Raw genomic sequence first — 244,005 nt, 5'->3', positions numbered from 1 at the left:
GGCCCGCGGATTACTGGCGGCCTCTGACAATGCACACCACGTGAAAACACCCCAAAATCATGCTGTCAAAGCCCCCAATGGTTTCCAAATGTGTGGCGGACCTCACACTGATGATGTTTTACAGAGGAAATTGCCCCCCCCCCCCCCCTTTTTTAATGAGTGAAGAACACGTGGCTCGAGAAGCAGACTTTTGTTTTGCTCATTTACAATGAGTTTCTGCCCCCCCCCCCCACATTGTAGCATTATCTCATGGACTGCTTTATAATTTCCTGTCGTTAATTCTAATTGGTCCTCATAATCATTTTTTTAAGATCAAAAGTCTACGATGATTAATGTTGTTTCCCCTCCACCTCTTATCTCTTTAAGCCTTGATTTCCCCGATCGACGTCATTCTCGGAAATCGTGGCATTGCACGACCGCGAGAGATGGCGATCGCTTGGAGAGGGCCCCCTCCCTTCGTTTAATCAGTCGAGATGTTAGACGGCTGACGACGCTGATGTTCAAAGTCTCTGGAACTCCCTTCGCTTCTCCTCCCCAGCCTCACGTGCTGTCAACTCCCTGCCGCTGTTCCAAGTCCGTGCCCCGAGACGTTTCTTCGCCCGATGACTGACTGCCTCTCTCTCTCTCTCTCGACAATGCACACGTGGATTGCCCACTGTTCTTACAGTTTTGTTTTGAGATGCGGTCACGTTGGGTTAAATTGTAAATCGTACCGAGTGCTGTCCGGGTTAGCCCCTCGGTTGGGTGGTCTTCTCCACCCCTTAAAATGTCGCTCCTCCCTGCAAATCACCAAATGTGACCACTTCACTTTTATTCACATTTCACCGCCCTTCCCGTGACTACCGCCCTGCACGTGGTCACCGCCCTGCACGTGTTCACCGCCCTGCACGTGACCACCGCCATGCACGTGGTCACCGCCCTGCACGTGACCACCGCCCTGCCCGCACGCCCAGACGGAGACTTCATGGTACCTGGGAAGGACCCCGGCACGCCCAGCGCGACAGCTCCGTGCCCCGTGACGTGGCGCGGGGAGATGGAAGGGAGGGGTAGGGTTGGGGGTGCAGTGAGAGGGAGACAGAGACGGTGGCGAGTTGCAGATCAACGGGACAAAACATTGGGAGAGACGGAGGGGGGCATGGAGGTGCGAGGGGGGATGAAGGATAGAATCAGACTATTCATTTAGACTGCAGGAGGAATCCGATGAGTAATGAAGCTATTTTTCACGGATGTCCAATATGGGCGGGTCAGCAAGTTACAACACACGAAGGGGGAGATGGTAGGAGAGAAAGGGAGGGGGAAAGGAGTGATAATAATGAGATGGGAGATGGAGGGTGTAATCATGGGGGGGGGGGGTGTTATCGATACGCAGAGGGTGAGACAGAGGGATGTTAGCGCGCCGCACTGCGAACCTGCCGACCCGAGTTCGATTCCCGCTCACGAGCAACACACCAGTGACGATTATTTGAATCGGGCCTGGGCCTCTCCTAGGTCGACTGAGCCTCAAACGAGTACCTGGTGCGGTGTGTAAACACCGTCACTGGGGGAGCCAAAGGTGGCCGGACGTGTTGTTGGCCACCCACCCCCTCGTGTGCCGTGCAGACCTTAATAGGTGCTACTCGTTAACAGCACTTGCCCTAACAATCTGTGAAGGCTCTACGGGGGATCTTTGTCTAGAGACGGAGGGGATGGGGGGGTGGAGACTGAATGGAGAGACAGACGGAGGGGGGAGCTGTGGAGGGAACCCGAGGACTCGGGGACGCGCGGGGGGTCTGTCCCGGTGGGGATTTGGCCCTGCGCGTACCGCGCCTCTGCATGAGATCGCATTTCTATCGCTACGCGCTGTTCCGGAGAGCGCGCGGGCCGAGGGCGACTCGCGCAGCCGCCCTAAGCAGCAGTAGCAGCGCGGGGAGAGAGAGAGTCGGGCAGAGATCGCTGGGTAGAGAGAATGAGTGGGGGGGGGGGTAGGAGAGAGAGGTGGCTGGAGTTCCGCCATGCGCGGCTGACCCACGCCATGCCGGCCTTCAAGGAGCAGTGGGCGATGGAGGAGGCCGTGTGCTCGGTGGCAGCTGACGGAGAGCTCTGCATGCTGATATGAGCTACCCGTCGGAGGCCGTCGGACTGCGAGAAGGGCTGCGTGCAGAACGAGAGAGAGAGTGAGCGAGAGGGGGGGGTTACATAAAGCACTGATCGTAAAAAAAAGAGAGTCAGGGAAGGGTGTGAGGGAGATACGGAGCAGGGAAGGAGAGAGGAGAGAAAGCAGGGAGAGGGAGAGAGGGGTGGAGAGGAGAGAATAAGAACAGAGAAGAAGGGAGAAAGAGAGGGAGCAGAAAGAAAACGAGAGGGAGGAGATGGAGTCGAGGGAGGGAACCGGGGTGCCATGGGGTAAATTTTCCCAAACCGCTCATTGTGGCCCGTTCCATCCAATCTCCACTGACCGCCACGGGACCCGGATAGAGTCACCGCATTCGTCTTCCATTGAGGCTTGTTTAGGGCATCTAAAGGTGCAGGGGGAGACCTTCATCCAGCAGTGGATTGTCAACGGAATGTACAGCGTGGTGGTCTAGATGTCTTGTGACCCCAAATGCTCCCCCAACATTTCCTTCCCATCATGCATTTCTGTTTGAAATAAACCTTTCTTTAAAAAAAACAAATATTAAGTTTAAGAGAATCAAATGGGGGAGGGGGGGGTCACAATACATCTGGACCAGCCTGTGCATCTAAATTGAGCCGACACCACCGCTCAACACGATTCGGAGGCAATGGAAAGGCGGGGGGGGGGGGGGTGCAGCAGGATTTGTCTGAATGTCATTACATTATTGGATTATTTGGCAAGAGAGAGTACAGTAGAACGGCTGTCGCGACACACGAGCGCGTGGTATAGCCCATGGGGACCACGCGCCTCTGTCTCGCTCGTGTTGGCGTTCACCACGCGCCACTTGGGCACTCGTTTCAGGTGTAGGGGTTGTTACGGGGAGAAAGGCGGACAGGAACACAAGGGTGTCTGCACCCACACACGGGTGTCTACATCCACGTCCGCATCGGTTAACCCTGGGGGGCCATGGGGGCGCTGTGATCCCCCATAACCCCCCACCCCTCGGAGAGGATTCCTATAAAAGGCGGGGAGCCAGAGGGCTCGGGGCCAGTGTGTTAGAAGCTTACCAGTGAAAACTGAAGACCGGCAGAATAGGCCCTGGGATTCCCCTGGCTCGCTGTCCTTGTCAGGGCCGAGCAGGGCAAACCAGTGGCGCGGCCCCAAGAGCTCCAGGACCGCTGCTCTTGTAAGAGCACGGCCCGGTTAGCTGGGTGCCGGGATCCGTGCTTGACCAGGGTCGGATCAGATAGCCTCCCCTAGCACTCGTAGCGGAGGACTGGGAATAGGACAGTCAGGGGATAGTGCTAGAGGTGTTTCCCATTGAGTACGGGTGAAGGGGCTGTTACCCCTTCAAGTGTTGTTACCGCCTTTTGGTTGAATAAAAGAGTGTGCCTCAACTACGTCGTCTGTCTCCCTGGGAACTCACTACACAGGTGGAGGCGGCCTCGCGCGTGGTGGATGTGCAGGGGGGGAAGTTTCTGAGGACCACGTGGCCGCCGATGTCGGCCGTGGCCGGGACTCGAGCTCGGGTGGACCGGCGTCGTGTCGCTGTGCGCACAAAACACGAGGCGCCTCGAAGTGTGAAAGGTCAACTTTATCAATGCGCAATTATATTAAAACATCGGTCTATTGTAAAAGGTTTGCAATCGAATTGCGCGTTAAGTAAATCTAAACTAAAACTAAACTATTTTTTATTTTACCGAGTGAGGCCCACTGAGCGAAAGCTCTTTTTGAGAGGCGACCTGGCCACAAATGATAGCTCAACCAAGTGGCTTAGGGGCCGTCCATAAATGACGTCACGCACCTGGGTGGGGGGGGGGGGTCAGATATTTGTGACGATGTGTGACGAGGGGGGGGGGGGGTTGAGAAATTTGACGTCACATCAAAATGCGCAACTTTAAATACATATAGAATTGTTATAACAACACTAATTGTTATAACAACACTCCTACAACATCAGAGTGCAGCGCCACATTAAATACGCACTACAATGACAATAGTTTCAAGCGATTTGAAGCATGTTTTATTTTCAAAATGGAAATATGGTTTTGGGGGGGGGGCAGAGCTTCGTGACGTCATATTTGATGGGGGGTCTGTGACGAGGGGGGGGGTCAAAATCGTCCAAAATCGTGTGACGTCATTTATGGACGGCCCCTTATCACGTGCAAATGTATAGCTGCCAAATATTCTCAAACGCACGTTTAGACATGTGGAGGGAAAAGCCGGAGGACTCGGAGAATAATCCACGCGACCACGGGTAGAGAGAGACACCGCAAACTCCAAATATACAGCAGCAGCAGCAGGCGTCAGGGTCCGGATTTGATTCACGACCTCCTGCACACCAGGCGAAGGAGTTAACATCTCCTAGCCACCGTGATGATGATGAGAGAGAGACGCAAACTCCAAATATACAGCAGCAGCAGCTGGCGTCAGGGTCCGGATTTGATTCACGACCTCCTGCACACCAGGCGAAGGAGTTAACATCTCCTAGCCACCGTGATGATGATGAGAGAGAGACGCAAACTCCAAATATACAGCAGCAGCAGCAGCAGGCGTCAGGGTCCGGCTTGGACTCACGACCTCCTGCACACCAAGCGAGGGAGTTAACATCTCGCCACCGTGATGATGATGAGAGAGAGACGCAAACTCCAAATATACAGCAGCAGCAGCAGCAGGCGTCAGGGTCCGGCTTGGACTCACGACCTCCTGCACACCAAGCGAGGGAGTTAACATCTCCTAGCCACCGTGGCGCTCCCGATAATAATGCAAACTCGTTCGTCAACATACACGAGGTGAGCACAAACACGCCCCAGAGAAGCCACATCGCCCTCGGTAATTGTACAGCGCGTTGTTAGTTTCCATTGCTGGATGAGAGCCTCCCCTCGTCTGTCGTGGGGATTATTATTTGACAATATTGGGTTCAAGGGGGTGTCTAATTAACTGCATTGCATGGCGCTACTGCGGTATATAACACAGACATTACTACAACACACACGGAGTCTGATTCGCACCCGCACACAGATATATTATAACACGCACATAAAACATACACGTGTAGTTTCAAATACCAATAACACGCCATTCGCCACGGTAACTTCACCACGACTCCTGTGCCAGGCCAGGTGCACTGTGAGGCCACGTGAAGTGTCGCAGGCTCGCTGCTGACAGGAGGAGGTCTCGGGATAGACCCAGGTGCCATGGGTTGGCTGAATGAGATGACTGGTAGATGCACACCAGCTGTACCACCCCCCCCTACTGTGCCACGTAGCTTCACACAGACTAAGACACGCACACAGAAATACATACGTAGCTACACATGCGCATATAAGCTAACACGTGGACACGCAATACTGTGTAGACGAACACGTGTAACTATGTTTAATGGTGCACTGATATATAGCAACGTAAACACACATTGTGTACACACTCTAAATACAAACCCCAAGCGAGTGCTGTTAGCGAGCATCTATAATGTATATATGGATTTATCAGCACCATTGTCACCGCATATCTGAATTGGCATTGATGTATTCTTAATTTTAAAAAAGTCAATTGGCTAGATTGGCTTATCTGGCGACACCCTGCTGATGATAATCAGTAAAGTGGCAACCGGTGCAATGTTTGCTTTGGTTAAACAAACCCCTCCTTGTAGACACCGATGATACAAACGTCTCGTCAGTGGCACCTGGGTGTTAATCGCTGTAATCCCGGTACCCCCACCCCACCTCTTGACGGAGTGGCAGCCGAGGAATGGAACGTACGGGAGAAAAACGTCCATTCAAGTTCAAGTTCATTTATTAGGTGTAGCCCTGTGAGCCATTCGGCGTGCAACCGCAACAAACAAAAAACAAAAACATGAACAAGAAAACATCTTAAAGTGAATATGTGACTAAGTGCAAACAGAAAATCCAAATATTGCAGAAAAAACACCGTACACCAACGCTGTGTGCAATAATCCCAGTGGGATGCAAGTCAAGAAGAGATGGAGCGACTACACAGCAAGGGGCTGGGTGGATCATTATTATATCGCAAGATCGCGAGAGATGGTGACGTCTTGGGGAGGCCTTCAACCAGAAGTAGATCGACAAAGTGATGTCATTTATCATCGTATCGATGTATGTTAAGATTGTTGTCCTTCCCCTGCACGCACCTCCGATTAGCGCGGTTAGCCACGTACGCTGCCAAAGAAGTTCAACATACTTTGGTAGCTGTATACTGTATCTCAATCAGCTCAAACCTCCCGTAAACCACTTTACTTGTGTACGCACCTCCGATTAGCGCGGTTAGCCACGTACGCTGCCAAAGAAGTTCAACATACTTTGGTAGCTGTATACTGTATGTCAATCAGCTCAAACCTCCCGTAAACCACTTTACTTGTGTACGCACCTCCGATTAGCGCGGTTAGCCACGTACGCTGCCAAAGAAGTTCAACATACTTTGGTAGCTGTATACTGTATCTCAATCAGCTCAAACCTCCCGTAAACCACTTGACTTGTGTGACCACGCCCACTCGGTAAACAGGACCCTGCGGGGTGGGCTGGTAGGAACGAATAACCAAATAATATAAACACAATGTATTATGACACTTGTTAAGCCAGGAAAGCCCCACTGAGTCAAAAGGTTTTTGTAGGGTCCTGCCAAGTGTTTGCAGTAGGGGTCGATGTTGATACACGGACGGACGGACGGACGGACGGAAGGACGGACGGACGGACGGAAGGACGGACGGACGGACGGACGGAAGGACGGACGGACGGACGGACGGACGGAAGGACGGACGGACGGACGGACGGACGGACGGAAGGACGGACGGACGGACGGACGGAAGGACGGACGGACGGACGGACGGAAGGACGGACGGACGGACGGACGGAAGGACGGACGGACGGACGGACGGACGGAAGGACGGACGGAAGGACGGACGGACGGACGGACGGACGGACGGACGGAAGGACGGACGGACGGAAGGACGGACGGACGGACGGACGGACGATATAATCTATTGGTGGTCTGGTCCACTTCGTTCCTACCAGTATAACCCCGCCCCTCTCTCCACTGCCGCCTGCTGTGAAAACAGACGCCGCTTCGTGCAGCAGCAGCAGCGTCCAGACCCTGATGCAGCCTCTTCTTTCTCTTCCTCCCCATCCTCATCTCTCCTGACCCTTCCCTCCCATTTCTCCGTTCCTTTCCCATTATTTTCCTCCTATTTCTCATTCTTTCTGTTCTGCTTTGTCGTTCATATTTATTTTTATATGATACAATGTATTAAATATTTATTTTTCTTCCATACATTATATCCGTGACTCTACTCCCCTTCCCGTTGCGAGTTATCATCGCTATTACTGAGAGAATGGTTATGTGAAACAACGGGACCGGTGGCAGAGAGGGCGACGTGAATTCAGGCCTTGGAGCACTTCTAGACAGCGTGTCCTTCCTCTGCATCTCTCCCTCTCTCTTTACTTTCCATTCTTTGCAATCCCCCACCTCCCCCCCCCCCCCATCAAATCCTTTCAATCCCCTTTCATCGCTGGGATAAATTATTAAGCGCCGCGGAATATTGTGTAGCCGAGCGTGGGAGCGTGAACGCACGCGAGGGTAAATATTGTTATTCATGAGTCGAGCTGCGCGTCTCCACCCCGACGGAAAGAGCGCCTCCGTCTTTTGCCTCTGAGAACGCGGCGTGTGAATTGTGTGTGTTGTCTGCGGGCGTCTGTGTGTGTGTGAGCTAATGCGTGCGTGAGTGTGGTGTGTATGTCTCTGTGTGTGTGGATGTGTGAGTGTGGTGTGTATGTCTCTGTGTGTGTGGATGTGTGAGTGTGGTGTGTATGTCTCTGTGTGTGGATGTGTGAGTGTGGTGTGTATGTCTCTGTGTGTGGATGTGTGAGTGTGGTGGGTATGTCCCTGTGTGGATGTTTGAGTGTGGTGGGTATGTCCCTGTGTGGATGTGTGAGTGTGGTGTGCATGTCTCTGTGTGTGTGGATGTGTGAGTGTGGTGTTTATGTCTCTGTGTGTGTGGATGTGCGAGTGTGGGGTGTATGTCTCTGTGTGTGTGGATGTGTGAGTGTGGGGTGTATGTCTCTGTGTGTGTGTATGCGTTCGTGTGGTGTGTATGTCTCTGTGTTTGTGGATGCGTGCGTGTGGTGTGTATGTCTCTGTGTTTGTGGATGCGTGAGTGTGGTGTGTATGTCTCTGTGTGTGTGGATGTGTGAGTGTTGTGTGCATGTCTCTGTGTGTGGATGTGTGAGTGCGGTGTGTCTGTCTCTGTGTGTGTGTGTGCGTGCGTCACCTGTTACGGCATACATTGCATACAAGCTGTTGGTTAGGCCAGAATCAACTCCCGGCCGCCTTTGTCTCCCCAATACTGCGAGTCGGCTCCATAACCACGTACATAGACTATAAAGTGCACGCACCCAGCCAGTGTCCATGGGAGCGCCACAGCCAGTGTCGTTCGGCAGGTCCCGTGTGTGTGACGGGGTAGAGTCTGGGTCCGGACATATTTCCCGACACGGTCCCTCCACGTTTAGAAACTTGCCTTTCGGTTCGGTGATTTCGCTGCTCTCAATCTACACACGATAAGCCAGTTCGTCGAGCTAGCTAGCGTTCGTGGCCAGGTGGCTTCTGAAAAAAAAGAAGCCAATAGCTCAGCGGGCATTACCTGGTAAGATAAAAAAAAAAATAGTTCAGTTTTCTTTGCTTTCTTATGATGTTGTTGTTGTAACGTTCTGACCTGCCCTCACTGGACATCTGTGAAAAATAAATTTTATAGCTTATCGGATTCCTCGAGTATGAATACATTTTCGGATTCTGGCCAAAGTGTCAGAGGAGACCAAACGACCCTGCTCACGGCGATCTCTACAAGCGGAGGCCCTTCCGTCAGCAGTTGCGCGTGCATGCGATGTCAGGGCCGCACCTTTACTTTAAATTCGCACACACGTGACACAGACAAAGATCCCCGTATACACTTTCACAGACTGTTGGGGCAAGTGCTGTTAGCGAGCACACGCCGGAGGCCGGAACCGCACACGAGGGGGAGGGTGGCCAGCACCACGCCCGGGCCGCCTTTGTCTCCCCAGTGCTGATGTTTATACACCTCTAGGTGAGGACCAGGAGGGAGCGGTTCTGATCATCGTCACCGTCGTTGGTCGTGAGCGGGAATCGAACTCGGTAGCCGGATTTGCAGCGTGGTGCGCTAACCATTGTGCCACCGCTCCCCACACTATACAAACAAACAAACAAAGCACACACACGCGTACAATTGCGGAAAATTAAGTTCTGTTCACCGTCTGGATACTGGAATTAACACGAGTTCAACTCTCGGCTCAGTCGCACTGAATTGTAACATTGTCCATATTTCGATTTATAGCTTTCGTGACTGCAGGGATTCATCTTCTTGGTTCCTTTGGTAAAGTCACGTAGAAGGGAAATAATAAAATAAAATAAAAATAAAACATAATAAAATAATTATCACGACGTTTCGGCCCCAACGCAAGCAGCCGTCCTCAGGTGAAGAACACGTCTGTCAGACTCTGTGGCCGAAACGTCGTGAGAATATTTTATTATGTTTTATTTTTATTTTATTTTATTATTTCCCTTCTACGTGACTTTACCGAAAGAACCAAGAAGATGAACATTGTCCATGTAAACATAACGAACAAGGCGCGATTACATTTAACACATGTCCGCTTTCGCGACCAATATTACGTACGATTCATAATAGATCTTTTTCTTACGTGTCGTAAACACCTCCACCACCCGCCACAGCGAATTAATAAACTGGTCACGTGAAGCAAGCGGCATGAAGAAAGCGAGGGCTTTATTTTCCCTTCCCGGCAATAACACACGAGGTGGTAGGATGTTCAAACACCGAATCGGCAACTATCGCAAGGCGTCAAGACTGCAATAACCACACGTGCTTGTGTTAAAGCGGGCAAAACAACCACCGTGCTTTGACAATACAGCGTACGCATTGTCTTTGAAACTGATTGACCTGGTCTCACCAGTGTTAGACCACAGAATGCCAAACGGCGAACAGCACAAAGGCGTTGCAAATATAAAAGCACCAATAATAGCCTCGTGACGGGTGCCGATGGAGCGTGTGAACATCTCAACACGTGCAGTCTTGCCTATTATTTTTTCATCATCTTGACACTTGCAAAAACGGGTTCCATATATACAATTGATTGTCGTTAAACCCTCCTCCACCAAACAAGCCAATTGCTAAATCTGTCACGGTGAACAAACGTGCCATGTCATTACTGCTTCAGCAGCAGCATCTCCGATTAGCAATGGTTGGCTACGCACGGTGCGAAAGAAGTTCTTCAACATACATACAGCAGCACCGGTGCATTGGAAATCAATCTCACAACATGAAAACAAATTATACAGAGTATAGCACGAAGCCTCGCCGATAGTTACAGCCAGCATCACCATGAGGCTGGCACATCTGTGAACCGACTCGACATCTGCGAGAAAAAAAAATAGCGTCATAGGATAAATACAGATCGGCGATTCTGCTCGCCGCATACAGCAGCCCTGGCTAACAGCAAAAGACACGGCGAGCAAAGCGCTGCAATCGCTTTTCTCTCTCCTCCTCGCATCGCCACCGCGATGCCGACGCGGCCATGCGAGTCCGTGTTCGCGTGCGAGCCTCTCCTCCTCCTCCTCCGTCTCCTCCTCCTCCTCCCCACCGCTCCACGCTCTCCCCGCGTCCCGCCGCCAAGTGGGAAAGTCTTCATGCCGCCCGTGGGTTCTGGCGCAAGTGATGGCGCGGGAGATGATAAGTGTGACCACATGTTGTGACACGCGTATTAGGCGGCCCTCGCCTTAAGCTCTCTCTCTCACTCTCCTCTTCTTCTCCGCGCTGCTCCTATGGTGTTATCTATTCTACGGTTGGGCGGGCGAGCGGTAGTGTAGCAGGTAGCGCTCGCTGCGATAACGAACCCGGCGACCCGAGTTCGATTCAGGCTCACGGAAACTCAACACCAGTGACGATTATCTGAACAGGTCCTGGGCCTCCCCTAGGTCGACTTAGCCTCAAATGAGTACCTGGTGCGATGTGTGAACATCGCCACTAGGGAGACAAAGGCGGCCGGGCGTGGTGTTGGCCACCCACCCCCTCGTGTGCCGAGCCAGCCTTCATAGGTGCTCGCTAACAGCACTTGCTCCTAGAGTCTGTTAAGGCTATACGGGGGATCTTTGTCTTTGTAGAGTTTAGGAGGTAGAGCAGCGAATTAAACTATAATAAAAAAAAAACTATTAAACTATTTATTTAGTTTACCAGGTAAGGCTCACTGAGCTACGGAGCTCTTGTTCAGAAGCGACCTGGCCACACACGATGGCTCAACAATGTGGCTTTTACTGCGGAAATGCATCGCAGCCAAATACTCTAAACGCGCGATGTTGATTCTAAATGTGGATGGAAAACCGGAGGACCCGGAGAAAAATCCACTCGACCACGGAGACAACACGCACACTCCACATATACAGCAGGCGTCAGGGTCGGGATCGAACCGACGACTTCATGTATAGCAGGCCAGGTAGTTAACATCTCGCCTCCGGGCAGGCGAAGGGATTGGGATGATGAGATGTTATTGATGAGGTGTTGTTGATGAGATGTTGATGAGGTGTTGCTGATGAGGTGTTGCTGATGAGGTGTTGATGATGATGTGTTGTTGATTATGTGGATGATGTTTGGGTGGGAGAGGGGTGCTGTTGTCCGACATTCACGATCTCGTCGCGAATTTCGCAAAATCAACAGTTGAGGGATATGGGCAGGAGAGGCAGTCAGGGAAATTTGGAGTTGGAGGGCAAAGACCCATGGTATCCTTACCCGCATCTCGGGATGAGCACGGTTGGGCTACGTGCGGTACGAAAGAAGTTCAACATACATACATATACACGTAAATAAATCGGAACCACTAAAGTTATGCCACTTCAGCTGGTACCGATCAGTGACATATCTGGTTTGGGCTCACGGACTTTTGTGTTGGCCCGAGACCCCCGAAGATAAACCCCAACAGGCGTGTTGGTCTTGCTGGGGGAGTGAATGCATGTTACCGTGCGTTGAACCTCTTTCGCACCGCACGTAGCCCAACCGTGCAAAACCGCGAGGTGGGAAACGAAGAGTGGGCACGTGGAGGGAAGCGTTGTGTGGTAGAATGGGTGCGGAGAAGGGTTCTCCAAGGAGGAGACGGAGCCGAACGGGTGGCGGGGGGAGGTGTTGGTGGGTGGTGGGTGGGAAGATGAAGGTGGTGTTTTAGTGGGGGGTGGTGGAAGGTGGACATTGGCGGCAGGAGGCGTGCCCGGGGGCTTTCGTCCCCGCCGAGAGCGCCGAGAGAAAGGGGCGGAAGAGAATTATGTCTTGTGAAAAGGGCGGCCTTTTCACCTACCCAGCGAGGAGCGGGGACTCACACTGGCGCGTCCGGAGAGAGCGAGAGACCCGCGGAGAGAAGACGCGGCCCGCGGAACGGCCGAGCAGGGGGTGGCGGCGGTGGAGGGTTAGAGGGGCAGGAGAGAGAGGGGGGGGTCAGGAGGATGTGGAGTTGGATGGGCAGGGAGGGAGGGGGAATGGCGGATATTTGTGCGGAGGACCCAGGGTGCAGGCGCGACACTGTCACCCGAAGAGGTGAGAGGCACCGGCATTAACCACCACGACCTTTAACCACGGCACTGCCACACAACCACCACCACCACCACGGCACTGCTACACAACCACCACCGCCACCACGGCACTGCCACACAACCACCACCATCACCACCACCACGGCACTGCCACACAACCACCACCACCACGGCCACCACCACCACCACGGCACTCACACAACCACCACCATCACCACCACCACGCACTGCCACACAACCACCACCACTGCAGCACGCTCACCCCACGGTCATCACCGCAATGTCATCATCTTCACCGCAGCCACGAGCACCACCACAGACACGGCATGGGCCACCAACTATAGGCATAGTCACCATCACCGCAAACACAGCACACCACAACCACCACCACCATTACCGCGGTAAGACCATCGCTCCCACAATCACTACATCACCACCACATTATCACCACGGCAGAGACATCAGTGCCATCACCGCACGTCCACTTTATCGCCATCACTGCAAAACTGTCAAATCCCATCACCACCCTCATCACCACCACCACCACTACATTGGCTCACTATCACGGCACTCACGAACGAAGTCGGGGTGTAATGGGCCGCCTCTCTCGTGATTCCCGTGTCGAAATTCCATTCAAGAATGGATTTTTTTTTATTGAACACGATGGTGAATGTAGCGGCCTCTAGTGGCAGGAGGGGATCACGCGAGCCTCATTACGCACGGCGTCTGTCGGATAACAGCCACGCGATTCGTGCACGCGTGGCTCCACGCGCGTGCGTATTGTGACCTTAATTAATCGACGTCGCCTACATTTCAGATATCCACCAGTCTCTTCACCTCCCAACAAATGCATTTGGACATCGCCGAACAATCGGTGTGCTAGTAACCCGGCGACATAAGTTCAATTCCCGGGCGCGGCTAATATAAGTACCGGGTGAAGTTGTCCGCTCGCTGTACCGGTGGTGGCGTTGTTAGACCCCACCTCGCCACGGTGCTTAGTGCGAGTCGTGAATTGTGAAGGGAGCGTCAGCACCACACCCGGCCGCCTTTGTCTCCCAGGTGCTGATTTTTTTACACTCCGCAACAGGTATTCATTTGCGCCTAAGTCGACCTAAGTGAGGGCCGCAAGACCGGTTAAGAATTAACGTGAATCGTATTACTATTAACAAATTCTACCACTCTGTTAGTTTCCTGGCTAGCTGCTGGCTGGGCTCCTCTCTACCCCAACGATAACGACTGCTGCGGGCCGTTGCCACACAACAAAAAAACTAGCTGGGTAACTGGCTCCACTGGATTTGTAATCCGTGTAACTAATAAACATTGCATTGAGTTGAAACGGCGGGGAAATAAAATAATCGGAAGACATAAAAGACAACAACACCGAAGAGGTGAAATAACGAAAATGGAAGACTGACACGGTTAATTTAAAATCTAAATTTAACATTTGTGCCCGCTATTAATGTCACCGCTTCGCCAGAATATTCTTTACATCCTCGAGAGTATGATTAAAAAAACCTCACATTACACATTATATTGGCATGCCATTAGATAAACACAGATTACTTTTAATCCTCCGAGTACAGGATTGTGAGAAGAGTTTATGAGATTACAGCTCTATCTTATATTCCGTAGCAGTACAACGCGTTCTATGCTTGTTCACGTTGACCGTGGCCAGGAATCGAACTTGGGTGGCGGGGTCACATAGCGCAGTGTGCTAACGACCGAGCCACCGCTCCCCCACGCTTCTTTAATCCTCGGTGTAAAAAACATTGATTTTAAGCTTTCGTGACTGCAGGAATCCAAAATCTTTGGTTCTTTCGGTAAAGTCACGTAGGTATAAAATAAAATAAATCACGACGTTTCGGGCGCAGCACAAGCGTCCGTCATCAGCGTTGCGCCCGAAACGTCGTGATTTATTTTATTTTATACCTACGTGACTTTACCGAAAGAACCAAAGGGTTTGTAAAAAAAAATGCTGCTTCTGTAAAGCATAGAAATGTAATCAACATTAATCACGTATACTCTCTGGTTCTATCGGTAATGTCACGGAGGTAGTAGTTGTACCTACGTGACTTTATGGATTCCTGCAGTTACGAAAGCTTCAAATCAAGATTAAGAACTTGTGTTTGTTTTACTGTCTCGGAGGAAATAAAAGTATCGATGTTTCTGTCGATTGGCCCTCTACAGAAATTACTGGAGTGTGTAACCCCCACTCCAACCTTTTCCCGTAGAAAGGATTCTATTTCTGCACGCCTCTACTTCCCGAAGAAGGCTGGTCAGCCGAAACGTCTACATCTTTCGACATTCTAACTGACCGCAAATATATTGCCATTAATGATTTATATTCACATTCGTTTAAACATTGCGATATGCTTAACGGACCGATTGCGCAGCACACGAGGTGGCAAGCAGATTTCAGATCACCGTTGACACGGAGACGTCTGGCCCCAACGGGGCAATCACCTGGTCGGGATGCACGTCTACATACTGAACTATATTTATTTCATGTATTACTATTCTACTTATTCTATTTTTTATTATTCATAAAGCGCCATTCGACCACGGTACACATGGGAAGGATGGGCGGGGTCGTACGGCGGTTCGTAAACCGGTTTGGAAAACGAATTGGAAATGGCAGCAGGGGGAGGGAGGCGATGGTGCAGGGGGTTGAAGGAGGAATGGGTGAAGAAGAGCGAAGGAGAAGGTGGGTAAGGTGCAGGGTTGGGTACAGGGGGTAGCAGCGGTAACGGGGAAGGCGCAAGAGCGAGATGGAGCAGCAGACAGCTGGCGCGGCGCTGCCCTCCATCTTGCCGTAGTGGTAATTCTAAGGATCAATGAATAACCAGGTAATGATCACCTGGCGGAGCGGTGGCGCATTGGTTAGCGCATTGCGCTGTTTGACCCGGAGAGCTGAGGGTTCGATTCGCGGCCACGGCAAACGTCAGTCGCGAGTGATAATTATTGAACGTGTCGTGGATTCTCCTCTTTCGCCAGCCTGCAAATCTGCTGGACATCTGTGTAAGTGAGCTTCATAGCTCATCGTATTTCTCCAGGGATAAAAAAAAAGAAATTCTGAAATGCGGTCAAAACACGCATGCGCAACCGACACGGATTGGGGTGGCAGACATTCATCCAGCGGTGGATTTACAAAGTGCTGTGAATAATGTTTCACATTGCGTTTCTATATAAATCATCTGAATATGCAGGGGTGCGAATCAACGTCTAAAGTATCTTACAGTTGCACCGCTTCACGTCGATTCCCGTGTTGACGCTATTCCTTGAACCGCTTACCACTGCATCAGGGTACTTTTGGTTGGCCGTTGAAGTCCCGCATACCCGCTGAGTCTTGAATGTCCTCTTTACCTGCTTCCGTTTGACAGAGCACGAATGAATGAACAGTGACGCAGACCACGTGCTAATTGCTGCGTTCGTGTTGAACTTCTTTCGCACCGTACGCAGACAACCGTGCTAACCGGAGGTGCGATTAGCACGGCTGGGGTTGTGTCGGTACACAACAATAATCCATGCATACACACTCTTAGGTTTTGTCGGTAAAGTCACGTAGGTAAAAATAAATAATAAAAATAAATAATAAAAATAATAGAAATTATAAAAGAAATAAAATAATAAATCACGACGTTTCGGAGGCAACACAAGTCTCCATCATCAGGTGGGACCGTCACAGCTGAATTTACTGTATTAAGATGCATACACAGTCCACGAGAAGTGCTATGAAGAAGGAGGGTCATTGCCTGAAACGTCGCCTACGCATATAATTTTCCTCCTAAGGCCACAGTGTTATCGACGAATGTGTTGCGTCTTTTTGTTGCTTTTGCTGCTGTCGCTGTTGTTAATCCACGCGTACTGCTTAATCGGAGTTTGTTTGACCTTTGATCAGGTTCAAGGGATTCCCGCAGATAAGTTCACCCCCCTCCGTGCGCACCCCTCCCCCACTCCCCCCCCCCCCCCACTGCCCCCCCCAGCCCAAGACCTCCACAATCGCGGCGGTCAAGCCGAACGGGAGGAGGAAGAAGAGGATGGAGCGAACGAGCAGTCACCGGGCTGCGAAGAAGGGTCGCTGTGGACTGAGGATCCCACCCACCCCACAAATAAATGCTTCACACAGAATGAGACTCGTTATTTAGACTGGAGGAACGCGATGATTTGTCTGCTTCTGATAAATTAGCCAAATGCTCAGTGGGCTTTACCTGGTAAAATAAAATAGTTTCGTTTTATGTGTATATATTTTTAGTGATTTGCTTACATTTCCTATACTTTGCACTCCTATCGTGTTTTATTAATTGGTTGTGGTAACGTTTTGACCCGACCCTACTGAACAGAGCTTCATAGACACATCGTATTAATCGAGTATGATTACTTTTTCTGACTATGATTCATGTTCTGTACCGTGTGTACTGTGCATTTCGTTTGTTCTGTATCGTATGCACTTTGTTTACGCGTTCACAGAAGTAACTTAACCTACACAGCAGATTGTATTAAAACGAGGCGAGCCAAAATTCACGTCTAAAATTCCACATTCGCATGGCAGGGGACAAGTTTATCCATAAGGACTCACTCCACTGTTGACTCCCCCACGTGGCGGCTGTGTCTTCTGACGACTCGTGGTGATCGCGATGATGATGATGATCGATCGAGATGGAAACAAGGGTAGGCCGAGACAATTATGATGACGGTAATTATGATGATGATGGTGAAAATGATGACACTCGTGATGGTTATGAAGACGTGAGCGGTGTTTCCTGTCGCCGCACAATGAATTCCACGGTATTTTTACCGCAAGTCGTGCCCTTAATCGCGATTGGTGTGTTTCTCCGCGGTATATCTCGTCCCCTTTTCGATGTTAATAGCATTTGAAACTCGTACAGATTGAACTTAAAATGACAATTAGTGGCGCGGGGGAGGAGAGTAAAGATGAAAGAGATGGAAAAAAGATGTTGACATAAAGTAGGACGCCGAGATGTGTGCGGCGCAGTGAGTGAGGGAGGGGAGGGAGGGAGGAGAGAGACATTCCAAACGCCTGGAGGCACGGCAGAGAGGCGACCTTCGTCTCGCCTGGCGCGAGACACGCTTGTGAAGAAGAGATTTGTATAACCCGCAGGCTTTCGCGACCAATAGCATCCATATATAGAGGAACGAAACAGGCGGACTTCTCCACAAATCTGGTTGTCGCCTGATGAAGCTAGTTGTAATTACTGGCGAAACGTCGTTACTCAGATTGTAAATGTTGTGGCTTGGCTCTCCAACACACCGGTGTGCTGTACTAGTGACGAATTGGCCACGTTCTGTTTACGTGACAACCCTTACTAGTTGGCTGTGTCGGGTGGTGGCGAGTTTAACGACACATTTATGTATTTACGCGATCTAACCCAAAAAACCTAATATGGAAAAGCTTTGTATCTCATCGGATTCATCCAGTATACATATTTTGATTGATTCTGAGATCGGGCGGTTGCGAGATTGAACAACGCACGATGAGACGACCACAGGCTGAACATGCCGGTCGACCCCGCGTGTGCGCTGGACACTTTGTCCGTGATGCCTTGTGGAACTTCAAGCCGATGACGTTGATTTAAAAGCTCCGAGGGATCGCTTAGGGTTCACGATTGTTTAACCTTTGAGATGCAATTTACATAACGGTATATTTCATTATTATTACGTTTGTAACAAAGTTACGATGCAGATGGTGATATTGAAACGGTGATTAACAATTACAACGGGGATGATATTGGAGACAACAACAGAGCATGGACGCAACTAACGATATGTTAAGAAGAAGACAAGCAGAATGATGATGGCGATGATATTATTGAAAACAATGTTGATCAAGGTGATGGTGGTGATGACGGGAACATTCGCGACAATGGAGGCATGAGTTGACCTCCAAGCTGGGATTTAACCCCGCGACCTTCAGATTATGAGCAGGGGTGCACGAAGCACAACGCCTCTTAGAAGGGCCATAGAAGCCAATACAAATACAATGCACGTGAATTAGGGTCGGGGTTAGGGTCAGGGTTAGTCATGGGTAAAGTAGCCAGTAATTGGATGGCGGGGTTACGCCCAGGTTTAAAGGTCAATTATCGAAATGTGTCTTCAAACATTAACGTTCCATTAGTCTGTGTGTGTCTTGGAGGAAAGTTGCATTTACAACAAGCCCACCACATGCCAGTCCGTTAACTGAGCCTCTGTTAACAAAATAAATACGCAGTGCGAAAACCACTTCACTACCGCACACGTGAACAAAAAAAAACAGACAAAGCTCCCCCGTATAACCCTAATAGACATATGGGGGCGGGAACAAGTGCTGTTAGCGAGCAGCAGCAGCAGCACCAATGAAGGCCGGGACGTCACACGAGGTGGTGGGTGGCCGGCACCACGTGAACGGGCGCTCTAACACGCACGCGCTTGTGTTCTAAACAACTTCTTAAAATCTTCTTGGTTCTTTCGGTAAAGTCACCAAGCTTGGTGGTGTTTCATTCTTCACCTGATGACGGCTGCTTGCGTTGTGGCCGAAACGTCGTGAGAATTATTTTATTATGTTATATTTTTATTATTTTATTACTTCCCTTCTACGTAACTTTACCGAAAGAACCAATCCCTGCAGCCACGAAAGCTTTAAATCGGAACTTCTTAAAACCAGTTACTTTCATTGGCAATTTTGTTTTCAAATTACCCACGGCTCTAAATTGGTGTTGGTGAGCTGTGCGGTGAGATTCGGAGCGACTCGTTGCAGACGGTTGTGGAGCTTTGCGTTGAATAACTCGAGAGGTGCGTTAAAAAGACGGACGTAGCGATTATTGGGCAACATACGCACCTCCGTTACAATCTATGGAACTACAGTGGCTGTCTGTTCAAAAACAAAACGGATACATCTTCTAGGAATAAAATAAAAAAACGGACATTTTTAGAGCGCTATGAAGTTTACTCTTACGCGACAGGCTACCACTTCCACACAAACACAGCAGACTTGTTCAAAAGTCCACTGAAGTTAAAAAAACACGAGGTGCAATCAAGTTTACGAGTCCTCCAGGATCGCCTTGATTGTGTATATATGTCTGACTTCTTTCACACCGTACGTAGCCAAATCGTGCTTGTGAACACATACAAATTTGCGGCCCAAAAACTATCAGATCACGCGGTGTTTCTGCTTGACTTGGGGACGTGGAATGCAACGTGGCTCATGGAAGACACGGATACATTTTACGCACGTGCGTATCTCGCTACTCGCTAAAAACAATAAAATTATGCATTTACTGGTCGTAGTAATAATAATGATGATGCCGTTATTTAACAATGGAAGCTTCCCCCGAGCCTCGAGGTTGTGTTTCAGGAGTGTGCTACTCTGGGATGTGTGGCCAGTTCTGTGAATGTGAGTTGGACTTCGTGTGGTAAGGAACACAGCACGAGAGGAGGTTCGGGGGGGGGGGGGGAGATAATTTAAAGCTTCGCACAAACGGGTTCACGAACCCACTTGCTGTACTGCCATCCTCTGACCACCTCGCAGCCCGCTGCTCGACAGTTTTCAGGATAAACATGAACACTCTATCGTTGCCATCAAGCACGCGATGTTGCTATCTCGTTACCTTCACGTTGTAAAGGTTCAAGGTGCCCGATAGATGGAGCTCCAGCTAGCCCCACTAACGAGGGTACCTTTGCCTACTCTTCCCTTCCATGCTGGCCGGATGACTTGGAAGGAGATTGAAGTGCTCACCGGTCACCCCCCCCCCCCCCCCAAATGCGACCTGCGGACCAAGTAACGTCGCTTCCTCCCCATTGTATAACTGCTGAGTGGACAGAGGCAGGATCATTTAATAAACTTACATTCATTGTTTCCACTGGCGCGCTGGGAAATCGAACTGGCGGCATCTGGATTACAAGTTCAGCATACACTACTTGTGTAATGGCTCTCTCTCTCTCTCTCTACATATATGAATATATATACGGCGACTCTGGTGAGATTTTAATCAGGTCAAAACTCAACCTTCTCATCAGTACAAAGCGCATCGCAAACGCGGCGTGTCCTTAAATGCGTTTTGCGTAACACCGATTGTTTAAGCGACCGTAAAATGACCCCCTCCCCCCCCCCCCGCCTTAAAAAAAAGAGAAAAGTTCCTCCAGGCTTAAACTTTCCAGAAACAACCTCTCCGCAAATCCTCTGCCAATTTAGCCGGCTGCCCAGAACAAATAAACAGCAGTAGCAGCACAACCACGAGTCCCTCGCGCGCGCTCCCAGCATCCCAGCATTCTCCTCCACTGCAATACACATCGGAGCGCTCTCTGCAGCAGCTTTTACGCATAACCCGCGTCACTTGGACGCATCTGGACCCCCCCCCCCCCCCTGTCACCGTCCCCCCCACCCCCCCCCCCACTTGGGCAGCAACAACAAGAGACTCAAGTCTCTGTGATCGACCACCGCCTCCTCCTGCTCGTGTCGTAAGCCGTGCACTCCAGAACGCTATTGAACGTTGCAAGCAGAGCCTCGAGTTCTTTAAAAGGGCACCGTATCTTCGAGACCAAAGGTTATTTGTTCACGAGAGGTGTTTTTTTTACGTTTTGGTTAGATCGCGTAAATATGAAGTGTTGTTAACCCACCCGACGCAGCCACTTGGTAAGGTTTTTTTTCGATTTAAAGCTTTCGTAACTGCAGGGATTCATCTTTTTGGTTCTTTCGGTAAAGTCACGTAGAATGGAAATAATAAAATAATAAAAATAAAACATTATATTATGTTTTTTTTTTATTTCCATAAAAATAAAACGTAATATTATGTTTTATTTTTATTATTTTATTATTTCCATTCTACGTGACTTTACCGAAAGAACCAAGAAGTTGGTAAGGTTTGTCACGTCAACAAAACGTGACAATTAGTTACTACTTCAGCACACCGTTGCGTTGGAAAGTAAACCCACAACATTTACAATTCGAGTCCGACGACGATTCGCTCGTGATTACAGCAACCAGCTTCATCGGATTGTGAAGAAGTCTTCCTGTTTCGGTTGTAAATATTTCTTCAGTTTGCCCGTGGATTAAACCCAGGGCATTTCAAGTTTACACGAACCTCAGTCGTGTGTCGTGATCGAGCAGTGGTTAGCGCGAACTGCGCTACTAACCCGGTTCGATTTCCGGCCGTGGTTATCATCAGTGGCTTCGTGGCTGATCTCTGAACCCGGCTACCTGGGTTAACATTGGCGAATTATATCGGGACCGGTCCCGGGCCGTCCTTCATCAACCCGCACGAACCGGCGTGGTCAAGTATGGTCATATAACCTCCATGGCAGAAGCAACGGGGGGAGGGGGTGGGGGCTTCATCCAGCAGCAGATTGAGAAAAGACTTTGAATGCAGTCGTTACTATTTGTTTAAAACATGTCCGTATTGTAGGTTGCCTTGAGATGCCGTGGTTTACAAGCGCGTGAGTGTATTTTCCATTCACACGAAGACGCCTGTGTGACGATCGATTCATTAATATCTACATTCTCTTTAGTTTTTTTCGGTGAAGTCACGTAAAGGAAAACCAATCAATTAAATCACGACGTTTCGGAAGCAACACAAGCAACCGTCATCAGGAGTTGACTGAAGCGTCTCAGTAATTTTGCTGGAGCAGTCAACACCTGATGACGGTTGCTTGTGTTGCTTCCGAAACGTCGTGATTTAATTTATTTGTTTTCTTTTTTAACCTACGTGACTTTACCGAAACAACTAAAGAGTATGCACCCTTGCAGTCACGAAAGCTTCAAATCTAGAATAGCTACATTCTCAGGCACACCAAGCATCGATCTATATTCGGGGTTGTAACAATGTGTGCTCTTCAAATTGATGCTATCTATATATGTATCACACCGTATGCCGATGTTATGCATTCAGTCCGACGGAACGAAACAACGTGCTCAACAGAGAGATAGAGAGAGACGGAATGTAAACGATACGAGCGAAACGGTTTTAAACGACACGAGGCATGACCCTTGAGCAGAATTGCGGCCCTGAAATAGAATCGCCACCAACGCGAATTGTCGCTATCTCCACAAAAAAAGTGCTTAAATTCAGATTTAAAGCTTTCGTGACTGCAGGGATTCATCTTCTTGGTTCTTTCGGTAAAGTCACGTAGAATGGAAATAATAAAATAATAAAAATAAAACATAATAAAATAATTATCACGACGTTTCGGCCACAACGCAAGCAGCCGTCCTCAGGTGGAGAACAGGTCTGTCGAGAAGACAGTCTGACTCTTATGTTATTTTTATTATTTTATTATTTCCATTCTACGTGATTTTACCGAAAGAACCAAGAAGGTGCTTAAGTTCGTTTTAACGCATTTATTTTGTCGTTCGTTTACCGAGCTCCCAATTGCCTGCTCCGTATTTATTCCATCGCGTTTTTAATATGTTACAGTTATAGCTGTATATACTCTTAGGTTTTCTCGGCAAAGTCACGGAGGTAAAAATAAATAATAAAAATAATAGAAATAAAATAATAAATCACGACGTTTCGGAGGTAACACGTGCTTTTTATTTCTATTATTATTTCTATTATTTTTATTATTTATTTTTACCTCCGTGACTTTACCGAAAAAACCTAAGAGTATGAATCCTTGCAGTCACGAAAGCTTCAAATCTAGAATTATAGCTGTATATATTCGCGTAAGTAATCAGTACCGGGATGAAACATCGGTCCCAGTGGTTAGCGCATGACGCCACACAGCCGAGTTCGATTCCCTGAAACGACGGCCATTATCGGCGGCGAGTGGTGGTTGAACCCCTCCTGTCCCCCCTGTTCACCACCACGGACTGCCCAGTGCGGTGAGGTGGGGGTGGGGGAGGGGGCTTGATCCGTCAGTGGATTGACGAAGCGATATGAATTCTAATTAGCGACCGCTGTTTGTCTTTATGTTGTGTTCAGATATTCGAGCCAGTTTTAAAAGCGTGGCTCTTCAAGCTCCGTGGATGCGTCTTCATAACAGCGTGTGCAAGTACTTTGGAAATTATGGTGACATTATTTACAAGACTCGCACCGTGTGAGTTACATAGTATACAATTTGGAAGGGAAATAGATGATTCGATGAAGAGTTATCGTACAGTTTCAGGTTGCCGAGACTAAGCCATCACTCAAATTAGAATATGTATTTATACTGGAGGAGGAATCCGATAAGCTATAAAGCTCTTTTTCACAGATGTCCAGTCGGGGCTGTCATAACGTTCCAACAGAAAACAATACAAACACACGATCGGAGTGCAAAGTATAAGAAAAGTAAACAGATCACTTAAACATATATCGTACTTTTTATCTTACAAGGTAAAGCCTACGATGCTATTCTATTTTCACAGATGTCCAGCAGATTGCCACACGTGTCCAGTAGACTGCCATTCAGACTGCCACAGTGAGGTGAGTTTGTGGGCCAGAATTTTGATTACTCGTCAATGACGTTTACGACTTGGGCCAAGTCTTCAATGGCATTTAACTTCTCTCGTGGGCGGGTATTTAATGAGAAGTCGTCACAATGCGGCCAATGCGATTGGCCACCGTGTGAACACGTGTTGCTCTCCACTCCGCACGACGCTCCACTCCGCAAGGTCCACGTGGTACAACCTAACACGGTAATTAACCTTTACAAAATGCACCACTCAAACAAATATACCAAGAAGACTTCTCATTAAACATAACCGTATAATTTAAAGGGGGGGGGAATCAATTTATAGTAGTAGTTTGAAGTTTCGGGCAATGACCTTTATTCAAATATCACTGCCAGTAATGTAAGCGTATTATATATTATTCGTTAGAAGGGAGTGTTTAAATGTTGCCTTCTGTGCGATATACTCATAGCTGGTGTGTTGGGGGTGTTGAATGCAAATGAGCCAACAGATAAATAACTAAACACAGGAAAATGCCGACGTTAGCACGGCACATCAGCAGTCAGCGCTTGCATGCACGCGTGTAGACACACAACACGTACCCGCTCGGCATGGCATTCTGGCAAGATCATCCCCTGGAGGATGAGGTCAGTGTTTGCAAAATACTTGTCCATAGCTCGCAGCCATGCTCATCTACGGATGAGTCTGCGATCCGTGCAGGCGCCATGAAATCAACATTGACAAATGGACATCACAGCAAAGTTCAGTGGACTCTCTTGCAAAAGTAACAAAGACACGGACCCCCCTTTCCCCCCCCCCCCCCAGCATAGCCTCTAACAGACTGTTGGAGCAAGTGTTGTTAGCGAGCACCGCTTAAGGCTGGTATGCCAAACGAGAGGGTTGGGTGGCCAGCACCATGCCCAATCGTCTGTCTCAACAAGTGCTGATGTTTACTCACCGCACGAGGTAGTTATTTAAGAAGTAGTTCTGCGATATCTCCTTCTGTATGTCGCATTCTATACACAATGTGTGTATATATATATATAACACGGTGTGTGATGCACGTGCTTCATATACGAGAGTTCCGAATCCATTCGGCGTGCCACGATATGTGCCAGGCGCGACACCATACTTGGAATAAAGTTAGAATCAACTTTGCTCCGCTCATTTCACTCCACGCCGCGGCTGGAACGAGCGAAAATAGAACAGCAACGCAGACAACATCGCTCGGCAAGCGATCGTATCTGATGGAGTGGAAACCCCTTTCTAATGGAACACGATTTAATTGTAGCCAAAACAGCGGACACTTTGTCGAGACGCGGGCTGGGCTGCATCTAGACCTGCCCACCTCCCTGTCTTCCCCGCGGCTCCAAAGACGAAGATCCCCGTGTAGCCTTTCCAGAGGCTGTTGGGGAAAGTTGTGTTAGCGAGCAGCTATGAAGGCCGACACGGTTACACGGGGGCGGTGGGTGACCAGCACCACGCCCGACCGCCATTGTCTCGGCAGTGGCGAAGTTTACACATCGCACCGGGTACTCAGTTGAGGCTGAGTCGACCTACTGGAGGCCCAGGACCCATTCTGATAATCGTTACTGGTGTTGGCCGTGAGTGGGAATCGAACTCGGGTGGCTGGGCTCGTAGCGAGGCGCGCTAAGCACTGCACCAACGCTTCCCGTGGCTGCACGCACACACACACATATCTAATATTCATCATGGCTAAACCATGGAACCCCCTCAACTCTCCCGCCACCTCCGCGTCTGTCAAAGGGACTGTCAACAACTGGAGGCTGTTTGTCTTAAGCAGTGCTTTGCAGATCGCCTTCCCTTGAACGCTGACATCCCACCCCCCACCCACCGAATCCCAATAACGAAGCTCAACTCCTCACCCAACTCAATGCCCCTGGACACCTCCCCCACTCCCCGACCCGAGCCGCACCCCGCTGCCTTGCCCCGCATTCCAGCTGGCACTTTTCACCTTCTGTTTTGGGTATTTAAAAAGAAAACCATATTGGCGTCTTGAGAGGAAAGGTGGCCCTTGTTGTTTTAACCTCATTTTGTTAAGACCCTATCGCGTTACGGCTCCGGCCACTTCGCTACAAAGCGTTCTCAAGTGCGCACGGTGTTGTTTTCGTGCAGGGTCAGCCCGCTCGCACTCACTCACTCACCCGCTCATTCACTCACGCGGTGGACGCGCTCCCTTTAAACTCGTTAGCTTAATCATTTGTTTAACCTGGGAAAGCTTCAGCGAGTCTCAAGACTCTTTTCAAGAGGGCCTTGCCTGCTATGTTTGGCCAACCCCCCCCCCCTTCCCCCCTTCCGCCCCCCAGCTTGTATGAGTGTTTTTATTGGCAAGTCGTTGTCTCCCTCGCCTGGCATACAGCAGCAGGTCGTGGTTTCCATCCCGACCCTGACAACTGTATATTTGAAGTTTGCGTGTTCTTCCCGTGATCGCGTGAATTTTTTTTCCGGGTTCTCCAGTTATTCCCGATACATTCAGAATCCCCATCACGCGTTTAGAGTATTTGTTGCTGCTGTAAGTTTCTAAGTGATGACGATAAGCTCCTTCGTCGAGGTATCATTTGTGATGGGCAGGTCATTTCTGAAAAAGTTCTCTCTGGCTCAGTGGTGAAATCATCCTGGCAATCAGGAGAAAACGCACAAACTAGAGTATTCACACGTGCGCGTGCATCACACCCCTGCCACTTCTCGCTCGACTGGAAGTTATCAGCGCCTTCTGGAAGCTGTGAAAGACCCAACGCAGAATATCTCTGAGTTAGATCTTCCACGAAGCCGATGATCCACCCGAAATATCGCATATCGCACACACCATGGCAGATGCGGATACCTGATGCACAAATGGAACTCTCCAGTGTGAGACTGCGGTCATCCAAAACACACCATGCCACGTGGAACGACGCAATGCCCGATCCGCGAACACGAATCAGGAGACATCACCGCAGCGATGCACTCCGCTGCTCCTGACGCAGTTGCCTGCCTTGACCCCCTGAATGTGACATTGTAGTTGATGCTCCGCATTAATACTGGTAGGAACGAAGTGGACCAGACCACCAATAGATTAATGTGTCCGTCCGTCTGTCCGACAAGATGGCTGCCCGCTCCCCTTGCGATATGTGAACTAAACAAGATGGCCGTCGCTTCCGGCGCCTCACGGTGAAACTTTAAACTTCGCTTCAAATTTAATTTACTGAAACGCAGCACGTTTTTTCAACACAGAGACAAGATACATTTATTAACACAGAGACGAGATACATTTAATCGCCTTATTTGTGCACGAAAAGCACGGCGCGAGGCCTAGTGCGGCAGGCTTCGCGAGGCCTAGTGCGGCAGGCTTTGCGAGGCCTACTGCAGAACAGGCATCGCGAGGCCTACTGCAGAGAATGCTTCGCGAGGCCTACTGCAGGGAAGGCTTCGCGAGGCCTACTGCAGAGAAGGCTTCGTGAGGCCTAGTGCAGAAGGCTTCGCTAGGTCTACTGCAGAGAAGGCTTCACGAGGCCTAGTGCGGCAGGCTTCGCGAGGCCTACTGCAGAGAAGGCATCGCGAGGCCTACTGCAGAGAAGGCTTCGCGAGGCCTACTGCAGAGAAGGCTTCGCGAGGCCTAGTGCAGAAGGCTTCGCGAGGCCTACTGCAGGAGGCTTCGCGAGGCCTAGTGCAGGAGGCTTCGCGAGGCCTACTGCGACAGGCTTCGCGAGGCCGTCCGTCTGTCCGATAAGATGGCCGCCCGCTCCCCCTGCGATCCGTGAACTAAATGAACTAAACAAGATGGCCGTCGCATCCGGCGCAGCCAATTACATCGCCTGTTGCAATCCTTGCTCTGTGGGCGTGCGAGTCAGTGGGGAAGGGGGTGTGGACGTCATCGCTCACCCTCCATGCACAAATCATTTTCTTTTTAACTCCTCTATACCCGGTCGATATCCCTGTACCGGTATTAGTATTATTCCTACCAGCCCACCCCGCAGGGTCCTGTTATCAGCCGTACAAAGAAGGAAGGAAAAGAAGGAAGGAAGGAAGGAAGGAGAAGAAGAAGAAGGATGCAATCCTAGTCACGTGCCGGTCTCAGCGTGACCCACCAAACGCACCGAGGAAGAAGAAAAATGGGTTTCACCCTTTCTGGCAACACGACAGCTGTGTTAATATGTTCAAACACCAAACTGAAACCTTTTGCAAGGAATCATGTCTGCGATGAGACGGCGGTGGCTCGGGTAAGGGGCTCTCCCGGGAAGACCGCGGGCAACTCTTCGGATCAACGTGGCTGGGTTGCTCCTCGTTGCGAGTCCATAACTGCAAACGTGTGTATGTATGTATGTATGCTGAACTTCTTTCGCACATTTACAACGATATTTTATTCAAATTGGACGATCGTTACGAGGGATATCGTGGCCTCCCTCTGTGCCCCACACACCGCTCTCGAGACAAAAGACGTACGGACAGAGCTAATGCAGAAATAGTCAAACCTTCATTCGTTCAAGGGCCCAATTGTAAGAGAGGGACAGAGGTCCGGTTTGCTGGCTGGCTCATGGGACAGAGCGCTGACCAGGCACCACTTAGAACCCGGGTTCGAATCCGGGTTTCAGCCTCCCGGCATTTAAACCGGGCTCCAAAGTTCGAGTGAGCTGATGATGCTAATCGATAACATTGGCTAAAAACCCCGAATTTTATATATATGTGTGTGCATATCTATATATAAAAGATGGGTTTGAGCCAATTTGGCCAATTTCCAGTTATGAGAATTAGAAACATTAGCTTTGATTGACGTGCGGCGCACAAATCAATGATCTTGACGTGGCATTTTAAAACGAGCCGTGGACAAAAGTGGCGCGTTGGAACGATTTGACGAGCAGCTTTGTAGAAACTGCTGCAGTCTTCCATGTCAACCCACTGCTGGAAATCTCCTCCCCAACCACCCCCCTGACCCCCACACCCCCACCATCCCCCCACCCACTCCCCCAACTCCCCACCCGCCGGGTTCGTATAGGACAGTGCGCTAACCACTGGGCCACCACTCCCCTCACCCCCAAATACAACGATGCCCCGTATAGCCTTTAACAGACTGTTGGGGCAAGTGTGGTTTGGGAGTAGCACCAATGAAGGCCGGGGCGGTATAGCCTCACTCGCACCCTCACCACCGACCCTCACCACATTCCCTCCCACAATTTCTACCAGCATCACCGATCACAATATTTCGCAACCACAGGAAGAATTACCGGCGTAAGGCACTTTCACTAGAGTACAAGCCTCGCCTATCCATGCTGCAGTACATCGTATGAATTGGTTCATTGGACTGATGTGGCAATTTTATTCCCTTCTAGATTTGAAGCTTTCGTGACTGCAAGGATTCATACTCTTGGGTTTTTTCGGTAAAGCCACGTAGGTAAAAAATAATAAAATAAAATAATAATAGAAATATTATTCTTTTTATTATTATCTTATTTTATTTTTATTAATACTTTTAGTAAATTTTTTTATTTAATTTTTTTACCTACGTGACTTTACCAAAAAAACCTAAAAGTATAATTTTATTTCCCCCCACACCTCCTATTAGCACGGTTGGCTGCACACGGCGCGAATGAAGTTTAACATCCACACATCTCGGAGTGTTGCGGCTGAGCGCTTGCAAGTGAGCACTCTGTAGCTGAGGGTTGGTGGATCACACAATGATGCGGAACTCCCTTCCCGTCGAGGCGCCCATACCCTGGCATGCCAGGCATGGACTAATATCGTCTGTCCCATCGGAATGGAATACAATGTTGCTCCCTCGCTCCGGTTTCCTCTGACGTTCACAGACCCTAATAAATTCCTTCAAACATCTTCATATACATAAAAAAACACACATATAATGCAGGACCCTCCTGAAAAAAAGTATTTCAATTCGGAGTAGCTTCCTGAGTGTATAAAAAGTAATAATAACAGTTATTATATCATTGTATGACATAATAATGAGCCCGTTCTGGGATCCTGATGAGCGCTCAAGATTGTGCGGGGAGTGAGCAGGAGGGAGCAGGAGGTGGGGGTGCGCGTGTTGGAAGCGAGACCCCTCTCTCGGACAATCGCAACTCTTGACCCCTCTGTGTTGAACCCCATTTCCCGACGCGGTGACCCCAGGACGCTTTAGACAAAGTGGCCGCAGCGTTGCACTCAAGACGGGGGGGGGAGGCGGCTCGATGAGTCGCGCCACCCCGCCCCCCACCCTCCCAACAATTGAATTACCGGCGCAGTACCACCTTGAGTGCTCGCGATAATTAAATTGTAATGACTTGAGCGAGAGAGTGAAGAGAGAGAGAGAGAGCGAGCGAGCGAGGTCTGTCGCTAATTGGCACGCATTGTCGAAGCGCGTGTGTTCGTCCTCTCGCTCAAACTCCCTCCATCCTGTCCGAGTTGTGCGTGCTTCTTGCTTTCACTTGGCGGCTTCTACCCTCCAACCCCCGCCCCCGTCCTTCATCCCTGCAAGTCGCCAAGCAGCATGTTCCCTTTGCTGCAGCATGTCGTCTTTTCCAGAGTCTTACTTTCAGGACTTCCTACATTCAGATGCCGCCTCTAAAATGTACCCATGCCGCATCTTCAGCCGTTCCTAGATTGTAAGAATCGAGACTTGTCTCCTCCTAAACCTGTTCTTAGGTTTTTTTCAGTAAAGTCACGTAACCTACGTGACCTATGTGACTTTATCGAAAAAACCTAAGAATAGGTTTAGGAGGAGACAAGTCTCGATTCTTACAATCTAGGAACGACTGAAGATGCGGCATGGGTACATTTTAGAGGCGGCATCTGAATGTAGGAAGTTCTGAAAGTTTTAGGAGGAGATTTGAAGCTTTCGTGACTGCAAGGATTCATATTCTTAGGTTTTTTCGGTAAAGTCACGTAAGGGACACGAGGACGTGATTTTTTATTACGCGACTTTACCGAAAAAACCTAAGAATATGAATCCTTGCAGTCACGAAAGCTTCAAATCTCCTCCTAAACCTGTTCTAGAATACTCTTTGGGTCTTTCGGTAAATTCACGTAGATAGAAAGAGAATAAAAAAATAAAAAAATAAAAAAATCACGTTCTCGTGTGCCTGCCTCCGCATACTTTTGTCGGACCACGACTGCGACTTACGGGTGGGGAACCTTCCCCTTAGGCCACACCACGTGAGTTGACACTCAACGATGATCACGACGCTGGACTATGCGCATCGGACGTGTGCTCGGGACTGCTTGAAAGACGACGCGGGCGACTGAGCGCGATTGATTTCGAAACGAAAGAGTTGTCAGGTTGAAGATGTGACCCTCGGGTACGCGATTAGTGCGGCTAAGATGCTTGCAGTGACGACGGACACGCGTCGCTTTCGAAGGTTTTTAGGCGTCCTGTAAAATCAGATTCAGAATTTATACTGGAGGAATCCGATACGCTATTATGCTATTTTATGTTTACAGATGTCCAGTAGGGGCAGGTCATAACGTTCATACAACAATAGAAAAATACGACGGGAGTGCAAAGGATAGGAAAAGTAAACAAATAACTTCAAGCTATACAAATACATCTTCTTGGTTCTTTCGGTAAAGTCACGTAGAAGGGAAATAATAAAAATAAAACATAATAAAATAATTCTCACGACGTTTCGGCCACAACGCAAGCAGCCGTCCTCAGGTGAAGAACAGGTCTGTCGGAAAGACAGTGTCTGAATAGCAGACTTTACCGAAAGAACCAAGAAGATGAATCCCTGCAATCACGAAAGCTTTAAATCGAAATATACAAATACAACTAAACTTTTTTTCGGTTAACATTACCAGGTAAGACCCCACTGAGCTATGCAGCTTTTTTTTTTATCAAGAGCGACCTGGCCACAAGTGAAAGCTCAACAAATTTCTTCTTGGTTCTTTTGGTAAAGTCACGTAGAATGGAAATAATAAAATAATAAAATAAACATAATAAAATAAAATAAATTTTTTATGTTTTATTAAAAAATATATATTTTATAATGTTTTATTTTATTATTTTATTATTTCCATTCTACGTGACTTTACCGAAAGAACCAACAAGATGAATCCCTGCAGTCACGAAAGCTTTAAATCGAAACTCAACAAAGTGGCTTCTCACGGGACGCGCGGTGGGCTGGCGTGGTTCATCCTCCAGCCACCCACTGCTCTGTTACTCACGGATTCATCCATCGTGGACGCGAAGTTTGTTTGCGCGCAACGGCTTCTTATCATTCCGCAGTCCCGTGTCGGTTTAGACGCGACTCGTTACTGCTATTCGCCATTCTGGCCAGGAATCGAACTCGGCCACAGGGGCCGTAGCGCAGTGCGCGAATCACTCCGCCACCGCTCCTTACCCCCAATCCCACCACCGCCCCCCCGCTAAAGTTTAACATACAACTCCGATTAGCACGGTGTGCTACGTACGGTGCGAACGAAGTTCAACAGACATTCAATCAAGCAGCATACTGCTACAACTTCTACAGGTAGTGGAAGTAGTGGTAGAACACTTGTCTGTTCAACAACATACAACAACATAAATGGATAACGATACACGTGTTTCTAGAGGGTACGCACTGTGAATGTACTTACCTGTGTTGCGAATTGCGCATTGCATTTAAACAAAAACTGTGGCTCTTATTGCTGTGGTTAATCGATTATCCATATGTATTAACACACAATTCCCCATCGCAGCGCCACATATCGTTTTAATTGTACTCGTCGTCTGATTGGTCATGGAATGCGATTCACTTTGAGAATGTACGACCTCATAGATGTGCGGAAAAAATACAAACTCACGTTCGTCAAGAACACCGTGGCCTTTAAAGGAAAACACAATAGGCGACGTTTCAGGCAATGGGCCTCTTGAATGTCACATGCGCTATGAAGAAGGACCTTTGCTGCAGGCGACGTTTCGGGCAATGACCCGGTATTTTGAAGACCCAAAATACCGCCTATAATTAGTTTTTTATCACATTGTTACTGCAATGTTATTGAAGGTGTTGTAAATTGTGTTAATGTATCACTGGGAATGATGCAGTAGCATCACAAAATTATTCGTGTAACAAACATGTAGCGTACACATCAGTATATTGTATGACATTACAGTCATCGGATTCTATCCGCAAATGTAAAAACAATATCTCGTGCTCTAAGTGAAATAAATAAGAACTTAACAAACATTATTTGAGAACATTGTCCGAAATAATCGCGTTGTTGTTGTGTTATCAGAATTATAATATCGTCTCAGGCGCTTACGCAACGCGTATGTTTGCCACAAGCAAAGCATGCGGCTTTGTGTGCATGCGTTAGGCAATGCAGCGCTGGACAATGACAGGGCCTTGCACGATTACTCTACACAAACACGCTGCGATCACGGCAAGGTTTGCAATGGTCAGCCGTGCTCGTTCCACTGCTGGATGCAAGTTTCCCGTTGAAGCCGCCGCCACTGCATTCGATATAATCATTCATTGCGCTGGCTAGGGACGGCGCGATAGAAGTTCAACAGGCATAACATGCGTATGGCGCAGACACACATACACATTTTGAGACCTATATACAGTGCTGGAGTATAATAAAAAAAAAATCAAGTTTTTTTGTCACATTGTACTGTAAAATTAGCATGTACTTTTGACACTTCACATTATATAGCGCAAAAAAACAGGCCTAAGTAAACAAGACATCTAAATCATACGTTTGGATTTATATATATACACAGGTTTCTACTGTATATTGTGAACCCATGTAATCACAGTTGTCATTAAGTTTAGCTTTAATTTTGTAGGGCGGGGCAAGTAGGATGAATTCATTGACCGATTAATGTAGTTAGTGTATAGTGGATATGTAATTGTTTCCCCCAATTAACTCACCCTGTGTGTTAACTCATCGAGCACTGATCGTCAATGTAGTCTTGCTCTGCAAGGACTAACAAATGACCGAGTGATCCGTTTATAGACACCCCACTGGTTTCTCATGACCCTCTTCGTGGACTTTGTGTAAATATCTTGATTTGAGTAAATATGTTGAACTTATTTCGCACGACTAATTGGCGCGTTTTGTTTATGTGACAAACCTTACTAATTGGCTGTGTCGGGTGGCGATGGGTTTAACGACACAGTTATATTTACGCGATCTAAACAAAAAAAAATGTTCCTGGGTACTAAGTGTTATTTTTTAATTGCTTATGCCTAAAAAGTATAGAAAATGGCTATTATTCCCCACAAACTTTGCTTTTGCGACCAGGACTTTATGTGAACGAAAGACACAAATGCACGTTTTCTAATTGAAAATAGGTAAATTTAAAAATATCACTGTCCTGGTCACAAAAGCAAAGTTTGCGGGGAATAATAGCCATTTTCTGTACTTTTGAGGCATAAGCAATTAGAAAATAACACTTACTACCCAGGAACATTTTTTTTTGTTACACAGTGTTATCAACACTTCTAATAAACCGTAACGACTAAAAAGAGTACGAGGTATAATATCCAAACGAATGACTTTTAAAATATCAAGCATCAACAATCCACAACTTAACAAAATAAAACCAACACACGTGTCTCCGTATACATTCAAATGTGGAAAGCGGTGGCGCGCACTGGTTTTGCCGCATCACTGCGAATTCCTACGAGGCCGAGATCAATTCCGGGCCACGGTTAACATCAGTCGCGAGCGGTTATCAGAAGGGGTCCTGGACCCCACCATTCACCAACCCCGTGACCGAACAGCGTGGTGAAATAGCCTCCAAGGAAACCCCCGTGGCGGACACGGCGTGGAAAAGAGGCGCCCTAAATCCAGCAGTGGAAACACAACGGAGGCTGAAACTTTAACTAACTTAATGTTTTGGTAAACAGCAGGGCGCGTAAACAGATGGTGTGCATTGGAAATCAATCGTCCACGCTTTTGTCAACAGCTGCTTTGGAAGCTGCCTGTTTGGAAAGTGGATCTGTAGTAACGATATTCTCCGGAACGGTGTTTATGAGAGGCCAGATCCGCCTGTTTGTGCACGTGTATGTGTGAACGTGCAGCGGGGAGCGGTGGTGCAGTGGTTAGCGCGCTGCACAAAGATCCTTGCACGAGACGGCTGCCTGCCGAGTTGCGCACACGGTGCACCCAAATGTCGTCGTCCCACGTGCAACCGCTTGTGAGTGAATTCAAACCGCAAATAGCGAATATAGGTGAGAAATAGATTCGCCGCATCTTTGCCAAATCGCACAAACCGAAACCGCATAAAGCGAGGGAAACCTGTACTGCTTAAATTAAAAACTCATATTCTGACTTTAAACGCATTGACTACTGTAATTAAATAAGTCGATTTTGGGAAAGCGTTCATTGTTTGCTCACAGTCCGAAGTGAGTGGTGGACATTTCATATGACTATCGCAGGGAAACGGCACTCTATAAAACAACCACAAAGTGGAAATACATTTTTGTTAATTAACTTTGTGAGGATGAAGAGAAGGGCACAGTCGCCGTGAAGATGTAGCCATGGATTCATCTAGCGCGCAGGTGTCAAGCAGATTGTTACATTGCAGGACCATCGGTGATGGTTTGGGGAGGCATCCGTGCAGCGCAGTGTTCTTCACAAAATTTCAGAGGGGGCCACTTTCGCCGATAAGCCATCAGTGTGTGAGGGCCGCCACACATTTGAAACCATTGGGATTTGACAGCACAATGATGGGGGGGGGGGGGTGTGTTTCGTATGTATTGTCAGGGGGCGCACTAAAGGTCACCAGGGGCCGCCAGTGACCCTCGGGCCTTGCAGCGAAGAACGCCGACTCCAAACAAGTGGATTGACCGAGGGTGTCATCATTATATGACGACGATGATTCTTCAACAGAGACGTCTCTCACTCCGGGCGGACTCAACGTCCCACTTATAAGACGGCAAGGACCCCGTGAACGCGTTGTGCGTGGGATTTAGCTTTTGCAGGGAGATGTTTACGATAGTTGTTTTTGTTTTGCGTCCAACCCCATGGGTCTGTCTAAGGATGCAAGGTCCCACTAGCTCCCTCAGCAAGAGCCCTCCCGTCTCCCCCGCCCTGTGCTTTGAACGCAACTAATCCACAGGCGCTCACAACGGGCCTCGACCACAGGCAGAATTCCAAAGTCTGTGATTACCAACCCTGGGATGCACCGGCGAAGAGTCTCTGCCCTGGGACTCGTTGGTGCAGCCCTCGCTGCCCCCGGCTGCCCCTAGGGCTCGTTGTTGTTGTTATCGTTGGTGCTGGGCCATGGTTGGGTCATCATTGTTGTTGGGCCATGAGGGCAATCATGGCCCATCGTTGGGCCATCATGGCCCATCGTTGGGCCATCATACTGGGCCATCATTGTTGTTGGGCCATGAGAGCCATAATGGCCCATCGTTGGGCCATCATGGCCCATGGTTGGGCCATCATACTGGGCCATCATTGTTGTTGGGCCATGAGAGCCATAATGGCCTATCGTTGGGCCATCATGGCCCATGGTTGGGCCATCATACTGGGCCATCATTGTTGTTGGGCCATGAGAGCCATAATGGCCCATCGTTGGGCCATCATGGCCCATCGTTGGGCCATCATTCTGGGCCATCATTGTTCTTGCTATCGTTGGTGCTGGGCCATCATTGTTGTTGTTATCGTTGGTGCTGGGCCATCATTGTTGTTGCTATCGTTGGTGCTGGGCCATCATTGTTGTTGCTATCGTTGGTGCTGGGCCATCATTGTTGTTGCTATCGTTGGTGCTGGGCCATCATTGTTGTTGCTATCGTTGGTGCTGGGCCATCGTGGCTTCGTCCAAGGCTGTGCTGCTCTCTCCCTTCTCTCACCAACTCCCTCACCGCACCATCTTCTCTAAACCCGTTCAAGGGAAAGATTAGACGTCGCCAGCCCTTGTTGCACCAGCTCCCAATTTCCTTGTTCAATTAATCGACAAACCACCGATGATAAAATAGCTTATACATGGCTCGGGGAGGTCTTCATCCAGCAGCGGATTAACAATGACTGTAAAGTAAATAAATAATTTGTGTAATGTTCCCAAATTCTGGTTTCCATGACCCACCACGGTCCACTTTACCACACTTACCACGCTCAAATACAAATTAAGTCGTTACGTGCTGCACACGCCATTCACATGTTCAGTGGCAGCGGCACAGCGTTGGTTAACATGGGCCCTGGTGCAAGGGATGAAACGGGTCCCGCCTCCCTCCCCTGTCCCAATTCACCCCAACACGTCTCGCTGTACGAGGCTCTTGCGCTCTGGTGCAGTCGCACCGCCTGCGCACTCGAGAGCGACGCCCCTGCCCAGGTGGTGTCGTGACGCGCCCGTGTAAGTAGAGCGCACGGCTGATAACTGTAGCAGACACAAGACAAAATACAAAGATGCCCCGTGTAGCCTTCAACAGACTGTTGGGGCAAGTGTTGTTTGCGAGTCGTACCTATAAAGGCCGGAACGGTACACGAGGGTGTGGGTGGCCAGTCACCACGCCCGACTGCCCTCGTCTCCCTAGTGGTGATGTCTACACACCACACCAGGTACTCATTTTGAGGCTGAGTCGACCTACTGAAGGCCCAGGACTGGTTCAAATAATCGTCACTGGTGTTGGCCGTGAGCGGTAATAATGGAATTCGGATCGCTGGGTTCCTAGCGCAGGGCGCTCACTGCTACACTACCGCTTCCCACTATAGACACGAGGCAGGCTCCCACATTACACACAGGGCAGTGTTTAGGTTATAACCAACCCTAAACGCTACAAAGCTCACCGCAGAAGGATCACCACCACCGCCGCTGCTTTCCGGTACGATGTTCCAGCAAGCTCTTACGCGCGCCGCGGTCAACCTCCCCTTAAACCTGCAAGTGCGGGACTGGCTGCGAGCGAGGCACGGAGCCGGTCGGATTAAAAGCAATTATTGTGAGCGTGCGTGACAGTTGACGGTGATGGGGGAAGTTGAACTCGCGACCTGTTGTAAGCCCAGCGGTTGAGGGGGGGACAGTAGAGAAGAAAAAAACACGGCGAGACAAATTGGTCGGCCAAGCAGACCCCGCGGCCTCGAGCTATCGTTCGGAGTGTGCGCAAGGTGCGCGCGAGCGATGCGTGACAACACAAGCTGCTGGAGCCGCGGTGGCGAGATGTTAACTACCTCGCTTGGCATGCAGGAGGTTGTGGATTCCATCCCGACCCTGACGCCTGCTGTGTATTTGGAGTTTGCACGTTCTCTCCCGTGGTCGCGTGGATTTTTCTCCGGGTCCTCCCGTTTTTAAACCTCCACATTAAGAATCAACGTGCGTTTAGAGTATTCGGCCGCTATACATTTCCACGTGATAAACCACTTTCTCTGAGCCATCATTTCGTGGCCAGGTCGTTTCTATATCTCCATGGACCTTGCCTGATAAAAAAAAATGTAGTTTAAAAGTGAATCGTGGCTTCGAAAGCTGAAACCGTCATCATTTTTGCGACACAGATCGAGTGCCGATTGTGCAAGGTGCGTCATCGCAAAAATGTGCTCATTGCAGATTGATCCATTCCTGGAATTTTGGGGCGATTCGATGAATTGTTAGGCTCCATCGCAGTGACCAGGTTGAAGGAAGACTTTTGTTGTTGTCATATTGCGGTGAATTGCAGCACCTCTCGTTGCTCCAGGAGGTTCGGAGGAGTAATGACTTACAAACGCATTTTATTCTCCCTTTCATGTTCATCGTCATATGATAGCTGACGGTGACATTGGACAATCTTAATCCGCCCTTCCTCTGGATCATGACAACCGCGATTATCTTTGACATCCTCCCGTATTTTTCGATTTAAAGCTTTCGTGACTGCAGGGATTCGTCTTCTTGGTTCTTGCGGTAAAGTCACGTAGAAGGGAAATAATAAAAAAATAAAAATAAAACATAACAAAATAAAATGCTCACGACGTTTCGGCCGCAACGCAAGCCATCCGTCCTCAGGTGAAGAACAGGGCTATCGGAAAGACAGCTTTCGGAGAATTGCATTTAATTATGTTTTATTTTTATTATTTTTTTTATTTCCCTTCTACGTGACTTTACCGAAAGAACCAAGAAGATCCTCTCGTATATCCCACACGCACGGGCAACTTCTTCAGAAACATATCCATTCGTTGTTCTTAGATTCGATGCATCGTGGTGAGCACCAGTAGCAATATTTGCTTAATGCCTCGATGTTCACTGCGATCTCAAGCTACGGGAGGAATTTAATGTATCTTAACCTTCTTTTGCACCGTACGTAGCCAACCCTGCTAATCGGAGGTGTAATCTGTGGCTTCACGAAAGGGGCACACAGATGACCCTCTTGAAAGAAAAAAAAGTCTTGAAACTCAGTGAGGCTGTCCTGGGTGGACCAGCGACTCAACGTCGATCTTGGGCTGGGGATGAAATATTATGAGATGGAACGTTTAACCGGTAAACGTTTTTTTTTAGCCGTAATGCTTCTAAAGAAACGCCCCCCACTTAGGTAATTATGCGTTCCTCGATTTTGTTTTATCTTTCTATACACACACACATGCACCACACCACTGGCTTGTCTTTTGAAAGGGGAGTAAAAAATAAAATCTTGTTTGAGCTTCATCTTTGCACATTAAAACGCATTAAAATTCCACAGCGTTTGAGTGGGCGGTGTGAATGCGTTTCATACGCGGCGTGCCCGCAGCGGTGAAACCATCGCACATTAATGTACATCAGTGCGTCAAAATAGGCCTCCAGTGGATACACAGGTGGAGCAAAGATTACAAAGCAGAGGCTTCCTCAGAAGCTCACGAGAATCTGCTGGGTTTACCTGCCCTTGTACAGTACTATAATCTTGTTCATGTTGCGTTCCTTTATTCAATCCGCTGTTGGAAGTAGGTCCCCCAATGCCGTGTCAGTGACGGGTGTTGCTTGATCATACTTCACCGTGCGGGTCAGTGGTGATTGACGCAGCCTGGGCCAGAAACCATTTGGAATATCGTTGGACACGCTGATGTTAACTGACCCCCGGGAATTGAACTTAGGTCAGTGGAAACAAACGTCGCGTGAAACCCACTGCTCCACCACTTCCCCCTCCAAACCCCAATTCTAAAAGTAGGCGTATTCATATTTAATCTTAGCTTCACCATTCTTTACACAAATGCATTACTAAGCTCCACCATTCCAGAACCTTACCAGACGATTGCAGCCCAAGGACAGTGGCACTCCTCTGCAGGGTTAACTCAACAATTCGGCAAACTTGATGTTTATTGTAATTAACTGTGAACTGAAATCCCGCGTGCAGTTTGTTCTCCTTCTTAATCACATCACCATATTGGGAAACACTTAGCAAATATTTAATATTATGTATAAACAATGCTTCGCCACACTACGATTGCTGCTTGTGAATACATAATGACTGTTGATTTACCTGTTACCATCATCAGCAGCAGCAGCGATTCGTCGATCTGTGACTGGGATGTAAATAGGAGGCAGGGCCAAGCCTTCAACGCCTAAACGAAACTTTATTTTACCAGGTAAAGCCACTGAGCTATGAAGCGCTTTTTCAGACGCAACCTGGCCACACATGATAGCTCAACGAAGTGACTTATCACGTGGAAATGTTTGCAGCTAAATACACTAAACGCACGTTGATTCTAAATGTAGAGTGGAAAACCCCGAGGACCCGGATACAAATCCACGCGACCACGGGGAGAACGTGTAAACTCAAAATATACAGTCGGCGTCAGGGTCTGGATCGAACCCACGACCTCCTGCATATCAGGCGAGGTAGTTAACATCTCGGCACCGCGGGGCTTGATTGAACATGGGCAATCCATCATGCAGCCACTGATACGATGACTTCACTCGCTTGGCAAAACTCCAAAATCGGCGTACTGCCCTCATCATATCCCATTCGTATCATTACCATTCATCCTCCACATAATGCGTAACGGGTTCCAGTTTCACCTCCTGCTGCCTCACTCTGAACACAATGTCACCTGGGTGGCGATCGCGTGACACGTGCGCTCTGCACAATTACACGATGGGGCCGCATCTTGGCACTGACGGATGATGCGCATTGGTTGGAATTATTGTCCCGGCGGTAACCGCTGGGGCATTGGTGCATGCGGGCGTGGGTTCAAGAAACACACAATGCCATCCCTTTGTCCTGCTGGATCGGAGGCCTCCTAGACACAGGGCTGGTCATGGGAATCGTTCATCCGTACGTCGCCACGAAGAGTCGCCACCTTTTTTTCCGCTGTAGACCGAACCCGAATGGATTTCTCAGTAAGCCTGGGTTAATCGTCAAAATTGTGCAGCGTGCTTGAATTTAGCGTTCAACAACAACAATACACACCGGTACCAGAAATCGGTGCAAATCAATTCCTGCCACCCAAACACAGATGCCAATTCCCGGCTTGTGCGAGTAAAACGCGGACCCTGTTGCTCACGCCTGCCGGTGCCGGCGAGTGAAGGCGGAGGGGGTGCCCAGTACTGGTTCATTTCAAGTTGATTTCGTTTAACTAGGGGAGATATCACGACTAACCACCGATGTTAAGCCATGGCTGGAAATCAAACTCGGGTCGTCGCTGGGGTCCGCAGCTCTGTGCGCAACTCCCTCCACTCTGTAACGAAGTAAACGGAGGGGAGGAGGCCCCGGACCGGTTAAGATAATGATGCTCACAGCGGGAGATGTTTGTCGATGTTTGTGTACACCAAGTCCGCTTTGCGTTCACCGCGAGAGCGCGTGCGGGACACGGAGCAGCCCCGCGGTAAATATTTATTGGCGACAGAAAAACACGAAGTGACATTAACCGGGGGACAGTGCAGTTTTCACTGCTGATCTCAAGACTTCTTAACGATTTTGGAGATCGCCACAACAAAAATAAACTCTGCCCTCCTGGGTATGCGCCGCCCGGCTTAACGAGCAGCATATTGTGGTGACCTGTGTCGCTTTCGTGGTCTTCTAACACATTCCTGTCAATTTCAATGTTTGTTTGTGATGTTCAACTTGAGAATGACTGAACTTCATGTTGTGACAGCCTGTTACACAATGGCATACTCAGAGTAACACACTTCTGCATGCATGCTTCTGTCGTTGGCTGGCAGCATCTTAAATGTTTAGCGAGAAATGTCTGCAAGCGTCCACCCCGCCGGCTTCATCCACCGACCAATCTCGACTTGAACGCGATGACAAAAACCGTGGCCGATAGACCGCCCTCCGCACGAGAGGAAACGATCGTGGAATGGAATTGGCCAAACATCCAAAACACAGGACCCTCCCGACAAACAGACTTCAGATTCACCGAGGCATTGTTACACGATTTGAACGTATTGGCGGTACACCGTAAACAAAATCAATAAATGTTCGCAATAATTAAACATTTTCCAGTGATTCGTAATTCTGGTCAGAAAATCTTGCGGGGGGAGGGGAGGGGGGTGCGTCAAAATCAGTTATCGTGATGTCGAAGCAGTCGCAAAACGAATGATATGATCAACTGAACACGAAGCTTCGCTGTCTGTTGCCGTATCGCAACCCAGCCTGATGACGATTTGCTGTCTCCGTGTTCCCAAGACAGAATTTGACTCCTCGAGCCCGAGACTTGGTTGCACGGTTCCTCGATTAATTTCCGGCATTCATTTCTTGGAGGACGGCGGCATCAAAAGACGATGACTCGTGGTGTCATCACCACCACACGTTCGGGTGGGAGAGCATCTGCTGAATCGCAGGCAACTTCTGGTGGAGAGTCTGCAGCTCTGGCAAGACGAACAGCGACATCGCCAGACAGTTGTATGAGGGCCGCTGTGTTATGCTGCCATTTGCATTTTGTTTTTATTTTGCGTTGTCGGCGGATCCACACAGGGCTAATCGTCATTACAAATAAATAAAAATTGTGGAGGTTAAGAACATATTTTAGTAAAATAAAGAACAACCCACGCAAGGTGAACAGTGGCTAGCTAACAAGTGGTAGTCTCTCGCTGGCCTGGCACGGGGACTATGCAAATGTGACAGCGATTACCTCGTGCCGGGGTCGGCAAGCAAAACTAACAAGAGGAGACATTGTTTCGATCGCGACACAAGCGGTCGTCCTCAGGCGGAAAAATAATCCAGCAGTGGAACTACTGAATCACATCGTGATCTATTATTCTTTTTTCTACCTACGTGACTTTACAGAAAGAACCAAAGAGTATGGATTCCTGCATTCACGAAAGCTTCAAATCAAGATTGAGATTTTTTTTGTCGAATTCGGTACAAAAAAAACCCCTCAAGCTTTCAAGAGGCGCAATGCGCCGTGGTGACTACGAGACGGTGGGGTCCTCAATAAAGAACTGTCACGGAGCGGTCCTTGAAGAGCCTCGTGGAAAACATTGACAAGACGACGGTGCAGCTTTTTATTGCGTCCTCACACGAGGGCGGCACTCCGTGGATCGCGACGGCGGGAGGGTGGTAGGGCGGGTGGGAGACGAGAGGGAAGGAGAGGGGGGGACGAGAGGGGATGGGAGGGGGAGACGTGGGGGGATGAGAGGGGGAGACGAGAGGGGATGAGAGGAGTGCGGTTTCAGCGTTGGCGGCAGCCAGGCCGGGGAGGGGGAGAAGAGGGGGGAAGGGGGGGGAGAAGGGGGAGGGGAGAAGGGGGGGGGGGAGAAGGGGGGAGGGGAGAGGGGGGGGGAGAAGGGGGGGGGGGAAGGGGGGGGGGAGAGAAGGGGGGAGGAGCTCGGCACTTTCGAACGCCTGACGAGGCAGAGTCCAGCCGTCGGGGGGGGGGGGGGTGGGCGGGCGCGGGTCACTGGGCGCCCCCTGTCTCCCCCCCCCCTCATCGCCCCCATCCCTCCTAGCCCCTCCTCGCCCCCCCCCTCCTCATCGCCCCCCCCCCCCCCTATTCATCGCCCCCCCCTTCTCCTCGCCCCCCCTCTTCCTATCCCCCCCCTCCTCATCGCCCCCCCCCTCCCTCATCATCGCCTTCTTGCAGCTGCGTCTCGCTAACTGGCCTCACACTCTCACTGGTGGCGCATGCAACCTGTGCCGAGTTCCTTCTCCTTCCCCTCCACGGTTGGGCGACGTACGATGCGAAAGAAGTTCAAGATACATCCGCACAGCTACATACGTGCGGCACATTTATATATTTACGCGAACTAACCCAAAAACAACCTCTATTATGGATACATGCGCACGTGGCGCGTATCACTCATCTGAGAGCGGGATCTGTAAAGTTGCAGCCGGGGAAGTTGCGGACACCGCTGAGTTGGATCGTTCGCGGTCGATGGAGAGTGGCACCGGCTACCGACGGGGAGGGCGACGAGAAGGCTGAAACCATTACCCACCCCGCCACCCCCTCGTTATTACCGATTGTCTAAATTCGACATTACATCAACGTGCAAGATGCAGAACACGCAGAATGAGAATATGTAATTGTTTATCACTGGAGGAATCCAATGAGCTCTAAAGTTCACAGATGTCCAGTTGGAGCAGGGGAGAACGTAAACACATTACAAAAAACAAACGCGATTGGAGTGCAAAGTCTAGGAATGGTAGGCAAGCCACTCATGAAACGATATAAACACAAATAAAACGAAAGCTCTCCGCTACTTTTTCAGAAACGACTTGGCCACAAACGATAGCTCGACGAAGTGCCTTGATCGTGTGGAAATGTATAGCGGCAGAAACAAGTGGGAGTTGTGGATACGAAGCTCAAGGAGGGGCAGGCGTACAACGAGACGAGCAAAGGGCTGTGTCCTCCTGGGTTTAGAGTGTTGTTATTTCACACATCTACTGATTGGTTCCCTTTGATATAGCACAGTGGACATCCATTTCAGGCCTGGGAGGTGTCAATACCAAACTCCCGGCTGCCTTCATAATCACTCGGGCATTCTTGTTTTATATATATATATATATATATTTTTGTTACTTCATATAATTACACTATTTGGATTCTGAAACATTTAAAATGCAACGATTTATCAAATCGCTGTCTTCGTGTAATTACTCTACGTTACAGTGCCTCTGCATTCGCCCCCCAATTTGGGATTTTATGGCAACGCGCCACGCGCCCTCCGCTAAATGAACACTGACAGAGCAGCGGTGGCATTTGCTGGCAGTAAAAGGAGAGGGGGGTGGGTAGAGGGGGGGGGGGGCGGTGGTGAGAAAATAAAATAACAAAATAAAAACCACGGCCAACAAACTTTCTTCTTCTTGGTTCTTTCGGTAAAGTCACGTAGAATGGAAATAATAAAATAATAAAAATAATACAAATAAAACATTATAAAATTATTCTCACGACGTTTCGGCCACAACGCAAGCAGCCGTCCTCAGGTGGAGAGCAGGTCTGTCGAGTAGTCATTCAGACTCTGAGAGAATTATTTTATTATGTTTTTTTTATTATTTCCATTCTACGTGACTTCACCGAAAGAACCAAGAAGATTAATCCCTGCAGTCACGAAAGCTTTAAATCGAAACAAACTTTCTCTTGGAGCCGTCGCTCGCGACACCACGGAGCGAGCTGCCTTTGTAAATTGCTCCTCTCCTCCGTTCCCAGCGGCCCGTTTGTCCGGCGGACAGCGGCTGTCACTCAGACGCTGGCGACTCGCAACCGGATTTAAACAAATGGGAGAGCCGACGGGTCGTTGTACGGCCCTTGAAAAGCGCCGAGCAATCCCCTTGTCTGGCCCTGCAAGTTCAAAAAAAGCCATCGCTGTAATTGTAGACTCCGGGGACGTAGAAAGCTGATGCTCGAGAACCCCCCCCCCGCCGCCCCCCCTCCTCCCCCCTGAAACAACTACAAAGGAGAAACTATTTTACGGACTCATCAGGACTTGACTGCCAGCGCACGTAATCCCCCTGCTTTCATTCTTTTCATTTAATTGGGGAGGCGTCTGCGCGTGATGTAATTGGCAGCTGTTTGGTCGCCTTCTTTGGGAAGAAGCATCATCGCTTGAGCCTGGAGAGTAAGCGGTGCGTGAGCTGCGCACACTTGACGCAAGCTTGACATTTCACGGAGACACAAAAGAAAAGATGTGTCATGCAACCTTCGGCGACGTCCCATGATATGGGCGATGTTGTGACTTGTCAAAATTTTAAAGACAACGCAAATAAATTACAAATCATTGCAAAACGTGGCTTTGCAATGTCTCCATCAATATCAACGAAAATTGACGACGCATATAATGTATTAATACTCGGACGGCAAAAAAACACATGTATAAAATCCCAGCGCATTAGCGCAAGAGGTCCCTTAAGTAAAACAAAACCAAAAACTTTAATTGATGTCAAGATTTCAGTTTCGGATTAAATACGCTCCAAAATATGCAGCACTAATCCCCTCGTAAGAAATTTAAGAGCTAAGGATGGATGAGAAGAGAGAGAGAGAGAGAAAGCGAGCGAGCGAGCGAGGGGAGAGTGCGCGCGAGAGAGAGAGAGGGAGGGAGAATGAGCGAGAGAGGGGAGACGAAAAAAAATGGAGAGGAGTGGAAGGAAGAAAAAAAGACGTAAAAAAAAACCCACCACACCCAGGGAAGTCGACTCAATCTCAACAGCTGCCACCGCGAGCCGGGCGCGAGAAACCGGATCGGGAGGGGCCCCCGCCGTGAAAGCGCTCCAAGTGAAGACGTCAACATTCCCATGGCGGTCACAGAGACGATGGTCAAACGTGACCATCAACACGGGGCTGCCGGGCTGCCTGGGAAGTGTGAAACGGCGCATCGGGAGACTGCTGCAGCGCAAGCAGCAGCAGCAGCAACAGCAGCAGCAGCAGAACAAGCAGCAGCTGTAGCAGTAGTGGTCGGAAGAGGAGTAAACATCACCTGGATGAGTAGTTGTCAATTTCAGCAGCAGCAGCAGCAGCGGCGTTATCAGTAGCTGCGTTATCAGTAGCTGCGACAGCCGGAGTAGATGTCTCCATTGTAACAGCAGCCGCAGTCGCAGTTAGCACAAGTTGATAACAGACGCAGTCGTGGTAGTAACATATGCATTGTTAGTCGCAGCAAAAGCAGCAAAAGCTGTGGTCGCTGCAGCAGCAGCAGCAGCAGCAGCAAGAGTAGCTGTCGAAGTTGTAACAGCAGCTGCAGCAGCAGCAACACAAGGAGCAGCAGTCGTAACAGCAGCGAGCTGCAGGAATAGCAAATGCATTTTAACTAGCACCAATATCAACTCTCTGGTTAGGAGCAGCAGTGGCAGTATAAGCTGTAACAGCATCTGCAGCAATATAGCTTGTCCCAGGAAACCCATATAAATGTTGGCCGATCAAGGCACTTGTAATAATCACCAGAAATGTGGTCAATTGAGCAGATGTCACGCGTTCTTTGGCTTGCCTCTGCTGTCGTTTACCGGGGTGTTAATATCCCGCACGTCTTGACATGGTATTCCTGGGAACAGTCGCATGCTGACACTCTCCGACTGGCTTTGGCGGCCATTATCAAGATCCCCACCATCAGAACCCATACACACCTACACCCCCCCCCCCTTCATCTCACTCAAACTCCCCTCCACGCACTCTCTGCTCCAGCAACCAAGGCCTGGTGTAAACTGTACCAGTTGAAAGGGTAAAAAGCTATTACTATATTTTGCCACTGGTAAAGGAGGTATCAGTGTAAATGCTTACCCCGAGCTCTCAATACTCTGATAGTGCGCTGTCTTTGAGTTGTGCGCCTTTTGGCGTCATCTGGTCCCACACCAATGGAGACTAGGCTCTAAGAAAAGCTGTCTCGGGTGTGGACCAATTAACTTCAAGGACAGTGCATATCATTATCATCACCAGAGTTGTTTCTTTTTGTTTGCATTTTGACTGCTTGTGTTGTGGTTATTGCAAACATGATGCCTTGTATAAATGTGTCAGTTTCTGTACCAGTTGAAAGGGTAAAAACCTATTATTATAACAACTCATGAGTTCAACCTTCACTCAGTGGGGAGGTTGCTCCTTTCCTGCTGCCGCCCTCAGTCTGGAATTCCCCTTCCTCCCCCTTTGTCAAGTCCCGACTCCATACTTTCATTCTCCATCTCTAGATATGTATTCATGACATTCTCACCTCCGATGAGCACGGTCGGTTACGTTCCGGTGCGAAAAAAGTTCAACATACAAACATTGTTCTCTTCTCACCTACATTAATTATCTGCCTTGGTTAGCCTTCGATTCTGTAGTCCCCCCCCCCCTCCCCAAAATAAACAACTACATAATACATAAACAATGAAACAAAACATGCACGGTCACGAACACAAACATCGTGGCATATCGCCCTCCCCAGCCTCCTACTCGCTGTGAACGGCGTTAGGAGACGTGGTCGCATTTAATCGTCCAACTAACCAGTTTCAGTTTCATTTGTTAGGATTTACCCTGTGAGCCATTCGGCTCTTGATTTGGGTTCAACCGCAGCAAACAATAACATTACAAGATACACCTACAATTCATTGCACACAAATCTAGACATCACATACGTAAACAATAAAATCCTACAGAAAAAGCACAACCCGTCCATTCTGCGTACAAAAAGTGCAAAGAATTCCATTTCGATGTTTGATCCCAATAACAATCATAATACAATACAGATCAAATTTTTAAGTATAAATCTATAAATAAAAAATTGGGCCAAACCAAGCCCCTCTAAAACTTACTAAAACAATGCTATATAAACAACATAACAGTTTTCCCAACAAATGTGATTAAAAGTTTACAATAGCGACACACACAACACACATCACTAAACTTTAGCATCCTTCGCTAGCTGCCTAAGTCAATCCATAACAGCCGGATTAGCAATAGCAGTAGCAGCGCACTATAATCACAATACATAATTATTTCATACATCGGTCATCTATAACTCCCCCCCTGTGGTGTTGTATCAGCCTCGCGGACCCGTGGAGCAAGCGTGTGGGGGTCACGCGCTCGGCACCGCGGTCTGCGAGAGATGATGGGAGCTGCGGTGTGTGGGGTTGGGGGGGGATGTCACGGAAGTGGAACTGGTGGTGGACGTTGTAAAGCCAGATCTGCGATGACTGACACCATGGGCAGCTGCTATTGTAGAAAAGAAAAAGAAATCCGTAAAGTATCTGAAAGAAAAATTATTCTGGTCAGCTAACCCTGCACCCGATATTGGGCTTCGAGTGAAGAGCAAAAACCCAGTTGGGGTGTACGGTTATCGCGAGCTTGCATCGGTCCCCTGCTGTCAAGTCCAGTATAGCTTTTGCCCCCCGGTCTCTGGTGAGTTTTTTGATAATCCATCGATCCACCGGCTCAGTGTGACTTACATCATTGACTCCATCAGGGTCCCAGAGCGTTGACTCCTGACCTCCTGTCCTTAAAAAGTAAAACTCGCGCAAAGCCAGCTCCTCATTATCGGTCGCGAAGAAGCCATCCGTTATGTGGCTGGTGCCAATTACAGTCGCGCGAGGAATTTCTGGGGGTGCATTGTCTGGCGCGGGGCGGAGGAGAGCACGGAGCGGTGGTGCAGCGGTTAGCGCAACGTGGCACAAACCCCGCGACCCGAGTTCAATTCTTGGCCACGCATAACATCAGTGGCGAGTAGTATCTAAATTGGTACTCACCACCCACCCAGACCCAACACCTCCTTTATCAGCCCCCATTGACCTGAGTGGTGAAGTATGGTTCAAGCAAGCCTGACCCAAAGGTCTTCATCTAGCAGTCGATGATACCACCTTGTTGCGAATGATGGCTCAGATGCATGGACATTACTCTTGGAAGTATAATTATTCACATGCTTCTCCATTAAAAATGTAATAAATTGTCACAATTCAGTCACAATTCAAACCAGGAATCAATTATTTTTTTACATGTCGCTGCTACTAATGGCTGAACGAGTCAGACGAACCTATAACGTATAACACATCCGAACAAAAATCGACTATTTATTTATGAAATACGTCGATTCTCTGCATGTGTTATAAGTTAACACAAATTTAATAACAATTGTTGGACTCGATGCAAGCTAAGGCCTCGAATTACTATTGTTTGGTGGGGGAGTTTTGCAGAGGAGGACTTTACGAAGTTAAAAAAATAACAGCAATCCTCCTGCAAAGTGCTGCTAACTGGAGGAAGCAGGCGGGGCATGGAGTGGTATTCACAGCAGCAGGAGACACCTGGTCATCTGTGTAGTGAGGCCGTGTAAATGCCAACACCTTTTTCGTAAAAGCAGAACATTGGAGATACTCCGCATCAAGCGGGTGAAACCGATGTCTTCACTGGCGTTCCTCAAAAGGTGCAGACATTCAAAGGTACATAAAATACCAAAACTAGATTTTAATCACCCCCCCCCCCTGATCTTCACACCTGATAGGCCCACAGTGACGACGTCACCTTTACTCTATTGAAGACCGAAACAGGAAGACTTCTCAACAATTCTGGCAAATCGCCTGATCAAGCTGGTTGCAATGACCAGCGAAACGTCAAACTGAAATTGTAAATGTTGTGGCTTTGCTCTCCAACACACCGGTGTGCTGAAGTAGTCACTAATTGGCACGTTTTGTTTACGTGACAACCCTCGCTAATTGGCTGTGTCGGGTGGTGGCGGGTTTACCGACACATTTATACTTGCGCGTTTGAACCCATAACATCTTTATTGTGAATAATATTGGTCGCGAAAAACGACTACGTGTTGCACTCCCAACACCTGTTAAGTGCCAGGAGCCTGCCAGCGTTTGGTAGAGGTGGCAGGGCGGCTGGTGCCATCTCCTCCTCCGCTGAGATCCTGCATTAGAACTTCAAGATTGAAACCCAACACTTTCAATTTGTTACCATTTCGTTGATGGTCTGTGGAAATATCATAATTAATCATTCACACGCTGGCTTCGTCATTTGTTTGGTACAGGACAGCTCAAATCACTTACTCGTAAAATGTGTTAAGTTTGATGACATCCGAAGGTTATCCAAGTTTGTTTGGTTCGCTTTTGTTTGACCCAAAGCGATATTTTGGCAGATAAAAGTAAACATTTGGTTGAGTGATCGCGCAAAGGTTACTGCACTGCGCTATGAAGCACGTGGCTTAAAGTAAAATTGCTGGCCAAGATTACAGCATTGGTGAGTGATATCCAAACCGGTACTTGGGTTCTAAACCCTCCCCCAATTTTAACTCAAATTTTCGATCGATTAGCTTCATTCGCTATAACTGTTGGTGAGAAAAAAAATCCTCCGCAAAAACCATCGCACGGTGTAGCGAGCGGCCGGTGGGCGATTCGAGTCGTGATGGCGCGAGCCGGCGTGTACACAGCGACTCCCTCGACCCGCAGCTGCACGCAAAGTCTGCGTCGGCAAAAGTCAAAAGGGACCCCGAAATCCACCGCGGCGGCTGCTGCCCCTTTGCGCGCGCATTTCTGCACGGAGGCGTAATGTTACAGGGTGAGCGGCCGCGTCCTCCCCCCTACCCCCACCCCCCAAACGATCCCGAGGCCAAGAACTTGGGATGCGGGGGACAGAGCCGATGGGGAGGAGGAAGGGGGGAGGGGTTAAAGGTCGGAGCAACAAGTCGAGATGCCTCGAGTGAAATATGTGGTTATTTTTGTAACCTGTGATCCCGCGCTGTCAATGCCTCCCTGGCTGCGGGGATCAAGCCGAAGCCTCGGGGACACCGCTCGGCGCTCCCCGCGCGTTTCTCAACTTCGCGCCGTCCCTCGCTCGCCTTCGTCAGCGGTGGCTCGCTCGACGGAAAGCAGCTGTTCCCGGCGAAAACGGAATTGCAATGAAACAAAAGAGTTAAAAGTTCGTCGCCGGGGTTCGCGCCGATTTGCGCGCGACTGCCGCCACGCCGCGCGGGAGACACGCGTCGGAGTGGGTTTCAGTTCGCCGGGCGGACGCGTCCCCGAACGAGCGCGTGCTGGGACGTCAATGGAAGTGAAGCGCGCATTGCATTTCGCTTTTGTGGAGTCATTTACGGCACGGTACAATAGCGCATCGTACAATTATAAATCAAAGGCGCGTGCGCGTGTTCTTTTTTTTTTAGCAGGATTAAATTTAGCGGGGTCGGTTTGGTCCGATTGTCCAATTGAGCAGGCGCCTGGATGTCCACACAGGCCGAGGATTAGGGGCGGCAGTAAGCGGCAAGCAACAGGTGGCATCCACGCCGAACACAAACCGAGGGCGGGGTAAAATTAGAACGTCAGACACAAAACGCAAAGGGCACCGCGCAGCGCGGACGTGATGATGAACGGCGAATTTAAAGATGACACCAAAAAAAGGCCAATGCTGCCACACAAACAGCGCATGAAAATAAGCAATAACAGAGTGCGGTGTTTGACAGCGTCGTGCAACTGCGAGGGGAATCTGTGTGGCTAACGTGGCTGTGCCTTGACCGCATATTTACACACTTGTAGTATGAAGCCACGCAGAGTACACACGAAGTCCTCTGCGGTGGAGGATACGAAACGCAAATGTAAATACTGGGTACAATTTAGCAATCCCCAGCTAAGCCTGTGCACATATAACATTTCAAGCCCCATCGCCCGCCGATGTCTTTTTGTTCGTGATTGAATTACTTGCACATATGCATGTTGTCTTTATTTATAACTAGGTGAGAACACGCTCGGAGGAGCGGTGGCACAGCGGTTGACGCACTGCGCTATAAACCCGAGCTAGCTTAAGTCTTATTTCCTGCCACTGTTATCATCAGTGGCTATATGGCCCTTCCCTCCATTCATCGATCAGCAGTAAACATCACGGTGAAGCACGGTGGTTGTAGTAAAAACAAAAACCTCACGACCAACGTGGTATCGGGAGGTCTTCATCCATCGATGAATTGAGAAATTGCTGAGAAAAGGAGGGCACGCTAAAAGTTTTTGTAATCGCAAGCGAGACATCAATCACAACCACACATACAGCCAGGAGCAGGTACAACCAAAGGAAATCCAGTTAGCAACTCAACTGTAAACAATTGCAAAAAGCAATGCAAAGAAAACCATAATTTTAAGTAATAATTTACATCCCATCGTGAACTGACCGTCTGATGAAGGCCTCCGCAAGCCCTACTGATGAAAGATGTTTAACGATACTTCACCACTCTGGTCAGTGCGAGTGGTGCAGGGGGCGTCCAGGATCGGTTCAGAAAGCACTCGCTGTTGACGTTCGCCATGGCCGGGTATCGAACTCCGGTTGCCGCGTGCATAGCGCAGTCCGCTAACAACTGCGTCACCCCTCTGCATATATACATCTTGATGCTGCGCCAAGTGAAATGTGATTCCACACAAACAACATCGAATGCATCTTCCCTATGACATCTCGTGCAGTTCTTATGTATTCACGGCAGCATTTTGTTCCCCTCCATGGAAGAGCCTCTGGAAGTGTCCTTAACACTTGTGAAAAGGAAAAATTAAAAAAATGCTGTCTACGTGGTCTCTTTCTTTTTTATCCTCGCAAGGGTCAGAGCTGCAAATTGCGGGCTGGTCAGCACTTTTGACGGAACTGCACACAATACAGGGGGGGTAGGGTGAAGATGAGCCAAATGGGCAGTCAAAAGAAATCCGCCCGCAATAACCAGCTCGAAAGCTCGCAGTTCGGCGACGGCTTAACAGTTTGTGACAGGGATCAAATGCCAGGGCAAAGCCCCTCTTTGCGAGCAGCGTGACGTGTTGTGAAGTGCGCGTCTCTTCCTAAATACCCTCGCAACGAAATGGAAAGAATGAACAGAAGCGTCTCTGCGTTGTTGCTGCTGCTGCTGCGATTGATAACACCTCGCGCGTACACCTCTTTTGGCTGGCCATCGAACGAAGGCGGTCACCGGCACCGCGTGCTCTCAGATGCGCCTCTGTGGCCGTCTGGAACGCTCTTCCTTCCGATGTTAGGAAGCCACTGGAACAATGCACTTTTACATCTAGATTGAAAACTCATTTCTTGAGAACTGCGTTTTGGGGCGAGTTTGTTGTCCCCCCCCCCCGCCGCACCTCCGATTAGAACGGTTGGCTACGTACGGTGCTAAAGAAGTTCAACGTACATACATACAAGAGCAAGAACAATTAGGAACGGCGATGGAGTGGTGCCGGAGCCGAAGGGTGGGAGGTGGGGGGGAACGTACCCGCGACAAACGTCCACCACGGAGACGGAACGATAACATCAGCTCGCTTGCAGGGGCTGGCTGGATGCTTCCATCGCGGGATCGTGAGAGATGGCGTGACGGCTTTGTTCGGCCTTCATGCAGCGGTGGATTGCTTCTGGCTGATGATGATTAATGATTAGCAAGAGGTGCCTGAGGTTGCTAGTGGTGGTGGCGAGCGATATTGGTTATTTCGCTTCTGCCTTCGAGCTGCAGAGAGGAATTAACGCGTGGCGATGAATGCCTTCGCGTTCAGCGTTCACACCCGCATGCTGCCCTGCTTGTGGAACTAGAGAATGCATTTCGGAGTTCAAGTCTCAATCGTTGCAGAACGGCGGTCACGTATTGACTGCAACATAAATTAAACTGTGTTGAAATACATAAAATGTTAAAGATATCGCTTTAGATTTAACACCTATCAATTATTGAACTTTGTGTCTACTGCATGAATAAATCAAGGTATTAATATGAATGCATCTAAACTAATTTTGCCATAGTTGTGGTGCATTATGGTAATGATAGAATATTTTTGATAGAGAATATTAAGCATAGCATAGACCATGTACACCACATTGACACGCACGCGCGTCAATGTGTGTGCATGTGTCCTTGTGGATGGCAAAGTCTACCACGCACACCCAAAGCCACGTACAATTTCACACAGAGGCCCACACGTACACACATACACACGTACACACGTACACACATTGACAGAGAGGCACACAAACACACATGTACATACCCGTGCACCGGGAGACAAACATACAAAGCCGTGCACAAATTCACACAGAGGAAGACATACAAAGGCAAATATTCTCTGTCTAGCCTCTAAGAGACTGTTGGGGCAAGTGCTGTTAGCGAGCACCTATGAAGGCCGGAACGGCTCACGAAGGGGTGGGTGGCGAGCACCACGCCCGACCGCCTTTGTCTCGCCAGTGGCGATGTTTATACATCGCACGAGGTACGTATTTGAGGCTCAGTCGACCTAGGGATCGCCCAGGTCCGGTTCAGATAATTGTCACTGGTTTTGGCCGTGAGCGGGAATCGAACTCGGCAAGCCAGGTTCATAGCGCAGCGCGCTAACCGCTGCACCACCGCTCCCCACAGGCTTTACACGTACGAACCCGCACACCGGTACACAAACACACGCAGCCACACACAGGCGCGCACGCACATACACGTGTTAAAACACAAAACGTTTCCAACACATCATGATTCATTTGCCTAAACACAGCCCTCCCCTCGTCCCATGATGCCTGGCTAAATGTCTGTAAAACATCGGCAAATTGCTGAAGAGGCGATGACACGTAAGATAGCACGCGCCCGGGTTTATGGAACCCAATCCGGCCAATTACGGCGGCGCGGCCCTCCTCACTGGCCGATGGATCTCATCGCTGGAGAGCTTCCGAGAAATTACTTCTCGGCCCACTCGGCGAGGGTTGATCAAAGGTAATGCAATCCGGGACCCGCTCATTCTTTCCACGGAGAGCGGCTGTCCAGCGGCAGTGATAACTCTGCGGCTCTGTGTCGGGTTTCAGACAACGGTTGCGGGGTGGGGGGGGGAGAAGAGTGAGAGAGGAGAGTGAGCGAGAGAGTGAGCGAGAGAGTGAGCGAGAGAGTGAGCGAGAGAGTGAGCGAGAGAGTGAGCGAGAGGGTAAGCGAGAGAGTGAGCGAGACAGTGAGCGAGTGAGTGACCGAGATAGTGAGCGAGACAGTGAGCGAGTGAGTGACCGAGAGGGTGACCGAGAGGGTGAGCGAGAGGGTGAGCGAGAGAGTGAGCGAGAGAGTGAGCGAAAGAGTGAGCGAGAGAGTGAGCGAGAGGTGGGGGTTTTACATAAAGCTAAGTTAAAAAAAAAATTACGAAATGATGAACGAAGCAAAGTGCCCGAATACACCGAGCATCTTCTTGTTTCCACTGATCGTAAAAAAAAGAGAGAGGTGGGGGGAAAGGGGGAGAGAAATTGGCTGTCGCGGCTGACCCGTGACCTCTAGAGGGCCTTCAAGGACCATTAAGCCTCATTGCCACTCTTAAGGGTTTGGGCTTTTTTCATTTTCACCGAGTAGGCGCGCGAGGGTCTGAAACCGCAACTTGATCGACTGCGTTAATCGGTTTATCGGGAATAAGAGGTGGTCTCTGGTGACCTGGTAATGTGTTGAGAGAGGCAGAGAGAGTGAGAGATTGAGTGAGCGAGCGAGCAAGTGAGTGAGATCCACTCGCTACACCAAGACACAATGAGCCCACGTTCAGCGTGATCTTTGCACATAAAGTGCTTGCCACAAATGAACCACAATACCTTGCCAAGGAGCATAAAGCACCACGTGAACTCCGGTCATTCTTGCAGCAGCTTTTGGCTTTTCATCGAACAAAGACGGTAACTGCGTTGCGTGTTTTCAGATGCACTTCCGCGACTGTCTGAAACGCTCTTCCTTCGATATTAGGAAGCCACGGGAGCTATGTACCTTTATATCTAAATTGAAAACTATTTTCATAAAAAATTAACCCGTAAAAACAAAGTTTTTCACTATAAATCCTATGCGTGGCATCGGTTTTATTTTATTATTCATTTCTGTTTTTTTTTAGTAAGAGTTTCATTTTTTATCACATTGGTATTTTAAATGAAATATGAAATTTTTTTTCTTCCTAAAAAGTGGAAAATTTAGGATTTTTTTTTCACGAAAATAAATTGTCACGCACAACGAGTCTGTGTGCAAAATGTCAGCTCGATTGGATCACGGGAAGTGGGTTAAAAACGACCGAAAGATTTGCACGGTCGTAAGCGCGCAAGCAAGCAAGCAAGTGAACTTAATATCAAGGATTTAAAAATAGCTTTTTGTGTTTAGTTTTCTGTCCTTCCCCAGCATCTCTGATTACCACGGTTGACTACGTATGGTGCGAAAGAAGTTCAAGCATATGTAATAATATTAGAAATATCTTGATTTGAAGCTTTCGTGACTGCAGGAATCCATACTCTTTGGTTCTTTCGGTAAAGTCACGTCGTGATTTATTTTATTTTATACCTACGTGACTTTACCGAAAGAACCAAAGAGTAATATTAAGAATACCTATTTTTAACTCATAAAAGACTAAACTTACATGTGTGGATGCGATATGAGATGGTACAGTGGTGATGCGGTGGTTAGCACACACTGCGCTATTAACACCAGCAACCTTTAGTTTGATTCCTAGCCATGGATAAAACCTGCATTGACCAAAGTGGTACAGAATGGGCCAACACCCCCCCTTCCCCCGCCCCCCCCCACCCCCATGACCAAAAGTCACAGCGATGCCTTCATCATACAATGGATTGACAAAGAGTTTGGAGATGTCTTTATACATTAGGGTATGTTCGTGTGAAACCGGTATGCCCGGCAAAAAAAACAAAATTCACACGAGCAAATCCATACTGCTCAAATATCAAGATCACCATCAATCATCATGGTGCCTATCGTGTGCTTAGCAGAGTTTAAAACTCCAACAAAGACACATCGTCAGCAGCCATCATCAATCTACTGCGGGATGAAGGCCTCCTCATCTCTCTCTGCCCTGCGATTGGAGTGAGCGAAGTAGTGATCATAGAACTACGCTCAACGATACCATTCACACGCGCGTTCAGAAACAGATTCGGAATGATAACAAAACTATCCGCTAATTGTTTTTCTCTCAAATCTACTTGACGTACTGTATTGGCCATAAATCAACTATTTGTCATGCAAATTGCCATGTTGTGGTCACATCTTCATCTTGAATATAGCGTACAGTCCTTGATCAATCCGCTGCTGGATGAAGGGTTCCCCATACCTAAGGGTCATGCGGGTTATTTTGGCCATACTTCACCACCCTGGTCTGTGCCAGTTGATGAAGGAGAGTGCCTAGTATCAGTCAACACATCACTCGCTGGTTTTAGCCATGGCTGGGAAGTACACTGGGGTCACCAAATCCAGCATTGTACAAAAACAAAGATCCCTGTATTGCCTTTAACAGGCTGTTGGGGCAAGTGATATTGACGAGTTTCTATTAAGACCTCCACGACACACGAGGCGGTGTGAGTGGCCAGCACCACACCCGGCTGCCTTTGTCTGCCCAATACTGATGTTTTGGGCAGACCTCGGGGGGGACCCAGGACCGGTTCACAGGGTTCAGATATTACTCACTGATGTTGGCGTTGAGAAAAAATCGAACTCGGGTCCCCGGTGTCGTGGCACAGCGAGTCAAACACTGCACATTCACAAAAATCGTAGGACAAAAGTGGAATGATGTTGAAGGGCGAATGCACCCAGCGCTGCGCCACCACTCCGCTGATCTAACAATGATCCTCAAACCCCCACACCCAAGGCGGTGGATTGCGCAGACGGACACCACGGACACCACGGACACCACGGACACCACGCCAACCTGCCAGCCTTTGCTTGGGACGGCGCGCCCGGCCAGCAGACAGACAACAGGCCAAAAACCAACTCCGACACGCTCCCTGCGAATGATGAGGAGCAGAATCAGACAGAGCTCGAGACATCCGAGAGGGCAGCCCGTGGCGTGGGGCTCAATGCGGTTTTGAGGCCATTAGCCCGGTCGCTGTTTGGCCACAGTGCAGGAGGCCGGAGCTGCAAACAGATCCGCAAATGCAGCTAACGCGATCACACTCCCACGCCGTCGGCCGTAACGCAATAAGGTGTTGCCCCCCACTCGCCCCCCCCCCCGAAAAAGACTCCTGGAAATCATAACTAACAGACTCCCGTGCAATAAAAGCTCCGTTCGGTTATAGATTTTTGAAATGTATATATTTTTCAAAGCGTCGCTGCTCACGTTCCTTAAACAGTGAGTGCAGGTCGGTTTGAGAGATGGGGATTGATTTGTTCCATCTCGTCCAAGCGATTTCTCTCCGGACTCGCTGCAAGTGATGCACAGCTTCCTGTGAGCAAATACGGCCGCTAGGTCCCATTACGAGACCTTAATGGCTCGAACTGGCGGGAGCATGCGATACTTAAATCATATTACGGGAGAACATCGAAGTACGTCAACACACTCGTCTCCGGTCTTTCTTGCTTTACTCTTAGAATGAGATTAATACCAATTACCAAGCGGGCGAAGTGGATTTCCATTGAATATTTTTTTAATGCTTACAAACAACAAGTCTACTGCCACGAAGTGTTTTATAATAACACTAATAATAACAATGCCCTTTATCATTTGAAAAGGAGAGCAGTGGCCTGTACCTTGGAAACCTGAGTTCGATTTACGACCATGGCTAACATCAGTTAGCAAACATCAGTTAGCCGTGATACGTGACGTCTGTGAAAAATAACTATATAACTCATCAGATTCCTCCAGTATTAATAAAGTTTGTGATTCGGATTCAGTAACAATCCTAAACTGAACCGGTCCTGATCCCCATCCCTCTCGAAGCGGCACTGACTGGTACGGTGAGGTATGGTCAAAGAAGCCCCATGGCCGACAAGGCTTGAGGAGGCCTTCTCGGAGTGGATTGTACAAAGGCCTGAAGGTCCCAATTCTAATGGTCCATAGTAGTGCCCCGCGTGGCTGCTCGGTTCACGTGAATCAATTAATAAAACATCTATTCCTGAACATTAAACAATGATTCTTTGCACCTTTCGAATCCTTATCAAGTGATGAATCGATACGTCGTTCCACCAACACGAATGCTCACCAGCAAATAAAACGAGAAAAATCCCTTGCATCGTTGGAACTGCCACCGACTTTAACCAGACAATTCGACGGGTCGCGTCGCGAGCGCGGGTGATCGGCATTGACCGACAAACACCGCTGACAGCACCCGATGGCCCCAAAAGGGAACCGTGAATTTACAACCGTCGGCTTCTGCGTCTGCATTGCACGTTTTTGCTCCTCGGGGTGGGAGTGCCTTTAAATATTATTACCGGATGCCCGATTGAATCCTTCCCAGCGGGAATCCATCCCAGCCAAAGCAAATTTAAAGAGAAGGATTTCGCGCAAGCGGGTGGCACACTCTCCACTTGTCACAGGATACAGCCGTATCGATGGCACTCCCAAGAAAACCCACAAAAATAATTACTTTTCACAGCAAAGTTTTTTTTCACGCTCCGCTCCGCTAATGCGGTTGCAGGGCACTCCGAATGCCCAGCAGCGTTTACGTGCTGGGCACCCCCCCCACCACCACCACCACCGACTGGACTGGATTTCTGAAGAGCAGTTTCTGGCTAATGCCGTCATCGACACTACAGCCCCCCTGCGTTTGATATTGGCCGAGGGCAAAATCTGGAGTTGGGGAAAAGAGTGGCACAGGGTGGCAAAAACGCCGAGAAGGAGGTCGGGGAAACCTCGCGGGCAAACGCCCGCCGCGGCTGCTGTAGTTACACGGCAGGCACGCCGTCCCACCCCTCGCTCCTTGTTCAACAACGGCCCCTTGGAGATATGCAGCGGGTGGTTTAAAATTATACGTTCCTCCCAGTGGAACCAATATCTGTTCCCGCCTAAGTGGGAATTGTTTCCCCCCCCCTCCTCCTGCCACCGCTGCCGCCGCCGCCTCCACCCCTGCTAATTTACAACCCCTTGGTCATGGTTCGGGTTGTATGTATTTTTATATGTTGCACTTCTTTCGCACCGTACGTGGCCGAACATAATAATCGGAGGTGCGGGTGAAGGACCGCAAACTAAACGCAAAAAGCAGTTCTAAAGGAATGAGTTTTTAATATAGATGATTTAAAAGATAATATCGCCAGTGGCTTACTAATATCGGAAGAAGCGCATCTGAAAGCGCCCAATGCAGTGACCGTCTTTGTTAGACGATTAGCCAAAACCCGCTGCTTCGAGGGTAACCAGAGGTACACATGCATGAGACAAGACGCTCACAACAACGAGCGGAGCGCCGGTCGGCTAAAACACAGCAAGTTGGCACAGTATGGGGACGTGGGGCAGTGACCATCTTTTTTCAATTGCCAGTCAAAAACCGCTGCTGCAAGGATGACCGGAGTTTGCGTGATGGTTTATGATACCTTGGTAGGGTTAGGTGCTGCACATCGGTTAAAACAAACTAAGGATCAAAATTTATGTTTGAAATATAAAGTGAAAACTAGAGCAGCTGCCGTTTCAGCGTGAAGTTGACCCAGTGTGTTGAAGTATGGTCATGGTCATGCAACCTATACGGTCCACATGCAATTTGAGAGGACTCTCATACAGCAGGGGATTGACAAAAAGGGACTGCGTACATGTACACATACTGAAAGAAACCTGAGCAACCATTTCACAAATAGGCTAAGAAGCTGGCTTTTAAAAATGTAAGCTTTCGTTGAAAATGCATGGATACAAACGCATCCCACACAAAGCAATTGGACGTTCAGCTCAACAGAGCACTCGCAACAATCAAGGGCCAACTGAAACGCACTCGCAACGGAATGGCAGCAAACCTCCTGCTGGGAACGACGCACTCGACGCCAACCCACGTGGGAAAAATCTGAGGAAGCAAAGGCCCCCCCCCCCCGCCTTGTTCCGCCAAGGGCAGCTTGCTCGACCCTCCACGAACTCATCCAAGATCGCGGAAACCGGTCTGGGATCGCCGCGCCGAGACGACTGCAGGAAGCCGTCGGCTGCAGAGCGCTGGGGGGGGGGGGGGGAACGCCGCGCGGTTCTGCGGAGGTTCTCAACCACGGCCGCATCGAGGGCCCCCACCGGCCACTGCTCCGCGCGGCTTTCTTCTGCCACGACAACTGCAGCGGCTCCTCCATCACTCCCGCTTCAAAATAACACTTCGATTGAGATCTCGTTTTTTTTTTTAGAACTCCTCTTTTTTATATGCTATAGTTCTTTCGGTAAAGTCACGTAGATAGAAATAATAATAATAACAAAATAATAGAATAAAGTGTGTTTTATATTCTTGGTTCTTTCGGTAAAAGTCTTATATTTTTATTATTTTATTATTCCCTTCTACGTGGCTTTACCGAAATAACGAATAATATGAATCCCTGCAGTCACGAAAGCTTTAAATCAAAAGTGTTTTTTGTTTAGTTTGTCTTCTCACCCCCGCCCGCACATACGATTAGCACGGGTGGCTACGTACGGTGCAAAAGAAGTTCAACATACATCGACATGCATCAACATACATCGACATACATCAACATACATCGACATACATCAACATACATCAACATACATCGACATACAGAACAGCAACCGGTTGCTGCTGCGCCGTCATTGGGGGCACTTTTTTTCTCGCTCTCTTTGCGTTGAAAGGCATTTTGATTTTGTGATCGACAACAGCGATATAAAATTACCAGGCTGATCGTTGTTCAACATATTCCTCTATATATCATGGTGAAATAATCATCATTTAAAACAGTACATTTTAAATCTCAAATATATGACAAAAAACTGATAGCGTTTAGTAGCAGAACATAATGTCAGTTGATTGTTATATTTATGCAGACGAAGTTGCTTACTTTTCCATAAGAGGTTTTTTTTTTGGGTTAAATCGCGTAAATATCTAAATGTGTCGTTAAAACCCGCCACCACCCGACACAGCCAACTAGTAAGGGTTGTCACGTAAACAGAGCGTGGCCAATTCGTCACTCGTACAGCACACCGGTGTGTTGGAGAGCCAAGACACAACGTTTACAATCTGAGCGCGACGTTTCGCCAGTACTTACAACCAGCTTTTAACGACACGTATATTTACGCGATCTAACAAAAAAAAAACTCTATTATGAATGATATTGGTCGCGAAAGCCTACGTGTTAAACTTGCTTAAGTTTCTTCTTCTTGGTTCTTTCGGTAAAGTCACGTAGAAGGGAAATAATAAAATAATATGCAAATTCCTTTGTCAAGGCGCCCTTCCCCCTCCAACGCAGCTTAAATATACGCTGCCAAGCCTGGTGGTGCTCATTCAGACGCTGTCTTTCCGACAGACCTGTTCTTCACCTGAGGACGGCTGCTTGCGTTGTGGCCGAAACGTCGTGAGAATTGTATTTTATTGTTAATTTTTTATTATTTTATTATTTCCCTTCTACGTGACTTTGCCGAAAGAACCAAGAAGATGAATCCCTGCAGTCACGAAAGCTTTACATTGCTTAAGTTTGCTCGCTAAAAGCAACTCCCCCGTTGCATGACGCTGGGTAGTTTGAGTGGCCGATGCTAATGAAGCTTAGGCTAAGAGGGAAAACCTCCCATTACACGAGAAGCTTAGCTGCCAATCACGAGCACAGGCCGCTATTATCCTGTCAGGAAAGATTGCAGGCTGCATTGTCACAAAATATTGGTTTTGAGCAGTTTACGGATATTTACATTCTCACACACGCACGCTCACCAGCAACAGGGTGCAGATAGAATCATGAATTAATAAAAATAATTGTGAATAAAGCGTAAATACATTCTATTTTTTACAAAACATAAACAACACAATCGCGTTACATCTGTACGAGCCCTCGTATCAATCCCTTGCCAGATCAGGGCATTCCTATGCCATTGGGGTCATCGGGGTTATTTGACCAAACTTCGCCATACTTGTCAGTGCAGGTAGGTGATTGTGGAGAGCATGGATGTGTTTCTGTACTGTGACCTGCTGCCCGCATTGCAGCCCTGCAGTCGTCTACGGCAAGTCTGGTGTCCGTGGTGGTCGCCCATCCAAGAACGATCCAGGTTCAAACCTGCTGGGCTTCTGAGATCTGACAAGTATCAGCCACATTAACGGTTGACTCGGTCATAAGTATATCGTTATTATAGGTTGCCTTAACCTTCATGACGTTCGTTTGAAGAGTTGGAAAAAATCTAGCTGCATTGAGATTGCAGTGAAGGAATAAAAGTATAACTTACATTTGCAATACCGGACACAGATAATCCTTGCCACAAGGTCACCGAATTAGTGAACGTCAGGGCCCCTACAGAATTCACGTGGCGCTCACAAAGTAAACACGTGGTGTACTAAGAATATGATTAAAATATAAGGAGATAGTTCCGCGGGCCACAAATCTGATGAGCTTTGTCCTTTGAGAGGATGAGAAGGATGAGGGTACGGGGCTTTGTGCGATAACTTTACTCATCAGATGTCCCAGCACAACAACCACGAGTAACCTTAGTGGTTTCACTTTGCGATTGAGGGTAATCAACGCTCTGACTGGAGGCAAACACAGTTTCGTTTGTCGATAATATATATGTGTTTTTTTTATCACGGTTGATGAGCACAGGCCCAAAGGCCGAAAATGCGAAGTGCCCAGCAACAAAAAGCACTATTCATTCTAACGTGGATGACAACCACAATATAATGACAATTATTATTGCATAATGATACGAATACAAAAATCAATATCAACAGCGATGTTCAATCCATTTCTGGACGAAAGCCTCTCCACATCATAACCATACCTCCACATTTAAAAAAATGCAGTGAGATTATTTAGATTATTTAGCCGCTATAAATGCCCAAATGACGGGCCAATTTGTTGAGCTATCATTTGTGGCCAGGTCGCTTCTTAAAAATAAGTTAACACCTCAGTGAACTTTGCCTGGTAGGATGGGGATGTTTTAGTTTTATTTGCGTTTTGGTGATTTGTTTAACTTTCTTGCACTTTGCACTCCTATAATGTTGCTGTACTGTTTGTTGTTGTAACATTTTTACCCGCCCCTTACTGGACATCTGTGAAAAAGAGATTTTAAAGCTAATCGGATTCCTTTAATATAAATATATATTCTGATTTCCGATGCCTCACTGTGTACACTCGTCTGTAATCCATCTCCCACTTCTGGATGTGAGCCGATCTCATCACTCCACGGTCATGCAATTTTTGCTACACCCCCCCCCCCCTTCAATAGTATCGGATCAGTCAATCGGTGGACCCTAATTTCTGTTGTTGTTTTTGTTGTTGTTTTGTTGTTGTTGTTGTCACCATCTCCTCCCGTGGTTGTCTTCTCAGGCGCGTTCCCTTCTCTGGGTGCTATTCCCATTACAAGTCTCGCTCGCTGACCATCATTCACTTCCCATAGTGTTGTGTCCTGCACAAATCTCGCAGCAGCTTCTCATCCTAGCAGCGAGTTTTGGCTCAGCCATCGAACAAAGACGGTCACTGCATCACGCGCTTTCAGATGCGCTTCTGCGCCCATCTGGAACGCTCTTCCTTCCGATACTAGGAAGCCACTGAAGCTATGCACTTTTAAATTTAGATTGAAAACTAATTTCTTGAGAATGGCTTTTTGTGTTTAGTTTGTCCTTTCCCCGTACCTCCGACGAGCATGGTTGGCTACGTACGGTGCGAAATAAGTTCAACATACATGTTCACTTACTTTCCTTCAATCAATAGACGAAAATGGAAGCGATGTATCATTATTATTATTAACGAGAATGTAATTGTCATGGAAGTGGTGGCCCGGTGGTTAGCGCACTGCCCCATGAATGCAGTGACCAGTTTGACTCCTGACCATAGAAAACATCAGTGGCAAATTATATCTGAAACGGTCCTGATCTGCCCCTTTTGTCATCCCCGCACTGTCCAGCATGGTGAAGTATCATGGTGACGTATCATGGTGAAGTATCATGGTGACGTATCATGGTGACGTATCATGGTGAAGTATCATGGTGACGTATCATGGTGAAGTATCATGGTGACGTATCATGGTGACGTATCATGGTGACGTATCATGGTGACGTATCATGGTGAAGTATCATGGTGAAGTATCATGGTGAAGTATCATGGTGACGTATCATGGTGAAGTATCATGGTGACGTATCATGGTGACGTATCATGGTGACGTATCATGGTGAAGTATCATGGTGACGTATCATGGTGAAGTATCATGGTGACGTATCATGGTGAAGTATCATGGTGAAGTATCATGGTGACGTATCATGGTGAAGTATCATGGTGAAGTATCATGGTGACGTATCATGGTGAAGTATCATGGTGACGTATCATGGTGAAGTATCATGGTGAAGTATCATGGTGAAGTATCATGGTGAAGTATCATGGTGACGTATCATGGTGAAGTATCATGGTGACGTATCATGGTGAAGTATCATGGTGACGTATCATGGTGAAGTATCATGGTGAAGTATCATGGTGACGTATCATGGTGAAGTATCATGGTGACGTATCATGGTGAAGTATCATGGTGAAGTATCATGGTGACGTATCATGGTGAAGTATCATGGTGAAGTATCATGGTGACGTATCATGGTGAAGTATCATGGTGAAGTATGGCCACATAATTTGCATGACTGATTAGGCGTGGGGAGGCCATCATCCAGCATCGGATAGACAATTATATGAAGATTACTATAGTTTTACTATATTACAATTGTCATAACAGGCAACGTCTCATGTTTGCTGAGCACGGCTGCATTTAATAAAGGCCCTAGGGCAAAATCCCCCATCTCAGACTCAAGTCTGGCAGTGCGTTAAGAGAGTCCACACATTTGTAGCGTTCTTTAATCCTCGCAGACTTAGTTCTTAATTGGGGGGGGGGGGGGGGTGTAGAGGGGAGCGTTGACAACCAGCAAGTGGAGCGTCCCAACAAGCCAATTAAGATATGCCCGCGTTCAAAGTAAGAGGCCACACGTTTCAAGGACAATCAAATAACATCACCGCATCTTGCTGACCATTGCCAGTTCTGTCCGAGCCACGCGTCTGCGCGCCGCGCGTGTCACACAAGCGCCGTGGCAATGTGACAGCCAAGTTGGTGGCGGACGGCGGCTGTTGTTGCTGTTGTTGCTGTTGTTGCTGTTGATGCTGCTGTTGTTGTTACGCGTGGCAAGGGACGGTCGCCCCGTGTTTATTTCGGCATCGTCTCTGTTCAGACGATGACGGACAACACGGCGCATTGTCGTCAAGTCTGAGTCTGTAGATGTATTTGAAAGCGTCGCTTTTCGGGGCCAACACATTTGATATATATTTGCTCGGTTGTTTTGTGTTAGGCCACGTGGATCTCTGCCGATGTTGTTTAGGTATTACCTTGGTCTCGTCGACTAAAGCAGTCAAACGTTAAGTCGATCCTCAGTTATTAAATGTTGGTGTGATTGCACATGCGAGATTTTGTCCCCCTCAATAATATCATGGTTAACCAATTTGAACTCACCAATTTTTTTTTTTTACAAACATAAAACACCGCCCAGTAGCCGGGGCCTGGTGGTCACCGCTCTGTAGCCGGAGCCTTGTGGTGAGCGTGTACATTCACCTGACAGGAGGGGAGCCCCCACCGTGACCTCCCCCTCCGACCCCGAGGGATCCCCAGAGGGGATAAGGGCTGACCCCCCTGCTCACGCCACCGGGACGGAAATAAACAAACGACCCCAAATGGATAGTCCCTGGCCTGCTCGGATTCCATCTGCTGCCAGTCTGCAACCAATTTAAAGCCCCACCCCAAAAAGAGGCTTGTACGTTGTTTTTTCTTGTTTCTATGATGTGTGGACAACGATATTGCCCTGACGTTACTTCTTGCTCAGCCACCCTCCCCCCTGCCCATCATCACTCGTTGTCACGCTCTCCCCTGTGGTGCTCCCCAACTGAGAAGGGCTATGGCATCCCTCGCTTGACTCGCCGATATCACAGTGGGGGGGGGGAGGGAAATGTCACAGAGCCCCCTCCCGTGACCACAAACAAAGTGCACCTTCCGCGTGTTTTTAGCCGCTCGAGTTACTTCATGCCCAGAATCTCGCTCCCTCCGATTGTTTACACCTTCGTTGATTTTTCCTATTTACCGTGTTCGGTACTTTCATGCTGCTGTAAAAAAAACAAATCAACGTAATTTCACTCCAAGGTGGGTGATATATAAATGGCTTGAATGCCATAACCACGACCAGACACACACACACACACGAAGTACACAAATAAATTGATTGCCCTGTGAAGCCTCGATAGATTGATGGGGCCAGGAAGCAACTGTTGAAGTGTGAATGGTGTACGAGGGAGGAATCGAACCCAAGTTACCAGGTTACACATATACAGGCAGTCCCCGACTAACGATGGAGATGCGTTCCGACGACCCCATCATCGTAAGTCGAAAATATCGTAAGTCGGGCCATCGTAAGTCGGGGACTACCTGTACACACAAAGACAAGAATCAACCACGTAGCCTTTAACAGACTGTTGGGCCAAACGTTGCGAGCAATCACCTGTGAAGGCTGGCAAGGCACATGAAGAGGGTGGCTGGCCAACACCACGCCCGGCAACCTTTGTCTCCCCAGCACTGATATTATTTTATTAATTTATGGCCGAGTCAACCTAGTGGAGGCCTAGGACCGGTTCAATTATTGACCAGCGATGTGGGCCATGATCGCGAATTTATCTCTGATCGCTGGGTTCATATCGTGCAGTGCGCTAATACACTACATACAAAGACAAAGACCCCCCTGTACAGCATTAATACAACAAATTGGGGCAAGTTCTGTTAGCGAGCACCGGCACAGCAGACGAGGGGGTGGGTGGCCAGCACCACGCCCGACCGCCTTTGTATTATGTTCACACATCACACCAGGTACTCATTTGAGGCCGAGTCGACTTAGGGGAGGCCAGGGTCTGGTTCAAATAATCGTCACTGGTGTTGGCCGTGAGTGGGAATCGAACTGGAGTCGCCGGGTTCGTAGCGCAGCGTAGCGCTAACCACCGCGCCACCGCTCCCCACTACGTACAACAAAGATCCCCGTATAGCCTTAACAGACTGTTGGGGCAAGTGCCGTGGCAAACGCACACCAACACAAAATAAAAGAGAGTGTCACGAATGAGAAGGGCTGGGTTAGAGTGGTGATGGAGCCTGGGAACGGTTCGCACGGAAGAACAGAAGTGGATATTTCCACGAGTTTCCGATCCACGTCAACGTTACAATTCAGGCGCTGCGTGCCCCCCTCCCGCCCACCAAATCCATCAACGGCCACGAGAGAATTGCCAGCGTCAACTCCGCTTCATCAAAGGTCGGTTACGCAGCGGCCCCTGCTGCGATTTTCCACCACTGCAGCTGCCAGGCAGCTCGCACCGAGACGGGAGATCGCCCGCACACCAAGAATGTATTTGAGGCTGAGTCGACCTAGAGGAGATCCGAGACGGGTTAGAGATACCACTGTAGCTGCCGCTGCTGCTGCTGTTATACAGTCAGCAAATCGAACGCAGGCTTGCTGGTTATACCAAAGCAGTGCGCAAACCTATCTGATAATATTCCACACGTGAGGGCAAATAACCCCTAACAATTGCAGTATTAAATACAGGAGGTGTTTTTATTTTTATTTTAAAGCGCATCTATTAAGGGAGACACAGCACACAAGGGGGGTGGATATAGCCAACAACATGCCCATTTAAGGTTGAGTCGCTCTAGTGGAGGACCAGCGCACACATTTTCAGGCAACGCTGGTCGCCGATTGCCCATTGAAGCGCAGGGATTTTGGCGCAGCTCGTGAATCACTGCACCACACACAGACAAAGATCCCCCGTATAGCCTCGGCAGACTTTGGGGGCAAGTGCTGTTAGCGAGCACACGCACTCACACACACACACACGCGGGCGCATTGGGATACACAAGTTCGCGAATACGCACGGACACATGGATAATAATAACAACAGTGAAATATAATAATAGTATTAACGCCTTCCCCGTTTACCCAACAGCGCCTCGCTGCATCTCGGGACTTGTCCGTGGGATGTTTGGCCAATTCCAGTAACGAGTGTTTAGTTTACGGGAAGAAAGCGGCGTGCCAGGAAAAACCCCACCACGCGTAAACATGCGGTGGTGGTGGTATTTCTGCACAGATTGAATCATGGCACCCCTTTCCATGGGGTCACTTGAAATTATCTCAGACGTGCCTCCGTCACATTCACTTCCGCGGGCCGTTGCAATGCAGTCCCGCCGTCCCATGTCCACCGTGCGGCCTAAGCCTACAACACCTGGCGTCCCCAAGCAGCCGCCCGTCCAAGTGCAATGAACCAGGCTCGACACGCTGCCGAGCTTTGCGAACGCCGAGGAAGCGGCGAGACGCGCGCGCGTTCGGGTCGACGCGGCCGTCAGGATGCGGGGAGACGACGGAGCGCATGCGCACCGCGACGCCGCCCGCCCGCCCAACCTCCCTCCCACCCTCGTGTTGGGATTGCGTGCGAAGCAGCAATCTGGGCCACTGGCAGACATCGATTTTTTTCTCATCCCATCTCCTTTTTTTCCTCTCTCTCTATTTCTCTCCCCATCATCCCGCACCCACCCACCCCCCATCATTGCCAGCACCCCCCTCCCGTTCCTCGCGGCTCCGCAACTCTCACAAGAGCGAGCGTGAGCTGCCATCCTCCTCGTGCCCGAGCGTGAACCTTGTGCCCTCTCACATCGCTGCACGACGCGAGGACTTTAATTCGCGTGATTTTGTTGTTTTTTGACCGGTGGCACTGACCATGCCACCAATGGCCACGGTGTTTGGGCACTGGGTCCCGACACAGCCAGCTTGCTGAATTCGGCAGCGAGCGGCTGGGATGGGCGGCTTGCTTTCTACTTTTAAGGAGCAAGAATAAAACCGTAATTGAAATCACTGCGAGAAACGGCGTCTGTCTTCTTCGCAGGACAGCGGTGCCCTCTTCGTCCCTTCGCAGCCCGACGAAACCTCCACAACCGCCTCGGCTCGTATCGTTGTGACCCAATTCGGGTCTTTTGGGATTCATAATGCCAGAAACCTCGACCAGTGTGTTTCTTACGAGCACCAAATAGCCGTTGTGGACAGTCGGTGCAGCACGCAAGCTTGGAGAAAAACAACGCAATGGACAACATCCCACCAGTTTGTTACTCAGCCATTACTGCCATCGGCACCCTGCCCTGGCTTCAGTGGTGCAAATGCACTCGAGTCCCGTGAACCAGAGGGGTCCAAGTGCCAGGCTATGACAAGGAAGGTGGAATTACACAGTCCCCGGTTTAACCCCCCCCCCCCCCATTTAATTCATTGCACCATGGCCGAAGCCAGCTACGCTACGCCGCTGCTTTGACTCTTAAAAAAATCCATCTCTGTTGTGCATTCCAATGGGTGAACTTTCCAAAGCTGAAGTCGCTCGGTCTTCATGATCGGGCTGCCTGCGATTGCTCCTGACAATTGAGGCCACCACGGCCTCTGCTCGGTTTGCTCAATCCGCGCTGCCCTCTGTGACCGCTCAGATTGCACTGCCGCGGAGCTGGGGCCAGGAGAAGCGAGTTAATGTCAAAGAGTAAAACAAAATAACACGGGCCCTCGGCCTGGTACACTTTGCACTCGTGGGTTTATTCACAACAGCGCGTTGTTGGCATCCCTCGTTCGGTGCCGATGAAGGACGAAGTGATGCCGTGAGCAAGAAACGTCAGGCGGCGCTTGGACATTTCCGTTGTGTGTGTTTGTCCATCCGCACATCCAGCCACACTGCAGTGCGCCTGCATCTGCTGCGACGGGCCCACACTATACAAAGACAAAGACCTCCCGTAAAGACTTAACATGCTGTAGGGGCACGTGCTGCTTGCGAGCACCTATGAAGGCCGCAACGGTACACGAGGGAGTGGGTGGCCAGCACCACGCCCGATCGTCTTTGTCTCCCCAGTGGCGATGTTTACACACCGCACCAGGTACTCATTTGAAGCGGAGTTGACCTAGGAGAGGCCCAAGACCAGTTCAGATAATCGTCACTGGTGTTGGCCGTGTGCGGAAATCGAACCCGGGTCGCTGGGTTCATAGCGCAGGGCACTAACCGCTACACTACCGCACACACACACACACAGTAACATCCCAATTTACGTCTCCTCCTTTAACGTCGATTCGTAAATACGTCGTCACTTTATTAACACCGCGACCTGTTTTGCGTCGCCTCAACCGCACGTCGCTGACGGCATCATCCGTCCTGTCTCGTTATCCGTCGCCTCTCAGTCTTAGCCTCCCCACCTGCCCAGGACATCGCTTTGATTTACGTCGTTTCAACATTCGTCGTCGCAACATTCACAAACGCATCCCCGACGCACATCGGGGTATTGCCGTACAGAAAACGCTTGCTCGGGTCTCTTGAGGTATTTAATTCAATTCAACGCTTGAGGCCTAATTTACACCGTCGTCTTTAGGAGCAAGCTCGATGTTTAAATACCGCCGTGAATGACAGATATCTTTGGTGAAATATTGATGACTTTGATGCAACAACAAAAAATGTCAAACACGCTGCCTGATCTTCACCATCATCCTCCCCACCGGCAATCATCTATCAGCAGTCGTTGCCTACCCACTAGAGCAGTGATTCTTAACCTTTACTGCAGCCTTGCACCCCCTTTGGTTCTCAATCGTAAAACAAATCCATAATGTTAATAAACACATAGGTTTGATGAAATAAAGTCGTTGTTCTTACGCGCCCGTGCCTCCTTTGTCTTTCGATTATTTACCTTCTCAACAAATCTGGCCACGTCTCGCACCCCCCCCCCCCCCCCAGAATGGGCATTTCGGAGGTGCGTGCACCCCAGGCTAAGAACCGCTGCACTAAAGTAATGTCCACTGACCGTCATTGCCTTCTAGCAAAGTACATCCTGCCCAAGACTAGACTCACCGTCCTAGCCAGTCACCGCTGTGGGGGTGTCGTCTCTGGTTTGCCGCATCCGTTCCCTCACCCACGTGCTTCATCTTCCCGCCTCTCTCTCTCTGAAGATTCCGAGCGTGCACCTCTCTCGGTGTGCTTCTGTCGCACACAGTTCGGCTGCTGTTCCCGGTGCGTTGCCAGGGGACTACGATTCAGATCCGACCGTCGCAGGAGGTGACGCACACCGCCTTGAAACTTTCTTCCGTGGACAACTCTCCGTTTGCTTTCATGTCGTCCGCTTTATTTTACAAAAGCGCTCCATATTATGCTCTTACTTTGGCCTATTATTTAATTATTGTTGTTATCCTGACCACCTTCAACATTTGCTCGTGGTCTAAAATATTCTGCAGTTTTTTTCTTCTTATTTTGGTGTCCCTCCAACTCTGCATTTTAATATTGCATACATCACTCATTAACGTTGGCCTTTAAAATAATAATGAAGCAGTGACAAACCCATAGGAGAGCTTGCATCACGTTGAGCACGTGCGCGTGTACACTGCATTTTGCAGGGCGACATTGTCAGCAAGAGAGCAGTGCCGCAACATCCATTGTTGTACTGTACTATGCTCCAACGTCTATGCGCTCGCCACCTTCTCCGACCCACGTGGACCAACGTGGTGAAGTATGCCCTCGTCCGGCAGTGGACTGACACGAGGCTGTACGCACACACGCGCAGCGCGGGCACCAAAATGAGATAATTCGTTCTGAAAAAATATCCGAAGGTTTTTGCATTAACCTCCGGAGCCTCCAAGCAAACGCAGGAGTACAAAAGATGGCTTAGATAAAAACAATAAAAAGCAGTCGGTACTGCGTTGACGATGCGATGCGATGCGATTTTGGGTCGTCCGGCGAATCCTGAAGAAGCTCGCAGCCACGCGGAGCGAAACGTCGGACATTGTGCCATACGACCCCGAAAACTCAAACTCAAACGAGGTAGATAGATCGACAGCAAAAGGCGCGAAAAACATTCGGGAGTAAAAATAAATGAATTGGCGACTAAATAAATAAATAACAGTGATAAGGCTACGGCCAACACCACCCCCCCCACGCCAGCCACAACCACATTCGCCGACTCCCCCCACCGCCCGCACTCCCCACTTGCACTCTCTCCCTGCTCTTGCCCCTCAGCTTGTGGCCAGGTCACGCCGCACCCCTCGACCCCCTCCTTCTCCCCCCCCCCCCCCCATCTGCTCCCACCTCCTGACCCGGGCAGGCCTCTAATTAACGGCCCCATTGGCTCTGACAGCCGCTGAGCTGCCGATGCTAAAAGGGCCATTATTGTTGAGCCAAGCGAACAAGGCGGCCTCCTGGACAAATTAGTAAAAGGGGGCGGCCTTGCTTGGCGTTGGCTTGGGAAGTTGGGATTGAGGAGGAGGAGGAGAGGGTGGGCGGAGGGAGATGACAGAGGGAGGGGAAAGGGGATGGATGGTGGGACTGGCTGGGGGATCTGGGCGAAAAGGTGGTGGTGGGGGAAAATCAGCAGGGAGCCATAAGGAGGGGGGGAAGGTTACACAAACATTTTTCTAAGGAGTTGTATTTGGGCAGTGGGGGGGGAGTTACTTGCTGTGAGTGGGGGGGGGCTGCGCTGGTGGTGGTGGTGACAGGAATCTATACAGCTCTCCAATCCACTGCGTTTTCGGGTTGTACCTCGTGACGTTTCGGCGTGATGGTCGACGTTTCGCACCAAGTGCTGGGAGCATCTTTCGATTTCGGGTCCTGACGAAGCTTGCGGCCACGCGCAGCGAAACGTCGGACGTGGTGCCGGACCTCACGCGGCGCAACCCACAACACAGACACACATCGGAGAGCTTAAAACGGCACATCCCGCGAAGCCCACAGAGCAGCAATGAGTAGCTGTGGCCCTGGGCCACCCGTGGTACGTTGCCTCTCCCACGGCACACGGCACACATTCCACAGCACGCTCCGCGGCCCAGATTCCATCAGATCCCAACGAGTGAAAATTATCACTTCTAGATTTGAAGCTTTCGTGACTGCAAGGATTCATACTCTTAGTTTTTTCGGTAAAGTCACGTAGGTAAAAAAATGAAATAAAAATTAATAAAGTTAATAAAAAATAATTTATTTTATTTTTATTAATTTTTATTTCATTTGTTTACCTACGTGAAAATTATCACACCACAAACACACTGTTTATCACCATCAATAGTCACCATGAACTTAATTTGCGCGCACGTCCAGCCCACGTGTCAATCCACTACTGGATGAGGATTTCCCCACGCCGCGTGGGTTTCATACGGGGTGTAATATTTGACCATACTTCGCAATACCGCCCAGTGCGGGCCTTGTGAAGTTGGGGAGCATAGAGGCGGGAGTGTACTAGTACAGTACAACAGTGGCTCCTACTGCTGCACTGCCCTCGGCTGCTCTCTGTCTGTTCCCGCAGCAGCCTATCACACCCTGCTGTGCATGGAAGTCGCCCATCCAAACATTATCTGCGGTGTCGAGATGTTAACTACCTCGCCTGGTATACATGAGGTCGTGGCTTCGATCCTGACCCTGACGCCTGCTGTGTATTTGGAGTTTGCACGTCTCTCTCCCCGTGGTCGCGTCGATTTTTCTCCGGGTCCTCCCGTTTTTTCCCTTCCACATTTAGAACCAACTTGCGTTTAGAGCATTTGGCCGCTATCAATTTCCACGCGATAAGCCGCTTCGTTGAGCTATCAATTGTGGCCAGATCGCTTCTGAAAATAAAGAGATATATAGCTCAGTGGGCCTTACCTGGTAATATAAAAATTAAAGTTGCGTTTAAGTTCAACCGCCGCTTAGCTCCCTAGATTTGTGTGGGTCGGGGTCATTATGTTTCTATATTTTACAGCTCTTTGACCAATCCACTCCCGAATGAAGGCCTCTCCCCAGGCTGTGTGGATAGTGGGGGCTGTCTGGCCATACAAACTGTTTGGTGAGGGTTGGTGAAGCGATTTTAATTCGTGTAGCTTCTAGAAAATAAATTGGTGGGGAATCTTTTTTCTGGCAAGGGCCATTTGGATGTTAATAACATCACTCGCGGGCCATACAAAATGTATCAACTTAAAAAAATTAGCCTGTTATATTTGTTCAAACATTTATTGAACTCGCCCCTAATGTGAACAGAATAATTAATTTGCGGGCCTTATACGGCCCGCGGGCCGGACGTTCCACCATTTTATTCTAGATACTAATAATGCTAACGATTATATGTCTATTTTGAAATAGTCCCCTACACGCCCCTCTAAGCTGTTAAAGCCGTCTGTATCACGTGGACACATAAATACGGAACGCGCGTACACCAACGTAGAACACGCGTACACACACACACCGAGATCTAAATCGAAATCCGAATCGGCTCCATTAATGGGACGGGGTTAATTGCCGAGCGCGTTGCGCGACACGCGTTTAATAATCATCAGGCGCGTGTAGCGTGGAACGCGTTCATTTGTTTTTGAATGGGAATGAGTAAGTTGGTAAACGTGGAAAGACCTCGTGGTGTAAGTAGCGTGGTTGGTGGTGGTGGGTCGCGAGGAGTTTAGGAAACCCAGAATTCCCGACTCGAGTGCACTCATCATTACAAGACTGCCACCTGCTGGCCAACGTCGGCACTGCGTTACTAAAACTTTCAGTGGTCACAACGAGGCAAACGATAAAAATCCCAAGGTATGCGTGCACCGAATCAGAAACATTTATATATGCACTGGAGGAATCCGATGAGCTATGAAGCTCTTTTTCACAGATGTCTAGTCGGGGCGATTCAGTAAGTCAGAACAACAAACACTATAAAAACACGATCAGAGTGCAAAATTGAGAAAAAGGGTAAGGGGCCGTCCATAAATGACGTCACGCACCTAGGGAGGGGGGGGGGGTCAGACATTTGTGACGAGGGGGGGGGGGTTGAGAAATGTGACGTCACATACAAATGTGCAACATTAAATAAATATAGACACACGTTCTACTTAATTAAATATACTTTTTAGTAAATGTCTTTTCCTACAACATCAGAGTGCAGCGCCACATTAAATACGCACTACAATGACAATAGTTTAAAGTGATTTGAAGCATGTTTTATTTGGGGGGGGGCAGAGCTTTGTGCGTCATATTTGAGGGGGGGTCTGACTTTTTGTGACGCCGTGTGACGATTGGGAGGGGGGTCAAAAATCGTCCAAAATCGCGTGACGCCATTTATGGAAGGCCCCTAAGCTAGTCGCGAGATATGAATACAGACAAAACATGAGTCCGATTTTTCAGCACTAAATGCAAGCTTGGGGCAAGGTAACGAAACAACTATTTACTTTCCGTTAGAATGAAGTAACGAGCGAGACAGACGATTCAAAACGAGACAAATATACATCATTACTTCGGCTAGACTCGTATGCCAAAGACCAATGCAGCGTTTTACATTTCTGCGGTATATTCGAATTCATTTTATTTTTTGCACGTGTTAAGTGTGATTTTTAAATCAAATCGTCCTTAAAAAAAGAAAAATGTCAGTGTCACCGAGCTCTCAATTCGTTTCCAATGACAGGGCAGTTAACAATCTTAAGTTTCAGTTTCATATCTTCATATTGTAATTTGCATGACATGCAATATGCAACCATTGTCGCCTGGACTGCTCGTACACTTGGAACGGTCTCACTGTCGTTAGAAGGCAGAACTCTACGCATTTCACCATCAAATATCGACCTGATACAATGTTCACAAGTGCATAGACTTCGTCTATAGATGCACGTGCAGGCTTTTGCAATGCAGACTGCAGTATAACAAACGACGCAACGGCATTCATTACATTTTTTGTCTTGCCTCACGGCAGATGTGGAGCGTACGTTCACAGGAAGTTCCTGTTTTTTATGCTAATTTTGGTCACGTGACCAGGAAGTGACGATGTTAGATTTTCAGATAACCACGTGGGCATGGGCCATCTTACTCATAATTCAAGATGGCGGCACGCATCGCATCTCAGTGAGACCACAGCCGCACTTGTCCATTGTGGGAGCTTAAGAAGCATTGTCTGTAAGTTTGTTTATATTCCTATAATATTGGCAATGCTGTTGTAATGTTGGAATGACCGTTATAGTGATGTAAATGCCTTTATGGTGCCGTTAAGCAGAGGTGGGACAAAGTCATTGTTATGCAAGTCCAAGTCGAGTCGCAAGTCATCAAATTCATGACTCGAGTCTGACTCGAGTCCAAGTCACATGACTCGAGTCCACATCTCATAGGTGGGACAAAGTCATTGTTATGCAAGTCCAAGTCGAGTCGCAAGTCATCAAATTCATGACTCGAGTCTGACTCGAGTCCAAGTCACATGACTCGAGTCCACACCTCTGCTGTTAAGTTGTTGTAGTAAATACGAGGCCTAGTTAGTAACGAAGCCTGCGACTTTTCTTATTATGGATGTTACTTGTGATTTAGTAGGTCGAGTCAGACTTGTGCCTATGTTGCGATCCTGAGAGTAAAGATGACGAAGTATCTCATCCACAGTTTAGTGTTATGTGTAATGCTGTACATTTGGGGTGCAGTGGGATGAATACACGATGTGCCTGTATGCGACGCACCGGCTTGTGCTTTTGTCTAGTTCAGTGGTAATGTGGGGGCCTGGTCCGTCCAGGATCTATTGTTATCTAAGACAATGTTCTGATGCTGTGGTGTTCATTGTGTTGGTGTTTCCGGATTATAACAGATGCTGTATCTGTGTTTTCTCACCAGTTTTACCGTGTTACAATCAATAAATGACGATTGGAGTTGGACGTTCATCCTGGCTCCGAGGGTTTATTGAACGCAAGGTTATCTACTCGACTAGTGGTGCAACGCAGCGCACAGCGAGGCCGAGATATTTTTAAATATTTTCTTCCCGTTTTATTCATTCGGCTTGACGCAAATCGCACCGTCTTACCCCGCCATCTCACGCAGTCGAATTTAGAGGCTTTATAAAATAAAATGACATGATAATATTCGATTCATATATATATATAAAAAAGGAAAATGTTTTTCTTTGGACGAAAATAGTTTTTATTTAGACGCTTGTCACCCAATTAATGTATTAAGCCTTACCCCCATACTGTGTGGGTCGTTGGGGCTGTATGACCATACTTCACCATACTGGTTGGTGAAAGGGATGGGTGGGGGGCATATACATATATAATTTAAACCCCGTTCAAACATTTACCATAGACAAGAACAATTTCAAAAAATATATAAATCGATTGAGTTCATGGAGCAACTTCCACGGCTTATAGTAGAAAACCTAAGCAACGGGTTTCCAAGTTGCGTGGTTGTGTTTTTCCAGCACAAGTGTACATTGATTCTCGATTTTTTTTCTCCAGTAAAACAAACTCTTTTTGACGAATTATAAAACAATATTTAATTTTAAAACACCTCTCAAGGACGACGATGATACGGTTACATCCGATTATCATCATCATCATCATCAGTGCGTTTGGATATGCATGACATGGGAAAGTAAGACTATTTGCAATAGCTTACGTGGAATTGTATCGTCTCCTTGCCATTGAACACCTTGAGAACACCTTGAGAACACCGTGACAACGAGGCCGGGGGGGGGGGGGGGCTCTGGGAACCCGTGGCTCTGGATCCGCACGCGGTCGCTCTTCAAGGACTGCTGCTACGTGACGTCATGTATTAAGGCACACACGCCACCGTCACGTGTTCACGCCATCGCATTTGCGGCTCTTGAAATATTCGAAGAAAAAATGCCTCTCATTATGTCGATTTGCCGACCCCAGCACTGGGACATGCCCTGACATTACAGCATGCACGGTGTTGTTCATGCTGCTTGTACGAATATGGCAATGCAGTACGAATATTACTTCGTCATTTTGCGGTCGGCTTATGCCCGCTTTTATCTATCGGCTTCTGCCCAATCTTTTTTTTTCTGTCAGCTTCACACCTGATGAAGGTGACTGTTTATATAAAGCGTTTATGCACGATACTTTAAGTAATTAGAATGTTAGCCTGGCCCTGCCCCTATGAGTGAAACCAGTCAGCCTGCGGTGTATTTTTTTTTAAGTTTACAATTTTAACGTAAAAAAAGTTCCGTTAACACGCAGTGACCCGACTACGGCTGTGGCAAATTTCATCTGCCGTGCCTTTCCATCACGTCAAAAGAATCGACATTAGTCACTCTGCGACACACTCACGGCCGACGAAATGTAATGATTAATTATGTGGAAATGCTGCAAATGCACAAGGCACAAAAAGGAATTACCATGGACAAAGACAAGAGGCTAATGGGCATACTTAGTGAACCCACACAGAGTACAAGGCCATTATGGGATTCACACACTCGTCACATTTCCATTAAAAGGGAGAAGAAATTACTCGGCCTATTTAAATCAACATTGCTCTGATTTTCCTTTCTTTCCCCTTCAACAATGCGAGCAACCCACAGATTTTAAAAACCGAATTGTTACTCTGAAGAAACCACGAACCGAGCTTATACCACACGGTATCTGCTCGATGGTATGATGTAATTTGCAGACAATTTTAGATAATCATTTTATTTTAATGTATAGTTACGTTTACACGTAACACTCACTCGCTGTGTCATGCGCACATTTATGTGGCAGTTTTTAACGAATTTCTAAGCCAGGCCCAGATATTTCACTTGTCTGTACCACCTAAAAGGTGGCTTAACAATTGCGGTTCCCATTTTTCTATGTGGCCAACAACAGTGAGATATGCAATAACTATTGCAATTGAGTGGAGTTATCAAATAATTAACTTTCGTTAGCCATCTATATTTATAAATTGGCACCACTTCTATCTCTGGCCATGGACTACAATGGTGAGCTTTAAATTAAGATTTATATTACAGATAGTCCCCGAGTTACGATGGTCCGACTTACGATATTTTGATCTTACGATGGCGATACAACAAAATTGTTAAATATTTTAAATTTCGCGCGGCAGGCAAACGTAGCAGCGAACGATACGTTCAATGCATGTATGATACGTAGCTTTAGTGATTTAATTTTAGGGTTACCACGATACGATACGTTCAATGCATGTTAAAAGTTTTTATAGCAGATAGGATTGTTTCCTGAAAAAACTTTATTTTAAATTGCAGTTCATATAGGTAGGCAAATAATTTATCTTGTTTTTTTTACTTTACATTTTACTGTGCAATACAGTATTGTAATTAATAAAGACATACAGTATATAGTTAATACAGTACGGTGCTGTAAATTGCTCTATTTTGCTAAATTATCACCATTCTTTAAGACTCCTGGGTAGGCTAGGCCATCTTCGACTTACGATATTTTTGACTTACGATGGGGTCGTCGTAACGCATCTCCATCGTAAGTAGAGGACTCCCTGTATTTTATACTTGTCACATGTATAACTATTTTGGGGGGGGGCGGGTGTTGGGGAGGGAAGAGCATATACATTTTTTAAATAAGTTTTCTCTTCATTACCCACAATATTTGGTCGGGATAAAAACCTCACCTAAATCGGCTGGAAAAAGTGAATTGTAAAAACTCAACAAAGAAGCAACTGGAATTCTCACGACCAGAATAGAAAAAAAACAACAACAAACAACCAGAGGAAAAAAAACCGACAAAAAAACAAAGAGAATCATCTTCTCTCGCTCTCTCTCGCTCTCTCCGAGGCTTATTCCCCTTAATTGTCCAGGTGTTTTGTAAACCTCGCTGCCGGGGAAAGGGATCGCTTACACACACACAGAGGCCCTCTTGAGTGAACGGCCTTCCCCGGCTCCTTGTGCCCTGGACATGGGACACGCATGGCTGCCCGGCCCAGATTAACTGTTGGCGCAGCTGTCGGAACCCACCGGGTGAAAATGGTGGTGGGCACACAGAGGTCACGAGTGGGGGGCAGTTTATAAACGGGACTCCAGAGACGGGACCCCCCCACCCCCACTCGCTCCATTCCCCGCTGATCGACTCCTGTTGTGCGATCTGGTACAGGGGAAGGAAGCGATGGCGAGGTGTGGATGGCATCAATAGCATTGGTTGAGGTGACATCAAATTTGGACCTAAGTGCCCCCCTCAAACACCCTGAGCTCATGAAAGGGGGGCACACCCCCTCCCCTCCCCCCCCCATAGAAAAATCGCCACTGCCATCAGCCTCGTCCTCGACACAATCCTAGCACAAGTGTTTACACCTCCAGGATACCCTAGATTTGAAGCTTTCGTGACTGCAAGGAATCATACTGTTTGGTTTTTTCGGTAAAGTCACGTAGGTAAAAAAATAAAAATACAATTAAAATAAATAAAAGTAATAATATGAATAAAATACAATAATATTTCTATTATTACTTTTAATTTTAATTGTATTTTTTACCTACGTGACTTTACCGAAAAAACCTAAGAGTATGATTCCAGAATACCCTCCGAAAGATCCACTTCCAGTTTGAAAAGGCGTCTCATCAACACCAGCAGCAGCAATAATCGAGCCACCGATGCCTCCCAAACCAAAGCCTCCCAAACCAAAGCCGTCGCAATCTCGCACGGATACCGTGAGCATCTCACCCGCGGTTATCACAAAAGCGACGTCGTTTTCTCTCGTTGCTACCGTAACCACGAGGCCACTTAATACCTTAATCAGCCACCTGTGCCGCTCACAGATCTCAGGCGACAGCAGTCCTTGTTTTCACAGGTGCTCGCCACCTTGGGAGAGAGGCATTAAGGGGCGGGGGGTGGGAAGACACAGACCGGGGGTGGCCGTATTCTTAGTTGTATTTACAAAGCAGCAACAAAAAAAAGAAAGGTGTTGGGCTGCAGCTCCCCAACAATGTGTTGCTACTCCACCGGTTCGTGGCCTCCGGCAAGAGAAACGGGAGCCGAGGCGGTGCAACAGGCACACGCCTTGAATAGGTGACGACGACGACGACGATGATGATGGTGGGGACGACGAGACCAAGAAGATTGAATTTTGCCCAGCGTTTTCTCGCTTAAAAGAAATGCTGTTTGATAGTTCAACTTAGGGACTTGGCATGCGGGAATTTATATCGGCCAAATATTATACACGGATGTTGCTAAATGGAGGGAAAAACCGGAGGACCCGGGGAGAGACACACGCAAACTCCAAACTAATACTGGCGTCAGGGTTGGGATCGAACCGAACGAGCTCCTCATGCATACCGATGCAAGACACTTTGATCACACGCATAGTATACCTGCCAACTCTACTGCCGATGTTCTGACGCTCGTGCCGATGTTTCAAAAGCAAACCGTAGCCATTTCTTAAAGTGAGAAAAAATAGATACAGACGCAAATCGGCAGCCTGCCACTTAAATTGGCCAGAATGTCAAATATGGAAGAATGTAAATAAATATCCAGGGAGGTCCGGATGTCTTGCAACCCTTCAAATAATTGACCACCAACATTTATATTCCTTTGTATTAATTTCAGTTTTAAATAAAACTTACTTGAAACGTAATACGTTTTAGAGAATTAAATGGGGATCAAAAGGCATCTAGACCACCCTGTATATTGCGAGTGCCATGTTAAATAATAACAGTACAGTAATGGAATTACCAACCTTTTGGGGGGTTGTTTGACCATACTTCGCCATGCTGGTCGGTGCGGGTTGGTGAAAGGGGGCGAACCGGTTTGAGAGAGAGCTCGGCAGCCACTTAAGTTCGCCATAGTTGGGAATCGAACTCAGGTCACCGGGTTTGTGGCGCGGTCCTCCCCATGCAACCATGGCATGGTTTAGGGGCTACTCTCGGCGGTTATTCTATGTATGGGATTTTTGTTTTACCAACATCTAAATGATGACGAATTAAGAATCGGCTTTTCCCCATCTGGCAATAACAAAATAGATACTTATTGCAAGGCATCATGCCTGCACGAACCACACGTACTCGTGGCAAAACATGCAAACAAACATGCTCTGATAATACATGCATTGTCCCTGAAACTAATTATAATTATTGTACGAATTCGTGCTCAGAGGGCATGGGCACCTCGCCCCGGGGCACGCGATGTTACTGCCTCGAGTGGATGCAGCGAATGGAGCGACCAGGAGTAGAGAGATGAGGAGACGATAAACAGAACTCGGGCTGATTGCAGTCGGGTTAATGGGTGGCGCTCAGATACAATAAGGCTGCGCGGTTCTGCGATCGTGTTTTACGATGGCTTCCGCTTTATTCGTGATGCACTCGCTCGCGATTACTTAATTTAGCTCAGCCGCGCTGCAAGTGTAATTTGACGATTGTTAGATGAATGGCTGGCTATCATGATGATGGGTTCATCTTAATCAATCCGCACGCGTAAGTTAATTACTACGATAATTTCAGCTCGATGATTAACGTAGATGTGCTTTTTAACTCCGTGATGGTGCTGCACGTGGAACTGATAATTTCAAACTCGCTGATGAATGCGCTCATTTGTGTTGCACATGTAATTTGATGACGCTGATGGTTCGTGTTTATAGATGGTCGATAATTATTGATGATCATGTAGCATAATGATAATGATGATGATGTCAGCTCATTGGTGCTGCACGTGGAGATGATGATTGATAATGATCAACGTTGCCGATGAAGATGACCGGAGCTCACCCGTGTTGGACATGCAAATTATTACGGTAAAAGTTAAAAGCACAGCCCTGCAATTGAGAGCCCCCCAAAATACGTTTTGGCCGACTGTCCCACGCTGACCAGACATCCTGAAAGAGGGGGGGGGGGGTACCCACACTTTACTCCACCATCCGCGACCAGCCGATCCACAAAACGTGGTGGTGGACCCATGCTTTCATACTGCTGAGTGGGCACAAGTGGTGGGCGGAGTGGTTCTTTAAGAAACGTGCCCATTGTTTTCAACTGCCGCGCCTCGAGATCGAACACGCGACCTCTCGTATCGCATGTCCAGTGTGCTAACGATTACGCCGCACCTCCGAGTAGCAGTTTTCAACTAGACTGAAAACTAATTTCTTTAGAACCGACTTTTGTGTTTAGCTTGTTGTCCTTCGCCCGCATCTCCGATTTGCACGGTTGGCTACGTACGGTGCGAAAGAATTTCAACATACACACACCAAGGCAAGTATTCGCTGACGATGATGATTTTGATGGTGGTGGTAAGGAGCACACATTCGAATCAATGACGCTGCATGTGTTACAATTGTTGATAATCGATAGTTTTATTCCCTTGTGTTTAACACAGGCTCTCTCGCGGGCGGGTTCAGCGAATGCGACCTTCGATGCAACGCGTTGCTACGATGCCCGGACCAATTGTTTCATGAGCTCGACCAAAGCGAGAGCTGCCTGCAACCAGCTGAGTCAGTTCGGGTCGCGCGTGGCGTTGTGTGTGCGGCCGGACAGCGACGGCGCGATTATTTCACGAGATATTTCAGAAATTAGAAACAACAAAAAAACGTGCACCTCCTATCGATATAGAAATTAGAAATGTAACAGAGAGACACGAAACGATAACAAAACGAGTTCGATATATATCACGACTCTTCCATCATTAACCAATGTAACGTTAGAAATCACACACATACGTACTATACATGCATCCGACACACTTAGGAGGAGCGAATCCTATGAACACCACAATCGACACGTGACAAACGCAAGCGACCATTATCCAGAGCCAGTGGTTATACATTTTACAAGTGGAGTATATGACGTCTATCCATACGGACTTTTCTAACACGATCGTTTGTCTTCAGTTTGGAGAAAAAAAACACACACACGCTAAAACAATCTCCACGGGAGCGCTAAATACACTCTCAACTGATATCCCGTCGACATTTCGTTTTGATTTACATTACCCTCCCCACCTCACTCATACCATTATACGAAGACAAATTGGCTGGGAATTAAACGCATGAGATTTGACCGCTATCGAAGCAAGAGAGCTGCTGCCATCTTAACTCGACCAGAATATATTAAAAAAAAACACCCTCTGGGGGCCACGTGGCACCCCAACGTGGCAAATCGTTTCGTGACATCGCACGTCAGGCGAAAGTCACGGCGACTTGGCGGCTTACAACAATAATAGCAACTCCTGTTGAGGGAGAGATGAGAATCGGCAGTCGAGTGGCGCAGGCGGTGCAATTGCACCGGGCCCCTGAGTGGAAGTCCCCCCCCCCCCAAGCTATGAACAGAAGAGAGCGGTGGATGGAGGGGGAGGGTGCAGGGATCGGTCAGGACCCACGTTAACCACGCTAAGCCACTGCTGATCAGTTGCATAAAACACCTCGCGGAAAATACATCGTCCCCCGTCCCCCCCGAGCTGATATTTAAATCGGTTCCAATTAAGGGAGAGTTTTTCACTTTAAGTGTTGTACGCAACTGGCCACAGATTCCCCGTGATCTCTGCATTCCCAGTGAACGTGTGGAATGTTTTGGGCCCTTGCCAACGTCGTTGGCCAAACGGGAGGAACGTTTACCGGGAACCAACACAGACACCATCCCCCCCCCCACCACACCTTTAAAGAAGACGACTGATAGTGGGGAGACCAACAGCATATGCGTCGAGCCGACGTCTCGTGTCGCACGACCCCCCCCCAACCCACGTGCGTGGCGCGTGACACCGGCTCGATCCATCGTGGCACACAGAGCGAGCGACTGCGACGTGGGACGTGACTTCCATAAATATTACGGACGACTAATCGCGACGCGCAAGCTTTGCCATGCGAAGGTGTTCCCCGTGCCTTGCTCGGTTTTTTTCCCTTCCCCGTAGAGGACTCGGGGCCTACCAGGCCATGTCCGTTTATCAGATCGGGCCCTCTCATCGAGTGTTCAATCATTACTCAAATGAACCACAATACCTTGCTGATCTCGTCAAGGAGCATACATCACCACGCGAATTCAGGTCTTTCTCGCAGCGGCCGTGGCTTTTGGCTCGCCATCGAACAAGGACGGGCACTGCTTTCAAACGCTCTTCCTTCCGACATGAGGAAGCCACTGGAGATATGCACTTTTAAATCTAGATGGAGAACTCATTCCTTCAGAACTGCTTTTTGTGCTTGGATTGTTGTCCCCCACCCACCTCCGATTAGCACGGTTGGCTACGTACGGTACAAAATAAGTTCAGACATTCAAGCAACCACCATACTGCTACAACTTCTACAGGCAGTCGAGGTGGTGGTAGAACACTTGTGCGTACGCTTCTCTCCTCGCGTTGCTCAACGTTCAAATTCGCTCCATTCGCGTCTCTCCTCTCGAGTTCCCGTCATCCGATTCGCGAGAAGTTACACCGACAAGCATGGATCAATCGCCTCCCATGTACAGGGCAATGTGTGATGTTCCAATTTGAACGAAGTAGCAGCAGCAGCGGCAGCCAGGTTTGCGACGAGGCCGCGGGCATCTCAAATCTCCAGCCCTCGTGGCGATACAACGGTCTGGTCTTTTCTCGTTTTGACAATGTTTTGCTAACACAGGTTTCAGTTCAATTGCAAGTCAAGCGACCATTACCACTCTGGGCAGGGATGTTTGTCGTGGGTTTTTGAGCGGTTCACACACCGGGGCGTGCGATGCAGAGGTCGCCGGTTCAATCTCCTGGAGCGGCATTTGAAGCAATGTGCACGTTTCTTAAATCCCCACCACCCCCCTCTGTCATACCCAGCAGTAATACCGAATGGGTACACCGCGTGGATTACGCGCTGCACGTGCCTGATGATTGGCACACACGTTCCAACGTGGCGCTGAGCAAGACGATCAGAGGAGCGACACTTTAACTCGGCAACTCCCTGCGTCACGTGGGACACACACACGCACGTCCACACCGACACAAGAGCCTCATGTCCCGTCAATCGCATTGCCTTGAAAGGAAAATCTATGAATAGGCGACGTCTTGGACAATGACCCTTCTCCCATAGCACATGGTTTATCTTCATTTGGACTGGTTCTTTCTACGCCACGTGGTTACCAATAATCAGGCGTGCGCAGTGCTTAACAACTTTATTTCAACATCAAGAGGAGGGCATTTGGTTGACGACATTAGTTAGCCATGGCACCAAACAAAATTAGTTCTTAAAAACCGCTGCTTCTGAAAGTCGCTTGGACAACGCCAGCCACTTTGAATAAACATTTCATTTGCGACCATGAACATTGAAAAGGGAACGACTCGGCGCAGTGTCGACTTAGACGCGTCGACTTTCCGCCCGCGGACGGGGCCAACACGTCGACACGAGAATCCGGCAAGAACACAACAAGTCGATGTATTGCCGTGTCGCATGGGCGGCGAGTTAAGCCCGACACAACTCGTGCTGCTACGCTTAAGTTGACAACATCAAGTTGCTTTGTGAACTATGTGCGTGCATTTTAGGCCTTGTCAGCAGTCGGTACAAACACCACAAGGTGGTCAGTCGGCATGGTTGGATGTGTGCATGTTGAACTTCTTTCGCACCGTACGCAGTCAACCGTGCTATATCGGAGGTGCCGGGGGAATAAGAACGCAAAGCCACACAGCGCGTGCGGTGGGGTAAAGTGTGGGGACCGCCAAACGCTTCCAATACGTCTGGCCGGGGTAGAAGAGACGGTTTAAAATACCGCCACACAACCCTCACTCCAGGAGGGACGTCTCGAGTCTCCCCCCCCCCCACCTCTCTCGTGGAGGCTCTTGCGCCAGCAGTGTCCACCTGTGAACGAGCAATTGCAGGGCTGCGCCTTCAAACGGGTCACTTTGTTCTGCGCGGCTGACGCCGACGTAAGGAAATGAAACGCACAAAGGCGCGACCGATCACAACGCGTATATAGGTCGCCAACACAAATACTCACAGGAGGCCCTATAGGTCAGTGATAAATGCGTAGAAAGCGCAAGCCATTGCACAGTTTTGGCGATTCAGTTTAAAAAAATAAATAATCCTAACACTGGTACGTGCGTGTGCGCCGAATGTGTTGCAGGTTATTCAGGATCGGAATAAATACGTCGTCGTCATCATCGTAGTCATGGCTTCTGCAGAAAGAACGCTAAATTACGATGCAACACTGCTTAAAGAATACCAAGGGTTGCTGAACACTCAATATAAATCCTGCAATGCTGCCAAAACGTGGCCTTCAAGAACTCCAGTAGCTAGAACCTCGCACCCCCCCCCCCATCTCCCCAACGGTGGCACTTTCCCACGTTTACAAATGTCTCTGTTCAATTGCAAATGACGCCATTACGCGCACCGCACGCGCCTGATGATTGCTAAACATCGACTGCGCGACGTCGACAGCGCCGATTCATATTGAAGTATCGATCGCGTGTGCGCGCACGCGTGGCTTCCACTGTCAGACACGGCGATTCACAATTAAATAAATAACCTCCAGTTCTATAGGTCTCCATAAAAATCAAGTACAATTGAGTCTCCATGAGAGTTTTTTTTGGGTTAGATCGCATGAATGTGTCGTTAAACCCGCCACCACTCGACACAGCGAATTAGTAAGGTTTGTCACGTAAACAAAACGTGGCAATTCGTTACTAAAACAGCACACGGGTGTGTTGGAGAGTAAAGGCACAACGTTTACAATTTAGTCTCTCGGTCCTGTTGACTTTTCAGACGGATTTTCACTCGCAGCATTTGTTCATGAAGATGCAAACAACTCTGCACGGGTATCGTCCTGAAGCTCATCGTCAGAGTCAGACTTGAACAAAATTACTGGTTTACCAAATGATATTGGCTAGTTACCCTCCTTCTCTACAGCCTGGAAAGTCACCGGCACCAGAAACACCACGATGGGGAAATAAGCCACGCTCTGCCACGTGGGACAACACATGTACACACCAAATGCAAGATGTTCACTCTCAATTCCAATCGGCGCTCTCCACCAACACGCGCGACGTGTTTACCAAACATCGGGCCCGTGTAGTGTGACTTCATGTCTTTCTTCTCAATTGCAACAGGGCAAGATTGGGAAGCGTGGGAACACAAGCCTGGCATGTGCAAATGTTAACATGGCACGCGATTAACTTGACCTCGAATCCACTTCATAAATAAGTTAGATCACATTCCATTTCATATACAAAGTACAAAACGAAGACGGACACCACCAATCACTGACCGCACGAGACCACGCAGGCTGGCGTTTGTGGAAACATATTAAGCCCTCGCGAAATAATCCAACCGAACAAAAGATTAGCAAAATACTCGAGCATAAAAGACGTGGGATTGTGTACGGGTGGAGCGTCAATGCCACGTTGCTTTTAAAATCCGCGGTGGTCATATCACCCAAAATAATACAAAGCATGCTCTGACACAACACTGTTAATAAACGCGTTAGAACTGGGTTTAAAAATAACAATACACTGAATAATTGGATCAATCACTTAACCTAGTTATACATCAGAGTAGTTTTTGACTGGACTTGCTTAATATTTATTTATGCGACGAAGCAAACATTAGGATCACCTAGGATGGTGGGTGATGAAGGACTGCAGTGACACAGATTTTAGTTTAGACGACCCGAAAAAATGGAAACATATGACAACCCTGCTCCTTTGCAAATGTGATCACATGAAACTGTTAATAAATTACAGCCCTTTGTCAATCCACTCCTGGATGATGGCCTGCACGTGGCTTTTTGTTTTGGCCAGGCAAGTTGTTTGACCATACTTCACCACGGTGATGAGTTTGAGTTGGATGCATGAATACCGCAAGCCACTGATGGTGTTCGGTGTACTGCTCGGCAATCGAACTCAGGTCCGCCGGGTTCATAGTGCAGTGCGGTTTACCAAGTACTGCGCTCTTGTTGGCGATATAAATAAACTGATAACCATTAACGTTGCCTTCTTGGTTCTTTCGGTAAAGTCACGTAGAATGGAAATAATAAAATTATAAAAATAAAACATAATAAAAAAATAAGAAAATTCTATTATATTATTTTATGTTTTCTTTTTATAATTTTATTATTTCCATTCTACGTGACTTTACCGAAATAACCAAGAAGATGAATCCCTGCAGTCACGAAAGCTTTAAATCGAAACATTAACGTTGTGTTTGACACTTTGTGGCCCATCAACCACAGTGGTACACCAAGTTTTAAGATCTGGTCTTGGCCAATAGATTATTTAAAATTACTTGGGGAGGCTATCGCCAGACCGCCGTTACATTGTGTATATAAGCCAATGATGGAGGCGATCGTGGCCTCATCGATCAACGCGGGCAGCCCCGACAGCACAATGCACTCCTTAACAGAAACAGATCTCACTGTTAGAATGATTGTGTAGTTAAATGATACACCACTGTTGGGAACGTTGCTGGTCTGCTATGGCAGTGCTCACGAATGTAACTGAAAATTTGTATATATTTTTTCTCACCAACAAAGCTTTAATCCGCATGTGGATTGACTTTTTTTTACATGTTTGATGACGCTTTAAAACGTTTGTGCAGGGACAGCCCCAGGGACACATCGCTTGGGCACCCCCATCTACAAGATAAGAGCTTGCTGGCTCTCTTGCAGAAGATTGGTAGACATGCAAATTCAAACTGTGATTCGATTTGCCGATGGTCAACATCCCCGGGTTCTGTACGAAGCGACAAATAACAACACGCAAGTCTTTATTGTCCAGCACGTGCATTCGAAAACGCTAAAATCATGAAGTTCAGCTTCGTTAAATAAACACGACGATCGATCGTATGTACATCGCCACGTCACACCGTAATGCTAAGAATAGTTTTGCTTGAAGCGAGCACTTCATAGAGACGCCACATACGCACGTATTTACACTCCCCTGCATGTGTGTGTTGTGTGTGCATCACAATTGGACAAACTGTTGAAATCATCCCCCCCCCCCCCAACATTTGTAGAGTCTACACGTCACTATATATACGGATAAGAGACCAGTTTGTGTGAAGAACTCTTTACGAATGAATAAAAGTACAATAAATCTTATGGTTTCCGCTGCTTCGAGTGGTGGGGTGACACAATGATGGGAAGGAGTTTGTAACTTACCAAAAGCATTCGACAGAAGATGAACGCAGGATGGCAGCGATTCGCAGGTTCACGACGGGTAAACTATTTCTACAACGGTCGCGTAAATTCCCGTATTGTTGTGATTATTCACCCGAAATGTTTACGTTTCTGCAAATAAATTATCGGCCATTATGCTCATTGTTTTTCCCCAACAAGGAAAACAAACGTCGCGCGGTTAGAATCATAACCGCAAAGCCTCGGCGAGAGTCTCAACATTCGCTTTGTGGACGATCCTGCGCGCTGGGATTATTTGGACAGCTCCATCAACGAGCGCTCGCTCTCTGCTGCACGCGGGAAACGAATAGGGGGAGAAAACACAACGCGTACGATGGCGGTGGGACACTCGGCGCAGCCATCTCTTCTTGGCCATAACCTCCCAGCCCCCATGCCTACAACACCTGGCAAGCCCCAGTGATCACCCATCATCCATGTGCTAATCAGGCTCAGACCTGTTCATCTTCCGAGACCCCAATGAGATCGGGCACACTCCTCAGGGTAACTTGGTTGCAGCAAATACATTTAAGCCGCTGGAACTATGCACTTTGAAATCGAATTTGAATTTCTTCAGAACTGCTTTTTGTGTTCAGTTTGTTGCCCCTTCCCTCCACCCCCCCCCCCCACACCTTCGAATTATCACGATTGGCTACGTACGGTGCGAAAGAAGTCAAATGCACACACACGCGCACACGCGCGCGCGCGTGCACTACGAGGCGCGATGGGACGTCTAAGCGTGGCTCTGCGATCGTGCGTTCGTGAAGGGACGTCCCCTCAAGAGGGGCACCACCCCACCTCTCGTCCAGCCGACGGGACATTAAGCCTCTCACCGCCGGGGTCTTCACACCCCCTTGCAAAATTTTCACGAGCAAAACCGCCCCCCCCCTTCCCCCCCCCAACGAGTCAGTTTCTAGCTACTGCTGGATGGCCCCCGCATCCCCGCACTGCGGATCGCCTTGCGCGCGTGCGGTTTCTGCCTCGCAGCGAATAAAAAATTCAACAGGCCCAACCTACTCTAATTCTCTCTCTCAGGGATATTTGTTTCTAATTTCGTTCGACTTCACAACCCCCGCCCCTTGACCTGCCACCAAGAATAAAAACCCTCGATAAATTCCTTTTAAAGTTTTTCGGCTCGGCGGGGGGGGGGGGCACGGTTAAATGCAAGGTCTGTCTGCATGAGGCTGGAGCTTCTGCCCCCGAGGCTAAACTTATCCTGGCGAAGACCCAACTTAACAGAGTGTGCGCTTAAACAAAAAATTACGTGCACCATTAGCCGCTGCATGTAAGCGGCCGTGGCAGCACACGTGCGCCTGCGTTTGGCAGCCAACTAAACGGAATTGGTAATAACTATAATAACACAACGCTCAATTCACTATCCTGAAGTTGAATCGTTGCCGCCTTCATTCGATAAGTGAAACTGTGCATTAAGCGGCCAAATCATGAGCAAATGGGGCGAGTGCTGCTGCATTGGCGATAGTTACGTCATTGGCACGTATACGTGGACAAAGAAATCCCGGCATGCAGAGCAGCACCCACGTTACATACATCCACAAAATCATTTACGTTAATACTGAAAAACGTTGACACACGCCAGCTTAAAATATCGTTCGCATTATTCCACCTAGTTTATGCTCTCGATAAACAAGTACAGGTACAAAAACGAGGAAAGTTATTCTCTAAAAGGTAAAAATCGACCTCGAGACCAAAGAAGTCTGCCGAGGTTCATGTTTCTCGTCATCAGCTGAGCGAACACAGCTCACACGGAGCAGTTTCATGCCCTTGGAAATCATCGGCAGGCCAAAGTCGGGTTCCTAACTGCCAGAAAACGCGTCTGTTTGTGAAAAGACAAAGCCCCTTAATATTGTTATTCCCTTTGAGTAAAAACGATTCCACAATAGTGGTAACGTTGCAACAATTTTCTTTGGTCCCCATGCTCAAGTCAGCAACCGCTTAAAAGGATCACGCAAATGCGCAACTCTCGCTGAGTGGGCGTCTAACAATCCCACCCCCCCCCCACCCAGATATTCTGATGTTCGCAATTCAGGATTGCGATTCCAGAATCAAATCTATCTTCTTGCTGCCCCTAGCGTTTTAATGCAACTGCCTTTGACTGGCGTCTTCTGCGTACACTCTCAATTTTAGCAACCAAAAGCCCCAAATCAACATTTGCTCCGGGAGCGGTCGCTCATTCCCCTCTGCTGCTCCCATATGCACACACTCCCTCCCCCCCCCCCCCCCCCCCCGGTTATTGTGCTGTTGACTACCAGCGGCATATTCAAGTCTAGGCCTCAAGACTTTAATTTTAAAAATCTCTGCTCATCACTGATTGCCTCAATCATAATGATACAAAGATACCCACCGTTTCTGTGAAGCGTGCTGAAATGTTATCGAATTTGGAATAATTTCAAATTGTATTGCGTTAAATCTCGGTAGAATAAGCGCCCTAACAACTCGGTGGAAGTTGACTGGGGTCTTCGAGAAGAAGCCTTGGTTGTTGAAGTGGAGAGCGCTTGGTCGAGAGTAGAGTGAGATGACAGAGGTAGGAGGTCGGGTGTCTGGAGGAAGGGATCAGTGAGATTGGAGAGGAGAGCCCAGGCAGGGAGTGAGTCCACGGAGAAACTAGAAGGGGGGGGTGACAGTGTGATCTTGAAACCGACTCAGGATTGTATTGAGATCCAGCGGAGGGACCCGGATCATTGGGGGCGACACGGCCACGATTATAAATATATATAAAAAATCCAATTGACAAATCGACGGATCGTCGCACGCCAACTAGCGCCACGGTCCCCACGGGGGACGGGGCAGGCCGGAGGGGACACCGCGTATCCCTTCGCGGCAGGCTCACAGGCCGGAGATCCGCTCACGGATGCTGCTCAGCTCGGCCGGCTCGTCAGCCCTTCGTCGGCCCTCGTTAGCGCCGCCGCCGCCGCCACCGCCGTCTTCATCCTCCTCCTCCCCCCGCTCGCCGTCGCTGCCCAGGTCGACGCGGCGGCGCAGGTGCGTGGGGTAGGCGAGGCCGCACTCGGCCGCGTGGCGCTCCCAGCGCGCGTCGTCGCTCTCGTGCGTCACGTAGCGCTCAGAGCGGCGCACCTCGAGCTCTCGCAGGTCCAGCCACGTCTGGTAGTCCTGATCGCTCGCTCGCGTGCGCGCGCACAATGCAGATCAGCCGCGGGAAGCCCTCGCACGGACCGCTCGCGTGAGAGTGCTGTTTTATTAAGGTCATCCAGAACAGATCGTGCAACGTACAACGACCACGAATACGAAGGAGACATCACAGCGATACACTACTCCCCTCTGCTGCTGACACCGCTGTCTCGCTTGACCACCCGAGTGTGAAATTGTAGTTGTTGCTCTGCGTCAACATCAGCCTCACGAAAGAATGCCGGTTGCGCTATCGGCGTTTCGTCACGAGGCAGAGAGTCCATTGGGATCTCTCGTAGAGTGGTGCAGGCAATGTGTTCAGGGATAGAACACGGAAGAGGGGATTACAGAGCGACGTCCGAATACACTTGAAGTCACCTCTGGTACACACAGTAGGGGGCAGCACTTTCCCACTCCACCCTGCTACCGAGAGTAATGATTGTCTGGGCATTTAAAATGATCAGAATTAAATTTCGATTTAAAGCTTTCGTGATTCTTTCGGTAAAGTCACGTAGAAGGGACATAATAAAATAATAAAAATAAACATAATAAAAACGTCGTGAGAATTGTATTTTATTATGTTTTATTTTTATTATTTTATTATTTCCCTTCTAAGTGACTTTACCGAAAGAACCAAGAAGATGATCAGAATTAGTGAGACGGTCTGAGACGACCAAGCCCACTGAGCAATGAAGAAGGGCCATTGCCTGAAACGTCACTTATTATCCATGTGTTTTATTTTTAGGGCCATGCTATTGACGAATCTGTTGAAGTTCATGCTTAGGTAAATAAATCAACAAAAGCATTGCTCACCTGCAGCCAGGGGTGGCTGAGTGTCTTGTCGACACTGTAGCGTTTCCTCATCTTCACCTGGAGGAGGTTGTTGATGAGGTCGATGGCTGGAGGGGAGACGCACGCATCAGACACACGGGGCAATGCAAAGACAACTTAAGCGCGTGTCACTACACTAATGCGGAGCTGTAACACAGCCAATGCCATCACATTCAAATCGATGCATCCAATTAAACCACCTGCAAGTGTTACCCAACACTGCAAATCCCGAAGTGTAGTTTGCACTTGGACTAAATCACCCCGAATGTGCCCAATCTCAGGAGCTAAGCTGGTTCCAGCCTGGTTAGTACTTGCACGGGAGGCTGCACGTAAGACAGAATAGGATATAACAAGTGAGAAATAAAACAGAAAAACATATTTCCGAAATTTGACAGTTCAGTGGGGACAAATAAGATACACAAATAAGGCAATCAAATAGTGAATCCATATCATGACAATGAATTGAATCAAATTAAGTATGATTAATTTTATTATTACTCAAATAATCATCAGCCACTGCTGGATGAAGGCCTCCTCCAAGCTGTTGCCATCTCTCATGGCCCCCCTCAACATCGTCATGGCTATAACGTCACCCGAACGCTGCCCGATCTGGCTGGGCCATGTACACTGCAGCAAGGCATCGGAGTGAAGGTTACAGCGGGGCAACGTTAGGGGCAACGTTGGGGCAACGTTGGGGCAACGTTGGGGCAACGTTGGGGCAACGTTGGGAAAACGGTTCCAACCGCGTTGACCCAACGTTGCATGCTTACTGGTTACTGGTGTCAGGGGGGAAGAGCTCCCTACTGATGGCACCACACCACGGCAAGTGGAGGCACTGGGTTGCCTGATCTCTCCGTGACATGGGATGGCCCAAGTCCAGTTGCCCCCCCACCGTAGAGGAGCCACACGCCAACTCAACTCAACCGGCGCTCGGAGTTCTCCGTCGCCCGCGCGATCCCCGACGGCACCCACCGTCCTGCGTGATCTCCTTCCAGGGGTTGGGCGGGTACATGAAGGCGGCGTTCTGGATCTGCTCGTTGATGTCCTCGTCCTCGTTGAAGGGGAAGGTGCCGCTGAGGCTCACGTAGACGATGACGCCCACCGACCACATGTCGAGCGAGCGGTTGTAGCCCTGCTTGCTGCGGATCACCTCGGGCGCCAGGTAGGCCGGAGTGCCCACCACGGAGCGGCGGAACGACTTCTCGCCGATGATGCGCGCAAAGCCGAAGTCGCACAGCTTCACCTGCGGCACACGGACGTGTGCGTGCGTAATTGTGTGTGCGTATGTACGTATGAGGAGCTGTGTCGTAGCGGTTAGCGCGCTGTGCGATGAGCCCGGCGACCCAGGTCCGATTTCTGCTTGTGATCGATACCAGTGATGATCATCTGAACTGGTCCTGGGCCTCCCCTAGGTCGACTGAGCCTCAAATAATTCAGTTGAACATGTAGGCTTTCGCGACTAATATAATTAATAATAATGGTTTTTGGGGTTAAATGGCATAAGTATAAACGCGTCGTAACCCTCCACCACCCGACAGCCAATTAGTAAGGGATTTGTCACGTAAACAAAACGTGACAATTAGTGACTACAGCCCACCGGTGTGTTGGAGAGTAAATCCACAACATTTACAATTTGAGTAGTACGACGTTTCGCTGGTAATTGCAACCAGCATCATCGGGAGATTTACCAGTCTATCTTGTTCTTTTTGTTTAATGTTGAACTTCTTTCGTGCCCTACACAGCCAACCATGCTAATCGTAGGTGCGGGGGAAGGACAACAAACTAAACACAAAAGGCAGTTCTAAAGAAATTCGTTTTCAATTGAGATTTCAACGTGCACAGTTCCAGTGGCTTCCTAATATCGGAAGGAAAAGCGTTTCAGACGGCCTAAGAAGAGTATCTGAAAGCGTGCGATGCAATGACCATCTTTGTTAGACGGTTAGCCAAAAGCCGCTGCTTCGAGGGTAACCAGAGGTACACGTGCATGAGGCATGACGCTCACAACAATGAGCGGAGCGCCGGTCGGCTAAAACACAGCAAGTTGGCACAATAGGGGGGGGGGGGGGGGCACAGCCGGTACATCTGCCAGTCATCTCAGTCAGTCAACCCCATGACCTCCTGCCAGCGGGCATTCGACACTTCACGTGACCTTAAAGTCCTCATAGCCTGGCACAAGCGGCGTGGTGACGTCACCGCCACTTAGTGGTGAATGGCGGAAGTTGCTGTTGTTTGTTGTGAGGCACGACAAACCGTGTCTCGGTGGCAGCCCCGTTAAGCCGGGTGGCCGGGGCACGGTTGTAGGGGGCAAGTCCTTCTTGCTGAAGAAAGCTCTACCACCCCCCATCTTATGAATTATTTTCGTCAAGTCAAAAACCATCAGCACAATACTTAACGCCAGCGGCGATTTCTCCTGGGGCTTTCCCTCAAATACACAGTGGCGCGAGAGCCAGCGCTGAATGCACGGTAGGGGAAAGAAGGCAGCATCGTTACGCTCTTTACCGGTTAGCACTTGTTTAGAGTTTGTTCAACATCGACTGTGTCAGACCGTCCCCCCGAGTAGCTGTATACCCGCACTTTACAAATCTGCAGCATTGACCTGTTCAAACCAATATTGATCGCGATGCTCATTATGTGACATGAACTCAGGGGGTGTATGCTTAAAGGTAATCTGGAGAAGTAGCTGGCCTGCCTGGCCTGACTGCCTGGTTAGGCCTGGGCTGGCCTGCACGCTCAGCGCTCAGAACTGAGCCCCCCCCCCCCCCCGCTGCTGCCATCCTGAATTCGTGATTATAACAATCGGCTTTTGTTTTCATTCGTGGAGAGTTCATGATCTCAATCCAATTACTAATAATGTCTGCACAAATATTACTCCGTGGCGCCAAGTCTGGTTTTTCAATTAATTTGGCCATATTCAAGCCGAGAAAATGTTAAATATCGAATATTACTGTGGCGGGGAGTGTGAAAAAGTTATCTTCATTTTAAGTGTTACCGAAACAGGCACTTGGCCACAAAACCTGCGACATCTCATTTACTTCTTTTAATCCAAAAAAAATGTCTTTTCAGATAATCCGATATTCTTTCACGGAAATATTTTCAGATTTCTCAGCTTAATTCTGAAATCGGGAACATCCATAATCTGCATGTGTTTATAATTTGCTGCAAGTGAATCCCAGCCGTGGTCAGTAGATTGTTGCCAATCTAAAAATAAATGGAGCAATTATAAATGCAGATCATTGAAACACTCAGGGGACTTCGATCCCATTCTCGTGAACTCTTCTGCAATTGCAAATCGTGCCACACCCCAATCCTGTTTGCGGGTAAATATGAGCGACAGGGTGACGCAGTGGTCACACTTCTGCCTCGCAGCAAAGAAGGGCCTGGCTTCGATTTCCGACTCGGGCAACCTTTCTGTTGTTTGGAGTTTGTATGTTCTCACCCTGCTCTGCACGGGTTTCCTCTGGACTCTCCGATTTCTTGCCGTAGCTCAGGAGCTCCAAAGCCGCATGTGGCTCTTTAAGGACTGCTTCCTGACGTTGTTTATTAAGGACCGCCATCTTGTATTCACGTTGCATTGCAGATCTTGAATAATCGAGTTATTTTTTTTATCGATTTAGAAAAAAATGGCTCTTCGTGTTATTTTGGTTGCCGACCCCTGACCTCACCTTATAAGCTCACACGACGTAACCGGTATTGGCCCGACACCCCAATTCTGCAACATGACCTGAAAATGACTCTTGGGCTCACGCACATTGCAACATCGCCCTCCCTACTGCGATACACTTGGCCAAACCCTTCCGAAAAAGAGTCCCGAGGACTCAGCGAGGGCCTTCCTGGATAAACAAGCGTAACATTACATCTACATATTCTTAGGTTTTTTTGGTAAAGTCACGTAGGTAAAAAATGTAAATTAATAAAAGTAAAATAAAAATAAATACAGCTATCGTGCTGTGACTGTTCCACCTGAAGACGGAAGCTTGTGTTGCCTCCTAAACATCGTGATTTTATTTTATTTTTATTTTACTTTAATTAATTTGAATTTTTTACCTACGTGACTTTACCGACAAAACCTAAGAATATGAATCCTTGCAGTCACGAAAGCTTTAAATCTAGAATTACATGTACATTTAGAGCGGTCTTACAGCCAGTCCATGAGCACGGCTGCAGTCGTGTGGTGAGTGCCAGGGGCATCTGCTTACTTGTGGGAATGGATCTGCGGATGCCAAGAGCACATTCTCTGGCTTCAGGTCGCAGTGCACAATGTTTTTGAAATGCAGATGCCGCAGTGCCACCAAAATCTGAAATGGACAAAAAAGGGCGCAACGGTTAGATGGGGAAAACAGCAGAGATAAGTTGACCTCGATTCGGTGTTTAAACCGTTGGAAACAATATCGCGTGAACTCTGTTTTGATGGCAAATTAGCCGTCTGCTTTTACGAACATTAGCGTTTGTATCGGCTCTATACAAGTGAGTGGTGGCACGGTGGTTAGCGCACCGCGCTATGACCAAAGTGACCTGCGTTCGATTCCCGGCCACGGCAAACATCAAGCTACGAGTAGATATCTGAACCCCTTCCGGGTGTCTTGCTGCACTTCACCAACCTGCACCGATCACCGTGGTGAAGTATGGTTCTACAAAATCCCCCTTCACCCACACAGCACCAGACTGAGAAAGGGCCATGAGTTTAGATAAGCTCTGAAGAGTGCGCAATGATTAAGGATTTCCATTTATTGGGCTTCTAAAATTCCTCAGGAGCTCAAAGCACCTCATATCGCATCTCATCTCGGATCAGTCCAGTGTCCAGCTGTAGGTTTCGTTTTTGGCCTAGGGGACCGCCCCCTGATGACAGCTGTCCCTGTGTGGCACAAGGTGATGAAGCACCACCATGCAAGTGGGCATTCCTCTGTCGGTAAGGATCGATGTTGCTCTCCAATTTATCAATTAGCTAACGCCGGCATACGACGACTAACTCTTTTTCAAAACACAGCGGCGGTTTGTTTAACCTCCGCTGCAAATCGGACGGCGCATACGTTCTGTTAACACTCCCCACCCCTTAATTTTTAGAACTTTCGTGACTGCAGGAATTATTATTTGTTTCTTTCGGTTAAGTCACATCTAAAGATAAAATAATAAATTAAATTAAATAATAGAATACGACGTTTCGATTGCAACACAAGCAATCATCATCAGGTATAATGAAATAGCGACATAAAATCTAACCAGAAAACTATAGACAGACATATTAGCAGACAGATATCACCAAGATACATAGAGAGAGCAACACAGGTAACAGAGAGAGGTGGTCGTCTCTGTGGGGTGGCCTTACATAGACAGAGGAGGGCGGACGCAGAGAGGGAGGGGGGTTAGAGAAAAAATTAGCATATCAATGAGTGGACAACAAAACGTGGTGCTGCAAGTGCGATGACACGGCAAGCAAGCCTGAAAATCAGGAGAAGGACACACTAAAATTAAATAACCTAGTAAAATATCGAAATGTAATGTAATACAACACAGAGGGTCGGTCAACACACAATTAACGCATAGCCTGGTTGATTACGTATTTCAAAGATTGCTAAGTTAGAATTTAAGTGTGAACATTCCAAAGAAAGGACACAGGCAGAGAGAGCAAGTAGTCAGAGAGAGAGAGAAAAAAGAAGATACGTTTAAAACTTCCCCGTAGAAGTGATGATGATTGCTTGTGTTGCAATCGAAACGTCGTATTCTATTATTTAATTTAATTTATTATTTTATCTTTAGATGTGACTTAACCGAAAGAAACAAATAATACTCCCCACCCCACCATGCAGCATTAGCCAGGGCGGCCGGACAGGGTGGTGGGTGGAGACTCCTCTGCGGCGTTGCGCTGCTCGAAGACACACGAACACCGACCCGCGTGCCACCCCTCCAACGGCTGGCAAGGCAGGACGCGCCGACAGCCGCAGCGACTCACCTGCGTGACGAGGAACTTGGTGTTGCGCTCGGGGAGCCGACCCTTCTCGCTCGAGAGGATCATCTCGAGCATGTCGCCGTGCAGCTTCTCCATGACCACGAAGACGCGCTCGGGCGTCTCGAACATGCTCTGCAGGTTCACCACGCCCGGGTGGTGTAGGCTCTGTGGTGGGGGGGCGAAGAGGGAGCGGGGTAACGAATAGACGCAACCGCTCAGCCACAAGACCTCAAGTTCAAGTTCATTTATTTGGTGTAGCCCTGTGAGCCATTCAGCTCTTGAATCGGGTGCAACCTCAACAAACAAAAAACAAAAACACGAACAAAAAACATCTTAAAGTGAATATGTGACTAAGTGCAAACAGAAAATCCAAGAAAAGACAGCAAAATATTGCAGAAAAAACACCGTACACCAACGCTGTGTGCAAAAATCCCAGTGGGATGCAAGTCAAACAACAACAACAACAACCACAAGACAACTTAGATTAAGGCCATCAGTCTAACTCTGTGCTACAACAAACAAACATGGCTAAACCAATATACTTTTCGAAATCACCAAAATAAAGCCATGAAAGCAATGAAACAGTGATCATAGGAACTGTGACGGAATTTTCACAATAAATGGCATAAACAACATGTACTACCAAAACCCTGCAACTATAGCTGGCTGCATGAGTCACTCCACAACCTCGGCCACACCGCGAACAACACAGGGAGACATGAAGGAAAACCAAGTTCACGTGCATCAGAATTCGAAGTTCACTTCCCGAGCTGTACAGCTGCTTTCTGCAGGGGGACTCGGCTAGCAAACATTGCCTCAACTCCCATCGCTACCCCTATCACTACCCCAACCACGACCTCTATCAACCCCAACCCCCATTACGACCCCTTACACTACCTCCTACCCCTAGGTGAGTGGGTGGGATCGTGAGTTCCAGGTCAAAGGATCGCTGACCACAAAGCTGCAGGGTCCAAACCTCGTTGTCAGAACAATCAGCGTCAACATGAGCTGCCGAATGAAGATGGTGACGATTGCCAATGGAGTGCACCCGCACACACCACATGTCCATCAGATCGCGTGACGGAGACTGGTGTAGACACTCGTGTGTGCGTATACGAATGTGCACACAATCGAAACGTCGTATGCTAGTATTTAATTTAATTTATTATTTTATCTTTATACGTGACTTTACCGAAAGAAACAAAGAATAATTCCTGCAGTCACGAAAGCTCCAAATTAAGTTTGAATGTGCACAGCTTGTCGTCGTCAATCCGTTGCGCAGGTCATCACGAACGGTCGGTGCGATGTGGTCGTCTGTGCTCGCAGCAAACCCACGCCGGCGTGCATGCCGGCCGGTACCTGCAGGATGGCGACCTCGTTGCGCAGCTGACTCTCCTGCTTGGTTGGGAAGCGCAGTTTGTCGATCACCTTGATGGCCACGTCGCTGCCCGTCTTGCGGTGTTTTCCTGCAGTGCCACCGCCGCAAGCAAGGAGCGCTCGATGACGGCGAATGTTGAATGCAACGCCAAAAGACAAACATCTCCCGTACGGCCTTCAAAAGGCCGTTTGAGGCCAAGTGGTGTGAGCGAGTATCAGAATCTGTATTTATGCTGGAGGAATCCGATGAGCTATGAAGCTCTTTTTCACAGATGTTCGGTACGGGCGGGTCAGCAAGTTACAACGCCTGCGCAGGCCAGCACGGCACACAGGGGGTGGGGTGGCCAATAGCGCGACTCGGTTGAACAACCAAATCGATTTACACATTTGCCCACGTGACAACTTTATTTCATCAGCTTTGTCAGGTGGCGGGAGAGTTATAGCTAAAATTGGCATTGATCTGACCTATACATGAGTAATTATGAATCACACACACATTTTCTTGGTTATTTTGGTAAAGTCACGTAGAAGGGAAATAATAAAATTTAAAAAATAAAACATAATAAAAAACATAATAATTATGTTTTATTTATTTTATTATTTCCTTTCTACGTGGCTTTACCGAAAGAACCAAGAAGATAAATCACTGCAGTCACGAAAGCTTTAAATCGAAATTTCACACGCACATTGTTTTAATGATAAATGTCGTGATGCGCTTGCAAACATTTTAGGGCAAGTGTTGCTGGCAATGGTCGCTGGAAACAGTTGCTGCATCTTCTTTCTTTCGTATGGTTGATGTAGATTAAGTGCAACAGCTACAATTTCACATTCAGGTGGTCATGCCAGATAACCGCATCAGGAGTAGCGGAGTGTATCGCTGCGATGTCTCCTTCGTATTTGTGGATCGGGGCATTGCGTCGTAAAATGTCGTTGTACGGTCTGTTCTGGATGACCACAGTTGCACACTGGAGAGTTTTTAAGGTTCCATTTGTGCATCAGCATCTGTCTTGGTTTGTGCGGCTCATCAGTTGCCGCATCATTTTCCATTACACCTGGGAGTGTTCACTCCCGGAAGGGCCTTGCGCGCGGTTGAAGGAGATATATTGCCTGCTTGATTTTTTTTTGTTACTTTTGTTCTCAACAACGATGCTAATTGATTATGGTGTGTTGCGTACGACAAGAACAACAACAACAATCGTGAAAATTCTCATTGCTGCTCCCCCTAGTAGGCAACTGCGATGGCTGCTACCAATCACAGGTAGAGGACTACCACTACCTGACGTTGTGGGCATGACAGGCGCATATTTATCCATCAAATGTACTTTTCAATAAACCGTGTTTTTATTTGCTAGTCATGATGCTGACACTTTATGCCATGTCTAAGCTCCCTCTTCAGTTACCATGTCCTTTCTCAAAGGGTTTTGGAAATCAAGGCCTTCCTTCCATTTTGCTTTGCCCATGATATTCCTCAAAAACAGTCGCAATAGATGCTCCCAGTTGCACCCAATTGTTCAAACTGCACGTGTACGTATGTGTGTGTATGTGTGTGTGTGTATATGTGTGTGTGTATATGTGTGTGTGTATATGTGTGTGTGTATATGTGTGTGTGTATGTGTGTGTGTACGTGTGTGTGTACGTGTGTGTGTACGTGTGTGTGTACGTGTGTGTGTACGTGTGTGTGTACGTGTGTGTGTACGTGTGTGTGTACGTGTATGGTGTGTACGTGTATCAGAGTTGTGTTTTTGGTTTGCATTACGACTGCAGGTATTGTGGTAAATGCAAAAATGACTCCTTGTAAAAAAGGTGTCAGTTTTGTTGCCAGATAAAAGGGTAAAAACCAATGATCATATTTTGCTACTGGCAAAGGAGGTTCCAATGGTATCTTGCTTCTAGTTTGCGAAGTAGGGTCCCTGTGATTTTCCACCTTTCACATACATAGAGGAAAACAGACTTGCAAATGTCACACGACAGTATTCCAATTCCTGTTGTCATTCAGAATGTCTAACTCTTCAATACAGATCAAATATTCTGAAACAGCACAGCTACTCATCGTAAATGCACTGCTTGTGTAACTGCCAGTGACAATTTGTCACAATTGCCCAAGTGATCTCATCATGGGCCTTCACGCATCTCCTCTGCCATCCTTTGCAGGGGTTTGGCTGCTCGGTAACCACCACCACCACCAAAACGTGGTTTTCTTTGCACATTTGTAGGCCCTGCAACTCGCTTGGCAATCGGCTCCCCTGAGCATTTCCTAGGACTTGCAGTGCTGCCCAGGCTGCCCCCTGGGGCTCATCGTCGTTGTCATCATCGTTGTTGTCGTTGTTGTTGGCGCTGTGCCTCGGTTTCTTGGTCCTGGTTTGTGCAGCGGTGTTGCCCTCTCTCTCACTTCTCTCTCCGTTTCCCTGCCATGACCTCTCCCCACTCACTCCCTCCATTACACCTGAATAAATGTTTGTTATTGTGTAAATTGTCCCAAAAATGTTTGCCCGTCACATACTGTTATTAACAATATTTTTTTCCGTTCAAGGTGTGGAGTTGTTTGTGCTTGTGCACGACTGCCAACGCAGCAATTAATGTATTATTATGACTCGATTTCGTCCGATCCGATTTGTAATCCCATAATAGAGTCGGTGGAAAGGTTGCAAACTTGAAATGGTAAAGGAAAGGATCGCCTCTGGAATTTAAAACAGAGTGTGTATTTGGCTGTAGTAGCAGCAGCAGTCAGTCTATTACAGCTGTGAAGATGAAACATTCTCAGTTTGATTGGCATGTGATTGCACACTCTTTCCAAGGCATATACAGACACAAAGTGCACTTCTAGTTTACCTCCGTAAACGATGCCAAACTGCCCAGAACCCAGAACCTCGTCCGGGAAGATCTGGTAAACTTGACTTATGTCCTGCACATAAATAACGTGCAAGTGTTAGGTCTGCCAAGCAGTTTCCAACAACACATCAATTGAGCGCATGATACATCCTGCACCGTGCATTGTTTTTATTTTACACGCGAATGGAGACATTTGTAAATCTCCTGGCGTTGATTGTGGGCGATGCAATCATACTTTGACATAAAACATAACAATTGCCACGTTTGTCCAACCAAAAGCTTCTTTTTTCACCCCAATAAAAAAAAAACGCCGATGAAAAACATTTATCCAGAAGGCACGCATAGGCTAAGAAACCGAAATGTGTTGTCTATATTTACGTGGCGAAACTCAGAATTGTCTTTATTTATGGAAAATGTGTGTGAAATTTTACATTTAAAATCACCTTCCCATTTGACCTGAACATATTGCCTGCATTATTCTTTGACAAAAAATATTCTCAACTCTCTCCTGCAAGATTAGATAGTAAAAGTAAGAAAGCTTAGGCATTTATAAAACCGCATTTGATTAGGTTGCTGATTTTCTGGGTCAAAGGTCAAATATCGCACAAAGTTCATGATTAACACATTTGGTCTCCAATTCCTCCTGGTCAGAATGAGCCCCTAACTCGACTCCGTGAAGTGAAAATTAGTCACGGACCATGCCTCGGAACACAGAAATACGTGTCCTATAATGGACACGGAATTAAAATTGTATTGTAATGGAACTTTATTTAACAATGTGCCAAGGAACCGGTTCTCAGATTGTTGGACTCATTCATCACGCACTCACCACGTTCTCTTGAATTTGACTGTTCGACACCGAGATGCTGATGGAGACTTCCCCTGGAATACAAGCACCAGAGTTTGGGTTCATTCATTAATCTCCTTGCCGCAACCTCTACCCTTGAGGTGAATTTAGACGCGGCGAGCTGTGTGTGTGTGTGCAAGATCATTCTTTGTGTTGCCCCTTTGCTGAAGCAATTTCTAGAATTTACACTCGCTGTGGTTCTTTATATTTAGCAGCCAGTGAAAACGAGATCTTATTGCCCAACGAAAAACGATACAAATAAAAACAAGAGAAAGTAGCTAGATGATTCACGAGTACGAGCAATAAGCCAGCACAACGGAGATCCTGGGATTGAATGTGGGTTGGTGTCAGCCGCCCCCCGATTTAACTGGTTTCTGAAGTGTAGGGGAATTGATCGTCTCAGCCCATGGTAGACGACTGCTAATCCACCGCCACCACCACTACCACCGTCCTAGTCGAGGTGCGCCACTCACGTCGGCCCTGCCGGGGCGTGTGCCCGGTGTGCCCGGGCGGCCCGGCGCCCTGCGACAGCACGGGCATGAGGGCCTGGCGGATCGCCATCTCCCAGGTGCGCGCCACCTCCGTGCCCACGCCGCTGCTGGGCAGGCCGTAGCTCATCATGGCCGCGGCGCCCGTCACCGTCACCGGGTTCTCCCCGACGAAGTACAGCATGTTGGCCGTCGTCACCTCGAAGCAGTGCGGGTTGCTGCCCGGCGGCAGAATGCCAAAGTTGCGTGACGTTTCCACGAGAAGGATCTCGGACAGTGGAATCTCCTGGGGGGGGGGGGGTCAGGGGAGGTGGGAGGCGGGGAGTGGAGAGCAGAGCAGGACGTGATTGAGGAGGCTGCTTGGGCCCGTCGATCGGCGGGTTTGCGTTGAGACGTGTAAGGGAGAAGTGAGCTGTACACGTGTGGTCTGTTCTGTCGGCACACTGCCGCTGGGGGGGTGGGGGGGGGGGGGGAGGTTATTTTACCATGCGCCGAATATACGACGCAGGCATTGCCTTGCTCTCGGTCTGCGGAGAAGGCAACGGGATGCACTTAAATAGCGTTCATAAGACGCTGACGAGTGGTGCGCCGATTTCCTTTACAAAACGGGCGGCAGGGTGGCACAGTGCTAACACTCGCGCCTCACAGCAAAAAAGTTCCCGGGTTCGATTCACAACTCGGGGCGCCTTTCTGTGTGGAGTTTGTATGTTCTCCCTCTATTCTGCGTGAGTTTACATCTAGGCCGCTCTCTGGTTTCCTCTGATAGCTCCTCCCCGCCCCCCCCCCCCCCCATAATGCAATTGGTATTGGGCAAATATGCATGACAACAACATCGCCCAGTCGTGCAAAAAACTATTTGTCAGGAAAAGAGTCTTGAGACTCGGCTAAGCTTTCCTGGGTAAACAAGCACGAATTTAATGGTGAATGAAAGAGTCCTCATATCGTGAATGTATCAAGTGCGATCTGCTCATCACGTAACTGGACCACGAGCTCATTATACGCGGTGCTGACCCCTAGACGTTAGGAAACTCCTCATGCCACCGAATGGATTACAAGACTCAACACTGCGAACATGTTTTGCACACGGAAGAGGCAGACTATCATACCTCACCGCGCTGGTCAGCGTGGGTCGCTGATGAAGGTGTGGAGCATAAGCGCGGGAGCACACAAGTGCACAGTGGGCAGTGCGGTGTGGAAGTGGCCAAGCAAACCAATGCAGAAACCCTCCTGCAAAAGAGTCTTGAGACTCAAATGGGAATTTCCTCGATAAATTAATAACAACATTATTAACACAACAGAGCTTATAACAATGCGATTCATTTTAATTCAATATCATATTTGTCACATTGCAGGACTGTGCATGATGCCAGCTTTGATGGAGGACTTTATCCAGCAGTGGATAAACCACGGTCGATTATGACAATCCATATGCACCGGGTGCATCCGTACCTTGTAGTATTTGCTGCCGGTGTCGGTCTGGAAGAGAGTGAGGCATTTGCTGTCGAGACGCCAGTAATGTCTTTTCCGCTGCAATGAAAAGAAATGGTCACCGTTCAGCCACATGCCAAGACAACTACGGTTTTCCCTCGTTATTCACGAACTTGCTATCTGTGATTTTGGCATTCCGCGAACCGCATCCGGAACTCTACATGACTGCATCAAGGGAGAGAAAAGCAGCGAGCGAGAAGGTAATGAGATAGTGATCAGAGAGAATGCAATGCGAGAAAATTATGAGATAAAGTGATGAGACCGATAAAGGAGAACTTGTTAAAGCTTTAGAAGATAGATGTTCATAGGCCAATATCATTATCTGCGAAATTTGGCATTCACGAGTATGTCCGGAATGTACCCTTCACGATAAACGAGGGAATACTCTGTACACATTCATTCGCAGAGTTCAATTGACCAGGTGAGAAGCAGGTGAGACATCTTGTCTCTCTTTGCAAGTGTCTACCAGGTCAACAAGTGATAGCAGCACACACAGAGTGAGCAGCAGAGAGAAACTGAGGGGGTATCCTGGACAAAAATAAACCTCTATAAACGACAAATATATATCTTAAATGTAACCAATACTGGCTTCATCGAAGCACATGACAAGTCATTAAAAAAGGTATTTATGTTGTATTGTCTCCACATGGATGGTCGCATAATGACCACTTAACTTAATAATTGACCCACTAAATTTGCAAACTCAAAAAAGCTGCATTTTCTGGACAATTACATTTTTTGTGGATTCTGGATAACTGTTGTTTTTGCTCCTTGTTAGCGTGGGCCATTCCCAGCCTGTGATGTCCTGTAAGAGCCACCACTGCCCCACAGTCTTGGGCTGTGGTTGTCCTTCTAAAAGCTAAATGGGGCCTTGACCAGCTGAAACAAAGCCAGAGTCTGAACGGTGACCCGACACCAAGGTGTTAGAGTGAGAGGGAAGCAGACGCATGGCACTGGTGCGGTCAAGGTGAACCCTCACTCATGTTTCCGTTGTTATTGAAGAACCCTAATGACGCTAAGGCGTGCGTTAATGTGTGGCCTGCCAAAAATATTTGGTATGTCGTATTTGGCCCTCGGTAAGTAAAAGCTTTCCTACCCATGAAATAAAACAACAAATACATCGGTCCTTTCACGTAAAGTCTGAGTGTCGATCTTGGCAGAGGATATTTTGCTATTGTTTCATATTTTATTTTTTTGTCCGAGATCTCAGCATCCTGTGTTTGGGTCTCCATTCAGTTTAAAGACATCTCTGGAGAGTTGAAAGAAAAATACGATTTACAGCAATAAAATGCTCCTCTAATTCACTAGGTGTCACCACAACCTCTTGGGTGCGATAACACGGACGTCAAAAAAATCGGCGGACGATCAAACCCGTTAACCTCGCGGCTGCTAAGCAAAGATCGTCGCTTCATTACTGCAAAAGCATGTAGCAATCATAATGGCCGGCCATGTTTAAAGCAAGGTTATTACTGTTAATTCATTCCACATTCAATGCAGGACTGTGAGAGAAAAGGCTAAAAATAACAACAACTGTTCATCCCACACAGGACTGCTGGTACATCTGTGTGTGGAGCGCACACGCGCACACACACACACGCGCACACGCATTGTGTTGATGCCTCCATAATTTAGTCGTTAATGCAATTTTGATTTCAAGCAAAGCCTTTTGCTCCAAATGCAAACTCGTGAAATGTGAATCCTGCCGTGCAACAATGAATTTAAAGCACATCTTCCAGTTTATTTCCCATTTGTGTTGGGTTTCCAAAATAAATTATATGAATGCTTGGAATCCAGAATCCCATTAAGCGAAGGGAAGGGGGGTGGGGCAGATAACTACATTGAATTAAAATGTTCCTTTAAAAAAATGTTCCAGCGTAATTCAGTCACAATTCAAATAGACTCCCCACTCCTTCCCAATGCACCCAATGGATAATACTCAACTCGCTGGCTGCAACGGTAAAATCGCGGGCAAGAAATGTTTTTGCCTGGAGCTGAATCGCCCGTCCACGTATCGCATGGCCGATCGCTTTCACGGGAACAAGATAACCCCCCCCTCCCACCCCCCCCGCCCCCACCTCCACCCACCGGTCTCGTTATACGGCATCGACGGACGCTCAGCACGAGTAAATTTGCGGCAAATCTCGGCGCGAACGGGGTTACATCGGCAATTAACACAGGCAGCTAAGACCCACACCTGACAGCATTCGTCAGGGTTCGGTGACCCCTGCCACGTGAGAATTTTGTTCAACCACACGTTAATTATTCGCCTTAATAAACGAATGGTCTGTTGTTACCTGTGGCCCGTGTTTGCACGTAGCGCTGCAGCCCACCGCAGCACGTGTAACCTATTCAGGTCCACGACGCAGATCAGGAGGGAACTTTTTTGGAATCGGACAGTCGCCATCAGCGGAACGTAACATGCTCATGAGGAGACGTGATTCAAGACGGCCGTACGGTACGCTTCCGAAGAGAAGCAAAATGCATCGCTAAATATAATTTTGCATTAAAGTCTAAAACTTGTGCTTCTGTACTAGATGAAGGCGATGCCGGGATAATGCGATGATCATTGCGTTCTCGTGATGTACTTTGGAAAGTTACAAGAGATTTGACTTTGGTGTGTCGCCCTTTAGACTCTCGATAAATAAGATGTTCGTGAAAGAATGCACGAACCTAATTAATTTTAAAGATTCAAACAAAGTCACGATCATCCCCCTTAGCCAGGAATTTTTTATTGACAAAGATTCAGCTTTAAGTTTGTATTACCTACTCTACTTGAATCGCATCGGAGCGAAGGTTTCCATGTACATTGCATTTTTATAGGCCGGCTCGTCTGCCTTTCGTTCTGGTCGCTCATCGTCTAGGAGCCCACGAACAGTGCCTCCATTTTGTTTTTGGTAATTTTTCAACGTTACTCCAATGGTGCTAATTCGCATCATGCGCCGAGATGACGTATCGCGACGGAGTGTCCACTTGGAATGCTGGCCTGAGCACAAAGTGGAACGCACAACGCGTGGCCATATGCGGACAAGAAGAAGAAAATAAAGATTCCCACTTGTCCACACATATCCATCAGTCTCGCAATTAATATGTTCGGCTATCTGTGCATGTGACCATCCTATCCATAAGCTCCTGACCAGGTGTCCCTTTTGTTGTGGTGGCCTTTTTTTCAATTTTATTCCAATTGATCTATTGGCCTCATGTCACAGAGATGACGAAGCCATTCCAGAAAGAAAGAAAGAAAAAACACGAATTTAATGAGGATTTTACGTCCGCGAGTGGGCCGAGATCATCAAGTCATTACATTTGAGAGGCCGCTATAATCACGGGCGGATGAAACCCAGATTCAAATCCAGGATCCCAGCGGCGGTGGTAGCTCCATGCACCGCCCCCCCCTGCTCCCCCACCTGCTCCCGCCTCCCCACCAATGAGCCACACAGCTCTCTCTTACCAGGGTGTCCTTGTTGGTGAAGTGAACCATCCAGCCCTCCTTGATGAGCAGGCTGTTCTTCCGCTTGGTGTGCTTGATCGACTGCACCACCCGCATCAGGGGGATGTTGTTACTGGTGGACGGGCTGCATTGGGGAATGGCAAAACAAAACAAACAAAATACACATTAAAATAACAGACTCGATAACAAAAATGTATTGGTGCTTTTGCTATTCGGCACCGTTCGAACAGCTGAAGGCTTATTCTCGCAGAAGTGGCCACGCTTCACCAGGCGTAAACGCAGAAGAGTCGCGAGCCGTCGCATGGGGCCACATCTGGCATGAGCCGTGGGGTCACATCAAAATATCGCATAAAATAATCTAAATACTCTGTGCAGCCGCCTCCACGATTCCCACCAAAAAGCAAACAGACAAAGATCCCCCGTTTAGCCTTAACAGACTGTTGGGGCAAGTGGTGTTGGCAAGCACCTATGAAGGTTGGCATGGCACACGAGGGGGATGGTTGACCGACAGCACGCCCGGCCACATTTGTCTCCCCAGTGGTGACGTTTCCACACTTCACCAGATGAGTCGACCGAGGGGAGGCCCAGGACCGGTTCAGATAAACACCACTGACGTTGGCCGTGAGCGGGAATCGAACCTGGGTCGCCGAGGTTCGAAGTGCAACACCTAATAGCCGTTACACGCTACCGCTCCACTCCGATTCCCACCACCACCACCAGCAGCAGCAGCAGGAGACGCAAACCGAACATCTCACCCGCACCCCCCCGCCCGCCGGCGCCCACCTGATCACGCGGGACATGTCGCCGTCGTTCTCGGGGTCCAGGTCGATGCCCTCGCCCATCTCCGGCACGGGGGTCCCCCCGCGAGGGGGCCGCAATTCCCTATCCCCCTCGGGGGGGGGGCCCTCGTCCGCCGAGCCGTTGCGGCCGCCGTCTTCGTTGTCGTCGCTGTTCTCCTCCGTCACGACCTCGGCGTCCTGCCCGGGGCTCAGCAGATCTGCGGCGCAACGTGCACGTGGCATCGTCGACAACGTCACTGACAACGTCACCGCCAACGTCACCACCACCATCGCAACCCCCATGGCTCCCTCGTTAGTTTGGCACTTGCGCAGTTCCATTGCGCGTCATAAATAATTGTTTTTTGTTGTTTAGTTTATTGTCCTTCCCCGCACCTCCGATAAGCACGTTTGGCTACATACGGTGCAAAAGACGTTCAACATGCATACAAAGTGTTTTGGGTTAGGTCGCGTACAAAACCTTACTGATTGGCTGTGGCAGGTAGCGGTGGATTTACGAGACATTTGCATTTTACGCGATCTAGCCCAACACAACATTATGACTAAGATTGGTTGCGAAAGCCGATGTGTTAAATTAGTTCCATTGCACCTTCCTCTACCCTACCCATCAAGAACATCGCCTGGAAAAGGATAAAAAAATATACCGTGTTCTCTGGATAATAATAATAAAATAAATAAAAGGTTTTGTGGCGAGTCTTATAATCCAGCAGGTGTGTGTCCGTGCGTGCATGAGCGGATGTTTTTTGTAGTATTGTAGCGGTTAGCGCTACGCTGCGCTTTGACCCCTGTGACCCGAGTTAAATTGCCGCTCACAGCCACCAACACCCGTGATGATTATCTGAACCAGTCCTGGGCCTCCCCTAGGTCGACTCGGCCGCAAGTGAGTACCTGATGCAGTGTAAACGTCGCCACCGGGGAGACAAAGGTGGCAAGGAGTGGTACTGGTCACCCACCCCCTTGTGTGTTGTGCCGGCCTTCGTAGGTGCAACTCACTAAGAGCACTTGCCCCAATAGCCTGTTGAGGCTATACGGGGGTTCTTGTTTGACCAGATTGCAATAGCTTTACTGTCATCGAGTACACGTTTGGGTTCCTTCTTACTTTCCGGAGCATTTTATAATCGGAGAACCTGGTAATAGGTGACGTTTCGGGCATAAACCTTCTTCATCAGTGGATCTCTCTGCTATGAAGAACAGCCATGTCGTAAAACAATTATTTATTGTAAATGTTCCCCTCTTCAGGACAGTGTTCTTGAGGAATGCTCTCGTACACCACTGACAACGCAGTACTGCAATATTTTTAGTTTCCATTTTCCTACATTCACATCTCGCTGCAATCGTTCCCAATGGGCAAATACTTCATCTCATGGACAACGTGGCTACGCTGTGGACAACAGAGTGGGCAGGACGGCAAAATACATCGTCGTACTGTACTTCTATGTTCCCGTGTTTTCGTCAAACTCAAATAACTCCTCGCGACGTGATCTGCACGGCATCGGGTGGTCCCTCATCCAGCAGTGCCATTAAGAGGTGTCCGGTAAAGGTGGATGCTTGATGTGGAATCAAGTTGCTTGGTCATAGCTCTGTTGTTTGTGTGTCCTCAAAATAACTAGGGCAGTAGGTACCTTTGTCCCGCATTTGATGTGGCATTTTTGGAGGGAGCCGTAAAAAATCGGGTTTTTAAAAAACGTTTTAAAGAACGTGAAAAACCAACGGCGACTTGTCATCAGAGCCGACGGGCCCAGGTCAGATATTTTACTGCCGGTACCACCTGACGTCCCCCGACTTCAGCGGTCCCAACATGTGTGGCCAATAACAGTGGAATTATGGGATGCCCGTTTGAAATGAGCGTAGTTAGAAAATAATTAACTCTCATTTGCCAGGTAAGTAAATGGGTACGACTCAAGTCTTTTGCTACCTTGGGTGCTCTGGGCCGCAGACTAACTGCTGCACATCTCCATGCTGGGTAAAATGTCACGTGACAGGCAGTCTGGGTATAGGTGCTGCACAACTGCGTTAGCACTGGATTGTGCATTTCCAAATCGGTTGGCGATATTCGGTGCGTTTAGTCATGTTATGCCTTACCTTCTTATTTTTGTTATTATAAATATTGTGAATAGAAAATAACAATACAAACAACATGAAACAATGTCAATTAATTAATTTGGTGTTGATGATATTAATGGGGTTTTTGTTCAAGAGTAGATATACAGAGCCACTACCCTACCACTGAATTAGCCCGGCATTTGAGGACAAATGTTCATGTTGTATGTAATTAGTTGAAATGATCATTACAGCCACAAGAGGTGCTGCAGTACACCAAGGCAGTTAAACACAATCATCGACTTTTAATCGAATAATGACCCTGAATCATGGCAATTCATCGAATCACAAGTGGGGGTAATAATCAATACGTGAAACATTTTCACATCACTCTTTCTCTCCTATTGAATGGGTTTCCGAATGCACTCTTAACATTTCCATTGGCACATGGAATACAATTGCACGTAGGAAGCTCTTACTCTGCAATATGATCTCGTGTTAACATTTAACAAAATGTCAGACATTTACATTTTGTCAATTTACATTCAGCCTCAATGGAGGCCTCAACAAAAGCGAAATGAAGAGGTGGTGTAATGCCCCATTTTATAAAAATAGAATAATAATTTAAGGTTCCTTCTCAATCTGCTGCTGGATTAAGCCTTCCGCATGCAGTGTCGGGAATGGGAGTTTTTTGTACCTTACTTCACCATGCTGGTTCGTATGGGTTGGTGAAGAGGGACGAGGGGGGGGGGGGGCATGGTTTATATATAACAATTCACCACTGATCTTAGCCATGGATAGGAATACAACTTAGGCTGTACGTATGTATGTTGAACATCTTTCACACTGTACGTAGCCAAACCCCGCGAATTGGAGGTGTTGGGCAAGGACAACAAACTAAACACAAAAAGCAGCTCTAAAGAAATGAGTTATCCATCTAGATTTAAAAGTGCATAGCACCAGTGGCTTCCTAATATTGAAAGGAAGAACGTTACAGACTGCCGCATAAGCGCATCTGAGAGCGCGCGATGCAGTGGCCGTCTTTGTTGGATGGCCAGCCAAAAGCCGCTGCTGCGAGGATGACCGGAGTTCGCGTGATGATTTATGCTCCTTGACGAAACCAGAAAGATTGCTGGGTCGGTGGCACATTGCACCAACCACTGCACCACCACAGAGTTCTTAACCTGATAAGATAAATACCAGCGTGACTGTGGAAGCCAATGCACTTTTACAGGCCTTGTCCTTGACACGAACCTAAAAGACCTGAACTTTGCTCTAACCATAACATGCCCTGTTCATCATGATCACCAGCCATGAAGATATGCCGCTTGCTGGATGAAAGCATCCCCATTACCGATGCAAACCACCACGGTCCTAAAATGTCACAATCAATATTTCTAGCTGCCCATGGGCAGATCTCAATTCATTCTCCATCTCCGCTGTGGTCGCCCTCCCGTGATAGTCTTCAACTAATGTTCAGGCTGGTTGCAGTGTAACGCAGAGTCAACTGAACAAGGATTTGCCGCCTATTTGCATCGCGACTAATCCCCCGTTTGAATCAGCTCCAGCAGCTCGGGCCGAGTCTTCATGGCCTTTGCCCTCGTAAACTACTTACCGCAAGACGTGCTCAAACTATGTCCCTCCAATGCAAGATCAAAATCGCAGGTTTTATTTTAGAGGGTTGACATTGCAAGAACACCGCGTTCAATGTCGCGCTTTTATTAACTCCCCGTGCAGAAAGGATCGCGGGGTTTATAAGCTCAGCATAAATGCATGTCAAATGCATTTTTATGCTAAAGTATATTTATTATATCTCACCCCCCCCCCCCCCCACCTCCGTGAGTGCTGCTTAAATTTTTTACGTGGTTTTTCTTGATTTTCGTCTCGTCTTTCCCGCTCAAAAGTACAACCGCGATCGTGTCCACCATCATCGGCGGCAGCACCACGATAGCGGCAAATACAATTTGGTGCACAGAGCAGGCCATCCTGTCAGAAGCGGATATCGTACCAAGTCATTACGGAATAGACTCGTATCGAACGGCGTTTGCTTGCAAACAAAAGCTATCGAAATCGCGAATTCAAAAATAAAAACACCTTCACGAACGTCGAACACAACAACACAGCGCGTGGATGCCAACTAAATGGTGCCCAACGTGTCAAGCAAAAAACTAAATCCCATCTATAGAAGGTGCACTACTTCTGATAAATGAGTGTTGTGTATGGAGTTGAATGATGAGCATGGGCCCCTTGTGCAAGGAATTAAATTGGGGCAGCCTGTTCAATTTGCCCCTCTTCAAAGCTGGGTCCATGGGCCCTGGAGCAGTTACACCGCCTGCACACTCGACAGCTACGTTGCTGGTGATGATTTTTTTTTTTCTCTTTCTCTCTTAGCCATGGAATTGAACAGCCTCTTACCTCCATTGATGATGACTTCGCCCAGGCAGTCTTTCGGCACTTTTGGAGCGCAGCGTTTGTGGCAATTGAACTTGCAGTCTGCGGGCGGCAGGGAGAAAAGGGCACAAGATGCAATTAATTTACAACAAATCACATCAGAAGCCAGGCAGGCGATTGCAGCGGTGGGAGCAAGCATCTTAGTCAATGGAAGCTCGCGAGTTCAATTGCCGGCCAAGGATCAGTTATTCACATCACTGGGTGTTGATGAAATGAGTGCCACTTTTGAGGAAGTCAATGGTGGTTACCTTAAACTAAACAATACATTTTTATTTTACCAGGTAAGGCCCACTGAGCTATATGGCCACAAACAATAGCGCTACACAGTGGGTTATCACGTGGAAATTTCTAGCAGCCAAATACTCTAAACACATGTGGATTCTAAATGTGGAGGGGAAAACCAGAGTTCCCAGAGAAAAATCGACACGACCACGGGGAGAACATACAGACTTCCAAATATACAGCAGGCGTCAAGGTATGGATCGAACCCATGACCCTCCTGAATACCAGGCCGAAACCCACCCCTAGCAGGGAGCCCCACTGTGACTTCATTTCACCTGCGGTCTTTATTTAAGAGGAGGAGATGGATATATATGTACAGTGGGTCATTAGCATAGAATTTAAGTAGACAATGCCAGATGACTAAAAATTGGCAAGCAACAGAAATTTCCATTCGCGAGGACAAGCACTGGGTTTGAGAGGGAGAGGTGGCAATCCTTCTCACACGTAACAAAAAAACAACATTAGTCGCATTAAACGTAACATGGGGTTATTACTCTCATGATTATTGTTTAACTGCAACCGTTATCTGCATCTCCACACCCCAAGGCCACCAGCCAGTGGTTACAATGAGCCAAGAGCGTCCCCTCTATGAGGAGCATTTTGAGCCGTCTCTGCTAATCTCGGGGCCCCCATCTGTCTGGCTGGACGCGGCGATCAGAAGCCGGCCGCGGCCATCGACCGCAGACTCGTGAATCACACGTTGATTTCGTTTCTATTTATTTTATTTCATTTGTAAAGCTCGATGACAAAACGACGGACGGAATCGGCCGCGCCGTTGGCTACCGTAATGCTGATTTTCAAAAAGCGAGGCGTACGTAAAGCGCAAGTGGGCTTAGATAAAATAAATTCATTTAAGACTGCACGAATGAATAAATGAATTAACAAATAAGTATAACCCGTAAAAACAAAGTTTTTCACTATAAATCCTTTATATGCGTGGCGGCTAGAGTCCTCTCGTCCTCTGGCTTGAGATGGCTGCCACCTATGGCTCAGATGATTGCATTGCACCATTAAGCAATTGGTAATTAAATATTATATTTTTGTCCTAAAAAGTGTAAAATTTTGGAAAAAAACTTTCACGAACATTAATTGTCACGCACAACGAGTCTGTGTGCAAAATGTCAGCTCGATTGGATCACGGGAAGTGGGTTAGAAAACGACCGAAAGATTTGCACGGTCCTAAGCAAGCAAGCGGACTTAATATAAAGGAATTAAAAAAGGCAAGCGCGGTCAAAACTCTCGATTGTCTGTTGTCACGGGGCAATGGGTGGCCCGGAGAAAAAAAAAATGTGGATAATGCACAACGTATTTGGATAAGGCCACAGAAACTAATTAATCGTTTAGCTATAAACAAAGGGGGGGAGGGGGTTTAAAACCTGGAATGTTTTGTCCGGATTTGTTTTTATTGTTCGGTCAAGTAATCTGATTACTTGCCGAGGTATTTGCAATCACGTGGGCACCGAGTCACTGACCATCGACGAGTCAGGAAGCATGGTTATGGTTTATAACCCGGATACAATCTGCCCACGGATAATCGAGAGTCAACGGTAATATTATTCAGTCTTCCTGCTCAAGTGCATATGGGTCAAGCTCATGTGTCAGCAACAGTGTGCCAGTGCTCAAAATACCACATTCCTACGGCAGGGCCCAGTATATTCACATTTACTCGAAACAAAAAAAAAAGGAACTTTATCCAGCATCAGTGTCAATCAAAAGCAAGCAATGCTGACATTGCCAATACAGAGGTAGTCACTATCCCTCTCCATCAACCCTCATCCACTGCAGCAATGATAAATAGTTTTACCCTCCCCTCTTACGATCCTTGCACACCGTAATGCGATAGAGCTCTGGTGATGCATTGTACCGCCTGTTGTTTGGCATGATGTGACGAGAAGAGGGTTCAACACCCATACAATGTACATGCAGTAGTCTCCCTCCTTCATCGCCTTCCATTCCTCTCTTGAAGCCTACCTCTGCTCTATTGCCCATTCTCTTCCCTCCCCTCGCCCCTCCACTCCTTTCCGTCCCTCCCCTATCGCTGTCACTCGTTCCTCAATCCTTGCAGCACGCCCCCTTGTCAACGACATCATTCCATTCTGCCATCGCTTTGTAAGCTAATGTCAAGTGCCTTGAGTGAAGGCGCACTTTAAATATAGAGCGCATTAGATTAATGTGACTGGCATTGTGGCCAAAAAGGCATCGAATTTTGCTGCAAATGACTCTATTGGGATTACACAAGGCAGCAAGGTCGCCTGCGAACACGTGGCAGCACCCTCCTGACAACGAGGCTTGAGACGAAGTGAGACTTTCCTGGGTAACCAAGCGTGAGACCAACAATACTGATGTTTAGTAGTAGGTTTTTACCCTTTTAAACTGGTACAAAACTGACACCTTTATACAAGGCATCATGTTTGCAATAACCACAACACAAGTAGTCAAAAATGCAAACAAAAAGAAGCAACTCTGATAATGATAATAATATGCACTGTCCTTGAAGTTGATTGGTCCACACCCGAGACGGCTTTCTTTAGAGCCTAGTCCCCATTGGTGTTGGACCAGATGACACCAGAAGGCGTACAACTCAAACACAGTGCACTATCAGAGTATTGAGAGCTCGGGGTAAGCATTTACACTATGAGATCTCTTTTAAACTGGTACAAAACTGACACCTTTATACAAGGCATCATGTTTGCCCCTGGTAAAAGAGATCTCATAGTGAACAATACTGATGATCGAGGTTTCTCTCCACGTGTTGGGAGCTTCTTCAGGCACAGCTGGAGAGCAATGTGTGTGCGTGTGGGGTGGAGTTATACATTCTGTTGGGAGTGGTGGCGCAGTGGTTAGCATGCCGACCTACTAAACCTGTGACTCGAGTTCTATTCCCACTCACGGCCAACACCAGTAACGATTATCTGAATCGGTTCTGGGCCTCCCCTAGGTCGATTCAGCCTCAAATTAGTACCTGTTGCGGTATGTGAACATCGCCACTGGGGAGACAAAGGCGACCGGGGGGCGTGTTGCTGGCCGGCCACCCCCTCATGTGCCGTGCCAGCCTCTCTCATAGGTGTTCGCTAACAGCACTGGCCCCATACAGTCTGTTAAAGGCTATATACAGTTGCAGGCTGCTGCTGGTGTTTGATGTAGGCCGCTGATGGATGTTATTTGTTTTATTCGCCTCTCGTGCGTCCGTAGCGAAACGGGAGGAATCTCATCCGCGTGCATACCAGAGTGACAGCACTCTGCAGACGTCTGCCAACTGGACAGGTTCATGAATCACAAGTGGTGGCCCCACATGTGCACAAGTGACAACGCTGAAGAATAACATCTGCCGGCCTCTTTATCAAAACACAACTAGCCAATATAAACAATAATCTAATAACTACATTTTCATTTGTACGGTGCTTAAATGCCTAGAAATCTCAAACCACCTTATACCACAATCTCATCTCAACCATTCCAAGGGGAGCTCCTCTCCCCCGCAGTGGCAGCTCTCCCTGTTCAGCACAAGGTGGCTCAGTATTGGCCTACAAAGTGGACATCATCTGCCCGTAGAGAGTGTTTATTGCTACATACAATCCCAGTTGAGTAACTTGGAAGCAATTTGTTTAGAGCTGCTTTTTGTGTTTAGTTTGTCCCACCCCCCACGCACCTCCGATATAGCACGGTTGGTTACGTACAGTGCAAAAGAATTTCAACGCACGTACTTACACAGAGACCCACAGACACCCAGCCGTATAGAAGTTCAACGTACAAGAAGTTCAACGTACAGACATACGTACGTGCGTGCAGCAACCACCGTTGGGCTGGACATGCGAGACTGTGAATGCACGCGGCTCGTGCTGCGAGCTCGTGTTCTAAGATCAAAGTCGCCCCCCCCCCCCCCCCGCTTAATTAGGCTCCTCTCGGTTCTGCTTTACACATCCGACGGCAGCCAGTGGCTCTCACCGCCGTCATCATGCAGATTTCACATTATTCCCCCGCCGCTAACGAACCTCGCGGTTTCCATTTGTTCCCACATTTGGCGTTCATCGGCTCATCAGAAAGCTTCCCTTAGATTTCATTCAATGTCCTAATTATACACCCCCCCCACCACCCACGACTTTGGTTGCGTGCTGCTCGATGGACGCATTCATCTCCCTGCCACTCTATTCGCTGGGCTGTGAAAAATATTATTCATTCTTCGGACTCGGTTTTGTTGTTTGTTTATGCGCAGTCTTAAATCAGCAGGAGCATTTTAACAGAATTTCTGCCACTTCTTATGTTGTCATTTGCATACATAAATATGAAAACTTTTCTTTCCCCTGAATAAAACATTGTACGTATCACGATAGAAATCCTGACAATGCATTACCCCCCCCCCCCCCAACAGAGAATGGCCTCTGACAAGCGATTTCTAAGCATGTAATCATTCACCGACTGCCCAGTTATTCGGTGAACTGTGCGCATCCAGTGTTGGGAATCGATTCGAGAATCAATAACTTTTTTCCCCTCATCTAATATTCATTAAATGTCTTCATCCAGTTTTGTCCACTCAATTCGCCTAAATGTAACATGAGCTTATCGTATGCATTTAATTTTCCGAAATTGCAAATTACAGATTCTCACACATACACAATTCTGCGTGTGCTTCGTGAGCGTCGGACTGGATTGCATCGATGCACCAATTCGACAATCATTTCGATTGCATCATCCATCTTGGAGAACGGCCCTGCAGATGCTGATATCACAACACTATTTCTAAGACCTATTAAATTGACTCTCATCCACACCAGGGGTGTTGCACTTTCGCATGGTCTGTGCCGACAGAGAAATGTGCTGCACGGCTATCAAAATAATATGTTTATTCAAGTTGTAGGATATGGAAAAAATGATGAAAATTACATTTATTATCATTCACGGGGGGCAGGGGATGGGGGTGCAGTCCTTAGTCGCCAGTCATCTCTCTACATTTGAGGATCCGGTTTAATGCCAGGCCTGTGACCAAACCCGACTTTCAGCTCAGTGCTCTGAACGCAGAGCCACCAGGCCCCACCTCCACAGGGCATCTTTAAAGTGGTGGCCCACACGTGTAACACACACAACTTTGGAGGAAAAGCGTTTATGGATCGCAGATTTGTGACACTAGTAAATTGCTCGGCTGCGAGAGAAAGCAGCACATTCAAGCGAGTTCATTCAGACGTGATTTCCTCGATTTAAACCCAGGCTCACATCCAGCAACACATCCAGCATATTTTACAACACCATATGCTAGGTTCATGTCACAGAAATAAGCGATGTCATCGATATTGTTTCGTACAGCTCAGTGGATGCCACGGTGGCGAGATGTTAACCACCTCGCCTGGTATGAAGGAGGTGGTGGGTTCGATCCCGACCCGGACGCCTGTATATTTAGAGTTTGCGTGGTCTCTCTCCCCGTGGTCGCGTGGATTCTTCTCAGAGTCCTCCGGTTGTTTCCGTCCACGTTAAGAAACACGCATTTAGAGTATTTGGCTGCAATACAAATCTCCACGTGATAAGCCACTTCGTTGAGCTATCATTCGTGGCCAGGTCGCTTTTGAAAAATAGCTTCATAGCTCAGTGGGCCTTACCTGGTAATATAAAAAATGTAAACTGTTTAAGTTGAACGTAAAAATAGTTTGTCGTTTAAACTTATAGACCTACGCTGGGCAAAAAAAAAAAAATCACCGAGCTCCCGACAGCCACTGGACACAGCCCCCAAGCATCCTGCATGGCAACCCCATGGGAGCTTGTGTTATCACATTTAGTGGACACTTCTACAAACGTCTCCTTCAATTGTCACGACTAGAGAAGAGATGTAGCTGTGACAATTGATTTTTCAAAAGGAAACGTCGTTTAGCGAGTACTACATCGCAACGCTATTTTTAAACGGGGTTTCTCCTTGGGATGTGAAATCATTCTACTAATGGAGTCTTTATGGATGTTTAAGGAAACCAGAGAGAGGGGCCAGATAAAATGCATGCATGGAGGGAAATGGGTATTTTAATCTAAAAAAAAGGTACGTCTGCAGCCGACTTCATTTCATCATCATCAGCCATGACCAATCCGCTACTGAATGAAGGTCTACCCCACATTGTCCTGTGATGCCAAATTCCATTTCATCTCTCGCTCTATCTCTGCGGCGAACATTATGGTTATAGCTTGTGATCCCAGAGCAGTACAGGCAGACAATCAATTCACCAACAAATCAACAAGGCAAAATCCCTTTTCCAAAATGAATGTTTGCTTTTCGAGAGAGGGCATAACCTGATGAGGAGAGAGCGGGCAAAAGAGGATGTAATCGCGAGACTCGTGAGGGACACTTCTTCATGGATGGCTGAATCACAATAATCATCAGCATACTACTGCTCCATAGATATTCATCATCATCATCATCATATTACTGTTGATGTATTGACATTTTAATTAATACTTTTTGGTTCTTTCGGAAAGTCACGTAGGTAGAAAAATAAAATAAAAATAATATATCACGACGTTTCGATCGCAACAAAAGCTGTCATCCTCAGGCGGAAAAAATAATAATCCAGCAGTGGAACTGCTGAACCAACGAGAGTTGTTACAACAAGAGGTTATTTATGTGGCGATGTGCAAGCAGGCGGGGTCTGAGCTGGAAAGGAATGCCATCCCCGGACGCAAGCACGTCAGTTGTGTTAATGGGGGAGATTAGGGAGAGAGAGAGAAGGTAGAGAGATTAGCATGAAATGAGCTTCCTCATAATGATAAATGAAAGGGGTACAAGGACGACGAGACCCCAAAGTGCACAGTCACCCTTTTGTGAATGAGGCCATCATCATCATAATTTCCGTCCAAACTTTTGACTTTATTTCTCACGTAACAATGTATGAATGCAAGAAACGCCGTCTCCTCAACATGCCCCAAGCCGAATTGGGAGCCTGTCACCCCAGTTTTAGATTTAAAGCCAGGATCCATAAGGCCAAGCTGATGACTAGACCAATGTCAAGGCCTGTCCTGGTAGGATCCTATAGGCGGAGACCACAGTCTAGGCCGGGTGCCTCGAGCCTAACTTCACAGGCCAGAGGCCCCCCCCGCCAACGCCAAGGTCAAAGATGACACAAGAGAAAATTCGTGAGCATTTAACGTAGTCATATAAACAACAATGGATCATGTGAATCTGGGGAATATGCAGTACCTATCATTAGTTGGGCTTTTGACAGTTAATAAACGCACGGTGGAATGCTTTTACGCTTTGCTTTGTTGGCCCACCCCGCACCTCCGATTGGCACGCTCGCGCTCACCTTTGCACTGCATGCCCTGGCGGAAGAGGCCCTTGAGCAGGCGCTTGCAGAACTGGCACATGGTGGGTCGCTTGTAGGAGTGCACGACGAAGGTGTGCGGCACCTTGACCTTGCCGGCGAAGGCGCGGTCCACCCACACGGGGCGGCCGCTCCACGACGGCGAGCGCCGCTCGCGCCCCGCCGCATCCTGAGGGCTCTTCTGAATCGCCGGGGGGGGTGGGGTAAGAGACGCTCGTAAAGACATGACAACAGTCCCCCGCCGTCGGAACGAAAGACGGCCAAGGTGGGTTTGCCGCGTACGCACGCTTTCAGACGCCCTTCCGCGGCCGCCTGCAAACGCTCTTACTTTTCCGATATTGGGAAGCCACTGGGCGCTGTGCACTTTTAAATCGGCTGGATTGAAAACTAATTTCTTTCGAACTGCTTTTTGTGTTTAGGCTGTTGTCCTTTCCCCGCACCGCCGTTTAGCACGGTTGGTTACGTACGGTGCGAAAGAAGTTCAACATACATACGTACAACTGATGTGTTGGGGCAAGTGCCACACGATAAAGGGGTGGGGGGGGGGGGGGTGACCGGCACCATGCCTGGCCCGGCTGCCTCCATCTCCCCTGTGTTGATGTCTTTAGGTAACTATCCAGGTACTCATTTTAGGCCGGTTCAGATAACCGGTCACTGGTGTTGGCTGCGAGCGGGAATTGAACTGAGGGATCGCCAGGTTCGTAGCGCAGCGCGTTAGCCGCTGTGCCAACGCATGTACGCACATGTGCAAAGGCAGACGCACAGACAAGAAAAAAATGCACACACAAGCACAGGATGACACGAACATGCACTCGGTTACACAAACAAGCACAAAAAAAGCAAACATGCTCAGAAACAAGACGCACAAATTCACGCACCGATGCAATCGCCGCGCATGCGTGCCAAACACACCGTGCACACATATGCATGCACACGCATATATAGACAAGCAGTAAATCATATGTAAACACCCAATGTGTGCACACAAAAAACGCACATGCACAGAGACCTGCGCCGATGGACACACAGCACGCACGACACCACGCAAAACAATTCCACAGTGGTCGCCGCACCACACACACAGTCGCATGCGCATCAACGTGTGAACCAAGAAGAGAAAACGTCATCGCATCATTGCTATTAGCAACACTGTTAGCGACATTCTTCAACATTGCCGCTGTGTAATGTGTTGCATAGTACACAGTAAGACCATTAGCAGTTGTTGCTCTAATAACAAAAGCACGAACAAAACAAATGCAAAGCTCAACGACAAAACGATCCTAGCAGTGATTCTGGATTAATTAAACGTCACGTTTGTTTCGTTTTTTGCATTTTGGGAAAGTCTGCTCGTGCTATTTTCAGGCAACTTAAGGGAGTCTCGGCACTTGCAAGGGGTCTGAAGGAGAAAAAAAGGGCGGGGAGAGGGGGGTGTGTGAAAGCGACTTTAACGAAGCAACACTCCTGTGGCAGAAAATCGAAAAAGTTGACAAGGAAGAAAAATGAGCCAATATGTACGAAGGCTGGCGCGTCTGCTCGCTCTGGCGAGCGCCGTCGTGGATCCGTTTCACTCGGCCACATGTGCGACTGCCTTGCGGTGCACAGCGCTGAGGAGCCCGGCTGGCAAAAGGCCCAGACAAAGAATCCACATGGGCAGAATGACGACGAGCCATGTGGGTGGCTGGGAAATGGGCATTTCAGACAAGTCGGTGTCAAAATCAATGCCGCCCCGTGCCCGTGTCCGTTAAATAATTTCAACAAGTTGACTGTGGTCAGCAGTGTCAAGGGAGTTTTTAAAAATTAATATCGCGTTGCTCCTGTTCACCCAGTGTAGCCAATAACATGAGGTGATACGAGTGTAGTCCCCTACACAGGGCCCAGTACATGCGGAGAGAGACTTTATTTTATAATGTCGGTGCGCCAGGTTCATCTATTGGTAGTAAAGACGATAGAGGGCCCAGATTCCACTGTTGAATGGATTTGCACCTCGGCACTATGACGGCTGCCCCCTTCTCCACCCTACCCCCCGCCCCGCTTCCAAACCACGTGTAGCCAAAGCACTGAGGTTGACACAGCCAATCAGAAGCAGTCTCGGTACCAGCTCTGGCCAATCAGTGGGCTGACCATGTTGAACCTTTTGGGGCAAATATAGACAGATTATTTTTTTACTGCCCTTGAGGTAAATTTGATTTGCCTTGCAGTTCAATCATTTTAAATTTCCATATGTTTATCTCCTAAATGTGGATATAAATGGTAACAGCAAATGACAACTTCAGTTTCAATACTACGGCAGTACCTAAATATATAGATACTTTTGTGCAATACATCATGTGTACATTTACACGCAATTACAATGCGAGAAATAGATTTCACGCATAAGTATGGCCACAAGTGTAATTACGCAAAATTATAGGACGCAAACAATAAGGGACTTGCATTGGCAGTGGTTTGTAAACGCAACTAAAATAATACCACATTCATTATGTATATATCCAATGGAAGTGGACGAAAAAGTCGAACTGTAATTTAGAACCCTTAATTTGTTATCTTTCCCCGCACCTCCGATTAGCATGGTTGGCTTCGCAAAAGAAGTTCAACATACATACAAATAGGGCCTCCCCATGCTGCGTGGGTCATGGGGTTTGTTGGCCATACTTCCCCACACAGCTGGTCAGTGCGACTTGGTGAAGCTTTGGGGGGGGGGGGGCGGCAGGGGGAGTGGAAGGTGCCAGGACCAGAGGAATCAATTTTGAAATGTTCAGATTGAAAACAGCAACAAAACCAGTGCAGGCAATGGTTGCCAAAAACTGAAATTACACAATTTATCTCCCCTGGTCCAGATGATGTATTTTAAGCATACGGGGCTGAGAATGTGTGCATAGAAACAAAAATTCCTCCCCAAAATTGAAAAGTGGTTCACGTGTGTAATTGCATAATCGGTGGTGGGAAAAAAATGGTCTCGTTCAGCCACCTGCACTCATTTTTTCGCCAAAATTTTGTGTTGATTTTAAACTTTCTTTTTGCACATTTTACTGCTCCGCAAGTTGAAAATAACTCTGTTAACGCTGTTTACACGCCATTCATCGTTGTTCCATCCACTGCTGGATGAAGGCCTGCCCATGCTGTCACCATCCCTCACAGTTCTGTGATGCCACAATTTAACTCACTCCTGCACACGAACTCATTCCATCGCTAAATCTCATTACGTTGCGAAATCTCCACGGTGGTCATTCTTTCAGGTGCTCTCCCTGCATTATATATTTATATACATTATCTATTTTCAGTATTTATTTTTATGTGATTTGCTCGCCTTTCCTAAACTTTGTACTCTTATTCATGTTTTTTTGTCTTGCTTGTTGTAGTAACCTTTTGACCCGCCACCTACCGGACATCTGAGCGTCATAGCTCATCAGATTTCTCCAGGCTAAATAAACACTCTGATTTAGATTTCAACTTATTTGGTCACGACTTTTTTTTTTCACATCATGCAGAGTGAGCAAACATAAGGAATTATAGTTATCGTTGGCATTGAGAATGGACAATTAAAGCAATGGTCAAGTTTCTTACATATCCCCCGCCTCTGTCCACCCGGCAGAATTAAGGAGGCTATTGACGATTCTTCGAGCAGCAGATCGTGTGTGGTGGGGGTGAGGTGTGGGTATTTCCACCTGTTCCAACACATCTGACCAGCGAGAAAGTAGGTAAAAGTACCTTCTAGATGGGCCCTCTGGAGGTGCCAATGCAGCAGTGCTGTGGGCAGCCAATTGCAGAGCTGCACCTTTGCCTTCAAGTCAATCATTAAGTTAGGCCGCGTGAATGATGAATGTCGCAAGTTTTTCTTGAGTTTTGCTTCAACACACACAATTTTTATATCATTATTAGTTTTGCATAACGTGTAACACATGCAAAGTGCTATACGTGTGATAAAGTGGTAAAAGCAAGTTGGTACTAACACGAGCGAGTGTGGGTATTGGGGTGGCGACACTCAGGACCAGATTACGTTCAATGGGGGCCCGGGGGCTGTTAGCTTTGGGGGGCTCCTCTTTGTAAACTAAACGTCTACCCTTCACTGCTTTACCACCACCCATGCCATTGTTATTTTTACCGAGGTTATTTCCGTTCCGGTTTTTGTTAACGTTACATACGAATTGTAAATCTAAAGTTCAAATAAACATAACGATCTTAATTGTGTGCACGTGACTGGCCGTCGCACACACAGTCATGCTGTGGCTGTCTACACAAATACGATTCAACTATTATGAAGCCGTATGTCGAGGCTGAGGGCTGTAGCCCCGAAAGGCCCTACGCTAATCCGGCCACGGCAAACTCTGAGCGTGCGAATGAGAGAGTAGAATTGCAGGTACATACCTCCCCACCAGGAGAGGCAGTGGGCGGCTGAGAGGAACAGCAGAAAATGGAAACAACAACAACGGAAACATTGAGGCAAGAGTGAAGAAACGAAGAAACATAATCAGGGGTGGGGGACGCACGTGGGAGAGTAGGATGGATCGAGTGTTGGGTCGTGGTGAAGGGAGGGAGGGAGAGAATATGTCGGGAGAGACAAAAGTAGTTGCACAGTATCAGTAAACAAGCAGGAAGAACACCACATCACAAATTGCAGAAATTTAAATTCCCCCTCGGCTGGAAGAAGATTTAATTCCTTTGACACAAAGCATATTGGGCTGTCGTGTTTGCGAGAAAATGTAAACTTGACATTTACATTACTTGTTGATTAAATAATATTGCAGAAAAGGGGCAACTGCAGTCAAAAGTGAGGCTGCAAAGATGAGAAAATCAAGCAGACAGAAAGATGAAGGGAGAATAATTTGTGCACAAATAAGCAGTACATTCGTCTGACGCAGGACATGCTTACATTTTAATGAGATGTGGCCATGCCACATAAAGGGCTTGCTTATAAGGGATTACTTCTTGAATCATTGCCTCACTTGATGCAGCTAATTCGGCTGTGACGGTCCCACCTGATGACGGAGACTTGTGTTGCCTCCGAAACGTCGTGATTTTTGTTTTTATTTTATTTTCATTAATTTTGATGTTTTACCTACGTGACTTTACCAAAAAAAACCCTTAGAATATGATTCCTTGCAGTCACGAAAGCTTCAAATCTAGAATTGAAGCCTTAAGTGGGTGAATGTATGAATAACATTAACTATGCACATATATATGAAAGCTCCCTCAATACCACCAATGCCACAAGTGATTAATAAGCGAAAACAAAAAAACCCACATCAAATGCATGACATGTAAGGATGGGTTAATGGGACGCTGCTATGGTGTAACGGTCAGCACACTGGACTCGAAAAGCAGAGGTCGCCGGTTCAACTCAAACTTCCGGCCTGGCAGTTGAACAATTGCGTCATTTTTCTATTTTTTTAAACCACCCCCATCGCCTCTGTCAAACTCAGCACCATTAATCGCTGCGCCACGGTTAAGTCGATCGGTAGGTTACGTGCGGTGGAGATCAAGTGTGGTTGCTCCCATGCCCTCCAACGTCTGGCCAGTGTGGAAGAGTAGGCCAAAGTAAAGACAAAAACGCCCTCGAGTGCTCCTAGTCAGAGGCCCTTCTGACATCAGTGGCGTGAGGCAAGCCATCGCAGGGGTGCAATTGCACGTCTAAAATGAAAAAAAAAACCAGATCAAACAAGTACCATTCTCTGCACAGTTAAATGGATCTACATAAATGCACCACTGTACATTTCATGGGTGACCTACCCCAAAGTTTGTGGCCAGTCATCCATGATTCCACCACAACCGCAAATTATTTCCCTTCTGATTCCTGGTATCCCTTCCTCATATTACAGGAAATCCAGGCAATGCTGTTTCAGTAGAATCTGCAGGCCGGGCTGTGTGATTAAGCCAATCTGTTTTTATTCATTATTATTATTCACAACAAATATAGGAACCACAACGATAATTTTGGTTGGATAATTTTCAGCAGGTTATTTATTATACTTTTTATTCGTTTCTGTTATTGGCCCTGGTTGCGAGCCTTCTGTTATTGAGCTGCCACTATCCTTGGAAGTGAATGACGCGAGGCCTGTACGTGAACAGAAAGGATTTGTGCTCGGGGGTTGTATCGCTGCCTTCATGCATTTGAAAACTTTAGAGGCTGAGCGCTTGACAATAGAACAATCAATGCTTAATAAAGGTAGCCGCTGATCGAATTGATGCGATAGTATTTGACGGCACACTGACGATTATTGAGGAAAATCCCCAAGATCCACAAAACTGGCTTGCGAGGCGGTGTCTGTCACGTGTGTGTGTGTGTGCGTGTGTGCGCGTCCGTCTTTGTGGGGATCGTTAGTGTCGTGGTTCACACAGTAAGCTATGAGCCCGGCGACCCGCGTTTGATTCCCACTCATGGCTAATATTCACTGCAGATATATCTGAACTCGTCCTGGGGCTCCCCAGAGGTCAATTCAGCATTAAACGAGCACCTCGTACACATTGTGAATGTCAGCATGGGGGGGGAGGGAATGAAGGCGGATGGGCAAGGCACTGGCCACATCGCCCCATTGTGCGCCATGTGGGCCTTCATGGCTGCTCACTAACAGCACTCGTCCCAACAGTCTATGTCGGCGAAACAGGAGATCTTTGCCTTCGCTTTGTGGCGTGTGTCCGTATGGTCGCGTGTGTTCTCCGCATGCGATTCGGGCCACACCACTCCCATCGCGAGCCACGATGGCCTTAATAGGTGCTCGCTAACAGCGCTCACCCCACAACAGCCTTTTAAGGCTAATACGATGAGTGGGGGGGGGGTTCAGGACTGCCCACGTGCATTTGTGTGCAAGTGCGTCTGTTTCCCCACTCGGCTTTTTGGGAAGAGAAGCGATCCGCGGGCGTCGTGCTTCCAAAGCTGACAAATACCGAGCGGGGAGCTGTGGCGCCACGGCGCATCAAAGCACACGTTTGCATGGGAAGTGGAGTGGAAAGGTCAGCGTGCGATGGAAAGGTCAGGCCGTCAGGGTCAGGAGGAGCGCAACCTTCCCCCTCTCCGCCTCACCCCACCCGCGCCCCCCCCCCCCCGCCCCACCCCTTGCCCATCCCATGCAAACGGCCGTGCACATTTTTCTTTGGACACGAAAAATAAATACGACGGTTGCTGGGTTCTCACGTAACTCGACGCCAGAGAGGGACAAGGAGTGTCCCTTTTGTGCGTCGTGACACGTGGAGGGCATGGCCAGCGCCAATAATCGGGGCCAAGAGGCAACCGACAAAGGGGTGAGAGAAGCGGCGGCCTCTGCCTTGCCGGAATGAGAAGCTTACGACAGCCCTGGGGAGAGGGGCGGGGGGACCTCAGGGAAGGGGAGGCATGCAATTAGTCACGTGGGGCACCACAACACAGGCAACGCTGAAGAAACCTTAAACCAACGTTAAAGGTGAAACAGAAGGAGTAATGATACGGGCTGCTTATTGTCTATCGTGTAGGCTGCTCCATGTGTATGAGGAAGGTCCGTGACGACCCAATGCTTAGTTGTAAGATGATAAATTAGAAAGGGGGGGGGGTGACGCTTAGAAGAGGGGGGGGGGGGGCAGCCCCCCCCCTCGCCCCAAAGCAACACTGCTTGAAGGGGCTCTCACATGGCACTTAAAATAGCAGGAAACAAGTTCACACAAACGGAGTTCCTTTTTATAGGTTCGTTTCAGCGTTCCAAGAAACGCGAGATAAGGGCCTTTAAAATGTAAAGTCGTTCAAAAGTTGAATATGGCATTGCCTATGAATCACAGCATTAGGCACTGTCAGAGCGAGTTCATTTCTTGACCCAGAGCTTGACAGAGAACGACGAAAGGTCCATGTGAACACTGTCAATTTCAATAAAAACAAAAATTACCAGCAGAATTTACAGCTCGAGCACCACCCACGTAGCAGGCAGTCAACAGCGGTTTTCTGATGCATTGTCTTCTCACTGACATAGGCCTGTCAGGAAATTCCACCACTGGCTAATGGGCTGAATAAGATGGTATGTATATCTCTGGTATGCGCCTATGCAGTATGCATCCTCGCAGCAACGGCTTTTGCCTGGCCATCGAAGACGGTGGTCACTGCATCATGTGCTTCTAGATGCGCTTCTGCGGCCGTCTGGAATCTTCCTCCGCCCAGCATTAGGAAGCTACTGGAGCTACGCACTTTTCAAACTAGGTTTAAAACTGATTTCTGTAGAACTGCTTTTTGTTTTTAGTTTGTCGTCCTTCCCCCGCACCTCCAAATTGCACGGTTGGCTACGTACGGTGCAAAATAAGTTCAACATACGTACGTACATACATATGCAGGCTGGGCCAGTGGGGGTGGTCAATAATGGCGGCCGCCTAGGTTACCAAGCCGTGGGTGGGTGGGGCAGCACCGTAACATTCACAAGCACAGAAACCGTTATGGATTTTTACACAATTGTATGGACTGTGTCACAAGGCGTGAATATAATGATTAACACACGCACACTGGTTACATGACAGGCAACAAATAACAACAAATGAGAGACAACTGATAACACAAGTGGTAAATACAAACAACAACAAAATCAAATATATAAAAAAAAACACGATGGGCGGATTGACAAACCAGTCGTGGCAGAAGCCGTTAACAGAACACTGCAACCCTCCACTCTTACGATGAACGTATCGTGACGTGCATGCGCAGTTTGAAGGAGCAACCAGAGGAAGAAAGAAGGGGGTGGTGATTTGGAGGTGGAAGTGTGGGACAATTTAGCGAGAGCATTCTTACGGAAAGTAACCAGCTATAAGGCACAGGAAAGAACTTAAGTCTGGCCTTAAATAATTTGGGTGAGAACTCAAGAGACTAGGATGCATCTCATTTGCAGGTGACCTGGGGCATGAGCCTCCGAGTAGGGGACGATAATAGCCATGTAGAGTCCCAATTAAGTACATGCTGCGGGTAATTTTCCAAGACGGGAGAGGGAATCAGCAGCGGTGGAGAACCAGGGGCAGAGAATGTCAAGCATCAGGAGGCGATCAAGACCAGCGTAGAGCCCCCCTCAATGGGCTTGGTGTAAACCAACATTGGCTCCCCTAAACAGCGTGTGTGCGCAGCAGCGTGCGGTGTGTCCATCCCCTCCTCATTGGTTGTGCCCCCAGGTTTGGGTCAGGTGTCAAAATTGAGCGGTAGGAGGCTGCATCGCCGAGGACAAAGTTAGAGACCAAATGGACGGCGTGGAAAATAAAGCTACCTGGAAAGCAAACCGAGCAACTATTGAGGTTTGAAAAGTGGTCTCAAACTCGAGGTAATATGAAAAGGCATGGTGGTTATGGACTTGGTATGACAAATAAAGTTTGTGCCCTGTTGTTGAACCACTTCTGGATGAAGGCCTACTCACGCCGTGTCTTTCATCGGAATTGCTCGACCAGACATCGCCATGCTGGTTTGTGGTCTGTGCAGGCCAGTGAAGGCGAGGAGCATAGATGTACAGTACAATAATGGCCTTTTCTTCCAACCACATAGCCCCACAAATCATACGACAAGCACTTTGCGCAATGACGGTCAGCCATCCACGAACTACCCAGGACCAATCCGGCTTCGTTTCCGAGATCTGACGAGATGCGCAGTGCATTCTGGGCGATTTCCTCATTCCAGGCACAAAGAGATATTACTTTGTCGCAACAAAACAAAATCATGTCGGGGCACATCTTCTAAGATTGAAAACGAATTTCTTTAGAATTGTTCTTTGTGTTTAGTTTATTGTCCTTCCCCCTGCACCTCCGATTAGCCCGGTTGGCTACGGTGGAAAATGCGGTGAAGCAGATGGCATGCCATTTGTGATCCCCAAGCGCAGTACTCTTCAGTAATTTTCAGACGGGGGGGGGGGGGGGGGGAGAGGGGCACTTTTGCCGGAGACTGAAGGGGAACCAATATTCAATATTCCTGGCTATTAGTTCCCAGGGGAAACAAACGTTTGGTGGGGCGGGCAGAGGGGGGGGGGGGGGACAAGGGGGGTTGGGGGGGGTCGGTACCGGCGGCGTGTCGTCTGCGCTGCTGCACTCGCCGGCCATCTTCGGGGCGGCGATTCCCGCGATACCGGTGAGGGAGACGTTGGAGAGACGGCGCCGCCGCAGGCCGCTGCAGTTGTTGGGGATCTTGAAGGCGCAGCGCTTGTGGTAGTTCGACCCACAGCCTGGGACGGCACGCGGCAACGACAACGACAACAATGCACGGGGATGAGCGTGCTAGTGGATGGTGGTGTGGGTGGGGGGGTCGGCTGGGGAAGAAGTTTTAATTGTCATCATCAGTCATGATATCAATCCACTGCCGATTGAAGGCCTTCGCAAGCTGCCGTCATTCTGTGACGGTACGGCGATGGAAACGATCCACCTAACACCTGCACAAAAAGCAAAACTCATGTCACAACAAGTTTGCTGAACAAATGCATGTTTTGGAAGAGGCACAACTGGAAAATTGAAAAGTGTGTGTGTATGTGTATATATATAATATATGACATTATTGAATGTGGACCAGGATCAAAATGATGAAATAAAGAGCCAATCGATTGCGGCCCAAAATGCTTTTGGGAAATCATCCGTTCAACTGTAATAAAATAGTCTTTGATTCCTGCAGTCACGAAAGCTTGAAATCAAGATGTAATAAAAAGATTCGTCAAAACTTTTTTTTTTTTACACTGGGACCACACTACCTATACGGGGCTTAGTCATTTACTAGGCTTCACGTGTACCCTTGGCTCCTCAAAATGTACACCCCCACCGCCCCTCCTTCCTAAGGATGCTTGACCCAACCAAGCATTGTCAGCTCACATGAGGACCACACACACGTGATCACCTCACACACACAAAGCGATGGAGGAACGCCTCCTGGGCAGTTTAACTATGAGGACGCACATTTCAGACGATTCCGAGACGCGGGTAAATGTTTTAAGTAAAGTCACACGCTAATTTTTTTTACTTGGACATAGTACGTCAATCATTTCGGACTGTAATTTAGATAGAAACAATATGTCCTTCGTTTCGTTGGCGAGGAAGATTTGCTCCTAAAACCGCAGAGCTTGGGCGATTGTTGGCGCCGGTTCTGGCTGCCTTCCCACTTTGTCTGTGGGTTTCTCGGGCCTCCGTGTGAAAACTGTGGGCGTTACAAATTCTACAGGGTTTTGAGATGCAATTCGCATGGATGACACAATATAGAACTACATTTATTAAATACCATGCGTCAGACGATCCCACTATTTCACCCATGCTGGGATAGTGATGGTGCATTTGATTTGGTGTTTGTGTCAAGCCATCGACTTACTGCATAAAAAATCCACACGAGGCTAGAGATATGACAGCCCGTACGTATTATTAGGATAATTGTGAAATGTTAACCATGGGGTTGTCTAAATTATGGAAGAGTCTGCAGCAAGGATGTCGGCACTTCGAAACCCTACGACGATGATAGGAGGCGGCAAACGGGAGCGACAGAAGCGGTAGCAGCAGCGACATTACGGATTGGATCAACAATCTAGGCCCAACCCATTCCGCTCGGAAACACGCGGCGTCCAGAGCTGCCACTGCAGAATCCGTCGATCCCAGATCGTCGGCCTAATTAGCCATCTTTAGACCCACAGGTAAGACAATAACGGAAGACGGTCATCCTCGACGAAGATGGATTGACGAAAAAAAGAGGACACTCCTCACGAAGTGGATATCAGCTAAAAAATAGCACACGTGTGCAACGACACATTGATTTAACTATTGAAGGAAATATTCACGCTCGAATGTGCGTTCATCCAATCCTGTGCGGTTAGTTTGTTCAGAATTTTTTTGGGTGATGGAGCAAGAGAACAAAGCAAGGTGGTTCAATTGAGATGGAGAAAAAAAAACCAGAGAGACGTAAAATAAAAAAAAGACTAAACAAATGAGACGGAACATAGGAGATATATTGCGAACAAGTACCGTAATCTACATGAGCACACACTATTGTTATGTTATCCGACTCTGTTGTATTACATTACATTTCTAAGTATACTAGATTTGTGTTTCTATTTCATTTATACCTGATGATGATTGCTTGTGTTGCAATCGAAACGTCGTATGCTAGTATTTAATTTAATGTATTATTTTATCTTTATATGTGACTTTACCGAAAGAACCAAATAATAATTCCTGCAGTCACGAAAGCTCCAAATTAAGTTTTCACACACTACAATTTAAGTAGATGAAAGGGGTATGCCAGTGTTACTATATGTGAAAAAATTTAATCTGCAATCGTAACAATCGTGATAATTCAGCAAAATCTCTGGGGTGGGGGGGGGCGGTGAATTGTTTCACGCCTCGAAAATACGTTCAGGAAATAATAAAACTGTGCAAACAAAAATCTTGAGGGAAGCAGTGTTGCAGTGGTTAGTGCACCGCGATACGAACCCGGTAACCCGACTGCAATTCCGGCCATCAGTGAGGAGTGATATCTGAACCAGCACCCCCCCCCCCCACCACCACCACCACCACTCATTCAGCCACCTACACTGGGCCCCGTTGTGAAGTATGGTCAACAACCCCCATGGCGGTGGATGGTGGGGGAGGAAAGGAGGGGGGAAATAATTACTTCAGTGAGCAAATGGATCGAGAAAGGGGCCGCATTTTATTGATATGCTTATTTATCTCTTTTTGAATTGATATTGAGGAATAATGACGGAACAAGCGGAGCACCCGTGTCGTCTGTCCTGAGGCAGGGAACACGCTGTGCTGCAATCAGGGCACAACAAAACCCCCTGTGAACCTCCCAAGAAGGGCAGCACGCGCACCAGCGTTTATTGTGCATTTTCACATAAAGGGGATAGAGAGCGCGCGCATGTGCCAAACGGCGTGACCTCGAACGATCATTGTGCTTTGAAGGAAGTGCTGCAGAACAACAAAAGGACATGGGTTAGATTATAGACATTATCGTTAGAACACGAAAGACAACGATGTGGAAGGCGTTTATCGACGAAGCTACTGCATGCCCGCTTGTGTTGTTTTTTTTTTATTCGTGATTTTTGAATTCTGAACGAGCCCACTGTGATGCAGATTAAGGTCACGTGGCTATTTGTGACGTTTACGGACAGCCCCCTCCTACCCGCCACGGTGTATACATTGAGCTGTCTCCAACTTTGCCCCGTGCATCTAACCCATGAAGCGGAGCAGGTGGCCCCTTCTCCCATGCTGCACCTACCGTCTGCAATTCCCTCTTCCGCGAGTCAACATAATTGCAAAGTCGCTTCTCCTGGGTCACGAACCTTTCTCTGCACTCGTTCCCAAGCAACCTCCCACCTCTTTCCCTTGTTTGAAAGCATTGAATGCCTCCCCCCAGTGTGTATCGCATCTTGAGATGCAGTTGTATTTAGATTCAGTCCAACTATGGCTTTGAGATTGTATGGATTAGAGAGCATAAGAGCAATGCAAAATGAATATCGCCATAAATAAAATAGGCACATGACAACGGAACGGTACAGGGGACATATAGCAACAGGAATGGAGAAAAAACCCGTAACGCCCTCAACGGCTCACACCAACTGCGCTACGAATAGCATAAGAAAAGGTAAGGAGTGAAATAAAATAACAAAATAAGTGAAAAGTAGAGAGGCATTTTTTACTTTAAATGTTAGATTTTATGGGAAGGCAAGTCTGAAAAAAAGCACTCAGGCAGGACTCGTTTCTGAGAGCGATTATTGGCAGTGGTTGAGTGATGTTGGAGTGGCAGACAAAGGAAGAACACTTTCCTGAGAGGCCGCCCGCCATGTACGTACATTGAACTTTTTTCGCACCATACGTTGGCAACCGTGCTAAGACAGAGCGATGGGACGGGCTTGTGCGCTACTGCCAGATGGATTGTTGCATCATGAGACGGTGATAGATGGGATGAAGGCTTTGGGCAGGCCTTCGTCCAGCAGTGCATAGATCATGGCTTAATGTCTATTGTACTGCTTATCTATAGACTATAAAAGACCAATACAATTTCACAGTTCAAGTTTTCCACAAAGGCTTCACGTCGTCTGCATAGGAGCCAGGTATTTATTCATTTAACAAAAGACTATTTCCAACTCTCATCTCCAATTTTTTTTAGAGAAATGGGAAAATGTTTAAGACATCCTTCGAAACCCCATTAAGTTAGCATGCCTTCGTGAAAAAATTTTCACATTTTTTTTGACATTGGTCACATAGAGCTCATGATCAATAGCATAGGTCCCTTGTTCCTTCCGGCGTAATGAGCCCCGACTCGACTCTCTATCGTGAGTCATCCAATTAAGTGCTGTGACTGACAGAAAGCTACTCCGTCACTGGTGAACAGAGTCGGCTTCTTCTCAAGTAGACGAGAGGGCACAAGCTCGTCAATCGGCAGCTCGCGTGTGGTGGGATGATGCGTTGGTCGCCTCCACCTCTTCCAATGAATCTGACCAGCATGGAAAAGTCGGCCAACATAACCTCAAGAGGAGCATCTCGAGAGCTGCACCAAAGGGAAGTCTTGTACAACGGTGGTGGTGTGAGCAAGAAATTGCAGGGCTGCCCCTGAACCATCATCAGTATAAATACAAATTATGATTCATCTCCTTAAGACTAGAAGGGTGGCCCTGCCCTGTGGATGGGGGTGAATCTTCCCCATTGGCCCCATCCTTCATCATTATATATATATATATATTCCATGAATTAAACACTCATTAATTGGTCAATAACAACTTCATATATAGAAGACTGCAGAGCTTGGGGAATTGTTTGTCGCCGGCTCACCCAGTGGCTGCATTCCCACTTGTCTGTGGTTCATTGTCACGGCTCCGAGTCGTTCTCCGTCTGCGAGAGCGAGCGACTACTGTGCGCGTCACAGGCTGAAATGATTATTGTTATTGTCATCACAGAGGCCGGTGGTGGTGCCCATGCAGTTATTGTCAAGGTTAAGCTTAAAGCATCGGTCACAAGTCACCCAACCACTCCCCGCACACCTGAGGCTGCCCTGAAGAAAAGCCTGCTGCAGTCACGCGTAAAAAATGCATCTACCCCTGTCTCGGCGCTTGCGTGCGTTTTCACGTGCGCACCATCAAGCACACGTACACGCTGACGTTCATGCAATTTTAAACAAACTCTGGGTAACCCCGGCAATTGCCACGAGTGGCCTGAGATGCCCCTACCAGGCTCCATTAATGAGCTCTCAGGATTCATTACGCGGGCAAAAACACACGATGATGATGAGTATTATGACGGTGAGGAATTGAAGCCAATGGCGGTCATCTAATAGGTTCCTTTTTATGAATTGATATACCAGATAACAGTTTCAAATCGGACCAATTTACAATTAATGTGCTTGATTTCATCAGATCGTGGACGCTCACAGAGCTGATTGGTAGCTGGAAGGAAGACCGCATGATTATACCAGATAGTGTAGGCTGGGCCTGCGAGGTGATCATTAGGTGACAACACATCGAGGGAGTATTCAATCTATGAGTAAATACTTTAGTGTAACCCTCCCTTGTAGGTGGTGGGTTTTCTCCAAGTACTCCGATTTCCTCCAATTTCCAAACACTCATTCATAGAACCAGCCAAATGTGTGTGTGTAGTCTCGATACCTCACCGAGACTTTCCTGGATACATAAATGGCATTATTATTATTATCACTACATCTGATGGATATTACACAGCGTTATTGAAAACACAAGTAATCAAACGATCTAAGGCGAAAAAAAGACGGAAATAATACTAACAATAAGCATTTTTTATCGTACAGTACATCTCATAAAGATGTGAGATGGTGGTGTGGGTCATAAGTTCAGGCGAGCCCACGACTCTACATCGTAGCGTGAGAAAAGCAGCAAGCCCAAGGCTAAAACAGAACCGGAGGAGCCGCCTTTCTCATCGTGAGCCGGCAACCCATTGTCGTTTCGTAATGGTGAAAACAAAAACATGTTTCTTGCTTTCTCAGAGCCTTGGGCATTTCTGCTAAATCCCACAATGCCTAATAATCCTAACACATTTGCCCTTCCCTGCTGGGAGGTCAGGCATTTGAGCAACGTTTTTTAATTAGCATGAATACATCTCGTTTGTGTTGTGCCCATATACAGTCGAAAACCAAAATGCAGTGCATTTGACACTCCATTTTTTTTGTTTTTGTGCAAAATTTATTTGTTTTGTTTGCCACGAAATATACGGCGGATTATACGCAGCATCAATACACTCTTGTGTATTGATGCTGTGTAATAATATATTTCTTCTGCTAAAGCCAAACCAATTAACTAGACCGGGGGGACACGTTTTGCTCTACCTTTCATCTGATGAACGTTGCATCATCGAGACATGCCGAGGCCAACAACGCAGCATTTCAACTGCAGACTTTGAAGGCACACTTCAGAGTGACAATTAGGCACTAATGGGGAGGGGGTCGGAGTCTTCTTTAAAAATTGTTTAAAGCTGGAGAGAGCTGAACATCAGATTCTAAATTACAACCAGGTGCAGCTCAATCGCAGCCGACTGCGATCCTGCTGATTTTGTTTTAAATCTGGCAAGCTCATCGCGTCGGCAATGTTTACAAAGCGTACAATGGGGCTTTTTTGCATCCCTAATAAATAACATGCTTTAATTCTATTTTTGAAGCTTTCGTGACTGCAAGGATTCTTACTCTTAGGCTTTTTCGGTAAAGTCACGTAGGTAAAAAATAAAATTAATAGAAGTAATAATAGAAATAAAATAATAAATCACGACGTTTCGGAGGCAACACAAGTCTCCGTCATCAGGTGGGACCGTCAAATACAAGACAGGAGGGCAGCAATACTTGACATTAACTATCTCGTGAGTGTTTTACTGTCCCCGTCTGCGTTTCTGACTGCCTTGTTCTCGTCCCCACTTGTTTTGTTTTCCACGGTGGCTAGGAGATGTTAACTACCTCGCCTGATATACACGAGGTCGTGAGTTCGATCCAGACCTTGACGCCTGCTGTCTATTTGGACTTTGCATGTCGCGTGGATTTTTCTTTTGGGTTCTCCGGTTTTTCCCCCTTCGCATTTAGAATCAACGTGCATTTAGGTGATTTTGGCTGCTATAAATGTACACGTGACAAGCCACTTAGTCGAGCTATCATTTGTGGCCAGGTCACTTCTGAAAAAGAGCGAAATAGCTCAGTGGGCCTTACCTGATAATAACCGAGCGGAGGACGATGGTAAAACGGAATAGCCTTATCGGCCAACGGGTCTCCTTGTCAATATTTCCTAATACATAAAAATAAAGAATAGAAAAATAATATTGACAACTGTCTCCACATGTCATATCGGTCATGGGATTTTTGTTGTTGTTGCCATACTTCACCACGCTGGTCAGTGCAATTTGGCAGAGGAGTGGGGGGGGGGGTATAGGGGGCAGAACTGGTTCTGATATCACATGCCACCAACGTTAGGCATAGCCGGGAATCAAATTGGGGTCGTCAAAGGTTCATAAGCCCCCACAGGCTAACCACTGTGCCACCACTCCACCTGCGATTCAAAGATGCGGCTTAGGAAACGGTATGAATAAATCTCACAGATGCATTTAGAGGTTACTTGATTGTTTGGCTACCTTTGTTACCCAAGTCTTCCTTGCAAAAATAGATACATATGAAGCTGGTGCTGCCGCTTCTCTGAACTTCACATAAAATAACACGGTAATTACAAATAATAATAATCATCATCAGCCATGGTCAATCCACTGCTGGATGAAGGCCTCCCCCCCCCCCACTCCCCCTTGCTGTCATCATCCTTCACGATCGTGCGATGCGACAGTCCACCTAGCACGAAAAAATTTCATCGCTCCATCTCCTCAGTAGTCATTCCAATCAGAGGCCTTCACTGGTTGCCACCACCCTTCGTTATTCCTGAACATCGCCCATTATCCCTTCGAGCCGTGAAGTATCCTGTCTTTATTCAGTGGTTATGTCATTAATGTGCATACTAAAAAATAGGGATGCATTTGACTGAAACTGACGGGAGAGAACAACGGATTTAGTGAGGTTTTAGTAATATTGAGGTTTACAGAGAGAGCGTCTTAAATAGTCTTGAAGAGGAAGGTGGGGTTAGGCGGTGGGTGATTTCTCATTATGTGCTCACTACGACGCAATGATTCATCTTTCCCAAAATAGTCACGTCACCCTAACAGCCTCTCAACGACTTATAAATAGTCAATGATATACTGCACAGACCTTGCCAATCCACTGCTGGATAAAAGCCTCACCCCATCGCGTTGGTCATGGGGCTCATGTGACCGTACTTCACCAAGCTGGTCAGTGTGTGGTTTGGCGAATTGACCGGTCCGACTCGGACATCGCTCACTGCTGCCGTTACCCGACAGCCGGGAATCGAACACGTGTGTCGCCCAGGTCCATAGCGCGATGCACCACGCTCCACCACCCAGCGACTCAAGCGCTACGATGCCACTGTTGCGTCGTCGTACGAATCTCACTTCGTTATTAATTGGACGCGACTAGAGAGGAACGGGCGCATCTCCGGGGCCTCGTCTGCTAAATTGTGCCGCCGGAGTATTCTCGGCATTCATGAAGTGCCCGCCCTTGAATTCTTCATGCGCGCGGCTCCCCGCCCCCCCACGTCGCTCTCCGTCAATTCCTTCTCTCACTCATGAGCGTCGTTCCACGTCGATGCGGCCGGTCACGGTGAACAGGTCGTTGCTCCCACTGGCGGGAAAGGAACAACCGCGGTGGGGGGGGAGGAGGGGGGACTTTAAACATGCAGCCCCTCCCCCCCCCACCCTTTGCAGTTACTCGCTGCACGCGAAGCAGAGGTCGCAAACGGGTTTTGATTCCTTACCCCCCGTACCCGGCCGCACCAGGGTCGCAAACGGGTACCCTACCCGTACCCTAACCGATACCCAGCCTGGTAGCCGGGTATCGGGTACGGGTACCCGATTGCGACCTCTGGGATGAAGCCATGTTGCAGGCGTGGGTGGGTTGATTCTAGGAACTTGAATTGTGAGAAGAGACAAGACGTTGGGAAATGAGTGACAAACGGTGACTCACCAGTGACTCACGGCCTACCCGTACCCGGCCCCGGCCGCACCAGGGTCGCAAACGGGTACCCGTACCCGGCCGGGTACGGGTATCGGGTATCGGGTATCGGGTACCCGGTTGCGACCTTTGGTGCATGGCGACGCAACGTCGGGAACCTTGACAGCGGCCTCACAGCGCACGCAGTGGAGGCAGCGATGCACAGAAGCGTCATAGATTTCATTTCAAATCAAATGAACTGGTGCCAGATAAAGAATGCATTTATGAGTTAAGGAACACAGCCGAAGGAATCCGAGTCCGTGTCAATGCGTCTCTCTCTCTTGGGTACAGGTAGACACCGTTACAGAGCAATAGCAAAATGTCAAGGGAGGAGTTTAACAGCTTGAATTATCCAATCCTCTAAACTTGCGGCATTTGGTGTTTAAAGTTATATATATGCCACAGGAATTAGATGAAGCTGTAAATCAAACTCTGGTTGTGTTAGCTGGAAGCAGACCTTGGCAATGCCTCTCTAGAATATAATCTGTGGCTCAATTCAATTAACCAAGGGCACCCCCACCCCTCCCCCCCCCAAAAGGTATAAAGTCCCCTTTATAATATAAAGTGGAAAATGTCATAGCACAAGTTTTATAAGTGAATTTTAAATGAGTGGAAACCTGACAGTCGAGGTCCCGGCTAAGGTTGTTTTTCATCTCTCAAGGTTTGAGCCACAATATATGACCCAAAGATGAATAAGCACTTCGACGACATTCAAACTCGGGTAATGAATTGAAGTTGAACTCTACGATGATCAAGAGATCACGATCAAGATGTCACCATGACCAAAGCTGTTGATGCCACCACATCTCGCGAATGCTTTCCGCCCACCGCAACATCACAAAGCTGTTGCCCTAAGAGACTGAAGTTACAATTTGCTGGGTTTTTTTGTATATGTCAGGTTGCCAATAATTTACCATACATTATCTACCCTGCACAAACACTCACAAACCGCAGCGGTCTCATACCCACACTAACAGTGTAACTTCATCGGGTACGGTACATCGTTCCCTATTGCACCTACATGTACAGCTGAGTTTGTCAAGGCCTCCTCACTCCTTTCTGGCCTGAAGGGATATCTGACCATACTTCACCACGTTGTTCTGTGTGGACGGGCTGCACTGCCCTTCCACTCGTTGATAGACATATGCACCACCTAGTTTCTTCATTATGAATGAAACCTATCATGCAAGGAGACATTTTTTTCCCCATGCTGTGAAGTGTAAAATAACCAAGTTGGTTTGCCAACACTGGGGATGTTTCTGTCTTTTCCCTCACTTTTTTCCCGGATTGCGTTTCCGACATCACGTCACGAGGAATCCATTCTGAATTGTCACAGAGCAGCGCATGCCCCTGTGTTTGAGAACAGTCAGTGGAAGGAGATTTCACAGAACTGCCCTTGAAATATCGTCTCGTGATCTCTCATCCATACAAGAGGACAACGCTTTTCCCACTCTGCTGCAAGAGAATAATATTCGTCACGTAACAGTCAATGCCTGATTTAATCCTCGGAACACCAAATTGTTTGCAGTCATTCATAACCAGTCTCCGACTATCAACTCAATGCATTTGAGAAGCCAGTTTAATCAGCAACTCGGCGATGCCAGCTTGGCACTGACTTTTGAGCCATCCACCCATTTCTCAATACGTTTTTTTTATTATTTTAGTGGTGGCGTAGATCTATAACAAAGAGCGCTTTTGAGAAAAAGTGTTTGGTGGACCATGTAGATTTGTGAAACTCAAAAAAGCTGTTGCAAGAAGCTGACTTCTTGCAACAGATGACGGAGACTTGTATTGCCTCCGAAACGTCGTGATTTTTTATTATTTTATCTTCATTAATTTTAATTTCATTTTTTACCTACGTGACTTTACCGAAAAAACAAAGAGTATGTCGAGATTTTAACCCAAGGATGTTGGCAGAGCCCACTCTGGGCGCTCTGACCTTTGAGTAACCCGGCAAACCTCTCAACACCAGGACATGTTTACACCAGACAAGCGAGGCAGCGACTTCACAACAAACTATCGGTCATCAACGTGATGTCAGTTCCACTTTTGAGAATGTTGTTTTTGCGTTCACGCAGCAACTTGCATCCATGAGCTCAGCTCTGCTTGGTGGGAGGGGGTGGGGTGCGGAATTTTTTTTTTTAAATCGCTCAAGCACGGAATAATTCTTCCTTTGAAAAGTACGGCTACTCCCGGGGAGCAGAGCTGCGCTGACCGCTAAACGTCAACGCTTTGTAGGAGCCCTTGCTCATGTGAGGAGAATCGGTTCAGCAGGCTCATTAGAGCCCCCACTCGTTCAGGGTCGCTGTCGATTAAGCCGAGCATCAATCAGGGAAGTAAATGCATTTACCGGGGCTATTTGCACAAAGCTTAGGAAAATGCCACTTTGACAAGCCATCCTTGGCCGTGTGAACAATAGGCAGACTAAATGCTTACACAGGCTACGTATACTGTACCATAACATTGTGCGGCCCGTTGATCAATCCACTGCTGGATGAGGGCCTCCCCACTCCATGTGGGTCGTGGGGATTACTTGACCACACTTTACTATCACTGGACCGATTTAAAAGCTCTTTGCGCTTTGAGTCAAGAATTGATGCTGCCCGACTGTGTTGAATGTAGCGGCCTCTCGTGGCAGCAGGGGTGACGTGAGAAACCCATCAGTTAAAATTGATTCTTAGGCTCACGATGCAAGCAGTGGAAAGGGTGTGTGGGAATCAATGATTTTTAAAAAAAAGTATGACAGTTATGTGAAAGTGCTGGCACCCCTTGTGTGAGGGCTCGCCATTTTACAGCGCTTTAGAAATTGTCGTTTTTACTCTTTTTAAATTACACGCCGATGTTATGATTATGCCAATGAAGCAAGCACATCTGTACATAGAGAGCAAGCACATCTGCACAGTATTCAACTCTGGTGTTTCGCAAGGCTCTTTTATCTCAAACACGATTTCTTCACTTGAACGACGACTAATCACCTCCTACTCTCCATCTATAACAGTGCACTTCATGCGGCACACGGATTTCTATCACGAGCCGAAATTAATTGACGTTTCGCTGCCGAATTTTCAAATACTTCGCCGTCTAAGCAATAACCGGGCTTCAAAACACGTCTTAACTGAGGTGACAAAAATAAACTTGACCTGGGTCAGGGTCAAGTTTATTTTGTTTAACCAGTCGAGATCTCAAGGGAGAGGGGATAGACTCACTTGTGCCAAAATGACAAGAGCAAACAGTCATAACAGTGCAGCAATGAGGCAAATAGAAACCAGAGCGAACACCGTCCAAATTAAGTGCTGCTAGTTACTGGCCACTTGGCGTTCATAGCCTTTGGGACTGTGCTCAGAAACCTTGACAAAAAAAAAAATTCAGCCCTGCACTCAAATGCACCGTGTCACAATCACAACATCTGGACCTTCTCAACATTCATTAGGCATTCACAAATGTCTAAATAACACACGAACAACAGGTCACGTGCTGAGCAAACGTGGCCGATCGCAGATGCAACCCTACACACAATGTGTGTGGCTGCCGGCGCGGGCAGAAACTCATAATCAACGTTTATCGGTTTAGATCGCGTTATTTATAAATGTGTCGTAACCCTCCACCACCCGACACGGCCAATCAGTAAAAAAGTGTCACGTTGACAAAAGACAAATAGTTCACGGCTTTAGCCCACCGGTGTGTTGAAGCGCGAAACCACAACATTTACAATTTGAGTAGCACGACGTTTCGCTGGTAATTGCATCCAGCATCATCGGGCAATTCGCCAGAATGGTGAGGCTCTGCTGTGTCTCCCGTTCTTATATAGAGCAGCAGCAGGGTGACGTCATCATTAACTCATTAACTCAGAAACTCCCCGTGCGTGGAAGCGAAACGTCGGACATCGCTCCACACGTCACGCGCAACGGGCCCCAAAAGCACAACGCATGAGATGCACGGCAGCGCAACCGGGAGAAGCGTCCACCCTCCGATGTGCTCCGGGCGAGCGGAGATTAACAAACCGCTCTCTCTCACCGTCTGCCCACGTGAAATAAATTAGTCCTGCGATTTCATGGTAATGGTCTTTCTCCAGAATGTCACCGGGGATTAATTGGTTCTTTTGGTCCTTTTTGTTTTCTGAGGGGGGGGGGGGGGGACAGGGATTATTGGTCTGCTCCTGTAAATTCCGTCGTACCATCTGGAACGAAAGTTAACGAGGAGATAGTTGTTTTGCATCGTCTTCAGTAAACAAAGTGCGGCTCCATTCGATGCCGCAATAACTCAAAGCGCGACGTGTCTGCTTCGTATGTTACAGGGCCTGTGAGCCCAAGAATATATTTATAAAAAAAAGAGCCGATGCCGTTTACTGCTGTGTGGCATTGGTATGCGACCATCACGAAGAAAAATATACATGGCGAGTCCAAGCCAGAGGCTGCCTGCCATTACAAGCAGCAGAGACTCGCCATTATCTCTGCAACGTTAATAAAATATACATACCGTATGTCAAAGAGAATAGATGCGACAAACACAAAGGAGAGCTGTGATAAATAATATAAAAGAACTTTACACAGGAGACCCTCACCAAACCTCACCATTGGTTTTCTGTACGGGCATTGCATTGGCATGCCTAGCCACAAATCCAATCTACGGGTGGCGTGTGTGAGAGAGGAAATAGAGTAACCAGAGAACACACAAACACGAAATGATATTTAACACCACAAAAGCCACACACACACACACAGCTGTGGAATGCCACCGGAGCACCGTGCCAGGTGTGACAACTGAAGTTTTCTTAATTGCCAAAGCAGAAATTTCCACTTGCTTAATGGAAAAGCATTCATTGTAGTAAGTAAAAACAAACGCCAATAGAATATTGTAGTTTGCAGTTGGCCACACATTTCGTCCCTATGTTCAGACCAACATTGAGTAACGGGGCCATGCAGTTGGATTAATGTCCGTCGTGTGCTAAAATATATCAACAGGATTGGTATCTCCGTGTCCTGCCCTGATGTATGGGGACTGAGCGATCGTGAAAAAGCACAAACACATTGGTTTGTCAATGCTGTGCAGCTCCTGCTTCTCTAACAAGCACAATTATGTTGAAATATATCGTCCAAACTCGCACACACGAGTTGCAAATCTGTCCGTGGCCAGCACCAACATTCAAAGATAAAATATCCAAAAACTATAAATTATTTTCACTAAATAATTGCTGCCGTGGTGAAATAGTAAGCGCACTAAAACTGCAATCCAGAGGTCACTCTCCTGGCATGGCATCTGGAACAATGGACAAGGTTTTCTTAAATTACCTTGCCCGTGTCGAACGAGCTATATAAAACTGGGCAGGTCCACGTGTGGCATGGTAAAGTAAGCGTCCTCCAACCTCCTCCCAGACCTCTCGCTAGTATGGAAGAGTAGGCCAAAATATAATCTAGAGGGGGGCGCTCCGTGGGCTCCCTTGAGCGTAGGCCCTTCTGCCAACAGGAGCGTGAGCAAGCAATTGCAAGGCTGCAAATGTACCTTTACCTATCAATTAAATAAATTAAAGAGTCCGAAAGAGCGTGCACGTGGCCGACACGGCTTTGTTTCAGTGGCGATCCTCACGGCACATGAGGCAACACCGGGCGCACATTTGTAATGCTGGCTTGCCGTAGCGTTTGCTGTGAAGTTGATGGAAATCCATTATCGAGGCTTCCCGCAATAATTGTGCAGATGAAGCGGTGAGCTAAACGGTCTGCACGCACATTGCACGGGGCACTCGGCAAGCGGCGACTTCCGCTGCTGCAGCAGACAGCCGGGAAGTCGCCCAGGTGATCAGGCCCAGGTGATCAGGCCCAGGTGATCAGGCCCAGGTGATCAGGCCCAGGTGATCAGGCCCAGGTGATCAGGCCCAGGTGATCAGGCCCAGGTGATCAGGCCCAGGTGATCAGGCCCAGGTGATCAGGCCCAGGTGATCAGGCCCAGGTGATCAGGCCCAGGTGATCAGGCCCAGGTGATCAGGCCCAGGTGATCAGGCCCAGGTGATCAGGCCCAGGTGATCAGGCCCAGGTGATCAGGCCCAGGTGATCAGGCCCAGGTGATCAGGCCCAGGTGATCAGGCCCAGGTGATCAGGCCCAGGTGATCAGGCCCAGGTGATCAGGCCCAGGTGATCAGGCCCAGGTGATCAGGCCCAGGTGATCAGGCCCAGGTGATCAGGCCCAGGTGATCAGGCCCAGGTGATCAGGCCCAGGTGATCAGGCCCAGGTGATCAGGCCCAGGTGATCAGGCCCAGGTGATCAGGCCCAGGTGATCAGGCCCAGGTGATCAGGCCCAGGTGATCAGGCCCAGGTGATCAGGCCCAGGTGATCAGGCCCAGGTGATCAGGCCCAGGTGATCAGGCCCAGGTGATCAGGCCCAGGTGATCAGGCCCAGGTGATCAGGCCCAGGTGATCAGGCCCAGGTGATCAGGCCCAGGTGATCAGGCCCAGGTGATCAGGCCCAGGTGATCAGGCCCAGGTGATCAGGCCCAGGTGATCAGGCCCAGGTGATCAGGCCCAGGTGATCAGGCCCAGGTGATCAGGCCCAGGTGATCAGGCCCAGGTGATCAGGCCCAGGTGATCAGGCCCAGGTGATCAGGCCCAGGTGATCAGGCCCAGGTGATCAGGCCCAGGTGATCAGGCCCAGGTGATCAGGCCCAGGTGATCAGGCCCAGGTGATCAGGCCCAGGTGATCAGGCCCAGGTGATCAGGCCCAGGTGATCAGGCCCAGGTGATCAGGCCCAGGTGATCAGGCCCAGGTGATCAGGCCCAGGTGATCAGGCCCAGGTGATCAGGCCCAGGTGATCAGGCCCAGGTGATCAGGCCCAGGTGATCAGGCCCAGGTGATCAGGCCCAGGTGATCAGGCCCAGGTGATCAGGCCCAGGTGATCAGGCCCAGGTGATCAGGCCCAGGTGATCAGGCCCAGGTGATCAGGCCCAGGTGATCAGGCCCAGGTGATCAGGCCCAGGTGATCAGGCCCAGGTGATCAGGCCCAGGTGATCAGGCCCAGGTGATCAGGCCCAGGTGATCAGGCCCAGGTGATCAGGCCCAGGTGATCAGGCCCAGGTGATCAGGCCCAGGTGATCAGGCCCAGGTGATCAGGCCCAGGTGATCAGGCCCAGGTGATCAGGCCCAGGTGATCAGGCCCAGGTGATCAGGCCCAGGTGATCAGGCCCAGGTGATCAGGCCCAGGTGATCAGGCCCAGGTGATCAGGCCCAGGTGATCAGGCCCAGGTGATCAGGCCCAGGTGATCAGGCCCAGGTGATCAGGCCCAGGTGATCAGGCCCAGGTGATCAGGCCCAGGTGATCAGGCCCAGGTGATCAGGCCCAGGTGATCAGGCCCAGGTGATCAGGCCCAGGTGATCAGGCCCAGGTGATCAGGCCCAGGTGATCAGGCCCAGGTGATCAGGCCCAGGTGATCAGGCCCAGGTGATCAGGCCCAGGTGATCAGGCCCAGGTGATCAGGCCCAGGTGATCAGGCCCAGGTGATCAGGCCCAGGTGATCAGGCCCAGGTGATCAGGCCCAGGTGATCAGGCCCAGGTGATCAGGCCCAGGTGATCAGGCCCAGGTGATCAGGCCCAGGTGATCAGGCCCAGGTGATCAGGCCCAGGTGATCAGGCCCAGGTGATCAGGCCCAGGTGATCAGGCCCAGGTGATCAGGCCCAGGTGATCAGGCCCAGGTGATCAGGCCCAGGTGATCAGGCCCAGGTGATCAGGCCCAGGTGATCAGGCCCAGGTGATCAGGCCCAGGTGATCAGGCCCAGGTGATCAGGCCCAGGTGATCAGGCCCAGGTGATCAGGCCCAGGTGATCAGGCCCAGGTGATCAGGCCCAGGTGATCAGGCCCAGGTGATCAGGCCCAGGTGATCAGGCCCAGGTGATCAGGCCCAGGTGATCAGGCCCAGGTGATCAGGCCCAGGTGATCAGGCGGGCAGGCAGGTGCTGGGGCAGGCGAACAGGTGCCGTTATTATCATGATCCTGATCCCTCACTCACCCTTACTCACCCCCTCAACCACACAACCAGATTAGCATTCTACCGCATAAGTTGTGCTGGACAGCTCTCCGATGTGCTTTGCGGGTCGTTCACGCACGGTGCCCGACGTTTTTTGTTTCGGCGCGCTGCTGGGGAGCGTCTTCAAGAAACTCAACGAGTTTCAGGGAAGACTAAAGGAGCTTCCAGTAAACGTGGAGCAAAAACGTCGGAAACGTGCACCGGGCAGCTTTGCGTGTCCACCCCACAAGTGAAACCAGTCTCGGAGTCCACCGTGCATGAGGGCTGTCTTAAACCGCTGCTTTTTAACACGTCCAACTCGCCCACGAATCCCGTCCCGTTTACAAGAGATAAGGGCTTAAAACTAGCCGAAGCATTTAATCCACTTGCGTAAAAAGATTTTTGCACACAGCGTTGGTGTACGGTGCTTTTTATGCAATATTTTGCTGTCTTCTCTTGGAGTTTCTGTTTGCACGTAGTCACTTTAAGATGTTTTCTTGTTCATGTTTTTGTTTTTTTGTTTGTTGCGGTTGCACCCGATTCAAGAGCTGAATGGCTCACAGGTCTATACCTAATAAATGAAACTTGAAAAAATGAAAAACTTGAACATATATATATTTGCCAATACGAATGCAATTTTGCCACGGAGTTCTTTTTTCTTTGCAACGCGCACAGAGACATGCGTTTGTTTGTTAGTGCCTTCCTCCCTTGAGCTTCACAGTTGAGGTGTTGGGGAAGCTTTGATGCACAGAGAGTGCCAAGAATGTTTGCCTCACACGTTATTCAGGGGGGCGAGTGGCTTGTCAGTGACAGTTGGCAGTGACAGTTGGGGAGAAAGGGAGGGGGGGTGGAATAAAATAGTACAAGTGTGGGTCTCATCAAAGTTCTGTTTGATACCCTTGTTATCTGTGAGTCAAGAAACCACTATGCCATCTGGTTACCTGGCAGCCTGCTTGATACCCAGTATCTCTTTATAAAATAAATTACAGCTATTTTTTTCTCTCTCTCTGCTTCTAGCATAAAAAAAAAACATTATTAATTGACGAGAATATTATTAACTGTATCATTATTTCCCCCACCTCAGAAACTCTCTCATTTACATTTATATTAAAACACACTTCCTCGCCAATGTTTTCGTTTCTAATTTTCAGCGGCGCATTGTACATCTGAATTTGGGAAAATGTGTACTTTTAAAACGCTCGTGACAATGCACACGCTATTTAATTGGAAACATCCTCAAGGCGTTTGGTGACAATAACAATGAATTGATCAGAGCCATCGATCAATGCACTGCTGTATGAAGGCTCTTCCAATGCCATGTTGGTCAATGGGTTCATGGCATCGGTGGTGTAGCCGTTAGAGCGCTTAGCTACGAACCCGGCGACCAGAGTTCGATTCCCACTCACGGCCAACACCGGTGACGATTATCCGAACCGGTCTTGGCCTCTTCCTCTTGGTCGGCTCAGCCTCAAATGACTATCTGGTGTAGCGGTGTGTAGTAAACGTCGCCACTTGGGAGACAAAAGGCGGCCAGGCGTGGGGTTGGCTACGCACCTCCCTTGTGTGCCGTGCCGGCCTTCATAGGTGCTGCTCACTAATATCACTCGCCCCAACAGTCTGTTAGAGGCTATATGGGGGATCTTTATCATAGCATGGTGAACTCACTAATGTGCCCCCGATCAATTAAGGCATTTATTAATACAACTAAAATACGTATACTCGGACATCGTGTTTTTAAATATAACCTTAAAAAAGCATATATTGCTCCAAAAGAACATTTATCACCGTAATAAACTTCCATTGTTCTATGTGCCATCCAAGATTTTAAACGGAGCATATTTTAATTGCGTAACAAAAAATGCCCGCCGTCCTTCAATGCATTTCCTAAAACCGTTTCGAGTTGTAAAGCACTTCTCTGCTCTGTCGCCAATCTGCACGGCAGGACCTAATACGTCATACGTCATCTTCTTATACTCAGAAACGTTCGACCATTATGCACACGCCGACCACGTGCGATGTTACATCTTGGTGTGGTGCGGTGTTTCAAGGTTGCAAGGTTGTACCCGCGTGCTGTTTTGGCGTGATGTTCGAAGTTTCGCTCCACGTTCCTGAAGAAGCCACCAGCACGTTGAGCGAAACGTTGGATGTCGTGCCGAGCGACACAACCCAAAATAACATCAGAGAAGCTCGACAGCGCAACTGCCGGAGCCCTATGCGGTGGCAAGTCCCAAAACGGCTGCTCTTTGCCATTTCCCATATCAGCCAGTGGTCCCTGGTTTTTGCGATGGCAAGAGGAGAGTTCATTGGAATTATTGCTGACCTGACCAAAAACAATTAGCCCACCCTCTCGAAGCCACTTCATGCCCCAGTGCACTCCATTCACAGCAGCTCAGCACGCCCATGAGCGCAACAACCGCCCGACGCATCGTTGCACACGCTAAGCTCCACCTCATGGCCACGGTGACCGATCGGCCGAGATAATTTTTAAAACAACAACCTGAAAGAAAAAATATACAGTTTGCAGATAAAAACTCTGAGCCACTTCAACTCGCATTGGGGTCACTAATGCACAGGTTAGGGGTCAGGTCCTGACTTTAGAAGTCCAATAAACAATCAGGAGCTGACCCAGTGATCCCCAACGGAAGTCAAGTGTGGCAGGCCTTGAGTCATTGGTCTGAAATATGGCTTATTGGTACCACCGAAGGTGGCAAATGCTAACAATTACTTTCTCAAAGCATTTTATCTGCGCGTTACAAGCGTGTGCGAAAGCAAGCTCACGGTGATAGCTTTATCTGACAAATATTTCATCAAACGGGCATCATAGTATGTTTGTTGGGAGAATATTGTTTTTCAACAAAAAAACGAAATCTGATATAAAGCTTTGACGGAATATGAAAACAAACAGGGAGTGTGTCTAGAAAAGACAGGATTCACGCTAAAAACGTTACGACCATGGCGCGCGGTGCCCAGGGTGTAACAATCATCCCCTGTGGCTCATCGGCTAAATAAAGACAGAGAAGCCACTGCCTTTATATATACCACTGACGATAGTAGGGAGGGAGCAACTGTGGCCGGGTGGCCCACATACCTCCAAATCCAAAGTTCACTCGCGAAAGCCTCCGATCTAACCTCATCAATTGTAAATGAGTTACGGTTGCATCATCACATCGGTGAAGCAGAATTGCTGCCCCAAATACCTTACACGCAACGTAACCATTGACCTCTGAGGCAGTCCACTGCTCATCGCTGAGAAATGTCGGTCTCATCTAGCACAGTGGCTGCATAGGAGCGGTGTAATGATGCGGTAAAAATAACTTTAGTAGAAGTCAGAAACATGGACGATCTTCCTTACAATATGCTGGAGCAGCGAGCGAATAAAACAAGTCTTGACACGTGCATTAAAAGTCTTGAGAATCGGACCTTTCATAGCAGCGTCTTCTTGAAATGTGTGGAAAATTTAAAGAAATTCTATTCTCGCATATTCTTGGGTTTTTTCGGTAAAGTCACGTAGGTAAAAAATTAAAATTAATAAAAGTTAAATAAAAATAAAATAAATTTTATTAAATAAAATACATTTTATTTTTATTTTACTTTTATTAAAATAGACATTTTATTTTTATTTTACGTTTATTTATTTAAATTTTTTACCTACGTGACTTTACCTAAAAAAACCAAGAATATGAATCCTTGCAGTCACGAAAGCTTCAAATCTATATTCTCGCATATGATGGCAGGTAAAAGCCAATGTCGAGGTTTGATGGGCACGATGAGAGGGCTTTAGGAGAGAGAGAGAGAGTTTGTTTGGTTTGATATTTATCCTCTGTTGAAGGAGTGCAGACTAACGTTGTTTACCATCTATGTATGTTGAACTTCTTTGGTACCATATGTACCCAACCATGCTAATCGGATCATAGTTTGGGGTTGCACAGTCATAATCGCAACACTGTGGCTTGTCTGTAATTTTCCATTCGTGAAGGGGATGTGCGCATCTTGCCTGTTGATTTAATACATATGGTATGGCTCGGGATACGAGCCCTCATTACGGCAGATCTGGTGTTGTATGGAACATTCATCAGTAGACACAAGTGTGTCCCAGTGGCGCTGTTGTTAGCGCTCCGTACGATGAGCCGGGCCAACCGAGTTTGATTCCTAGAAATGGCGCATATCAGTGGCAGGTGCTATCTGACACAGTATTCCACCAACCGGCACAAACTAGTGTGGAGTATTAATTCCTGCGGTCACGAAAGTTTTAAATAAAAATGTAGTGTGGTAAGGTTTCGGTCAAAATCACCTCCGATGAACGACACAGCATGATAAGGCCTTCATCCATCAGTGGATTGGCAAAGGGGCTGTATGTTATGAGATTGTTCATCAAGAAAAAAATAACCCATTAAATGATTTCTATTTTATCAGATTAGGCCCACTGAGCTATGTAGCTCTTTTCTCAGTAGTGACCTGGCCACAAACGATAGCTCAACGAAGTGGCTTATCAAGTGGAAATTCATAGCAGACAATGAGTCTGAATGTATGTTTTCAAATGTGAAGAGTAAGTCCGGAGGACCCGGAGAAAAATCCATACGACCATGGGGAAAACATATAAACTCTAAATACAGGTATTATGAGGGTCGGAATCGAACCCATGGCTTCTGCATACCAGGCGAGGTAATAAAGAGCTCACCACCGTGAATTGAGGGATATGTTTATAAAAACAACATGCATTCCCACTTAAGGAAGATTGATTTTGGAACTCCCTCCCATCGTTTCTTTTACCAAGTTCCCAAAAAAAATCGTGCTTGATTCCATTTTTTTTTTGTTCAAGAAATGTGTTCGTTCTCATCTGCTACACTCGCAACGACGCTCCGTGTTGCCGGATTCCCCAACATCCTCTCATCATCCGTTCCGTGTTGGATGCCTTTGGGCCTGTGCTCCGTAACTGCGATAAGGAAACAAAGATTCATCTCTTCGATCTGTGAACCCATTAAGGTCAGCTTTTCATAGTGAGGTCACACATCAAAAGAAGTAGTCAGGCAATGGCTCATTGAGCCACGCGAAAGGTGCACGGCGCACAAGAGAATGACAGGCACGGAGCCACAGAATTTACAACCACAATGCTTCGCAACAATAAAGGCCAATTATGGCAACAACCTGCAGCATGGTAAGACACACCATTACTGTGGAAATCGACGGCACGAAATGGGCAAAGATGCAGCGGCTCTCATAATGGCTTGATTGAAATATTACACATAATGGGATAACTTTAGATGTGGTGCAACATTTATTTGTGAAAGAATTTATCTTGGAATGCACGCAGCCTCCCTTGTCTCTGTTATCGCATTGTTGTTTCTGTATTCCTGTGGCCATGACATCGCCACCCTGCAAACGAATTCCTCGTTTGCAAAAACTGTTAGACGTCGATTAAATGAAGGTCTGGAGGCCTACAATACAAACTATTTTTTGTTATTATATTGACAGCTGAGAGATCTAACAAGTAAATTAGCTATTGATTATCAAACTTACTCCAACAGGGTATGCGCCTACATCATTAAATATGGATAAAAAGGAATTTGGGAGTATCCTGTGGAAAAAACACACAAGAGGATAACACTCAAAGTTCCACAGATGGATTCAAGAATGCTCAAGGTGCACCACCATTTCTTAACCACCCCAGAGGCCAGCACGTTTGGGAGTTTCACAAATCCACTCGTATGTGCCTCCAAAAAGCTGGTTAACAGATGTGCGCCACCACGCCCAGCTTGACAACTTACAATTGTGACAAAGATCCTCTGCCCCCCCCCCCCCCATTCGCTTATAAACTGTTGGGGCAAGTGCTGTTTGCAAGCACCTATTAAAGTTTGTGATCAGCACCATGGCTGACCACCTTCGTGCGGTGGTTGGGTATGCAGGCTACATGACCCAGTGCGACAACACACACGCACACATGCGCACACATCGATAATGAGGAGATGAACGTCACCTTCGCACTTGAGGCCTTGCCGCACCAGGCCCCACAGCATCTCTCCGCAGTGGTCGCAGAAGGTGGGCGCCTTGTATGAATGCACGAAGAGGGCATGCGGCCGGATTTGGAAGTCCTCTTGGGTGGCCGAGGCTGTGGAGCGCAGGGAGGGAGCACACACAGGCGGAGAGAAGTCAGTGCCCACGCGACAATGTCAAATGCCATTTTAAACTAAAACTATTTTTATTTTACCAATTAAGGCCCACTGAGCTAGATAGCTCTTTTTTTCAGAAGTAATCTGGCCGCAAATGATAGCTCAACGGAGTGGCTAATGACATGGACATTTATTTCAGCCCAAAACTCTAAACGCATGTTTCTAAATGTGGAGGGAAAACCCAGAGGACCCGGAGAAAAATCGACATGACGACGGGGAGAAAGACATGCAAATGGAAAAATATACAGGCATCGTCAGGGGTCGGGATCGGACTCACGACCCCCTGCATACCAGGTGAGGGAGTCAACATCTTGCCACCATACAACCTCATTCGCTCCCACAGCCGGGCCTGCCAGGAGGTTCGAGTGGAACCCTCACACAAAGATCAAGACCGTCATCGCAGCCACAGCTGTTGATGGAGTTAACATCTTGCCACCGTACCACCTCATTCGCTCCCACAGCCGGGCCTGCCAGGAGGTTCGAGTGGAACCCTCACACAAAGATCAAGACCGTCATCGCAGCCACAGCTGTTGATGGCCACCACACCGCATCGCCAACACCTGACACCTTCTGCCAGATCCCATCGCAGCACAGAAGACAACTTGACCTCCTCCATGATCTGTCCTAAAAGTATCCCACCACCGGCTCCGAGGTATTCCGCCCGCTCACAAACTCAAAATGGGAGGATTGGTATTGTTTCATTACCGCACCACACATTCAGTTCATATCAGGAGTTGCAAATATGCATCTACCATGTTACTCTATTCAATGTATGTATATTGTATGTATGTTGAACCGTGCTAATCGGACGTGCATTTTAGCAGCCTTCAAATTAGATGTATTTGTTGTTGTCCTGAGTTGTTGTGACCCCTCTCATGATAAAGAGGGGGGGGGGGGTAAATCTACCGACAGTGGTTAGGAGTTAGGAGAGAGGGTTCATTATTTTTTTGTCGCATGCCTGGGTTTATGGTGGCCCTCACTCCGAGCCCACCCTTTGGAAAACGAAAATCAAGAAGCGTGGAAAAAGCACGTGGAGGGAACGCATTTGGAGAGACGCGTAGCAATGGAAGCGTTCCACGGAACACGAGGTGTAGAATAGAGCTTGGGGGGGGGGGGGGAAAGTTGCGTGGAAAAAGCGACCCAACATGAAACGTAAAAAAAAAGTTCTCTGCTAGAATTTGGAAACATCGCACACAGAGAATGAGTAATGCGAGAACAATGTGAAAGGAAATAAATGCAGCCGCACTGCAACGGTTTTTGGACATTTTTGCCTCTCTTAGGACACCTTCGATACATATGTATGTATGTTGAACAACTTTCCCACCGTACGTAGCCAAGCTTGCTAATCGAAGCTGCGTTACTTTGGTTTGGCTGTCCCGAGTTTCGGACATCTGCATCGCAAGAATCCTGAAACGGTTTTTGAACACGATGGTTGAGAAGTTATTTAATTTATTAGTTTTTCGAAAAGTTATCTTTTTATTTGATTCATACGCTCGTTTCTTCACGGGGAAAACCGCATGTGTTAGTTTTCTGCCCTCCGTGACAGTTGTGTCGCCGCTTGTGTCACGGGTAGATCCATTTTGTTTTGTCATTGCGAATGATGGGAATTTTTTTTCAACGTGATGTTGTGTTTTAAAGCTGCGTGTGGTGGCAAGTACAGTTTCTGTAAGGCACAACTAAACGTCAGGAGCTTCTGCCTGATATACACCTTGCATTTTGTAGATAACGTGAGCCAAAGCCGATAGGGATGCAGCGATATACAAATAATCCAATGGAATACGTATCGCTCTCTGTGGGAGGTACAGATACTCAAATTTTAAATGTTGCAGGGAATTTGTCCGTGAAATACGAAGTGACGATTCATACGGGGAACGAAATATTATAATCAGAATATTTATTTATACTGGAGGAATTCGATGAGCTATAAAGCTTTTTTTTCACAGATGTCCAGTAGGGGGTGGGGGGGGAGGTTAGAACGTTACAACAAAAAACAAATACAAAAACACGATAGGAGTGGAATGTATAGGAAAGGTAAGCTAATAAAAAACCCAAATATACTATTTTATTTCAGCAGGTAAAGCCCACCGAGCGATTAGCTTCTTTTTCAGAAGCAACCTGGCCACAAACGACAGCTCAACGAAGTGGCTTTATCACGTTGAAATGTACAGCAGCCAAATAACGAAATAATCTACGAGGCCGTCAAGAGGCTGCGAACCCACGGAACACAAATCAAGGACAAAAGAAACCGGGAAAAGCAAACAATGAGTCATTATCAGCGGCACTAGACCATGCGCCGCGACCATGCGCAATGCGTGGACTTATCTGATGTTAAACCAGCGTAATCGCGGGTTTGGAAGGCATTAAGCACATTCGTCTCGAGAGTGAGGCCACGGGCTACGCTCGGACGCGGGCGTGTGGACTTGTTGCCGGGAAGAAGAACAACAAAAAAGACCCGACGCCAACCCTTGTGCACCCTTGTTAATTTCCATTTTTGTAAATAAACGTGGTTTGTTGTACTTTGCGTTTTGTTCAATAAATGAACATTTTGCCATAAAATGTCGGCCCTTTGTCAGATCCACTGCTTTGACGAAGGCATCCCCATGATTTGCAAGTCTCGCGGAGGTTATTTTGGCCATACTTCATCACGTCGGTCAGTGTGGGTCGGTGAGAGAGGGGGCAACCACATGGTTACGGTACAACAACGGATGTGTGCTGCATTTCCTTTTTGCTGCCCACAACGTAGCCTTGGCACCAGCAGCAGCAGCATAGAGCTTGTATTGCGTACACACAGTGGTCACCCATCCAAGCACAATCCGGGCTCAACCGTGCCCCGCTTCGGCATCCAAGATCTGACAAGAACAGGCGTATTCAGCGCTATTTGGTCACAGGCCGTATCAAGTAACACCACGGCAGCAACACCTGAGCCGCTGTTTATATTTCCGACGCTGCCGACGCTAAACACGCGCATAGCACGATGCCCTTTGCACGCTGGGAGAGCTAAAGGCGGGATGCGGAATCACTATTCATGGCGCACGCTGGCGCGGTGCCGGTTACCGCGACTCCACGCAGAGCGGCGATGCTTTAAACGCGCCGGGGTCTCGCAGGAACGGCCTCGCACACAGGTGACAAGACGCAGTGCGCGGACCAAATGACGGTTAGCATCTATTTTCTGTGCTTGTTTATTTTTTTTCCCCGTCCTCCTCCTCCTCTGCCGCTGCCGCCAACTAAAATAAGCATCGCGCGCACCCCCCCCCCCCCCACTGCTCCCACTCATTGAATACTTTCTGCCCCGTGTAGACTGCCCGTGCCCAATTGAAGATGGCAAGGAATGAAATTAATAATCTCATTTACCTTTGAAAACAGTTTTGGACATTATTGATCTTTTTTAGAAGGACCTAGCATCCCAACTAAAATGAAATAATCAGAAGGCATGAATTATTTATGGGCGAGAGAGAGAGAGAGCAAAGCCCCCTTTCAAATGCAACAGATAGAGCGTTTGAAATCCGGCTAAGCACTATGCTGCTGGGTTCATATAATCCTTTAAGATTTTTTTTTAAATTCTCAAGCAGCTCGGCACTGCAGCCACACGCGTCATGTGCCTCTCTGAGCTGAGCCATCGTTTGCCTGCATTGATGTACGTCAAATGCAGCTGTCATTTTTGCCAAAATCTGCGACCCCCCCCCCCACTTTAACCGCACCTCCGATTAGCACGGTTGACTACGTACTGTGCGAAAGAAGTTAAAAATAAAAAAATACATACAAGGGTAGCATGTTAACAGCACTTGGTCCCAAGTGATGGGCGAACGCCGCTCAGTAGGGATGGGCGATGGCCTCCGTTGCCCTCAGCTGATATGAAAGGGCACTGGGTTTTTGGGATCCCCGAACCCACCACGGCGGAGACGGACGCAACGCCTGCTGCAGGGCGCCTGCTGCGGGAACGCAAACGAGCCCGGAGAAGCAGACAGGGGACCACCGGGGAGAGTTTTCCACCAACGTTCGTTGATTTTGTTTTTGTCAAGTCTCTGGCCAATTGCCTGGCGCAGCTTTAATTGTGTTGTCAGAGTTTGGATATTTCACGACTTCTTCCCGTCAATTACAGAAGCCAAGTGTGAATTGCTCGATACATAGCGCCTATGAAGGCCGGCATGGCACACGAGGGGGTGGGGTGGCCAGCACAACGGCCTTTGTCTCTCGAGTGTCATTATTTACTCACCACACCCGGTACTCATGAGGCCGAGTCGAGCTAAGCGCAGGACCGGTTCAAATATTCGCCACTGTTATTGATCAGGAGCGGGAATTGAACTCGGGTTGCCGGGTTTGTAGCACTCCCCACGACACCACTGCTCGTCACAAACTTACATGCTTTCACACACACATGCACACTCACGCATTCAGGTGAACACACATATTCATTGGTGCACGCGCGCACACACAAACATTCAGGCACAATATTCGAACTCATTGTGGCGTTGGTGGTGGTGGGATCACGGACTGCTCATGGTGCAGTTAGCCGATCCTCTCATTGATTCCGCTCAAAACGATGCCCTTTGAGGCACAGCGACTCCGTGAGGTCAATTATCCTCTGTGCTCCACGAGGAACTTCACAGCCCAGGTCACCTCACCCCAAACCATAAACACTGGTTCTGTGCCCCCTTCCCCCCCCCCCAGGGGGCTTTCACCCAAAAGCCACGAGCAACCACCCATCCATGCCGCTCCGTATAAATAACATTCCGTATTTGAAGCCTTCAAATATCACAGTTAATTTACATACTTCAAAAAGACTAACGCTTATTGTGAATGTACGGATGTATGTTGAACTTATTTCACACCATGTGTAGGCCAACCGTGCTAACCGCGTTAATCCACATCTATGTGATTGATGCAGATGGTTGGAAGAGAAGATTGTGGCGCTGCGGATAGCGCACTGCGCCATCCAACCCAGCTACTCGAGTTTAATTTATGTACACGGCACTGAGAGTGTCATCCAACTCGATCCTGCCCACTCCCCCCCCCCCAAACCACTTAAACGAACCTGCACTGACCAGCGTAGTGAAGTATGGTCAACAACCTCCAAGGAGTGGGGGGTGGGGGAGGCCCTCATCCAGCAATGGATTAACAAAGGTGTTAAAATTTGAAACATTTAAATAACATATGGAGCAGTCATCAGCAATTGCTTCGTCTAGAGCGGTGGTTCTTAACCTGGGGTGCATGCACCCGCTGGGGGGGCGAGATGCCCTTTCTGGGTGTGCGAGGAGACATGCCGGATTTTTTTTAAGGTAAATCATCGAAACACAAATTAAGCACGGGCATGCAAGTATAATTACTTTCTTTCATCAAACCCTTTGTATTTATTCACATAATTCTTTAACTATTGAGTACTAAAGGGGTGCAAATGCTGCAGTAAAGGTTAAGAACCACTGATCTAGAGGTAATGGTGCCAACAAGTTGCTTTCAGCTAAATGTTTGGTTTGTGGACGAGTTCAATGCTGAACCCCACCGTGCACTTTTATGCACAGTCAGCCATAAGAGGTACTGACGAACAGCACTTTGGTCAAGTTTATGCAATGCTGCAATGGGAGCTTGTCGATGTGTGTCCACGCATATGTTTACATGTTGGCCACACCAGCCCGTTGTGTGCCATGCCAGCCTTGATAGGTGCTCGCTATAACTGCACCTGTCCCAACAGTCTGTTAAAGGCGACACGGGGAAATCTTCGTCTTTGTGCAAGAATGGTGGTCGCACAGGTGGTGCATCTGCCAGTCATGACATCATCACAACTGTCTGAACCACAGGACAAGTTTCGCAGGATTGGAAGGGGGACTGCACAGATTGTAACTCTAGGGGCATCTCCCTTCTAATTGTGCCGGGAAAGGTCCTGGCAAGGATTATTCAACATCGCCTTGCCAGGCATGCCGAGGAGAGGCTTGCGAAGCCCCAATGTGGTTTCAGACCAGGGCGGTCCTGCACGGATGCCACATTCTCTGTCTGTCTGCTACAGCAGAAGTGTAGGAAATTCCAACAAGACCTGCATCTCTACTTTATTGACCTGGTCAAGGCCTATGATACCATCAACAGGCCAGGGCTGTGGGGCAGTTGTTCGTGCTTTCGGAGTCCCTGATTCTGCTCACAATCATTAAGGGCTCTTCATGGGCCTGTCTTGGGGTGAAGCAGAGAAAGCTGCTAAAGACCGTCTGGCATGGCGTGGGCTTTTTGCGGCCTTATGCTCCATAGAGGAGTAAGTAATTCATGATGGTGGGCAGGCCTGGGTAGAGCTACGTGGCCAGGAATCGGAGTCATTCCCAGTTCACACTGGGGTGCTCTTTCAGCCGGACAGAGAGGGCTAAACGGGTGTGGCACAGGCTCGAGAAGGGATGGAGTGATGTGGTACAGGAGGATGTGGAGCTGAGTGGACTTGCCAACGACTGGGACCAGCAGTGTCAGGATCGACCTCTGTGGAGGAGGCTCGTGAAAGATGCTGGGCAGTTGGAGGCAGTCGTCCTCCAGCAACAACGGAGGGCAGATGAGCGATGTTGACAAAAAACGAGTCGAGTGCTAGGCGGCTCAAATGCAACAAAAAGTTGGCACAGTAGGGGGTACAGTTGGTGCATCTATAGGTCATCTCAGTCAGTCAACCCATGGCACCTGGGTCTGTCCGTCCTGAGACCTTATGTCAGCGAGCCTTCAACACTTCACGTGGCCTCAAAGTGCACCTGGCCTGGCCCCGGCGCCGTGGTGATGTCACCGTCACTTAGTGGCGAATGGCGGGTATTGGTATTGGCATCTGCCAGTCATCTCAGTCAGTCAACCCATGGCACCTGGATCTGTCCTGTGGCCAGGGATCCTTCCACACTTACGTGGCCTGAAAGTCCACCTAGACTGGCGCAAGTGCCGTGGTGATTCCACGACCACTTGGCGGAAAACGTCGTGTTTTGTTGCTGTTGCTGGCAGTGGTGGTAGCACAGTGCTTCGTGCACAGTGCTATATTACATTCGCAGCAATGTGGGTTTCAAATTCCTGCACCTGTTCCAGACCTCCCCGAGGCAGACCCAGTGTTAAACGTGGACCTAGTGAAGGTTGTAAACAATAGAACTGAGGAGACAAAGGCAGCCAGACATGGTGCTGGTCACGCCACCACTCTGCTGTGTGCACCAAGGACCATCTGGTACGTGCTTGCTAAAAAGCACTTGCTCAAACAGGCGATGTAGGCTACACATATGACCTTAATCTTCGTGCAAATTATTAGCATTAAAAACTCTCGTGAAAAAATTATATCCAAGTGGGCGATGAAATCCGGTCACAGTAGCTTGCCTTTATTTGACCAATTAGGATGCCACTGGTGGATCATATCTCTCTACCTTCAAAGCGTAACGTCGTGGTTCAGCGCTGCACCTGCCTGACCCTACACAATAAATATGGCTCTTCTGTGGTTCTACCACCCGCACCAATTCGCGGGCTGTGGTCCCTGCCCGCACGAGCGCGCCCTCCTGCCCGGGTACTCGCCGTTCCTCCCACAGATCTACGCGACCGTTCCCTCGCTCGCGCACACGCCGACAGCTCTGCACACCCTCGCCCCTTGCCCACGCACCGTCACCCGCCAGCGCCTCCACTCCCGTGAAAAACCCCGCCGCCGCCGCCGAGCAATTATCCACCGACCGACACGCGTCGAGAGTACGACCCAACGCAAGGCAAGCGCGGAGGACCTCTTCACGGGAAAATAATGGCCCCCAAAATAGCGGAGCCCTACGCGACGAGGGCTCTTTGCATCTTTCATTTTTTTTTTAGACGAGTGTTTTGGATAGATCCGCTTTGCGAGAGGTTTCCGCGCATGTCGCAGGAACGTTCCGACCATCTGCGGTGCTACTTCATGCGGAGAAGCAGAGTGGGGTGGAGGGGGGGGGAGGCGTGGGGGGCTACGGAGGTAGCGAGCTGTGGTGACGCCGGTACAGAAAAGAACTGGAACCGCAGCTCGAGAGTTGCTCTCTCATGCAGCTCCACAACAAAGGAGAAACACAAGAGGCGGTGCAGAGAGATAGACGCAGGGCTTTCTGCCGTACGTATCATGCTAATCGGAATCCAATGCAACGACAGCAGGAAAACACACATCCTTCTTGAACAGGGGAGTTGGTCGAGATTATAAAGGTGGCAGAGGTGCAGCCCTGAATTTGCTTGCTCACGCCACTGCTGGCAGAAGGTTCGTTGCAAGACGGAGTTCTAGACAGCCTCTTTAGCGTGTATTTGGCCTACTCTCTCTCCGCGACTGGTCTGCATCGGCCTGCTCTACCACACGGACACCTTTTTGAAGTGGTGAGAGAACCCACACCTGACCCCACCACACACGAACCAGCCAATCAACCAACAACTGTGGTGAACCTATTTATGCCGCTGGGTGGACAGAGGCATGAGGGTCAGGTGAAGAAACTTGCCACGCAGAGAGCTCAAATGGAACTGGCGACGCCTCTGGATTTTAAGTTCAGTGCGCCAACCATGTCGCCATTGTGCCAGCGTCCCAGATCGAGGGTGCCGACTGCTGTCCAAGTATTCCCTCGTTATTCACGAACTTGCAATCCGCGATTTCATCTTTCTGTGAATCACATCTGGAACTCTACACAACTGTATTGAGAGAGAGAAAAAAACGTGATGATATAAAGTGATGAGCGATAAAGTGATCAGAGATATCCTGATGAGAGACTTTAATAATCATTTGTAATATTTGATATTTATTTACCAAAAAATTTCGTGTTATTAGAATCTTCACGTAATTAAAAGCTCATTTATGTATTCATTTGAGGTCATTCATTCAGAAGATAACATCACTATTCGCGAAATTTTCCATTCACGAGCATCTCCGGAACGCATCCCTCGTGAATAACGATGGAACACTCTGCACAACACAACACAAAGAAGACGAAAGACGCCTCAGCGAGCTTCCCTGGCAAACGGTCGTGCAGCCAATTAAGAAATGTCCTCGCGTTGCAAGACGCGCACAGGCGAGAATCGCGTCGAATTAAAATAACTTTTTTTTTTGTTCACCAACATGAATGCCATTCATCACAGCCGAAAATTCCAGAATGCGTTCGCCGCAGCCACCGCACCGTAATTATGTCCCCGGCGCAATCCACCTCGAGGGGACAAACTCGAACGGACAGCCCCCAGTGCAACCCATTGCCGTACGTCTAGATGCAATAATTGTACCTGCGCAGCCTCCAGCAGTGATACGCTTTGCCAATTGAAAATATCTATATATATTAAAAAACAAACAAAGGTGGGTACTTGTTATTTGACACATTTCAGGGGGGAACAAATGGGAACGTGCGTTTTATTTGTGTGCGCCACGTTTTATTTCACGGGCCTGTGTCGATCTTCTGCTGGATGAAGGCTTCCCGCCCCATGCATTTTGTAGGTCATGGGAGTTGCTTGACCAAATTTCACCATGCAGGTCAGTGGAGGTTGGTGAAGAGCTTAATAGCTCATCGGATTCCTCCAGTACAACTAAATATTCTGGGGCTGAAGGCAGTGCGTGCCCAGGATTGCTTTGGACGTTACTCACCACTGTGATGTCAGCCTTCAAGTTAATTTCAAGTTCAAGTTTATTTTCTTAACCAGGCGAGAGCCTTGGCCAGGAATTATCAGTTCCCTCGAAATGAGAATAATTTCATTATTCATTATTATCATTTTATTTATAATTTTATTCTAAGTACATATGGCGGATTGTTGCAATACAGGGGTCACAATTTAATTGGAGGATAGATAATTTACTTTGTTTAGAATTGTGGTAAATTATAGAACCTTTAGTGACTGCGGGGCTAAGCAAGAACCAAACGTAATATAAATATATATGGCCTGAAAAAACACGTTTTTCAAACGCAATTCAATGCCTATATCACGAGTATAAAAATATATATTTTTGGCGATGAATCGATTCATTGTTACGCCTCTATGGGTATTTTATGCAGTGCATATTTTATTTGATTTCCCACGTGACAAACTTGCAACGCACAACCGCCACCGCTCACGAAGAAGCCGCTGCACAATCACGGAGCTCGTGGGTTCGCGAGTGTCTGTGACGGTCGCCGGGAAAGCAACGGCTTGGCACCGTTTTCGAGGCGAATGAGAAACCGCATGGCACCCGAGTTGCTCGACAAAAGGTGAAGATCAGCGACTGGTGAGGAGCCATTGCGTTTATGTCAAATTAGAAATAAATAAATAACGACGACGACGACAAAAACAACGTGGGGAGGAGCACACCGCCTCCTGCTCGCTCCCCGTGTTTGTGCCTCTCGCTCAGGGGGCTTGGATCTTTTCACCGATTTTATTTTTTTCAGGGGCTCTGGAGCTTATTTTGGGGGGGGGGGGTGGTCCACCAGCCCCACTCCCAGAATGCCTGCCCCTAATCGAGTTTCAGACAACGTTTTCTATCGGATTCTTTGACACGCTTTGCGAAATTGTTTTCTGGAGCTCTGCCCCGAACAGCTCCAGCTGCACTTAAGCCTCGCCGATATGCCCGAGCATGGCAATTATTAAATTGCGAATGAGCCATTTGAAGGCTTAATTGGGTACCGACCGACATACATACTCGATATGAAAAACAATGCGATTCATTAAGGGATAGCTCTTAACAATTATTAGCAATTTAGAGGTATAACAATGCATTGATTTAGCGATTATTATGCTCGCAATATATGCGTAGATGTGCGTAACAATGTATTATTTTCAATCCTTATGCCTTACATGCCGATCACCAGATCTCATTAGACCTCTGGAGCCAAAGCAGGTAGCAGGTTTGAGCTTGAACATCGTTTGTGAATGGTAAACCGCAATGCATAACAGGTTGTTATGGGCTGCTGTTTTGGGGCTATGCAGTGGGCAGGGCATAAAAATGTATTGTTGTACTGTACGTCTACGTTTCCATGCCCATGCTTTCTCCACCTTCACCAACCCACGTGGTCAAGTCTGGTGAAATATCTCCCCCACGACCAGGACGGTATAAGGAGGGGCCCTCATCCAGCAGTGGAGAGGCAAAGGAGTGCACATGTCCATTGCACATAGTGTCATGGGTTCAGATGACACGTGCAGAGTCTAGCGGCTGCAACATCCACTACAGTCTGTAAAAAAAAAAAATCAATTCGTGAATCAATTCATGAACACGAATCGTTAAAATCAATTGAATGTCCAGGGGACGCGGTCAATTGTTAGAGTTCTCCATGGCATTCTTGTTGCACGAAGCGTTAAGAAAAAAACCCCCAGTATTTAACGTTTCATGCGAGCACCTCTCGGCTTTTAAACAAAAATCCAATACCACGGGTGCATTCATTTCTATGGTCACGACTTTTTTTTATTGACAACCCCAGACGGCCGTCCGGACGTGAATGCATTACTCCACAAATACCGAGCGTTAATTCATTTTTCCTTGCCTCTCCCTTACACCGGACACCGCTCTCGACACCACACAAATCTGCAGCACATCATTTACGGCAGCACCTTTTGCCGATCCCCAGGAGGTTTTCCCTGTGGACGAATATGAATTTACACTTGAGAACATGAGGTGAACACGCATATTTCAATAAATCGGCTCAAGCGGGCCACTGTGCAATAGGACGACAAATGCAAAGGACATATCCATTTTTTTTTTACCAAATAGGCTGCAGCCGAATTTTTATGTTTACCACCCTTACGATGGCTTGGTGAAACACGCGTTCCCATATCCACTTCAAACATCTCTGACGCAAGCAATTATTAAGCTACAACATTGTCAGGATCTACAGGAAGGAAAAGAACATGGAAAAAAACCCGCACAATCTCACCCGCGCACAAAACGAAGGATAAAATGCGTTCAGCCGCTGAGTGAGTGGCTCGCAACTGGAGGATTGCGAGGTTCAATTCCTCTGGTTGCGGGTTGACTCTTGCTATCATCCTTCTGGGGCAAATAAATTGTACCACTTTGTGGGCAGGTCTACGTTTTTTTTCTCCCCCGGAGAGACCCTCTCCCTTGCCATAGGAATGTGGAATTTCGACCGCTGGCTCAGGGCTGCACACAGGAGATGAGCACCACCAGAATGTTCATTTGAGCAAGAAATCACTTTGGCCATCCTACTTAACATTAATCTTGTAACCATTCCTCTCCCCAGTAATGTTATGGATTGCCAAGATTTGGAGACATGAAGATATTTAAGAATAAATTATTCGTGTGTCATTTTTCTACATCTTACAGTATTCGTGTAGAAATGTTCATCCCATTAGCCTGACTATTTCAGTAAAATATAATTTACCGAATCGAACGCAGGTCGGTGGGTTCATAGCGTGGTGTGCAAACCACTGCCACACCGCTTTATGTCGTTAAACCGATTACGTACACCAGCTACATGGATGGGAGTGGTGGCAGTGTTTGGCATATTGCACTGTCAATCCAGCATCCAGAGATCACGGTGGTAAAATGTTAACTACCTCGCCTGGTGTACAGGAGGTCGTAGGTTCGATCCCAACCTTGATGCCTGTATATTTGGAGTTTGCATGTCTCTCTCCCACGTGGAATTTCATCCGGGTCCTCCGGTTTTTCCCTCCACATTTAGAAACATGCGTTTAGATAATTTGGCTACTATAAATTTCCACACAATGATGAGCCACTTCGTCGTTGAGCTATCATTTGTGGCCAGGTCACCTCTGAAATATAGCTATATAGCTCTGTGGGGGCCTTACCTGGTAAATAAATAATAAACAGTTTAAATACTTTAGCTTAGATCAATTCCCAGCCGACTACGATCATTGGCATGTGATATCAGAGCTGTAATCTGTCCTCCACTCCCTTCACCAACCCAAACGGACCAGCGTGGTGAAGCATGGTAAAAACCCACGACTGAAAAGTCATGGGGAATCCATTATCCATTAGTGGCTTGATAGTTAAACATGTTTTTTTATATATACACTTCACATACAAATTGAAAAACATTGACATTGACGCACATGGCTTGATGCATAATTCATTGAGAAGAATCCATTGATAGGGGAACTGATGTATCGTTACACACCTGCTTCACACAACGCAATATTACCTGTGTAAGCATTGAATGGTAATTACAATCATCAACTCGTTCGCTAAATTTGGCACAAAATATGAGGAAAAATATGACATTGTGCTGCATCGGATGAACACACCAGACACTGCTTCGCCTCACTGTGCAACTGCTGGATGCAAGTCTGGCCCATCTCTCCTTTCCCATTCTCTGAACATCTTTTTTTCCAACATTATGGCCAACGTACAGAAAATTTTAAGAAAACAAATTAGATACAAAATGTACATAAATGCCGCCTCCCTACAATTAATCACCGAATGAGCTTAACTCGTAAGTAAACTAACAGATCAGTCAAACACATTTCATTCATGCTCGTTAGTTCTTTCGGTAAAGTCACGTAGGTAGAAAAAATTATAGATCACGACGTTTCGATCGCCACACAAGCAACCGTCTTCAGGTGCAGGAGCATGCGCCCATATTTTTTTTTGGTGTTTTTCGTCTTCGTTCAAATTTCTTTTCATAACACATTCCTGCGGAGGGAGCTGGTAGGAACGTTGGGTTGCTCGGTCAATGGCCAGGGTCAACGGCGGTGTGGTGTATTCCGCAAATATGCCCGACTGTGAAGGCGGGCACAAGCCGGCGTGAGTAGGTTAAACGTTGAGTTTTATGAGGGCACCACGGGGTGAGCAGCCCCTACCCATCCAGTCCCACCCTTCCCACCCAGCCCCTCCCCACCTTCCCCTCCCCACCCAGCCCCTCCCCACCCTCCCCACCCAGCCCCTCCCCACCCTCCCCTCCAATTTTTTAATGCACGACGGACGGACACAATAATCCCCTGTGGGCAGGTGTAACCAGGAGGTTCCTACCAGTATTAAGCTTTCTCCCTCTGCCAACTTGTCAAGTTACCCACCGTTCGCGAGCATCGTGAATTATTAGTGGGGGGGGGGGGGGCAATGGAGGGAGAGGCACGTAATTTACATTTTTTGCCACGACGTTAATCTAGAATAAACATTTCACAGAATCCCTACAAAAAAAAAACGGGAATGGTGGCGAGGTTTCCTTGGCAAGCTGGTGGGCAGACGATAAGATGAATGCTAACGTTGGTGAAACATTTTTATTAAAGTCTCAAAATAATGTTTTTTTTTTATGTCAATCTGCTTTAACCTACGCCGTTTTTAGACAGAAAAAAAACTCCAATCGAACGGCATTCATTGCTAAACTGGACGGATGTAACTGGATTATTCTCACTTTGTACGAGGAACAGTAAAAATGTGTGCATTTCTTCAAAGATAAAATATACACAACTGCAAAACAAAACGTATGGAGATTCTTTACACACAGATTATGTTAAAAACTGCTTTTTTGGCAACATATTCTGTGTATTTAATGACATTCATTGAAATGGTAATACGAGCTTGGACTGCGTTTTGTACTATTTTTTGAATGGATTTTGCACGTAAAGAGCTCTCGCCTGAATGCATGTTTTAAATCTCAATGTGGCTCATTTTCATCTCCTGCCGTCGCTACAGTACGGTACCACACACCTGCTACATTTAGCACGAGGCACTCCTTGCGCTAATTACAATTCTATTAGATGGCTCTTTATACAAGGTAATTACTCTAGAGCTCCTTGGCGCACTGTGGCATGAACCCGACGATCCAAGTTCGATTCCTGGCCAAGGCCGACATCGATGGCGAGTAACACCCGAACCGGTCCCGAGTGACCACCTTCACTAACCGCACTCACTGACCAATGTGGTGAAGTATGGTCAAATCAACTTCTTTGATTGGCACATGAATCGGGGAGGCCTTCATCCAGCAGTGGATCGATAAAGGGACGTTTGCATCATGCTCTCGTTGCCTTTATCAGCAAGCATGGGGCGCCGTGGTGGCGAGCTGTTAATTACCTTGCCTGGTATACAGGAGGGCATGGGTTCGATCTCGACCCTGATGCCTGTATATTATGAGTTTGCATGTTCTCTCCGTGTTCGCATGGATTTTTCTCCGTGTCCTCCGGTTTTTCCCTCTACATTTAGAAATATGAGTTTAGAGTATTTGTCTACAATAAATGTGCACATGCCAAGCGACTTCGTAGAGCTATTAATTATCTGTGGCCAGGTCGCTTTTAAAAAAGCACTATATAGCTCAGTGGGCATTACCTGGTATAATTAAAACATAATTTAGTTTAATAGTTTAAAATGGTGAAGAGGGGTCAAAAGAAGGGCCCCTCATCAATCAACCAGTGGATGGACAAACGGCTGTAAATTCCTATAACGGTTCATAAATTGCAGTACACATCTACACTGCAGAGATGTAGGTCGCAAAAAGCCACCGTTTTCTCCCCATGAAACTTGCACATTGCAGTTGCAAAGCCAGGCAAGCGAGCATCGATTTTAAAATCGGCCCACCACAAATAGACGGCGGCAATTGATTCGCCCTTTAGACATGCCACACATGTGTTTACACAATTCCGTAATTGTTGATCTACATTGGGGAATACTAGTGTTGATGGAGCGGACCCTTCTCTGCATCACAGATGCTTACACTCCTAAATAACGGATGAGACCAGGGTATACAATGTGTGTGAGTGCAGTACGGGGAACGGTTATCATCTTCATCATCAGCCATGATAAATCCACTGCTGGATGAAGGCCTCCCCAAGTCTTCACCATCTGCCACACCTAGGACCTGCACACGAGCTAATGTTATCACTCTATATCCTTCATGAATGCACTCTGGGACGAATTCCCATTCCTTGGCTATCAACTCCATCACCATTCTTGGCCATCGGCCACCATCATTGCTTCCAGCGATGCATCCTGGCCAAGCCTACTTACTTTTACAAACAGGTTTAATTGGGTTTTTAGCCTATGTGTGCTTTCTCTAATCTGTGTGTTCCTCCTTCCTGCCACTTAATAGCAAACACAAACTGTATTGTATCATTTAAACACATAAGAGCCTCACTGGATCTCAAGACACCAGAGGTGGGACAAAGTCATTGTTATGCAAGTCCAAGTCGAGTCGCAAGTCATCAAATTCATGACTCGAGTCTGACTCGAGTCCAAGTCACATGACTCGAGTCCACACCTCTGCAAGACACTATTATTTTAGGAGGATTCTAACTTTGGATTTTTGGCCAATTCCTCTGGAATAATTTTGCACGTGGTAGGCCATCCATATTGGCCAGATAAAATCCACCCAAGAGCAACACAAGACCAAACACAGGGGTCTGTGGTCAAGAGCACATTACAGTACGAGCCAGTATACTAGAGTAAGAAGACGATTTATTTACTTTGTCAACCCACTGTCGGATGAATACCTTCCCTACTCATGCTGTATTGTTTATGGGGGTTGTTGAATCATACTTCACCACCCTGGTCAATGTGTGTTGGTGAAGGGGCGCCACGGTGGTGCGGTGTCAACTACCTTGCTTGGTATACAGGTGATCATTGGTTCGATCCAGACCCTGACACCTGTATATTTGGAGTTTGTATGTTTTTTTTTCCCCCGTGGTCGCGTGAATTTTTCTCCGGGTCCTCCGGTTTTCCCCTCCACATTTTGTAAACATGCGTTTAAAGTATTTGGCCTCCATACATTTCCACGTGATTAGCCATCTTGTTGAGTATCATCTGTAGCGAGGTCGCTTCTGAGTAGAGCAATATAGCTGGGTCTTTACCTTGTTGTGGCTTGGCTCTCCAACGCACCGGTGTGCTGTACTAGTGACGAATTGGCCACGTTTTGTTTACGTGACAACCCTTACTAGTTGGCTGTGTCGGGTGGTGGCGGGTTTTAACGACCCATTTATATATTTACAGGATCTAACCCAAAAAAAACCTAGATTATGGGCTTTACCTTGTACGATAAAAATGTTTGTTTGCTTTCAAGCAGGGCTCAGGACTCATTCGGATATCACTCGCCGCTGATGTTATCCATTGGCAGGAATCAAATTCAAGTCTTTGGTTTCAGAAGGCAATGAGATAATCAATGAGATAATCACTGCAAAACCATTCCCCCAGAGCAAGAACATCCCGAACAAAATATGATTAGATGTTCCTAAATCGTGAACTCAAATTCAAGACTGATTACAAAAGGATCCACGGAAAACATACACTAGGGGTCGGCATTCTCTAGCCTCACCTTGGGTGGGAAAATCACGAAGGCCGGCCCCTGGGTGCGGAAAAAAACCCCAGAGGGTTCTACACCATGCCGTGGTGATGTAGAGGCATGGCCAGGTATGTATGCAAGGTGCTCGCCAACAGCACTTGCCCCAACTGCCTGCTAAGGTTCTACGGGGGATCTTCATCTCTGTGTGTATGTATGTTGAACTTCTTTTCGCGCAATAAATAAGCCAACCGTGCCAATCACAATGAGAACAAAGGATGTGTTTTCGTTCCTTGGGATGATTGAGTATGAGTGCAACCCAAGGAAAGTAATCAATTACGGATGCAAATGCAATGAAGATGACTGGAGAGGTTACATTTTAACCGACCGGGAGAGGTCAAAACGGTCATTGTCATTTTGAAATATGGGGAACTTTTTTTGAGAGGGTTAATGGCACAGGGGAGGGGGGGGGCATTTGCATTGCTTGGGTTAGATCGCGTAAATATCTAAAGGTGTCGTTAAACCCGCTGCCACCCGACACAGCCAACTAGTCAGAGTTGTCACGTAAACAGAACGTGCCAATTCGTCACTAGTGCAGCACGCCGGTGTGTTGGAGAGCAAGTTTATAAAATGTTCCTTTCCTCTGTCCACCCACAGCAGTGTAAACGAGGACACCGTAGCTCAACGATGGGCAGGTCGCGTGCGGTTGGGTAAAGTGTGGGTGTGCTCCCACCTCTGCCAGTGCACCTGGCCAGCGTGGAAGAGTAGGCCTATATACCCTCTTTAGAGGGACTCTGCAGAGCTCCTGCTAATGGAGGCCTTTGCACCAGCAAGAAGTCCCAGGCTGTGCCTGTACCAGGGTGAGCTGCCATCATCATCACGAGCCATGAACAGATATCCCACAGGTGTCAACTGCACATTTCGTCATTTGTCTCCACTTTCCTCCGTCTTGTGCCAACATCCTCAAGTAGGGCCAAATCTTTCTGGCACCAATCTCTTATGTCGTTGTCGAGCCATTCTCACTGCCGTGCCCGGCATGGCAGTGCGGGAGAAACATTCCCTACGAGTGATCCCAGCCCGTGCTCTCACCAGACAGGACCACCTCCACCAGGTCTCCATCCCGAATGTCGTCCGCAGACGTGAGCAGCTGCAGGATGTTGTGGGCACTCAGGTCGTGCCGGAAGAGGAGGATCTTGTCAAACATCCCGTAGAAGCCGCACTCGGGGAACTGGAAGACACGTTCCACAGCAGCACACAACGGCGGTCACGTGGACTGCAAAGCATTCGAAACGCCGCGTTGTTTACAATGCGGATTTGCTGTAAAAGGCATTGGTGAAGAGTAATGGTGGTGAACAACTCACACCCACCCCACCTCACACCTCAATGAAAAGGAAATTTTGCCCCCATTCAGGGTCACGGTTTCAAGACAGCGGCATTGCGTCGGATGGCAGGTGAGTAGGAGCGGACTTCATTATTTTTTACCAGGTAAGGCCCACTGAGCCATATAGCTCTTTTTTGCAGAAGCGACCGAGCCACAACTGATAGGTAAACAAAGTGGCTTATCACGTGGACATTTAGATGCAGCCGAATACTCGAGATGCACACCGTTTCGAAACGTGGGGAGAAAATCGGAGGACCCAATTGAAAAATCCACGCGACCACGTGGAGAACATGGAACCTCTGAATATCTCGCCGCCGTGGTGACCCAATTCCCCACTGGCCCGTGGAGCCCAGACACCGAGCGATGAAGGAGGGAAATTGGACAGAGGTCCTCGTTTCAGTGCTTGCTCCAGGGTCCATTCTCACCACACCCCACGCGGCCAATTCAAGAAAACAATTGTTTAACAATGTGGTCAATGGTAGCGGTGGCTGTAGTGGGTGGTGTTAAAACTGGGTTAAATATACAGTTTGTTCTCCTATAATGCGAGAGTTGCGTTCCTGAATAACACCCCGTTATGGAAAAATCGCGTTATAATAAATAATATATAACATATGGTAAAGCACAGTCCGCGATAAACACGTGAGATACATATGCAGGACTGGACAAAGACCGAGGTGTGTGGGTCGCATCGAGAAGCATCCAGCAGCATCCCACCTTGTGCGATGCCACGCAAAGGCAGCTGTACAACCATGTATTCCTACTCGCACCACGCAGTTCCGCTCACTAGAGTCGCGTTGTATACCCAATTCGCAGCCGCGTTATATAAAAATGTGTTCACTAATACTTTCATTGCATTCTATATACAATTCATGCGATGAAATCATGTGTTATAGGAGAATGGACTGTACCAGCCCCTTGTCAAACCACTGCTGGATGAAGGGTCTCCCCGTTCAGACTTCATCGTCATTTGACCACGAATCGCCATGCCGGTCGCGCTACCGGTCTGGTGCAAGTGGACGGGGAGCTAAGACCCGTTAAGAGATCGCCTGCCACTGATCATGAGAATTGAACTCGGGGCAACGGGTTCACAGTGCAGTCCGCTTAATCACTGCACCGCCGACGCACCCTGTTAAACCCACGACATGCTAAACACCAGAGGTGGGACAAAGTCATTGTTATGCAAGTCCAAGTCGAGTCGCAAGTCATCAAATTCATGACTCGAGTCTGACTCGAGTCCAAGTCACATGACTCGAGTCCACATCTCATAGGTGGGACAAAGTCATTGTTATGCAAGTCCAAGTCGAGTCGCAAGTCATCAAATTCATGACTCGAGTCTGACTCGAGTCCAAGTCACATGACTCGAGTCCACACCTCTGCTAAACACATACGAATCACACACAAAAAACATCTATGCTCATACGGGGATGTTTGATGCATGTATTGCGAGCATAAGAATCAACCGTTCATCAACGAACCAATGCATTGTCCAACACGTCAGGGCAACGGCTATGTGGGCGCATGATAACCGAACTGCTCTACTGAATCTAAAGTTGCTACTCTTTTATTTTTCATACTACACACACACGTCTTGTGTGCTATACTGTACACCAGTTGGCACACGACAGGCATGTCATCCATCATCACACCTTCAGAAATGTTATGAATTGTCATTATCTAAGCTTGTGATATTAAGCTTTAAAAAAAAAATCTAGTTTATACTGGTGGCCTCGTTGGTATTTTTCATCTAATTTATTACATTTGGATGAATTGACATGAGCTTAAGGAACATTAGCATATCGGTTATATATAGCAAATGATCAATACTAACATTCACACATATTGGTATTGTGATTGCAAAAATCTATATTTAAATTGACGTGCATAGAAAACACAAAGAACCCACTCCGCTTTTTATTTTGCAACTGATTTCCAGAACTTCTCTTTAATCCTTTCATGCTGTGAAATGCATGTTCTGGAAATTGCAACACTTATTTATCCACACCGTTCGGTTTATTCTTCCCCAAACCCAACTGGAAATGGATTAAATAACTGTTAACACGAGAGAACATTTAAACAACAACAAAAACCCGTGTGGTTTGGCCGAAGCCACATTAAAAACCCTCCAAACACAACATCGATTCCACACGGGGTCCCATAGGAAACAATTAAAGGGCACTCTCTAGACCTTCCACGCGGAGGAAAAATGATGGGTCGGGTCTCTTGCACAGGATCCCACAGAGGGTGGGATCCTGTGTAAGGGGGGGGGGGTTCCTTTGGCTTCCGCAGAATCACAAACTCACGGGGTTCGCCCATCCCTGCAGCACTGTACCGTGTCCTGTTTTGTATGGGACCATCCTCTTGGGGTAAATGGTAATAATAATAATAATGCTTGTACATTTTTCCATTCTAAGACGACTCAATAAAGAAAACGCACGCTTAAGTATAAGCATGTCAACAAATTAACACATGAAACTTATTTTCCTAATACCTTGAAACGTATGTATGGTGAACTTCTTTCGCACTGTACGTAGCCCACTGCGCTAATCAGAGTAAAATCGAAGTGCAATAATTGTCGTTTATCCATGAAGGTGTCACCGAGTCTCAGATGTTTTCTGGAGGGTCCTGTCTGCATTGAGACAGAGGGAAAACGTCGCCAGTAGTCGGGTGGCACTTTCTCTCCATTCCCTCTCACTGCAGGAACTACAGTATTCAATAATGGTAAAAGTGCCCTTCAGTTGCCTAGGAATAACCATGCCCTACATTTACCTAGGAAAGCCTCACCTCACCTCTCAAAGCTCTCTTCAGCGCAAACTGACCCATGCATACACTCTCCAGCTTCTGGGTGATTGGATCATGAGCTGTTATAGGTTGTAGAGTTATGTGGTGAACAGCAAAATAAATAATTGCACACTATTTTTTATGCTTGGACGTCTATTCCCCCATCTTGACCAACTCGGAATAAACAGGGTGGTGAAGCATGGTCAAATAATCGTCAAGATCCACACAGTGTAGGAAGGCCCTCATCCAACAGTGGAATACCAACGGTCTTTACATATTAAACGAAGCAACAACAACAAAAAACATTCCAGCTATTCTCACTCTCCCGATGGATGAAGGGCTTCCCCACGCCACCTCGTCCATGGGGTTTTGCTTGACCATCCTTCATCGAGCTGGTGGGGTTGGTCAAGGTGCTGGGCAGGTAGAGAGCGGGACCAGTTGCACTTGCATCTATGATAGAACTTCTGTCGCACCGTACGTAGCCGACCGCGCTAATCGGAGGTGCCCCGGGGGAAGGACGACAAACTAAACGGTTCCGACGTCACTTGCGGCCGACGACCTCAGCCGTGGCTGGGAATCGAAAACCTGGTCCCCGGATTTCAGAGCACGGCACACACCAACCGCCGTACCGCCAACTCCACATCCTGCCCGAGGACACGTAGATACCGATATTCGCACCTTACGATTAGCACGGTTGGCTACGTACGGCGCGAAAGAAGTTCAACGTAACGTACGAACTACATTCCTCGGCCCACGGACATGACACAAAGCCGAGACCGAGTTGTTATGCAAGAGGCTGGGCGGCACTTGGCAAGGGAAATTGCCAGAGGGGGGGGGTGGGGGGGTCAGGCAGGGCGGCGGGGGGGGGGGGCGAAGGAACAACAAATGGAAGTGCGGCCACCTGGGAGGACAGGGCAGCAGGAAGCTCGAGAGCAGAGCTCCGCTCACGGGAAGTGGCGATGGCTTGTACACTGCCCCCATGGTCAAACTCGCTGCCGTATGCAGCAGCAGCAGTTGACGTCGCAGCAGAGCACCGGCAAAACAGGATGTGAGACCCCTTCTTGGTTCTTTCGGAAAGCAGGACGGCTGCTTGCGTTGTGGCCGAAACGTCGTGAGAATTATTTTATTATGTTTTATTTTTATTATTTTATTATTTCTATTCTACGTGACTTTACCGAAAAAACCAAGAAGATGAATCCCTGCAGTCACGAAAGCTTTAAATCGAAATTTAGGATGCGAGACCGTTCCCATTTGATTTCGCCAGTGCTCGATGCTACCACATTGCTCAGGGGTGGGCTGCTCGAGGTTTATGTAACGTTAAAAAAAACACACACAATTTACCATTGGAATTGGCACTGCCAACCCCATTAGCCATGATCATGTCCAGGTTAAAGACATCCCATATCTCCTCTACCCACACCTGAAGTCATTCAACAGTCAAGGCTATACGGGGGATCTTTTTAATTTGCATGGTGATGACTTGGGGAGGCCTTCATCCAGCACTGCATTGACCAGGACTCGTAATGGTGATGATGCATTTTACAGAAAAGCTGCATTGAGTGTCAAGGCGTTTTTTTCAGGAGGCTCCTGCTACGTTTGGATTGTTGGACAATTCCCCGAACGAGCGTTTCGCTTCATGCAGGATGAATCTGGAGTCACCGTAGAAAACCTGCCGCGTGAGATCGTCACCCAGCAGTGGATTGAAACGTGACCGATGGCGACGATGACGACGGCAGTGTTTACACATTGAGCATGCGATTGGCTAACCGCATCACAGATGCCGCCCCTCTCTCCGTGGCGCGCACTCTTTCGTCCTCCACGTGGCCCCCGTGGGGGTCTTCAAAGGGCGAGGCACCCGGAGATTCCAAACAAACCCCGAGGGGTCAGAGGAGGGTCAAGCCCCTCTGGGTGTCCTCACAACTCTTTACCCTCGCATTCACACCCCGCCACAGCCCAGGCCTCCACAACACAGCCCGCTTTCAAGTGCGGGCGCCTTCTGGCCAGGAGATGCCAGCTGGTGTTGGTGGTGTTGGTGGTGTTGGTGGTGGGGAGTGGTGGCGCAGCGGTGAGCGCGCTGCGCTACGAACCCTGGCGATCCGAGTCCGATTCTCGTGCATGGGCAACACAGGTGACGAACATCTGAACTGGTCCTGGGCTTCCCCCTAGGTCGACTCGGACTTAAATGAGTACCTAGTGTGTAAAAATCGCCAATCGGGAGACAAAGGCGGTCGGGCGTGGTGCTGGCCACCCACCCCCTCGTGTGCCATGACAGCATTAACAGGTGCTTGCTAACAGCACTTGCCCCAACAGTCTGTTAAGGCTATACGGGGGATCTTTGTATTTGGTGGTGTCAGTGCCTGGAGTTCCAGCCACTTGCAGGATGTTTTTGTACAGATGCTTCCTACTAGGCTACCGAGACGCAGCACCATGCATGACCGTGCATGCCCGTATGTCAAGCGCTCCACTATTATTTACCTCCGTTATTTCCGTTCTGGATTGTAAATGTGACGTATGACTTTTAAAGCTAAATTAGCGTAAAAAAAAGTATTTTATACGTCAGGCGATAACTGGTTTAATTACCAAAATTCCCATATAATGTATCGCTGCTCTGCAGTAATTCGTTTAAATTACAATAAAGCTTGGGGGGGGGGGGTGGAGGGGTCTGGGTCCTCACAATCCAAGGCCAAGAGGCTGCTCTCCCATACAACTTCTGCGTTCATTTTGGCCCGATGATCAAAGTCGCCCCACATCGCGACAGCTTTCAGGAGCACAAAGCGGCCCATCACAAAAGCCCCCTCGTGCAATTGTGAGTGGGGTCCCCCACCAAAGTGCGAGATGGCTGTGGAGCACCTTGACAGCATAGTTCAACATACACACACACACACGCGGGCCAGGACAGCCTATATACAAAAGAAAAAATGCCATCAGCGTCAAGGTCAAAGAGTTCATCACGGTCAATGCCGTTAATGCCGCCACGCTTATATTTCCTTCAGCGAGGTCTTGCAATTGTTGCAAAGTTATCATCGGACCTCCATGGTCTGCTTTCACAGTATCCAACGATCTGGCCTCAGGTTTTCTCCTGGGTCACAAACCTGTGGCTACCACTCCATTTCCGGTCTTGATAATCTGGCCTTGTCTACCCCTGCATGTGTTCCCACCCAACACTACCTCCTGTTGTCTCATAGTAATAAGCGTCATTAATTTACCGCCCACTATTGGATAAAAGTCTCCCCCACATGCCGTGTTGATCGCCGAGGTGTTTGGCCACACTTCGCGATGCTCGTGAGCGAGTGCTGGTGAAGGGCGAGTCTCAGGACCCTTTCAGACATCGCTCGCCACTGATGTCGGCCAAGGCTAGGAATATAACTCAGGTAGCGTTCAGAGCGCAGTGTGCTAACCATGTTTGCGTGTAACATTGAACTTCTTTCGCACCGTACGTTGCCAACCACGCGAATTGCAGGTGCGGGGGAACACACACAAAACCATCGTGCCATTACATCCCCGAATGACATTAACGACACTGTATTGGCACGTTCTATTACGAACGACCAGCTTGCACAAGTGCTGTGTTACGAAACGAGAAAACCATTTCAGCTTTGGAATTTTCTCCGGGACCATTTGGAATGGGAGCATCGGTTGAGACACTTTGTCAAGTCCAGTTCCGTCACTCTGGGCATTTGTTCCTGCGTGTGCGCGCCCGCTCCCATTCCACCGCCACAAATCAATCATCGTTCCTCTGCGCGCGTGCCTCCGTTCGGCTGCCACTTCGAGACTGTTTTTGGGCCACCAGTCTCTCTCTCTCTCCTCTCTCCCTTGCGGCAAATTGTTCAGCCCAAGGTGCGAATTTCTTTTCATAAAACACAAGCAATTCAGAGAGTCCATCGGCAATCACCATGTCTCTTTTACGAAAAAGGAAGCTGGGAATGTTCATTTTTTTCATATTGTGTTTTTTTCGCGAAAAAAAACACGGCCCGGTACAACACGTCGGTGTTCAATAGGAGAGGGGCAAAAACATCTGCTGGGAATTTCCAATCAGTGTCGAGGGCAGCTATAGGAGAGGTAAAATACGACCCCCCCCCCTGCCCCCCGCTAAGCTGGAAACATTAATGATACAAGTATTTTTTTAATGAGAAAACAACAAAAAATAAGGTGTGAAGGAATAAAATGTTAGGGGTGGAGCGCGAGTGCAGCGGTAAGCACATGACGCTTCGAGCACCCGAGAGTTTGATTCCCGACCTCGGCTGACATCAGCAGCGAGTGGCATCCAAACCGGTCGCAGGTCTCCCCATTCACCAAGCTTTGCTGGTCAAACATACCCTCACCATTAACTGTCACAGTTGCAGCCATCTTGGGAACAACCACTCGTCCACATGAATCGGGCTCTTGTTTGTTTGGTGACAAATACAACAACCGTCATTCGCCAATAAGTGGCGGTGATGTCACCACGACGCTTGTGCCAGGCCATGTGCACCTTGAGGCCACGTGAAGTGTCGAACGCCCGCTGGCAGGAGGTCACGGGGCAGACCCAGGTGCCACGGGTCTACTGAGATGAGTGGCCGATGCACCACCTGTGCCAACTTGCTGTGCTTTAGCCACCCGTCGCGCCGCTCATTGTTGTGAGCGTTGCTCCTCCACACTCCGTTGTTGTTGGAGGGCGACTGCCTCCAACTGCCCAGGAGCGTCCTTTACGAGCCTCCTCCACAGAGGCTGATCTTGACACTGCTGGTACCAGTCATTGGCAAGTCCACTCAGCTCCACATCCTCCTGTACCACATCACTCCATCTCCTCTCTAGCCTGTGCCGTGCTTGTTTAGTCCCCTCTATCCGGCCAAACAAAAGCTGTTTAGGCATGCGGGCTACATGACCCAGCCAATGCAGCCTTGCCTGCCGGAGGAGCTCACCGATGGGACTTTGTCCAGATTTTTCAAGGATTTGTGAGCTGCTCACACAATCCAGCCTGGTTAAACCCAAGACGGATCGTAGGCAGGCCAGCCTAAATGAGCACATGACCGGCTCCGGTTCGACAGCACAAACACACGTACACGTTTCTCCTCTCGTGCTGCGCTGGGTTGTTCAAAAAAGTGAATCTATAGCATTCAGGCCAACAATGCGACCCGGCATTCTTTGCTCTCTTTGCAGCACTTGTGCCGGTCGCGGATGAGAAACCGCACACATTTGGTGCTCTCGGCATCGATGGATTTCCAACGGCCCATTTGAAAGCGGCACTGATAAATTGCGGACGATCTCCCGTGAAGTCTCCTCGACAAACAGCAATCAAACGGCACCTACGCCCGGCAACAATAAAGACGCAGTAATGGAGAGGGGAGGAGGGGCGTGAATCGCAATTTATCACAACCTCCCCGGAAGCTCTGGGAGTGTTATTGTTGCGATGATTTGAAATCAGCTTGCAATTCACTCTTGAAAAAATGGTTGCATTTTCAAGCAACTTTGTTACATGTCACTGGATGTAGCATATTGTCGGAGGGCGGGGGGGGGCTCCTGTGCTCAGGAGGTAAAGGCTAAGAGCAGGATTATCCTTTGAAGTTAAGGTGAATCAGAGTGACATTAAGGTCATCCACGCTGGCAGCTCAATCGAGGAAATAAATAAATGTCCGTGTGCCTCATTATTCCTTCATCCCCATGCAGAGGTTAAGGATACCGCTGTCAAAATCCATTAGTTTCATTCATTTGCTTTTGCACAAGGCCAACATTTATTCAATTTCTGTACTCTTTAATTAAGCTTGTAAGCAGTAAGTGTGAAGAAGGTAACACTTTAGTGGACATGGGTGAAACAAGCAATCAAGGTGGAGAGGGAAGCCTGATTCAGTTTTATAAAACACCCGGCTAAATTTGAAATATATTTTTTTGCTTTTGCAAAAAAAACCCAATAACGAATATAAACAAGAGCTTAACGCATTCCCCTCAGGCAGTGTAGCTGCCGAGTGAGATTGATTGTGGTGGGAAAAAAAGAAAGAATCCCATGCTGGCAAGGCATGAAGGCTCAAAAGGCCTAGGAACGAGGGACCTGGCAGATGTCCTCACCGCCAGCCGGGATGAACGGCGACACTTGTGGCCTTCGCTCGCGCACACAGCCCCGGTTCCAGCTTGCCGCTCCCAAAGAGGAGATTTCACGACGAGGATTAAACCAACGCGATATAATCCAGGGCAACATTTCTAATACGGTTTGGCTAAAAGCTTCCGCGTCAAGGCATTTCGGTAATCGTCCATCCCATCTGCTTCCATTATAGTTGCGCGACAATCGAGCAGCCACTGCGCGTCACGATTGTACACGTAAACATCACACACTGCGCATTTCATTACACTGTACAGGCACTCCAGGAGGAATGCACTCCCGCAATTAGAGGAATTGCCAGGATTCGTGTTCACGGCTTGATTCAATCATATTTTCACTATCTTGTTTTTATCGTTGTCGTACAGTTTGTTTTCCCTTGTTTATTCCATCAGCCCAAACATGACGCTAGCCCATCGTGAATTAAAAAAAATGTATAACTATAATAACGCGCGGCTCTTTGTCAATCCATTGCCGGATTGTCTCGCCATGCCGTGCTCACAGGAGCCCAATTTCATTGCAGGTTCGTGTTGCATGGTGGCAAGGACCAGTTCAGATGATCGCTCGCCAGCCACTGCTCTTAGCAGGGAATGGGAATTGAAACTCAAGTTTTACTGGGGGTTCAATACGCACAGTTCGCCAATCACCGCGAACACGAGACTCCCCCCCCCCGAGGACTACACCCTTCGTGCCATCATTGGGCAGTCCTCTCACGCGGCGCAGCCACCTCGGTCAATGGTCGGGGCGGGTGACAACCTCCTCGGCAACCAGGGGCACACGGCTCTGGCTTGGGGTGCGCACATCATCCCGGCGCTTTCGCCCTCCACTACGCAACCACAAGCACCGCTCCGATGGTCGGCCGTCGCGCACAAAGCTGGATGACGTCCAACCGCATTCGACGACGCGCACCATCATCATCATCATGTCCCCCCTTACATTCGTCGTGAGAAGGCCCTATTGTCCATTTATTTATTTTACTTACCAGGTAAGGCCCACTGGAGCTATGTAGCTCTATTTTCAGAAGTGACCTGGCCACAAATGTTAGCTCAACAAAGTGGGGTATCACGTGGAATTTTATAGCAACCAAATACACTAAACGTACGTTGATTCTAAATGTGGAGAAGAAACCCGGCGGATCGGAAGAAAAATCTACGCGACCACAGGGAGAGAGACTAGGCAAACTCCAAATATACAACAGGCGTCAAAGGTCGGGATTTAATCCACAGCCTCCTGCATACCAGGCGAGGGAGTTAACATCTCGCCACCACGGTTCAGATGGGAGGAGAATATTCATGCAGACACGAGAGAATCTCCCTCTACACCACGGACATAATTGACCTGGCACGAGCCCGCTCGTCACGGGACACTCCGTGTGGTGTCTCCAACAAAAACCAATTGCTCAATGACGACTCGACCGTTGGTTCGTCTTCAAGGCGACCTGGCGACCTGGCGACCGTCGTGGGCCCTACTCAACAGGTTCCGTACCGGCCAGGGACCGCGTGCAGCGTGACCATTGCGCACTCTGTCGATGTGTCGACGAGTGGCCCCCCTCAACGATGGTCTCAGGGCCCCCCTCCTTCCGCCGCACTGCTGAGGAAGTGGCTGTCGCCTGGCTCGGCAAGATGAACAGACCATGATAATAATTTTTATTCATGATAAACAAACCACTTCAACGCCGCTGCCCCCCCATCGCTTGCATATAATTACATATGTGCCTAACGAAAGCCAGATGACCAGAAGAAAGTTGACTCTGGCGCATCCCTCTTGGCACTAAAGTTTCCTCCTTTTCAAAGATATTTATTTTAGAATTAACCATTGCAAATTTATTTGAAGCTGAAATTATTACATTGCATGAAAATAAAAATTTTACTTTTCAGCACAATGGCACTTTACCTTCATTTCAATATTAGTGATCTAGCGTGTGTCATTGAATGCAAGTAACAAATACATACATTTATTTGCCAACAACTAGGTTAAATAAATTAAGAGTCAAGAAAAACAAGTGTCGTCTGTTAGTTAAGGGGCCGGGATCAGTCATCTGCTGAAGTTTTCTTGGCTAGCTATCGAACAAAGGTGGTCACTCTGCATCGCGCACTTTCAGATGGGCTTTTGCGGCCGTCTGGAACACTCTTCCTTCCGATATTAGGAAGTCACCGGAGCTTTGCACTTTTAATTGATAGCTAATTTCTTATGAAGTGCTTTTTCTGTTTAGTTTGTTGTCCTTCTGCTGCACCTCTGATGAGCACGGTTGACTACGTACGGTGCAAAAGAAGTTCAACATACATACATCCCTTATGCTGTGTGCGCATTCACACGAGGTGCGTTTTCTAATTTATAATTCTAGTTCCTGCCATGTATTCCATAATGACAGCGACCGGTTTTGACCTCTTTTTCAGCTAAAGTGGAACACATCATGCATCCAATCTACTCCATCGCCTTTGCATCCATAATTGCTTGTTTGCCTTGGGTCGTGCTCTTATTCAATCAGCCCAGCAGGGAAAAAAAATAAAAAATACATCTTTGTTCGATTAACGGAGCACGTCAGCTTACAGGCAACGGTTTTCACTGAACAGAGTACAAGCAACAACAGTCAGTGAATTTCGATTTAAAGCTTTCGTGACTGTAGGGATTCATCTTCTTCGTTCTTTCGGTAAAGTCACGTAGAAGGGAAATAATCAAATAATAAAAATAAAACATTATAAAATAAAATAATTATTTTATTATGTTAGATGCTTATTATTTAATTTAATTATTTTGATATATATTTTTTTACTATTTTATTTTTTCCCTTCTACGTGACTTTACCGAAAGAACCAAGATGAGTCACAGTGAACTCGTACCATTCACACGGCCAGTGGCGTAGCGTTGTTGGCAAGGGCGTGTGCCACGGTGACGAGATGTTAACTACCTCGCCTGATATGCAGGAGGTCGTGGGTTTGATGCCGACCTTGATGCACGCTGTATATTTGTAGTTTGTATGTTCTCGCCGTGGTCGCGTGGATTTTTATCCGGGTCCCCTGGTTTTTCCCTCCACATTTAGAACCGTGCACTTAACAGTATTAGGCTACTACTATACATTTCCACGTGATAATCCACTTCTTTGAGCTATCATGTGGCCAGGTCGCTTCTGAAAAAGAGCTATAGAAAGCTCAGTGGGCCTTACCTCGTAAAAAAAATTGTTCAAGGAATTAAAATGGGACCCCCCCCCCCGTCCCATTTCCCTCCCACCTTTGTAGCTGGGTGCAGGAGCCCCCACCCCCCAACCCCTCCAGCCCCGTGATCTCCAGTGCAGTTGCACTGCCTTCACACTCAATAGGTATAGCTACATCCCTGCGTGTACGGACCGCGTATCAACTTTGTTTCTGGAAGACTTTGCAGTTTTGTCCTGGATTGTTCTGTTTGCGCATAGTCACTTTAAGATGTTTTCTTGTTCATGTTTTTTGTTTGTTGCGGGTTGCACCCGATTCAAGAGCCGAAGGGCTCACAGGACTATACCAAATAAATGCAAGTGAAAAAAAACCTGTCATCAACAAGCACGCTATTTTCCCGAAATGTCGCCCCGCTCCCTTTCCTCTGCAACTCTCTCCGGCTGCTGGCGCTCAAGGTCCCGACGATGCTCGCCGCACGCCAGATCCCAGCGTGCGCCACCCCATGTTGTGGGAAACGCCGGCATTGTTTTGCATTTGTTTGTTTTTCTGTCAAACGCCGAGTTTCCATGGTCACCATTGTTATTTTTCGATTTAAAGCTTTCGTGACTGCAGGGATTCATCTTCTTGGTTCTTTCGGTAAAGTCACGTAGAAGGGAAGTAATAAAATAATAAAAATAAAACATAATAAAACAATTCTCACGACGTTTCGGCCACAACGCAAGCAGCCATCCTCAGGCGAAGAATGAAACACCCCAAGCTTGGAGCGTATATTTAAGCTGGGTTAGAGGGGGGGGAGGTGGGAAGAAGAGCGCCTAAACAAAATAATTTGCATATCAAGAGGAATTCAGCATATGGAAAATGCGTAGGAGGTGGGCGGGGGGGGTTCCAAATCAATACTATGCCCGTGCATTATGCAGGATTAGCAGCATCAAAGGGGGGGGGGGAAGGGGGGGAGCATTAACAAAGGAAAGGAATGTTAATAGTATGTAGCTGTAGTTACTAAACAACCACGTAAAAAACTACAGTATAAACTGCATGACAAACTAAAGTATAAACTACATAGCATCATCAGTATAGTAAGTTTACTGATGATGCTATGTAGTTTATACTTTAGTTTGTCATGCAGTTTATACTGTAGTTTTTTACGTGGTTGTTTAGTAACTACAGCTACATACTATTAACATTCCTTTCCTTTGTTAATGCTCCCCCCCTTCCCCCCCCCCCTTTGATGCTGCTAATCCTGCATAATGCACGGGCATAGTATTGATTTGGAACCCCCCCCGCCCACCTCCTACGCATTTTCCATATGCTGAATTCCTCTTGATATGCAAATTATTTTGTTTAGGCGCTCTTCTTCCCACCTCCCCCCCCTCTAACCCAGCTTAAATATACGCTCCAAGCTTGGGGTGTTTCATTCTTCGCCTGAGGATGGCTGCTTGCGTTGTGGCCGAAACGTCGTGAGAATTGTTTTATTATGTTTTATTTTTATTATTTTATTACTTCCCTTCTACGTGACTTTACCGAAAGAACCAAGAAGATGAACACCATTGTTATTGTTTTTTTTATATTTGATAAGCGGTGTTTGTTCGGACAAAAATTGCTCTTTAAATTTATTAGCGCGAACACAAAATAGTTTACACTTCCTTCCAAAAATAAACTTCTTACTTTGCTAAGAGGATACAAATGTACGCGTCTTTAAAATTTTCATGTAATTAATACATTTGCAACACCCGATTAATCATATCTAACCTGGAACAACGTCTAAATCGCAAAGTGTAGTAACAACACGCTGTGTCAGTGGGCGCAATTGGACAGAAACCATTCTTTGTTAGACCACGGTGCATTACTCGATTTGCACAAATAATATCCTGCTTATTAGAAAACCACTATATTCTACATTGCAAAGATGTATATAAACAAGAGGTATTCTACCCCATTGATCTCTCACCGTTCATGAAATTCAGTAAAAAGGTAGAGAGGCAGCTCTGCAATTTGCTTTGCTGACCTCCCTGCTGACGGAAGTGCTTCCACTAGAGCAGTGGTTCTTAACCTTCACTGCAGCCTTGCAACCCTTTGGTTCTCAATTGTAAAAAAATATATGTTAATAAAATACATAGGTTTGATGAAACAAAGTAAGTTGTACTTACGTGCCCGTGCCTAATTCGTCTTTCGACGAGTTACCTTCTAAAAAAAGCCACACGTCTCGCACCCCCCACATGAAGAACCACAGGTTCTAGATTTGAAGCTTTCGTGACTGCAAGGATTCATACTCTTAGGTTTTTTCGGTCAAGTCACGTAGGTAAAAATAAAATTATAATTAATAAAGTAAATTAATACTTGATACAGCAATCGTGCTGTGACGGTTCCACCTGAAGACGGAAGCTTGTGTTGCCTCTGAAACGTCGTGATTTTTATTTTGCTTTTATTAATTTTTATTTTTACCTACGTGACTTTACCAGAAAAAAACCCAAGAGTAAGAACCACTGGTTTAGAGAGAATTATAGAGTGCCCCTTCCAGAGCAGTGGTTCTCAGAGTGTGGTCCCTGGTACCACCAGGTGGTCCGCGACGTTCCTCTAGGTGGTCCCGCAGAGCTGTGACGCAAATGCAGGTTGATCCGGAAATAATGACAACGTTTGTACCTTTTTTTGGACATTAACTAACATTTTTAGTGATATTTTTTTTAATTAGGTAAACTACCCTAACATCTATGCCGCCCTCCTCGCCCCCCCCCCCCCCCAAAATAAACACCCTTTAAAATGCTTTTTTATATTCCATTAACAAGAATCATTGAGGATTAGTGGTATTTAGAGCTGAGAGACGTGAATGCCTGTTGGCACCAGGGGTGTGGGTGGGGTGGGTGGGGTGGGGTGGAGTGGGCGGTCCGCGGAAATGTTTGCATCGGCTGAGCGACTCCACGGGCCAAAACAAGGTTGAGAAACACTGGTGTAGAGGGCGTTTGGAAGCATTTCTGTCAGCAGTGACGTAACCAAAGCCATTGCCGGGAAGCTCTACTTCCTACTGACTTTCATGAAAAGGTGAAAGATCGACGAGCTAGAACATCTCTTTTTGCACGGACATCCTAGGAATGCAGAACATCGTGGCTTTCCAATAAGTAGGAGATTATTTGTGAAAATTGAGTAACGCATCATGGTTTAACACAGAATTGTTTCTCTCGGATTGCTCCCACCTGGCACAGCGTGCCGTTATTACACTTTGTATTCTAGGAGGGAGACACCACGAATAGAAAGAGAGTCACATTTCAATCACGTTACATTTGATTCTCAGGAGGTTGGAATACCAAGAGACCGTGCTCCTATGGCAGCCAAAGGTCTTCATTTGTGGGAGTACCCACATTTTACCCCGCCAAATCTACCAACTTGTAGTGTACACATTTATAATACTGCTGGGTGGACAAAGGTGGTGGAATTCAGAAATTAAGTGCTCCATCTAAACTGTGATGATACATGTGCATTGCCCCCCACCCCCCATGTTTGACCTGGTACCCATCGAAAAAAAATGTTGTATTGAGCTGCTGTAGTCAGTAAAATGTACGTTGCATACATATTGCAGAAGAACATTTTATTACATTGCTCAGAGCTTTATGTGCTTGCTTAGTGAAGGGGGATCTTGTTTAACATAATTGCTGAATACGTTTCTAGGCACGCCGTTACATTGCCATGTATTGTCATTCAATAACGCGTCCAGGATTTGCTCAAAATCTACAGCGCAATATGATTTAATGCAGTATCATAATTATAATTGAAGCTGGCTGCACATTGGTGTAGCGTGGTTGGCATGGACCCCCAAACGCAGGGAATGAAATGTCCTGCCTGTTCATTTTTCATCCCGATCCTAGGATTACATATGGCCCCATCTCGCCTTTGGGTCATGGTGCAGATGTACTGCCGACAGCACTTGATTAGCTTTGCTACTGGGCAGCACTTCAAGTCAAATGCATCCGTAGCAATGTGTGTGTGTATATGATAAGCCAGTGGGTTCTACAGCATATTCAAGGCACTAACGTGTCTACAGCCACACTCAGGAATTACGGTATTCTAGAGATTATAAGATGGACTTTTCTCCCCGTGTTTGAAGGCTAAAGTTTGGTATGCGTATTACAATTTAGGGGAATGCATTGTCGTCTAGGAAATGTGTTTTAATGAATCAATTAAAATAATCTTCCAGAAGATAATTGTCCGTAGTAACTCTGGCCATATTTCATAACAACATAAATCAAGTAAAGTAGTAGGTTTTTACCCTTTAAACTGGTACAAAACTGACACCTTTATACAAGGCATCATGTTTGCAATAACCGCAACACAAGCAGTCAAAATGCAAACAAAAAGAAACAACTCTGATAATGGTAATGATATGCACTGTCCTTGAAGTTGATTGGTCCACACCCGAGACAGCTTCCTTAGAGCCTAGTCTCCATTGATTACGATTTTGCCGGGACTACGAAATCTTCCAGGATTTCTTTTTTTAATGACCCCAGAGTTTGGACTGCGTCTCATCTTCCCGAGCAACTGAATATCCGGAGAGTACGGCAACTCCCACGAACGTCCTCATTCAGACGTGAGCCCGGTTTATAAAAAATTAACCCGTTTTTCACTATAAATCCTTTATATACGTGTTCAATGGGCCACAACCCAGCCCACATTGGTCTTTGAAACGGGCGGCTAGAGTCCTCTCGTCCTCTGGCTTGAGATGGCTGCCACCTATGGGTCAGATGATTGCCTGCCACCATTAAGCAATTGGTAATTACATATAATTTTTTTTCCTAAAAAGTGTAAAATTTTGGAAAAAAAATTTCACGAAAAGAAATTGTCACGCACAACGAGTCTGTGTGCAAAATGTCAGCTCGATTGGATCACGGGAAGTGGGTTAAAAAACGACTGAAAGATTTGCATGGTCGTAAGCGTGCAAGCAAGCAAGCAAGCGAACTTAATATAAAGGAGTTAAAAAGACTGCAGAAGCATCCGCGACCACCCGAGCACCTTGCCAGGGCGCTGACACTCGGCGCAACGGGCGTCGCGCGCGGTGGGAAAGCTTGGGCAGCCGCCCGTTTGGTGTCAGTGCACCCAACAAGAGGGATAGAGCACTGGGGCACGGCCAAGCCCCACAATGGCAATGGAACATGTACTGGGGGATGTATCCCACTGGGGTTTTTTGCACATTTTTGTGTACGGTGCTTTTTCTGCAATATTTTACCGTCTTTTCTTGGATTTTCTGTTTGCACTCAGTCGCATATTCACTTTAAGATGTTTTTTTCTTCTTGGTTATTTCGGTAAAGTCACGTAGAAGAGAAATACAAAAATAAGAAAAATAAAACCTAATAAAAAAATTTATTTTATTATTTCCCTTCTACGTGACTTTATCGAAAGAACCAAGAAGATGAATCCCTGCAGTCACGAAAGCTTTAAATCGAAATTTAAGATGTTTTTTGTTCATGTTTTTGTTTTTTGTTTGTTGCGGTCGCACCAGATTCAAGAGTTGAATAGCTCACAGAGCTATACCTAATAAATGAACTTGAAATGAACTTGAACCCGTTTGCTCATAGCCAGCTCTTGTACAAACGGCAAGTGCCACCCGTAATTGCCAGCACCGCTCATTCCACAGCCTCAAGAAAAAATGGGAGGCGCAAGCTAAACAAAAACAAACACACACAGCTGTGTACTCTCAGTTGATAACTCACTTATTATTTCCCCTTGCTTAGTCAACTTCCCTTCCCCATCATCACCTCCCCTCCCGCTCATCTTCCCGACCCATTCATCCCCACTCGCTCATCACTAAATCACTCATTGTCACTTTCATTATCGCTTGTTTCAGGACTCATCATTATACCCATGTAGCACCATCCTTCTCATCAACTGATTTCATTACACTATTCTGTTGTACAAATAGTTAATCATTTGTTTAGCGCCTTAGTCGAAGGTGCTATATATATTTAAATGAGTAGATTTTTTTTTCTCGATACTGCATTGGCAGTGGTGCACAATCACACATAGTGAAACAAATTAACGTCTTTGTCAATAATACCTATGCCTAAACGGAAATATACATCGTTTTTATTAGCGACCTTTCAGACAGTGGCCCTTCTTCAAAAGCAGATAAATCACGAGAAAGTTCCCTTGACGTTTGCAAGTTCATTCACTCAACGACACGAAATAAAAGTCAGATTTATAGCGTGCACGAAATTCGAACGGCGAGTCGCAAACAAGTGGTGCCATGGCCCATTCATCAAAAGCAGCATGGATATCATCCAGAGTCCAGAAGGCCAATAGGCTGATGGACAGACAGATGTGGAGAGATGGATAGCTCTCTGGCTATTCAAAAATATCATGGCCCACAATTCATAACAGAGCACTAGTCTTTTATGCAAGAGTACTTTCACAATCCAGAAGTATGCTTGACAAGCCTGCTGACAAGACCCATGAGGTCAACATCTGTCAAAAGTTTGTTGAAACAAATCCTTTCGAATAATATTAGTCTGGAAGGCCTGCACAAATATTTTCTACGTGATGTTTATTTTTTTTGTACGCGAACGACAAACACGTATGCAGCAATACCCCGGTTTACATCGCCGATGCGTTCCTGCAAGGGGCGACGACGAATATCGAAAACGACGTCAAGACATTTTTTTTCCAAATCACCAAAATATATGACTAAATAATATGCAGTACATTGCTTTCATCGTGACGCAAAGTAGTTCCTCTACAGGGCAGGTGCAGGTGATGGCGCGAGGCGACGGACACACGGGAGGACGGACGATGCCGTCAGCGACGTAAGTGCGGGTCGCGGCGACGCAAATCAGGCAAATCAGGCAGCGGTGTTAATAAAGTGACGTATTTTTTTAACGTTGTCAACGGGGGAGACGTAAATCGGAGCATTACTGTATCTGCATAATAATTTATCTATCATCATATTGTCATCATCGTGAGCGTGCGGATGGGCATTAACAATTTTCCCCCGTGCATCCTCAAATCAGTACATTTCTAACGGAACACTCTGGTTTTGATGTGATTTTTGCTGCTCTTCAACCTCTTGTTTGTTCCCTTGTTCGTTATCTTTTTCATCTGCTGGAGCAGTTCCAAGTCTGTACAAGAGCCTGCCAAAAAAAGCATTGGGCGAGCTGCTGCAAGGAGGAAAGAACGGGGCTTTTCCACTCCCCCTTTCCCATGGTCCACAGTGGAGTTGCGACGCTTCGATCTCTGTGCGTCTCAGTTTTTTTCCCCAATGTCAAAGGCTTCACCCCCCCCTCCCCCCGTGGAGAGAGCTCTTGACACCATCTCGCGCGTGGCTCCTCTCTTGCTCTTAGCGCTCATCCATCGGCATTGTGCCGGGTGAAGCCCGCAGCAGCCCCATAGCATCACATATGAGCTGCCCCCCCCTCCGCCCCCCGCGATCTGCTGAAATTCCCAGCTCAGACTGTGTCTTCTCGACAGACCTGCTCTCCACCTGAGGACGGCTGCTTGCGTTGTGGCCGAAACGTCGTGATAATTATTTTATTATGTTTATTTTTATTATTTTATTATTTTCATTCTACGTGACTTTACCGAAAGAACAAAGAAGATGATTCCCAGCCCCCTTGATACATTCCTATATAAAAAAGGCAAATACATTTTGGTACAACCATTGTTGTATCGCTGTGAGCATTGTGACACCGTGTCATCACCGGCCGCCCCGTTCGACGTCGTGGATGGATGACGAATGGAGCGTGATTCTCGCTCTCTCACGTCACCTTGGATGTGTGCGTGTGTGTACGCTCAACTCCTTTCGCACAGCACGTAGCCAACCGTGCTAATCGGAGGTGTGGCAGGTGGCGGGGGGGGAATAACAAAACTGAACACTAAAAGCAGTTCCAAAAGACGTGAGTTTACAATCTAGAATGAGTTGTTCAGCCTTGTCCAAACATGCGCCGTTGCACTCTCTGGCGTTTGTTCGACCTCGCGCTGCGCTGGCGACTCGCACATCGCAGTGAGCAGACGGTCAATGAGCTGTTTATTTCACGAAATGGTTTTGACAGCTCTCCTCATCGGGGTTAGCAACCTTGACAAAAAAAAAAAAACTTGCATTTTGGGAAAGATACATTTTTTTCTCTATATATATTTTGCCCTTCAATTCTCACGTTGTGTGTGCTGGCCACTGGTCCACCGCTTCACGCTGTACAAATATAAGCTGCTGTGTTGTCGTAATAAACTGGACATTTGTGAGAAATAGCTTATAATAGCTCATTCCTCGAGGATAAAAAAAACGATTCTAATAAGATGCACTATTTCGCGATGTAAAATCTCAACATGCCTTATAGCAACGAATGTGAACCAACGCATATGAAGTGGGCATCGCAAAGGCAAAAACACCCAGCAAATGCCTAATACAACGACGCTGCTACCAAAGAAGAGAGGTAGGGTAGCATGGGGGGGGGGGAACTGCACGCAATTTTCCACAAGCCCAAATGTGGCCACATCATTGTCAAGCGCCCGAAAACATGAGTTTTCATTCTTAACTTAACTGCAGGGAATGTCCACTGCTGTGCTGAGGAATATCTGGGACTTGTGAGCAGAAGATATCACCGGGCTAAGCACGCTATTGACCGGCGGGGGAGGGGGAGGTTTTATAGCTGGGGCCCCGAGGTCAACGCCTAGGCGATCTTGACGGGATTTTCATTTAAACGCGGAATTGACTGTGAAGATTTGGGCTCGGCACCTGAGCACACGGCAGCAGCAGCTCGTAAAGACTGACCTGTTGCCGAACGTCCGGGCGCAAAAAAGAAAAAAAAGAGGCAATTTCTCATGGCAATCCTTAGTTGCCAGTTTTTATTGTTTTTGTTTAACACTACCGCGTAGGATTTCCGCTGTTGTGCCGCTGCGTGGTTCTCCAACGCATTTTCTGGGTTGCACCGTGTGCCGTTCGGCGAGACATCCGACGTTTCGCTCCACGTGGAGCAAATAAAACAGTGCGCAGTACGGCCTGGAAAGGCATCGGAGAGCTCTACGGCACAAGCTGGAGGAAAACCTCGGCAGTTGCATTAAAAAATATATCTATAACTAAGAATTGTGATGCGAAATTGTTTTTTTTTTTGGCCTGGAGCAAAACGTCACACATCACGCCAGACAACACACGACATAACCAGATAACACATCGGAGAGCATTTCTTAAAATACTCTCGCCGAAATTCATCTGGGGGGTTTTCAGTTCCCTATTATTTGCTGTGGGCCAATTTTGCTTATGATTATTACCACATACCCAAATATTTGCACACGGATACAGATTGACAACCCATGGGAGATCTCTGCAAAGAGCAGGGATTAGTTGCTCCGGGGATGTTGGGAGTGGAAAGCAGTTGGCACGCACACAACAAATACAAAGACGAAGATCCTCCGTATAGCCTCAACAGACTGTTGGGGCAAGTGGTGCTAGCGAGCACCTATGAAGGCCGGCACGGCACACGAGGGGGCAAGTAGTCGGCACCACGCCCGGCCGCCTTTGTCTCTCGAGTGACGACGTTTTCACACCGCACCGGGTACTCATTTGAGGCCGAGTCAACCTCGTGGAGGCCCAGGACCGGTTCAGATAATCGTCACTGGTGTTAACCATGAAGGGGAATCGAACTCGGGTCACTGGGTTCGGAGCGCAGCGTAGCACTAACCGCTTCGCCACCCACCACACACACGTGTGTGGTGGGGTTAACATACTGGGACCAATATTAAACAGCCGTGTTTATGTTGTCAAGGGCCAGAGGAAGGAACTGGACTAAGTGCAGAGCCTGGCAGGGGTAACACTACAGGGACGTCTTTGGAGCCCAGACGAGGCATCTAGAGTGTCTCGATTCTCCAGTCCATCTAGAACTGTGAACCCACAAACAAGTGCAAATATAAATCACGTGACACGCATCACATACAATATCAACAGAATGTATGCATACACCGGCCACTATTTGGCAGCCAGAGCCGGTGATGCAACCATGGCATTGGTGCCAAGTGTACATTCATTGCTGTTTATATGTGATAGCATCACTGTTTATATAGAAATACACACTACGTATAAATCTTGATTTGAAGCTTTCGCGACTGCAGGAATCCATACTCTTTCCCAACTGAGGACGACCGCTTGTGTGGCGATCGAAACGTCGTGATCTATTAGCTATTATTATTTACCAAAAAAAACAAAGAGTACACTACGTATAGTATGTAACAATGGCATACGTAGAGTGAATGTGCGTGTGTGTGTGAAAAGTCTGCGTTTGTCAATCACCTGCTGCATGGAGGCCTAACCCATGTCACGTCCGGCACGTGTTGAGTCATACTTCACGCAAAGCAGAGCAGGTTGGTGGTCAACATGGGAGTGGGGGGGGGCTTAACCGGTTTAATTATCGCTCACCACTGATGCTAGCCGTGGCCAGTCATCGGTTCGGAGTGCGGTGAACTGTCCACTGCGCCAAGGCTCCATCCACAAAATGATGTGACCACTAAGAGTAATTTCTGTCAAACGAATCAATGCAAAAGGCGTACGAGATATATGAAGACCACATAATAAACCGGAGAAGATTGGTCCACGGACAATATAATTTGATTAAATATGTTAATGACAAAAGGGACTGGCCTAAACAGCACAGAATTGTTTATTTTTATATTTAACTATGTAATGGAGCTTTGAGTGGCAGATTTGTTGTGCCACACGTTAACAAAAAATAAATTAATACAAATTCATTAACTTCGCTTAAACCTCCATAAGCACGCTTGCTTTACCGTTGTTTTTAAAGGCAGGCAAAGGAGCCGTCACATCTACATAGGCATAAACATATTTACAAGGTGGGACCTCCCTTGCCAGTATCAAAATATAAGAAGAGGTTTTACCCTTTCTGGCAATAAAACAGGTTTGTTATGATGTTGAAACACCAAACTGAAACCTTTGCAAGGACACACTCATGTTACGTACCGAAATGCATACGAAGTGGTAAAAATAGTAAAATAGTAAAAGCCAAATTCTCCTGAAGCCCTTGGTGACGTTCATGGTCAAACTAACGCAGAACCCAAGACAATGAATACATTATTATTCTGATGAGAAACGGCCAAAAAACGCATTATATCCCAGCGAGTTCAAATATAAAGCACTTGGGAAGGGTGTGAGCAGTTTGCAGGATTAGGGGCCATCCATTTAGTAGGTATGCAAAAATCTGTCAAAACTTGACCCTTCCCCCCTCTCCCTGTAAACACGCGCACTTTTAACACCCGCCCCCCGAATCCTATAGAACGGCCGATATTTAAACCACGCAGAAACGATCAAGGATTAATAATATTAACGTGTTTAAGCAAACAGATAGTCCACCGCCGGACTAACTAATTTGAAAGCCAATGCAGACAAATTATTATCGAAGCTTAACCCCCCCCCCCCCCCCCGTTTCCTATGCGTACGCACATTGTCAGTAGACTCCCCATATGCAAGCGAACATGTTTGGGTTAACGCCCTCCTCCCCCCTCCATGCGTACGTACAAAATGATTGGCCCTTACCGTGCAAAGCTATACTCGAACAGACATCGATGATGAAAATGGGTAAATGTTACATTGAATGCACACACATCTAACGAGTTCTTGTGAACGCAAAGGTGTTATTCTTGCGAATTGCGATGGAAGTTGTAACTTGCTAAGAAACGATGCGAAGTGGCAGCCAAACGTGTTCGTGTCCAAGTTGAGAGTTCATACTTTGCACATGCAGGAGATAGGTTCAAAACAAAATATATCAAATGAAACAATTCATGGATAACAATTTCAAGAGAAATTATACGGTATTGAAAATATTTCCCTCAACCTGCCAGACCCATCCGTTAAATGTATTTATTTACTTGAGAATGTTTTTCATTACTTTTATTTTCTTTGTATTGTGCTTACATGCTTATCTTGGAGACCATTTTAAAAATGCTGCATTATTTGCAAACCGTACGTGTTTTTTTATTATTAATCAGCCCTAACGTGACTTTTTTTTTGGACAAATTCTAATTCGTGTTGTAGATTTCACTTGCCTGGCTTTCTGCAGCTCAAAGCACAGCAGTCATTGGTTTGTGGCCTCAAGTCCCACCATGCCACGCCGATGACGGTAGATGGCAGGGAGGGAATGTACTCTTGCTGTCAAATTGTCTGCTTAATTGGCTCGGCAGCAAAATACCGATCCTTTACCCCGCTTATGCACACAGCTCAGCGCCAAATCCTCTTTGCCATTTTGCTCCTCAACGGATTGAGCAGTGCGCCCAATCAATGGAGGAAACGGTCTTCATTAACAAGCAAAGACATCATCCGACAAAATGTTTTTTTTATGTATGCATGGTACATTGAGCTTCTTTCGCGCCGTACGTAGCCAACCGTGTTAAATTTACGACCGAGCAAAGGAAACGGCCAAACATCGAGCGCAAGCCAGCGGTGTTGCGACCAAACACGGCGGCCGCACACGGGAGCGGCAGCGACGTCAACAAATCTCCCGCACCGGGGAGCAACGCTCGCTCGGCCACTTGTGACCACCGCCCAGCGAAAGAGGCACACGACCCCTCTTGACTGGCCATGGGGGGATACCGAATTGAGCTTCTCTGCCTCCATGACAACGCCGACTTTTTGTCTTGCGGTTTGGGAGGTGGATAGGCAGCGGGAAGGCGGAGGGAGAGGAAGGATTGGCGGGGCGATGAACCGCGGGACGGTGGAGCGGTTGGAGGAGGTAGTGAGTGGTTGTGTGGGCGGGGGGACGAGAGATGGTTCAGGGTCGCGCGAGTGCGAGGTGTTGTGCTGCGCGAACAGCAGGTCGAGGACGAGGTATTGACGAGTGGTGGGGGGGGGATCGGTACCGAAACACTGCACTATTTTTTTTTGGACAAATTTTCATTTTAGCAGGTAAGCCCCACTGAGCTATATAGCTCTTAACCTGGTCACGAATAATGGCTCAATAAAGCGGCTTATCACATGGAAATGTCTAGCAGCCAAATACTCTAAATGCATGTTTCTAAATGTGGAAGAAAAAACCTGAGAATTCAAACGACCACGGGAGAACACGCAAACTCCAAATGCACAGCAGGCGTCAGGGGTCTGGATCGAACCCACGACCTCCTGCATCCCAGGCAAAGGAGTTAACATCTCGCCACCGTGGCACGCCACCTAAATGGGGGTCGCTTTGCTGTTGTGACAGCTGGAAGACCCTTTTCGCATCATTTTAAATTCAAATTCATGGCCAACCGCAGCAAGGAACTGACATGCTTCATTTACCTGCGCTCCCACGTTTTCCTGAATTCACGAAGCTACAATGCCACACACTTTGCCAGACGCAGTATATTTGTATTCCTTCTTTAAGACAAAGTTAAAGCCTATTGAGACTACAAGTGCAAAATAAATGCATCTCAAAAGAAAATAGGTTCAATTGCAACTAATAAAAACAGAGGTACACATCATAACAAATAATGGTATGAAAGGAAATATTTCTATAGTGAAAATGAAAACACAAATTTTTATTATCAATTAGCAAACGGTATCCTAGAATACCAGATTTAAAAAAGATAAAACATAGCAAAAGCCAAATGGTTTCAGAGGGCAACCCATTAAAATGCAGAGTTGAATCATTGTCAACATGACAGCAGAACATTCTAGAATGTATCCATTAGAAATGCAGCATTATACACCACAACAGCAGAAGGCTTCAGAGCAGTGTTCTTCACACATTTTCAGAGGCCCCCCCCCCCCCCCCACTTTAACGGATAAGACATCAGTGTTTGAGGGCCACCACATATTTGAAACCATTGGGGTTTGACAGCACGATGATTGGGGATGTCTTCACATTTGTGTATTGTCGGAGGGGAGAGGCGGATGTCAGGGGCCGCTCGTGGGCCTTGCAATGAAGAACTCTGCTCTTGAGTGCCACAAATCAAAGCTTCATTCAGCTCTGTAGAGTAGCAAACACGAGTACATAGTCGCGTGTGAATGAACACTTACTTGGAATTAATTTACACGCAGCAACTCGTATTCGAAAACAAAGTTAATGCCGACGAAGGTAGCAGCTGTACCAGTTATTTTAAATCGGCTCATATTTCAGAATTTTCCCAATAGCTTGGAGGCAAGGCAAGACTCTTTGAATATCATTCCACACTGGTATGCAATGCATATCCTCCGGAATTACCGTGCTGTACCCATGCTGGCCTTGCACATCATTTTTGCAGTCGCTTGCTATTTGCACGGCATTAAGTGGTGAAATAAACAAGGCAAAACAGGGTTTTCTCAGCCCGGCATTCATTGTACAAAGACAAAGACCCCTCATATAGTCTTTACAGACTGGTGGGGCAAGTGCTGTTAGCAAGCACTTAAGGCTGGCATGGCACATGAGGGGGTCGGTGGCCAGCGCCACGCCAGGCCGCCTTTGTCTCCCCATCGGCGATATTTACACACTGCACCAGGTATACTCATTTGAGATTGAGTCGATCTAGGGGGAGGCCCAGGAATGGTTAAGATAATCGTCAAAGGTGTTGGCCATGAGCGGGAATCAAACTCAGGTCGCCGGATTCGTAGTGCACCGCGCTAACCACTACACTACCGCTCCCATTCATTGTACGCCACACTCAATACCAGCATTGCAGATGCCCGAATTCCATAGGAACAGTACTAACAAATGAAAGGTGGTAAAAACCATCAAGCCATGAATATTACAAACAATCTACACATGCAACAAATTACTCCATTGGCTCAGTGGCAGCTTTATTGCAATGTTGGTTTGTTTCATGGGCACTTGTTATAAATGTGGCCTAAATGGGATCAAGTGAGAATAATGCTCGTTATTTACTCACAGAAAGCCTCGTCAAGTAATACGGACTCTATATCAGGAGGATTCTACTGCATTGGGTTGTTGGCCAAATTCCATAAACGGGTCTTTTGCTTCATGTGGGAGGCAACCAGAGGACCTGGAAAAATGCTGATGCTCAGACCTGTTAAAGGTGGATTCAATCCACTTTCGTAATGCTATATTTTGGCCACATCAGTCCAAGCCAGGTATTCCCAGTTATCCTCTCATCCAAGCACTAACCAGAGTTCACCTCTCCCTAACTTCCACCATCTGACAAGATCAGACGCATTCAGGTTGAATTGGTTATCATGAAATTAAGTTCAGAACACAGCCCACAATTCAGTATTCCATCCATTTCCTGCAGGAAGCTGCCAGCACGTGGAGCGAAACGTTGGACATGACGGCAAAATACACACGGACCAACACCAACACATATTGGATAGCGCTCAGGAACAACTGTGAATGCCTATCCAGCCACTTGGTTGTTGTTCATTACAGCGCTGAAAATGTTGCAGTATTAGTCAGAGTGCATTACTAAAAAAAATGCGCTTCCTTTTTAGGATATGCTGCTACTGTAGTACAGCAGTCAAAGCTCACTAGGTGTCAGGCCATCAGGCACAGATCAGCAAGAAGCCGCATGTGCATGGATCCTCACCATTCGTAAATGTGCCATTATGGTTAATTTGTTAGCATTATATACTTTGCTGAAATTGCTTTGGAGATCATTCTAAACCATCTCTCCCCCCCCCCCCACACAGAGACAAATGACAGTGCAGTACTATTATTGTAAGAATGGGTAACTTAAGACCTAATGCGTTTCGTTGACTGAAAGATTAACACGATTACCGGGAGCTGATGAATTGCACTCGCAGTCAAATGTGAGATATAATATTAATAAATAATATTCATAAATAACATTTCACCTGAGAGGGAGGTGAAAGAGAAACCACACCAACTCTATTCAAACAAGGGTAGTAATACGTTTCATAATGTACAGCCCTTTGTCAATTCTCTGCTGGATGAAAGACCTCTCACACCAATGTAGGTCACGGGGGGTGGGGCATTTATTTTCTTGCTCGACCATACTTCACCACCGTGGTAAGTGTGGATTGATGAACAGGGTGGGGGGGCCCAGGACGCATTCAGGTGTTGCTCGAAAACCGATGTTGTCTGTGGCTGGAAATTGAACTCTGATCGCTCACCACTGTGCCATCACTGTGCCATCACTGTGCCATCACTACCCCGCTACAATGTCGCATATCTGCACATCCAAGCGTCACATATCCACCGTCGCCAATAAACATCCCACACCCAGTGGCAGCACTTGTACCTGGTGTAAAACTGACATTTTGTAGAGATGTTCACAAATCTGACCTTGTCACAAAGCAGTAATATATTCGTAATCTCGCTCACATTCGCCTACTTCTCAAGGGCAGTAAAGCAATTTAAACGCATGTTTAAGCAGTTTGCACTTCGTTTTTGTCCAATAACCCCACTGTATTACACGGTGTAACTCATTATCAAACAGAGGTTCACGCATCGAAAATGTTCCCCGGCGAGTCAGATAAGCGAGACGTTGTATTTCCAATCACGAACTACTCGTCGTAATAAATGACAGGCACGATTGTGTACACAGTGCTTCATTGAAAACGCTGCTAAGCTGTACGTGTGAAGGATAATTAAAGCGTTCACACGCAACGTGGCTGGAGTGTCGGAGAGTGCGAGTGGCATTAACTTGGCGGGAATATTCCCTCTGCTTTGGCGAACACTTCAAATGAATGGAAATTAAGGGCCATCTGGTATCCATCACAGAGCATGCTGCATGTATTTATTGATTTTATTCATACGTCAGTCTTTTTTCCACTTTCACGGCTCATTTGAATTGAATTAATTTAAAATGTCCGACCTCCAAGATGTTCAAGCGTCAATGGTTTATTACGGGAAGTAAAAAAAAACGAATAAAATCACCATAGACGCACCAAATCTCATCAGGTTCGAGGAAGCCAAGCATAATTAAGCCTGGTTTTGCACTTGGATGGATGACCACCAGAACTCGCCAGGGTTTTGTGCAGTGGCCAGGAATGCTCCACCGCTCCCGCCGCTTGTGTTGTTTTTTTTCTCCAGGTACCGAGATTTTTTCTGACAAGCCAATCAATCTTAAAATTAGCGACACAACACGGATGCTAGCAGGACCCCACTGGCAAATATTATTGAGACTTGGTGAGGCTCTGCCAGGTAAGTGACTGGCGTTGTAATTAGGAGTCACATTAGTTTTGCATGAAATTGCAGCTCATAACAATTATCCACATACCGGGATAGCTTGCTAAGCTGGAAGTGTTATTGTTAAATAAATAATGGCCTTCTGGCTGGGCTGGACATCTGTGAAAAAATATCTTTGTAGCTCTCCAGTAAAAAAATATTTTTTCTGTTTCTGCTTTGGCTTCACTCTGTTTTTGTGCAAATTGCCAGCAGGTCCCTTAATGTCCAGAAGATAGCATGCTACCAATGAGCCCCCCCCTCCCCCACATCGAAAATGTCACCGTGTCCTCCAGGAATGCGGAATTTCCACCACTGGCTCAGGCGAGATGAGCAACTGCCACGACTCCAATCCAGGGGCCTACCCTGGCTCCTCCCCCCTCAACCAGTATATATACAAGGTCGGGTCTCTTCGAATTTTTCTTTTACTTGATACAGCAAGCGTGCTGTGACGGTTCCACCTGAAGACGGAAGCTTGTGTTGCCTCCGAAACGTCGTGATTTTTATTTTACTTTTATTAATTTTAATTTATTTTTTTACCTACGTGACTTTACCGAAAAAACCTAAGAGTATGAATCCTTGCAGTCACGAAAGCTTCAAATGTAGAATTAATTGCCACGATGCTTAGTTGCGCAGGAAATCATTTTGACTTTTTAATCGTCATTTACAGACTGAATTACGTTGACTCTCATCACAAGCAGTGAACCACTCAACAGTCGTGGGCCTTATCTCTCGCTGTAACACAACCCCGGTGAAGCGTATGTGCAAGCAACTGCACTGTTAGCGGGGCATCTCGTCATCGCTGCGAATAGAACTACTGGGGGATTTGACAAGAACACTCGTGGGTGGGCGAGCGTAAGCGAGAGTGCGTTTTTTTTGCTGTTGATCGCAACAGAAACGAATGAATGCGTGAACAAATTTCTGTATATAGAACGATACGGAAATCCACGGAGACACAGCATACATTTGCAAAAGGAACTCCTGTGTATGTGTCCAGTAATTATCGGAACAATGGTTGTAAAAAAAAAACAAGCATCGTAATTCATAACGAATATAATTCATTAAGAAAAATAAATGCTCCGATGGCCAGGTATCTCAAGTAGCCAAAACCACGTCTTGGAATGTAACACTGAGAACATGTTCTTAGGTTTTTTCGGTAAAGTCACGTAGGTAAAAAAATTAAATTTAAATTAATAAAAGTAAAATAAAAATCACGACGTTTCGGAGGCAACACAAGCTTCCGTCTTCAGGTGGAACAAAAACCTAAGAATATGAATCCTTGCAGTCACGAAAGCTTCAAATCTAGAACTGAGAACACGGGTCGGAATTTGAGTTTTAGCCGCCTGTGATTAAACCAGATTGTGAAGTGTATTGAAGTTGACGGTCGAGGGCCTGGTCATCAATGACTAACACTCTCAGGGGCCTTGTCTATGCACTGCTGAATGAAGGCCTCCCAACGATGCCGCCATCTCACGCAGTCCAATGCTGCTGCGTACGTTCACAATACTCATGCACATGAATCGACCCTCTCATTGCTCCATCTCAATTGTGGTGTTCCTCTTGGATGCGTTTTCTTCCACTTGGGCTAGATTATATATCTATTAAGTATATAAATAACAAAAAAACATTGCGTGCATTTCGTAGTGATTAACACGCAGCACTCGACATGAAGGGTGTATTTCTAGTGTGGACAGAGATGACGATTTTGAAGTGAATTCACAAGTAGATGCGAGACACTGTGTGGGGGGCACAGTGTTCGCTCGCTCTTGAAGAGAGAGAAAGAGAACCGCTCAGAGGTGCGACGAGGAACTACGGACGAGTGGGAAGGCAGTGGTCAGATGGTGAGCTGGTGCCAAACTCCCCCCCGCAAGGTCTGTGGTCCTCTCTACAGTATGGGGGCACTGCAGTGGCGAGATTGCGTCTTCCTCGCCTGGTATGTGGGCTCGAACCCCGACCCTGACGCCTGTTGTATATTTGCAGTTTGTGTGTTCTCCCTCTCCGCGTGGTCGCGTAGATTCTTCCCTGGGTCCTCCGGCTTCCCCCTCCACATTTTAACATCAACGTTGCGTTCAGAGTATTTGGTTGATATACATTGTCACGTGATCAGCCACTTTGTGGAGCTATCGTTTGTGGCCAGGTCGTTTCTGAGAGAGTTAATAGCTCGCTGCGCTTTACCTGGTAAAATAAGGAGACAATACAAGGTGTTAAATAGGGAGTGTATATACGTAATTGAACGTCATGGTCACAATTCAGGCTTACAATTCGTTGTACATTGCAGAAAATTAACCCAGTGCAATAGAACATATGCGGTGTTGGCTATGCATGCCTGTAATCCAGCATGGTGGAGACGAGGGATGGTGGATCAAACACACGTGTTGCAAACCTCCCTTCCCATAGGCGTCAAGATGCCATGCCCTGGCTTGCCGGGAGAAGGCAGTACAGCCAAGTTCAGACTAATACTATCCCTCGCTCCTGTACGGGATATTGTGTTGCACCCTCGCACACGTGGGTTTTCTCTGGGCACTCCGTCCCGTTTCCTCCCACTTCTATTACACTCATTAATTGTTTAAAGCATCGTAATATAAAGAGGACTGCAGAGCTGTTTGAAATTGTTAACGCCGGCTCTACATGCACCACCAGACTTTCCCAACAATATGGGACAACACCTTCAGGCTTATACTCCCTTTGGTTCTTTCGGTAATTGATTCTTGCTGTGGTTGTTCCACCTGATGGTGGACGCTTGTGTTGTGCCCGTAACGTCGTGACTTTACCGAAAGAACCAAAGAGTATGGATTCCTGCAGTCACGAAAGCTTCACCTTCAGCCTTGTTTTTGGTTCCTCAGAAATTGCGAGATACAATTTGCACGAACATCAACATGATATGAACAAAAACTAAACAAACTATAAATTCTTACCAGATTCGCTGCATGTTTCATAAGCTTACAATCGATATCAATTAATCAATGCACACAGCTACAGTACTGTCCTAAAAAAGGAACATATTTGAACAGAAAACACCTTAAAACAGATCTACGTTCTTGAGGCGAAACTATACATGATTTTGTCAGCAAGGGTAAGCAACAACATTTCTCTTATAAATCAAGGTAATGGAAAGCGATAAATCGAGGTACACCGATAAATCGAGGTAATGCAAAGAGTATACCGTGATCAATCTTAAACGTACGCTGTGTTGAATTTTAAACGGTGCCTCGGTTTGTTCACCAAAGAACACCGGATCAGAAGTGTCCCTAGACCATGACAGTTGTTGCTGTTGTCAGCCTGAATCTTCCCGCCGCTGGGCAATGCCTCGCCATCAGAGGTCGCAACCGGGTACCCGATACCCGTACCCTACCCGATACCCGGCTACCCGTACCCGGCCGGGTACCCGTTTGCGACCCTGGTGCGGCCGGGTACGGGTAGGCCGTGAGTCACTGGTGAGTCACCGTTTGTCACTCATTTCGGGTAGGGTACGGGTAGCGTACGGGTACCCATACCCGGCCGGGTACGGGTACCCGTTTGCGACCCTGGTGCGGCCGGGTATGGGTACGGGTAAGGAATCAAAACCCGTTTGCGACCTCTGCTCGCCATTTCATTCCTTTCCTTCCTTTAGTTGCTCCTGTCCTCGTGGTGGCCTGCAAGCTCTACGACTTCGTCTCTCTGCCGCTGCCGCCTCTAAATCACCGTCTTCCTCTGCATCGTTTAGCCTTTTCACGGTCAGCACTCTGCGAGTAGAATTCTGGCGTTCGGATCATCACTTGTTCATCAATTGATTGTACGAAGCTTTCATTTATCTCCTTTTTTTACGATCAGTGGAAACAAGAAGATGCTCGGTGTATTCGGAACTTTGCTTCGTTCATCATTTCGTAATTTTTTTTATTACATTTTTTAAAACTTTGCTTTATGTAAACCCCCACCGCTCGCAGTCCGACGGGTAGCTCATATCAGCATGCAGAGCTCCCCGTCATCTGCCACCGAGCACACGGCCTCCTCCATCGTCCACTTATCTATTTATCTCCTTGTTCTCTACGGCGCCAATGAACAAATCACAATTTCTCGAACATTTGGCGCATTGCTAGTGGCTTACTTGTACATCTAACTTGGAAGACCTGGAAGGTGGGGCTCGTGGTTAAATTTGGACTGAACTAGAATGCTATGAGATGCTGTGGCATGCAAGTCAATCCTAAATGGCAGTTCTTAACCATTAATATTTCGGCTGATGTACCTGGAACAGAGCAATGGTGAAAACCGACGTTTAAACGTTTTTGTTTTTCAAAGTGTCAAATAATCCATAGCTGGCCGCACGGTTCCCTCACCACTTTCATTGCTCCGCATCTCATTCCTCACCACGAAAAGCCGCCAATGCAGCAACTTCACTCACAATAGAATCAGAATATTTACTTTTACTGAAGGAATCTGATGAGCTATGAAGCTCTTTTTTTCCAAAGACGTCCAGTAGTTTTCACCGATGTCCAAAACGCTTCACGTCCACCGTCGAAACGGAACGATGACCTCGGCCTCCGTGAATTGTTGCATCGCAGGACCACGCAGGAAAGCAACGGCTTGGGGAGGCCACCACCCAGTGATAAATGAGTCATCGCTGATGTTGATGAATGAAAGTAATGATTAATAATGAAAATTGCACAGCAAACATGCCCATCGAGCTGCATTACGAACGCATTAGGGATAAACACAAGAGAGGTAACTTGGGCCCCTTCACACCCCGGCAGATTTAATCATTCATGCCTGGAAAGCCCTCTGGTGTACAGTGGGAACATTTAAAAAGACAGCTACCCTGACTACAATACACCAAGGAACATGAAATTGCTCCATTATTGAATATACGTCACTGTGTTTAGCAAAGCAAGCCTAGGGTGAACCTAAATTCCTTGCTACCGAGGACACAATGTCAGACATAGGACACAATCTTTAAGTGGATTGTTCATATGTATTATGCCATACAAATGACAATTTTGTCACTGTGCTACACTTTCAATTGAGAGCCATGTGCTAGACTACTGTGTCACTCAGCCGGTTTAACCTACAGGTCACAAACGTTTGTCAATCTACTGCTGGATGAAGGCCTTCCCACGCTGGGTCCGTCATTGGGGTTGTTTGATTTAACTTTGCCCACACTGGTCACTCACTGTCTGCTAGTGAAGAGGTGATGAACCCCAGTGGTGGCGATGCATGCCTGTAATCCAGCACTTTGGAGGCGAGGGTTGGGAGAACGTATTTTTATGAAACTCCCAAGGGCTTCGAGGTGGCATATGCTGGTTCGCCAGGAAAGGGTTTAGCAAATGTGGACCCCACCTGTTCCATCTGTATGGGATATAGTGTTGCTCCCCCGCACACGTGGGTTTTTCTGTGTTTATTTTGGTTTCATCCCACAGGTAAACACTCATTAATTTGCCGATGGCACCTTAGTATGTAAAGGACTGCAGAGCTTGGAGGAGAAGTTGGTGCCGGCTAACTGCCTGGCTGGCTTTGCCACTGGTCTGGTTGCTCGCGCCTCTGAGCCGTTCTCTCTTCTCGAGAGTGAGCGAATACTGCTGTGCGGCGCTATTGAAATAAACTAAAACTAAACTATTTTTTATCTTACCAGGTAAGGCCCACTGAGCTACATAGCTCTTTTTCAGAAGCGACCTAGCCATCACAAATGATAGCTCAACGAAGTGGCTTATCATTTTGTGGAAATGTATACCAGCCAAAAACTCTAAACGCATGTTGGTTCTCAATGTGGAGGGAAATACCAGAGAACCCAGAAAAAAATCCACGCGACCACGCAGATAACTCCCAATATACAGGTGTCAGAGTTGGGATTGAACCCACGATCTCCTCTATACCAGGCGAGGTAGTTAACATCTCGCTACCGTGGCAAGAAATAATTATTTGTATCACTCACCACTGATACGCTCCCAGGCTGGGAATCAAAAACTCGGGTCTCCAGGCCAACAGCGCCCACTAACCGGGTCTGTCGCTGCACCACCAAAGATAAGGGTTACATAACCCACTATCGCAACGCTGGTGTGCCCTGAAACAAACACTCACCCGTCATGCTGTACACTGAATCAATTACTTTTGATGTGATAGCAGAGCTGGATTTAATGGAAATCAGATTCATATATCTGCATTTAATTCATACCACACCACAGTTAACATATATATTTTTTTTTTCTGGATCTCACGTACCATTTTGTACTCGTGCTACAGATGGATACACCCCAGCAAGGTCGAGCGGCAGGTTGTGCGCGTGGTGGTGGTGTAAAGCGTGATATTTGGCCAGCGTGGAAGAGTAGGCCAAAAATACTCTCCAGAGTGACCTCTCGTGGAGGTCACTTTGCCATCAGCGGCATAAGTAAATCACATCAGCCCTGCACCTTCTACAGCGTGGTCCAGATGTCTTGTGACCCACCAATGAATTGACTCCTAACACTTTTTTTCCGTTGCTTACTCATTTCTGTTTTCACACACATTGGGTATACAGAAATAGTAAGTTTTAGAAAATGTAATGCTGGGGGTGGGGGTCACAATGCATCTAGACCACTCTGTACAATTGCGCACGTGCAAGACAAAGATCCCCTGTATCGCCTAAACAGACTGTTGGGGGAAGTGCTGTTCACGAGCATAAGGGGGTAGGGGTTGGCCAACACCACGCCCGGCCGTCTTTGTCTCCCTAGCGGTGATGTTTACACACTGCACCTGGTACTCATTTGAGGCAGAGTCGCCCTAGGGGAAGCCCAGGATCGCTTCAAATAATCGTCACTGGTGTTGGCCCCGAACGGGAATCACAGTCGGGTTGCCGGGTTCGTAGTGCAATGCACTAACCGCTGCACAACCGCTCCCCACACACACATATGCAGTGACCAACAACTTGGACCGCCTAAAGTTGACGTACAAATAGGCTGTGCAGATTTCGCCCCCGCTCGGTTTGAACGGAAGAGCCGGGGGGGGGGGGGGGGAAGAGGGCCCGCTATCCGTGTCTGGCCAAAAGTGGCTTAAATGCTTACAGGCACGCTTGCGTGGTGACGATTTTGAGAGGGCAAAAGGCAGTTTTGGGACAAATGCCAGATTCCGTGGGGATGGCAGTCGCCATGGCGAAGAGACCTCGGGAACTGGGAGCACGGTGGCGAAACGGGAATTAGGCACACGAGGGAGGTCCGTTGACAGAGATGCCCATCACAAACAATCAACGTAAAAACAGCACCAACTCAGCAGGGTGAAAGAAAGAAAAACACCCGGTTTGGAATGGTGAGCAAAAATTAAGGGCAAGGTGGCAGAGAACATTGACGCAGCTATCACGAGTGCAGGTGGCGCAACTGCACAAGTGTGGACAATGATTTTGAATGAACGGTCCGGGAATAACGGATGCATCGAATCCTCAATAATAATTATTAACGATCCTTAAGGCTCACTGTACACGCATCAAATCGCACATTACATCCAAGCCAGTGGTGCAGCTTATCGAGTGTGCAGGTTACACCGGGCTATGGAGCGGTGTCAACATTGGGCAGGGGGGGGGGGGTTCCCCTGTGTTATTCCTTCGACCAGAATCAGAATCTCTATTTAGACTGGAGGAGGAATCCGATGAGCCTTGAAGATCTTTTTCACAGGTGTCCAGTGAGGGGACAAGCACCCAGGGCCTCATGACAAGCCACACGAGGCCACTGCCAGAGAGTGCATCGTATACATCTTTCACAAGACACGTGTTCTCACACAGAACAAGTGAACAGCATCCGTTTCACGCATTTGTTTACGTTTAACTTACCAAGGGAGCAGTTCCCGTTTCACGTGTCCCTATTTCAGAAATAACTAAAAAAGACCTCGAGAAAAGTTAAGGTCAGCTGCCCACGTGTGTGGGTTTTTCTTCACTTTTCTTTGCCAAATGTTAGTTAGGCTAGCTTGGGAAAGTACCCAGAGATTACATTACCATTAATTGCAGTAGAGTGCATGTAATAAATAAATAAATTGATGGGGGTGTGGGGGGATTGCAGTGTGACTTGTCCAACATTTTGAAGTTAACATTTAACCAGCCACTACCTTTTAAAGAAAAAAAAACATGCGTTACGTTTTCCAGCCTCGATTATAATTATTCATTGCAAGGCGTATACAACTGTGGTGCTGGTCCCAGCTCTCAGGGCCCTCAGGGCCCCAGAGCACTGTACTATAATCCAGTCCTGGCGTTGTTCGATTCATTACAAACATTTACAATGCACACATTTAAAATGGTGTTGGCACAAACAAACCAATTTCGAGGGACACAAAGCTTGGGCAATTGTTGGCGCTGGTTTTCGACTTGCCTTCCACCACCTCCGATTAGCACGGTTGGCTACAAGAAGTTCTACATATCACCTACATACTTGTCTACGGTTACTCGCGGTTACATATTTAACAAAAAAAACTGTGCACGTTACACAGTTTGTGACTTTAATTAAAAAATGTCCGTCAGTTTATTGACGAGATGGAAGGCCCCGTGAGGTGGCGACTGGCAGTGTTGTGACACCGTGTCGTTCTTTATTTAAACTTGAAATGATGCTCTAAACGACGCATCAGATTGATTATATTATTTATTTTCACATCACAGTACGTCTTCCATCAAAAGAATATTCGCCAGTCTTTGTTGTTTGGTATACCCTTTACAGCAACTCGATCAGCAGTCAATTATTTCTCAGTGTCGTGCACTGCACAAAAGGGAGAGAGAGGGGAAAAAAATCCGGCCATTTTTCTATCCACTGGTGATTTTCTTCAGACGAGATGGAAAGAAGAAATTGAAGGGAAAATTACTTTAATAACCTGTTTTCTAGGGTCCCAGAGAACGGTACTTTTGTGCAAACAACACAGTTCATTACAGCACTGTACTTCGAGGCACACACATTAAACATTGGGAGAGAGACCCACAAAACGCACACGCGCCATGAGACGTTTATTTTATTTTTTTACCGCAAAATAAACTTCGACTTCTGAAAATGACAAATCATTTAACGTTTTTCGCTCGCCAAAAATGCTCTGTGTGAGGGCACGGACCAATTTGTCTTGCGGATTTCCTTTCCCTTCCACTGTGGAAGTTTCAATTCAAGTGTGGAGCAAATGTCTCCTCTGAATCTCCCACTCACAGCTCAACAAAACTCCCGATTACATGGCCCCACAACTCAACAAAATTTGAGTTTGCCTTTTAGCACCACTTGTTAGATTCACACAAAGACAAGATCCACCCGTTCAGCATGAACAAACTGTTGGGGCAAGTGCTGTTAGCGAGCACCTATGAAGGCCAGCACGGCACATGAGGGGGTGGGTGGCCAGCACCACGCCCGCCATCCTTTATCTCCCTAGTTGCGATGTTTACACACCGCACCAGGTACTCTTGAGGCCGAGTCGACCTAGGGGAGGGCCCATGACCAGTTCAGATAATTGTCACTGGCATTGGCCGTGAGCGGGAATCGAACTCGGGTTGCCAGCTACATAGCGCAGCGTAGCACTGACCACTGCACTACCACTCCCATATCTTCACACACATGCGCACACACATGCACTTGGAAGGACAGAGCCTCTAAAGAAATGGCCCTTTGTGACCGAAGCCATTTTAGCCAAGGTCAAAATTTTATGCAAGAACGCACGTGTTGACTGTGTTCGCAAGTCTGGTAGCCCTTGGAGTTCTCGTGTTCAAAGGCTTCAAAAGTTAGTGCCCTCACAGAGGTGTGTTCTTTAAAGGAGGTGGTGCAATCAGAATGGCCTTCGTTATTATAACAATGCTGCCCTTTATTTTATCCTTTAAATAGCCTCAAGATTTTAGAACTGCTTTTGTGTTTAGTTTGTTGTCCTTCCCCACGCACCTCCAATTAGCATGGTTGGCTACGTATAGGTGCCGAATAAGTTCAACATACAAGACTTTTTTTTCAGGAGGGTCTTGCTACAATTACCACATTTGGCCAATTCCATTCACGAGTGTTTTGGAGTCTGGAAGGAAACGACAGGACCCAGAGGAAACCCACAAAGCCTACGAGGAAATAACACTCAAAAGCTCCACACAGAAGGATCCTAGAATCAACTGCTGTGCAGTGTTTCCTCGTTATCAGCGAGGGGATATTCGTGAATAGAAAATTTCACGGACAATGATATTGGTCGACGAATATCGTGAAGCTTTGATAAGTTATCTCTCTCTATCTAGTCTCATCATCTCACCGTTTTCTCTCTCATCACTTCACCTCATCCCTTTCTCCCATCATATTTCATCTCTCTTTACTTTATCTCTCGTCCAGATGCGATTTGCGGAGAGCCAAAATGGTGTATAGCAAGTTAGTGAATAACGAGGGAGCACAATACTAGACTGAATTGGAAGAAAAACTGATGAGGTACATTTACGTCATCGGAATGGAAAAGATTTAAGTTGAACATGCACCACCAGGCTATCCTGGCCATATGGGATGATCGAGGTTGTAGAGCCTAATCCGTTGCTCGCATGAATCCGAGGCTATCAATGTCAAGACTCGCATACATGCGAAATGCACGCCCACAAAGGCATCCACCAAGATATCATAGTGGCACACAAACAGCTACTCACACTATACATCAGCACGAGCTCACAGCTTGCTAATCAATGACCAGTTCACCGACTAAAATTATTCTTGTGCTAACTATGCACGAATCTAAATTTGTGTGCAAGATGTTAACTACCTTGCCTGGTATACAGGAGGTCGTGGGTTCGATCCTGACCCTGAAGCCTTTATATTTGGAGTTTGCATATCTCTCCCCGTGGTCACGTGGATTTTTTTCCAGGTCCTCCAGTTTCTCCCTCCACATTTACAAACATGCATTTAGAGTATTTGACAGATATACATTTCCACACGATGAGCCACTTTGTTGAGCATTCATTTGTGGCTAGGTCACTTCTGTTTATAGTTTTTAATAGTTTACATTATAAAAAACAAATGTTTGCTTGCTAATTATGTGCCAATATCACTTTAGGTTAATGGATCATCAATAGGGAACGAGCCAGAATGGGAGAGGCAATACAAGCAACGTGTGAAGTAATCGATTAAAGAGGATTCTTACACTCACGGTAAACGCATCAGATGTTGCGTGTGAGAATGAAAATGATGATGCTTATGGTAAAGGCAAACAACACACACGTAGAGCTGTAGGATTTAGATGGGGGACGAAATGAGAAAACAATCGAGATGGTGCAATGAAGCTGAAAGAGTATCAATTCTTTAGTCAAATTACATCATGGCCCTCAATTTAATCAAATCATCGAGTAGAAGGGGTGGGGAGGGGCAGCGGTGTAAATTGTTACTCGCCTACGCCTCGTCACACATCGGCGAGCTCGGTGCTACAGCTACGGATCATTTCGTCTCGGGGAAGTTGGCGGCACGAGTCGTCGTCCTTGGTCGTGCCGTTGGATGCCTTCAGTCCCTTCCCAAGGAATGCGTCGTGAGAAGAAGAAGAATGTTAATGTATTACTGGATGCATCTGGTGGACTGTAAAGCTCCTTTTCACCAGATGTCCAGAAGGGGCGTGTAAGAATGTTACAACAAACGCCACAAAAACACGATAGGAGTGCAAAGTATGGAAAAAGTAAATAAATAACTTAAAATACAACAATAAAACTACATTTTTTTTTATCTTACCAAGCAAAGCCCACCGAGGTATTAACTTATTTTTCAGAACCGACCTAGCCACAAATGAACGCTCAATAAAGTGGTCGATCATGTGCAAATGTACAGCAGAACAATTACTCTAAATAATCTCAATGCATGTTTCTATCAGGCGAGCGCTGCTCGTCAAATGCTGCTGCACGTTGAGTTTAAAACCATTACTAATTTATTCCTCGATTCAACTTGAACCAATCACCATCAATTATTAATGCTCGTCCAGTCCTGTAACGACATAATCGCTTTGCTTGCCTCCATTTAGAAAAAAAAAAGTGCCTAGCTGCTGACCAAGACCATCGTACTGACTCCGGGGGGCTAATGTTTTGTCACAATAGCCGTCCAGCTCAACAGCACCGGCTCTCAATCTATATACATGAGCCACTCCATCGCAGCACCGCCAGGCATAACCACCCACCACCATCATCCCAATTGCACCACTTTGGCCACTGCCAACAGAAAGGTCGGAGGGCATGGAATCATTTCTCACCGAATGTTTTCCCGGTCACTGGTAGACCAATGGAAGTGTGGCATGTGACTAATAGTAGCCACAGCCAAAGTGTGAGGTGTGTATGTATGTTGAACATCTTTCGCACCGTACGTGGGCAACCGTGCTGATTGGAGGTGCGGTAAACTGGATGCGGTGTACAGACATATTTCCCAAATCGCCAATCCTGACAAACATGAAATTTAAAGTCACAGGCTAAACAGTTGCAGTCACAAGCTGATGTCGTGCAGGGCGATTATTGTAGAATGGGAGGTGCACACACATGGCCAAATCTTCGGGCTGTGAAACAAGGGATGACCCTGCATGATGAGGAGGGCAGATCGAGCAAGTATAAAATGCACTTATGACTACAAACCAACAATACCTCAGTAAATCTTGACTTAAAGCTTTCGTGACTGCAGGAATTCATATTCATGGTTCTTTCTGTAAAGTCAGGTAGATAGATTCAAAAAAAATAACAAAAAACTACGATGTTTCGATCGCAACACAAGCAACACAAACAATCGTCATCTCCTGATGACGATTGTTTGTTATTTTTGTTATTTTATTTGAACCTATCGACGTGACTTTACCGAAAGACCCAAGAATATGAAATAGTAATACTACATTAGTCCCATTTTTATCAGTTCCATGCAAACTATTGTTAACCTAAATAACTGTTAATCGAATATGGTAATTACATTTTAAAATCATTTACAACAAAGCCAGTCGACGTCTGAATGCTCATAAAATGGGCATCGCTGATTGGCCGAGGGCATGCTCAGCTCCACTTACGAGCACTCGGATTGGCCAAAATTGGCCCCACCACGTGCAAAACGTAAACGTTATTACGTTAGTCGAAACCATGGGATCCTATGGGAAGTGAAACTTTAACCGAAAAACCGTTAACCAATATCACTACTGTGAATTCCCAGCCTTGTGAGTGGAGAAGAGGGGCTTCAAGCCAGTGGTGTGGGAGTGAGGGTGGCAAGGGCCCTGATACAAGTCCAAATTCCTCTCTCTTCATAGCCCAGGGCATGAGCCCCTCCGGCCTTGCAAGGGCCTTCCGAGGCCCTCTGGATAATGGGCCACCATTATCCAGAGGGCCTACATGCTGAACGTAAGCGAGCAACACTGGCCCCAGTGTTGGTTGGGGTGGAACTGGGAGCCAGGAGGCCCTGTTGAGATGTCACAACTCATACAATTAAACTATGCCAATTAGTTGGAATATTTTCCAAACAGAAAATATGTAGGGAAACAAGTCGGCCGCTGTGCTACTCCCAACTTCCATTGTCTCTTACACCCACACATCCGCATGCTTCGTATTTATTTAAATTGTTACAATAGCACGTTTTGAAAAGGTTAGTACAAGCTTTGAATTTAAAGCGCGAGAGCGAATGCTACTTGGGAAAAACAACCAGGGGCGGCGGCGGCGGCGGCGGCGGGGTTTCAGTATTTTTAAACTCGTGTACAATTTCCCCAACGTGCTGCTGCTGGGAGAGGTCTGGCTGTGACGCAGCGCACGTCCTAGCAAAACCACCAGGACGCCGCCACAATCGCGCCGTTGCGATCTGCCTCGTCAAATCCTCAAATATATATATATATTTTTTAAACTGCCAATGCCCTCGCCAATCACTGTGCAGAAAACCCCATGGCGCACGGCACTCGCTGTTCCTCCGAGATTAAAGCTTAACCCTTTCCCATAGGCTTAACCCTTTTTCCCATGGGAAGGGTTAACCGATGACATACGTAACTTTATCGATACCGAGGCTCCCACATGGCTATGCGGGAGGGCACGTGGCAGTCGAGTCGCTACAGTTCTTTGCGGTGAGAACAATGTCTTTCAAAACAACGGTGCTATGTCTCTCCAAATAAAATGAATGCTACCCGCTTGCGCGTTCCGAGATTCAACGGTAAACGGGACCCACCCTGCAACTTGCAGACGCCTCGGATCGGGAAAGAGTTAAGTGCGGTGGTGGCTTTAGTTCCACATCCGATGAAGACACAGGGGCAAACGGCCATCACGTTAAAATATCTGTGCCCTTGCCATGCGATTTACTCTGCCGCATGCATGTATGAACTTTTTTCACACCGTACGTAGCCAACCGTGCAAATTGGAGGTGCGGCAGAAGGACAAACAAACTAAACACAAAAAGCAGTTTTAAAGAAAGAAATGGGTTTTCAATCGAGATTTCAGAGTGAACAGCTCCAGTGGCTTCTTAAAATCGAACGGAAGAGCGGGCCGCAGAAGCGCATCTGAAAGCGTGCAATGCAGCCTTGTCCATTCTCTTCCCCCACCCTCACCTCGTATTGAAAGTGCTGCAGCCTGTGCTTTTACCCGTGGTGGGAAGGGATGCCTCTTTTTTTCCTAATGGCCACATGCTGACGTATATAATTTTCTTTGGCCACCAGCGGCACACTGGCTGAAATGAAATGCCACAGCCCCGCATGACTGTAACCTGGCTACGATACAAACAGTGCACTTGGCAACGCCATGAAGAATTGGCTTCCTTATATATATAAAAACACACACATAGGATGCTGCCGTGGTATAGCGGTTACCAGACCGGACTTGGAAATCCAAAGGCTCGATACCATCTCACGGCGTGGAAGTTGAAACAATGGTGCCAATTTTATTCAATCCCCATCACCACCGTCCACACAGCAGTATAAACTGATACAATGCAATTAGGTCGAGTGGCAGGTTGCATGTGGCGGGGTAAAGTGTAGGCAAGTCCACATCCCCCAACATGCCTGGGTCAATGTGGAAGAGTAGACCTGGAATCTAGAGGACGCCAGTTGAACCAAGTTTGTTAAAATTTCCCCGCCTTTGTCCAGCCACAGCAGTGGCAAGGAGTACACTGCAGCTAATCGACGGGCAGGTCGTGCGTGGTTGGGTAAACAAGTGTGGGTTATTCCCACTTCTTCCAACGTGTGCTCAACGTGGAAGAGTAGGCCAAATTCCCTCTTGAAAGGCTCGTTTTTAGCTCCCTATTGGAGGCCCGTTTTTATTTGCCAGCGGTGGCACGAGTAAGAAATTGTAGAGCTGCACATAATAATTTTATATAGACACGAATACATAAAGCCATACGCCACATCGCCAAGGATATTTTATATGATGGAGAAAATAAACCATTTGATCCGATTGGTTTTGTTCGACAAGCAACAAAGACACTATATTATTTTTTTACATTTTAGTGCCTCCATGACAACGCAGGGCAGGCAATGAACAATTTTACGTTCGTCAATGGTTATTACCAACCCGCGCTGACCGGCGCGGTGAAATATGGGGGGGGGGGGGGGACACCGAATTGATGCACATTCTTTTCATCCAACGGTGGATTCACGAAAGGACTGTGCATTATACGGCAAAGGAAAAAAATATATTTTCGGCTCGAGGAATAAATGAAGGCATGCGAGGCAGCGCAATGCATCAAATGGAGCTCCTCTGTGTGCACACAAACAAAGAGAAAGATCCCCCGTATAGCCTTAACAGACTGTTGGGGCAAGTGCTATTAGCGAGCACCGATGAAGGCTGGCACGGCACACGAAAAGGTGGTGGCCAGCACCACACTCGACCACCTTTGTCTCCCGAGTGGCGATGTTTACACGCCACACCAGGTACTCATTTGAGGCCGAGTCGACCTAGCGGAGGCTCAGGACTGGTTCAGATAATCGTCACTGGTGTTGAACACGAGCGGGAATTGAACTCGGGGCGCCGGGTTCGTATCGCAGCGCGCCAACCGCTACACTATTGCTCTCCACCACGACCGCTGCACTGTGTGCGCACACACACACTTACAAAACGTGTACACGCATATGACACGCTGGGTGTAAACGCTTGAAAGAAAGGAAATTCAGTTTCACGAATGCCAGCTTCCCAGCAGCCAATTAGCTTCTTGAGCACGTCAAACTTTATGGACTTTATTTCTGCAAGTCTTGCACAGCTATTACAGCTCAACCGTGAATTTTTTTTCTGCTCACCAACTTGGGTACAAATTATTTGTTGTCCGCCCCCCCTCCCCGCACCTCCGATTAGCGCGGTTGGCTACGTACGGAGCGAAATGACATACGTACATTTCTGTGCCGTGCTACGAAGCGTAGCAACGTAAAGTGTAACTTTTCATTCGTCTGGAAAATGAATCCTCGAGATATAAATGTGGACGCTTGGTACGAAGGTGATGGTGTTGTTGTCTCAGGCTGCAATCGTGTTGTATTGTAGATGGGCTGGCTCCGAGAGAAGGCCTTTGTAATATCTGCACCGCCACGGTGACAAGCGATAAGATTGCATAGTCGTTCACATTTATCCCGCCTCGCGTCAATAAAGAGGCGTTATCGTGATGTAAAGCGTCGCGCGAAATATCAGCAACGACAACGAACGAGCGCCGGGAGTTTCTCCGTCTGAATTGTCAGCATTTTGGAGGCATTGCCATCAAACTTGTGTTCTGCCTTTGGAAATTTGCATAACAGGATGACAGTGTCACCTTGACGGAAATGTAACATGTGAAATAATGAACAGAATTCTAATGGAAGTGCCTCTTTATCCATAACACCACACAACTGCCCCCCCCCCCCCACATGTCCTCATGTGCACTGCGTGCCAATGCTTCTTTATGGGCCCCATGTCTGCTTTTTATCAGTATAACAATGATGCATGGGGAGAAGTGGCACAATGGTTAGCACTATAAACCCAGTGACCGGAATTTGATTCCTGGCCATCAGTGGCGAGTGCTCTCTGAACCGATCCCGAACAACCAACCCCTTCACCAACAACCCACACCACCCGTCACAGTGAAGTATGGTCAAACAATACCAATAACTGACAAAGGGCTGTACATCGAGTTGTTTGCCTGCGGCTTCTCAATTCAGGACAGCAAACCACCCAGTTGCCCTTTCACATCTTTCCGTGATCGTATCCTAGCGCTAGCACGTTCGAGGTTCACGGTTCGAATCCAGCAACCACCCTGATTAATACTGCGGGTGTTTTAACCACTACTGGACATCTGTTAAAAGTAACTTTATGTCTCATCGGATTTCTCCAGTATAAATAAATATTCTGATATTCTGATAACATTAGATGATAAATATCAATTGACAATTGGGTGTTCGCGTTAGAGTCCAGGTTTGCCAAAGTTGAAAATTACTCAATCGAGACTATATACTGTACATAGCAATTATCACCCACTCCTGGCAGAATAATGCCCAAGGTCACTCTCGCAAACTAAATAAATGTGAAACTTGAACCCCATCTCCAATCACACAATATGGAGAGCAACAATGAATGACTGACAAACAACCAACAATAAAAAAATAAACCATTTATAACCAGGTGAAAGCCCATTACACACAAAATGTATTTTGTTTTCGTGGAATACCTTGGTTAAACAAAAATAAAAAAAATCCACATGAATTATGGTAACTATCATCATCGGCCATGATCTCTACACTGATGGATGAAGTCCTCCAAGCCATCGCCACTTTACAATGTCTTGGGATGCAACAATCCACGTAGCTGCCGCACATGAGCCGATGTCATCGTTCCTGCTCCGTGTTGGACACTCTCGGGGTAGTTTCTCACCTTTTGCTGCCGCTCCATTCTTAGTCTTGACCATCGCCCATTATCCTCGCAGTGGTTTTTGGCTAAACATCGAACAAAGCCGGTCCCCCTGCATCACACGCTTTCAGATGCGGTTTCCGTGGCCGACTGGAACGCTCTTCCTGCCGAAATTAGGAAGCCACTGGAGGAATGTACTTTTAAATCTCGATTGCAAACTCATTTATTTAGAACAGCTTTTGTGTTTAGTTTGTTGTCCTTCTTCCACACCTCTGATTATCACGGATTGCGAGTGGCGACGTAGTGTTAAAGAAGTTCACACAAACATCAAAAGCCTTCTAGCGACGTGTCCTGCCCAAGCCAACTTTACTTTTCTGAATATTTAACAATAAGTCAATATGGAAACTATAATTAACAGAAAATTAATTAATAAATCCAAAAGTGCCACACAAAAAAGTAAACAAGTACAAGATCACACACGTGTGAAATTAAATTTAATGTTGCACAATCACACTTCATACCACCAGTAAAAGCAAAAACATGTATGCGAGTGAACAAAATGGATGCATTAGCATGTTTAAATCAGCACGTGAAATTTACTTCAGCTGTTGACACGACAAAAGTTTGCACGCAAACGTACATTCATTTCCAAACTGATTTTTTGCGTAACCAATTTCCCAACTATGTTATTCACACTCGCTGCATATTCACGAGTGCAAATGTCGCGGACGTGCATCAAATTACGGCCGTGTTGGCATCGGCCTCACGATTTCATCACACACACACTCAACTTTCAGAGTCCTTGCTAAAGTCGCTTACGATTAAACTAAAAAATACACATAAGCTCACTTCGCACATTGAGCCAAATGCAATAGGAGCACGAACTTTTTTTTCACGTTCAATATTCTAACGATAATATTTTAGCACCATCAGCACGCTTTGAGGTCTGTAATTTATATTAGGTATTCAGCCACTCTTTGGTGAATAGCTTTTATCCCGACCGACAATTACATGCAATGGAAAAAGAGGAACGTGTCAATTTTGACAGTCCGTGCAAAGCGTTCATAAGTGTTTAGTTAATATTTATTTTTTTATTCTTAAGCCGACCCCCTTACGATTTCTTCAAGGTGAGTTATCTTCCACAGCGAAAGCATAGGCACTTAATCACCAGTAGAGATATGTGGTGAAGTTCCATCTTGTCACAAAGCTACAGACGGTGCTAAAGAAGTTCAACATACATGTACAGCATGAGGAGGCAGGTGGTCTGCAGTGTGCATCTCTGGACCTTAACTAACCAAGCTGCATGCATTTGAGCACAAGTGTGATTCTCGGAAATTTGTGGCAAGACTGAAGCAATGTAGAAGTCTGGAAGAGGTCATCGGCAAGTGAATGTTACATGTACGATTTGGGAAGAAAAAAGCCTGCTCTGGGTAGGAGCACGTGTGAAAGATTGAGGGATGGCCAGTTGCCAAGACATGCAAATTATTTGAGTGGTCTCTACGAGTCAGGCTTCTATTAGGAACCTCAGCTGAACGCCATGGTTAGATAATAGTTTTTCCCCTTTTTTCTGGCAACAAAACAGGTCTTAAGATGTTAAAACACCAAACTGAAACATTTTTACAAGGAATCATGTCTGCATTAACCACAATGCTTGTGATCAGAATGCGAAAAAAAACCACTCTAATAATATAACATTGTCCTTGAAACTGATTGGTCTACACCAGAGACAGCTTTCTTTTGAGCCACGTCTCAAACAGTGTTAGACCAGAGCACGCCAAAAGGCGTAGAAGAGGAAAGTCCTATTATCATATTTTGGTACTGGCAAAGGAGGTCCTATGGTGCCAGAGTAAGAGTTGAGTATCTGACTTAAAAAAAACGCATCGACAATGGTAAGATGGTCACAGCGCGGTTGGCAATTTCACACTACCAGCGATTCGGTGAAGTGTCGTCGCTCAGGGCCATCATTTTATTTGAGTATCCTATCCCTTTTATTGTTAGTTTATTTCCATCGCCATCGTATTACGTGCTGTTACTGTCCCATTTGTACGGTACAATTTTGTTCGCTCCATTAGCCTGAATGCAAACAGCCGTGGTGTTGCTAGCATGGTTGCCATCCAATTTCCCCTCTCTTCGTAGCCCGGTGCCTTGGCCCCATCAGTGCAGTTACACCGCCTGCACACTCAAAAGCTAGGCCATCCTACGCATGTCATTTCTATGTATGGCGAAGCTAAATAATCGACATGAATCAACGAATCGATGCACCACTATACTACACCCCCCCCCCCCGATTGAGTTTCACATCAATGTCTACACTTCGGAAATAAAGCGAGACAACCTGACATTGCATCATTTTTAGATCGAGTGGCCTTAAACATGATCCAAAGTCCTTCACTTCACCTCGAGCTGGAAATACGCAAAGCATCATGGGATTTCAGTCATGCTAGCAATGCAAACAAACTAGTTAAGGTCTTATGAAAAGCTGCATTTAGCTCTGCACGCATTGCAAGGCTTAAAAAGCCACCATTTGATACGACTCTCAAAAGCGAAGGAGTATTGAACCTGGTTATTGCTTGGATGGGTGCCTGTCTGGGAATACCACAGGTGTCGTTGTGGGTGATGAGGCTATGACGGTGGTCAGGAGATGGCAGTACAGCGGTAGGCTGCGTCCATTTATGGATTGGATTTACGGGCTCTGATTGCGTATATATGTAATTCGTGGTGCTCTGAGGGTTATCCCTCCGTATGCTTGGGGTTTTTCTCTGGATACAGTACTCCGTTTTCCTTCCTTAGCAAACATCGATGGAATTGGCCAAACTTACAAATGCAGTTACCCATCCTGAAAGTGTCTTGAGACTGAGGCTTTTCGAGGTAACTGGCAGACCTATATTTTTTTGTCAAGCATCTGAGTCGAGCACACATGTGTGTTCACTCATTGTCAATATCAGCCATGGTCTCTCCACTGTTGCATTCAGATCCCCAAAACCATCCAGCAGGCCATCCCTTGCGGTCTTGAAATGCCACAATCCATCTTACACCTGCACGAGCTAAAAGGGAGTGGATGATTGGTAAACCGCAGTCAGCCTCCGAGAGCACCACAACGCATTCAAGAGAAATATGATTTTAAACACTGTATCAGGTACTTATTTATTTAAGGCCGAGGACAGGTTAAAACATTTGCCATTCTTATTATCCGTGATCAGGAATCGAACTCTGGTGGCCTGGTTCGTGGCACAGTGCATTCAGCACTACACTACTGCTCCCCACATACAACATACAAAGATCCCACGTATAGCCTCAACAGATTTTTTGGGGCAAGTGCCGTTAGCAAGCATCTATGAAGGCCGGCACAGTCCAGGGAGTGGGGGGCCGCCTTCGTCACCCGAGTGGCGATGTTTTACGCACCGCACTGGGTACTCATTTGAGGCCGAGTCGACCTAGCGGAGTCCGAGGACCGGTTCAGATCATCGTCACTGGTGTTGGCCGCGAGTGGGAATCGAACCTCGGGTCGCCTGGTTCGTATCAGCGAGTCAACTGCTCCTCACATACGCACGGGCACACACACAGACGACGTGTGTGTAACACGCGAAACACGTACATGCACCAGCCTTTCGTCAATCCACAAGCGGACCAGGGCCTCCACGCGCCGTTCCGCTCGTGGTGGTTATTTGACCACGATTTCCCAACGCTGGTCAGACACCGCGCACGTCGTTGGTGAAAGCGTGCACGCACGAAATAAAAAAAAAACAGCCATACCGGCGAGCCAAATAAACTAAAACACCATGGGTGAAACGTCTCGTGGTGTTTGTTACATTCGTGTGACCATTGGTGTTTGTTGATGTTGTCGCTCGTGTTTCTGTTCAGGTGCTGTGAGTGCCACGGGCGTGCCAAGCGACCACACAAAGGGGACGCCCTCGCTCAAGGACTAATCTTAATTTTGGAGCTTTCGTGACTTGCAGGAATTATCCTCTTTGTGCCGATATGTGATCTCTCTCTGTGTGTCCTTGTGATGTCTGTCTGCTTGTATGTCTGTCTATAGTTTTCTAGTTAGATTTTTGTTGCTATTTCTTTTATGCCTGATGATGATTGCTTGTGTTGCAATCGAAACGTCGTAATATGCTATTATTTAATTTATTATTTTATCTTTAGACGCGACTTAACCGAAAGAACCAAAGAATAACGAAGGACTCTTTCAACTAATTTGCACGTCAGCCAGGCGTCCTTTATATCGAATGCGCTTGCACATGAATGCGCTTGCACGCCACGTGCGCGCGCATGTGTTGTGTCGTTGGAGGCAGTCGCCCCTCCAGCAACAACGGAAGGGCAAGAAGAGGGACGCTCACAACAACAAGCAGAGCACCGGGCGGATAAAACGCAGAAAGTTGACACAGTTGGGCGTGGGGCAGCTGGTGTCTCCCCCAGTCATCTGAAGTCAGTCAACCCGTGGCACCTGGATCTGTTCCGTGAGCTCCTGCCAGTGGGCCTCAAAGTGCACCTAGCTTGGCACAAACGCCCATGGTGATGTCACCGCCACGTAGTGGGGAACGAGGGCTGCTGTTGTTATTGTTGCGGGGTGCGGTAGTGCAGTGTTAGCGCGCTGCGCTATGAACCCGGCAACCAAAGTTCTTATTCCCGTTAACAACCAACAACGGCGGAAAATAAGTGAGCCGGTCTTGGGCCTCGCCTAGGTCGATTCAGCTTTAAATAGCTCCCTGGTGCCATGCCGAGTAAACATGACCACTGGGAGACGGAGTCGGCCGGGCGTGGTGCTGCCCCCCCCAGCCTCCGTGCACTGTGCCTGGCCTTCAAGGTGTCCGCCAACAGCAACTGCCCCAACAGTCTGTTAAGGATATAGGGGAGATATAATAGTCTGTGTGTATTCAGGAGAGGTATAACCGTTAGATTGGTTAAAACATCGGATTGGCTGGGGCGTTTGCAAGCAAAAGTTGGAATTGAAATTGGCGAGTCAGACTGACCCTACACCGATTGGAATGTGATCTGAACAACAGCCAATTGTCAGATCAGAGTTTTTCCTTGATGCACTGCAATCTCTTACATACCCAACCACAGTATATCCGCCCTGATAAATTCACTGCTCTCCCCACCCAGTGCAGTTTGTGTGCATGATGTAGCTGTCATTCAATATACGTTCACAAATATGACCTTTTCACAGTCACGTATTTTTAATCTCACATACATTTGATTACTTCCAAAGTACATGAATGCAGTGTCACGTTTAAAACAGCTGATGTGTTATTTTCATCCAGTGACCTATTGTGCATGGTGTAACCATCAGTTTCTGTAGATGTTCACATATTCCATTTTTTTTTCAATATCCGCCAAAACCTTTTCCCCAGGGAGTTAGGATATGTAATGTTACAGCCATGCATTATATGTAGAATCTAATGGCTGCAGGAGTCATGGTTTGATCCACAAATATGTAATTCTGCAACCGTTGCATAGCCTGTACGTACAATCTAAAGTGGTTACTTGGTTTCTATACAGAATTCACTCAAAAAAATAATAGATTATTGCCCAACACCAATTAAAATCCATTCCCAGTCAATTGGTGTATAATTGGGGTATAATCTGTAGGCGGATACAGTACTCAGAAGTGGATCATCCATCTATTCTGGATACAATCTGATTTATGTCGGGTCCCAATAGATCCAAACCACGGCTACCTTTCAAGGTTGAGCCTGTATAGTATTTGGATGGGAGAGGTGACAAATAATTATTGTATCCATCCGTTCAGAGATTTTAATGATAACCTGATAATCTGGGTGTTTCTCAAAAGGTTCTCGGGTTGTCATACACATACCCAGCACTCATGAGTTGAACGGTCCCAAAAAAAAAATCACAATGCAGGATCATCTTAAAAAGGCATTACTCGATAAAAAGACATTTTTATTATTATTAATACTCGGCAAACTACCGACATGTCAAGCACTTAGCACGACTGTTTCAACCCTATTGCCTTCGCCACACGAGGCAGCCGCCACGTTAATCACGCGCGGGCCTGCGACTATTTTTCCTAGAGAGGCCTTTCCCGAAGGAAGGAAGGAAATGCATGCATGCATCAGTGCCGAGGGGTGGAGCGGAATCTTGTAAACACTGTGGGCGTTCGACAGGCGCAGAGAGGCTGGTAGCGCGACATCCTCCCCGTGCCGGGAGCATAGCGAGCGCGAGATTAAAACACGCCTCGGTTGTTCAGCCGGGCACAACAGTTTGGTATTCGAGTCGGTAAATACGGGGCGAAGATCACGAGGTGTTGGAAAAAATATCAGCGCTACAAAGAGGTCAGCAGGTAGCAAGCACAGTAACAACATTCCTGACCTCTCTTGTAAGTGTTACCTCCACCGCCACCCCACCACGTGTAAGGGTTTTATTCAGGTACTCAACACAATATTGAATACAGAATTCAAAATCCCAAGTAGAGACCTTCTTGAGAAAGAGTCTCGAATCTTTGCGAGACTCCTGTACACAGAACGATACAGCATCCATTTGCAAAAGGAAATCCTGTGAATGTGTGCAGCAATTACTGGAACAATGGCTGTAGAAAAAAAAGCAAGCATCATAATTCATAATTAATGTCATTAATTTACAAAAATGAATGATCAAGATGGCCAGGTATCTCAAGGGGCCAAAATTTAACACCGAGATCCTGGGGTGGAATTTGAGTTTCAGCCACCTGCAATAAAATCAGGTCCAGTATGTATGTTGAACCTTTATCATACCGCACATAGCCAACCCGTGCTCATAGGTTGGCTACGTACTCGTCTGAAAAAGGTAAAATAAATAGTTCACAAGCTTTTTTTCAATCTACTGCCAAATGAAGACTTCTCCATGTTGTATTGGGCAAGGCGGTTGTATTTTAACATAACCAGAGATAATTTTGGGTTGGGGTGAGCACAGGGCTGGTTCGGATATCACTTGCCACCGATGCTAGCCATGACTGAACATTTTACTCCTTTTGCTCGGTTTAGCGTAGCGCAGTGAGCAATACATCACCGTCCAACCCATCATCAACCCATCTATAGTCAGTCTTATGATATGTGCATAATGTTACGTATGGCCCAGAGGCTGGAATTACATTTTAGCATTTCCACAGTAATGGTATTTCACAAACAAAGCAGGCGTACTAGCCATCGATGATATGCGCTCTTCTCTGCTTTGCACAGTTAAGAACATTTTGCATCTACAGAAGCCCAAAGCTATGCTAATCACAACGCAACTTGTGATAATCGGGCTCCATGTCCCAGGGTGTAATTCTGTTCCCGCGCAATTGCCTCCAGACATAAGCATTATACGAGATAGCACAACATACACCGCACCATGCACATTGTTCGTCAGTTCACATTAAAAGACCGAGTTTCATCCAGCGCAGTTCTGATCATTAAATAGCGCGCTTGGCAGGTAACCGCATTACACCCAGCAGTATCATACCGAGGTGCTCTGCTTCATTTGAAACAGCGTGCAATTTTTTTTTCCATTTGCTTTGGCAGTGACATGTAAATTGTGTTGGCATGTGCCAACCACCACAACCTCCCACCCCCCTCTCACCCACCAGGCAACCCTCTCCCACGACTGCCATTCCACAAATGACAGGCGTTGCGATGGCATTTTTCAGGGCACAATAAAAAAAATATCCACAAGGTCACATATCAAGCAATAGCCTCAACAAATCAAATTGACTTCTTCCAAGCGGAAAGCGGGCAACGTCCCACCGACCGAAGGGATAAACTTTAACAGCGTGACCATTTGTGATAAGCACATATCATTTACGATCTGCCTTGCCGGTAGCAGAACGTAGGGGACTGGTGCCTATCGATAAGACGTTAAAAATGCATCGCCTATTGCGGGCACCGTGACATATTCACAAGCCAGGAAAACATAGCCTGGAGCCTGCTGAAACGGCTCGGATCATTTGGAAAACATTAATGTGGGTGCTCTGTTCAACGAGACAAAAAGTTACATTCTCATGAAGTGGTGGCTTCAGGCCAACCAGTTCTCATTAATTCATTGTTCGCAATGCACACGTCCACATGTGACCAGGTGCTGAAGTAGGCGCTTCTGATTTGAAATGATGTCCAATTGCTTTGTTCCTAGGGCTGCTTTGTACACATTTAAGGTACATACATTGCTGGAAAGTGCCAGCATATTAGAATACATTCAAGCCTACCAACTTGCAAACAGGTCTCATGTTTAGAGGGGGGGGGGGGGGGCAATCATCACAATTGCGAACGCTGCGATGAAAATCGCCAGTGGGAAGAATGAGTTCGTGACGGGTGGAGAACGCTGGACACATGTCCCTCTCGAGAACAAACCACTTCCGATTGCACTGCGCCTGCACCGCCAGTTTCAAGCCAATTGATTGCAGGCAACGTTTCACGTTATTGCACAGCACGCCTGCGGATTTCACGCAATAATTATTGTTTGCTTCCTTCAGATGCCGCGCCGTCACTCTGAATAGTGCATTATACCCACTCCGCTAGGGCAGCATGTCGTTATTCTTTGCATCTAGAACAAGGGGGGTGAGAGGAGGGGGGTGAGAGGAGGGGGGTGAGAGGAGGGGGAATCGGACAAACCAAAATAACAAGAGCAGCGATTTTTTCTTTTTAACTGGTTCCGTCTACAAAACTCAATATTTCAAGCGCCGCAATGCACGCGAATACAAAACGTCGCGAAGCAGTCGGCAAAGAGCCACACGCGGCTGCTCCCGGAGCTGCAGGTTGCCGGCCCCCAGTCTAGAACCACCACCTGCCAGCGACTCGCGGTCCTCCGCTGCTCAGACGATCACGCGGGGGCCCTCGTCCGTGGTGGTGGAGGGGGGGGGGGGGTGCCGGGGGCACGTCGGTCCATGGCTCGGCTCGCATTTCCGTTGGCCGCTTATCAGCCAGGCACGGCTCGGTCACAGCACCCTGGCCGCACACCCCTCCCTGCTACCCGCCCGTCATCACAGACCCACTCTTGGCCCTTCCTCACAGTTCAAAAGCAAAGATCCCCCCCCCCCCCCCGTGTAGCCTCAACTGCCTGCGAGGGCAAGTGCTGTGAGCGAGCGCCTATGAAGGCCGGCTCTGCACGAAAGGAGTGTGTGGCCAGCACCACGCCCGGCCACCTTTGTCTCCCTCTTGGCGATGTTTACACACCGCGCCAGGCACTCATTTGAGGCCGTGTCGACCTAGGGGAGGAGGCCCATGAACCGGTTCAGATAATCGCCACCGATGTTGGCCGTGAGCGGGAATCGAACTGGGGTAGCCGGGGTTCGTGGCGCAGCGTAGCGCTAACCGCGACGCCACCACTCCCCTCACAGTTGGCTCGCACACCCGCAGGCGTCATCACCTCGACACCCGGCGATCCTTCATCGCTCGCACCCGCTTCTGCTATGAAGAGAGCATCGGACCGAGTAATTCCAATTTGGCGGTCCTTTACAACGCGACGAGAGAGCCTCAAATGGGGACACGCTTGTACCAACTTTGTTCGCGCTGCAGCACAAACGCTGTGTCCGTGTGCGTGCACCGTGTGGGAGCGGTGGTGCAACGGTCAGCGCTACGCTGCGCTATGAGCCCAGCGACACGGGTCGATTCCCACTCACGGCCAACGCCGGTGACGATTATCTCCATCGGTCCTGGGCCTCCCCTAGGTCGACTCTGCCTAAAATGGGTACCTGGTGCAGAAAGTAAACATCGCCACTTGGGGAGACAAAGGCAGCCGGGCGTGGTGCTGGCCACCCCATCCCCTCATGTGTCGTGCCTGCCTTCGGAGGTGCCCGCTGACAGCACTTGCCCCAACAGTCTGTTGAGACTATACGGGGGATCTTTGTCTTTGCACTCCGCTTTGCCAAGTATGCCGATGGCCGAATAACACTGATTGTGTTCAATATTGTCACATCTGGGAAGTTAAGCACTATCCAGAGCCTGGATAGTGCTTCATGCTGTGCCTGTACAGGAGAGAGGGTACCAGCAGATGATATGCCTCTTACCTGGATATGCATTTGTTAGCCTCACTCATTTACGAATGCGCCCTTTAGTCTTTTCACTGCAAGTAATGTTGTGTGCGGTAAAACGCGCGCATTCGGGGGCCACACATTTAGAATTTGCATTACATGGCCATCGTATGCAAATCAATATGCGATGCAAAACAACCGCGGACCCCTGCACGGCAAAGCCGAAAGAGCTTTTGCTCTTTCGATGGTTAGGGTTCCCGTTATCATTGCCGTTGAGACGAGGCCACAAGAGATCAGAATCGTGGCAAAAAAATAAACCAGCGTCCATCGTCGCGCACACAACGGGTGTGCGACGAACTTGCACAAGTGGTGTGCGATCTATGCCGACTACTCAATGCGCTGGTAACAGACTGCGCGATGCATTTTATGAAATATCTTGTTCTGTAGCTCAGTTAGGCGTTTATAAATTAGACCCTAAAATACCATCACGCAAACGCCGGTTATCCCCGCAGCGGCTTTTGGCAAGCCATCGAACGAAGACGGTCGACTGCATCACACGCTTTCAAATGCGATTCTGTGGCCGTCTGGAACGCTCTTCCTTCCGATATTAGGAATCCACTGGAGCTATGCACTTTTGAATCTATGTTGAAAATCCTCATTTCTTTAGAACAAGTTTCATGTTTAGTGTCGTGTCCTTCCCCCGCACATCCAATGATCGGCTACGTACGGTGTAAAAGAAGTTCAACACACATGCTTATTACGTTTATGAAACATGCATTGAATACATTCTCTTTATATCCATTAATGTTGCACTGGAGAATCTACATGCACCACAACGTTAACAAATAATAATCGATTATTACCAATATTGCAATAATATATGTAATCGAACATTGCTCCACGAATCTCTCCTCGCGTAGGTAGCCAAAGCACTGTTGTTTCCAGCGCAGTTGATAATATTTAAAAAAGGCAGCGTAAATTCAGGCCACAAGAAAATTAGCGGCGATTATCAAGGCCCACGGAGCAATGTAGCTCTTTTTCAGAAGGGATATAGTCGCAAATGATAGCTCAACGAAGTGGCTTATCACACGGAAATGGAAAGCAGTCACCAAAAAAAAAAACGCGAAACGCATGTTTCTAAATGTGGAGGGAAAACCCGGAAGACCCACAGGGAAAAAAAAACCACGCGACGAAAAGGGGAGAGAGAGACCACGCAAACTCAAAATATTAAAAAAGGAGTCAGGGTCGGGATAGAACCCACAACCTCGTGCATTCCAGGTGAGGGAGTTATTATCTCGCCAACGCGGCGAGATGTTACATTTATTCTTAGAATTGTTTTCAGGTCAAAAATAATCACTATCCACATTCTGAACATAACATCACGTAACAACGTTTGATTGCCGACGACAACATCTCTTGTGCATGTCACCGTGATCTTGAAAGCTAATCATGATTGAGCCTTGTTGGTACTTAATTGTGTGACACAGCCTGGGAATACCAGGTGCTGCTTGTTCGGGCTGTGGTGAGGTGGCCTTGGGAGGTGGAAGTGTCGCAGTGGATCCTTTAATCAATCTGTGCAGAGTTTGAGGCATTAATATATTGAACGTTTGCAGAGTTTTTTTTCTGGGTCCACTGGCTAATTCCCAAACGTCAATTCGTAAATGTAAATGGCCAACTATACCAATACAGGACCCCTTCTTAAATTGTCTTGAGAATCGACAAAGCTGTTCCACATTATACATCAGCAAATATAGTGCGCGTCCATAGAGTGCTACGTACAAAAAACTGTGATGTTGTACGTGACGCACGTGCAACTGTGACATCTCGCGAAGGGTTGGTGGAATCACAACGCAGTGTCGCCAGACTCCCAAACCCACTCCCGGCTCCGAGGTTGGTCATGGGCCAGCACGACATCTGGGTGTGGATCACCCTGAATATCCATCGTAAATGACGACTACAGAACCGCGAGAGCCTTGAGTGTGACAGATATGCATTGTAATTTCTACGAATACATTAACCCCCCCCCCCCTCTGGTCTTTGTACCTCATTGGCTCACAAGTGACCACATCAAATTCATTCCGCTATTTAAGACTGAAACAGGAGGTGGTCTCCACAATTTTGGCTGTCGTCTGATGAGGCTGTTTTGTAATTACTGGAAAAACTTCGTACTCGAATTGTAAATGTTGTGGGTTTACTCTCCAACACACTGGTGTGCTGAACTAGTAACGATTTGGTGCCAAAACTTACAAATTGGCTGTCGGGTGGTGGCGGGTTTAACGACACACGTGATCTAACTGACAAAGCATTTGTCCACACAGTTGATTACTTTGCGAAATAATTCTCAACTGAATGGTCATGTAATCACACCTCCGATTAGTATCGTTGGCTACGTACGGCGCGAAAGAAGTTCCACATACGTTCATAAATGCCCCCGGTGGGTTTTCTCCGGGTACTCCAGTTTCCTCCCAAACAAAGCCAAACACTTCTTAAACAAACAATAAAATTGGGGAAAACATCCCAAGCAGGGCCCATCTTGAGCAAGTCTCGGCAATACATTTTGGTTTTCCTGGATGAATGAGTGGACTTTGGCGAGTTTATTTTTAGGCGGGATAATCTAAATCACTGTTATCGTCGGCATTGTCTCCATCACCGTTATTAACCCAGAAAATCTACAAGCGGAGTCTAGTGACTCGGTGAAAGCCTGGTGAATAAGTGAAGCCTTCCTGGGCAATTAAATTACACGTGTTATTTATATTAGCAGCATTCAATATACTGTAGAGTCAAATATAGCCACACAATCTCATTATTCTCGAGCCCTCGGAACCGACAACACTATTCATCCTGCATGTATACGTCGACATCTTTGTATTTGTATGCTTTGTTGGTTAGACAAGCTTCAAAAGCTGTTCGTCAAATTTTGTCTGCCGTATTGAAATGTAAAATCAAAAGCCAAAGAAAGATTAGTCAAGGTACTCGGCATGGGAACATAGTAGCCACGTGGTCATATATTGTGCAGACTCCGGACAACGGACAATGCATCTCTGTCACAATAACTTACACAGCACAAGCGCAATGCATTTACATACACGACTGATGCATTTATGGATACCACATTTAAATGTGGAGAAATCTTACGTAAAAGCTCCTACATGTCGTCTCCTACCAATCTCAATACAGGTATTAAAGATGTTACCGCTCTCCTCCTCCTCTGTAGGATTTGGAGCCATCACTTTCACAATATTCATCCCCATGTTGATAATAACAAACATCATAAAAAACCAGTGAGGCATCAGAGTAGATCACCTTGCATATCCGTCACAAACGACAACAGAACTGCGAGGCTTGAGAGTGGCGAGGGTTAACATGCTGAAGCGTTTGTCCATACGCAGTTTATTACTTGCAAAATCATTTTTCAATTCACCGTCCTTTTATTTAACGTGCGTGGAAAAATCTTTTGGATTTAAACCTCTCGTTTCATAGGAACCGACATACACCTACACACTGCGATCCAGCTGCACATGACACCACGGCTGCAACTGCAAATGTCGCCTATATAGATTGCCGAAGGGGCGAGAAAGCACCGTGGGGTGAGACGTTAACTGCCTCGCCTGGTACACAGAAGGTCATAGGTTCGATCCCAAACCTGAAGATGCCTACGTGTTAAATTGTACATTTGGAATTGGCATGTTCTCCCGGTGGTCAAGTGACATTTTCCCCGGGCCCTCTGTTTTTTCCCTTCACATTTAGAAATATGCGTTCGAGAATTTGGCTGCTATACATTTCCACGTTAGCCACTTCTTTGAGCTATCATTTGTGACCAGGTCGCTTCTTGAAAAGAGCTATATTGCTCAGTGGGCCTCACTTGGTAAAATAAAAAAAATAGTTTAGAATAGTTTAGTTTTAGTGAGTACCTATTATCACCCACACACGGTGTGCTGATGTAACCGGGACCACTTACTCACGACCTCCTCTGTCTCCCCACAATATAAACCCCACCGCACCAGGAAAGCTACTCGTTTTAGGCTAAGTCAACCGCAGGGTGGGCCAACACAGAGGTCCCAACACCACAATGCCGACTGTGGTGTGTGTGTGGCCTAGAGTTAGAACCGAGTTGGCCTGATATACTACCTGTCAATTTATATGTCAATGTGCATGCACACGCACACACAGCATGTACAATGTACTGCCTTTTCTGTCAGTTCACTAATGGATGAGGGCCTCCCTATGTCACGTGGGTCGTGGGGGTTTATTGACCGCGCTTCACCACATTGCTCAGTGCAAATACGTGAAGGTGGAGAGCGGAGACACGGGAGCACAGAATCACAGTACTGTACAACAGATAATTTTGCTGCAGTGCCCTCTGCTGACCGCAACGTAGCATGGCTCAGATGCAGCCGATGCCAACCTGGCATGCATGGCAGTCGCCCGTCCAACCACTTTACAGGCCCAGCCTTGCTTAGCTTCCGAGAACCGACAACATTGTGCGCATGTGCACACGCACAAGCATACACGCGGACACGCTACATGCGAGGGTAACGTTGGCACCAATAGGCCCAGACTTCTATGGTTAATCCACAGGCACTTTCACTTGTTACCGAGTCTTGCAAATAGACAGCAGGCAATATTCCGATGGTTTCCTGCACCAGCGGAATTGCGCTCACTGGAGCCCTCATTTCCGTGAGACAAAGGCGCAGCTCAACGCTTGAAAAGCAACAACTTTGTGCCAAATCCCACCCTCGCATGCGTGATGTGATGTGTTAAGGTGCACAATTCCACAGAATTTGGATTGGTCCCAAAATGTGATGCTACGGGAATGTTACTTCAATTCCGTGCTTTCCCACCAGTGGAACTTTGTAAAAAAATATTCAACCATTAATATTTAAGTTGAGAACAAAAAATCGTATATTTAGGTTCGTAAATAATGAATATTATAACAATGTATACGGTAGGTTTGAATACGATAATACAAAATCTAATGAGAAATTGAGTCTAAAAAGAAAAAAAATATATAATATCAGATGAAATGCACTGCCCTGTAGCAGTTTAGCACTGGTGGTACATGAATCAAGTGCTCCCTCGAGCTGGAGAGGCGATTCACCTGCCAGAAGCAATGCACACAGGGCAGGTAACAAATGATAGTTTTATATACTCAAAGGAGGTGGTCTCGGAGAGCAAAACAACTTTAACACCAGCATAACTTTAACGTTCAGATGACTCCAACAATTCTTGCGAACGTTCCCTAGCTACACCTTGTGCCGGCCACCAGCTTAATAAGAGCCAATTTAAATGTAGGCTATTGTACGCTGGTGCATTTCTCATTAAAACTCATCATTTGCCTTGTTAATCCTCTGGGCTTAACATTCAAACTGACTGCATATGACTCTAGCATCACCCCCACCCTCCCCCGTTTGCTCGTGAAGCCAAACACTCAATAGTCGAAGCAAAGGTCACAGGTTCATCGACGCCTGAGACCGTGGTGCTTCTCTCGTTCACTTCCTCATCACCCGCAAGTCGGTGGAGGCCACTACAGACGGAAGACGCGTGTGTGTGCCTACAAGTGTACACGGGAACTTCTCTATAAAGCGGCAGTTTGTTTATATTATCATCGATATGTAAACACCCGCAGCTCTGCACTGACCCACTGACACAACCTCACGCCTGCAATTCGCAGTATAGGTAGATGTATTTATTACGTGGCGGAATAAGCATTTCATGTATTAGCACGGGTGGCTACGTACGGTGCGAAGGAAGTTCAACATACGTACATACAGCAATGCTCGTCTTCATTTCACTGGCAGATGAAGGGCCCCCCCACACCACACCGTTGCGGGTCGAGGAGGTTATTCGACCACTACACTCCACAGACCGCTGGGTCAGTCGTGGCTTGAAGGTGGGAAGCATCGAGGAGGGACCAAATAATGCAGAGTACAAATATGGATGTTGCTGTACTGCCCACAACATCACCACGCAGTGCCGCATGCTGTGTGTATATATGAAAACACATTCTGTGCTTCGTGGTCGCCCATCCACGCACTTTTCCAGGCTCAAACCTGCTTAGCTTACGAGATCCGTCACATTACGGGTGATTTTACAATACTCCATTTGTCCCTGCGCAATATACGTGTGTTTATTATTTGGTCACGTGTTACGAAAAAAATTACTTGCGTATGCCTCCGCTGGGAAGCATTGCCTCCACCACTCCAGCCTGCTCGGCACAAGTGCCTCCGTGGTTTCCCACGATCTTCCTTCCCTGTGTGTGTTAGTAGTTGTCACCCTACCGAGTCGTACACATTGTACTAGGGAGGACCCTTTCTTTAAGCATGTGCTAGCCCACGCGGATGCATCGTCTCTGTTTCAAGTGGCGAGACAGACCTGTGCTATCGCGGTTACACATTCAGACCAGTGCCGGATTATCCCAGTAGCTACGGGCCCCGCACTTTCAAGGGCCCCGCGCTAAATGCTTTCAAGCTATCAATTCCGGTTCAGTGATTCTGCACTTGCTCTACTACTATAGTACTATACTGCCTTCAACTTTTATGAACGACTGGGTGTGTAAGGTTAGCAATTTGTCGTATTATCCGGCTGCATAGCGAATGAAACAATACAATTACTTTACCATGCAAGTTAAACAGTTGTGTTTTTATAAGAGGAGAACACAGCACAATATAAGTGAACTAAGTCACATTTCTAAATCACTAATGTCAGATTTACGCGATCCAACCCAAAACAACCTCTCTGGATGAAATTGGTCGCGAAAGCCTCCATGTTAATGTTTTAATATTTATGTAAATTTGTCATTAGGGCCCCTTTGTAACATATGCTACAGGCCCCGCACTAGATTAATCCGACACCGACTCAGACCATCGTCACTATTGTTGATAGATGCTTGTGATGGGTTTTTTTATCCGAGCATCAATGTCGAACAGGAATTAATCTGCACGTAATGTGACAATTTGGAACTTGGTGTCACGTGATATTTTTTTTACACTGGCTCAGCACGGCCTATACTTGTGACTGGTGTCACGGCATCTTTATCGGTGTTCTTTATTATATTACCTGGCAGTGGCGAGGATTAAACGCTCACTACCGTGCTAATTGCCAGGAGGCGAGAGTGCAACATTTACGAGGCCGTTGTCCTATGCATTGTTTCGATACGTCCCACAGCCGTCCGTCTTCAACGGCGTGCAGCAGGATCGCAATCACATCCCACGCCACAATTACTTCAATTACAACCTGGAGCACAGCGCATATCTAAATTATGTAGAACTTCTTTCGCGCCGTACGTAGCCAGCAATGCTCATCGGAGGTGGTGTTCATCGTGTGAAAGCACCGTGACGTCATAGTCACATCATCACGCGTCTCCATCACCATGAATGGCCGATGTCCTCGTCGTCATCATCATCGTCATCGTCGTCACCATCATTGAGAGACTGCCGAGACTGCAGGAGGAGTCCTTTGCAAGCCGAAACCGGTGGGACGACAACAAACGCTGTTTGCCAATCTTACTCTCCGTGTGTGAATACGAATCCAGTCGGCACACGCTGCACGCGCACGATGATTGCTAAACAACAGCCAGACGTGGCGCAGAAAGGGAGCACCGATTAAAGTCGAGAGTGCGAATACATCACGCCGGACACAAAGCCTTAACAGACTATTGGGGCAAGTGCTGTTCGCGAGCACCTATGAAGGTCGGCACGGCACACGAGGGGGTGGGTGGTCAGCATCACACCCGGCCGCCTTTGTCTCCCCAGTGGCCATGTTTACACACCGCACCGGGTACTCATTTTAGGCTGAGTCGACCTAGGGGAGAGCCCATGACCGTTTTAGATTATCGTCAAAGGTGTTGGCCGTGAGTGGGAATCGAACTCGGGTCACCGGATCAGTAGCGCAGCACGCAAACGACTACACCACCGCTCCCCACCCGGACACACAAACACACAAGCACATGCACGACGCTTACTCGGATTTAGGGCTCGCTCTTTGCAGGGGGGGCTATCTGTGTTTGTTTAAATCGTCATGCGCGTCCAGCGTGTGTAGCGACTTGAGTCTCTGTGCGATCGTGGAGAATGCGGGTAAACGTGGACAGTCGTGTCCAGGAGGGCACAATCGAGTGCGTAACGTTCTCTTCACCGGAATGTACGTATGTTCAACTTCTTTCGCACCGCACGTAAGCCAACCGTGATAATCGGAGGTTGCAGGCGTCATTACCTGTCAGCCCACACCTGCCCCGCAGGCACGTGGGCGGGGGAGGGTATGAACAGTTAATATGCATCCGCGCTCCGCATTAAGCCGATCAAAAAAAACCCACAAGTTCTGAAACGTACATCAACCAGCTCTGCGATGCGTTTTGGGATTGTACCGCGTGTTGTTCGGCACGATGTGTCCGACGCGCTAGGATCATCCATTTGTGAAGAAGCTTCCAGGCACGTGGAACGAAACGTCGGACACCGAACCAACTCACGCTCGTCACAAGCCCGATAACCCATCGGAGAGAGAGAGAGGGGGGGAGAGAGGGAGAGCCGCACAATCGCAAAACCGCTCCAACCTGCCTCGCTAGTTCCAGTGCAATCCCCACCGCCGCTGAACCAAATACAAAGACCAACAAACTTGGGAACCACCTTATACACCACCACCAACAACAACCTGTTGTCACCTGGCGCACATGGTCTTATCCATCCACCACCACCACCGCGCTTACCTTCTGGTCGGCCACGGAGCAAGCCAGCTCTCTCACGGCTCCCAGAGAGAGCTCGCTCGTCTCCAGCGTTACGGGCTCCCGCGTGAGCCCGATCTGCAGGTGAAAGGAGATCCCGCAGAACGATGCCCTGCGCACGCTCGGCGAGCAGGGCCCGTGGCCCGGCGACAGAGTCAGCGTGAGCAGCGTCGTCCCGTCCGCTGCTTGGGCCGACACCGTTGGAACCACCAAATGGCCCCCCGACGGGGATGTCGAGAGGTTGGGACTCGACATCCCAATGGGGCGGTAGGAGTCGGGATGCAGAGAGGGTGGGTGGGATGGGGTGGGGTGTCCGTGTCACCTCTCGCTGTGTGCGTGTTACCCTCCGCTTTTGTTTCGGACGAAAGCAACAACCAAAAAAAGACGACAAAACCTCCAAGTCAAATCGGCAGCGAACGGTGGTGGTGGTGGTGGTTGGAAGAAGAGCGGAGATCGAGGTGGGGGTATGGAAGTCTCAACGGAGCCACGCGACCAGAGGCATCACCATCATCATCACCACCATCGCGAGCATCACTCCGCTTCCCGCCGCACGTGCCGCATCTGAGTTGGGGCTCGCTAGCAGTGGCGCCTCTCGCTTTTACATTGGGGCTGCTGGGGGGAGAGGCGGAGAGCTGTGGGAGGGGAGAGGGAGCGAGGAGGAGGGATCGGGGTTGCAGCGAAGCGTCCAACAGCAGCGGCAGCGCCGCCTTGCAGAGCGACGAGCCATTGGCTGCGCGCTCCACCCGATGATCATCATCATCATCACCATCGTCAACATGTGCAGTACCACCACTACCATCATCATCACCATCGTAAACATGTGCAGCACCACCACTACCACCATCATCGTAATTGTTAACATGTGCAGTACCACCACTACCATCATCATCATCACCATCGTCAACATGTGCAGTACCACCACTATTATCATCATTGTCAACACGTGCAGCACCACCACTACCACCATCATCATCACCATCATCGTCATTGTCAAGATGTGCAGTACCACCACTACCATCATCATCACCATCGTCAACATGTGCAGCACCACCACTACCACCATCATCGTAATTGTTAACATGTGCAGTACCACCACTACCATCATCATCACCATCGTCAACATGTGCTGTACCACCACTATCATCATCATTGTCAACACGTGCAGCACCACCACTACCACCATCATCACCATCATCGTCATTGTCAAGATGTGCAGTACCACCACTACCATCATCATCACTATCATCAACACGTGCAGCACCACCACCACCACTATAATCATCACCATCGTCAACACGTGCAGCACCACCACCACTACCATCGTCATCACCATCGTCAACATGTGCAGCACCACCACCACCATAATCATCACCATCGTCAACACGTGCAGCACCACCACTACCATCGTCATCACCATCGTCAACACGTGCAGCACCACCACTACCATCGTCATCACCATCGTCAACATGTGCAGCACCACCACTACCATCATCATCACCATCGTCAACACGTGCAGCACCACCACCACCATAATCATCACCATCGTCAACACGTGCAGCACCACCACCACTACCATCGTCATCACCATCGTCAACATGTGCAGCACCACCACTACCATCGTCATCACCATCGTCAACATGTGCAGCACCACCACTACCATCATCATCATCATCACCATCGTCAACATGTGCAGCACCACCACTACCATCGTCGCCGTCAAACGAAACCGCGCCTTGTCACGACTACGTTGTCTTTAGTGACGATGACGATGGTGATGACAGCGATGGAGATTTATGAAATACACACACAGGAACGCTTGCTCGGGAGAAACTAAATAAGGACACGGGAAGGCATGCGATTAGCCAACCGTGCTGCTATCGCAAGTCGAATCAAGTAAGCCAACAGTGCTCATCGCACCTTCGATTAGAATGGTTTGCTACGTACGGTGCGAAAGAAGTTCAACATGCATACGCACAGAAGGGATACAAGCGCGCACACGCAACGCTTTGGTTAATGCGGTACAAGGCATACATGCAATTGCTCACCTGCCATATACGCGTACCGACAGAGCACTCGCCATGTGAAATATATTCACACACACACGCGTGTAACTGTCACGCGCAATGCACATACACGTGGCAGTCACCGAACACATTCGCATACACAACATTCACACATTAACTCACGAACCAGCTACGTAAACATTCACACAACATTTGCCACTTACGCATTGCACTTTATCCACTTCCAAAATTTAAACCCACAGACGACTAAATAATGATGTGTGTTGCAGTATTGCCAACCTGCGATTCATCTTCTTGGTTCTTTCG

At 47.7% G+C, this 244,005-nt stretch overlaps 1 protein-coding gene and 1 long non-coding RNA gene across 4 annotated transcripts; one reads left to right on the top strand and one right to left on the bottom strand.

Annotated features, from left to right (window-relative positions):
* The first annotated feature begins 77,391 nt into the window (after positions 1-77,391).
* Positions 77,392-78,248, top strand: LOC144723505 (uncharacterized). The gene is made up of 2 exons (XR_013586200.1): positions 77,392-77,505; positions 78,202-78,248. It is a non-coding gene; the product is annotated as an uncharacterized LOC144723505 (long non-coding RNA).
* A 6,351-nt stretch (positions 78,249-84,599) lies between these two features.
* On the bottom strand, positions 84,600-242,391 carry LOC144723504 (serine/threonine-protein kinase D1-like). Of its 3 annotated transcripts, none has more exons than XM_078602300.1 (18): positions 241,661-242,391; positions 175,985-176,123; positions 157,595-157,726; positions 134,612-134,772; positions 124,616-124,814; positions 117,024-117,101; positions 112,555-112,768; positions 111,772-111,895; positions 108,285-108,362; positions 106,821-107,121; positions 106,330-106,382; positions 105,501-105,573; positions 102,654-102,760; positions 101,298-101,459; positions 99,547-99,645; positions 96,323-96,593; positions 95,333-95,418; positions 84,600-94,504 (listed from the first exon to the last, which is right to left on the bottom strand). In XM_078602300.1, exons 1-18 carry the CDS (start codon positions 241,928-241,930, stop codon positions 94,220-94,222), a joined length of 2,832 nt encoding a protein of 943 aa, XP_078458426.1. In that variant the 5' UTR covers positions 241,931-242,391; the 3' UTR covers positions 84,600-94,219. The 3 variants fall into 3 exon arrangements, with proteins under 3 accessions (XP_078458426.1, XP_078458427.1, XP_078458428.1); XM_078602301.1 differs by having other exon boundaries at positions 124,616-124,811; XM_078602302.1 differs by lacking the exons at positions 157,595-157,726; positions 175,985-176,123; positions 241,661-242,391 and adding an exon at positions 153,684-154,561.
* Between the last annotated feature and the right edge of the window lie 1,614 nt (positions 242,392-244,005).

This window comes from Lampetra planeri, chromosome 18 (assembly GCF_965212315.1).
Source record: "Lampetra planeri chromosome 18, kcLamPlan1.2.h2, whole genome shotgun sequence".
NCBI classification, from domain to species: domain Eukaryota; kingdom Metazoa; phylum Chordata; class Hyperoartia; order Petromyzontiformes; family Petromyzontidae; genus Lampetra; species Lampetra planeri.
This window is presented reverse-complemented; position numbering and strand designations above follow the sequence as displayed.

Excerpts from the sequence above, each read along its gene's own strand:
- LOC144723504 (XM_078602300.1), bottom strand. The coding sequence starts at position 241,930 with ATGTCGAGTCCCAACCTCTCGACATCCCCGTCGGGGGGCCATTTGGTG. Across the intron at positions 112,769-117,023 it reads CGAAGTCATCATCAATGGAG|ATCTGCTGAGCCCCGGGCAG; the intron begins GTAAGAGGCTGT and ends GTTGCGCCGCAG. Across the intron at positions 108,363-111,771 it reads TCACCAACAAGGACACCCTG|CGGAAAAGACATTACTGGCG; the intron begins GTAAGAGAGAGC and ends TTTTCATTGCAG.